This window comes from Cavia porcellus, unplaced genomic scaffold (assembly GCF_034190915.1).
Source record: "Cavia porcellus strain 051 isolate PalLab524CR breed Dunkin Hartley unplaced genomic scaffold, mCavPor4.1 scaffold_5, whole genome shotgun sequence".
Lineage (NCBI taxonomy): Eukaryota > Metazoa > Chordata > Mammalia > Rodentia > Caviidae > Cavia > Cavia porcellus.
The window spans coordinates 24,950,477-25,208,871 of NW_026947488.1; the positions used below are offsets into that span (position 1 = coordinate 24,950,477).

Consider the following 258,395-nt stretch of genomic DNA (forward strand, 5'->3'; position numbering starts at 1 on the left):
CCCTCACGCTCCCTGCAGGGTCGTCCATGTCTCCACCCTTCAGACATGGCAGAAGTGCCTGCCGTGCATTTAGACAGGTGTGGAAGGCTATGGCCTGGTTCACATCCACCTTTCCCACTGTCACTGCCCAGAGCTGATGGATGAGGGAGACAGCTAGAGCTGGTGACCAGTCACTCTGGGCTCCACCTCAAGCTGTGCAGTACCTGTGTCTCATCACTGTTCTAAGGCCTCCCTTGTTCCGGGGACCACCTGGCTTTCCCAGAGCAGTGATGTGATCTAGAGAGCTGACCCTGACCCCTGCTCCCAGAGGCCCAGCCTCTCTTCTGGCCTGGCTGTTGGCTCCTCACTCTGCCCTCCCCCTCCCCGGATATCCCTGAGCTTCAGGGCCCATATGAAATGAGGATGCTTTGGGCCAGGACGTGGGTGATCAGGGCAGCCACTGGGGTGGGAGGCAGGTATTTGGAGTCCAGGGTCCCTGATTTCATCCCAATCACAGACACAGAGCCGAGGCAGTGCTCAGTTTTCTATTGGAGACTTCACCTTCCAGGGGGCACACATCCTTCTTTGTGCAGCCTTCCGAGCTCACCCCCTGCGTAGTGTGGTTTGCTGTGCTCTGGAGTCTGCTGCCCTAGCCCTAGCAGGGCGTGAGTGCAGTGTCTGTGTGAGGATGCAGGTGGAATGGTATGTGACACCAGGGAACAGGGCCCCTTCCTCCTGGGACCAGTGGTTATCCTAGCAGTGGGCAGGCCATGGCCAATGGCTGAACTCTCTCGAGGGACCTTTTCCTGTGCCTCCTGGGCCTGTCCTCTGGCTTCTCTCCCCGGACAGTGGTCTTTGCTGTAGGGCTCAGGGATATCCTTGGGTCTGTGTCAGGGTGGAGCACCTGCCTCAGGCCACTTGTGTGCCCCTCTCCTGGCCCTGTGCTCCCTGGGCCCATTTCCTCCCGTGGGAACCCTCGGGGTCTTGTGGGCAGGGAGCTGGCAGACATAAGTGTGTGGGGAGCAGTGATAGGGTGGGGCTGGCACTGGGAGGGTGCGGGAGCCTAGTCATCTTTATCCTTGGCGCCATGTTTGAGGATTCGGGTAAACTCCACGTAGTTGAAGTTGCCTTTCTTGTCGATGGGTGCCTCCCGGTACATCTCATCCACTTCCTCATCTGTGAAGCGGTCGCCCATGGTAGTGAGCAGCTCCCGTAGGTGGTCCTCATGGATAAAGCCTGGGGGTAGGGTGGGGGGGACCTTGAGAGCAGGGACTCAGGCTGGACACACCGAGTACCCCCACCCCTCAGCCCTGCTGTCCCTTGGAGATCTCATGGCTGGAGATGGGGCCAGGAAGCCACCTCCCTGGGCTCTGGTGAGATGGACTGAGGGCACAGGTAGGAGGGGTCATGGAGGGTCTCAGAGGGGAGCTGAGTGGAGGGCCTGTCTGCAGGGTGTTTCTCTGGGAGTGTGGGCTGTGGGCGCAGCTGAGCTGTGTAGTCCCACTTCGAGCTGGTGTGGGTGAGTTGGAACCTTGATCTCCATTTTTCTTTGTTTATGGCCTTAGACAAGTACTTTACCTCTCTGGGCTTACTTGATCTGGAAAATGAGGATGAAGACCATGGTGGGGGGCTGTCTGTAGTAGGAAAATGTTCTGAACGTGGTGGGCCCAGGGCGCAGCCTCAGTTAGTTGCCCTTGTTATTCTGCCTGTCTCTGGGAAAAACTCAGGGTGAGAGAGGAGGGTGATCCAGGGGTGGGGGTGGGTTTTGAACCTTGTTGGCAATACAGGCATGAAGTGGTTTTGTTTCCAGAAAGCTCTAAAACAGAGGGAGTGTGTGTTGGGCCAGCAGGTGAGCAGAGGAAGTAGGAGGCTGAGGATGTGGGCCATTTTGTGTTACCATTTTGAGGGGAGAACATAAAGCTGCTGGGCTTTGATAGCTGGCAGCAGAACTGGGAGCTGGTGACGTGTTGTGTTTGGCCTCTAGACAGGGGCCCCTTTTATGTGTCCCCAGCTGGTCTACCTGTATGTGCCAATGTGGTGCCCACCCCTGCCTGCCTTGCTGACCTGAGGCCTCCTCGTCGAAGCAGGCAAAGGCATTGCGGATCACGTCCTCAGGGTCTGTGCCATTCAGCTTCTCCCCAAACATGGTGAGGAACATGGTGAAGTTGATAGGCCCTGGGGCCTCGCTCATCATGCCTTCCAGGTACTCATCCGTGGGGTTCTTCCCTGTGGTGGCACACGGGGCATTGGTCCCTGCTGTCCCTGGTCTGGGTGATCCTGACCCCCCAGACTCTCCCGATGGTGAGTTCTGGGAAGCGTGGTTCCGGGCAGTGGCTCCCACGCTCCCAGCCCTGTCCTGGCTGCTGTTGGCATAGCAGGGGGTAGCTGCCGTGCCTGCTGACTGTTGCCCCAGGTGTCCTACTGCATTGCACTGTCACCACCCTGTGAAGGAAGCATTATACCCTACTTTACAGCTATGCAACTGAGGCACGAGGCGAGGCAGCTTTCCAAGGTCAAAGAGCAGTTAAGCAGCAGAGCTGACCCCAGAACTCAGGCAGCCTGACTCCACATTTTCCAGATGCAGTTTCTAAAGTGGTTCAGTCAGTGAGCTTTGGTGGCACACAGGCCTAGGTTTGAGTCCCAGCTCTGTGCCTCTGTTTGCTGTGTGTCTCAGGAGAATTGTGAAGATGAACGAGACAGTTTTTGCAACATGCTCCTAACAACCATTAGCACCGTTCTTGGACTCTGGAATCAACTGCTGCCTCCTATGCCGCTCTGCCATTTAGGAGACCTTGGATAGATTACTTAACCTTAACTTATAAATAAGTTTCCTTATTTATAAACTGGGAATGTTAGTCATATCCCCAAGAGGATTGTTTTAACCATCAAGATAATTCCTATAGAGCTTATTAATTACTTGTATTATTGGTTTTTCTTTAACGTGGGGATGGTATGTTGTTTTGTTTTAAACTCATTATATAGCCCAGGCTGGCCTTGAACTGACAGTGGTCCTCTTGCCTTTCTCTCTGGAATGCTGGGATTCTGGGCATGTACCACCATGTCTGGTGAGAACTATGTTCTTAACTGGAAGACTGTGGGTCCAGTGACCTGGGCTACGTGGTCACATCTTTCTGGGTACATATGTGAGACTGTTCAGGTCTCAAGTGTGAGGCCTGGGTGCAAGGTGCTGCCTTGCAAATGGATAGGAGCCTTCATGTTGCTGTGTTCCAGTGGTATGGGCAGGGAAGCTAAAGCCTGGAACAGCTAGGACCTCATCAAGATGGGGTGGAGAGCAATTAGGACCAGCCCTCTCGTGGCCTTAGTCCTCTCCTATTAAGCTGGAGGACCCCAAAGGAGAGCTCTGCTAGGAGACCACTTCTTGCTGGGCAACTTCCTGGAAGAAGGAAGGCCATGGGTGAACCTGGCCTGAAGCCAGGAGGTCAGCACCAAGTGCGGGCATTGTTGCTCAAAGTTGTCTGCAAACACCCATTGCCCAAGGAGCAATAGGCAGGGGCAGAGTGTGAGCTGATCCTGGGCTGTCTGGCCTAATGCTGGTGGCTTGGGCATTGCATGACTCCTCTGATGCTGACCCTTTGTCTCTACCAGGGTCTGGTCCAGGTGCTATCAGCCAGATGAAGTCTGTGCCAGGAACTGGGGCCAAGGGTGGCTGTAGCTGGAACATGGGAAGGAATGTGAGTGTGGTCTTTGGAGGCCCAGGCCTCATTCTGCCTATTTGAATAGCAGCAAGCTGGACTTAACTCCTGAGCCCTCCTTGGGTCAAAGAGGAGGTGCACTGGCCTTCCTTCAGGTATCTGTTTCATTATCTCTACAGTGCAACCCCTGCAGTTGAAATTTTCATTTAGCTGCTAACCCCTTTCTCTAAGTGAACTGTCACTGTTGAAATGGACGGAGTGAGGCAGTTGCTCCCTAGGTGTAAACTGCAGGTCTCCCTGCACAGGAAGTATTTTGCCAGAAATGAGCCCTACTCACCCAGTGAGGCCAGCATATCATGCAGATCCTCCTTGTCAATGAAGCCATCACGGTTCTGGTCAATCATGTTGAAGGCCTCCTTGAACTCCTGGATCTGGGACTGGTCAAACATTGCAAAAACATTGGATGTAGCTCGCTGTGGCCGCTTCTTAGTGGTCTTGGCCTTGGCTCGCTTGCTGGACATCTTGGCTTCAGGTGGGTGGGGCTGCCCTGCAAGAATGGGGTTGGGGGATGACTCTGAGCCAGGGGATCTTCCTGTCTCCCCCGGGGGTGGCTCTCACTCTAGGCCTGGCATTCAGGGCTGCCCACGCGCGTGGGCTTCTTCCACCCAGTTCTTCCCCAAAGTAGACAGGTAGGCCTGGGCTCAGGACTTTCAAATTTCCCTAACCTCTCGCAGCCTGGGTGCCCTCATATGGGAGTGGGGGGACGTGAATGCCCAGCAGCAGTGATTAACACTTAGTTTCTGAAGAGCACTGGAATGGTGCCAGGCATGGAATAAGCTGTTTTTGCTTTGACTGGGTAAAACCCTTGAAGAGTTGGGCTTGGTACCAACTGTTAACATGCTGTATTCTGTTAATCCCTAATAGCATTTACACTGCCCATCTTCCTGTCCAAGTGACAGGGTGGGGTGATGAGGAGGCAGCAAGGGCTCTGGCTGGGCTGCCTTCCAGGCACCCTGCATTCCTGACATTCCTCTTCCTCCTTCCAGGCCTTTTGGTCTCCATCTTTCTGCCAAGGCTCTAAGGCTCTGGGCAGCTACACCTGCTTCCCAGCTCCCTCGAAGCCTCCATTCCCTGTGCATAGCCAAGGATAAGGCTGCCAGACTAGGAACCCCAGATTTTTGTCACATCCGTGCAAGGCCCCGCCTCTTTTTAAGCCTCCAGCCAGCTTTTTTTTTATCCTATTTGGATACAGACCTGCTCTTGTCACTTGGCCACAAGTCAGGTCCATCAGCCTGGCCTGTCTAAGCCCTTCTGTGTTCCTCTGTGACCTCTCTGCTGCCATCTGCTGACCCAGCCACTCCCACCCCCACTTCCTACAAGCACTTCCCTGTCCAGCCCAGGCCTTGAGTCTCCCCTGCCTTGCTGTTCTCCCCAGCATCGTTTTCCTCCCCTGCAAGTGGGGGTGGGTGGGGGTGGGTGGTGGGTGGGGGCGTGGGGGGGGTGCGTGCTGTGGAAGCTGTTAAAGAACCAACTGTGAGGTCAGCTGCCTTATTGCAGAGATGGGGAAACAGGCCAGAGGAGGGATGTAGAGATGGGGAAACAGGCCAGAGGAGGGATGGAGAGATGGGGAAACAGGCCAGACGAGGGACTCTTTCCCTGTCCCTTTGCTAGTCTGTGAGGTTTAAGTGCCTGAAGACCTACTGCCTGCTTTCTCTTGGCTGGTGAAGGCCCCAGGATGCCTGGCCCCTTCTTTCCTTTGCACAATTCCTTCAGTCCAGGGTCTCCAGGAAACCTCCCCCGCCCATGCCACCTGCTTTTCACTCCAAACTGTGTGGCTGCGAGTGTTCTCCAAGCTGTTTTCAGGTCTCATCCCATAACCATGTTCAGTCATTTGTGGACATCAGATTTTTTAAACAATAGGGTCTCACTATGTTGCCCAGGGTGATCTCCAACTTGCCCGAGCTCAAGGGATCTTCTTGCCTCAGCCCTCCAAGTAGCTGGGATTACAGTGTGTGCCACATGTCCAGTTAGACCTTGGGCTTTGAAAATCTTAAACCCTGGCAGGGAGTGGTAGTGCATTCCAGTAATCCCAGCCATTCTGGAGGCAGAGATAAAGAACTGCTTCAAGTTTGAAGTCAGCCTGGTCAATATAGTAAATTCAAGCCCAGCCTGAATGACAAAGCATTACTATCAAAAAACCAAAACCAAAACCAGATCTTAAACCCTGAACTGACGGTTGACCAGCTCCAGCAAGTTTCCAGAGTCACATCTGTCCATATAGTTTTAGAGACTGGCTGCCTAGGCCCCATCTAGTCACACCCACCAGGCCTGCAGTTTCTTGAGGAAGCCAGTCTCACCCAGGGCCAGGAGGGCAGTGAGGAGGACTAAGGGCAGGGAGTGCAGTTGTGGCCCCCTCTTCTTCTATGGCTTGGAGGTGCCTGATCCTTCTGAGCTCAGTGTTCTCAGGGAATGTGGACTCTCAGCACTCACAGAAGGCTGCCCACAGAGAAGTCCACTGTGCCCTGCTGAGGTGGTCCTCATCATCACCAGCCCCCTCTGGTCTCACAGCCCCAGGACAGGAAGGGCCAGTGGCACCCAGTGCAGTGACTGAGCCCTCCTGCCCCTTGGCCTTCAGGGTCTCACACGTGAGGCCAGAATGTGGCAAGAGCCCTGCACTGGCCACTGTGTCCCTGGCCAGTTGTGGGAAGCAGGGGATGGCGTTTGCTCTCTGCAGTAAGGAAAACAGGCCCCAGAAGGGAAGTGTGTGAGCTTAGAGTCAGCTGGAGGCCTAGACCTGGGGCTAGGTTGGGTCAGTGGGTCCAAAGCCTGGCCCTGGTTGCTATGGAGGGCAGAACAAAGGAAGCACCTGTTGTGCCTGTGGGGCCAAGGACTCAAGTTTCTAGGATTGGGCCATAGCCCTGGAACCATCAGTTGTCAGGGTCCTAGAAACCAAGGATCAGAGTGCTGGTACTTGGCCTGGCTGTTGATGTCATCCCACAGGTGTCTGAGGTCTCACCCTAACAGCAGAAAGCTGGGCAGAAGTCAGACCTCATTACCTCGCCCAAGGTTGGGCAGTGCAGGGCCCTGCTCCTAACCATAGCACCTCTGAGGCCAAGTATCCGAATTCTCTGAAAGCAGTTGCTGGAGCAAGGACCTCCCTGGAGTCCTTTCCTTGTTCCCCTCTAGGTGTGAGTCTGCCAGGGGCCTTGCCAAGACCCCCCCCCCCAACAGCTGGGAACGTGGTCCAGACGGGAAGCTTTTGCCTGTAGCACACAGCACTTGTGTGTGTTGAGGGGGTCCTGTGGTCACCGTCCCTCTCCCCTGCCCAGGGGAGTGGAGCTGAGGAAGAAGGCTGTGTTCTCTAAAGGGGCCTGGAGCCTGGCAGGTTTGTCTAGGCCTCCTCACAGCCCCCTGCTCGCAGCCTTGTACTTGGACAGCCCCAGCTCTGGGCTTGGAGACAAAGAGCCACTGTTGCAGAGGACCCATGAAAGGTCTCAGAGCCCGGGTCTGACCCCGCAAACTCACAGCCCCGGCGGCGCCTCTGCCCCCTCTAGCGGACCCGTGACGACGCCCTCCTGCAGTCCCGGGGTGGTGGGTCGGGTCGGCCCATCAGAGCACCTAGCTGTCGAGGCTGACGCGGCGCGGGCTCTCACCTGGTGCGGAGACGGTGCGTGCGGCGCGGTGCTCTCAGCTGGCGGCACTTTGCTGGGACGCGGGGTCTGGAGCGGAGCGGAGCGGGGCGGGCCGGGGGCGGGGCGAGCGGGCGGCCGGGCCTTAGAAGGCAGAAGAATGTGCGCAGGGGCGCGGCCGGGCGGCCCGGCCTTATTTGGCCTTGGTCTGCGGGCAGAGTGGGCGCGCTCCCGGGCGAGCCCCCGTTCTTGACTGCTCACTGCTGGGCAGCGAGGAGCGCCGGGGCCCTGGAGGCGGGAGGCCGAGCCGCGACCCCCGCCGGCCCGTTCCCAAGGCCGGGCTGCCGCTCCCCGCCGGAGGCAGGTGTCCTCCAGCCCCGCGTGGCCCGTCCCGGCCGAGGGGAGGGCGTGCCGCAGGCACCAGGGCCGGACACCCGCCCTAAGGTGCTCGTCGGCGGCGTCGAGGCCACCTGCCGCTCGCCCGGGGCGGGGCGGGGCGGGGCGGTGGGGCGCGCTGGCGTTGGTGCAGAGTGTCCGGCGGCCGGGCGACTTCCCGGGAAGTGACAGCCGCGCAGGGAGCCCTGTGTGGAGTTGCCAGATGGGAGTCAAGGTGCTGGGGGGAGCGGGAGGAGGGCGCAGGGGCTGGGAAGCTGCAGGGACTCATCCCATCGGCGGCTGCAAGCCGCTAGGCCGAGGGGCGAATGGCCTGCCCGAGGTGTGGGGCGCGCGTGAAGCTGGAGGCGCTGCCGGTTCAGGCTCTCAGGTGGAGAGGGGTGAGAAAGGGCGGGCTCGGGAGTTCGCGATGCAGCCAGTGGGGTTTGCGGATGAATCGGAATCAGCGTGAGACAGTGTACCGAGGTTGACCCCGCGGGCTTTTCAGATTTTAGATTTTTTTAAAAAGCGGGAATCGAAATCGGGACCTTGCGCTTGCGAGGCCTGATCCCAACGTTTTTAGTCGGAGCATACAAACTTGTAACTTTATTGTAAGTCAAATTATTTTACAGTAAAGTTTTTTTCAATTAATGTGTCCAAAACAAAACTTCTGATCGCTCCCAAACCCTACTCCCTACACGCCATACTCCCATTTTAAAAAGCTACAGCTCTCTTTGTATGCTCCACTTATCCATTTTTCAAATAATTATTATTTTGTTTTCTTGAGACACAGTCTGGTCTTGTAGTTCAGTCTGCTCTTGAAGTCAAGGTGATCTTCTTGCCTCAGCTTCCTAAGTGCTAGGATTACAGGCTTGCACCACCATACCCAGTACTTTAGGCCATTTTATTTTATTTTATTTTTGTCTTTTTCTTTTTCATCGGTACCAGGAATCGAACTCACTACCACACACTTGCAAGGCAGGCGCTTATGCCGCTGAGCTAAATCCCCAGCCGCTGGCCATTTTATTTTTTAATTTTTAATTTTTTTTTATATCGGGGATTAAAACTCACAACCTTGTGCTTACCAAGCAGGTGCTTATGCCGCTGAGCTATATCCCCAGCCACTCTTCAGGCTTTTTTTTTTTTTGTCTTTTTCTTTTTTTATCGGTACCTGGGATCGAACTCACGACTGCCTGCTTGCAAGGCAGGTGCTTATGTCGCTGAGCTAAATCCCCAGCCCCTTTAGGCCATTTTTAAAAATGAGTTTTTGGTGGTGTTGATATGTATGTATTTGGGGATGTACCAGGAATCAAACCCAGGACCTCATGCTTACTAGGCAGGTGCGGCACCATTGAGCTAAATCCCCGACTCCTTTATATATTTTGAATATTAATCCTTTATCAAATAATGGTTTACGAATACTTTTCCCATTTCATGAGTGTTTTTTAAAGAAAAAGTTAAATCAATGTAGTTTATGTACCATAATGATCATCTTTGAAATCTACAAGTAGTGTATCATAACTAGAATTCCAGAACACTTTTCTTGCCCCCAAAAGGAACCCTGTACACATTATCGTGCATGGAGATGTTTGCAGTGGTACTGTGCTTAATAGGCATAAGTGGAAATGAAAGGTGTTCCCCCTTTTCCCCCGTTCAGCCCCTGGCAGCCACCGGGCCCCTCTCATTTCCACTTACGCCTGCCGTGCGTAGCACTGCGGCAAACATTTACATGCACGTTTATGTGTGGATGTTATGTTTCTTACTTTCTCAGGGATATACCTAAGAATGGAACTGCTGGGTGCCTTAGCTTTTGGTTACTATGATAAATACTTGAGATAATTGAGATTTATTTTGACTCACAGTTTTAGAGGTTGCCAGGTGTGGTGGGCATGCCCATAATCCTAGCTACACAGGAGGATGAGGCAGAAGGATCACACATTCAAGGTAGCCTGGGCACTGTAAGAAGACCCTGTCTCAAAATACAGTAAAAAGCGCTGGGGATGTAACAGCACTGGAACATTTGCCAAATATGTGTGAGGCCTTGAGTTAAATGGCCCGTGCTGCGGGGGTGCTGGGTGTTCCAGGCCAGGACGTGGCGGCTCCTTTTTTCTGGGTTTCTCGCGGTGCGGTGCTCCATCATTTTAGGAGCAGAATAAACCCAGCTCGGGAGCTGAGTGAGGAGCAAGTGAGCAAAGGGGGTCCCTGGGTCCCTCAACCCTTCCCGGACTCACCTGCACAGCCCTGGGGCGCCCCCATCGGTGCTGCCTCTTACACCTTGTGCCTCGGGTGATGCCCCCCAGGAGCCAAGCCTTTGGCCTGGGCTTTTGGCGAAGCTCAGCACCAGACAGCGCTGTGCCTTGGGCTCCTGTGATTGACCTCCTGCAGCCCCTCATCGGTTCTCACTGGCGCTGTGTAAGGAGGGTTCCAGCTTCTCCACTTGCCACCAGCGCTTGTTGTCAGTGAGTCTAGCCGTCTACTGATGTGTGCAACGCTTTCTCTTTTCTTTCCAAAAGTGTCGCTCAGCGTTCAGGCCCCCTTGAACTTGCAGTCCGGTTTCACCGCTCCCGATTCTGGGTTTACAGGTGGGCTCACAGGTGTGTGCTACCAAACCCAGCTGTGGTTTTGCTTTGCCTTTACCAAATGAATAATGGTGTTGAAGGGCCTTGGACATTAGTGTATGTTCTTTAGAGAAACATTTATTTAGACTTTTTACTCATTTAAAACTTTTTTTTATTGTTGAGAGATTGTATATTTTGGATAATTTATATATATGATTTACAAATGCTTTCTTCCATTTTGTGGTTATCTTTTCTTTTTCTTTCATTTCTGTCTTTTTGTTTCTGGAAGAGGATCTCTGTAGTTCAGGCTGACTTTGATCGCTCATTGATCATCGCTCCTTACCCTCCGGAGAGCTGGGATCACAGACCTGTGCTGCCACATCTGACATTTCTTTTCTTTCCTTCCTTTGAGACAGAGTCTCATGTGGTTCAGGCTTTCCTTGGACTCACTGTGTAACCCTTACTGGCCTTGAATTCACAGTGATCCTCCTGCTTCAGCCTCCCCAGTGTTGGGGTTTTAGGCATGCACCACCATACTGGCTTCACGTTACTGATTTTGGAATCACAAATGTTTTCAACTGCAGTTTTTTTCTTTGATTGGTTTTAGTGACACATACAAGAAACTATTGCCTAGTTTAAGGTCTTGGAAATTTACTGTTTTATTCTAGGAAATTTATAGTTTCAGTTCTTTTTTTTCTGCATTTTGAAAAATATTATTGCTGCTTTTAAAAAATTTTTTTTTAAATGAAAAAAAAGAAAAAACCAAAAAGGGTACAAGTTATACAGAATTTCAAAAAAATAAACAGGAAATCACTAGTTAATAGATTACATATTGTCATTTTAGAAATAGTGGTTCAAGTTACAAAATTAAAGCATATAAAGTGGACATTCAAACAGTGAGACTGCAAACAGTTCTGTTCAATGATCCAACAAAACTCAGTAATATGGTTATCTATTTTGTACACTTAAATATACATGCAGTTATATCCTTTAGAGCACTTTCTTTTCCTTTCTTTTTTACAATGACAGTTACACATTTTGAGTTTTATTACTCCCACAGTTCTTATTACTTTTTTTTTGGAGAGAATAAAACCAAATGTGACATAACAAAACAGAGTCAGTCAAATCAAAAGGATGGGCATAGTACATAATGTAAAAACAGAATACAAAGGGGCTGGGGATTTAGCTCAGCGGCATAAGCGCCTGCCTTACAAGCAGGCAGTCGTGAGTTCGATCCCTGGTACCGATAAAAATGAAAAAGACAAAAAAAAACAAAAAACAAAAAACCCCCAGAATACAAGGTGATCAACAATGGTTACCATAATGCCTTTTGCTATCTTAAAAAGAATTGCCTATATCATCAGTTATAATAAAATTGAACAAAACAGTAAAGAACAAAACCAATAAAACCAAAATATTGGAGCTATTACAGGACTTCAAAAGAAGATAATAGTCAACCAGAATGGGCGTCATAATGAATCTTACTGTTTTCACAGTTGTTGCCTATACTTTCGAACTTGGTACTATCAAGGAGGATCCTTACAAGTTCAAGGCCAGCCTGGGCTACAAAGTGAGCCCAAGGCCAGCCTGAATTTCATAGTGAGACCCTGTCTCAAAAAGACAAAAAAAATTTTAAATGTATTTGTTGTATGCAGCATATTGTTGGATCTTCATCTTGATTCACTATGGCAGTCTATTTTTACTGGTGAATTGAGACCATTTACATTGATGGTTATAAGTAATATGTATCGACTTGTTTATCATGTTATTTTCTTGTTGTTTGTTCCTTTTTTCTTCCTCTAATTGCTTTCCTTGCCTGTTGGAGTTCATAGAGTTGTAATTCCATGCTATCTTTTTGTGTATTCTTTTTTTGTCTTTTTCGTTTTTATCGGTACCAGGGATCGAACTCACGACCACACACTTGCAAGGCAGGTGCTTATGCCGCTGAGCTAAATCCCCAGCCCTAAGCATCTTTTCTTTTTCTTTTTTTTTTTTTTTTAAAGTTTAATTCCTGGGTTATGCTTATACATTGTTTATGGCAAGTAGCTTTATTGCTAGTATTTTGAATACTGCGGAACTGAATAGTTTTCAGAGATGTCTTCCAGGTGTAGCTGGCTTCTGGAATTTGAGTCAGTTGTGAAATTCTAACTTTTCAGTTTATTGGGGATGAGAATTTCTGTCTCTTTGGCCTAGCCCCTGGTTTTTTAGCACAGGCTTGTTGTAATGTTTATGACCTTTAGGCAGTCTCTGTCTTGGCATACGAGGAAGAAGAACTGACTAGGACAATTATGTCACTATGGCTAACGTAGAATTTGTAAGGAGCCTCCTGCTTCAGGTCTCCGGAGTGCTGGGATTATAGGCATGCATCACCACACCCAGCTTGAAGATTTTAAAATAGTTTTCAGGGCCCCAAATTTTATTAAACTTATTTTTCAGTATTGTATTCATTTGAATACTGTTGTACCTGAAATTGTTTACTCAGTATCATTTTTGGATTGTTCATTGGTAGCTGAACTATTATGCATGGTATTTCTTACACCAAATAGGATTTCCCTCGCATCAACCAATTGTTCAATTCTTTGGACACCCACTGGTTATCTTACTATTCAGTTCTTTTTTGACACTAACTGGAGTTCACATCAGACACCACAGGTTTAGAGCCTCGGTCCCACAAGGCTGTTTTCACTTCAGACGCTAATCACAAGTATTAGGATCTCACGTTACCAGTGCTTCTGTCCAAGACTGCTGCAAATCAGTGATTACCAAAGATTCCCACAACCTTCTCCTAGCTTAATAATTTGCTAGAATACTCAGATTAACAGATAACTGCTGTTGCAAGTATACTATAAAGGATACAGTTTGGGGCCTGGTGCACAGGGCAGGGTACCCGGTCACAGTACACAGAGCTTCCGGGCCCTCCCGGCTGCTGCGCCCCCAACGGCTCAGTGTTCCCCAGTCAGAAGCTCCCCACATCCTGCGTGATGTGGGAATCTTGATGGAGGCGCCATTCTCTCTCTCTCTCTCTCTCTCTCTCTCTCTCTCTCTCTCTCTCTCTCTCTTTTGTGCAGGGAACAAGCAACAGAGACTAAACACTTATTATATTACAGTAGGGTATAGAAATATAATTGATTTTTATATCCAGTAGTGTATCCAGCAAACTTTACTAAAGTCATTTACTATTTTAATAGTTCTTTTGTAGATACCTTAGAGTTTTGTGTCTGAAAAATCTTATCACGTTTTATTTCTTAATTTCCAATCTGGATGCCTTTATTTATATTAGTCTCTAGTTACCCTGGTTTGGGTGGAGCCTCCAGTGTCGAATGCAAGCAATGAGGAAGGACATCCTTGTCTCATTCCTGATTTTACAGTAAACGTTTTTTCCAGTAAATACGGAATTAACTGTGGCTTTTCTGCTTGAAGATAGCATCTGCATACCTTTGTAGCCTGAAGAAATTGTGCTAGTTTTGCATTTTGTAGGTTTTTTTTTTTTTTTGGATGGAGATATATTTGTCATTCCTATTACTCATAAACTTTGACCACCTACTTAAAATAGTGTCTAGATAAATGGGTTTATCCAACCTAAGTAGTACTTTTTCCTTTTGTAATTAACTTATTCTTAATTAATTTGTGGGATGCTTTGAGACTGAATATTTGATTCCTCATCAAATGTTCACCCATTGCTCTTTCTTGCTTTTGCAAAGCTGGGATGGAACCCAGGGCCTCACGTGCTAGGAAAGTACTGTACCACTGAGCTACACCTCCTGCTCTTACCTATTACTTTTAACATCTGGTGATGATCCAGTTATTGCAGTTATGGTTGTCAAATAGAAAGGTCCTAAGCCCTGAGTCCCTGCTACCTTATCAGTTGGTGGGTATGTTCATTTTGAAACAGCTCATTAGTCATCCAAGTGCCTGTGTTAGTGAGGGGTGTGGGCTTCACGAAGAGACACAGTTGTGAATTTAAGTATCAGTTCAGCCATAAGGGTCCTTAATTGTCCACGTCCCCTGTTGGCCACAGGGCTTCAGGCCTGTCTCTGCTAACATTCTTTGGAAACGAATCCTAGTGCTGGTTGCACCAGAGGCTGGGATTGGAGGTTCTCATTTCATGGGCTTGGGGGGTGGGTACAGTGGCAGGAAATGTATCTATTTAAGGCTGGTGCTGGCAGTCTTAAGTCCTTGCAGGGCAGCCCTCTCCCTGAGCAGCATAGCCTCAGGCTTCTGCCTCTGTGCTCCTCTTATCCTATGATGCCCCAACCTAGAGAACTACCCATCCCGCAAAGCCCAGTCCTGCAAAACACCTGTCCCTCCCTCCCAAGGTCATTCATTTAGAAACTGTTCTTTGAGGCTCCATTCTGGACTAGGCACTGAGACACACTCAAAAACTTGATTCCTGCCCTCAGGGATTCTTCATCCCCTAGGTGGAGATAGACGCTTGCATATAACAAGTCAGGCAGAAATAGCACAGCAGTGAGAGTAGCACAGTGTAGAGCAGGCACCAAGTGCTGTGGCTGGGAGAGATGTGGCGCCTGTGCTCAGCTGTAGTGGCTGTAGGATAGTGTGCAGCGCCACTGGCATTGGAGATGAGCTGGGAGTGGCCCCAAGGCCAAGGGTAGAAGCAGGTTTTTCTCCTGCAGGCAGTAGGCAGGCTGTGAAGGGTTAGCACAGTAATGCATCCCCCTTGGCGGAGGGACCAGACTGTCAGTAGGGACCATGGTGGTTTTGGTCACAGATTCAGATGGCAGGAGACACATCTTAAGGTTTCTATCATGAGTGCTGTTCCCTTGCTGCTGGTACAAATCTCAGTTAGCTTGTCCTGGGCACCATGTACCCTTGAAGGCTCCACATGGCCCTTGGCCCACAAAGAACTGGCACCAATGACTTTGTTTTGCTGTTCTGTGCTTGAGGCCCTGGTGTTAGGAGATGGTAACTCCTTAAGACTCTTAAGAGCCTGGCAAATCTGGGAAAGCTTGGGAGTTCCAGAAAGAAAACTTGGGTCTCCCTGCTCTCACATATACCGCTCTGTTTGGGCTTCTTGGGACTCAAGGTGTCTTAGTCTCCTGTTCCCCGTGGTTTCTTCCTTGATCATCCAGCAGCCTCCAGTGAGTGCTTCCTGTCTCTGCCCTACTTCTTCTCCATTCCTTTAGGGCCTGGGCTTTGGAACCACAGAAGCGGAGGACTCACTGCCAGCTTCTTTGGGAAGCTGCTGTCAGCTTTCCCTGAAAGGACAGCTGTCTGCCTGATGGAACAGGGTATAGGGGATGGGACAGCATCTAAGTTATATGCTTGTCAAAATGGTTACTCTCAACCTAGTCACAACAGATAAGTCCAAATCATACAACAGTCCAAAAGACGCTTGGATACTTACACTCCAGGGACCCCAAGTTTCGGTGGCCTCTAAGCTTTCCCTAGTCCACATAGGATCCAATGAAGGATCATTCATTCCTTTCGGTTACCATGCTTGTCTAATGTCTAAATCAAAAACATTTTCCCCATTGTTTTCTTTTCCTTTATTTTTCATGATAGTTACATTTTTTTGTTTGGCCTTTTAGGTAGTACTAGTACCTAAGCTCTGAGTGCCCCCCAGGTAGAAGTGTAGGTACAAAGAAGATTGCTTTGTTAAATTTAGGGCAATAAGCGTATTGTCAGGTAAGGAATGTCTTCACGTTGGGGTGGGGACGGATCTCTGCCACTGTGCCGGGAGTGCTGGTCCTAGAAGCCTGGATCCTGCTGCTGTCTCCCAGCCCCTTTCTGACACCGAGTGAGCACCTCTTTCTCTGAGGCCTGATCTCTCCTCAAGGCCTTCCTGTGCCACAACAGAAATCCTCAGGTTTTGAAGGGCATAGTGTCCTCTCAGCTCCTGAAGTCCAGTGAGGATAGGGCTGGGCTGCTTCCTGACCAGTGGCTCTCAGTCTAGCTCGGCCTCTTCCCCTGCCTGCACTCACACCTGTGAACAGTTGGCTCAGTGCTATGTGTAGAAATGTGGGCCTGGCCCAACCACAACTGGAACCTCTTCACACTCACATTGGGTCTCCAGGCAGGTTAAATCCAGGTAGGCAGCAGCCTCAGACATCACTGAGAATCACCGATGGTCACTGAACTCAGCCACCAAAGCTGTATTGCAGCTAGCATGATGGCACATGTCTGTGATCCCAGCACTCAGGAGGCTGAGGCAGGAGGATTGCTGATAGTTTAAAGCCAGCCTGGACTACATAGTAAGTTCAAGGCCAGCCTGAACTACACGATGAGACCCTGTTTCAAAAAAAACCAAAATAGATGTGCTGGTATGCAGACACATGGGGAGGTGCTTTGAGCACAGGGGTCTGGCCACACAGCTGGGAGGACTAAAGCAGAGCTTGCGGGAAAGGGCTTTGCAGCCTGGGAAAACTGAGAGGGCCCCTGACTTGTCCCTGGTGTCTAGCTGGGTCTAGGGAAGCGAAGAGGGCGACTGAACATCCAGAGCCTGGCCCAAGAACCTGCTAAACGCTCTGTTCCTACCGCTCAGGGTCGGCACCTCCTGCCTGCAGTGCCCTCTCTCCACCCCTCTGGTCTGGACCACAGCGTTCCTGTGCAGACCCAGCTTGGCACGCTGCTTGCTTCCTGCCGCCTCTTTCTGCTGTGTTGCACTTTCTGCTGCCTGTCACCCACTTGAGCTCTGTGCCCTGGCCGTAGTGAACTCTGCGGGCAGCCTGTGCCTGGTGAGTTGGTCTATGCATTTGCCAGGGAAGGTGTGGCTGGTAGCGGACATTGGCCTCTCTTCCAGGTGTGGAGAGTCCAGGTCTGGGAGTTGCCTGCCCATCCGGGCTCCTGCTGCAGTAAATATTGATGAAGCACTGTTTTTTTTGGAAACAGGGTCTCACTGTGCAGTTCAGGCTGGCCCTGAACTCACTGTAACCCAGGCTGCCCTAGAATTTGTGGTGATCCTCCTGCTTCAGCTTCCCAAGTGCTGGGGTTACAGGTGTACACTACAACACTTGGCCTGAAACACTTCTCACAGGAAACTGTGACACGTCTGCTTTCCAGATGGAGCTGTGTGCTTTGGCTTCTCACCAGGATCACAAAGCTAGCACCTGACAGAGCTGGAACTAGAGTTTACACTCATCAGCTGTCTGCAGAGAGCTGTCTTTTGGGGGAGGGGTCTGGCTTAGTTTTGTGAGAGTGTCCAGTGCCACCCTCCTAACCCCATTCTGAACCATCCCGTGCAATAACACCATGAGCCCATGATACACATTACCTCATTTATTCTCACAACATGCCTGTGAGGTAGGGAGGGGCGGGGACTATCCCCATTTTACAGAGGAGGAAGTTGAGGCACACAGAGGTCAAGTGACTTGCCCAAGGTCACAGACGGGCGGCCAAGCTAGAATGGGGCCCCAGAGCAGGCCCTTGGTTTACCCCTGCAGCACACACCAGACAAGAGGATGTCTCCAGTGCCCTCGGGTTGTATACACAGTATAGAGCAGCCCTCGTGTGCTGAGCTCTGCTGCACACGGCCCCTATTGCCTGCCCTTGCCTTGCCCTCCCCACCCCGCCCTGCAGACCTGGGCCTTTGCAGCTCAGGGCTCGTGCCACCCTGGGAGTGGGAATGCAGGGTGGGATGATTGGGGTCAAAACAAAACAAAAAACAGAAAACTCAGAGGCTGGGCTGATAGGAGGTAAGACCCCTCTCCCCCCAAAAAAGGCTGCGTACACACAAGGTATATATTTTTACACACACTTGTACACACACCTAGATATAGTACATGTAAAAATATATGCTATTCACACACCCGCCTCCTGCCAGGTCCCAAGAACTGGTGGTGGCAGTGCTGGTGGGCATGGGTGTGCAGATGGGCATTTATACACTCTAAGGTCTATGTGCATATGTACACATACGTACACACCTCCACCTGCCCTTGGGGACTGGACACAGGCATGGCCAAGGACAGACAACCTCCTGGAAGCCACCATGAGTCCTAAATCTGCTATAGGAAGGAGACAGAAAGAAAGCAGTTGGAGTCTGGAGTGTGGAAACGTGGCTTCACCTTATTTTGCCCAAGACCAACATTTTGCTCATCAGCTGAGAGGCGAGTCCTGCCCGACCGCGCCTAGGCCTGGCGAGTCCCAGCGCAGGGCAGCCCGTCTGTGTGCACGCGTGCAAGCGTGTATGAGCACTTAGTGGGGGAGGAGGGATGCGTGTCCATCTTGCTGTTCTCTGGGCCCTCAGCCACAAAAACGACTGAACCAGAAAGCCGCTGGCCTTGATGGTGACCCCTGTGTGAGCTCTGAAGGGAAAAGAAAAATGTAGAATGAAAAATCCAAGGTCAGAGCAGGGTAGCTGGGAGAGAAGGGACATGGCAGGTGCCCAAGGCTGCCCTTGGACTGTCGTTGTCTTGTAAACAAGCTAGTTTAAGTTCTCAGGAGATAGAACAAGTAAAAAGACCGCAGTCTGAGGCCGGGCCGGGAGCTGCTGAAGTCCATCTGTCCACGGCCAGCAAGAGGGGAAAAAAAGTTTTCTAGTTTTGTTGACGGTTTTGTGTGTGTGTCTGTGTGAAGTCTTCATAACCTAAAGCTGAGAGGGACCCAAAAAAGCCAAATTGTGAGCCCTTGTATGCATCAATTTGAAAATTGGCTCAGGGTCTCTAGAGAGAATAACCATACTGTTGATAAAATTTTGTTCCATCTGCATTGTTTGTTTTTTAATTAAAATTATTTCCTTTCTCCTTCATGGTCTCAGAGCCTGGTCTGGGCCTCGGGGACATAAATCTCGATGCTGTCTGCACTTTCTGTGGCTGAGTTCTGCCGCACAGAAGCTGCCCGCTTGGCTGCCAGGAGTCTCTTGCGGGCTTCCTGACGCTGCTTGTCCCCTGCATCTGAGGCCTTGTCTCGGCTCACTGCCGGCTTGGATTTGGCTGGCTTCTTTGGGACTGGAGGGGGTGGCTTCTTCTCTTCCTTTAGTGAGACAGTGAGGAGGGAACAAAAATCAAATAAAGATGCCACATTTGCTGTGATGCTACCTCCTACTATATGCTGGTGGCTGGACTCCACCCACCCACCCACCCAGCCTCCCTGCACCGGGCACAAGCAACACACAGTTGGAATCAAGAAGCCACAAGAAGCGATGATAGTGGGAATAGCACAGGCAGGAGCCAAAAGCAAGCTATGAGAGTCCTAGAATGTTCTAGAAGAAGGCAGACAGATCACCTGTTCCCATTCCCGTTTTGAGCAGTAGGGAATTTCATCACCCAGCCAGAAATAGGACTAAAATTTAGGGTTTTTTGACTCCCCAGTCACATTTCACACGCTGTCCTAGGGGACTAGAACTTATGAGGGCCACAGTCTAACAAAAGTAGATATCACCAGGCCTAGACCCCGGTCTTGGCAGCAAGGCCCAGGAGAACGGACCACAGTGCAACCTCCAAGGCTCCACGAGCCATGTCTCCAATACATTAGTGCTGTGGGCACCTGTTTCCCGGAAGTCCCTTTCCTGAACATGCAGGGCAGGGGAGCATGCTTCAGTGGGCAGCCCCAACTACAGAGCGAGCAGCATGCTGGACAAGTGCCAAGCATGGACCCCGCGCAGTGATGGATGTGAGCCCAGCTCAAGACGACACATGGAGAAGGAAGCCAAGCAGCACTGACCGATGTGGGCAGCGTTATTGCCGACCAGGAATTTGTCCCTGGACTTCCCCTCCGCACTGCTCCATGCTCACCTTCCTCTTCTCGGGGGTCTCCACCAGCTGCCAGCTGTTGGCCTTGAGGTGGTAGAGTTCATCAAACTTCATGCTGATGTCCTCGATGGACAGCTGTAGCAGGTCCCAGAACCCTGCCAGGTCCTGGGCTGTTGGACGTGGGTTGGCGTCAGGGTTCTAAGGGGCATACAGGAATCAGTGGGCCAGGCAAGTGTAACCTTGTCTTTCTTTATGGTCCCCTGGCCCTGTCAGCACTGTTCTGACTCAAAGCCTAGTCTGACTCCCTCATTCCCAGCATCCAGGTCAGTGTCTGTGTGAGTGAGTAAGCCAGCTCCTGCTTGGTGCCGGTCCCCCTGGTGGGGACCACTGGGAAAAGGAAGTCGGCCCAGCACACATACGTAGACTAAAACCATCACCCTGCCTTAGGTGTTCTGTCTTTGTGCAGGCAGACCACAGTGGTTCATTTTACAGAGAAGAAACCCTTGGTCAGGGTATCCCCGGAACGGAGGGGAAAGCCAGACTCATTCCCAGCTGGGTGGGGATGTCACAGAATCCATGTTGATTCCCTTCCACTCTCCTGTTCTTTGACAACCCAAGCCCCAATTGCCTATAGGTCCTGAAGACAAATGCTTTCCCCCTCTCCCCACCCCAAGGGGTGCACTTCTACAGGAAATGCTGCTCAGGCTTTGATGGGCCAGCAGGCAGATCCTCCAACAGGTGACCAGGAGGGAGAAGGAATTTTACCTTCTGTTGAGTGTCATCTTAGACTCATGATACACTGTACCTAAGAAAGTATGCTGACTGGAAGTCTTGCATGGCTGTTTTTACACTGTCCAGCAGCCTGGTTTAGGACGGCTGTACCTGGCCTTTCCAGCACCACACAGAAGCAGCACCATCCCCTTGCTACCAAAGAGGTCCCAGAGGCTGAAGGCCCCGCTGGCATGCGGCCCCATCCCAGGGGCTGTGGCAGGCAGCCAAAGGCTGGAAGCTCTGTGTGCCAGAAGCAGCACCACACTCACCAAGTTCTGCTCACAGAGGCCCCGGAACTGCTGGAATTTCTGGGACATCAGTAGCTGGGCACTGCCCACAGCACTGAGGACCTTTCCTAAGACTGAGGGAGAGAGGGGAAAGTAAAACTCAGCTGAGCACAGCTGCTAGGATATACAGTGAGAGCAAAGTCACGCACATCAGTCATTTGGTGATGCCAGCTGCTGCTCCCTTTACACATCACTCCATTCTGAGACGGAAGCAATACAGATAAAGTGAACTTTCTTTCTAGTTCCTAAGAACATTTTATGGTAATTAGGAAAGTGAGCATAAATGGAAAAAATTTCCAGAGAAACAAGCTATGATGCATTTAAAAAGCCAGAAAATGAAGCATTTTTTTTTTCAAAACTGAGAAGTTAAAAATCATTCCAGAGCTGGGCATGGTGATGCAGTTTCTAATCCTAGCACTTGGAAAGTTGAGGCAGGGGGACTGCCACAGGTTTGAGCCCAGCCCGGTCTTATATAATGAGTTCGAGGCCAGCCTAAACTATATAGCGAGACTGTGTCTCAACAAAACAAAATTCAGAAATGGACTTTTGCTCAGTTGTCCTCGACTTCTGGGTCAGTATGTGAGTGAAGCTAGCCCAGTGCTGGGATTCTTGGCAGAACCAACTGCCTTGTGGGTAAGGTTTTTACAAAATCTTCAAAAACAACCCCTGTGTTGCGCATTGAGACTGTTCCAAAGACTTAAATAGCCATGGAAGATGATAAAATTTTTTTCAGGAACCCTGCAGGAAGGTCAGTCTGCCGGGAATTGTGCACTTTCATTATTAACATAAATGTGAAATGAAACTTCAATAAAACATAAATGACTGAAGAATCCAGCTGAAGAATTTAAAAAACAAACATCCTCTAAAGCATTTAGCCCAGAATTACACAGTTGGTATTTTAGCATGACTTCTAGTTTTAAAGTTGGGGCATAAATAGTATCAGCCCACCAGAAATTCCTGAAAGCAAAGCAAGCAAGAAATTGAAGTGCAGATCTCCCCAGAAGCCCACCTGGATGTAGAGGAGAGGCGGCCGACACAGCGGGAGGCCTGTGCTTTCTACATGGTGTGAGTGGTGCCCGGGGTTCAGTCCCTAGCACCACACCACACACAAACAAAATATAAACATGAAATAAAAGTAATGTGTGGACAGTAGCACCAAGGACAACCAGGGCGGGGTGCGGGCTTTGTAATTCTCACGCTGGCCATGAACTCAACGTGATCCCCTGCCTCAGCTTCCCAAGTGCTGGCATTACGCTGGCATTACAGGTGTGTGCCAGCACGCCTGGTGCAGGCTTTGTATTGTAGGTGGTCCTGTGATTGTGTGACGGTGAAGAAAAGGACAAGAGAATTCAGCTGGGCACCTGTCTTCCCTTCCTGCCAACCATCTACTGTACTTGCAAGAGCTCATAAGGAAGTACCTCACTGAGAAATAATGAAAAGGAATCAGTATAGAAGCTAAAAACAGATGTTACAGGGTATTTGTACAGAGATGCATCCCCACCCTTTTTTATTTTATTTTTATTTTTTATTTTTTGGTCTTTTTCCTTTTTTTATCAGTACTGGGGATCCAACTCACGACTGCCTGCTTGCAAGGCAGGCGCTTATTTAGGCGCTGCGCTAAATCCCCAGCCCCAAGCCTTTTTTATTTTGAGGTAGGGATTTACTAAACTTCCCAGGTGGGGCTTGAAACTCTGACCCTTTTACCACAGGCTCCCAGTGTGTGGCTCAAGCGATCTTCCCACCTCAGCCCCTTTATAGTAGCTGAACTACAGCTATGTGCCATCATGACCAGCACTGGCTATGAATTTTTAAAACTTGTATTTATCTTTGAAGAACAAAGTCACTCTCCCATGTCAAAACTTTTTACAAGGCTATAGCAAATGTCACAGCACAGTACAGGTGTGAGTATACACATGTACGGCAGTGCTATGGAGCAGAAAGTTCAGAAATCCTTACATTTACAGTCAATTGACCTGTGATAAGGATGCCAGGAACAGGGAAAGAATGGTGCCTCACTCAACAAATGGGGCTGGATATTGCAAATGTGAATATATCCCACATAGAAAAGCCAATTAAAATGACTTAAATATAAGGTACTGGGAACAAGCAGGAATAAATTTGCATGACTTTGGACTAGGAAAATAGTTTCTCAAATCTGGTATCAAAAATGTGATAAACCAGATTTCATTAAAATTGATAATAGGCTGGGGCTGGGGATTTAGCTCAGTGGCATAAGTGCCTGTCTTGCAAGCAGGCAGTCATGAGTTCGATCCCCAGTACCGATAAAAAGGAAAAAGACCAAAAAACAAAACAAAACAAAACAAAACAAAACAAACAAACAAAAAAAATTTGAAAACAGGCTGGGGTATAGCTTTGTGGTAAAGCATGTGCTTAGGTAGCATATGTGGGACTCAAGTTCAGACCTGAGCACCACAAACAATAAATTAAAAAACTAGCCAAAAAGTGGAATAATCCACTGTACAGCTGATGATACAGCCATATGATAAGATTATTCAGCAATTAAAAGAGCAAAGTTCTAATATATAAAACATGGATAACACTCAAAAAACATGACAAAAAAGCTAACACAAGAGAGCATACACTATGATTCCATTCAGAGGAAATACCCAGAATATGCAATGCTATAAAGAATACAGTAGATTAGCACTTAGCTAGTTGGGGAATTGGAAACAGATTAGAGATAATGGCTAAGTGGGTACAAGGTTTCTTTTTGGGATGGTAAAAATGCTGTAGAACTACAGTGACAGTCACATAATTCTGTGTGTAATAAAATTCACTGAATTGTATATCCTTAGAGGGATGAGTTTTATAGCCTGTAGAGTATTTCTTGGAGTGAGCAGTATAGCTCAATGGTAAAGAGTATGCCTAGCACGTGTGAGGCCCTGGGCTCAATCTCTAGTATGTCTCATTATTCCTCTGTAATGGATTTTTCATAGAAGAGTGCTCTCTATCATTTTTTAACTAATTGACTTGTATTTCTTTTTTTTGGTCTTTTTCGTTTTTATCGGTACCGGGGATCGAACTCACGACTGCCTTCTTGCAAGGCAGGCGCTTATGCCGCTGAGCTAAACCCCCAGCCCCCGTATTTCATTATTTTAAAAAAGAATGAAAGAAATGTTCACAACAAGCCAAACAGGGTAGTGCCTGCCTATAATCCCAGGAGGCTGAGGCAGAAGGATTATAAATTTGAGACCAGCCTGGGCAATTTAGTGAGATCTTGTCTAAAAGAAGGTAGAGGTGGGGAAGAGGATATAAAGCACTGCCAAAAAGAAAAAAAATTAAAACAAATTATAATCAATTGTACTGTACATCAGTGGAATCGACTGTAACGGTGTATTCATGCAAAAGACTGCTACAAATCAAAAGAATGAACTGTAGGAATAGGCATTAACATGGGTGAACTCAAAAAATAGTGTTGAATGAAAAAAACAAGCCTCGGGGCTGGGGATTTAGCTCAGCTGCATAAGTACCTGCCTTGCAAGTAGGTGGTTGTGAGTTCGATCCCCGGTACCGATAAAAATTAAAAAAAAAAAAAAAAAAAAAGAAAGAAAGAAAAAACAAGAAATGGGAAGAAACTGTTCCACAGGAAAGAGAAACTGGGATGTGGCAGAAGGAGAAAAGAAGAATACACACACACACATACCATAGTTAAGATATAAGTTACTGAAAAGAAAGCTTTGTACCTATATTGTTAAGTTTTTCATGCCTGTATGTTGTAATATGAGCAACTACTTTGAAGATAACATTATGTACTAACCATCGTTACTTTCCTACAGTCTTCCTTTCCTTTCCTTTCTTCCTTCTTTCCTTCCTTTTCTCTTTCTCTCTCTCTCTCCCCCTCCCTCCCCCCTGCCTCCTTTCCCCTCCCCCTCCCCCCTCCCCTCTCCCTCTCCCTCCCCTCCCCCTCTCCCTCCCCTCCCCCTCTCCCTCCCCCTCTCCCTCTCCCTTTCCCTTTCTTTCTTTCTACTGGGGATCAAACTCACCACCTTATGCTTGCCAGGCAGGCGCTTACATTGCTGAGCCAAATCCGTGGCCCATTTCCTACAATCTTATTTTGAAATTTTGTACCACTTATTTTTTCTTTAAAATAAAAAGGTAAGCTTCACAAAGATACACTATCCTTCTATTACTACAGAATTCAGAAGCAAAACAAAAATATTCCTTTGAGATACATATGGGGTAAAACTACAAAGAGATGCAAAGGTGTAACATTTAGGATACTGCTCATTGCAGTACCAGAGAAGGTAATACTCTGCCAGCTTTTTGTAGGAATAAACTCATGTAGAAATTAGGCCATGTTGTATAGTTTTTTGGTTTTTTGGTTTTGTTTTTATTTTTTAAGATAGGGACAGGCTGGCCTTAAACTCTCGGCAATTCTCCTGCCTCAGCCTCCCAAGTGCTAGGATTACAAGTATGCGCCACCACACTTGACCTACATTGTACAGTTCTGAAATAGAAACCAATCAGATAAAACCTAAAACCCAAGTAATCATACCTGCTGATTACAAGATGTGGCTGAAATGGACAGTGAAAGACTGAAGGTAAAGGATGCCAAGAGCTGTAGCAGGAAGACTAAAGGAAAGCTGCTTAGCACAACACGCAGCGTGAGGTGCTCAGGAAAACGCGCATTCCCACAGAAGGATGGCTCGCTAAACATTCACTGGGAAGAAGGCGAGGCACATGTCTGTGATCTCAGCACTCGGGAAGCTGAGGCAGGGGAATCACCTTGAGTACAAGGCCAGCCTGGACACCACAGTGAGTTCAAGGCAGGCCAAACTACACAGTGAGACCTGATCTTTCAAAAAACAAAACCAAACCAAAACAAAAACTAAACATTCAACCAGGAATGTAATTCTAAAGTTGGTGTATTTAACAAATCTTTAATGTAAGCAAAGCCAAATTTGACAGAATTTTAGAAGTGGCCAAATGCCATGGCATGATAAAGATACACTGCCAAAACAATGTAACTAAAATGAAAAAAATTTACTCTAGGCCTCCTCTCTGATTGCCGCTGACAGCAGCCTCCCACACTGCTCCTCCTGTGCTCTCCCCAGAGGCTCTGCCACACCTCCTGGCTCCAAGATGATGCCCTGCTCCCCCTGCCAGGCCTCCCTCACGCTCTGCTTCCGTCACATGGAGGAACGGTGCAGTGCGTGCTCTCTTCTGGGCATTAGTTTTGTTACTTTTTCCCTATCTGTGGGCAACTCCAGAAGCTGCTCCTTTTCTGTATAGTAAATTTCCCTTCTCTTAATAAATTCATTTTCAGCACATGAACATGCTTACACTGTTTTATTCAAAGCCAAACCAAACCCACCATGAGCCGCCCTCTTTGTCCCAGCTCCCCTCCACTCTGTGTCCCAGTGGACAGGAACACTCTGCACAGCGCTCTCTACCTGTGGTCCCAGTTACTCGCTCCGATCAGGCTACCTGCCCTTGCCACCACTGTTCCACCAAAATGGCTCTTTAAGGTTTCATGTTAGTAGTACAAGTGATCTGCCTGACATCAGTCAAGATCACAGATCATTTCTTACCACATTATAACTGTCATGATTATACCGAAATATTGTTTATGGTCATCACTACTTTGAGATAACAGTAATTACCTGCATTTATCTTGTTACTTATTAAAGAACTACAAGTATACTGTCTCACAAATGTACTGTTTTGATAACTATTAATTAGTGTTAAATGGTTTCTTTTGTAATCCTGATATAATTTTTACTTTATGTGTATTTATTCTGGTAAAGTGTCCATAGAAGCCTATGATAGTTAATCTTCATCATCTACTTGACTGGACTGGTAAATACCCAGGGAAATTAATAACGTACACTTCTGAGTGTGTCTGTGGGTGTTTCCAAGAAAACGGGATCAAGAGGACCCCAACTTCATCAGTAGGTGAATCCACTGCTGAGATCGAGTCACAGCACCACTGGAGGTAACGGAATGGGAGGTGCGGCCTGGCTGGGGGATGGCGGGATGCGGCCTTGGAGACTGTTCAGACCTCAGTCCCTTCCCACAGTGCACTTGCTCTCCCTGCTTTCCAGCTGCAGAATGTGAACAGCCTTCCTGCGCTATGGCCTTCCCCACCACGGTGTCTCTTCCTGCCCACAGACCAGAAGTGATGGAGCCAGCTGACTAGAGACTAGAACTTCCAAAACCATGTACAAAAATAACCCTTTGTTCCTCATGTATTTCTCTCTCGGGCATCTGGTCACAGTGATGAAATGTTTTCAACAAGCCCTTCCACAGGGAGCTGCTGTTGGCTTTTTAGTGCCTCATTTTTTATCCTAATTTTATCAAATTAACATGTTCATAATTTCAAAAAATGTGTACCAGTCACCTTTCCTGTTAAATGGTGCAGCTATTTGGGAAAACAGTTCAGTTTCTGAAAAAGCTAAACACAGAAGTACCCTATGATCTAGCAGTTCCACTCCTAGGTTTACACAAAAAGAACAAACATTTATCCACACTGAAACTTGTACACAAATATTCTTAGCAACATTTACAGTAGCCAAAAAAGACATGACCCAAAATATCTGTCATCAGATGAATGTATAATTAAAATGCAGTGTATCTATAAAGTGGAATCTTTTGGAAACAAAAATGAAGTTCTGATACATATTTCAAATGGGTTAGCCTTGGAAACACACTATGGGCAAGGAGCCAGACACAAAAGATTAGGTATAACTCAATATATGAAATGTCCAGAATAGACATCTATAGAGATGGGAAGTAGACTAGTGGCTGCCTAAGGATGGAGGGAGCATGGGTTATCCTTTCAGAGAGATGAAAATGTTCTAAAGGAAGGAAGGAAGGAAGCTAAGCCCTCAGCTGTGAGCCAGCCGGCCTGCGGGCTGGGGAAAGAACAGCCACCCCCCCCAGCCCCGCCCCCAACAACCAGCTGATTTGGAAGAACTGCATTGTTTGGCTCCAAGCCTAAAGCCTAGCAACTATTTAGAGGACAATAACATGCAATACAGTAACTACTGCAAAATTTCTACTGTCTTATCACTGTTTTGTTTCATTACTTTTATTCCCTTAAAAATGCAATGTAAATGTACTAAATTTCACTGAATTATATACTTAAAAAGGATGAATTTCATGATACATAAATTATCTCAATAAAGCTGATCCAGAGCTTAGCATGCATGTGTGGCACAGTGCTTGCACAGCAGGCAAAAGGGTCAGGGTTCTACCCGCAGCACCCCCAGCACCACAAAGCAAACAAAGCTATTAAAGAGCGAGTGATAGTTGGGCAGGTGGTGTACAAAGTTAATCTCAGCAATCTGGAAGCTGAGGGAGAAGGATCCTATTGAGCCTCCCCTAGACAACTTACTTAGTGAGAACTTGTTTCAAAACAACAACAAAAACTGAAGAAAAGGAAGGAAAAGAAAAACCTTCCTAAATGTATGGAGAACATAAAGACAAGATGAGAGACTCACTGTCATTTCATCATTCCAATACCTGACTGGAGTTCCAGAGAGGAAAAATCAACAACCAGAAGTGACAGAATTATTTGTGAAAATTAGTGTGTGTGCACGTATGTGTACGTATATGTTGCTGGGGACGGAACCTAGTGCCTTTTTACTAAGCTACATTCCTAGCCCTTTTCTTGAGTCAGGGTCTTGCCAGATTGCCCAGGCTGGGCTTAAACTTTCAGTCTTCCTGCCTTGGCCTCCCAGAGTACTGAGATTTCAGACACACCACCATACCTAGCTCACAGGACTAGTTTTTACGGAACAAAAGACTTGAGTACCAAGTAGAACCAGCCAGTTAATTGCTAGCACAACAAATGAAAAAAAGAACCATTCTATGGCACAGCACTCAGGAATTCCAGAAGACACAGAGTGAAGATTCTTTTTTTTTTTTGGTGCTGGGGATCGAACTTGCGACCTTGTGTTTGCCAGGCAGGCACTTACGCCACTGAGCTAAAGAAGATTCTAAAAGCTTCCAGATAAAACAAAAATATAAAATGGGGAGAATAGCATCAAACTTTTCAGCAGAAATACTGGAAACTAAACATAATGGTGGCTAAGATTCTGAGGGGAAATTATTTTCAACTTTATATTTTTGTATTTAGTATATATTTAAACTTTCTTATATTTATATACTTATGTGCAGTGCTTAAGCATGTTAGACACTAGAGCCTTGAGCATGGTAGACCTTAAGCATACCAGGCAAGCCTCCTACCACTGAAATCCATCTCTAGCCACACATATCACACATATACATACATACGTATTATCTATATTATTTTCAACTGTACACCCAGCCAAACTGTGTGAGGTCTGAATAAAGACATGCGACGTTTCCAGAAAGTTCTTTCCAATTTAAGATGTACACTAATACAACGAGAAGACAAAAACCAAGAAAACAGAAGACCATGCCCATTATGACAAACAGCCAAGGACAGCCCCTGGTGATGTGAGCAGATGTCTCGGGACAGCAACTGACTGCAGGCCTGCAGAACAACTCAATCAGGTTTGGGCGGAGGTCAAGAGGTCTGTGACGAATATGGAATCATGCGGTTAGCTAATGTGTTAGCTAATGTGGAACATTTTATTGACAAGAGTTGGCAGATCTAGTGGAACAAGTAAAAAAAATTGTTAGAATTTAGGGGCTAGGAATATAGCTCTGTGACAGATCACTTGCCTAGCATACTGAAGGCCCTGGGTTTAATTCCAGTACCAAAAAACCCCCAAAAAACACAAATTTGGAAAGTGAAGCTGGGTGAGGTGGCATGTGGAGCTGAGGCAGGATGGTTACCATGTAAGCCTGGAAATTTGAGATTACAGGTTCTGGGCAAAATAGTGAGATACACTTAAAAAACAATCTAGAAAATAGAATGTATATCAGTGAGATAACCTTTTGTTCTAAGAAAAAATATTAAAAAACAGTAATACTGTTCTACATTAAATATTATTTACATAAGAGTAAACTGAGGTTTTTGTTTTGTTTTTTTGAGACAGGGTCTTGCTGTGCAGTTAAGGCTGATTTTGAGCTCACTTTGTAGCCCAGACTGATCTCGAACTTGCAATGATCCTCCTGCCTCAGCCTCCTGAGTGCGGGGAGTAAACTGAGATTTTTAACCAAAACCCATGAGGTCATATGTGGAAGTGGGGACAGGGAGGTGGAGATCATCTATTTTATCAGGAAACCAACACATTATGACAATTAATTTTGGAGAGGAAATAGAAGGGCACAGGGCCAGAGACACAGCTCAGCAGCACAGTACCTGCTCTGCAAGCGCAAGGTCATGAGTTTGACTCCTGGTACCTCGATAAATAAATAAATAGAAGAGGGCAGGAGGCTGTTTTCTGTCAGACAGCTTTGGTGCTCTCTGATCCTTGCCTCTGGTTTAATTTTTAAAAATATTTTATTGTAAAAAGTTATTAGGCACATTTAGTTGCTCCTTGAACCCCAGTGGGTATGACATCAAAGCAGGGAACTGGCCTGGAAGACAATGGAAATAGTGACTCCAAAGCACTCTGAGTCCTCAATTGCAGGTCTATCCTACTGGACACTGAAACCTGTCCTCTCAGAATCTTCTGTGGAGGAGGAGCCCAGGCTGAACCAGTCTATGCAAGGTGAGAACCTAAAGCTTTCCAGGCGCCTGCCTCTTTTTTGTGTTTCTCCTTTTTTTTTCTTTTTCTTTTCTTTTTGTTGCTCTAGGGATTGAACCCAGGGCCTCCCATATGCTAGGCAAGTGCTCTAGGTGTACTGAGCTACACCCCTGGCCCTTTTATTTTATGAGACGAGTTACAGTTTACATCTAGATGTTCTCCCAAGCTTCACATGTTCATAGGTGGGGCTTTGGGGAGGCGACTTGATCATAGGGCACACATCAGTGAATTAGTTCACTGATAAGTTAACAGCAAATGTAAGGTTGGGAGGTGGAGCCTGGTTGGAGGAGGTGGGCCACTGGGGGCATGGCCTGAAAGGTCTCCCCCTCCCTCCCTCCTTTGATGTCTCTCTGCTTCCGCCACTAGGCCATACGCTAGTTCTCCTCTGTCGTACTGTCCTGCCTGGAGACTATGAACCTCTACAAATTGTGAGCCAAAATAAACCTCTCCTTCTGTAAGCTGTAGATGCTGGATATTGTGTCTCGGCAATAAGAAACTAAGACACAAAGTCTTCCCAGGCTGTGATCTTTCTGCCCCAGCCTCCTAAGTAGCTGAGATTACAGGGACGTAACCACACCTGGCCCCTAGTTCTAAACTAATTTCTTTGGGGAATTTTTGGAAATAGCCACTGTATAGCTAGAAACATAATAGGGAAACTTGTACCTCACTAATGTTTCGATCCTCGTGCCTGTTGAGGCCCAGTTAGATCCTGGTGCCCACCCACTAACCACCTAATAAGGAGTCACTGAAGGCTGAATGTATCACCTTTCTCTGTCCAGCACCCCAGCTTGCCCTTTATACTGATCACCACACAAAACCTGACAACCTGCTTGTGCAGTTTCAGAGGGAATTAGGAAACACAGGCTCAGAGTAATTTGACCAAAATCAAGCCATTAGTAAACAAAAGCCAGGAAGTGATCCAGGTGAGGCTGTACCCACAGCCTTCACACTAGCAGCTGCTGTCTGGAAAGCATTTGGTTATGTAGGTGGGTGGTCAGCAGAAAGCAGAGGACGAAAGATGAGCTCATAAAAACTGGCCCAACAGCACGACCCGAGTCCCTTCCCACTCAGAGGCTCCAAGGCTGGCTGGCCCAAAGCTGGAGACCGGCCAGGTATCCCTGTCCCTTTGCCCCAGGGCATCATCCCTGCAGCACCCACCTTCTTCAGAGAGGTTGTTCTCTTTGGTCTCCTTGTCCATCTGGCAGCACCAGCCTTCCAGCCGCTCTGTTTCTGCCTGAAGTAGCTTCAAGAACCAGTAGCCATCTCGGCGGCAGGCCCCTGGCTGTGCTGGCTCTGCTGGGGAGCTGGAGGTCGTCTCAAGCCAGGGGTCAGGCGGGGGCAGTGAGGACGCCTCTAGGGCAGGGTCACTGTTGTCTCCATAGGAGAGGTTGCGCTTGATCTGGGCAATCTTGGGGGCCTGCCGAGGGCCAGCATCGATGCTGATGGAGTTGGGATGAGGGGTACAGTCTGGAAGGCTCCTCTCAGATGACTTACAGCTTGAGTCGTTAGCGTCCTGGGTGTCTGAGTCAGTGTCCCGTCGGGAGGACATACTGTGAGAGGGGGCGCTGTTTCTGTGGGTGAGGGATGGATGGGGTGGGGACAGGACAAAGTGAATTACCGAGAGGGCTGGAGACCAGAAGCCACTTGACCCAGACACACAGGAGACAGAGAAACAGATGCATCATCTGCTCACCATGCGCCTGAAGCGGGTCCCACAGCCCCCATCTCATTCTCTGCTCAGCCCTTGCCACATCCCACCCACACCCACCCACACACACCCACACACACACACACACACAAGGACAAGGTCATAAGGTTGCCTGTTTACTGCAGTGGGGCCAGGAAGACCACCAACATCACGGTAGTGGGGCTATGGTCCTAGCCCAGCTTTGGCCCCCCCGGGCTGAATGGTCTCTCTGAGCAAGTGCTCATTTGTCCACCCATCCACCCCCTGCCCAGCCTCCCATTCCTGGGCCACACCACCCGTGCCCCAAACCCAGCTTGGTTATTAGAAATCCAGCAAGGAAAAGTGGGTTAGGGAGAGCAGGAGAGGTGAGAGCAGAGGGAGGGAGAGGAGAGGGGAGAAGCAGCCGCCACCTCTGTCCGACTTACCGCCAGTCGTCCTCTACCTGAACCCCGATGGACTGGAATTTGGTAGCGGGACTGGGCTCCTCTTTTGGCACTGGCTGAATGCAGTCAACCTTATTGAAGGACAATGACAGCAACGGCACAGAGACAAAGACAAAAATAAAAAACAAACACCACACTTGCCGCTGAAATTCACATTAGTGGGACGACGCAAACACGTGTGACAGACAGATACGAGGCATGCAGACAATGCACGTGGGCCCGAGGCCGGACCAGGTTAAGCCGGGCACTGCTCATTCGCACGAAGGCGGGAGGGGTGTGGGTGGAGATGACTGGCTTTCCCTACTCTGAGGAGGGTGCCATCACATCGATCGCTTTGGGTCCGTTGTCCTCCGAGAGGTGGGAACCGTTCCTTCTAGTCCTCTCCTTTACACGCATCAGAGAGAAGAAAAAAAAAAAGGACGACGAAAGAGAAAGAGAACACACACACACACAAAGCCACAGCCGTTATCTGGTGTAGTTGAAGCTGGGGGGCTGTTCTGAGGCAAAGATCACTCCCCCAACCTTGAGGCTGAAGCCTGGAAGGGCAGGCTGGAGACGCTTGGACTGAGGCAAACCAGGGACAGTGATTCTGGGTTTTACAACTGCTACTATGGCAACAGCCAGCTTGCTGGACCCTGACCACATTGGGTCAAGATGAGGCTACATTCAGCATTGGATGACCATGGGGAGGACGGGACAGCTCCACAGCTAATATTCACTCTACGAAGGGGAGTGCCCTAGGGCCCCTTGAGGACACTTGATCATGGAACAGCCAGGTTAGCAATCCCCATCATAGCTCAAGAATGAGGCAGAACCCACGCTTGACCGAGGACTTGAGGCACCAAGAGGTAGGATGGGGGGTCAGGGGAGCCTCAGAAACAGACTTTCCAGTGTCTTGGCATCTTGGACAGATGCAGGGGCCAGAAGGGCTTTCTGGGGCAGGGCTGGAGCCTCACTTGCCCTCAGCCCAGGTAGTACAGCACTGCTGTACCTCTAAGGAACTGCGGTGAGAATATGGACCAGGGGAAGCCAGAGAAAGGGACACCCAAGAGCTACAGTCCTTATCCCAGTGCCAGTTCTGGATGGAAGGAATCAAGGCTGGTCCTTACTCTCTCTCAGGTCTCCTGGGAAGATAAGAGTATCCGGTTGGCAAATAAGAGGGTGGACTCCCCAACAAAGACCTGCATGCCAGGGCCCAAGGCCAGAGTCTGGCTGTTCCCCTGGCTCCTAGGAATCCCATCTGGAGAAGGTATGCAGAAGGAGGGATGGGCCCTGATGAAGAAGCCTGCTGGACAGAGGTGGATGGAGTCCAAAAAATGGGACGTGTGGAAATCCGAACCAAAGCTCCTTCCTGGGGAAAACAAATCCAGGCAAGGGCAAGGAATTGCCAATGAGCCTTCTCTATTCCATTCAGTGGCCTCTGTGTCTCATGTCCCTTCCACATTTCACTGCTCTGTCATTGGTTTGACCATGATCCGCTTGCTCAGGGGTGGCTGTGAAATTTGGAGAGCACTGCAGCCCTGCAGCCCCACTGCGTCCTCCTTGATCTACCCCAGGAATTGGAAAGGTTCTGCCTTCCCAAGGCCTCTGTCCATTATAGTCAGTCTACCTTACTGTCCTGAGTGTTCTCTACTTCTCTATTTTAGTTTACTTTCTGTCTAGGCAAAATGAGCCCTTTCACTTTGGATTTAGAGCAATACTTTAAAACACAAAAACAAAAAGTCCCCACAGAACTGTACTGGGAAATGAAACCAGGGAATGCTGAATTACATCCCACAGTTTTTTAAAAATTTGGCCTCAACTTGCAACCCTTCTGCCTCAGCCTCCCATAAAGCAGCTCTTAAAAACTATATGGCACTGGCTGGGATTTAGCTCAGCGGCATAAGCACCTGCCTTACAAGCAGGCAGTCGTGAGTTCGATCCCTGGTACCGATAAAAAAAAAAAAAAAAAAACCCCAAAAAATCATATGGCAGGGCGTTTGTCCTGCTCAGGTACTATAATAGAAGACAGACCACTGATGTTTGCTACATGCAAGAGGTGCCTTGCAGCAGCAGAGGGGAAGGTGATGCACCACTCTGCTGAGTGCTACTGATATCCGGTGAGCTTGGTTTCTGGCAGGATCTGTGTGGGCCATGTGACCCTGGGGAGCCATTTGCTTGGATCCTTTCTTATGGAGTGAGGCTATGGGACTGGCACCACACATCTCAATTTGACATGAACCTGGTACTTCAAGCCACCTACCTGTCCTCAAGGCCCAAGAGGGTTCTGGGCAGAGTTCCCTTGAGCAGCCCCCGTGAAGGGCCCTGGACCCTGGCCACTGGCCCATAAGCATCTATTCTTCAGGCTGCTCTCCCTGCCAAGTAGGACTATGGCTTGCTCCCATACACAAGTTGGCGTCGGATTAGAGAAATGTTAGGCCAGCCCCACCTCCCAGGGGTGGGCTGGCAGGGCAAAGGGTAGAGTGGACAGACAGACGGTGGACAGCAAACAGTGGACAGGAGATGGCTGACTGAGTGTAACTACATTCACTGGGGCAACGTATGCTGCAGCTGCAGATTCTGCAGCATGGAGGGTGGGGACAGAGTAGCTATGGGTCAAATATGGGTCAGCCACTTGGGATGTACCCCTCGAAAGAGACCACATTCTCCCAGGAGACCTAATGGTCCTCCACCAGATGTAATTACACACAGGCAGGTGCACGGAGTCGACCGAGGGCAATGCAAAAGAGGTCCCTACTTGTATTCCTATTGATGACAGTTTCCTTTTGGGGATGGTCTCGGAGTGGGACTCAGAGCTGGTCAGCGTCCCTTGATCGCTTTTCAGAGCTGCATGTTTTGGGGGTGGCTCCGGGGCTTCAGGGGTGGGGACAACTCCACCCCGTGTCACGCTAGGTGGTCGGGTACTGCTGTCCAGGCTGTCCGATGAGTTGCTCAGGCCTGACTGGCTTGTCACCTCGCTCTTGTGATCCTGGCTGTCCAGGTAGGTGTCCTGAGCAGACTCAGTACTGCTCTGGACTGTGACTGAGATGAATGGCTTTGAGGTGGTACGTGGAGGGACCGGTGGTGGGGTCTTCTTATACGCCACTAGACATGATGAACCTGCATGGGGGAGAAGACGGGAGAAGGTGAAGCCTCCAAACCTCTCAAGCCCCCTACAGGGCTGAGACCCTGCCTCACCTGGCCTAGCTCTGGCCTCAGCCATTTCCTCAGTGAGGACTTATAGAGCAAGATAATGATGGTCAGCGCAGCAACAACCAAGACAGATACACACAGGCCTCCACTCTACCCACGCCCAACATGAGGTCTGGTCAAATGGGGGTGTGTGTGTGTGTGTGTGCAACATTATCCAAGAACACCTTCCATTTCACAGTCACACAAAATGGTTTTGTCCAGTCAGGACGTGGGCTACACAGGTGCACGGTGCCACAAGGCTGAGGCAGAGCCTGATCCATACCAAGAGAAGGTGGGAATTACAGAGCTGAGCTCAGGACAGCTAATGGCTAACCTTGCTTTCCTCAAAGTCACTGAAAGACTTCCCTTCATCTTTTCCGCCTTCCCCCCACTTCTTCTATGTGGGTATCCTTTCCCATCTGGTCAAAGACAAATACTTTATCAAGGGCTGGGCTAACTGTACCCTGTCTTGCCCCTCTCACCTCATCTCACTCTCCTCCCCTGAAAACTCTGTACTAGTCTGCTGCCCCCATGATTCCATCACGCCTGGTTGGACTCCTTGTCCAATCAAAAACTTCCATGGGATGTTGTCTGAGTCACCTCTGAACAGCACCACTAGGCCAGCCTGGTGCTCAGCAGGGCACGGGACATCAAAGGCTGGCTGCTTGTTTCCTAGATGCAGTCTGACACAGAAGGTGCTCTTCTGGTCATGCAGCATTTGTAAGGGCAGGGCCTGACCAACAGCCAGCTTTCCCAAAACTTAACTGCCAGTGCTCTCTGCATCTTTTCCGCCTTCCCTCCCACTTCTACGTGGGTATCCTTTCCTATCTGGTCAAAGACAAATACTTCATCAAGGACTGGGCTAACTGTACCCTGTCTTGCCCCTCTCACCTCATCTCACTCTCCTCCCCTGAAAACCTGCAATCTCTGGTTACCTACCAAGGACAAAGCATGGGTGGGACATCTCTGGACACAGGGGAGACAGCAGGCAGTGCCTAGGTCTTCAGAAGAATGATCCTCCAATACACCTTCCCTGTACAAGGGGCAAGTTCACCCAGAGAAGAAGAGCTGCTGTGTTTAGTTGGTCCCAATGTACAAGCTGACACCCCAAAGCTGGGTCATTTACTAAGCTATGCTCAGCAGCTGTGTGGCTTCATAATTTAATCCTTGAGTCATTCCATAAGGTAGGGATGGATACCGGTCATACCCAGCTCATGACTGAAGCACATGAAGCTCAGAAAGGCTAGATAATGTGTCCAGAGTTGCCAGTGGTCATGGCACTCAAATCTGCTGGACTACACAGCCCCTTTCTGCTCCCCAGGCCCTGGGCCTTTTCCAGTTGGGCAAGATTCTGGCTGCAGATTTCAGGCCTTTCACTGTATACCGCTCTGCATAGCATCCTGCTAGGCCCTGCAGCCAGTAGCAGGGAGCAGCCCAGTGAATATCTCACCGCTGGGGCAAGACGGGTGAGGCCTCAGCTCTGCCTCAAGCAACCTCTTGCTTGTCCTCTATCTGGGCCTTTGCAGCACCATCATCTGTTTAGGGGGCAGAGGTGGGACAGTTATTAATGGGTATTGGCACACTATATTCACACGCCTATGGCAGACTCAAAACATTTTCCCAACCATTCTTTTATTCAAAGTTGGATGTAGTCTCCCATCACTGCAATAGAAAGCAAGATCCCTTCTATGGATCCCTTGCCTGCACTTGGCTAAAATTCTACCCTTTGAATCATTCCTTTGGTGTTAAAGGTCCAGCAGCCAAGAGGTAATATGAACCGGCAAGCCAGAGTTCAAATTCTAGCCTTGCCTGTCCTGTCCTAGCTATGTGGCACTATGTTTCCTTGTAGGTATAGAAAGAGAGTGATGATATGGGCTATACCACAGAAGCCGGGTTGAACCTGGCCTGGGGATGGCATGGTCCTGTTGGTGTCTAGACAAGAGAAAACAGGGCCATATTTCTACCACTGCCCACTAAGCCCCTGGATAGATTCCCCTATAAACTGGATGTTTAGGGGAGTTGTTCAAGCCAAACACCACCAGTGCCCAGCAAATAAGAGTCACTCAAATGATTTCAGCATGAATTTGTTTGGCTTAAAGGTCCCAAAGGATACAGGTTTTAATTATTTTTCTGCCCCGACTCAGGACAATGAAGCCTCCAATTGCTTACAATGCAATGCTTAAAGAAGAACTACCCTTTATTGGAGCAGCAGTTAAGTGTTGGGGAGTCAAACCCAGCTGAGAGGGGCTGGGGGTTTAGCTCAGCGGCATAAGCGCCTGCCTTGAAAGCAGGCAGTCGTGAGTTCGATCCCTGGTACCGATAAAAAGGAAAAAGACAAAAAAAAAACAAAAAACAAACAAACAAAAAAAAAAACAAAAAAAACCCAGCTGAGGACCCCCCTAGGATCCAGTCCTTATCTATGGGATGGGGCTGATGCTGGCTATCAGGAGTCAGTGTGTGCAGTGGTCTCAGGATGTGTCAGGGCAGAGGTGCTCCTTCTCCCAGGAGACAAAGGGGCTGGTCACAGGCTGGACAGATGATGAAACTTTAGTCTCAGTGCTCAGAAGCCCAGGGTCATACTGAAGTACACAGAGGCCTGAGCCCCTATCAGAAGCAGCTGGTGGGTCACTAGGAGGAAAATGAACTAGCAAGAGGCCAGGTCAAACTGGGCATGGTGACATAAGCCTGTAACCCCAGCACTTGGGATGCTAAAGCAGAAAGATAGTGTGGAGCTCAAGACCAGCCTGAACTACACAGTGAGACCTGTCTCAAAACACTTTCTCTCTCTCTCTCTCTCTCTCTCACACACACACACACACACACACACACACACACACACACACACAGAATAGCGGGGGGAGGTCAGAGGTAATAAAAGGAAAAGCGAACTTATCTTGGATTCTCTGTCTCAGATAAATGGTGTGCGTAGCAGAGAGGATTTTCCTAGTGGGTAGCATCTGTCTGATCTGGGCCAGGGGTGGGGACTGGCCTCATACAGGACACTCATTTCCCACTTGTAAATACAAGAGAGAGAGGCCAGAGCCTCATCCCTTTGCCTCCCCTCCCCTTGACTTCTCAAGTGTTTAGTGTCGCCTCCTTTGAAAGGCCTTCCCTCACTATTCTCTTCCACTGCTCAGGAACCTCCATCAGAGCACTTTTCCCATCCGTCATCAGCTCCTCTAAGGATTTACTTGTTGTTTGCTACAGGCTGGGGCAGAGATGTGAACTCCACTTTGGCACAGGCCCAGGGTAATGACTCAAGCACAGAAGGCTGTCAATCAACATTTGCTGAACGAGAAAATAAACTTCATTATTGTCACTGAAATCCTTTGGGTGCCAAAAATCAAAGACTATCTGGCTACAGCAAAAGCTCTCAACATTTTAATACAAGGTTCTAGGTCTCTTCCCCTCTACAGAGACCCTTACGCTTGGTTGCCACCCTTCCCTCAGCACATCCCTTCTGGTTTCAGAGGAGACCAGGCACATTCAGGGTGGTATGGCCATAGATGCCTTCCAGTTTCAGAGAAATGAACACACCATACACTCACACACTCATACATGCGCCTTTTCCCCTTCGCCTGTGCTTTCTGTTCTCCTGCTAGCCCACCCATCCTGCTCTTTCTGAACATGGCAGAGTCGAGTCTGCCTCTCTCATTTCTTTGTGTATCTGCTGGAACAGTCAAGGTTGTTCCTGACTGAACATGTCCCCTGTGCGTTGGTGGTGCAGTGCATAGCTCAGAGGGAGCACAGCCTTCACCTGCCAATTAACAATTCTTAACAGCGCCATAATTCATGTCTCACTGGTGGGCAGTTCTGATTTCCATCACATTCCTGCTAGCTTGAACAGTCATACGTGGTTATGCCAGATGGGACAGTCATGCATGTACCAGAGGTAGTTCAAACCGGTGGTAACATGTTAAACTTTAGAGGGAGCCAACTCCCAAAGTACTGTAACTGTGCAGCCCTGCATCCTCCAGCTTGTGCTTGCTGCTGTCCCTGCTCTGGGGAGATGTTCAATGTGTCACAGTTTACAACACATATAGGACTAACTCTTGCTGGTCCTTGTATCTATTTTCAAAGGTCCTGCCAGGCTTGGTGACACTCGCCTGTAATCCTAGACTTGGGAGACTGAGGAAAGAGGACCAGCATGAGTTCCCTGTAAGCCTATGGTATGTAGTGAGCTCAAGGTCAGCCTGAACTACAGTGAGATGCTGTTTCAAATACAAAAACAATTCTCCCCCCAAAGATCCTGAGTGAAGCACCTGCTAAGGAACAGCATGCTGAACCCTGTCTCCGCAGTCTGCATGCTTGCCCACCAATCTCAGCCATGCAGGTCCCTCATGCCAGCACTCAGAAAGGAACCAGCAGTGCAATGCAGCCCCCCTGCACCCTGCAGCCAGCCCTGGCCTCAGACTTCTAGTCTAGCCTCCCTCTCACCACAACCTAAGTCTTTGCTTCTTGGAAGCAGAGGTTTCTTTTGCTTTATTTTTATTTATTTATTTTGAGACAAGGTCTTGCTATGCAGTTCAGGCTGGCCTAGGACACACTATGTAGCCCAGGCTGGTCTCAAACTTATAGCAATCCTCCTGCCTCATCCTCCTGAGCACTGGGATGTGCAGGAGTGCGCCACCAGGTCTGGCTTATTCTGCCTCTGCACCAGGTTTTTTTTTTTTTTTTTTTTTTTTTTTTTCCCCCCTTAACTTCTGCAAAAATGGAACTGCACCAGATTTTATAAACTATCTGGTCAGAATGAATTTGTTTTCACATTTTGTTTTATAATGTCAAGGTATTTAAGGTGGCCAAAGCTTCAGATGCTCAGGAGTAGTTAGGACTCCATTTTATGAAGGATTTTGGAGACCACAGTCCCAAGAAGTACCTTGGAAGCTGGGCAGCACTTGATCCAGTGCAGTTCTCATGCCTGCTGACTCCAGGTATGTGAGCCTGGCGGGCAGACTAGAGAAGGGTCCTGGAGTCCTCAAGAGGAACGGATACCATGGACCACTGACAGTGTGGGAGCTGTGTCAGCAAGCCCTACAGAAGCCAGGGCCATTCCAGGCCCAAGGAGTGGACAGGACTGGCCTCAGAAAGAGTCAGGTCTCCCTACCTCCCTTTTCTGGCTTTGTCAGAGAAAGGACCAAAGGCTGTAAGATTTAATTCCCGCTCCCATTCAATGAGAAGCCTGTCAACCATGCAGCTGTGGTAAATACAGAACTCAAAGGTTCTCCTTTCCGGGCCCCAATACACAACCCCCTCCTCCCAAAATAAGGCAGGGGAAGCAGGGAAAGAATTCCTTGTAGCTAGATCAGGATTAGTCACAGACTGACCTCCATAGCCATTTGTTGACAGCTCCCTGTTGCAGTCTGAGTGCCACCTTCCTCACCGTGCCTCAAAGGTTAGCACCATGGACTGGCAGCACTTCTCATGCCAACATCTTCCTAAGCTCTCTGTGCTCTTCCCAGCTTCCTCTTCCATCCTTCCTTCTCCCCCAGACCACGCCACCTGGTCCTAAACTACCCGCACGTCTGCTCTCTGGCCTCCCAACTCCTGCCCTGCTCTTCCTGTCCCCCTTCCACCCTGGCCCTTTGCAGAATCCAACCACGCCACTGATTTGGGATCTTTCACTGGTGCCACAAACTACCTAGCACACTTTGAACAAACTTTTCAGTGGGAGCATTCAGGGCTGTCAGAGTCTGTGTCTGCCTTGGCCGCCAACATCCACAGAAGCCAATGGTTTACAAAGATGAGATGTCACCCTAGAGTCACAAAGCTCAAGGAGCTGGTCCTGTCCTTAGTCTTGCCCAGAAGCCAAGATGCACTCTTGGTAACAATTCTGAGGGCACAGCTAACCTTACTGACTGGGGCCACACCGGGCAAGCACTTCACGTGCAGTTGACCCTCACTATTTGTTCATTCACTTGATTTACTTGTGATAGACCCCACACAGTCTATAGCTGAGGTACCATGAGGCAACACTTTGTTTTCTCCCTTCTCAGCTCTTACCCAGTAAACAAGTAACCTTTTCATAGTCTATTTAGGGCTACACTTTCCCTTTTGTGTTTTGTTGGTGATCTCTTTAAAAATAGCTCTAAGAGTATTGCTGAAGTACAGCCTGGTATTCTAAGTGGAAGAGGGGCTGAGATGTGTCTTGTGGAAAAGATACATGTTTAGATATGCTTCATTCAAGCATGAACACAGTGCTGTTGGCCATGAGTTTGATGTTAATGAATCAACATTAAGTAGTCTTTAAGAACCAGGCATAGTGGAACACGCCTGAAATCCCAGCACTCAGGAGCCTGAGGCAGGAAGATTTCAAATTCAAGACTAGCCTAGGCTTTTACAGCAAGACCATGTCTACTCATCCCTCCAAAAACAATGTTATATACTGATTGGCTACAAAAACAAGGTGACCAGAGGCTTGCAAGTGCCCTGTATTTCCTGTGGGAGCAATGGTTTGGCATTTGTTTTGACTGTGAATATAACTGCCACGAGTAATGAAAATTGACGAGCTGTAGGACAGCTAAGTGAATCCTTAAAACTACGACACACCAGGTACGTCCTGCTACTGCCCAATTTGACAGAGAGGTGAAGTGATCTGCCTTTGCTTATCTTCCAGCAAGGCGGTATTGGGCCAAGAATGAAACCCAAGGCTGAGCACTGCCCTACTCCCCTTGTATCACACCAACCCTGTTGGGAGCCGCAGCCCCGAGCCCGGTCGCCTCACTTGGCGGACGTGAGGCCTGTAGTGAAGAGTAAAGCCTGAGGTAGATTACCCCTCCCATCGAGCACGTTAGTTTCCTGCTTACCGCGTAAGCAACCCGCTCAACAATATAGTCTGCCTGGCAACTGATGATGTTAGCCAATCAGCTTGCCTTGCTTACTTTAACATGATTGGACACTGTATCCGTATATATACTGGTGCCACCCCTGGGGGGGAAGAAGAAGCCCGGAAGTAGAAGCCTAGAAGGAGCCGTGGGGAGCGGACCAAAGGAGGCTTCGGCTGGGAGCGATCCCAGGGCAGGCTGTACGGAGAAGGAAAATAAAAGAAAAGGTTGTCCACTGCCAGACTTTGTCGTGTGTCCTTCCTGCCGGCCGGGAGCGACATCGACATTTGGAGGCCCGCACGGGGACTGATCACCCCCGAGACGTGACAGCGGACAACGCTCCAGTACAGAGCTTCGAGACAGGTGAGTTGGGGATAAGCCTGGGCTCTGGGTGGCGCGCACCTACAGGGCTTTTAGACTCCCCTCAGGCTCACGCGTAAGTGGCGGATTCCTTGGGCCTCACGCGGTGAGTAACATATTAAAAGATGGGAAACATGCTAGGTAGCAACACTAAGAGCGAGGGTGGTTGTGGAGAAAGCTCTCAAGAGCTTACAAAAGTACGCAGGGTATTTGAGCAGGCCCAGTCGGGGAGCTCCCGAGAGGGGCCCGTCAAGGGGAACAAAGATGCTAAGGAGAAGGACGGGGCTCTAGCCTCGGAGTCGTCTGACTCCGAGGACGAGGGAAAGTTGAATGGCAAGGAGGCCAAAGAGACCAGCTGTCAGGAGCCTAAGTCGCTCGATAAGGAGTCGCAGGGTTCTTTCCCAGAGTTGCGCCGTGAATTGCGCTCCGCTCAACTTGGTCTGCGGAGGAGTAGAGAGCTCCTGAGCGCTCCCTGGTGCGAGAGGGAGGCGAAGCCTTCCGCCCCACCTTGGGGGCTGTTCCCGGAGGCGATCCCTCGCCGTGAGGCGGCCGCCCGGGAGCTCCCTTCCCCTTCGCCAGAACAGGAAGTGATGCACGGGCCCCCATTTTCCGCCCAATCATGGCTGCCGTCTTATGCTCCGCCGCCGGCGGGTCGGTATTTTTACAGGCGGCTTTGGCAGGGGGGACGTTTGTCTCATGAGGTACATCCACCACCTGGGATAGATAGTGGCCCCTACGGGATATTTCCTGTACAAGTAGCTATGGGCCAGGGACGTAATGCATGGGAGCCTTTTGAGATAAAGCAGATTAGAGAACTTAAAAATGCAGTTACAACCTTTGGGCCGACTGCGCCTTACACCATTGCCATGCTGGAGAACCTGTCTTCTGGGCCCCTCACCCCCGCGGACTGGATTCAGCTGGCAAAGGCGTGTCTGCCCTCGGGTAGTTACCTGGATTGGCGAGCCTGGTACGCAGAGTTCTCTGCAGAGCAGGCTGAGAGAAACGCCAGTCGGGGAAACCGGGGGTGGAACAAGGAAATGCTTATGGGAGAAGGTCGGCACGCTGATGATCAGACTCAGTTCCCCGGCGCTGTCTATGAACAAATCAACGCCATAGGGCTCCGCGCCTGGAAGCAGGTAAGTGGTGCCGGAACAGCCTCCTTGTGTCTTTCAAAAATAATTCAGGGTACCACAGAGCCATTTGTTGACTTTGTGGCCCGAATGCAAGATGCTGCCGATAAGATATTTTCTGATCCGGGAGTGGCTCGACCGCTGGTAAGGCAGCTGATTTTTGAGCAATGTACAAAGGAGTGCAAGGCAGCGATAGCTCCTCATAAGAACAAGGACCTCAACGCCTGGATTAGGATATGTAGAGAGATAGGGGGGCCGCTCTCCAACTCGGGAGTGGCTGCTCTCCTGGCCGCGGCTGTACAGCAGAGGGGACCTCGCGGGTTAGAAGGGGAATGTAAGGCTAAAGGGTGTTTTGCCTGCGGGGAGCCAGGACACATTAAACGTCATTGCCCAAACAATGCAGATGCTAGGCCTCGTCCTAGGAATGAAGAACCATATGTTTGTGGGCGATGCAAGAGGGGATCACACAAAACTGAGGAGTGTAGGTCGGTCTTTGATGCTCAGGGCAACCGTATTTGTGGACGAGATGCTAGAGGGCCAAAAAACGGCCAGAGGGGGCCCCCTTCACAGGCGGGCCCCCGCCCCAGAGACGGGACAGCTCAGGATGGCAGCCTTCAACAAGGGCCACCCCTGGGTCAGCAGGTGTGGACCTCAGTGTCGCCTCCAGACTTATATTAGTGCCTGACATGGGTGTTCAAGTGGTTGAAACCACCTTTAAGGGACCGTTACCCGAAAATTCCGTGGGTCTGGTGATCGGGAGATCCTCCACGGCCCTTCGGAGTCTCATAGTAGTCCCGGGGGTCATAGACTCAGACTACACAGGACACATTAAAATTATGGTTCAATCTCTTGTGGGTACTATGGTAATCAATAAAGGAGACAAGATAGCGCAGCTCTTGCTGCTCCCCAGTCTCCACAAGAGATTTCCCTCAAAGCAGAAAATTAGAGAAAGTCAAGGTTTCGGTTCCTCAGGGGAAGTCTTCGAGGGACTCCATATGACACTTGATAAAAGGCCCATGCTCTCACTTAAGGTCAATGGCAAGAATATAACAGGGCTCCTAGATACAGGAGCTGACCGTTCCATTATCTCCAAAAAGGTTTGGCCTTCCAACTGGCCCACCAACACTGCAGATAACACGCTGCAGGGCCTGGGGATGGTGTCAGCTCCTCAGGTTAGTGCTTCAACCCTGCTCTGGTGCGATGAGGAGGGTCATCAGGGCCATTTCCAACCATTTGTGTTGCAGTTGCCAGTGTCTCTATGGGGAAGGGACATCCTCACTCAGATGGATGTCACGCTTACGTCAAACTGCTCCCCCCAGGCTAAGGATATACTCAGGAACCAGGGATATACCCCCGGCAAAGGCTTGGGCAATGCCCTACAGGGTCGGACATCCCCAATACCAGTAGAGAACAAAAAAGGTAGGCAAGGGCTGGGTTTTTCTTAGGGGCCGCTGAAGAAACTCTCCTACCCACTTCGATCAAAATCACCTGGAGGTCAAATGATCCGGTTTGGGTACCTCAGTGGCCCCTGCCTAAGGAGAAGCTATTAGCCTTGTCAGAAATAGTCAGTACACAACTTAGATTAGGACACATTAAGCCGTCAACCTCCCCATGGAACACCCCCATTTTTATAATTAAGAAAAAGTCTGGCAAATGGAGGCTGCTCCATGATCTAAGGGCGGTCAACGCGCAGATGCAGTCCCTGGGGGCGGTCCAGAGGGGGCTGCCAGCTCTCTCAGCCATCCCTCAATCCTGGCCAGTTTATGTTATAGATCTTAGAGACTGTTTCTTCTCAATCCCCCTGCATCCAGAGGACACTCATAGGTTCGCCTTTACTTTACCCACCATTAACCAAGAAAGCCCTGATCTCAGATACGAGTGGATAACGCTGCCCCAAGGTATGGCCAACAGTCCCACTATGTGTCAGATTTACCTTGATTCCCTACTGGCCCCCCTACGGAAATCCTTTCCCAAGATAAGATGTGTGCATTACATGGACGACCTTTTGCTCAGCGGCAGGGACCCAGACATGCTAAATAATATGCTCGGCCAGTTGGTCGAGGCCCTGAGACAAGCTAATCTGCATGTTGCCCCCGACAAGATTCAGGGAGGAGAAATGGTGACCTACTTAGGCGCGAAAATCTCCCCTATGCTAGTCTCTCCACAGAAGGTCACCATTAGGACGGATGGCGTTAGGACCCTAAATGACATGCAAAAGCTATTGGGAGACATTAATTGGATTAGGCCATATTTACATATACCAAATTCAGATCTCAAACCCCTGTTCGACCTTCTAAAGGGAGACCCAGATATAGCCTCCCACAGGAGGCTCACTCCTGAGGCAAGAGCTGCCTTACAGAGAGTGGAAAAAGCCTTAGGTGGGGCTACCTTACACAGAATTGAACCAGGGCGACCCTTTGATTTCTGTTTGCTACAGACTAGTCTACAGCCCACAGCGGTAATTTGGCAGAAAGGACCATTACTGTGGATACACCCTAAGGTCTCACCTGCAAAAGTCATAGAGCATTACCCAGAGGCAGTCGCTTCATTGGCCCTTGAAGCGCATGATAGAGCTGTCCAACATTTTGGCTCAGGACCACAAGCCATCCGAGTACCCTATACCGCCAGCCAGATCAAGACCCTGGCTGCCTGCATAGATACATGGGCCATTCTGAGATGTGTTTTCCATGGGGATATAAACAATCAATACCCTAAAGACCCTATCTTGTCATTTGTCACTCAGCACCCTATAATTTTTCCAAAGGTTACTGCCTCTGAGCTATTAGTCCCAGCAACTACAATATACACAGATGGCTCTAAGACGGGGATAGGCGCCTATGTGATCCTAGGCAAGCCCCCGGTTACATACAATTTGAACCTGATCAGCCTCAGGTGGTGGAACTACAGATCGTTAAAATGATTCTTGAACGGTTCTCAGAAGCCATTAATATTGTCTCCGATTCTAGGTATGTGGTCAATGCTATGCAAGTGCTTGAGACTGCCGGTTTAATTAGATCCACTTCCACAGTGGCTGGGCTGTTCCTGTCTATCCAGACATTGCTTCAGAACAGACACCACAAGGTCTTCACCACCCACATAAGAGCACATACATCCCTGCCGGGGCCCATGGCACAGGGGAATGCGGCTGCTGATACTGCCACTCGCCCGTTATGGATTTTTACCTTACTAACACCAATCGAGCGAGCCCGTGCCTTCCATGATAAGTTTCATGTCAATGCCAGGACACTAGCAAACCATTTCCATGTTTCCAGAGCAGATGCACGAGATATCGTGCGACTATGTGACTCCTGTGCCACATACAAACCTGCCATACCGATGGGAGTAAACCCTCGAGGTTTGATCCCTGGTGATGTTTGGCAGATGGACATCACACATATACAGGAGTTTGGGACTCTTAAATATGTTCATGTTTCCACAGACACCTGTTCTCACGTCATATTCGCAACAGCAGAAACAGGTGAAAAAGTGTCTAATGTGATCAATCATTGCCTGGCGGCTTGGGCCGCATGGGGCAAACCAAAAATATTAAAAACTGATAATGGACCAGCCTATATAGGCAAAGCCTTCAATGAGTTCTGCAAAATGATGGAGGTTCAATTAAAACATGGTATCCCATACAATCCCCAAGGTCAAGGAATCATTGAGAGGGCTCATAGAAGCCTCAAAGAAATTTTACAAAAACAAAAAGGGGGAGTAGGCCAAGGCCTGGCCCCAAAGGCACGATTATCCATGGCACTATTCACACACAATTTTTTAAATTTAAATAATGATAATTGCTCCCCAGCCGTGAAGCACTGCAACCCTTCCCCCAACCATAAAGGGTGGGTGAAGTGGAAAGATGTCCTGACAGGACAATGGTTGGGCCCGGATCCAGTGGTCAGCTGGAACCGAGGCGCGGTTTGTGTTTTCCCACAGGAATCGGGACGAGAACCACTGTGGGTACCGGAGAGACTGACACGGGCGATAAAGCCCTCGACTGAAGATCAGACCTGCCCTACCGGAGATCCATCACAGACCAACCAACAAGATGAATAGAAATAGCGATAGCCCGAAATGGACAAGAAGATCCTCAGGCATATGCATGGCTCGCTCGCCTAGCCTACGACCGAGTCTAGAGGTGGTGAGCTTCCCACACTCCTCCTCTAAAAAATTATGACATAGCTGGGTAGGAGAGTCAATGACGGGTAAGAGCGTACTCCCCCGGTGCGACTCAACTTAAGCCAGGCCCTACCCCATCCTGCACGTAAGCCGCTGGACTGTTAGATGCTGCCCAGGTCTAAATTTCTCTCCGAGGGGATTTCTTTACGGAGAGGAAATGAGTGCAAGCTTGTGTGCATCCAGGTTCCGTCCAGTTTGTGCCTGGCCCTAGAAAAAGGACGAGGGCCTCAGGGCCTTGGCAGACCATGGGACGGCCGACCAGGGTCTAAGCCAAGGACCTACGGTGGGCCTACGCATAGGGCATAAGCCTCTGCACCCAGTCCAGGAAGGGCTACGATGCGCACATTTATAAAAAAAAATAAAAAAGGGGGAGATGTTGGGAGCCGCAGCCCCGAGCCCGGTCGCCTCACTTGGCGGACGTGAGGCCTGTAGTGAAGAGTAAAGCCTGAGGTAGATTACCCCTCCCATCGAGCACGTTAGTTTCCTGCTTACCGCGTAAGCAACCCGCTCAACAATATAGTCTGCCTGGCAACTGATGATGTTAGCCAATCAGCTTGCCTTGCTTACTTTAACATGATTGGACACTGTATCCGTATATATACTGGTGCCACCCCTGGGGGGGAAGAAGAAGCCCGGAAGTAGAAGCCTAGAAGGAGCCGCGGGGAGCGGACCAAAGGAGGCTTCGGCTGGGAGCGATCCCAGGGCAGGCTGTACGGAGAAGGAAAATAAAAGAAAAGGTTGTCCACTGCCAGACTTTGTCGTGTGTCCTTCCTGCCGGCCGGGAGTGACATCGACACAACCCCATACGAGTAATAAGGAGGGAACAACCTTGGCCTCTCACAAAATGGGGTATGATACCCAGGACCTCCAGGGGAGCGCAGGGTCTAACACAAGGCATTCCATGACTACAGAGGGGCCCTACCACTCCTCTACCATGGACTTCCCGGAGACACACAGTCACCTGGTGTTGACAGATGGCCTGAGTCACGGAGTGGCAAGGAGACAGAGGGCTTGTGGTGAGAGGAACTCTGAGCAAAGGAGCAGGATAGAGAGCAAAGCTCCAAGGCATAAGGGGCAGAAGTTGAGCAGGGCACAATGTGGCACAATGAAATTTAGGTAGTTTGGCTGGTAGAAGAGTGCTGGGTACCAAGGCAAGGAAAACAGAAGGAGGGCTGCCTCCACTCAGTGGGGCTCCTTGGCTTTCTGAGGCTACCTGGAGCGAAGGTACCTTGTTCCGGCCCAAGGCAACTCTTACAAAGTCCTGCCAGGCAGAGCTGCAATCAGAGAATCGATTTTATAGCACACAGGCCCAAGCAAGGAAGGCACATTACCTACTGTCTCAGCAGCCCCAGTAACCTGGCAGCTCTGCAGGCAAGTCCGAGGTCATTTATCTCACATTGAGTCCAGAATGAATCTGAGTCCTTCCCTCCCCAGCATCAGCCTTGCTTTCCCAGAGGGGAAATACTGACAGCACACACAGACAACAGAAGCCTGGGACTCCCCATTATTATCCATGGGTAGAGCCTCATCCTTCTGTCACTGAAAGCACATTTTTATGAAGACCCTCTTCTCTTCACCCTACCAACATCCCAGTGTGTACCAAGCCCACTTTATCTGTAGCTTGCCTTACCCATTTTTAATCCTGAAACTTCTGCGAGTACAAATTGGACTACTTCTTTCTAAAGATTATGCCCATTCCGTGCAGAATAAAACCTATGCTGCTCACCTTGGCCACAGCAGAAAGGGGCCACAGCCCATTCTCTCAGCCTCTCAGTCCTCACTCTCCCAGGCCAGCCATCCAGCTCCTGCTGAGTCAGGTACCTCATGCCAGAGGCTGGCTCAGATCTTGGTCAGAACCTACTTGAGAATATAAACTGACCCTATTCTTAGGATTCTTGAGCAGAATTTGACCATTTCCTTTGAGTGCTTGGATGGTAGCAGCTTTTGGTTCCTCTGGCAATGTGGACAGAGGCCCAGTGTCCCTTAGACTAGAGTCCCAGCACACGGCAAAAAGGCAGTGTCTGGCCTGTGACCACTGCTGCCTACTGCCCATTCTCAGGAACCTGCTCTCCAGACACTTGGCCCCAGATGCTACTCACCCTCTTGCTAGGAACACCAGAATCCTAGACATAGGTTTGCCAATCACCTAGGTCTTCTCTAGCTTGGCTGAATCTTGCCACAGCCTGCAAAGTAAGGTCCAAAGAGGTGAGACCACTTAGACCAAGCCACGTAGCTGGTTGATGGGATGTTGAGTCTGGAAAGAGGGTGTGGGTCTCTAAATTCTAGGGCTTGAGGGGCCCTCGGAGGTAGTACACAGTTATTCCAGTGATTTTCAAACCAGGTTCTGGTGATCTCCAGGGGCCTGGGGAAGGCTCTGTAGACTCCCACACACTCTGAGTCCCCTAAAGCAGCTCCATTTTCCTTTTCTTTATTACATAAATCTCCACATGGTATTTTGAGGTGCACTAAACAAATTCAGCTTCTCAGTATACAAGAGAATCAAGAATCAGAAAGACAAATGTACTAAGAGTCAGACAGCAGAGCAGTAACCTAGCCTGGGCTCTGAGTATGGTTGTGCTCCCTGATTTCTCCCAGACTGAAAAAAGCAGCTGCCAGGTTCCCTGGGCTGGAGATCAGCTCCAGGAATTCAAGAGATACACCAAACTGTGGCTGGGACGTATTGCCTCTAGCACCTGACTAGGAACCTTGCAACATTTCCACCACAACCTCACCTGGGTCCAGTAAGCAACCCCTAGGGCCCATTTGCTACTCATCCATTCTGTGTGGAATCTGCATAAACATTTTAGTTCTTCTCAGAGACTCACATGCAGCATTGCTCCACCCCCAGGACCCCTTACTATTCTCATTCCACGTAGTTCCAGCTTTGAATTGTACCAGTTCCCAATCATGACTTTCTCATGGCATATCAATGCTATAGCCACTAGTAGGGGGTACTGATGAGATGGTCAGATTCACAGAGCTGCCATGGCTCCAGTCCAACTGGACATGTACAGCCTGCCTAGCCGGTGAGGAACCGGAGAGTGGAGAATGCAAGGTGCAGCTTTTCAAATACCAGCCCCAGCATGTCAGCCTTGCTGCTACAGATTCAGAGTCCTGAGGCCTCAGGAGCCTAGCCTGGGAAGCACTATGTAAAAAGCCTCAAAACACTATCCTCATTTCTGGAGGGTTGACATCAAACCTGATAATATCACAAAAGCCTAGCTTTTCATAAGCTGTCACAGGCTCCATGTCCAGTGCGCAAAGCCAGACACTACCAGACCCGGTGTACCTTGACCGCAGGTCATTCAGAATGATGATTCCGAATGACCAAGCAGAACCCAGAATAGAAAGATGGGTTAACAGGCTCACTCACTATGTCTGGAGTGACAGGTGGTATATTAAGTGACAGAAGCAGGAGCCAAGAATCCTGAGCAGCCAAGACAGAGGATGAAAGCAGCAGCACAGAACTGAATGGGGAAAACCACGAGTTCAGTTCAGGTCAGCATATGCGATGCTACTGGCCTCAGTGCCAAGCAAAACTAGGAGACAAAGACATAGGAAGGGAACGGCTCTCTGCCATGGAGCTTACATGAAAATCCGAGATTTGGGAACCCATGTATGACAATTAATTTCACAAGAAAAACAGCACAGGGACTGGGGGTTTAGCTCAGCGGCATAAGCGCCTGCCTTGCAAGTAGGCAGTCGTGAGTTCGATCCCCGGTACTGATAAAAAGGAAAAAGACAAAAAAAAAAAAAAAAAAAAAAAAAAAAAAAAAAAAAAAAGAAAAGAAAAGAAAAACAGCACATGCAGAAAAATGCCTTAGTGACTGGCTGACCAGACATCTCAAGAGACTGTGCACAGACGAAGGCAGGCACAGGGGTAGGGAGGAGCTGTCTCCAATGAACTTTGGATAATATTGTGGTACTATGGGTAACTCCAAGGCAAATGATGTGCTCAAACTAATGCTGAGAAGGGGACAGCTGGGCATGGAGGTACACATCTACAATCCCAGCACTTTTAAAGTGGAGACAGGAAGACAGCTATGAGTTTGAGGCCACCTGTGCTACATAATGAGACTCTGTCTCAAAAAACAAACAAATTTAAAAAAAAGATAAAAACATAAAAGAAAGAAAAAGAAGGGGATAATTCCCAGAGAGATGTCTCAAATTCATCCATTTCATCCTGCAAGTGTTTACTTGTAGTGAGAAAGTCAAGCACTGTGCACTGTGCTGGCAATTTGGCCTCAAAAAACTCACAGTAAATTACAGGATAACAATGGTATCTCCTCTGCTGACTGGACATCATGGCAGCCACATGGAGCTGACTGAAAAAGCCTGGAAATGATTCAAGAAGAGTGACCAAGGATAGCTGTGCTAGATTTGTCCTAACTGGGGTGACACATATATATCATTAAGTTGTGTCAGTGTGAGCTTGGAAAGACTAGGATGAATGAGAAGAGAGATCAGAAAAGCATGGTTATTGTCCTCATATACCTAGAAGACTGTCACATGCGTGTGGCCCCATTATGGGGAAGGGAAGGTGAGGGTTAAGCAGGAGAAGATCCTGCCACATTATCAAGAGTAGCTTTAAGAAGCAAAAATGGGGGCTGGGGATTTAGCTCAATGACATAAGCACCTGCCTGGCAAGCATGAGTTCAATCCCTGGTACCAAAAAAAAATAAAAAAGAAGCAAAATGGCCAAAGGTGAAGAGGGGCCTAAAGACAGCCAGTTGGGCTAGACACAGGCACAGTGGATACTGGAAAGGGACTCAAGCTAACACAGGTATGATCGTCCAGATCCTTTTAGGCCTGAGATATTCTTTGCCTTTCTACTTCATGTCTAGTTCTGGATGTGACATCAGATGTCATCTTTGTGGGTGTGATAGTCATAGTTCAAACCTGTTTTTGCCTCTAGAGCAGTACTATCACGGGAGAAATATTTACACAGCCTGACCACCCAGGACAAGCACTAGAGCTTAGGTAGCAAAGTTAGGGTTTCCTCGTCTTCATCTGGGGGTCCAGCTGTACAAGGGTCCCTATCAGCTGACACTTGCTGTCTTCCCATCCCTGAACCTGGTTGTGAGTTACAGACACTCCCTGGTTTCAGCACTCACTCACTGTGTGACAAAGGCTTCCTGGGCCTCAATGCCTTTCATCTCTAAAATAAGAGTCATACTGGCTTACCCTGTTTACTGACACGGGGCTGCTGGGAGTTTCATGGGAAGACAGGTGGGGAGGGACTTGGCAAGTGAGCAACTGTCATTACCACAGCTTAAGGAGTCCACATATCTCCCAAGCAAGAAGCCTATACAGCTGCTGCCCAATCCTATGCTCTCTGGGGTCTCTGAAGGCCAGAGGCCAATGATTTTTGGTCTGGGACAGAGGTAAAGAGTCACATTCTTTCGAAGGGGCTGTGTTGAGGAAGGTCTTGTGCCCTGCCTACATGCTCACAGCTGCCCACTTCTCTGCACCATGCCAGTACCAACACCATTTTCATACTTTAGGGGAGGAACCATTGACCTCCTCACCTTGCCAAGCATCTTTCCACCATCCTCTTCAGGCCGACACACTAGTTGTAGCCTCCAGGCCTCTGCACAGTTTGCCTGTCTGAAATACTCTTCCTTTTCACTAATTCTTCCATCTTCTTTAGATCTAGGTCTCAGCACTGCTCCTCCAAAAAGCCTTTCTGCATCGTGTCCCCAGATCCTGCACTGGGATCTTCACTAGGCCGGTCACTCACCTTTTTTTTTTTTTTTTTTATCGGTACGGGGGATCAAACTCACGACTGCCTGCTTGCAAGGCAGGCGCTTATGCCGCTGAGCTAAATCCCCAGACCCCAGTCACTCATCTTTAAAAACTGCCCACAGCCCAAGTTTATAAGCCTATTTACTTTTCACTTCTGCCATTAGGCCAAGCCTTCTGAAGTCAGACCGGGGGTCTGCTTCCTCATGACCCCCTCTCTGGCCTAGAAGAGGTCCCTAGATGAATGCCTGCTGATGCTTTTGAGGCAGAACCCCATATTTGGCTTTGTCTGGAATCCCTGGGACATACCATATAGAGTTTGTGAGAAGCAACAGCATGCAGAAGAGGTGTGGGATCAAATCTTGACTACATATATTCACTTCATGTGCCCTTACCCCTCCCAACCACCACTGAAAGCACAGCATGATGAATCAGGGAAGACCTCCTTGAAAGGTTATTAACCACCCCACCCTGTTCATAGAGCCCTGCCCACACAACAGCACACCGATAGCCACACTCTTAAGAACTGATTGCACCTTAGTGGCTAATATTCATAGTTACCAGATATTTGTCACCTGCCCAAGAACTGATAGCTACTGTAGTAGCCCACTCACTGTCCAAAGTCCTTATTTGTATTTGATCTCTACATGGAGATTTTTCACCATCTCTCTTTTACTCTTAAGGAAAATGGAGGCTAACAGAGGTTGGCAGATTTGCTAAGTGTCACCCAGCAAGTCATGTCTAAATGGTGGTGAACCTATGGCACACAAGCCACAGAAGGCTGTATCATAGAAAGCTCTAAAAGGTTCACCATCACTATCTGTTGAATGCAAGCCCCAAAGGTTTTAACCTCCAAAACCCAGCCTAGTCTCACAAGTAGTAAAAACACCAGGTTATGTTAGCAAGTCTGTCACACACTCCTACAGAGCTTAGACGATGCTGTTGAAAGACAAGTTTGCTTGCCTTTGGCAAGTGAAATGTGACTACAATGCACTTTCACAAAGACACTGACCCCCAAACCAGCATTTAGAGGAGCATATAAAGTACACTTTACCTTGACAACTTCTACCCCTCTAGGACGTACTATGCCCTGATGGTTTTGCCTGCATACTTCCTCAGGCATCAGGCTGTCCTGACATACCCTTTTCTACTCTCACAAAGACAGCTATGACATCACTGCATTCTTGAACAGTCCCTTTCTCTCTTAAGTTGCCATCCATTAAAAGTAAGGGACTGCACTAGAGTGGGGATGGCACACAGTCCACTGGGCATACTACTGCTGGTTGATTAATATTACCTGCCATTGCTGATTGATGCTGTCTACCATGGGCTCCATATGAAGAGTTACTTCAGGGTATCTGCAGTCTCTGAGGAAGAGGACCACTACAGAAATACTTCCAGACTCTATAGCTTTTGGTTTTTTTGAGACAAGGTCTCACTATGTAGCCCAAGGTGGATTTAAACTAGAGCCTCACCCTCCTGAATGTTGGGATTACAGGTACGTGTCACCATAGCTGCTCAGGACTCTATTCTTATGATACAGAATCATCATTCTTGTTTCCCTATCCTAACATTTACCCTGCCTCCATCCTCTTGTGCAGGCTTTTCAACACTGGAGCTTTGCAAACAGTATCTTAAATCCAGTAAGATGAAACAACCAAGTGCTTCTTCCAGTCCACTATCTTTGGAAAGACTAACCAAAAAAGAACTGCAATTTAGTATGAGGGTGGCTGGGTTTCAATTTTGCTGATTAACCTTTGTGTCATCCTGGGAAAGTCACCTTCTGAGTTTCTACTTCTATTAAATGGTAAGTAGGAGCTCTAGTTTCCTTGTATTTAACCATATCTGAACACTGACCTAGGTTTCTCAAGGTTGCAAAGGAAAGCTCATTATCTGTCTCACTGATTCCAGAAAGTATTTTCCCATTTCCCAGAGGAGGAAGCTAAGACTAAGCAAGGTAAAAGGGCTTGCAAGTAAGTACCAGTGGCACTACGGCAAGCTAGTGGTCAGTGGAGGAATTACACTGGATCATACAGTTAAATCCGGAGCCCTGCTCAACCAAGTTCCTGCTTTCACAAGGAGCTGTTGCCAGGCTCCTCACAACCACACAGGACTTTGGAGGCAAGGGTGTCTCTGCACAGGAGGCCTCTCAGGAGTCCTTTAATAGCTCTGTTGGAACAGGTTTAGCTCTCCAGTGTGCACTAATCTGGAAAATTAATCACCATGAGTCCCATTAATCAGAGATCTTACTCTACTGCTTTACAAATATACATTTTTAAAGTGCGTTAGTGAATAAGAGTAGTCAAATTTAGAGCTGTTGGGGGCCAGAGGAGTGGGGAATGTGGAGTTAGTGTTTAAGGAGTACAGTTTATTCTTGGGATGATGTAAAGTTCTGAAGTTAGATGGTGATAGTTGCTAAATGATGAGAAATATATATGCCACTGATATGTAAACTCAAATGGTACATTTTGTTATGTTCTATCAAAGTTTTAAAAAAATGGCCTCATTAACTAGTCCACTGAGGTTTCCTATAGGTCCCAGCAGGTATTAAATTTTTTTCACCCCAAATTCAAAAGTCACATATTTAAAACTACTTTAAGCAAAATTTTTAAATTTTTAATTTTTTAAATTTTTCTAGGGCTGGGGATTTAGCTCAGCGGCATAAGTGCCTGCCTTGCAAGCAGGCAGTCGTGAGTTCGATCCCCGGTACCGATAAAAACGAAAAAAAGACAAAAAAAAATTTTTTTTTTCTGTTAGTTTTTTTTTTTGGTCCTTTTCCTTTTTATCGGTACCGGGGATTGAACTCACGACTGCCTGCTTGCAAGGCAGGCGTTTATGCCGCTGAGCTAAATCCCCAGCCCCCAATTTTTGAAATTTTTGAAATTTTTTTTTTTTTTTTTTTTGATAGGGCCTTGCTATGTACTTCAGATCAGCCTTGAACTCACTATGCAGTCCAGGGTGGCCTCAAACTGGCAGTGATCCTCAGTATTACAAGTACTGGGAGTACAGGCATGCATCACCTAAAATTCTAATTTGAATTAAATGTACTTGTGAATAGGCTGGTTTATAATCCATTTACAATCTCTTTGCTGAAATTTTGGAAGCAGAAAATTTAAAGAAGAAGTCAAATGGAAAAAATGATTAGAGGTAAATAAGGGCAATAACCTATATGTTAGTATCACAGAACCTCAGGAACATACTGCATAGATTGTGTAGATGTAGTCCCCCCAAAAGCCCCATGAAACATTAAAACTTCAAAAGAAAAGAAAAAGCATGTACTATAAGTTTGTGATATATAAAATGGAAAAAAGTCATTTTAATCCCATTATCTAATGCAATTATTCTTATGCCAAAGTTTTTTTTTTTTTTTTGGTCTTTTTTGAGATGGGATCTCCCTATGCAGTTCAGGCTGGCCTTGAGCTCACTTTGTAGCCCAGGCTGGTCTCGAACTCGAAATGATCCTCCCACCTCAGCCTCCCAAGTGCTGGGATTACAGGCGTGAGCCACCACTCCTGGCTTGGTGATCGTTTTTTTAATGGTAACCTTTCTAAGAAAAAATAGTCACTTTTATTTTGATCTTCTTAAATAGAGGCAATGTGGTAGAATAGAAAGAGTAATGAACCAAAACTTCAAATTTAAGTAAGTTGTGTGACTTTGGGTAAGTCAGTTTACTTCTCCATTTTATCATCTCTAAATTGCAGTAAATGCAACATGTCTCCGAGACCTCTGCAACTGGGTTCTGTGAACTGTGTTGTATGTGAAAAGAAGTTGGCAATAATTAGGGAATAAGCACAAAACCTTTGCCTAACTACTTAAGATCACACAAAAACCAGTAAACAGTATTTAGAAGTACTGATATTAATTTTAAAATAAAATTACTTGCAGACTTTTTTAGGGGGAGGTGGTACTGAGATCTATACCCAACTTATTTATTTATAGACATGGTTTAAGTTTCCCAAGCACAAACTAAATTTGCCATCCTCCTGCCTCAGCCTCCCAGAGTGCTGGGATGATGGTATGCACCATCATGCCCTGTTACTATCAAGCTCCTGACACAGCAACACACTTGGCTCCACAGGTAATCATGTATGCCTCAAACATAACAAGGCTTACTGACCTTCCAGATGTAACCATCACCATTCTCTCTCTCTCTCTCTCTCTCTCTCTCTCTCTCTCTCTCTCTCTCTCTCTCTCTCTCTCTCTCTCTCTCTTTTTTTTCTTGTTCAGGGGATCAAACTCATGACTTCACACTTACCAGGCAAGTGCTAGAGCCCCTGAGCTAAACTCCAGCCCTAACACTCTCACTTAAGACACCTGCTATTCCTAGTCTCCTGGACTGGCCTCAGTCAATCCTCAAAGTCACCTTCCCTGAGGTGCTCCCCGCAGCCTCTCTGATGTGGTCCCTTGAAGAACCTACTTGTTTTCTTCAGACTGGTTGCAATCAGCTAGTATCTTGTTTATCTGCCACCTGCTTAGACCAGACGGCAAGATGGATAGATCATTTGTGTTCTTTGCTCTCTCCCTGGCTCAGCATGGCCCCTGGCAATGTAGGTATTTTTCCTCCCCCCACCCATCTGTTTGGAAAGAGAAGTGAAGGTGAGATGGGAAAGAGGGAGAAGCTAGGTCTCCAGAACCCCAATCTTCTGGGTTGTTACCAGGCACTGTCATGTGTGCCCCCTTAAAAAGACTGCTGAGGCAGCAGCAGTGGTGGCAGCCATTCCCTCTACTAGGCATAGACAAGTACCCTCCACCTCACCTGTCCCTGCCGTAGACAGCAGACACCTCCTGATGCTATCACACTCCTGTGCAGGGTAAGACCCTTCCCACATTATGAAGCGTGGGAAGCTTGGGACGACAAGAAAGTTTCAGGAAAGTCTGAAGTTGTCAAATCTATTCAAACACACTCAATAAGAAGCTCCAAGTTACAGCCCCAGTAGGAAACCATCCAGATGGGGTGAGGACCCAGCAGAGGCAAACTACAGCCCTGGGTGCCCAGCAGACTTAAGCCTTGGGCAGACCTCTCCAGCTGACCTTAGCTGTAACTGCCTCCCCTCAGAAACTCCATCTACATAAGTAGTCTCCATGTGATGCGTCTACTCAGCTCAGAGTCCTCCTCCCTAAAGCCTGCCTCAAGTCACTGCACATTCCCATCAGAACTTTCTACCTGCCCCACTCAGCCTATTTACATCTTTCCAGGTAAGGCACATGGCAATTCAGCTAGGTTAAGTCTGCTCACTCTGGACGTCAGTGACAATACCAGCTAACATTGGTTTGTCTCATTCATACAAACACTATGCTTTCTACTTCCCCTCCTCCTCATGCTGAGACTACAGTCGGGCAGTATTGCCATGTTGTTTGCAAATAAAGACACAAGAAGTTAAGCACTCTGTGAAGGTCTCATAGCTCTGAGTCACAGGGCAGGATCCCAACCACAGTAGTCTGATCCTAGAATTCTGTTCTTAACTGAGGGTCCACACAACTTTTGGGGTGTGGCCAAGTGGGTCTGACTCAGCTATACCTAGGTGGGCTGAATAAAAGCTACTTTTCTGCAGGCCAGGAGACCAGCATGGTGAGAGTGAATTGTTAACAGTCTTTCAACAAAAGGTTTCAGATCACCTACTGTGTGCTCATCGGGTGCCTCAGGGAGTAGACGCCAGGTCTGTCCTTAAAGACCTTGTGATTATGCAAAGAAAGAAATGTAAAACCTTATTTGTTGAAGCAACCAAACTGATTCCTTATCTATTTTTGCAAGTCTGAGCATTTCCTTAGAAAAAAGTACACAGAATATGTAGGTAAGACTCCGGCTTAATTAGATAACTATTATTCCAGGGTGGAGTGGCAGATGGGGGAGATGGGGGAGACCTTCCCGGTCTCCCTGATTGTCTCTCCCCCATCTGCCACCCAGCTCTAACTTAGATAACTAATATTTGAAATACGAAGGCTGACCCAGACCAAAGCCAGTGTTGTGAGAGTCTCAGCAGCTTCCAGGAACCAAAATGGATTCAACTGAGCAGAGTAGAAAGAACTGTGCTCTGCTAAGAGGGGACTCAGGGCCAGAGCAGGAAAGATTGTGCCTGAAGCCACCTATCAACTCAGAGACAAAAAGACATGAGAAGTTAGGGTTCCTGTTCTACTATATCTTGCCCTCTCCAAGACCCTGAGACTAGGAATGGACTAGGGCAAAAATACTCTGAGGTTGGATAGGTCCTGAGAAGAAACTGCCATAGGCTGGGGTAGGTGTCAGTGTTGGTGACCCAATGTCCAAGAGTTTTCACAGTGGGGATGAGTGCCTATGCTTACATTCAAGGAGTGTGAACTGCTCTGAAAAAACTATTCAGGTGGCTTCCTTCCCAAGCCAACAGGCCCAGCTTGGTCCCACTCCACCCTGGAAGAATAGGAGTTTAAAAGGCAATAGCTCCTAGGGGCTGGGGATTTAGCTCAGCGGCATAAGGGCCTGCCTTGCAAGCAGACAGTCGTGAGTTTGATCCCTGGTACCGATAAAAAAGAAAAATACAAAAAAAAAAAAAAAAAAAAAAAAAAAAAGGCAATAGCTCCTGACCTGGGAGCCCAGGGATGGGACCACACCCAGGGTAGGCTGATTTCACTCGGAACCTGTCCTACTGGCCTGCTTCCAGATGGCCTGGCCAGGACGCCACCACCAGTCTGCAGACTGGCACCTCTCCATGGGGCCCCACTCACCCCTGCCAGATCTCCAGAACAAGGATGAAAGTTGGTAAGGAAAAGGCTTGCTTAGCTTGAGTCCCACAGCGCTCCCCAACCCTAGAAAGGGTCTAAAGCAGCTGCTTCCTGCTTTGCGATTCCCTTTCACTTTGGTCTTTAAATGCAAAGTGAAACTAAAGCAGTAAAGCCTGGGATAATGTGGGAGAAGGTGAGTGCTAAAAACTGAGAGACCTGAACCCTGATTTCTAATCCCAAAAAGAGTGCAAGCTCACTGGAAATTTAGGAGGAGGATCACACCTCTCCACTGTTTTCCCACTGAACTACGCTAGTGACTTAAACACAGACTTCCTCTTTCTCAAACCAGTGCCTACACCACTGGGATGAAAAGAAGCTGCAAAGATGGCCCATCCCTCAACCCAAGGGGCCATCCTGTTGGCCTATGGAAGGAGACAAAACTCTGGTGACAGTGTAGACACCTTCCCAGTCTCCCTGATTGTTTCTCCCCCATCTGCCACCCAGCTCTTTTATCCTGCCAAGTCCTGAAGGTTCCAGCAACCTGAGGCAGAGGAAATTCAGGAAACTACTAGGCACAATCATAACCATGCCTGGGCACACTGACAGGAGGTATCCACCAACAGGTGCACTGAAAATCCCAGCCTGAGATCTGACCAGGCCATCTGTTAAAAGAGCAGCCCACACAGGACAGGCCCAAACTTCAGACGGTCTGCTGACCAGGGTGCCCACACATATCTAGCTGGAAACACTATAATCTGTTTCACTGTATTTTCACTTGCTGGTTTACCAAACCTTCCCAATAGGCCAGGAACATAAGACAGGCAGGTATGAGCCTCCTACCATTCAGGTAAGAAAAACTGAGGTTCGGATGGGCAGAGACACAGTGACCAAACCAGCACGGGAATGCAGCTCAGTAAATATTTGAATGAGTTCACTCGCTGGCCTGGCCCAGCCGTTGCCAAGCAGGTGCAGCACACCACACAGACTCATGACAGAGGGCCAGGGGAAGGCCTTTCCTGAAGTCCATGTCCCAGATACATCCCCAGCAACCTGGAACAGAATCTCCTCACCCCAAATGTTGGCTTTACTCCTGCCACTGCTCTAGCCCATTTCTTTCTTTCATGGCTCACTTCTTTCTACCTGCATTTTACTAAGGAAAGTGGCCAATTCTTTTCCTCTCTGGACCTTGTTCCATCTGTAAAACCATGGGTTGAATTACAATAGTGATTTCTTACTCGTTAATGAAACAATCTGGGAGGGTAGAGGTAGGGTGAACATGAATATATACATGTTCAGAATGGAAAAGAGTGCAATTCAAAAACATTGGATTAGATTTTAAGAGCACACGCTCTCAGAAATGGTATTTTCACTTGCAGGAAGGGCTCTTGCAGCCACACAGGCAAACGTGCATGCAGCTGTGAAGGCACTCACCGCAGTATTGTTTATTGCAGTAAGACTTGGAAGCTATGTGTCCCTGGTAAGAGAACTCGACAAACAAGTGATGGTCTATCAATGGGAAGTCGCATGAACAAATGCTCATGAATAAATGAGGCCATGAGGCCAGGGATTTAGCTCAGTGGTGTAAGTGCCTGCCTGGCAAGCGCAAAGTCATGAGTTCGATCCCTAGTGCCAAAAAAAAAAGGCTATGGACTTCTGTGCACTTACATAGAGTGTAAGCTACAACTAACAGACTTTGTAATAAAGATGACAATAACAGTACAGGCAGTATCACTGCTTATGTAATAAAAAGGGATGTTGTTGATATAGTTGCCTGTATCGCAGAGAACTTTTGGGAAGAAATATGGTTAGGTATCTAAGTGTCTAGGTGAGAGAGACGCTAATTTTTTTAAAAAATTTTATTTTTTGGTCTTTTTGAGACAAGGTCTCGCTATGCCATTCAGGCTTGTCTTGGGCTCACTTTGCACCCCAGGCTGGTCTTGAACTTACAACTATCCTCTTACCTCAGCCTTCCCAGTGCTAGGATTACAGGCATGCACTATCATACCTGGTGAGACACTAATTTTTGTTGGGCAAACTTTGAAAAAGAGGATGCCCAACAAATTCTGGACTGAGGTACAGCTCAATGGTAGAGTACCTGTCTAGCAGGCACAAGTCCTAGGTTCAATCCCCAGCATCAAAAATAAATGAGTAAATGCAGTTAGAAATTTTAAACCACATTTTTGATAAAATTTTGATTTTTTCACACACAAAAAAATGTAAAAATGTACATAGAAATACCTCCCACTAGATCTCAGGCAGACTCCTAGGAAACAAGACCTAGGCACTCAGATTTGAAGTCTCTAAAAGTAGACAGACAGCTTGGACACTGCAGAGCTCTGGGGTGGGATTGGTGAGTGTCTGGTCTAAAACAAATTTTGTCTTCAGGGATAAGAAGGCTTTGAAGCTGAACATGTAACACAGGATAGGAAGGTTCTTACCAGGAGTGACTGGGGAAAATGAGATTAGGCTGGTAAAAGAGGGGAAGGACTGTCACTCTCAGTATGCCATCATGCTAAGTCCCTTCCTGTCTAGGTTTGGCTCTCATTCATGACAGAACTGGGGGGTCAGAGTTTTTCCCAGACTTGCTATCTTAGGACCTACCTTTATTTCATTTCATTTAATATTAAAGGAAGCAGAGAGGGTCCCCAGTTCAGCACATGGCCATAGGGCTCCACACCTGTGCAGAGTATAATCAAATATTTAGAAGGTACAGAAAAGTCTGGCCTGGATCTTAGGCAAAACAGCCCTTGGGCGAATTCCCCTTGGGAAGAAGGAACAGATGGTCCTTTGCTAAGGTGCCCTTCCTTGCCTTCTTGTTAATAATTAAGACATCATTGCAAACCTCTTTTGTCATTTCTGAAGTTCAGTCTGTAGAAACCCCCACCTTGACCTGCTTTGCCATGATCATGGTCCCCAGGCTGTTAACAGTCTGGATCCTTAGGCCTAAACCAGAGGGATCTGCAGTAGAAAGCTTAGTATGGAGGCCAGAAATCCTGGGGTGGATTCGGGCTAGACCTCAAAGATGATGTAGACCCAGTGAGGTCAGAAATGACCTCCTCAAATCTGTTTTGCCTGTCTGGATACTCCCAGGACTAGCTCACTACCTGGCACACAGCAGCAGTCAATAAATATATACTGGATAAAGGGCAGGTCAACCAGAATGACCTTACTCAGGTCATTTTTAAGACTGAACCTTGGTTTCCTCTTCTGAAAAACGAACATTTATATAAGAATCTACTGAAATAATGTATAGTTAAGAGTGCTTACAAAGCCAAACATGTTACACAAATAAAGATCCAGCACCAGCATGCTGAAAACAAAACAGAATGAATATACATGAGACCAAGCAAATTTATGAGAAAGCACATGTCAAATGGTAATCAAATGAGTTACGACAATTGAAAGGAATAGCCAGGCATGATGGTGCATGCCCATAATCCCAGCACTTGGGAGGCTACAGCAGAAGGACTGTGGCAGGGCCAGCCTGGGCTACACAGGGAATTCAAGGCCAGCCTGAACTACATAGTAAGACCTTGTCTCAAAAAACAAAACAAAACCAAACAAACAAATGAAATGCAATGCACAGTTCAGGGCACTTTAGCCCACTGTCCCAGTGTCCAGATGACAATTCTCAAGCTGTGGCTGTTCTAAACCTTTCTTAGACTTTGGTATGCTGGGTGTGGTGGTGCACACCTACAGTCACAGCACTTGGGGAGGTTGAGGCAGGAGTACTGCTGTAAGCCAGCTGGGCTATATAAGCGAGTTCAAGGCCAGCCATCCTGCACTATACAGTGAGACCTATCTCCAAAACAAACTAACAAACACACAAAACCCCCCCAAACCACCAAATTTTGGTATGAAAAAGATGGTCACAGTTACAACCGTACTCTGCACATAGGTGGGCTCAGAGAGTATTTTCCAAACCAGACTGGCAATCGGATGCTGAGAGTAGTTAGTAAGCATAAAGAAGGAACACAACGAGGGGGTCTAGAGGCTGGGCCTGCCATGTGGTTGCTTTACCTTATGATCAAGTTCATACATATGAGGCATGTGCTACACACAGAGAATAACTGGTTGGGAGGCCTAGGCCAAATCAGTGATTCCCACTGTACACTGCAACTAATCAGCTTTTTTTTTTTTGGTCTTTTTTGTTTTTATCAGTACCAGGGATCAAACTCACCACTGCCTGCTTGCAAGGCAGGTGCTTATGCCGCTGAGCTAAATCCCCAGCCCTCACTAATCAGCTTCTTTCTACGGTGGCCACTCAGCAAAGTACTAGTTCCCTCTCTTCAGTGAGTTTTCCTGGCTCTAGCCCAGGGAGTCAGACCAGGGCTCTGTCACCTGTGGTCTGTTCTAATAGGCATTTGGGACAAGTCTCTTCCTGCCTCTCTGGGTGACTGAACCTCTTTGATGGGGGCTGGTTAAGAATTTCATTGGGGCCAGTTGAGAACACGCCCACTGTTGGACTGGGCATACAAGGGGCACCTCTGGATGCTTTGCATATTCTAGGGTGTAAACATATTATGTGAGTATCCCTAACTCCTTCCATTTTCCCACTTTGAAGACACTAAACTGGCACCAAATTCTGAGCTTCAGAATCTTCAGAAAGCAGAGTTTTTCAGGTTTTACATGCCCCTATTAAGAGGCAAGAAGACTCAGATCTCCGGAACTCCAACAGCAGAAGTTTGCTTTTCAAGAAGCAGAGCTGAACTGTGGGAAGAGCCAGTGTCTAAGAACAGCTCCTGGTTTGAGCCATACTTTTATAATCTGTAAAACAGGGGTGCTACAACCACCTGCCTCTGTCTTGCTGTAGAGATTTCATGAGGGTGTCTGTGGAGCCTTCAAACAGAGCAGGTGCACAAAGAATGTGCTCAGACTGTCACTTCTTGCCCCAGCCCAGCAATACTTAGTATCTCTCTCTGGTCCATCAGGCTTCAATGGAGCATCCTTAGGAAACACAACATCCTCTGCTCCCCATCCAGCCCCTCCCATGCTGATGGCCACACCCAAACCTCACCCTCTTGTCTCATCTGGATGCTTGCAAAACTCCCATGTCATCATTTTTATTCATTTCAATTCTCCCAGCCTGATTCATCTTGGAAAAAGTTCTGCAGCTGTGCTATCCTTGCTCTAAAACCGGCCAGATTCCCCAGAGCCCCTGCTTTTCTACTAGCGCTCAATGAGGCCCGCAATCTCTTTGTCCTTCCTAGATTTTTCAGTCAGAGTTCTGAGGTATCATACAGCAAAATTAGCCTACTAAACACTACTTTTCAGCCCCTCCCCAACCTTTGAACAAACCAGTCTCCAGAATGCCAGCTCCACCCTCTGCCTCTGCAATCCACCCCCCTCAAAAGGCTCTTGTTTCCTCTGGCTCACACTCACATCTTCCTTCTCAGACAATGCCTTTCCTCAGCAGACACTTAATTACAGACTGTCACACAGTCTCTCATAATTGTAGGCCTTGTCTTCCTAGTAGGACCATATGTTCCCGGGGGCAGAGGCCTTGTCTGTCTATTCCTCCCCTTTCTCTCACAGCCAGCCCAGGCTTGGAGGGCAGGCCTCCAGCAAGAGTGTGTTTCCCAAGTCTTGTTCAGCTTCAATGCTTGTGACTGCTTCTCTTGTCCCACGAGGATACATTTTGCTGGAGTTATTTTTTTTACCTGGTGATATAGGCTAGCATACAGGAGTGAGGGGAACCCTGGGAGGAGGCAGGACTGTGGCTCTTCCCTGACTCTGGCAAGGTCTTGCTCTGGAATACCAGGTACCTCCTTACTCCTAAGGAGGCCTGCTTCCTTACTGTGAAACAGGTAAGGAAGCATCTTTTTAAGCTCTAAAATTTGGATTTCATTTGTCTTTAAAGCAGCCTCGGTTTCCAGCAGTGGGTGTGTGAATAATACAGCCGATTTCAACTCTAGCCAAGTATTGAAAGTCATGCCACAGCCAGGAATGGGAAACCTGGGCACCTGAGTATTTACACCACACACCTCATCAACCTCATTAAATTCCTGTTGACGACTAGATTTCATTCCTGCTCAGGTGTTTGATTCTGTAGTCTTCACCCTGGCCAGATCCGCCAGTACCTGCTGCCAGGGTTAAGGCAGGCAAGGGTGATTTGCTTCTACAAAACAACCAATCCTGCCCAAAACAAAGACGATGATGATGATGGTGGCACTGTCATTTCTTGAGGGTCCTTACTATCTAAGTCTCCATCTCACAACAATCTACAAGGTGGGTATTTCTATTCCTGTCAGATTAACAAGGAAGAAAACTACAGCACAGAAGAATGATCAAGATCACACAGCAGGGATAAGGCAGAGTCACTTAAACTCTCAGTTCAGCTTTTTCCAAAGTATACCAACATGCTCTCAGTATCAGAATCCTTTAGAAACCTGGCATAAAAAGCTGATTCCCAATTAGGTGTTGTGGTGCATGTGTATAATCTCAACACTCAGAAGTGGGCTGTTCAAAAGTTGGAGGCAGCCTAGGCAATTTAGTGAGTTCTTATTGCAAAGCAAAAACTAAAAGAAGGGACAGAGGATACAGTTCAGTGCTAAGGTCTGGAGTTCAATCCCTAGTACCAAAGGGGAGAAAAAAAATTTGATTCCTGTCCCCCGACCTTCCAAATGAGAACCTCTAGAGATAAAACTCAAGAACCTGAATTTCACAAAGATAAAGACTGAATTTTAGTAGAGGAAACAGAGGCATAGAGATGTAAAAAAAAAAACAAAAAACAAAAAAAAAAAAAACAACCTAATAAGGTCATGCTTTGATTAAGCATGTATATGGAGCAAGGACTGAACCCACAGTTGATCTACAAGTAGAGCATTTGAGACCTCCTGGAAGAGGCAGTACTTGACAGTGAGGGCTCTAAGGGAATTGGGCACCAAAGGAGACATAGCACAAAAAAGGTTGATACCAAGAAAGTCCAGCAATACTTCTTAGTGTGGTTTATGAAGCCCCGGGGAGTGAAAAACTATGCAGAGTCACCACAGCAGCCTTTCCTTAGGAGCCCAAGGGATACCTTCCAGGGCCTATCTGAGCTTCTAGGAAGAAAGCTTGTCTCTACAGCCAGTAGGTCTCCAGCATGGCCTTAGGGGCATGGTCTAGCTGCTCCTTAGGATCAGAAAGCTAGGGAGGTGATGACTCAGTCCTGGCCCAGCCTCAAGCTAACCTCCTTTAAATGTGAGATGAGCTCTGAGACTGGGGGAATGTCAAGTAAATCATCGGAGCTGAACAGATACCAGAGCAGGAAGCTGCAGGACAGGGTCCCAGGTAGAAGCAGGAAACTTGGAGAAAACCGTGGGATGAGGGCAAAAAGGGGACAGCCATGGACTCCAAGCCTGCCATGACGGGGGATCTGAGCATAGTCCTGTCCCTCTCTATACCCCCTACTCTTCATTCACTTGTGAAACAAGGTGCTCCACTGACTTCCTCTCCAGACTCTTATGAGGAACAATGGTCAGGAAAGAGCCTGGCAGATTATACAGTGCTTCACATAGTTGTGGGAGATTAGAGAATTACTCTATTACTAGACTAGTCAGAAGGTGCTTTCCTTATTACCTGGGAGTTGTGGAGTGAAGTGAGAAGCTGGTCTTTATCTCCCACAGAGACGCAAATATTATTGGGAAGGGAAAGTGATGGTGCCTACTATCTAGCAGGTGCCTATATAAAATCTCATTTAATATTCCTCACAATTCTATAGAATGATTATTTTGAGTCCAGATGAAGAAACTGAGGCTCATAAAAAGTAATTTGCTCAAGATTACACAGGCAGTGAGTGATGGAGACTGATTAAACCAGGTGTTTTTGGCTAAACTACACTTTCTCTTCTGGAACTGTAGAACAGAATAGATCCCTGGTATAGAGACTCAGCTTGAATGCTCCCTCCTTTAGAAGGCTGATTTCTCTGCCCAGAGAGAACACCTCTCTTATGAAACCTCATATATCATTAGCACACATCTGGCAGCATTAAGCACATTTTTCCTCTTCTCTGTGATTAGGCACACTTTTAAAAGGTAAAATAAGATGTAGTTACAAATAAGTGGCCTTTGAGTTACCTCACAATCCTCAAATGTCAGGGTTGGAAGGACGCAAGAAATTGTGCCATCCAACTCCCTCTGTCTTCCCCATTGCAAGTAATCCATGTAACATGCCAAGCAAAGGGACACACAGTAAAAGGCCAATGGATGTGAGAAACTGTCATTATATACCAGGGCCAGGTGATACCTGACATGACTTCTTGAGAGGCAGTACATGGAACAGGAGTCAAGAGTCTGGTTCAAACCTCTGCTGATCCCTGATCTTTCTGGAAAGAGGTACAATCACTGGTTTCATTCCCTGTTCCAGAGTCCTAGAACATCCTAGAGTTCTTGACAGCAGACCCCAGCTCTCTGAAGCCTCTCAGTTGGGGCCTTTATTTCCTCATTCCACAGTGGAAGAAGGAAAAGCAGCCACAGTTCATAACTACAAACTGTGTTCCCAAGTGCTACCATTTAAGCAGGCCCCACTCTAAAAAACAATGGAGAAGCACATGGAAAATCCAACTGTTCTCCAGCACAGACATGTCACCAGGCACAGTTTTCCAAATTGACAAAGAGCAACCAGGAACTGGGGCATAAATAAGGACAGCCATCTCCCTGCTCTCAGAAGAGAAAGTATGTTTCAGAATAACCAAGTGGCAATGAAATGGAGGGTAAAGAAACCTGGACTGGGCAGTCTTGGTCCCAGATCCCTGTACCAGCTCTGACATTAACTGTGTGCTCTCGGGCAAGATATTTCTTCCTTCTGTGCTCAGTTTAAAGATAAATTGACAGTTCACAAAGTACATTTACAGATGTTTCATTTTATAACCTGTGAAGCAGGCACACTTCTTTACAGAGTGGGAAACTGAGACATGGAGAGGTCAAAGGTTTCACTTAAGGTCACAGCTCTTAAAACTGGCAAAATCCAAGGTTCTAGATCTTAGGTTGCCAAACCCAATACTCAAGGGTGGTCAGATTAAGACCCCCCATTACCTTGAATTGAGTCTCAACAAGATCACCTATTCACTGTTCACTGTGGCCTGTAAAGTACTGGCCACAAACCCAGCGCCCAGCTGCTTAGAAGGCCGCACCCCCTGCAAAATGTCATTACTCAAGTTGGCAAGAACGCAGCTTTCAGCCCCAGCTGGGTCTAAATAAACGCCCAAGTGATATCACATCCTGCCGGCTCCAAAATAGCCCCATTCTGCCCACAAGCGATCACAAAGTGCCAGGCCATGCAGGGCCAAGCAGATAGGAATACCCAACCTGGGCACCCTCCACACACTCAAGCAACTACAGCAGAAGCCTCTAAGCAGGAAGGCCCCCACACCCTCTGCTAGAAAGCCTGCCTCCCAACCCCCACAAGAGGTCCCAGAGCCGCCTCGATCCAGCACCAGCCCCCTGCCCCAGCGCCAATCCCATGGAGCCTCAGCCGCGGCCAGCCTGCGGGATGACTCCGGCCCCACCCGGACACCCCACCACTCACATTGCTTCAAGAGCTCCAGACACAAAGCCATGAGGGCCAGATGGGGGTCAGAGACCCAGAGACCGGGCAGAAACAGAAGAAGGGAGAGGGAGAGACAAGGAGCAGAGAAGGGAGGACGGGGGACCAGAGAGAAAGCACGGGGTAGGGTACGGGTGGGGATGCAAGAGCCCTGGCAAAGGAGCAGGCTCAAAGGGAGGCCTTCAGCGTCAGAGACACACAGAGGTGAGACTACCAAGGCAGAAGTGGGGAGCAGAGCAAAGCAGGGGACTCTGGTCCAGAGGTGGGGGTGCAGGCAGGCCTGAGCAAGAACAGAGACAGCCAAGGGACAAACCAAGGGAATGCGGAGCGAGGTTCTGAAGTCAGAGTGCTGGTAAGATATTGGGCGTCCTAAAGGAGATCAAAAGGCATCTATGAAGTCTAGGCAGCTATAGGGAACACCCAGAAGAGGGAAAATTCCTGGAGGTTCATAGGCAAGACTCCACGGACTGGGATACAGATTGAAGGGAGGACCCCCAGAGGATGTGCTGGAAGCTGGAGGCGGCCTGATGGAGAACAGAGTGCTCCGAAGGAGACCACTCCAAAAGGTCTGGGGTCGCTCTGCGGGGGACTCCCAAAGGATGGAGGCACCCAGAAAGGGAGGCTGAGAGGAGTGGAGGGCTTTGAGATGGGACCAGAGATCGGGGAGCGAGGGAGGGGCCGGGAGGAAGCGCGAGGGCAGAGACAAAGAGACAGCGAGCCGGGGGGGACAAAGCAGGCGGAGCAGGGGCACGGGCCGGAAGGCTGGCGGCGGGACAGGAGGACCGAAGCGCGAGCGGGCGGCGGACGGACGGACGGACGCACAGACAGAAGGGAGGAGGCGGGGGCAGGGTAGGGCCGGGCGGGGGCGGCGCCCGTCTCCTCGCGGGGCCGCGGCTGCTCCGGGCGGCGCTGGGCGGGCCCCGGGCGTCCGGGCTGAGGAGGCGGCGGCGACGACGTAGATCGGACAGACGGACGGAGTGACGGACGGACTGGCGGCAGCTGCGGCCAGCGGCGGGCACTCACCCTCCTCCCTCACGCGGCCCGGCCCGAGGCTCCGGTTTTGTACGCCCGAGGGGCGGGGCCTCTGGGTTAAAGCCCCGCGTCGGCCCCGCCCCACCCCGCCCCCCGCGTCAGGCGCGCGCGCGTCGCCCGGGACTCCCGGGCCGGACGGGAGCGCGCACAGCCCGCTCGGCACGTGGCCCGGCGCGCTCGAGACCGTTCGGATGAGGAGGCGCGTGCGCGCGGCTCTGTGCAGCCTCCACCAGGCGGATCAGCCCTGAGTCTGCCCACGTCGACACGCGCATGCCCGAGCTGAGGGCCCCGCCCCTCGAGCCGCCCAGCCAGACCGGTTCCAGCTGGAACCCAACGCATGCTCCGTTCTGGAGGAGCGAGAGTTGGCTTTGGTTCCCCTCGGTAACGCCTCGCTGTAACCAGGAAGCTGAATCTTAGAGAAGTCACTGCAGTGGTTTTCTTGTCCTTTAGACTCTCACAGCCTATCGACTCTGCCTCATAGAAGTTTCTAGCTGCTTCCTCGGCTCCAAGCTTAGCTCACCCACAGAGATGGGTTCCAGTCCTGCGCCTGTGTGACCTTGGGCAGGATGAGCTTTCCACCTCCCTGAACCTTCCTGTGTTTGGTAAAAACCAAAAGTACACCTGCTTCCGTGGCCTTTCCGGCTAATTCCTTCCCGAGAGTCACCTCAGTGCAGCCCCGGGTGGGGTAAGCACCTCCACCAGGTTCGCCAACCGCAGACCCAGCGCTGTCCTCCTGTCCTCGCTGTCCTGCGATAGGTTCCTGGCCAGTCTCGGTAACCGTTTTCCCGAAAACAGAGTGGGGAAGTGAATCTTCCATGCCTCACAGTTTGGTTGTGAGGCCTAAGGAGAATAGTTTCGGATACCATTGTCTTGATTTTTGCTCTATGGAGGTATAATAACAAGAGCCGCTGCGAGCTTTTGAGTTTGCTACCCCACTCCTTCCTTGGCAGTACTGGAGATAGAATCCAGGGCGCGCTGAGCTACATCCCGTGCTTTGAATTTTTAAATTTTGAGACAGGGATGTGATGAATTGCCCAGGCTGGGCTTGAACTTGTGATCCTACACAGCCTCCCACTGAGTAGCCAGAATTACAGGTGTGCACCACCACGCCCTTTTCATTTACACTTTCAAAGTAGTTTATCTCACCCTACTCTCAGTCACAGAGCCAATACTGTACTCTTCACTTTGTCTTTAAAGTGATTTAGGGAAAGACTCGGTCAATGCATCACGGGCCCTGACAACCCAAAGGCAGCCCAGGATGAGCTCTCTATCTTACTTCTCTCCCAATTCAATAATACGCTCCCTGTGCGACCTTGGGCAAGTTCCTCTCTAGAACTCACAGCCCCATGTGTCCCCTGAATGGAAACTGGATCAAAGCAGTATTTCACAGAGTGACCCTTGATTGAACCCCTGAATCTGGGTCACTTGATTGAGAAGCAAAACTCATGGAGGTGCAGGGTTTGTACTTAACCAAGATTGAGATTTTTGGTATGGGGGATTTCAGTGGTTTGTTCTGATAGTGATGTTTTAGGGTCCTAAAGATATTTGTGGAGTGCCTGCTGTGTTTTGGGTCCTCACCGCTAGAGACCCCAGTCTGGCTGAGATCCCTGCAAAGCTGAATTGGCTAGACCCCAGCCTGAGGTGAGGGATAGGCAGGACTCAGGCATCCTGCAACATCCATCCTGGGCTGGAGGTTTTCCCCCTAGCTGTGTGTTTGGGTCCTTAAGGCACTGTCCCCGGCAGCCAGAAGCGGCAGGTAGACGTGTGAGGGCTCTCTCCACTCCATCTGGTTTTGGAACATGCCCTCCTTATCACTCTTTTGACTGTTCTTCCCTCACACTGGCCAGTCCACTCTGGAATTTTTTTGACTGCTTTTAAAACCTACGACCTCCTTCACTGCTGCCCTGCATAACCACCAGTAACGCCCCAGCATTACTTCATTCCCACTTCTTGCCTTTGACCCTCACAGCAGTGTAAGTGTTTAAGATGTGGAAAACGATTTTCCATGTTACTCAGAGCAGAAGCCAATGTCTTTTTCATGACCTGCAGCCAGCCCAACACCCACTTCTCTCACACCGTGCTCTCTCTCCAGTCACCCTGGGCTCAGATCCTTTGTACTACTCTCCCCCTTGCTTGGAGCACATCCCCCAATACCCCTAAGTTCCTCACTTCTTTTAAGTCTTTGCCCCAGATCTCTTTCTCAGTGAGCTATATTCTAGCTCCCCTAATTATTTCTCAACATCCCTCCCCTCATTCTGTCAGTAATCTCAGTACCTTGCTACTTTCCAATGAGCCATGCATATGTTTACTTATCTTTATTGTTTGGTCTGTCAGCTCTCCACAATAGGATATACTGGCCACAAAAGCAAGGGTTCCTGTTTTGTTCACTGATGTGTTCCTGGTACTGTGGTACTGCCTGGCCCATACATCAGAAAACATTCATGGAACTGAACATGGTGGTGCATGTCAGTAATCACAGCCTTCTGGGAGTTTGAGGCAGGAAGATCACAAGCTCAAGCTCAACCTGGGTAACTTAGTGAGATCTTGTCTCAAAATTTAAAAAAATTTAAAAAGGACCGGGGATAGTGCAAAGGTCTTGGATTCAATCCTCAGTGCTGCAAAACAAACAATAAACCCAAAACATCTATGGGTAAAAGGGCCACATGACTACAAGGTTTATTTCTTTAGCTATTATAGGATTTCCAAGCTCCTTAGTCTCTGCTCCTTTGGGATGACTTCTCTACCTCTGGAGGGTATAAGCAATTCCTGTTTGTTCTTGTCTAATAGCCCGCACTCCAGTCCTAGTCACTGTTTCCCCCAACTGTCTCCTTAGAAGCATGATGATCCTTTTACCCAGCACACAGCAGGCACTCAGCCAGGAATGTCCTGGTCCAAGGGCTTGGTGTAGCCCAGGGAAGTCTGCCTTCTGCCCAGTGTCCTTTGTGGAAAGATGCCCATTTCAGCAGCAGGGAATTTTGGCTCCTCATCTCTCATTCTAGGAAGGCCTCTTGAATCTACCTTTCATTCTCTAGTCCTATGGCCCCTGCTCGGCTTCACTGACTCTTTCCTGCAATAGCTTACCAGCCTCTAACCCATCCTGCCCATGCTATCAGAGGATTCTCCTTGGAACAACTGTGACTATACCACACTTTCTCTCTCTCTCTCTGTCTCTCTCTCTATTGAGGATTGAAACCAGGGCTTTTTGTATTGAACTTCACCCCCATTCCATTTTTGTTTTTTTATTTTGAGACAGGGTTGTTCTAAGTCACTAAATTGCCAGGCTGAGCCTGAACTTGTAATCCTCCTGTCCTAGTCTCCCAGAATGCCATGATTACCGATGTGCACTATCACACCCAGCTTATACTACACCTCTTTACCACAAATCTTGTATGCATACCCCCTTGACAATGGTGCACTCAAGGCTTTGAAGTCAGGCTGGAAACTGTGACCTATTTGCTAGGTGACCTTGACACTTTCTGTACACTACAGCTGCTCTGTATCTGCAAATGTGTATGTATGTGGGTTAACTGAGTTAAATCAAGAATGATAAATAATGTGTATCTCTCTTGGTCACAGCAGATACTGCAATGGTGGTATACTTATCTGCTTAACTAAATTTAAACCTCAGTCCTGAGTCCTAGGGATCAGAAATAACACATGAATTGAAGTCTATTTGCAATCTCTGGAAATGATAGTCTTTGATATTCTCTTAGCCCTGACACTTGGAATCAGATTGGGTGAATGCATGGGAGACTGCAGTATAATAATAAGGGATTGGGGTGCCTAGACTTGGAGGATAGATTTTGGGAACAGTGTTGACTAGACAGATTTTGTCAGTTTCCCTTCCTGTATATATGGATGGGAAATAAATCATTCTAGGGGATGGGAAAGCAAACCATTCTAGGGAATGGGAGAGGAGGAAAAGAGGGTAGAGTCTTGGATGGTCACAGATGGGAGGTATCTGGGAGTCCCCAAACCAAAGCCTCATAAACAGAAAATGTGAGGTCCAAGGAAGAGCAGGTACTTAGAGTGATATGTCAGAACTGGAACTAGAACTTGGAGCCCGAGCAGGCAACAAGGTATCTCCTGAGCCCAGAACCTATCCCAGCTCAGCCTTGCTCTCCAGCACAGTCAGGGAGTGACTCTGGGTGTCTGTGCATATGCACATGTGTACACAGTACACAGATGGCGGCTGATGGGAGCAGCCCGCCACTGGCTTGCTGAGGTCCCTGGGTGATAGCAACGGCTTCCCAAGTGATTCAAAAGATGTGGGGGAGACACAGAAAGGAGAACAGGAGGGCCAGAAACTGAGGGGGAAGGAAAAGAAAAGATGCAGGAGACAAACAGGACTGACGCAAGGAGACAGAAGGCAAAGATGGTGGGGGAGAGAGGGAGGGGAGTGTGGCAGAGTAAGAAAAGTGGAGGGAGAGGGAGGCGTTTCTCTCTTCTTCCTCTTTTTCAGAGTGGAGAGGCAAGATCAGCAGCAGGGACCACAGCACTTTTGCCCTTACCAGGTGGTCCTGCAGAGGGGTGGGGCACATACACACAGCTGCTCTCCCCTCCCCAGGTTCCAGCTGGAGCTGACCAGCTTGCCAGTCACCTGCCAGAGCTATTTCTGGAATGTAGAATCTGGGTCAGAAAGAGGGAGGGAAGTGGTGGTAGTGGCAGCACTGGTAGCTGGGAAGCTGCCAGCTCAGAGTGGGTGGGCAGCACCGTGTTCTGCCACAGTCAGTTGAGAGGGGCGGTCCCTGCCTAGCTCTCACTGTCTCAGTATCTGCCCCTCACCCACATCTCCCCACCCGCCTGCATCTTGTCTGCATGCATATGTTCCCATGTGAGCAGGATAAAGACATTTATATCCCTCTGAAACTGAGGCTCAGAGTAGCCTTGGAGTGGGAGTAGGGGGCTGACTCTTTGGAGACAGATATGAGGAAGATGGCCTCCTAAGCAGGGTTGATCCCTGTGGGAAGACAGTGGCTGAGAGGGCACACTTATGTGTGTATAAGTGGAAGAGGTGATTATGGGCAGGATTGCCTTATACAGTTGCACAAGTTTTAACTGATTAAAGGATGCCACAATGGGGGGTGGTATGCCATCTACAATACAGGCATAAGTAAGTGGATTATAGTTATTATGACAAATTTCTGGCAGAGGGAAGGACCTTATTCTAGTAGAAACTGGATTATCATGATGACTTTTCATCAATGAAGGCAGTGAAGGGTCTTAATGAGAAGCACTCTTCAAGTCAGCACCAAACTACCTCGTGGACCAGCTACAGCTCTGGTCACAGACTTGAAAAACTGATAGCTTCAGTTTTCCCTGTGATGTAGTTGAGTTTACTTGCTGAGCAAGAGGCCATCAGGGGACAGGGAAAGAAGGCAGGTATGAAGTGGTTATTGTGGAGACCTGCAGAGAGGGCTGACCAGGGACATTTAGGAGGATGAGTTTTTTGGTGGCCCTGATCCACTAGAGACATGCCAAGGACATGATTCTTTAAGGAGACACACATGTAAGTGTGGGCAGATATACACTGATGTTACATGTATGTGCATACATATGAGAATATAAATATGCATGTGTTTTTATCTCTTTTCATACCATGTAAGAGTATAAGATTTTATACGTGCTTATAAGCACACATCTGGGCAGATATGAGATGCTGCTACATGATACTTTCTTGACTATCATGGTTTAGGCTAAGAACTCCAAAATGAGACTAACTGGAGCCGCACATTTCTACATCCAAATGCTGGATTATCCATATGGGATATGCTGGGGCTGCTGTGATTGATTGTATGATTGACTCCAATTCTAAGTGCCTCTTTGTATTCATGCTCTTTACTTTCTTCATCAGTTTCTTTCTTTCCTCACAGGTGGGATGTATTCACTGGAGTTTGGCTTTGGACTCATGTGACTTGCTTTGATTAGCTGGATGTTAGCAGATGTGCCACAGAGAGAGACTTGAAATGTGATTGCACATAGGCCTAGGGATTTAGCTCAGTGGCACAAGCACTGCCTGGTTCAATCCCCATTACCAAAAAATAAATTAAAAAAAGAAAAGAAAAGAAATTGCTTGCACAAAGAGGTTGCCTCTGATATGTCTGCTGGCGCCATGGGAAGCATATGCTCTGGCTTGGCCACTCATTCCTGACCCTCTTTGATCCCTGGATGTAGGGCAGTGATGGTGAATTTTTTAGAGCTTGCAATGATAACAAAAAAAACTTTTGTCATGTATGACACAGGTTTGCTATCACTGATAGAGGGCACATGGAGCAGGAGGAACAGATGTACAAAATCAGGAAATGCTTCTTATTGTATGCCACTGAAATCACATGATTATTTGTTCAAAGCATTACTGTATGCTATTTGATGGATAAAAATTGATACCAAAAATGGAGTGTGATAGCAATAAAAACCTAAAGATATGTAGCATTGGCTTCAGGACCAAGTAATCAGTAAGCAGTTAATAAACTATAATAGAAGACTTAAAAAAAGGATGCCCAGAAGCCAGGAGTGGTGGTGCCTGCCTGTAATTCTGGCTGCTTAGAAGGCTAAGGTGAGGAGATCACAATTTAAGGCCAGTCTAGGTGATTTATCAAGACCCTGTCTCAAAAAATAAAAACAAAAACCAGCTAGCCATGGTATGATGGCACATGCCTTTAATTCCAGCACTCTGGGAAGCTGAGGCAGGAAGATTACAAGTTTGAGCCCAGGAGGCAATTTAGTAAGACCCTGTCTCAATCCCCAATATCATAAAAATAAATAAGTAATCAATTAATAGATAGGCAGGGCTGGGGACATCTAGCACCCTGTCTCAATCCCCCATATCACAAAAATAAAAATAAATGCGTAGTCAATTAATAGATAGATAGGCAAGGCTGGGGGCATCTAGTATCCTGGGTTTGATCCCTAGTACCAACCAACCAACAAGCAAAAAAACAGAAAACAGAAAAATGTTAAAAGGTCATAGGATCACAGAAGACTAATGTACTCCAAGTAGGTATAATTAAGTCAAGAGATTCATGACTCAAAAATAGTTGTGTAAGTGGTTTTAGAATATGGGTTACTTGGAATCAAATACATAGAAAGCTAAGTGTTTGAGATAGCCACAGAGAATCACTTATTAGCTTTGGCTACAGAGATTGAGATGATTCAAGATGTAAAAAGACATCTAACTTCCTTTCTTCAGGGAGGAAGCAGGTTTAGGAAGATGTTCAGCTGCCCAAGACCATATTCTACAATGTAGGAGACATTCCAGGAATATTCTTTGTTCTAGATTATTTGTACAGAACAACTTCAGACTTACCATGGATAAATATGTCTCTGAATCTCCATCCTCCTATTTTTTAAGCAAGTGTGAATTGTAACCATCTTGTCCCTATTTTACCAAAAAGTATGCTATGTATATAGGAGGGTTGGACTACAGGGTAGATGACAGAGATTTTTAGATCATAGGTTAAGAGGAGCCACATCCAGACCTGACACTGATCATGAGGTTTTTTTTGTTGTTTGTTTTTTGAGATAAGTTCTCGATATGTAGTTCAGGCTAGCTTTAAACTCACTATATGGCCTAGGCTGGTCTCCAACTCACAGCAATCCTCCTGCTTCAGCCTTCTGAATGCTGGGATTATAGGTGTGTACCACCACATGCAGTTTAGATCATGAGATCTTGATACTATGATTAGATGAAATTTTGGGGGGCCTTTGGCATAAGTGTTTTCTATGTGGGAAGGACATGGATAAATATGATCAAGAGAGTGGACAATATCACACTGAATTATTTGTTCTGATCCTTCACCCCACTGTGGCCATACCCTTTGCCATAAAAACACAGTTTCTTATACAAAAGTGAGTGGGAACTTCACCCTTTGATTTGGAGCCCAGCTATGTGACTCGACTTAGGCAATAGGATGTTAGCAGATGTTACACAGCCGGGGCTATGAATATGATGAATGTGCCTGCATCACTGATTAGGCTTGCACTCTGGCTTTCTGCATCACCATGAGGTGAACATGCCCCTGGTTGGGCCCCTGATCTCAGGAAGACCCTTGTGTTCCAGGATGAGGATGAGAGAATGTGAAGCAGGGCTGTCCTAGATACCAACTTGGGAGCAAGAAATAAATGTTAATGATTATACTATAGTGACTTTGTGGTTGTTCTGCATTACTGAGGCAAGAACATCAGTTAAACGGTTCAGCAATATATAGCCCATATGTATCTTCAGTCCACTCATGAATAATTGGGATTGAAGGAAACTGATAAGTTAGGGTTTATTTTCAGAGATTTTCTAGGGATATTGTATGTCTCTCTGTGCCCACTTCATACTTAGAGAACTTCTTAGAGGGGAGAGAATGTGTGGATGGGATCCCTTACCCAGGATTCCCATGAAACTGCAGCAAAGTGTATGGGAGAGTCTGGCAGGGCCATCCTAAATTTGGAGGCTATGGAACCATGGCCTCAGTTCTGGCTTAGAGATCACTGAAATGGAGAGACTGGCAGATCTGGAGGGAAGGCTGTGGCAGACTAGTCCAGACTTCCAAAGTTCCACAAGACAAAGGCCCTCATTTTCAAATGCATTAAGTCAGTGATGGTGAACCTTTTATTTTATTTATTTATTTTTGTCTTTTTGAGACAGGGTCTCACTGTGAAGTTCAGGCTGGCCTTGGGCTCACTTTGTAGCCCAGGCTGGTCTCAAACTTGCAACGACTCCCTTGCCTCAGCCTCCCAAGTGCTGGGATTGCAGGCATGTGCCACCACGCCTGGCTGATAGTAACCTTTTAGAGCTTTCAGTGAAAACAAACAGCCAGCTGTGGCATGTGTGCCACAGTTTTGCCACCGCTGGGTTGAGTGATAACCAGAGGAGAAAGGAGGGCTGGAATTTTCTTCAAAGGATTTGGTCTAAGATGCCTGCTTTGAAAGCCAGGTCCCTTAGCAAAAATGCTGACAAGGAAGTGGGGGATCATCCAATGGAGAAGCAGAGGGGCAATAAGAAGCAATGGAGCTGGGTATGATAACACACACCAGTGATCCCAGCACTCTGCGAGGCTGAGGCAGGAGGATACCAAGTTTGAGCCCAGCCTGGGTGACTTACAAACTTGATGAGATCTTGGTCTCAAAAAAAAATTTTTTTTAACAAGGGGTTAGGGATGTAGGTCAGTGCAAAGGCCTTGAGTTCAATCACTAGCATTAAAAAAAATCAATGGGGTGAAGGGGTGTTGACCCTGCCAGGAAAGAAGTTATCAGGAAGATCCTTCAGGGTCAATCAGCCAGTCAGCAGGAGGCATTAGTCATTCAGAATCCCAATACTAGAAAACACCTGCTCTAGCTGCCTTCTCTCCCCACCTTGGGGAACCAGGTAGCCACTGGTGAGCAAAGCACAGAGAGACACTGACTTCCACGCCCAGCTCCCTACAGGAGTGCCCCAGTGCACAGCAGGCCCTCACTGAAGGTGCATGGCATTTGAGGTGGACAAACTGTATCAACATTAGACCAGATATATATTGGTAAATAAGGCTGTTCCTTAAGTTCTAAAAGTGACTGGAAAAGCCTCAGGGATCTGCCCCTCAAGGACTCAGGAGCAGAGGCAGGAAGACAAGAGAGGGTTTGTTCCTTGTCGTCTCCTGCAAAGACCAGCTCGTTTAATCAATAAGTTGGTTACCTGTGTGTAGAACATCTATGGGATTTAGGTTCACTTATTGATATCAAACACAATTGAGCACTTGAGGCAGCTGTTTCTTTCAACAACACTCCCAGCTTCAATGCCCTGCCTATTATCAGGAAGCCTAGAGTCAAACGAGAGAGCCAATACTAGCTTTTCACATGCCTACCATGAAGTACATAGGCAGGGCCTTGCATATATCAGGGTTATGACAAGTGATCTTTCTGTACAATCTTTAACTTACCAAGAACTCTCTGTGGTCTGGCTTATGCCTCAATTTATATATATATATATAAATAAGGGAAACTGAGGCTGAGAGAAAACAAGCTAGCTAGTTCAAAGCTCTTCACTAAACTTGAAATTGTATCCTATTTTCCTGGTATTATCCAATTACAGATTTCTGTCTATAATTGAATGGAGCCCCTCCTCCTCTGATCAGGCACGGGTCACCTTCTGAGGAGTCAGAAAAAGAATCAGGAAGGCTGAATTATCCTTGGTTGTAAATATGAGAGAAAACTGCAAACATCCTTTCTGGAAGGCTGGGGAAGGTTCCATCCTCTCACCGCAGGCTTCCCTTCAGATTGCCTCGCAAACTAGGTGACCAACAGGTGGGTGTACTCCAGAAAATCTTACCCACCAGCAGGTGGCCACAGTAAGCAACCAAGGATCTACTAGCTCTGCACTTTGAGACACCTCCACCGCCTCTCCAGTCTGTCTATCATCCCTGTTTGGACTCTAGTTTGTCAACTGGTGGGAAGTTTAGTGTCAAGGCTTTTTGCTTCCTTCCAGTGGTTGCCAGCCCACTGTGGCTTCCTTCAGCAGCCTTTCCCCTGATCGCCAGCCTACCAGGCAGGGGTTCTGGGGTCCCCTGGCCAAGCCAAGTCCCTTCCCCATCAGGATACTCACTGGGAAGTGTGCGACTGTTGCTGAGGCTTCCGGTACTGGGTGGTGGGGAGAGGGACTGCAGGGAGACACTGTCCTCCTCCTGTGAGCAGCCTGCCTGGATTGCACGCAGGTAGCTGTGGCTGCGGGAGCGGAAGTAGCTGGGCAGTGGTAGGTCCAGTGCCTCTGCTGCTGCAGACTCCGCTTCGCTGCAGGCTGACTCACAGGCTGCCTCGTATTGGTCGCTCAGGTCTGCCTCCCGTACCTGTCCAGGCAAAGGTAGGCATCAGGGGCCAACTTTACTGTGGGAAGGGCTGCTTCGTGGTCAGCTCAGCTTCAGGGCTGGAGAGAGTGCTGGGGCCTCATCTCAGGGTCCCCCTCCCAATCTCACACTGATGAATCAGCTGGGCAAAGGGTAGCAATTAAGAAATACACAGTCCCTCTCACCTCTCTGGGCCTCAATTTTTCTATCTCCACATGGAGTAGAAAGTTGGAATAATGCAGATTATATCTTGTGTGCCTATACTGATGGACTGACAGATTTTTAAGATGACATCTGAATTCATCTCAATATTCTTAATTAAGAATATTTGACCTGGATATTTACAACGTTATGATCCAATTCCTTCATTCTGAAAGTGACAAAACTGAGGACCAGTGAGGGAAGATGCTTGTCAGAGGGGTCCAGTGAGGAAGGGACAGACCAGCACTCCAAAGGGGTATTTATATAGAATTAGCTTGGATGTGGGAATGGCATCTGGAGTGGAGGCAAAGGCCAGAGATGATGCAGTGGCCTGGCGAGAGAAGGTATGACTGGGACGGGGGCAGGAGCAGGGAGCAGCGATGGGTGATGTGGGCCAGAGGCAGTATGGAGGATGGCAGTGTGTATACCATACCATTGCCACCTTGCATTCAGTTCTGCCCATCTACATGGGTCCCAAGTCCCTTTCCAGAGACAACTGCCCAGGATCCTGCCAATCTGAAGCTAGGAGTGTGATCATGGAAGGTTCACCATGCACTCACTCTCAGAAGGTTCTGGAATGTCTTATGCTCTGCTGGTAATGGGCCCATACAGTATAACCTAAGGGGTCTCCAAAGAAAGGCACTAGGAGGAGCCCCAAAGGGGGAGGCCTGAGCTAGGGAAAGAAAAGGAACAACCAGACTGAACACCACATAGAGGAAAAGGTAGATCTGGGCCTGAGGCCAATTCTGACCCCGCTCTACCCTAGGCCATTGCTGTGCTCTTCAGGTCAGTGTTTCCTATCTGCCAGACATGAAGTCTCCTGCCTCTCTCTGTGTATCAGGTAAAATGACTACATGGATCCTCACCTACCTGAGAGAGGGTTTCCAAATGTTTAAATCTATGCTGATCAATGTGGTAGTCATATGTGGCTATTTAGGTTTAAATTAATTAGTATTAAAGAAATGTTGGGGCTGGGGATTTAGCTCAGTGGCATAAACGCCTGCTTGGCAAGCGTGAGGCCCAGAGTTTGATCCCCAGGACCACCAAAAAAAAAAAAAAAAAAGAGAGAGAGAGAGAAGAAGAAATGTTGGTAGTCATACTAGTCAAATCTCACTTGTTCCAAAGGCATATGTGGCTAGTGGCTGCCTTGGACAAGCACAGATTGCAGAACACTTTCCATCATTGCCGAAAGTTCTGTTGGACAGAGCTGATAGGATATAGGACACGTGGCATACCCAAGATCCACTGAAAGGAGATATTAAAGCAATTTGTGTTTATCCTCCGATGCTGCAAGCTGAAGTATTCTGAGGCCCCTGTGACTGCCAAGGGCAAAGAGGTCTTTAAGATTGCACCACAGCAGTACAGCTCTGGAACAGGCTGCCAAGGTTCCAATCCTGGGTCCATCGTGGCCTTGTAATATGAACACAGTCAAGTCAATGAATTTCCATTTATAAAATGGGTCAATTGCAGCCTCAGTTTCATAGTGTTACAATTAAATGAGGTAACTTACATCGTGTGCTTAGGGTAGAGTACAGGGAGTAGGTGCCTGTCCACCTGCACTTACGAATTTAGGCAGCTATGTGAACCAAGCATTGTTTAAGGTGCCCCAAGCCCTGAGGAGGGTGTGTTAGCTAGTGACTGCAGCTGGCACGTGTATCACCAGGGTTTACTGTGTAGGGCACACACTGCCCTGGAGGCTCTGTACAACACATCACTTTCTTACTGCCAATCTGCTGAAGTTGGGGGAGAAGACAGTTACCCTAAAGACCCAGAATAATGTGTCCACCAGGAACACACACATTCTAGGAGGCTGAGGCAGAAGGAACACAGCCTGGACAATTGAGCCCAGCCTGGACAATGAAGTGATGCTCTGTCTCAATAAATAAATAAATAAATAAATAAATAAGTAAGTAAGTAATAAAAGGGGGTGTAGATGTTGCTCAGGGCAAAGACCCTGGTGTCAATCCTCAATCTCCAGTACTGGGGCAGGGTGGGGGGAAGACAGGAATGCACAGTTCCTATGACGTAGTGGAGAGGGACATACGAGATGTTCACAGCTGGAATCAGGAGATGGCCTGGTCCTAGCTTTACCCTTGTAGGACATGTGGCCTTGGGCAAGTCCCTTGCCCACCCTTGCTACAAGGAGTTGAGTGCCTTTCCTGTCCCATTTTCTGGCTTTGGAGTTGGATAGAGGAGGGGCTGCTTTCAGAGCGGATGAGTGTTGGGGGGTGGGGCCCTGTGGGCAGCCAGACTGGCATTGGTTCTGCCAGCTTTTACAAAGTCGGATAATCTCTGCATCAGTACTATAACATCCTGACATCCTGGAGGTCCAGCTGGGGCTCTGGAAAGGAGGAAAATCAGGGGTCTTGGGGAGCTGCAACCTGGCAGCTAATGCCACCAGTCCCCAGTCCCTGACCTGGCTAGACCAAAGTTTCTTAGGTTTGACCCAAATTTCAGGGAGGAGAGATGGAGAGAGGGAGCCAGAAGATTTTCAGGGAACACCTCCCATTGTCCTGGGTGACTTCTTGCCCACCCATAGAACCCAGCTCATTCTTTCCCATTTCCAGAAGAGAAAACTGAGGCACAGAGAAGTAAAGTAATAGGGGTGGGTAAAGATCAGGACTTCATCCTGGCTGAAGGTGGCTTTTTTGGTAGTGGCTCTTGGACCTGCCTGGGCCTGGTGCTAGGACCACTCAGGTGCAGGACTGAGACTCAGTACTGGGGTGCGCGAGAATGTCAAGCATACTGACCTGCTGCTCATGGCCAAACAACTGAGGGATCAGGGAGGCCTGTCCAAACATCTGTAGGAAAGAGAGGGTGAGGGTTATGGGAAGGCCAGGGATGGGGCAGGGCTGGGGATCAGGCTCAGTGTAAGGGAATTTTTTTTGGGGGGGTGGCGCTTATGCCACTGAGCTAAACCCCTGGCTGGTGTAAGGGAACTTGAGGCAGACTGGTCTTTCTTCCCCAACTGGCTGGGGCCCAGCTGCCAAGAATTCTCAGTTGGTTTCCTCCAGTGATGGGAGGCTTACTCCTGGGGCTGAGCATTCCTCAGGACTTCACTTTTCTGTTTACAAGTCCCAGGTCTAGCCCCTGGGATCATGGAGGTTCTGTCTATTGCTTCTGACCTGGGCAGACAGCCCATATGGATATACAGACTAGGGATGGCACTCGAGCCTTCTTTCCTCAGGCTGGAATATGTGACTTTGGGGCCACATATGCAACTTGAATCACTCACCTTTCTGGAGGTGAGTGCTTAGAGGGGTCAAATGGCCCTGGGCTATGAGTGAGGTGGGGAAATCAGGGAGAGGTAGGTGAGACCAGCTGGGGGGTTTCCAGGCCGACCGATTTCTCAAGCCTTATATAGCTAAGGAGCAAAGGTATTTCAGGTGCCAAGCTGGGGATGGGGTGTGTGACAGAAACATGGAGCTGGAGACTCACTTGAAAGAACTGGAGAAAAATGTGAATGAGGGGAGATAAGACACAGAAAAACAGGGGGGACAGACAGGAAGAGAGAAGAGAGAACATGGCAGGATGGGAGAGACAAGAAGGGACACATCCATTCAGCAGACACCTGCTCGACATCTTCCCTGGGGACACTGCTGGGAATAAGGAACCAGCAAGGTACCTGCCTGTAGGCAGATCACAGTCTCACAAGGGGGACAGGCACAGTAGAAAAGCTAATGAACACTCCCTGGCAAAACCTCACCCTTTTTTTTTTTTGTTTTTGGTACCAGGGGTCGAACTCACAACCTCCAATTTGCCAAACAGGCACTTACACCACAGAACTAAACCCCCAATCTCACAGTTCCATGATATTACCAGCTTAAGCAGGGTAACGTGGGGACAGAAAGGCTACTGCAGATAGTGATCAGGAAAGGTCTCTCTCAGGAGGTGATACATGAGCCAAACCTGAGATGCAAGAACACAGCTGTGCAAAGATTTGAAAGCAGAACTCTCCTGCGAGAGGGCACAGCAAATGGAGTGAGTTTGGGGCAGAATTAAGAGTTGCTTCGGTGTATAAGGAGGAGAAAAAAGGCCAGTATGGCTAGAGCAGGACAAAGGACAGGCCTAAGAGGAGGCAGAGCCTGGGTCTTACAGGGCTCCCAGGTCCAAGTAAATACTCTGGCTTTCTCTTAGGGAGCAGAGAGTCACAGAGGGTTTGGGGCCCAAGTGTGCTGTCATCTGACTTACAAGCTCCCAGCCACTGACAATGGATGGAGGCCAGGATAGCTATCCATGCTGGGCCCTGGATGAAGGGACAGGAGCAGAGAGCATCTTGGACTGGGGTGCTCCACCACTCCCACATCTGAAGTCAGATCCTGGGTTTCTAGAGGGGTGGGGAAGGGCCCAGTCAGACAGAAGTATCAGAAAGGTCAGGATCCCAAGCCTTTCTTTCTTGTAATACCAGGGATTAAACCAGGACTTGTGCCTACTAGGTGCAAACTCTACCACTGAGCTGCAGGTACAGCCTCCTCCCCGAAGCCTTCTGAGCAGCCCACTAGTTCTGATCATGCCCCGTAAATGGTGGGGCCAAGGGCTGTTCTTGGCCACGGAGAAAGTTGGGTCTTTACTTGGCTGCTCCATCTGGTTCTCATCTTCCTCTCATCACCTCAGAGGGGGCCTTCACACTTGGCTGTCCACCTTGTGTAAACCCTAAGGTGCTAAGCACACAGCCGGAGGTAGGTCTGAGACTCCAGACCCCTGCTCACCTTTCCCTCCTCCTTACCTCATTGGTCCTCATCTGGGAAATGCAGGCCCAGGTAATAAGGCCACCTCTGGGAATGGCTGTGAGGATTCAAGGAGCTGCTGGCTGAGAGCACTCCAGGTAAATGGCAAGTATAGCACAGAGTGCTTCTCACTGTTGGTGGCCGAGTTGGTGGGGCCCTGAGAGTTCAACTTGCCACTGAGCAGGTGGGCTCAGGAGTCCAGAGCACAGATGTAATTTGCTTGAGGATATACAGTCATAAAAGTAACTACCCTTTGTGAACACCTTAAAATCATTATACTTTTTATTCTTCTTAATGCTATGAAACAGGAATCACCACCCTTCTTTGTTAAAGTAGAAAACTGAGGTTCATGGAGGGGAGATGACTTTACTTGGGTTCCTACTGTCAGAGACAAAGCTAAGACATGAAACCAGGTCTCCAGTTTTTTATGCTGATGGCAGCTTGGGTCCCCCACAGTGGTAGTTTCCTCCTCAGATCGTCAGCTCAGGAGGCCATGAGTGTCAGACCCTGTGATAAAGCCACAGGGCAGGCAGTGGAGCAGAGACATACACAGGTAGGTTCAGAGACAAAGACTATAACAGAAGCACAGTGTAGACATCTGGGAACCACTGGACACCTGTTTCCAAGGTGGGGCTCTCCTAAGTCCACTGACCTTCCAGCCACCCTCACCTGGCTGATGCAGCTGGAGTCGTTGAGACTGTCACTGATGGGGTTGTAGTCCTCTTCCCAGCTTGGACACTTCGAAGGCAGCAGCATGTCCACTGAATCCAGGCGATCCAAACTCCTGGTTGGGGGGTGAGGAGCAGGTATGGCTCAGTTCACCCATTGTTCAGCCTCGGAAACTGAGGCCATGGGGAAAAGACTGGCCAAGGTTATCCAACAGAAGAGGTAAAAATGGAAGCCACTGCTAGCCTTGGCAGGGGTGGAAGGATGAGCAAGGGGAAAGCTTTTAAAGGCCTTTATCTGCGGGGAGGTGACTCCATATCACACCCACTGCAGCCAGAAGGTGGCAGCACAAACCTGCATTTGATCAACCTGGAGACCAGCTCAGCCCAGCTCAGTTCCACAGCCCTTCTTCCAATTCCAGAGACTGTACAGAGGAGATGGGTCAAGGCCCAAACTCTGACAAAGGCTCCCCAAAGACTCTCGGTTTCACTGTAAAGTTCAGGTGGCTTCTACCAGGTCTCTAAGGACTCACCACTTATCTTTATTGCCCTGCTCATCCGTCTTTCTCACACCTACCTAGTCCTGGGTCTCCCCCACTGCTTATCCTGGAAATAAAGTATCCACAGGTCAGGATACTGTTAAAGATGGCTTGGACTAAAAACCAGCTTCTTCCACTGGCTGAACCTGGGCAAATCACTAGCTCTTGCTCAAGTCTCAGGGTCTTCATTCTGAAATGGGGGTGATACCACCTGCCTGGTTGGGGGGCTGTGGGGAGGATTTAATAAGGCAGATTGAAGTGCACTGGAGCAGGCACCATGGCCAGTAAAGCAAGTGCTGATCGGCAGAGCGGCTGTTGTTACTATCATCGGTTTCCCCTTGTTCAAGGCCTGTGCTCTGATCCTGCCCACTTCTCCCTCCTTGGTGTTCACTGTGACAGACAAGATTGCAGGTTCTTAGGACTCAAAGAGGTCTTGGAGGTCATCCAGCTCAGCTTGTCACTTGAACACAGGAAACTGGGGCTGGCTGGTGTCATGAATTATAACCTGCAGGCCATTTCCTGCCTTCCACCCCAGTCAAACAGATACTTAGCTGTTCTAAGCACTGTACACTGTCTCCATAACTGCCCCAGTATCACTGTCATCCGCCTGGTCTGCTCCCTTTTCTCTGTCCCAGTCTTCCTAGTCTTCCTCCTCCATGAAGCCTTAATTCATGCCCTAGGAGTTGAAGAGCTAGGAATAAGCTTATTTCCACCAATTCTCCCAAGCCTTACAGCACCAGGAGGGAGCACCAATGGAATTCCATGCAGGGTGTTGGGACTGATGAAGGCTGACACTCTAATTCTGGATTTCCTTCTCGCCTTGATCCTAGAATTTTCCATGGGGATGGATCACAGGGGCAAGGGCAGCAGATTCTAGGCTTCCCTAGGCAGTGCTGGGACACAAGTCGGGCTCATTAAGGGCAGGGGTGTCCAACCAGAAGATCCCATTGGGCCCAACCAGAAGGGACCTATTGGACAGTTTACCATGGGAGCAGAACTTGCCTGGGGATGTGATTCCTGTGGTAGTTTTTGAGGAAAGATCTAATTATTGGCAGGACTGAACAAAGGAAGAGACTGATTGTGGTCAGGGTTTAACTGTGGGTGGAACTCAAGAAAATTCTTTCCGAGGCTCTTGGGGTACAACTCAGAGTATAGCGCTAGCCTAAGCTTCAAGATCTGAGGGACCAGCTAGCCTGTGGGCAGGTTCACCTAGGAGTCTGAATCATTCCAGGAGCGATTCACCTGAACCTGATGAGGGTGGGGGGCAGGATTCACTTGTGGGTTGGACTTCCAAGGTGGCCGAAAGAGGGGTGCTCCCAAGGGCGGGGAAAGGTCCAGGGGCCTGGGAGAGAAGTTGGTCTGTGAGCGCGGTCCACTTAGGGGCGGTCCTCGGCGCACTCGTGTGGCCTGTGGGCGGGACCCAGGGGGCGGTGCTGCAGCTCACCTGCGTGGATTGCTCTGCTCTCCTAGCGACTGCTGCGTGGCCCTCAAGTAGCTCTGGCGCCGCGCTGCAGTCTTGGGTGAAGGCTTGGGGCTGCCGCCAGACTCGTCGCTGTCCTCGTCACCCATGGCCTTGATGTAGCTGCCGCTGCGCATGCGTCGACACGGGATGGGCCCCTCGGCCGCGCCCTCCGCCTCGCGTGGGGACAGCAGCGTGGTGCTCCACTCCCCGCCACCGCCGGGGACCTGGGGATGAGGGACGGGCACTCAGCGAGGGGGCAGGGGCAGGATTAGCCCAGACTCTGGCTCATCGCCTGGGAAGTGAGTTTGGAAGGACTGTCTCACAGCCCGAGAGGCACCCCGCTTTCCATGCTGTCACTGAAACCACGTTGCACAGAGCAGAGCTTGGGCCAGGAGGGATGCCCAGGATCCAAAACTGGCTGGGCTACAGCTTTTCTGTGTGGCCTTAAGCAAGTCCCTGTCCTTCTCTGCCAGATTTCTCCACGGGTCCACGCTGGGACAGCTCCCAGCTGTGTGGACACAGGTCTTCCCAGCAGCCACACTTGCTGAGCGCTCACCTTCCCCTCACTTCACTTATGCCACCCAGGGGATGCCTAATGACCCCACTGCACAGATGAGAACACCAGGACTGAGGCAGGGAGGCCACTTGCAGAGAGAGGCCTCCAGACCAGGATCGGAGCCTGACCTTAAGATGGGAGTGGAAGTCTGTGGCGCATCAGCAGGGGAGAGGGTCTCACAGTCAATCAATAGTCTTTTTCCTGGGCTGGGGAATATAGCTCAGCGGCACAGCACTTGCCTGTCAAGCACAAGGTCATGAGTTCGATTCCTAGTACCCCCCCCCAAAGTATCCACAGGTGGGGAAACTGAGGTACAGAGAGCAAAAGGTTTTGCTTGAATGAGGCAACCACAGAGTGAGCTGCAAAGTGCTGTTTTCCTATGTGAGCTGAAGGGATCCCATCTGTGGAATAGGGCTGTGATAATGGCAAGTGAGGTTACAGCTGTGAGGGCAGCTCTGGTCACGCTGGTTCTCAGTAGCTATGGTAACAGTCACCAACTAGGGGCCCTCCCCAGCCCTTTTAAGATCTGGCATTGCCAGCTGCTCTGGGGTAGTGCACACCATCTATACTCCTCTGTCACCTCACTAACACATGGTTATGTAAAATAAATACACACATCTCAACACTTACATGCTTCAGAACCTCAAGCCTGGGCACAGAATGAACATGCCTTATTGAATACACAAATTTCAACACACAGAAAACAAGCACACCCTTTCCCCTCCAAGCTGCTTGGCAAGTGCCCCAATGTGGCACACCCCTTCCTAAAGACACACGCCAGCAGCCACTTCGTCACATACAGGCTTTCACTGTGTACACAACATGTATCCAGAACACATTCCCTTCAGCACTACACAACCTCCTTGCACTCATACCAGCAAACACTGCACTTGGACATACATCTCACCATACACCCACCTCTCCATGGACACTCCAGGGTGGCACATTTCACCACAGATGCCCAAGTGGATGTGTTCCAGCATGGGGACACAGCAAACCTTGCACTCCCTGGATGGCATGCCCACACAAGCACCACTCCTTTCTGCATATCCCAAATGTCAGTGGCCACCTCCTGCTGCCTCTGGGGCTTGAGCCATCCCATAATATCCCAGGTGGGATATTATGCCCAGCCAGTCATCAGGGCCTGCAAATTCTACCTCCCAAGCCCTCCAGCTAGTCCATCTCCATTATCCTACTGTCCTTGGGAACAGGCCATGCTCAGAACACGCTGCCAGTCTACCTGCTCATTCCCTGTCACCAAACAGGCAGCACAAGCCCCAGGGGCTGCAGGGTCCTCTCCTGGGAGAGGAGATATTTCCACCTGATCAGACCCAACCACATTTCAGAGAGGAAGCAAGGTCACACATCATCCTCCCTAAGGTTTCTAAACTAAGGAAGCAGACTGAGAGCCACAAAAGCCCTAAATACATAAAAGTTACCTAGATTTCTATTTCTTTCTACTGGGAAAAAACAGGAGTCTCCTGTCTCAGGCGAATAAGAACTCAGCTTTGTTAGACCTTGAAGTCCTCTCCTTCAACATATATGTCATTGGGTACCCAAGGTCCATCCAGCCTGTGCTCCTATACCCCTGGAATGAGGTGCTCTTCCCTGTGGAAGCAGCCCCTTCCATCCACAACCTGCTTCCTGTAACTTCCAACCCCAGCTATCCAGTTCACAGCCTCTTGTGAACTTCTTGCCCTTGAGGTCCGTGCAGCAGCAGTGATGTCTCTGGGCCTTTTTCCACTTTCAGGTTGTATGACCTTGGTGCATAATAAGTGGCTCAATAAACATTAGTATAAGAAAGAAGAAAGTTCTCCCCGAGCCCAGTCAGGTTGGTGGCCTTTGGTGCTGCTCCCCATCCCATTCTGTCCCACGGCCCTACTGTTTGTTCCTGCATCTTTCTCTCCCAGTACCCTGATCATCGGGACTGTGTCTTCTTTATTTTTAGCTCTGTTCACTCAGTTGCCCCTCTGTCCATCTATTCCTTCCACATTTCCTGAGTACTTCCTCGATGCTGGACCCTGCCCTGGGCCTTGGGAACACATGGCTGCACTGGGTATGGTACCTCTCTTCAAGAAGCTGCTAGTGTGGTGGGGTTGCAGGTAGGAGGCTGACAATCAGAACTGCCATGCGTTGGTCCTCTGAAGTGAGCGGGATGGCACAGCTTCCAGCTCTTCCTTCTAAGCAGCAGGGGCATATTTTAGTCCCTTCTCAGGGCTGAGCTCAGAAGGGTCCTCATCAACAATCTGTTGAGAGCATGATCAGTGGAGGGAGTCCTTATTAGCAGGTGCCACCAACCACCCATTTCAGAGCGGAACAAACAGGATACCGGATGAAGCTACTTCCCACATGAATCTGTGATAGAGTGAGACCTAAAACCCAGTGCAGCTGGGTTTTACCAGCCCTCATCCCATCCACCCTGGAGTATACCCACCTGCAGATAATGGTAGGCTAGACCCTGGTGGCAGGACTTGGACTTTAGTAGGCTCTTGTCCAAAGTGGCTGAGGTCTTCTGGCAGACCTCATGCGCGTGGCTGAGGGTTAGAGTGGACCAGGAGCCCCGTTTGACATAGTTGGTGTCCGTTCCCACACCAAGGCTGGGGCAGGCAGCCGGGGGTGCAGGCGGGGGTGGAGGGGCAGTCAGCTCAGTGGTGTTGTTCTTGGTGGTTTTGAGCATATGCCCGCTGATGGTGTTGTAGGCGTGCATGAAGTAGCGTGGCTGACTGCGTTCCGCCTGGCGGCCTAGAGTCATCAGCCCAGAGGCTGGGCCACTGCTGCGGAAGGCACCACCCTCACCATCCAAGTTGTCATCGGAACTCCACCAGCCTGAGATGTTAGAGCGGCTGCGCCGCTTGGGCTCCCCAGCCTTGGCCCGCTCCTTGCTTTTGGCCCTGCGGCCCTTGCTGTCCTCCAAGCCACCTTTCTTGCTGCCATTACTCCCAACCTTGCCTGCTGTGCCCTCCAGTGAGGGTGCCTTTGTGAAGAAGAGTCGCTGGACAGAGTGGACCAAGTGGCGGATGCGGCCAGGGCTCTCACCACGGGCCTTGGCCTCGCCACGGGGGAATTGGAGGGTGCTGAAGCCATCACGGTGGATCGGCAGCTGCTTCTCAAACTGGTCCAGGAGGTTGGCAGGCAGCCGGTTGATCTTGGTGGCCTGGGCATGACTGGGGAAGGGGCTCTCCTCCGGCACCTCGAAGTGAGAGTTGTAGTGGATGCGGGGGAAGGTGCTGCTGGGTGGTGGCAGCTGATTGTTGAGTGGGAAGAGGCCGTCACCTGGCAGGGTGTTTTGTCCTGGGAAGCGGGCCTCGCGGGTGAAGGCCTCTGTGGGTGATAGCAGGTAGGGGTTGTGGTCAGGCCCTGAAAATAGAGGCTCGTGAGGTGGGTCCAGGCTGTCGGAGAGGTGGCGGGGGCGGCTGTCGCCGAGGCCTTTCATGATCCTGGCCCGTGGGCAGGGGCCGTTTGCCCTAGCAGGGCGCCCGGGTCAGGTCTCCCGGGCAGCAACTATCCTGAGGAGAGAACAGAGAGAGGTCAGCTGGATTTGGAGAAGACGGGGTTTCAGGAAGGTTGGACCTGAAGGTTGGGAAGATCTGAAGTCAAGGAGTCAGCCTTGCCATTGTGGAGTCAAGGACAAGAGCACACACAGGGTCTTGTAGGCAGAAGCAGAAGTTCCGACTCCCGCCAGCCACTATTAGACACAGCATGCTCTACGCTCCTGACTTAATGGCTAGACCTTTGTAGTAAGGACCTGGACAGCCAGGTTGGATCAGTCTTGGCCTCCTTCAAATTCCATGGTGGCATGTGTAGTGGGAGCTAGCTGCTCCTGTTCTCTTTCCCTCTTCACTAGAAGCGGCACACACAGATGTACCCTATGCATACAGCCAAGCTCTGTCCACCTCAGACAGACACCTCTGGAGTCCCAGGGATGGTCTTCTGGCAGCATGGGTCTCCTATGGGAGGACCACTGAAAGCAGGCTTGGGACTTTCGGGACAGGAACTCCCAGGGTCCCCAGTATCCATGCTGTGGTCTAAAGGGGACATGTGAGCCTCTGCTGTGCATGTCTCTTGATCCTTTGAATGCTTCTTTCCTTATGGGGAAGACATAATCTTTATTTTATTTTATCTTAGTTTTTTGGTATCGGGCATCAAACTCACATCCTTGCACTTGCACTTGCTTATGCCACTGAGCTAAATCCCCAGCCCAAGACCAAGACGTAATTTTTAGAAAGCCAGACAATAGGACCTGGTAGGGGCCTATCTTACCTGTGTCTCAGGGCAGTGCTGTCAGTGTTGCTTTAGCAGACAAATCCTTAGGTCAAGTGTTAGCCCTTTGTAAAAACTCACTTTGTCCCACACCACATACCTACTAGGAGAGGCTTTTGGTAGATCCTGGGGGTCAATGAGGTTGAAGTGGCCAACAAGTCCACAGGCACATCATTCTAACTGGGAAAAAGCAATAAGAGCCTGGAACAGAGTTCTCAAAGTGGAGAACAGAGACTCATTCTTGGGACTAGGCGGGCAGAGCTCCTTCTCAGAGAATTCCCAGGGCTTGTCTGGCCTGCGCTTGGTGTGCAGAGGGTCAGCAAGGAGTAGGGCTGGCTGTAGCACAGCAAAGGAGTGGGAGGCAGGAGGCTCCCTGAGCGCCTGGGCTAGCCTAAGGTTGCAGCTGAAGCCAAGCCTGGTAGGCCTCCAAAGATGCCCATGTCCCCCCAGTTCAAAGGAACTTTGCAGATGGGGTTACTTTCCAGATTAAGTTAAGAACCTACAATTAACCTGCAATTAAGTTAAGAACCTACAAATGGGGAGATTACTACAGATTATCAGATTGAGCACAATTAATCACATGGGTCCTTATAAGAGGAAAAATGTGGGTGAGAGAGGATGTGGCAATGGAACTAACAGCCACAGGGATGCTGGGTCATGAGCTAGGGAATGCAGATGGCTTTCAGAAGCTGGCAGTTGCAAGGAGAAGGATTTTGCTAGAGCCTTTAGGAAGAAAGCAGCCCATGACTCACAGAGTCAAGACTTCTGACCTCTAGAACTGTAAGAAGTCCCAGCCATATGGCCTCTTGGGGACAAGACTCAGCTGGAGGAATAAACAGCATAGGTCACCCAGAGCCATGCCTGAAACCCCGATCTGCAAAAAAGGGGATAGTGTTGGGGTTGGGGCAGAAGGCGGGAGGGATGAGACAACACATGGAGATGCCACAGCATCCACGAGGCCCAATGTGGTCAGGTTTTTATCTGCATCTCCATCCCCCGCCCCACCTCTCGCTTTCCATCTTCCCCTTAAGCTCATAGTCCTGCTGGGTTTTCTTCACAGATCTCATTGCTCTTGGTAATTCTCATATTTAGCTGTTTGTTTGCTTATTGTCTATTGTTGGATGGTACATTTTAGAGCTTCAAACATTTTAGAGGTTCCTGGAAGGTACCTGTTCCATTACCCCCTGCCAAAGCTGGGTTCAGGACATTTTCTTTTTTTTTTTACTTTCCCTTTTTTTTTTTTTTAAAAAAAAAACATAATTTCCATCTTTTTGAATTGGAAGCCTAGCTCAGTTATTTTCCAACTTCCTTATATTCTAATACCTGTGTCACAGCAGGACTGTGTGTTTTCCCCTGAGTACTTATTTGGATGTATCTCATAGATTTTTTTCTTCAGTTTTTCTTATTTTTAAAAATAAATTCATGTAACAAATTTAACCATTTTAAAGTGTATATTTACACTTTAACTCAGTGACATTTAGTACATGCATACTGCTGTGTAGCTGCCACTCTAGTTTCAAAAAATTTTTTCATGGTTGCAAAAGAAAACTCTATACCCAACATCAATCATTTCCTGTTCCCTCTTCCCAGACGTCAGTTGGCTTTCTGTTTTCTATGGATTTACCAATTTTCCTTGGTTTTATTTTTATCATGGTAAAATTTGTCTTTTTTTTTTTTGAGACAGGGTCTTGCTATGTATCCCAGAGTGGCTTTGAACTCTTGGCAACCCTCACGCCTCACCCTTCTGAGTTCTGGGATTACAGGTGTGTGCCACCACACCACAAAATTTGCCATTCTAACCATTTTTGAAGTGCACAATTCAGTGACATTAAGTACATTCACAATGTTGTACAATCACCACCACCACCACCACAATTGTCTGGTTCTAAAACATCTTCATTATTCCAAACAGAAACTCTTTACCCGTTAAGCAGTGATTCCTTATTTCTCCCCTTCTATATCCAAGTACTTTCTAATCTCCTTGTCTCTATGGATTTGCCCATTACAGGTATTTCAAAAATGTGAAACCAAACAACACCTGTCATTTTAGTTGGCCTATTTCACTTAGCTTACTGTTTTCCAAGTTCTTCTATGTTATAGCATGTGCATACAGTAATATGTTACTTAATGATGAGGACACCTTTTGAGAAATGTGTCATTAGGCAATATCATCATTGAAACAGAGTGTGCTTATACAAACTAAGATGGCTACGATGTCACTAGGTATTACAGTCTCATGGGATCCTGATCAGACATATTGTCCACTGTTGACCAAAGCACTGTTACGGAGCCCAGGACTGTATACGCATTTTGTTTATCCAGATTGCTGATGGACATTTGGATTGTTTCCATCTTTGACTACTGCAGATAATGCTGATATGAACATTGGCACACAAGTATTTATCTGTTTGAGTTCTTATTTTTAATTCTTTAGTGTATATATCTAAGAGTTGAGTTACAGCCGCACCATTTTATAGTCTAACCTCCAATATATAAAGGTTCTAATTTCTCCACATCCTCACTAGCATGTGTTATTTTCCTTTTCTTTAAGTATAGCCATCATAGTAGGTTCAAACTAGTATCTCCCTGTAGCTTTGATTTGTGTTTCCCTGACGACTACTGATGTGCAACATTTTTTGGGAGGTATTGAAAGATTAAACCCAGGGACTTCACACTGAGTTGCATCCCCAAATCTGTATTTTTATTCTGAGACAGGATCTTATTAGTCACTAAGTTCCAGGGCAGGGCTTGAATGTGCAGTCCTTCTGCCTCAGCCTCCTAGAGTGCTGAATGACAGGCATGTGCTACCTTGCCCAGCAATGTGGAGCATCTTGTCATGTGCTCATTGACCATTCATACATCTTCTTTGGAGAAATATCTATTAAAGTTTTTGTGCATTTTATAATTGGGTTGTTGTTGAGCTTTCTTTATGTATTCTGGATATTACACTCTCATCAAATACATGGTTTACAAATATTTTCTCCTATTCTGTCCCTAGTTTTGGTTTGTGTTTGTGTGGTACTAGGATGGTGCTCTTCTGAGCGGCATCCCCAGGCCTCTCTTTTTTCTTTATGTTGAAAGAGTCGTGCTAAAGTTCTCAGACTGGACTTGAACTTGCAATCTTTCTCACCTTCCAAATGGCTGGGATTATAAGCATGCATCACCTCACCACACCCACTTGAAATAGTCCCCCTTGCTCCAGTACTAGGGATTGAACCCTGTGCCTTCACTGAACTAAATCCACATATCTTTTTAATTTTTTATTTTTAGACAGAGTCTGTCTTAGTTACTTTTCTCATTGCTGAAACAAAATACCTGACACCTAAAATTAAAGGAGGAAAGGTTTATTTAGCTCACAGTTTGTACAGGTTTCAGTCCATAGTTGGCTGGCTTCAAGGCAGGGTGGCAGAGAAGAAACAGTTCATAGTGGGCAGAAGGTAGCAACAGCAACAGTTCTTTCCATTCCTCACATCTTATCCAGGGTACTTACAGTGGGTAGCACTCAAACTCTGAATCTTAGTGCCCTCCATCCTAGCATTACACCATAAATCATTTCCAGTGCCACACATTCTAGTCAGCCATTACTGAAAAAGCACCACTTATGACTGCATGAAGCTTTCAGGGGTCAGCTAGACATAAGCCATAACAGGTTCTTACAAAGTTGTCCAGGCTGGGCTGGAACTTGCAGTCCTCTTGTCCCAGCCTCCCAGAGTGCCAGCATTACAGGCACGTACCACCAAGCCTGGCTCCTATAGGTTTTTGATAGTGCTTCCCTCCTTTCCCACAACTGACCATTCATTCTTTCTTTCCCCACTAATACTGATGGCCTTTCTTCTCAGCTACCCCTGAGCTACTAATTCCACAAAGAAAATAAGTTAGTGTTCCCATAACTTCCTTGAGAGCAGGGGCTGAGAACTGAGGAGCCTCTAAAGATAAACCTATGTGGATGATGTGATGGCCACCCAGCTTACCCTCCACGGAGGCTTTCTGGCCTCTAGCTGCCAACAGCACTGGCTGCTGATGGTCCAGCCAAGTTCCTGCTAGCCATTGCTCTCTACTAAAGGGAGACAGCTCGCAAGGGTTATGCTTCTTCTAGAGCAGGAAGTATCCCATAACTGGTGGATATTTGGGTACTAAGCTGTGACTCTTCTGGCCCAGTTGTGGACAAGCCTAAGAGTTGTCTCAGCTCCAGAGCTCCTCTGGCATTAGCTAAGGACTTTGTGTGACCATGTTAAGGCTCCTTCCTCCACTGAGTCTTGCATCCTCACCTCTCACAGGTGTCCCTAAGTGACTGCCCAAGAACTTCTGCATGCAGGCTCAGACTCCAAGTTCTAAGACAGAACAGATCCAGATTCTACTTCCCTTACCTCCTCTCTGAGGTAATCTAATTATTTTCCATCCCCAGCCTCAGTTTTCTCATCTGTAGTACAGAGATGGTGATTTTTTTTTTTTTTTTTTTTTGGTAGTGGGGATCAAACGCATGACTTTGTGCTCGCTAGGCAGGTGCTTATGCCACTGAGCTAAATCCCTGGCCCCAATCTTTGCTTTTCAAGATTATGATGAGGGTTAATCATGGTGTTATACAGAAAGCCCCTGTACCTTTATTGCTCAATCAACAGTAGTCATGCCCCCTCCTCTCCTTTTGCTGAGCTTTTGGGGAGCCACCCAGGCCAAGGCTTTCCATTGGGGTGCTTCCCAGAATGGTAGAAAGTGTATACAGTTGGACTTGTATTCAAATCCTGACTCTTGCTCTTTGCAGCCTCAGTTCCCTCTCCAGGCAGTAAAGGGTTTGTACAAGGATGATCTGAGCATCTGGTTACACCAAGTCCTTCCCTCTGGCTTGGCAGGCATTAGCTCCTCAGCCACCCAACACTCAGGAGGTGGCAAGGTTGTCACCATGGGGCAGTCTTAATATAGGCAGCCTCAGCCTTGCAGGGGAGCAGCTTGCTGCCTGGCACTGTCTTTGTCAATGAGCTATACTTAGGCCCATCCGGGTGCCCGTAATTACCTCTCATTAATATAAGCCTCATTGCCCTCATGGAAACGAGGAAATAGCAGAGCTGCTGCCTCTGGGAGCCCTCTCTGCTCCCTGATGCCTCTGTGTTGCAGCCGTTCTCCCTACCTGAAACAGAACCGGGCCTCCTTGCCCTCCCCTACCATAGAACCAGTGGGGGGTCTGTGAGCATCAGACAGCTAATTAGGGGCCATGTCTGGAATACAACCCAGCATGGCTCTTCCTGAAGCAACATTCACCTGACTGAATCACAATCCAGAACCTTCTGTGAGTCTCTCTCCTTCTCAGTCCAAACTCCTTGCTCCTTGCAGTCCAAACACACTCCACACTGATCAAGCCCCAAACCATGTTTCAGATACTGCCCAGTCAGCTTCCCTTCCTAGACCCCTTACCATTCCCACTTAAGTCTTCTATATTTGCTGCTCCTAGGAAGACAGTTCTGTTGAAGGCTGTACTAGCAGAGGTAGATAATGAGTACAGAGAGGCGATAGTCCTGCTCAGTGCTCAGCCCTGTCAGTGAGGGAGACGCAGGCATGCAGAGTGGGGCATGGTAGTAAACTGAAGATGAAGGGCTGGAAATGAAGTGGGTTGGGATGGCCGAATATTCCAGAATGTTCACAGCAGGGTATGGATGAAGGGGGAAAGAGGCAGGCTGCGCTAACCTGTGACTTTAGGTGCCCCTCCCATGCCCCTGTTCAGCTCTTGCCAGGCCTGCTCCATCCCTGGCTGGTCCCTCCTCTGGTGGCTCCTCCATGAAGGTTCTGGCCTGCCTCCTCTCTCTTTGCATGCCTCTCATCTCATCCTGCCATGCAGCTTTAAACACCACCTGTATCTGACAACTTCTAAATTTATGTCTTCCACCCAGTATCACTTGCAAACACCAGATTGTCATCAATAACTGCATCCCTGACATCTCGCTATGGTTGTCTGATGGTCCAAGATGGAGCACAACCCTGCCCCACTCACTTGCTCTCCTGCAGTCTGTCCAGCTCAGCATATGATGACACCACTCTCCTGCTCACTCAGGTTGGAAGCCTGGACGCATCCCTCACTGCTCATAATCTCGCCCTGCATCCCATCCAACAGCGAATACTTCACAGACAGCTTGGTCTACTCAAGTCCCCAGCACCCATTTCTCCAGCACCCTGTCCCAGCCCTGCCTGGGTCCAGGTTCCCAGTCCCTCACCCAGACACCACTGCTCAGATCCTTTTGAAGATGCCTGTGGTGCTCACACTGAAAGTCAGCAGTTAACGCTTGCTCTAGTGACCCCACTTCCTGCCCTTGCTTCCTTGGGTCTCCATTCTGCTCCACGACCATGGGCTATCTGTCTCTTTTCATCCTCCTGACCTGTCACCTGCAATGCTCCATCCTAGTCTGTCTATGTGATGCTGCTCACTCCTCTCAGGACCCACATTCACCAGAGAGGTTGGCCCAGAATCCCTCTACATTGTATCACCCACTGACTAGCAAGGACAGGGTGTGTCTTTTTCACTGCTGGGTCACTAGCACTGAGCACAGGGCCTGGATACAGTACAGGCTCCTAAAGATCTCATCAAATGGAAGTCTTGAGGGGGATAAGAAATGCTGCAGGCAGCTGGGCAGCTGCAGGTTGGTAAGTTGTCTGCTCTTGCTAGTTGTGTGCTCTTCCTGAGCAGGTGCTATTTGTTAAGTTCCCTGTATGTGGAAGCTCACTTGGCTGCTCACTTTGTCTTCCTGGCAGGAGCTCGTGGCCATGGGCACCAGTTTCCAACATGCACCCTGCAGCCTTCATGTTTGGGTCCTCGGGAACTTCTGGCCTTAACATGGGCTGGGCCTGCGTAACTAACAGACATTACGGAATTACATCTGAGGCCAGGTCAGGAAAGTTATGGCAACTTTCACTTCTTTCTTTGGGGAAGACAGCTGCCATGTTGTGGGCATACAAGAGCCCTAAGGAGAGGGCCATGTGGGAGTAGCTGAGGCCTCCTGCCAGCCACTTGGCCAAGCACGTGAACAAGCCCCCTTGGAAGCCTCTTCAGATGGCAGCACCCCAGCTGCCAACTTGACTGCAGACTCTGGAGAGACCCTAGACCACAGCCATGCTGGGAGGTTGCTCCCAGGGTCACAGCCCAAGTTTACTATACTACCAAGTATGCGGGTGACCAGTAATGCAAAAACAGGCCTGAGAAGTCACCAGCTGGGAGAGTGGAGCTGGTGTGACTTACAGCTCCCATCTCGTGGCCCTGTCCCCCAGGCTGAGATCCCAGGTTGTCTTTCATCTCAGATGGCTCTGTAATCCTCACAAATTCAAGGCTTGTTTCCAGCCTAAGTTCGTGTTCACAGCAACTGTTTTAAAAACATGACATTCAATCAACTAGTTGTTTGGATAAGATTGAAGTCATTGGCTGCTAAGGTCATGCTGCCAGCAGTGTCCCCAGCATGGTCCCTCCTCTGCTCAGAGACACAGCAGAATTCCTGGAACTGTCCTGAGAGTGAATTCTGCACACAGAGCTCAGCAAGTGGACACTGCAGCTCCCTGGAGATGTGGGGCACAGATGTGGGGAGCTGGGATTTAATAGGGACAGGGCTTCAATGTGACCACACCCTATGTAAACCCATGTGGCCTCAGCTGAGGCTTCAGAGGGAGGGGGGCCCTGCTAGGCACGTTTCCTTGTGTGAGAGACGCAGAAAAGACAGGAGAAAACAGAGGCAAGAATTAGAAACTCCTAGACTCTCAGAACAAAAGGACTACAGATACAGAATCACAGTCATCCTTGGAAAAAACCTGGATGGAACTGCCTGACCCAGTTCCTCCAAGTCCCTTCAAGGTCTCCTCTCATCCTCAGCCAGAACTCTGGGCCCCTCCTCCTCACTTGGCCACCCTGATCTCATTAGTTATTTTTCCAAAACCACCAGCTCTTTGTGGCCCCAGAACCTTTGCCCATGCTGCTCCCTCCACCCAAACATTCTCTTCTCAACTCTTCACATATCCAGCTGCTTCTATTGATTCAAGGCTCCACTCAAATACCATCTCTTCAGAGACCTTCTCTGACCTGTCTCTAAGAAGACTCCTCTATCCCACCCTGCTTCCTTGACACCCTGAATGATTTCCTTCCAAGCAGGTCATCATCCTGCTGGGCTCCTTATAGTCTTGGTAGATGTCTCCCTTGTTCTGCATGCACTGAGAGGGGAGGAACCACATCTTTTCTTTTTCTATATCCCTGGTGCTAAATGTAAAGCAGACACATAGTAGGAATGTAATACAAAACTGCTACATGAATGAGGTAGTGAGACAGACAGAGCCTCAGAGGAGGAGTCTGGGGGAAGGCGGCCTGATGGGAGAGACGGGATTGACTGTTGGCCCCCTCCATTCTTTTTCTTGCCTCTCTGAGTCTGGGCTGGCCTGGTGATTCTATTCCCCAGCACCTTCCTGGGCACATTCTGGCATTAGCCTCTTTTTTCTGTTTGACATCCTGAAGCTTATAGGAAATGTCTCCTCCCCTCCAAGAAGTCTTTGGCTTTGCAAGCAGGAGACCCCTCTGGGATCCTCTCAAGATGGAGGTTACCACCTTCTCTCTAAAGCCTCTCTAAACCAAAAGAAAGACCCTGTGCACTGTGTGGATACCCTGCATGAAGAGGGTAACACTTCTTTGCCTGGGTTCTACCTGTGGTTGTGCATCCCCAGCGGTTACTGCTCTGCTTCATTCTCCGAGCGTCACAGATTAGATGATGAATTACATGCTTATTCCAAGCATGAAGGACTGTGGGGACACAGGGCAGAGGAAGCAGGGTCTGTAGCTGAAGGAGAACAAATGAGCCTTGTCTGTGCTTCCTCTTTGAATTCCTAAGCCAAGACCCCTCCATCCTAGAGGAGCCTGGGGTGCCCAACCTTTAGCTAGGAACAGCCTGCACTGGAGCACAAGACAATGACCAAGACCAGGGGTATACTCTTGTCCAGCTCTCTCCCCTCCACTTCTAGGCCTCTTTAGGCCCCACTATCATTCTCCAGATACTCTGGGTGGTAGCCCCAGGGAGATGAGAATGTGGGTTCCAGTGCCAGCACCCTAGAGTTTTGGTCTTTGTGCTCACAATTACTTGCTGTGTGAGCTTGAGCTTACTTAAGGTTACTTAACCTCTCCGGTGTCTTCTAAGGGTTGCTGGGAGAGATAAACAAGCCAACCCAGACTAGGCATAGTGCCTGGCATACAGTGAGTGCTGCACAAGAACTCACTGTGGCTCTTTTATCAGATGGAGCCCACCACAGAGAAGGGCTGGGTGTTACAGAAAACAGGGACTCAGGAGGCAGACTGCGCTGGGTGTTGTGTTTGGCCACCGAGAAGTTCAGAGAGTGACTAAGACTTGGCCCAGTCACATAGCACATTGGTGGCAGCCGAGACTTGTACTCAGGCCTCTGGACTTCTAGGCCAGTCTCTCTGGAGCTGTTAAACTAACAAAGGTTGGGTGTGTTCTGAGCGCTGGACACTTTCTGAGTAGCCCTCATTCTTCCTTGTGTTCTCAGAGCTCATCTGTCTAGACCTGGTCTACATTTAATTAAACCTAGTTAGAATTAAGTTTTAAAATGCAGTCATGCTCTTCAAGTGCTCAATGATCACACGGGGCTAGCAGGCAGCACAGGGAGCGTGCAAATACACACCACTGGCATCAGTATAGTCTGCACTGGGGCAGTCTGGGCCGAGAACCTGGCTGCTTCTGCATGGAACTGGAGGGGGTCAGGCCGGGGTCTCTGCCCTCTCTAGCCCCCACAGGAGACCTTACAATACCTCTTGGTTGTGGTACTGCTCAGCACTGACCATGTCACATCCTGTGCTCTGCTTTACCACCTGGGCTCCGGCAGGGGCTGGGACTCGCCCAAGGACGGACACACAGCAGGTTGAGGCTGTGGTGTCCTGACTCAGAGAGTCAGCAGTCAGCCCAGCTCATCAGAGGTCCCAGCCTCTTTTTTTGCTGATGAATAAAAGCCAAAACCCCTCCCTGGGGTTTCCTGGGGCCTATCAGAGGGCTTAGTGGGGAACAGCTGGCTGCAGCTATAGAGTGGACACCTGCCAGCCCCATGGACACCTCCTGGGTCAGCATGGGGACAGCCCTGGGGCTGGGAAAAGGCAGGGCAGATGCTCCTCTCCTACTGGTTCCAGCAAGGTCAGGCTGGAACCAGTCACCTCTCTGCTGCCACTTTAAGGCTGTATTTGTTGTGCTTGTCCTGGCCCTCCAGTCCTGGAACATTCACTGTGTGATCTCAGGCAAGTCATCTCCGCCTTCTCCATTTTCCAGTTTGAAAAAGATGATTCTAGCTGTGCGGGGCCATTGGGAGGAAGCAAATGGGACTGGCTAGGTAGGAAGGTGCTTGTCAACCAATGGCGCCCCAAGAAGAAGAGAATAAATTTTAGGTCCCTTCCAGCCTGGTATAAACGTCACCCCATTCATACTTCTCTGAGTCATGGTCTCCTCACCTGGGAATATGGATACTTCACTTGCCATGCAGGGGAACATTCTTCTACCCTCAAAGGAAATGGAATCTTGATATATGCCACAAAAGGGACAAACCTTGAGACTATCATTCTCAGTGACAAAACCAAAAACAGAAGACCACTTACTGTATGAAGCTATTTACATGAAATGCTCAGACTAGGCAAATCAGTAGGAGCAAAAAATAGATTAGTAGTTGCCAGGGGCTTGCAGGAGAGGGGTAAGGAGTGGGAATGGTTCAAGGTCTCTGTTAGGGAGGATACAAGCTCTGGAATAGTTTTGCTGATGATGTTGTACAACTTTGGCAGTGTGCTTGATCTCCTGAACTGCAACTTTAAAATGGCTTACATGGTACACTTTATATGTATCCCACCACAATTTAAAAAATATCTCATTTGTGGGGCACATGTTAGCCTCTTTGGGAATGTGAACTGAGAGCACCCAGAAGGTTTCTGGCAGGTGCTCAGTAAAGGTTACATGGTCCCCAAAAGTCAACTGAAATCAGCCTCCTGAAGTGGGTCTTGTAGTTCCATTTCACAGAGCTGCGATTTTTTTGTATTAGATTCCTTTTTTAAAAATTGGTACAGGGATCAAACTCATGAACTTGTGATTGCAAAGCAGGCACTTATGCCACTGAGCTAAATCGCCAGCCCTTGGAGCTGTGGTTCAAACCCAGGAAGTTTGGTTCTAGAGCCCAAGCCACCGATCAGCTCCCTGCACTGCCTCTCAGCCTCAGGTAACTGCATCCAATCTGCCACCATCTAGTAAAGCCCCTGGGGTCAGGGGACACTACTCAACTGCCTGCTCACCAAAATCTGCTGCCCCACTGGGGGAGGAGCCTCAGGGGAAGGTCACACAGGGGACACACTGGCCTGCACTCTGGTCTCAGAGCTCTGACTATGAGCAGGTAGGTCCTGGAGGCCACCTGTCTTGGCTTGTTCCACTCCAGCCTCTGCTGAGGGCTCATCCTGGAAGGCCAAGCTGGCAAACAGCAGAACAAAATGATCAGAATGCAGCACTTGCCAGCACATTTAATTCAATTCCTCCAGCATTGATGGGGCCTGTTCTGTGACTCATACGGTCCCAGTCCTTAAAAAGCTCATGGCCAAGTGCAGGAGGCAGAAATACACATGGCAATTAGACAGCACATAAAAATAAATCCCAGGAAGTGTCAAAGCCAGGGTGCGGCACAGTGAAGAGGGAGTTTAATACTCACCAGGAGGACACTTCAGTGGAGGTGGCATTTCAGCTATACTGTTGAGGACAAGTAAGATTTCAAAGGTAAAAGGGAAGGGAAGAGAATATCCTAAAAGAGAAAAAGCATTGACAAAATCATGGTCAAAGGCGGGAGATACAGGGAGTGCTGGGAACAGCAAGCTGTCTTGAGTGGACTGAGGAGGAGAGGGGGACCAATGCGCTGGATCATGGACAGCTGTGATAGCCGTCCTGGGGAGTCTAGATTTAAACTGTAGGCTGTCAGTCATCAAAACAGCAAGGCCCAAAGGCCATTGGTACTAGCAATTCCACTTCTAGGACTAACCTAGCTGCCTTGCTTTATACAAGGGAAATGATGTGCATGAGTTTTTTCCTTATAGCAGTATCTTAGCAAAAGCCTGAAAATGAACTAAATGTTCACCAGGGAACTGGATAAATTATGATCCCAGACACTGTGGAATGCTATGTGGCTGTGAAAAAATAAGGCAAAGGTAAAAGGGAAGGGAAGCGTACTGACATTGAAAACTCTCCAAAGTATCCCGTGACATGAAAACAGCAGGGAACAGAACAGTCACGAGCACTGTCTTTGGGTTCTCTCAGGAGCAGACCCCTGCCATCACTGTGAGGGAGCAGGGGCAAGGAGGGGCATCTGAGGCTCCGTGCTGCTGGGACCTCTGCTCCTCTGTGAACCAGAGCCCACTAGCCAGGGAGGACCCCGATGGTGGTGTACCCTCTGCTTTCTCTGCAGACGGCTTACCTCACCCTGACCCAGCACACCCCACCTGGCAGGCTGAAGGAAACCTTGGCCAGATGGGCCCAGACGTTCCTAGGAGGAAACTGGGCATAAAGCAGAGTTTGAGGCAGCAGGAGCTGGGCACGTAGGGGTGTGCCAATCAGGAGGGTGAAAAGATTTTATATTTGCTGGTGGCAGTCCCTAGAAACTAGGAACACAGCGATTGGTAGAGTAGGAAGGAGACTTTTTGCTATGTTTCTTCAGAATGAAAACAAAACAAAAAACCCAAAAAACAAAACAAAAAAAAGTGCCTTTTATTTCAGATAGTACAGAGTTCCTGTGTAACTCACACCTGGTTTCCCCTGTTATCATTTTACATAACAATAGCACGTTTGTCAGAACTAGGAAATTAACACTGGTGCCTTACTATTAACTGAGCTCCAGACTTTATCTGGATTTTACTAATTACATTGTTGTCCTTTTCTTGTTTGTTTGTTTCAGGATTCAATCCAGGATATCACAGTGCATTTAGTCTTTATGGTTTTGAACATGTGTATATATTGTTTCTTGCCAAAATTTATTTTCAAAAATATTAAACTACCCAGGTAAAATGGTGCCTGTCTGTAATCCCAGCTAATCAGGAGAATGAAGCAGACGGATTGCAAATTTGAGGCCAGCCTGGGCAACTAAATGATACCCATCTCAAAAATAAAAAGGGTTGAAAATGTAGTTCAGTGGCAAAGCACTTACTTAGCCTGCTTGAGGCCCTTGGTTCAATCTCCAGCACCATAAAACAACAAACAAAAACATCAAAACTACACATGCCAAGCTTGTACCCTAACTTTGGGCTATGTCTTCAACCACTGAGTTACTAAGTCTACTGTACATCATTCCTTTTAACAATCCTTTTAACAAATATATCATCCCTACAATTCTGAGGTATTACTAATTCGGATTGAAAGATAAGGAAACTGAGGCTCCGAGGTAAGAAACTAGAATTCAAGCCTGATTCTGTCAGATTCCTGCAGGCTTCCTGCTGTCCTTGGCCCTTACTACAGGAAACAGGACAGAGAGGCAGTTGACAGGTACTGGCTGGACCCTAACACACTGTGATTTCAGGCTAACTCCTCCCAATTCCTGGACCTCAGTTTTACCATCTGTACAACATGGGGGTTGGCCAAATCTTCCAGCTGACTGCTGAGTGAAAGTCTCCATCCTGTCCCCTCGTCTCCCCAGGATGGGCAGGAGGTCATGCATACAAGTTGGTTATCTCAAAACCCTGTGGTGGAAAACCACCTGAGGCACATCATCTTGCTATGAGTGATACTCCCAGTTTAAAGGGGAGAGCCAGTGCCATATGGGCCAAACCCCAGGAGGCGCCCTGTCACCCTTTGTACTCCTGTGACTGAGACACTCAGGACATCTGTGCCCTGCAGAGCCACTGCGACTGATGCAGTATTACTTCAAGGATGAACTTCTCATTTCCACCCAACTCTCTCCTAGGGTGAGGGGCTGCAGGGTGAGCAGGGCGACACCTGTTACAGTCCCAGCTTCTGACAGCAGCCTCCAGTCTGAGCCCTTGGACACCAGTCGTCTGCTCTGATCATTGTCACAGCACTGCTGAAGCCGCCGTGCTGGCCCTAAGTTGCTTTTACCTCGGTTCTTCTCTCAGGGACCAGCCTGGCACCACTTCCTGGTCTCCCTGCCTACAGGGCTTAGAGGTATTTGAGACTAAATATTACAATGCTGGAATGTCAACTTTAGGGTGTCCTCATACCGCTCTGTCCTGCTGCTAACATTTAACAGGTCACCAGGCCCTGGGGAGGTGGCAGCCTTCACACCACACCCAGCCCTTGCTTCTCTCCCCATGCCCTTAGCACAGTTGGACCCACCTTGCTCTGGTGCAACTGGTTCCTGGCCCGCCAGCTTTCCTGCCCACCTCCCAGCACTATTAAAATAGTGCATGCCCAGATCACATTCAGAAAATACTCTTGCTCTCTGTTGGATGCCATGTGTGCATTCCCTGGAATGTCTCACTTGATCTTCCCCTTGCACTCTGCACAGTACTTGTAATTAGGGCTCACACAGCTTTGTTACGCATCACACCTTCCTATAAATATGTGATATATGAGAGCTCAGCTCCAACAGCCCCCTGAAGGGCTTAATTATGATCATTAACATGTCCGTTTTACAGATGAGGAAAGCAAGGCACTGAGGATAAATCATTGACAAGTTAGCAGAACTGGGATTCAAATCCAGGTGGTTCAAGCAGGGTCTATGCTCCTGACCGCCCTCCACTCTTCCTGTTTTCACCCATGAGTTCCCTACTTCCTGAACTGTCAATCTCCTCTCCGCCCCTGTATTCCTGTCCTGGCCAGCAGCAATCTCCATTCTTCTCCCTGCAAACCATGTGCTCCTCTGCCCTCTCTGTCTCTCCCCAGTCTGGTCTGCTGCAGGCCCAGCTCCCACTGCTGCCGCTGGAGGTGCTCCTTGACTGCTCGCAGGCTGCCCAGCTCCAGGAACTCCAAATTTTGCCAACACTGTGCTGGAGTGAGCAGTCAGGGGCCCATGGGGGAGGGGGTACCTCACAAGATGGGTGGTAGCCGCATCAATTTTTTTGTTTCACCCATCCATCCGTTCATTCATTCCCCAATCCACCAGATACCCTCTATGATAAACACCTCTAATGAGCCAGGCTGGGGCTCACAGGCAGAGCTGTCTTGTGGAGACTCCTGTCCCAGCCAGAATCCATCAAGGCACACTCATCCTCTCCATGCCCTGGTCCTCTGCATCCCCTCATACAGTCTCTGGTACAGTGATGGTAAAGCTCCTAGAGTTTTCAGTGATAACAACCAGCTGTGGCACGTATGCCATAGATTCACCACCACTGCTCTAGTAGAAGTGCTGTCAGGATTGTTGCGAAAGGAGATGGATGAAAGGACCCATCTATGAGGAGCTTCAGGAGCAGGGGCAGCCTGTCTGCCAGAGATGTGATGTCAGAGGCAGCTTGGTGATTTGGGATGGTGCCCTCTAAGACAACATCCTGCAGCCTGCCTATATGTCCCTGGGGACTTGGGTGAACACAGGACTCTACTGCCTCCTATGCATGCCCTGTCCCTGAGTTTCACCACATGGGGCTCTGCAGCTGACTCTGAGTTCATCCTACCACCAGGAACTCATGTAGGAATTCATGAATCACTAAATAAAACCCCCATTGTACAGGTGTGGAAACTGAGGCTTTGAGGAGTGCTGGAGAGTAAAATTTCAGATAAAATTCAGTTAATATGTCAAAATCCAATCTTGTGGTGGTTAGACTCCAAAATAGTTCCTAGTAGGTTTCATGTCTTAATAGTCACACTTTCTGGTCCATTCCCTTCCGGATTGATGCTATGTTTGTCCTGTGCAATTAGTGGGATACTAGTGTGGAAATGATGGTATGTGATTTTCAGAGCTACGTTATTTGCTTTCTCTGTTCTCTGATCCCATGTGGTGAGGCACTCAAGTAGCCTTGTGGAGTGGTCCCCATGGGCTCCTGCCTTTGGGCAGTATGGACTGTTTGCTCTTTGAAGTTTCCTCTATGGAAACTTCACTTTTGCCCTTTGGGATTATGGAAGATCTAATCTCCCTCTGTCCTGGGCTGGCTGCACTGGAATTGTATCCTGCTATGGTCTGAATGTTTGTGTCCTCCAAAACTCATGTGGAAATTTAATTGCTACTACGACGGCATCGGGAGGCGGCACCTAGTGCCCTTATCTTGGAAGGAGGGTCATCATCATGGGGGTAGGTTTTGCTCCGTCTCTTCCCTTCTGCCATTTTATGGTGCAGCAAAAAGGCCCTCACCAGATGTCGGCCCTTTGACCTTGGACTTCCCACTCTCCAAACGGTGAGCTGGAGCTCTCGTCCATAGCAGTCTGTAGCTTACAGAGCACAAAGCAGCCCAGGACACAGCCCCTCTGGCCTCCTCTCCTGCCAGCGGCATAGCCCTGGGCAAAGGTGCCCTCTCTCTGACTTCCTTTTGTGAGGATGAGGCCCCAGCCTGCTACTCACTCTGGGCTCTCTCTTTAAGTGATGGTCCAGATTATTACAGACCTGAGTGGCAAAATGGAATCTAGGTTTAAATCCAGGTTTCTCCACTGCCTGTATGATCCTGAGTAAGCTGCTTCTCTCTCTGGGCCACTGTAAGATGAGGTACGGACGAAGTGGTTACCACAATAATGATGCCAGCAGCAAGGCAGCTCCGCCCGACACCTTGCACCGTGGCCGTGTAAGGGACCTGCTAGGCAGGTGAAGAGGCGGCCTTGGTGTATACAGGAGGACACAGAGCCCGGAGAGGCCAGTGACTTTCCCAGCTGGCGAACATGGAGCTGACATTTGAACCCAATCATTCCGCTCAGGGAGAGGGAGATACTGGGTCAGGGCCAGTTCCTTTCTGCCAGCGGAATCCCAGCAGTAGAATTCTGGCAGGGAACCCAGATCCAAATCGTGCTATCACGTGCTGGCCCTACTCACTTGAGGCTGTCAGTGGGTTTCGATTTACCCAGCAATCCTCTGCTCTGGGTCTGTGCGGTCTCCAACTTCTTTGCAGCTTTTTCATCTCTCTACAGCGGTTCACTCAGCTCCCACAATATTGGCTTTCCTGACTCTCAGACTCATCAAGCACTTTCCTAGCTCAGGGCCTTTGCACTTGCTGGTCCATCTTCCTGGAATATTTTCCTTATTCAGATCTTGGCACCAATGTCACTTCCTTGGATCTTCAGTCTGCAGTAGGTGGCCCCTATACAACATGACAGCCTGCTATGTTACTTGCAGAACTTAATTTGGTCATAGGTGATTGTTTGTACACTTATTTCTGCTCCTTTCTGCTCCATGGTGAGCTCTGTGAGCACCCCTGGATTGCCTTATTCAAGGCTATATCCTCCATGGCAACCACAACGCTGGCACACAGTGCCCAGTGACCATGTGCCATGAGCCTTCTTCTCAGCACTGTGGGGGAGGGGCTGGGGAAGCAGGACACGAGGTCACTGCAAACCAGGAAGGAAAAGCGACCTATCAGGGTCACCCTAGGCTAAGCAGCAGCACAGACCCTGGCTGAGAGTCCCTTCCTCTGCAGCACTGCCTGGCCCAGTGAGGCTGCAGGCTGCTGCTTGATGTCCTGCCTAGGACTGCTTGGATGAATAAAATATTTATCTGTGGCTGGAGGTTTGCAGAAGACATTGAAGATGGATCATGTTTTCATGTGCCTATGAAATCTAATTTGATTCATTGTAGAATATTCGGTTTCTTGGAACAGACACATCATTTTCTTAAGAGTGACAGCCTTTGCCACCCAGGATTGCGTGGGGCCTGGTTGGGCTTCAGACACCCACTGGCCAGGCCAAGCTGGGTCTCTGGTTGCTAGTGCTGGGGCTGGCCGGGGAGTCTGTCTGGTCTCTCCGGGAATGGCCTCATTTCCTCTGAGGTACTCAGCTCTCACTTCTCAAGAAAGCGTGTCCCTTCCCTAAGCCCTTCCCAAGGCCCCATGACAGCTACTTGCCCCTTTTGTTTATCCAGCTGTCACAGTCCCCCATCCCTGCTCTCCTGCCTTCACGCTTTCCTTGTACCAAAGAAAGATTTTCCTAGTTTCAAGTTCTGCCTCCACACTTCGTATGTCGACAAATGCATGCTTCTTCCAGCGGTGGGCCTCAGTTTCCTCATCTAAACAGAGAGAGGTTAGGCTCCAGTAGTTCTCAAACCCAACCAATCCTAGTGGACCTCAAAGACCTTTTGTTGTTCTTGTTTTGTTTTTTTGAGACAGTCTTTCTATGCAATTCAGACTGCCCTTGAACTCTCTTGGAAGTCCAGGCTGTCCTCAAACTCACGGTGATCTTTTTGCCTCAGCCTCCTGAGTGCTGAGATTACAGGCATGTATCACCACACCTGGTTCTCAAGTGCCATTTTTATGGGGAATATTTTGTAGTGTACCGCTTTACTCTCCTGAAATAAAATTCACAGATATTACCTACCCACACACATAAGTAAAAAATAACAATGCCTTAACAAAGGGAAGTAAAAGAAAGCGAGCTTATACAATGACACATTTTATCAAGAATAAAGGGTGGGACAACCCCTAGAAAGCATGATGTAGGAATCAGATGTGGGCACCTGCACACAGAATGGGTGACAGTTACAAATGTAGGGAGATGAATCAGCTACTCGAATACAAGCACCTCAAGTGGGAAAGATGTTCTTTCTAACATGGTGACTGACTCTTGGCAAAGTTCTGAACCGAAAAACAAAGAACATCTCTTCTTTGGTGTGTGCAAGAATCATGGGATATTAGGACCAGGCAGGAAATACTTAATGCTTGTGTGTGAAAATAGGGGAGTCCAGGCAGAGGCAATTATACGCAAGTTCCTCCCCTCTCGCCCCAGGAATGGCAGGCAGCACATCTGAGTCACACGGGATGCAGGTGAGATGATTCTTCAACATGAGGGGCTGGCTATACACTGTAAATCCTTGTCTTCTAGATACTAACAGTACCAACCCAACCACTGTAGCAACAAGAAATGGTCCCTAGGGTGCGGAGCTGCCCCTGAGCCTCGGGTACAGCCTCAGTGGCAGGTACAGAGCTTGCCTCTGCCTTATTTGCTGCTTCTGTCACAGACATTGCCAACTGAAACCTTGCTTTCTCACTAGTCTTCAAATCTGTACTCTGAGTAACCCAGTGGAGTTGGCCCATGAGCAGAAACCTGGCTCAGAGTTGATACTCCTTCACCTCTTGTAAATACTTACTGACCATGACAGAGCTAAATGAAGGACTGGCCAGGTTCTTTCCAGCTTCACCCGTGAAGGCTCCACGCTTCCTCGTCTGTCTCTTGTTCAAGGCCCACCCACGGCTCCCCACAGTGGCAGAATGCAGCTCCGCCCCTTGCTCGATGATGCTGTCTCTCTCTGAATTGGTACAATGATGACAGACACAAGCAGAGTACCTCAGAGACTGCAAAGCAAGCATGATCCTATTTGATTGTTACATAGCATTCAAGGCAGCAGGATGGAAGGTACCAGTCCCATTCCACAGATAAGGACTCTAAGGCTCCTCAAATACAAGTGTCTTGCCCAAGGTCACAGAGATGGCTTCTATTTTCTCATCTGTACAATGGAGATAACAGTATCTTCCTTGAAGAACTGCTGAGAGGATTAAATGAGTCAACCAGCGCATTACTAGAATGCATATGCAATAGTAAGAACTTGATAGATTTCACCTGGCCTTAATAATGCAAGAGTCCCAGATCTTGACACTTGAAAGCTCTTCTCTCTGGTTATGTTCTGTTCTCTAATAAACATTATTCCTCCTCATCTCAACCAGATTTATCTTACCTTTCCTGGGTTTCTATCAGTGTTTCCCTTTTTTTCTGAGTTATTCCTTACCTCTTACGCCTTTGCCCATGCTATTTCCTATGGCTGGAATGCTCTTCCCATCTTGCCTTCCAGCCTAACATTTCACTCTGAAATAAATGCCTCCTCCAGGAAGTCTTCCCTGAGATACATAGACTGGATCAGGGGTTACCTCTTGACTTCCACAGTCCTTGGTTCTTCTAACACACCAGAATTGGCACTGAATCTTAAGAACAGAAAGTCCTGACCCCAACAATCAGCAAATACCTGTTCTTTCCCAACATTTATGTAACACTTACAAAAATGAGCTACAAAGCAGGTCTCAACAACTACCACAAAATAAATGCAATGGCTTCAATGGGATAACAAAAGGTAACTGAAAATCACCTCCTGTGTTTGACAATTTAACAACACATCCTTCTAAATAATTCATGGGTTGAAGAAGCCAAATGAAAACAAGAAAACATTAGAACTGAATGACAGTGAATTTTCAATATAACAAAATTGTGAGAAGCAGCTAATGCAGTACCTAGAGAAATATCTGTAGACTTTAGTGCTTACATTAGAAAAGAAAACAAGAGACTAAAGGTCAACATTTTTAACTCAAAAAGTTGGAAAAGGAACACTAGAATAGATGCAAAATAGCAAGAGTGGAATAGTTGTGAATTCTACACATATCTCCCTCCATGTATCACCACCAGCTCTGGGTGCCCAGCCGGCCCAGCCCAGCCCAGGATTACAGTTGGAGGCGGTTGGTAAACGCAGGTGAATGAATGCACAATGTGGCTAGAACAGTTTTGGTCTCCCCGATTCCATTTTCTTTGTCAGCGTTTCTCAAGTTGAGTTCTTAGACACTTGAGTTACATGGGACCACCCATCTCTAAGAGGGAACCACAGAACCTACATTTTTCCACAAGCTTTTGGGTGATTGACCTTGAAGCCTAGTGTAAGGAGCCATAACAATGTTGTTATGGTTTTTGTTTAGATGTCCCCCCAGAGCCTCATGAGGTCATAGGGCTTTTACAGACATGGCTGAATGTAGTTTCTGCTGCTGGGATTAAGGGTGTGTGGCTATTAAATCAGTCCACTGCTTGGCTTGGCATAGTTCCAGCTAGGACTAAGGGTCTGAGTGCTACACTTGCCCTAGGGCGAGTAGGCTGTATACAATATAAGGAGTCTTATCTCCTCCGTTGTTGCTTTTGCTGTCTCCATGCACTATGAACTGTTCTCTTCTGTGATGGCCTTCTGCCAAGCCACCCTGCCTTGGAGCCAGCTGACTACGGCCTGAAACCTGTACAACTGTGAGCCAAATAAACCTTTCCTGCCTTAATTTTGGGCATCAGGTATTTTGTTTTAGCAATGAGAAAAGTAAAAAAGACAGATGTCTTGGGGAAACCTAAATCAGGTTTGTCTGTCGAGGGAATCCACCCTTCTCCTTAGGAACCTTCCTCCTCACTGATGTTTTTAAAGCCAGCTCCAAACCACTTTAGAAAAATCATGTTCCAAATCCAGGCCTCAGTTTACCTGTAATATGGAAATAAAGGTGGTTATTCCTCTGTACCCCTAAGTGCAAGATTTTTCATCCCAGCATCTCTTCTCTGGCACATAAGTAGCTTCCTGTTGCAAGGTGGGCTGTCATTCCTTAAAAGGGCATAGCTCATAAAAGCTGTCCTCTCTTTTCAGACCATTTGAATGTAACTACCTGGAAGGGTAGGCAGAGCTTTATTAGAGTTCTTGTTTTATAGGTGAAGAAACTGATGCTGATCACAGCTGCTTTGGGAGTGAGAAGTCTTCAGTGTGCCCCTGGACTCACTCCAGAGGAAGGCCAGAGTTCCTGCTTATCTGTGGACCCTGTCCCGGGATCCTGGAGTGTGAGCATGTGTGTGCAAGAGTGTATGTATGCTGGGTAGGTGGGGTTATGGTCGGGAGCCCTGACCCCATGTTCTCTATGACATTAAGCCTGGAAGATGTCTTAAGTTGCTCAAGTAATCCCACTCACTGCACTTCCAGGGTGCTGGAGGCAGGGGATGGTCTGAGCAAGGGCTCATCCCCAAAGCCCCCAGCCTTTCTCTTCTGCAGGGAGCTGCATCTTTCCTCAGCAAGTTGGAGCCACACTGCCATGCTATTTAAATTCAGCTCTTAGAATTGCTGTGTTGGCAGGTGGAACCTCTGAGCTGACAGCAAGTGATAGGCTTAGAGGCTGGAGATGGGCAGCCTTGGGTTCCAGCCCTATTGGCCCGCCAGCTTCAGGGACCATGGACTTCTTAAAGCCTCTTGCTCTTATTCATAAAATGGCAATAATAATCATGGCACCTATCTCCCCAAATTGACTGCGAGGGCCAGAGCAATCGCATGATGAACTTTCTGTAGAATGGGTTAAACTTACAGAGTCCCTACTCTGCACTGCGGCTCAGAATAGTGAAACTGTGATAACTGTCAGGAGCCCTCAAGTCCTGGGCTCTGGGTTAGGTTCACCCAGTTGCTCAATGAATGACAATTAACTATGTGCCAGGCAGTGAAAGCTCTGAGGTATAGCAGCAAAGACCACAGCCCTGCCCTCAGAGAGCCTCCATGCATGCTGGGGAGACAGGCAGATAGATGAATGTATAATGTGATGTTAGGTAACAACACTTTCTAGGACCAAATCAGAGCAGGTGAAGACAGCTGGGTGTGATGGGTGGTGAGGAATGGCTTTTGGGCAGAGGTGAAGGGCTGGATCTTGTTGGTACCTGAAGAAGGAGTGTGCCATGTGGCAGCAAGCACAAAACTGGGCATGTGGCACATGTGTGTGCATGTGCACGCTTGTGTTGGCCAGGGGCTAAGAAGAGGAGGCCAGAGGGGCTGCAGCAGAGGGAACCAGGCGAGGAAATGAGAGCCAGGGCCACTCACTTAGGCCCAGGAGCCACAGTAAAGCTTGGGTTCCTCCCAATGCAGCATTATCCTCAGGCTGCTGCTGGGAGGAGCTGCAGGCAGCTGCTTGCCAGGGCCTCCTTTCCATGTGCCTCAACAAGTGTTACTGGAACCTGGAGTTGGTCCCAAAATAATGGTGTGTCTAGAGAGAGACCCTCAACCCCAGGCTTTCAGAAGCCAGAGCCCCAAGCATGTGGGAGGCAAAGCAGGGCGAATGTGGGTCACAGAGAAGCAGGGTGGGGCACTGGAAGGGGTGGGGGAGGCAGCTGCCTGGGGCCGGCTGTGGGGGCGGCCTCTCCATGGAGACGCATTTGGAAGCACCACTGGAATTACTCACAGAGGCCTATTTGCACACGTGCGTTCACCCAGGGCCATGTGCACCACACACCACAGAGCCCACGCATCCTGGAGCAGCTCCAAAGCCACTTCATGAATGACATCATAACCCAGAGGGGATGGGGTGCACCTCAGGAGCAGGGTGAGGGCGGAGTCCAGGAAGACTCCAGGGCCAGGGCTTCTCCTCACCCCTGCAGCCTTGCAGCCCCCGGGTTAGAGCTGCAGAGCAAGTCCCAGTTACTGTCTGCCAACATCTCTCCAGGCTCTGTAGGGACCATGAGAAACACGGTCCCTGACCTTAGGGCTGATCAGCCAGTCTCTCAGGGAAGGGAAGGGAAGTCAGAAACACAGCTGCACAGAGCAGTGCAAGTGACAGCAATGATCAGAGCCCCAGTTGTGTGTCAAGGTCCAGAAGAGAACTTGATGGGCACAGTCAGACCAAGCTTTCTGCAGAAAGTGGATCTGTCTGAAGGATGAGTAGACATGCACAGGCTGAGGGGTAAGTGCAGATCCCCAAGTTTAGAAAACAAGACGCAGGGGCCCAATGACACCAGCCTTCCCTGCGAGGACAACAGGGCCCAGCGCAGAGGCTGGGGCTGCCTCAGGGCTGTCGAAGGACAGCCTACACATTCAGTGAGTGACTCTGGACAGGTCCCATCTTGCTCTCCGAGACTCTGTTCCTCATCTGGGCAATGGAGACTGTGTCTCATTTCAAGACAAATTTCAAGTGCCAAAAAGGGTGCAGGCACAGAGTAGCTAGCTGTGCTAGCTTCTGCCTTGTTTTCTCACTTTGCTCACCTTTTTTGGGACTTTTTTAAAAAAGGTATCATTATGTAGTTCAGACTGGACTTGAACTCACTGTAGCTCAGCCTGAGCTTGAAATGCACAGTGATCCTCCTGCCTCAGCCTCCTCAGTGCCGGGATTACAGGTGTGCACCACCTTACCTGGCTTCTCACCTGCTCTTTAAACAAACTGGTCCAATCTCTAGGCTGGGGTTCAGCAAGCTCTAGTCTGGGTCAGTCTTATAACAGCTGGATCACCCCGACATGTCCCATTGCTAGGCCTGGCTGGTTCCTTCCCCAGCACCCCTCACCCTGGACTCCTTTTGGAGGCCTAGAGGGAACAAGGACAGGAATCCAGGGCAGTACTGGCCTCCCCACTCTCTTGAGGCTTCCAGGTCACCAGAATATCTCCTGAATGCACCACACATCATGATTTAGTAGCCCCCTGGGACAGGCATTTGCTTCAGGATCTTGCAAATGAGGATGCTGAGGCCCAGGAAGGAGTGAGCTGCCCAGGATTGAACAGGGAGTGAATGGAGCAGTCAGGGTTCCAGCCAGGCACTTCTAGGCCTCTCTGGGCTCTTGGCCGGCTCTTATTCTGCAGGTTCTCTTCTGGTGTTCTTCATTCCCTTCTATATTCTGATCACTCCTGCTGTCACAACACTGAGTGCTGCCGTTCCACTGCACCCCTGAGCTCTTGGCCAAAAGTGAGGACCTTGTGGAGGTCACACAACTGATACCACCTCTCTCCATTCACAGCCTTCAGCCCGCCTGGCTTCCTTTTCCTTCCTGAGACACACTCAGGGCCTTTGCACAGGCTATTTCTTCTACTAAGAATGTTGTTCCTAGACATTCACATTGCTGCTTTTCTACTTTGTTCAGGGCTCAGCCTTAATGCCTGCCACCTCCTCAGAGAGGCTTCCCTCTGGAACCCTCCCCACTCTCACGTTCCCCAGCCTTTTCTTCACAGCAGTTGTCCACATACTATGCTTATTGTCTTAATTCCTTGTGAATGCTGGGACTGGGTCTGTTGCAATATCCTGAGGCTGATTCAGTGCTTGAAATATAGTAGGTGCTTAATAAATATTTGTCAGTGAATAGATGAATAGCTGAAGGGATAAGTGAAGGAATGAATGACTTGCCATCCTGAGGACCTACTGCTTCCTAGCTGCCTCTTGGGAGCTCCCTAGATCTCCTCTGGCAGTTTTACTGCTCCTGTGTGTCCATCCAGGGGCAGCCCTTGCTGGACCCTGATGTCCCCTGCCTCCCCCTCCCTAGTTCCAACAGTTCCTCCCCCTCCAGCACATTGGCCAGGCTGGCGGTTCCTTCTTTGAGCCGCATCTCAGATCTGCCCATTTCTTTCTCCCTACTGTCTCAGCCCCCTACCTGTCCACCTTCCGGAAAGGTCACTGCAGCCCAGCCCTTCAAGTCCAGCACCTGACTGTGGCACCACCTCCCTCACTCCCAGAGGTGACTACACAGCCCACTGACATGGAGCCTTTGTGACATGACTCGCAGTTTCTGCAGCCTCAACTGCCACCACAAACCCAGGCTTCTGCCCCTGTGGCACCTTGTAGGCATCCAGCCTCCAGACCTCTGCACAGCAGTTCCTGCTGCTAGCAGGGCCTTCCTTCTGGGATCTGCCTGGCTGATCACATCCCACCTCTGCACCACCTTCCTAGGGACTCTTCCCTGCCTGAGCATGAGCTGCCTCCACTCCCGGCCCAGGCCATGCTGCCCTCAGCCTCTGCCCACCAGCCCAAACATTTACTGGTAGTTCTGACCACATGGCAGACAGACCGTTTTAGGACCCAACATGCATTACCTCATAGCCTCTGCACGGGTAAGGACAAGGACATGGACACAGAGGTTAAATGACTTGCTCAAGGCCATAAGCAAGGAATAAGGAGTCAAAATTTGAATCACATATACTTGATTCTAGAAATTGTAAACTTTTTGACAATGGGGATCACATTCAGCTTTTATCCCTGGATATTCAGAGCCTAATACATAGGGCTGTGCCCAACAATCAGTGTTCCAAGGGGAAGCATTCTGACAATGGCGGCATTGTGAGTTTGATTCTTTGGTACCAAAAAAAAAAAAAAAAAAAAAAAAAAAGAAACCAATTGCCAGGGATCTAGCTCATATCGGTTTAGTCACTCATGAGTTCGATACCCTGGACCAAAAAAAAAAAAAAAAAAAAAAAAAAAGAAAGAATTATAAGAATTTGTACATGAGTTGCATTTTCTTCAAAACGGCAGCCTTAAGCCACCTCCCTTTGAGGGTGACCTGTACTCTCAGAGATTTCCAGCTAACCTGAGTGACGCGCCTTCAGGCACTGTGACAGGCTGTTACGAATGCTATCACAGTCCTGTCTATTTGCTTAGGGGACACCGCCTGTGCTGGGGATGGGGTTCACACTGAGAAGCCCCTTCTCTGCCAGGCCTTTTGCTGAGCACTTTGTACCTCATTGAGCCCCACTCCACGGTGCCATGGATTGGTGGGGAGGGCAATGCTCCCTCTGGAAGACAAAAGAGACCAGTACTCAGAGCTAGCAGTGACTCATCTGGTGCCCAGTCTGCTCCGCTGCCGGCCCCTTCCACTCAGCCAGCTTCATGCTGCTGCAATAGCTTTCCCAGTCTGATAGGGCTCAGGAGAGGGGCAGTGCAGAACACAGGAGCTGAGACTTCAAGGGGTGACAGGTGGCTTGTGATGAGGGTTCTGTGTGGTAAATGCAGTTTGAAGTTCTTAGGGCCTCAGAGGATGCAGAGAACTGCTCTGAACCTCATGCCTAGGGCTGGCTGTATTGTGAAGGACAGAGATTTTATAAATATCTCAGCTCTTGCCAGGGGTCACATGGTATGGGGAATTAGGAGGCAAATTAGGTGGAGGGGGAGGGTTTCAGCTGTGCCGGGGCTCAGCTGGGGATGCAGAGGAGTTCATGGTAGGGGTGGGGGCTGGACTGAATGGGTCTGTCTCTCACCTGTGGCTGCAACTGAGCTTAAGGCTGGGGCTTGGGGCAGCTGTTTGAGGTAGAACACACAGAGCACAATCTGAATACAGAAACCATTGGTTTAAATGGTGGGAATCCACATAGATGGGTTTCTGGATGTTAAGGGCATAAGGGCTGACCTCACTATTCATGTCCACAACTGTCAACCATCTGGGTCAAGGCCAAATCTGGTCTGGGGCCAGGCTGAGACTAGGGTCAGGTTCAATCTGGGATAGAAGTCAAGGCTCATTGTGTATCCAGGATACCCCAAGTGGATTCATCTCTTATACCTAGTTTTCCTTAGGGACAAGCTAATGCTCCTCCTGCCATGGCCGAGGGCCTCGATCTAGGACTGTTTTCTCTCCAGGGAGGAGCCATGAGCATGAGCTCAGTGTGATAGAGAGGAGGGCAGTGAAGGCATCCCCCCACCAGGGGGCTGCTATTCTGGGCCTATGCAAGTCACAGCGTGGGAGTTAAACATAGGGGGACATCACGTGGCAGGCTGTATAGGTGGTTAATGACCTTGTGGGAGGAGAGTCAGAACCCAGAGCAGAAGGCAGGGGTGGGGGACAGAGAAAATGAGCCAAGGTCAGGGAGAGAGGAGGCTTGGGGTCGAGGCCTGCTAGGTCCCCACCCTTTCTGTGACCTAAGGCTCACGTCTGGCTCTAAGCTCCCCCAGCTGTACAGGCTGCAGGCAGATGCTCCTTCCCCAGACAGGGCTTGGAGGGGTTCTTGTGACCTTCACTGTCAGCTCCAGGGCTTAAAGCCTTTCTAGTCCTCGAGATCTGGAGCAAATACATCCTCCTCCATGAAGCCTTCCCCCAGCGGACATTCACCCTGGGTCCCTTGATGCCACATGCACTCCGAGCCCCCATTTCAGCCAGGAGCCACTCTGCTATGCGGCAGGGGAGGTATGGTTCTAGTTGTCTACCCCTTCAGGCTGGGAGGCCAAGAGCTCAAGCACTGTCACTCGCCCTTTGGTGTCATGGCCTCCAGGGCCCCAGAGTCATGACTCTTCTGAACCTCAGGCCTTTTGGAGACTGGAATTGCAGCAGCCCCTAGTGCTACCGCTTGTAAATGAATGACCCAGAGAACACAGTCCCTCTGCATACAGCTGGGCAAATAATTGTCCTCTTTTCCTTTCAAGGACACTAAAAGTCATATTCCTTCTTGCTTTCCTGTTTTTCTTAGTCTCCTAGGAAGCTCAGAGGCAAATTATAGCATACCTTTAACAAAGTATAACCTAGAAGGAGCACATTTCTCTCTTAATCGCTTAATTAAGAAAAAAGGTGAAGAAAAGAAAGACAAATGTGGAAATCTTTACCGCTGAGACTCATGGCTGAAAGTGACAATTACTAGAGTTCACACAGAGTGCCTACCCAGTGACAGGCCTTAGCTCAGGCTGGGGCCCACCACTCATCACCTCCTGTCATCCTACTGACAGAAGAGACACAGAGAGGTTGACCGACTTTCCTCCAGCCACAGAGCTAGAAGGTAGAAGAGCAGAATTCTAATCCAGCACGTCTGGGTCAAGCTCAAACATGCTACACTGCTTATCACAGACATCAAGTCCTTGACAGAGAAGGAAGTGGGGTTATTGAGTTTGGAAGTGGAGAGAAGAGGCAAGATAGAAGGGCAATGTCTGCGTTCTGAGGGCAACAAAGGGTGGGCCAAGGAGGAAGGACTGTGTTCCATGGGCTCCAGGAGCCAGGGGAGAGTCAGGGCACAAGGAGGCCAGCTCACTGTTAGACGGCACCTCCCAACATCCAGAGCCCCTGCACCAGGGAGTGGGCTGCCTAGCCTGCTGTGCCTGATGATGTCCTGCTACCAAATCCATTCCTGGGACAACCCATTTAGGTCCCCTCCTGTCTCTCTATTCTCCATTCCTATTCTCCAATAAATTTTCCTACTCTTAACCTTAAAAAAAAATCCACTCCAGGAAAGAGATGACACGGGAGGATACTATAAAAAAGAAACTCAATTATGTTGATCAAACATAATTGACATAAGGAGGCAACCTATTGGCTATCAAGCCATTAAACTGTTTGTGGATTCTCAACAGCAATAGGGCTGCCCTCCTGGGGCTTGTTTGGAAATGACTGGGACATGTGAGTTGTAACAGTAGGTGTGAGTGTGAGGTATAACAGTCCCACCAGCACTCAGTGTCAAAGATCCAATCAGGGATGTTCAAGAACCTATAATGAGGAGCCAGAGGTGGTGGTGTACATGTGTAATGTCAGCATTTTGGGAGGCTGAAGCAGGAGGATTACAAATTTGAGCCCTGACTGGGCAATTTAGCAACTTAGTGATACCCCTCTCAAAATTAAAAATAGAAAAAGGGCTAGGAATGAATGTTGCTTAGTGCAAAATCCCTGGTCTCAATCCTCTGTAACACAAAAAAGAAAAACAAACAAAACCTATAATGAGTGAGACAGTCTTGCCCAAGGAAGAATTGTCCTACTTGAAATGCCAATGCTTCCCTGTTGAAGAAACATGAGATTTAGAAATTAGTGTAGAACTGGAACAGACAAAGAGACACAAAAAGATCAATGAGACAGAGCAGAGTTCCCAGAAATAGATCCATAAATACATGGGCAGTTAAACGTAAAACAGAGATGGTATTTCAAGTGAGGAGGAAAAGGACAGAGTATTCAATTAATGCTGCTGGAACAATAGGCTAGCCACATAAAAACAAGGTTAGATCCCTACTTCACACCACATGCAAAGTAAAAGACCTCACCTGAATTAAGGTTCTAAATAGGAAACATTAAAGGAAAATAAAAATTTAAAATTGTTAGAAGAAAATGTAGGTCTTTATGACTTTATATGAGGGAGGCCTTCTTAAGTAAGTTGCAAAGAAGCACAAGCAATTAAAAAGGAAATGATGTTTTACTACTATAAAATTGTAAACTTCTGAATGAAGAAGACACTGGGAAGAAACACAACAAATATAACAAGGATTAATAGCCACATATAAGCTTTTACAAATTAGTAAGAAAAAGATAAGTGATCCATAAAAAAATGGGTATTTAACACGAGGAGATTTGGCTGACCATTAAACACCTAACGAGATACTCAGCTTCTCTCACAGTTGGTGATACTAATAAAAACAAGGTATTTTCTCCCAGATTGGCAAAATTAAAGTGTGATGGTAAGGTGCTGCGGATGTGGGAATGCAGCAACAGATCACGAACAGGGGTGCAAAGTTGCACTGTTACCTCAGAGGGAAATTTGTTTATTAACAGAACATCACACATCCATAAGGTGTTCAGCACTTTGAAGTAGAAAGCCCAGAACAGCCATCAGTAGCAGGATGAGCTAAGACATGGGCATACGACGCAAATCATTTCAGCAGTGGAAATGAGTGAGTTACACTTGTACCTGGGTAGCTCTCAGTAACATCATAAAACGCAGATAATTAATTGATCAAACATAATAGGAAAGTATTCAAGAGAGCTATTCAAGCACCCCTCCCCAAAACTTGGGTTTGGGAAAATTCCCTCTATGCTACAATCCAACCTTCCTTCCTTCTGTCCCTCCCTGCTCTCACCCTGTCTCCATCTGCCTTCCTTCACCAAGCAGGCCCGCATGAGCTCAAGGCCCTAAGCTCTGTGGAAAGGCGCTTGCTATGATTCTAGCCCCCGTCAGGACCCTCCAATCCTGGTCTAACACCAAGCCCTCCCTTGGACCATGTGTCAATGCTGTTTCTGTGTCCTGGTCCTGTTGACTGCACAGGCTGCTGAGAAGTGCCCAGAAGAGTGTGGATTCAGTGGTTTTGTCTCCTAAGTGATCCAGGCTCAGCTGAGGAGGGAGCTGTTGTGCTAAGGCTTTACCTCCCTTCCCTCTGCCGCCCCCTCCACTGTTCCTACCATCTTTCTCTCTCTCCTTCCTTTTCCTACTTTGCTTTAGTGCTAGGTGAAGGGTACAGCCAAATCTCTGGGTGTAAGAGCTACAGCCTTCTAGCTGGGGTATGGAGTCAGTCTCAGGACACAGGCAATCACAGAGCAAGTGGCCACCTCCTCCCCAAAGTCAAATGGCTGCCAAGGGCAACAGCCACAGTCACGTCCAGGGCCTCACATGGCCACAACAGGTCCCTGGAGACAGAATGGCCAAGAACAGTCTAATTAGGCATGACAGTAGCCCCACGAGGCATATTAAGCTTGCAGCCATCAGGGTGGTTGGTGGAAGAGCAGCCAGAGCTGGCCTGGCCACCAACCCCCACAGGAACACTTGGCGCCGAGGCTGAAGTCTGCCTGCCTGAAGGAATGTCTGTCAGCTGGGGATGCCAGGTGCTGCCCTGGCCATGGCCACTGGTCCTGCTGGGAAGTGGCTGTGTGGGCTCAAAGCAGCAGTTCTAGCCCATTTCTGCCTCGGACATTGCAGTGCCACCTTGTGGGGGTGGGGGCTTTTCTCCTTTCCTTGGGCTTTACTTCTACTGATAAGAGTTAACTTGTCAGCCCTTTACCAGTGTCTCTTCCAAACTTTCTGGAGCCGGAGAAACAGAGGCCCAGAGATGATAAGTGACTTGTCTGAGATCACACAGTTCACAGGTGGAAAGTCTATTGTTTTTTTGAGACAGGGTCTTGCTATGTGACTCAGACTGGCCTTGACCTCACTGTGTAGTCCAGACTGGTGGCCTGAACTTGTGGTGGTCCTCTTGCCTCTGCTTCTGAAGAGCTGGGATTACAGGTGTGCACCACCATGCCCAGGTCCTACTGTTGTTTGTGGCACAACATTAATTTCTCATTTCCTTAGAGCCCAGGCCAGCATAATGGCAGAGCAGTGGTGCCTCAAATCCTGGGAGAGGAAAGACCCTAAAAGAAAGCCAAATCCAGCTAGGTGTGGAAGTTAAAGCCGGAGGACCACAAGTTCAAGGTCAGTCTGAGCAATTTAGCAAGACTGTGTCTTTTTTAAAAAAAAAATTTGGGGGGAGTTCTGGGGATCAAACTCATGACCTCACATTTGCCAGGCAGGTGCTTATACCACTGAGCTATACCCCCAACCAAGAGCTTATCTTAAAATAAAGTTTAAAAAGGTTGCCTAGCCAAGTCTATTCAGCAGTAGAGTACTTGCCTATCATGCACAAGGCTCTGGGTTGGATCCCCAGTTCATACAAAACCAAAACCAAACAATAAACTCAATCCATGCTGCCCATTCACTCTGCCCTCTGGGCTGGGCCAGATGATGCCCAGGATCCTTTCTGGCCTTGGCATTCAAGTCTTTAGCTTCCCATTCTCAAGGCCTCTCTCCGGCTAAGTACCCTTAAGATGTGCCTTCCCCTCCCCTTTGATGTCTGCAGAATGAACCAGTCACTTCTCCCCAGATAGTTGTGAGGCTCGAGGCTAAGTTTGTCAAGTGCTCAGCACAAAGCCTGAACACACAGATATTCAATAAAGGGAATTATCTTCTTTTGCACACAATTCTTGAGCCTGACAACCCCTTTAAATCTGGCTCAAATTTCAGAACTTCCAGGAAATCTCACAAGATTCTGTGTTTAACAATTTCTTCATGCGGCCCACCCTGGCTTGCCAACAACTCTCCTATTATGGCTGAGGAGGCCGAGGCAGCAGATAGAGCCCTTGGGCACTGTAAATTTCCTAAGCTCCAGTTTTCTCACCTCTAGCATGGGTATTAAATATTAGTACCATTCTTGGAGGTTGACGTTTAGAAATAAATGGCATATTACATAAGTTCTTAAAACAGTGGTAGATGACAACAGGGGCCCCAGTCCTACCTCAGACATTTCTCAGAGTTGCTCAATGCCAGGGTCAAAGCTTCTGACATCCCAGCTGGGTCTCCGGAAAACCACAGTCCTGAAAATGATTCATTAAAACTCTCTGAGAACAGAACCATGGACAGCATCCCCAGATGCCGGGGCTGGTCCAAACCCTCTCTTCAGCACCACAGACAACTCCCTGATCATCAGCACCAAGGACAGGAGCAAAGGGTACAAGACACCCCAAAGTACCCAGTGCCCACATCAGATCGTCAAAATAACCCCTACACTGCGCTGAGGTGGCAGCAAAAACTTCCTCTTTCCAGTTATTTCCTTGCCTCAAAATCTGTGAGAATAAAAAAGGTTACTATTTTCCATTCCAGGGCCATTTGCATGTCTTTTATCTCATAGGCCTGTTTCCTCATGTGTTTTCATGAAGTGAGGTTCCTTGGATTGGGGCAGCCCAGAAAATCTTCAGGGTACCTGACAAGGCGTACACGCCTCTAGGTGAGAGAGCCTCCCACGCCTTCCCACTTTTCCCTCCTGGCCTCCCTGGAGACACAAGTAGTGATGGCCCTGCGTGGAGTATCACAGCCAAGTGCAGCCGCGAGGGATAGACCCACGCCACCTCCTCTCAATGGCTGGGTGTACTGCCCTGCTCTAAGATGCTTCATAAAGAGAAAAAGCGCTTCGATCCTTTATCCTGTTCCATTCCATCACTCATCTATGAGGCCACCTTTTCTTGACTCCTTGCCTGTTCAACAAGCATTAGACTTATTCTTGCCCCAACCACTTCTCTGACATCATGGCTACATGCGGTCTCAAACCAAACACCTGGACCAGCTTGAACCTTTCAAGACCTCCAAGAGCATTAGTTCAGACTTCAGTTAAGTCAGCAACTGAGTACTTCTGAGGCAACAGAGGAGAAGATGAGTCACAAAAGAACACTGGTGTCCTTTACGTACAAATGGGAAGGAGGCCACCTCCTCAGAGTTGTGATAAAATGAGATGATGTGACCACTAATGGCCCCTGCACATAACAGGGCCCCAGGGAGTATCTGTTCCCCCTTCCCAATGGAAAATATAACAACAGCCATGATGATAGCCACTAACATCTATGCCTACTATGTGCCAGGTTAATGTCTTAAAGGGTAGGCAAGATAAACATTCTTAGACTTTTTTTTAAACCAAGGCTCAAATGGGCAAAAAGTATCTGCCAAAGATTATACAGCTAGGCAAGTATCAAATTCTAGGTTGCCCCCCAACCTCCAGATCTCTGATAACTACAATCACTCTCACCTGTCATCTTGGGTGACTGAGCTCAGCCTGTTCACTCTCAGCCCACATCCAGTGCTGAAGCCCCAGGCCCAGCTGGCCAGGCTCGACAAGCTGCCAGACTCACTCCTGGAATGGCAAAGACGAAAGCAGAATCCAGATTCTTTGCTCCCCTCAACTCCCTTGAGATCCCAAGAGGGTGTCACCTGCAATCCCTCCCCAAACCTGTATTAGTTTCCTCCTCTCCTCATGTGGCAAGTTACAGTTCGATCCACTCATTGCCTTTCCCTCCTTTTGCTGAAGCAATGGGCAACATGTCAACCACCTTCTCTGTTTAGCCCAAAGAGCCATATACAAAGTAGGCCCTTAATGGCTATTTCTTCAATTAGTTCATTCATTCAATCACTGTTTACTGACTGCCTAATGTGTGCCAGCCATTATTTCTGGGAGTGGAACCACAGCGGTAAGACAGACAAAGCATATACAGCATTTACCTGTAAATGCCCATTTACCTGGATATGCTTGAAGAGGAGTGAATCTGCCTATTTTCTTGCCAACTTCTCTACTTACTGTGAGTGCTAAAAGGGCAGGTACTGTCACTGTCATGTCCCTGGAACTGTGTAGTGTCCAAAATACAATATGTGCTTATTAAATGAATAGATGCAGGTATAGCAGCCACCATTTATGGAGAGGTTGCTCTGTCCTGGCACTTAATGTTTCATGCACTTTAATTATCTTGTGCAATTCTTCCAGCAGCCCTTGTATTCTGAAGTGGCTCTTGTTAACTATCCTGTTTAACTCTTTTTCCTTTTTGCTTGACAGAAGTGCCCAGTTAGAAATAGTAACAATATCAGCTTCCCTTGCAGCTATGGTGGACATGTGACTACATTTGGCAAAAGAAATGTGAGTGAAAGTCCACTTGGTGCTTCCAGGGAACCTGTAAGAGAGGCAGACTTAAGGCATGCAGTCTTTACTACCCTTTTCCTGCCTAGCACTCAGGTGAGGCATATGAAGGCAGAGCAGCCACTGTGTAGCCATGAGAATGAAAGATACACGCTAAGGAAAACAGAGTTCTGGGCTGTCAATCACTCATTTGAACTGCTCTACTGCCGTACTGGCCTAACAACTTGGTATTTTTTTTTGGTGGTATTTAAGATCAAACTCAGGAGTGCTCTACCACTTTTGCTTTTTATTATTTTTTTAATGCTGAGACAGGATCTTGGTTAGTTGCCAAGTTGCACAGGCTGTGAAACTGTGATCTTCTTGCCTCAACCTTCTTCAGTGTCAGGATTATAGGCACACACCACTGCGTGGCTTCATGTTGGATTCTTGGTATATGAAAAAAAGAATCTCCTGGTTGTGTGTACAGATATTTGTTTTCTCCTACTGCATGCAGCCAAATGCAATTCCAGCTGATTTGCTGTTATTATAACAAGTAAGGCTCAGAGAGACTAACTGATTTTTTCCAAAGTCGTCACACTGTAAGTCACACAGTAAGTCCAAATTGGCCAGTAGGTCTGATGCCGCAGTTTGTGTGTTAGCATTGCTGCTTGTGGAAGCCCCTCCTCCCTCCAGCATCCAGCTCTATTCTGAGACATTTCCTGATCGCTCTGGGTTCCTCTGTTGTCTCTCACCTAACCCCATCCCTAACTACTTGCAGGTCCAGATCCCCCTCTCCTCTCATCCCTGTGCCATGTCCCAGGACTCTGCCCCAGTGAGGTGCCATCTCCCAGGGCTGCACTTCTACAGCCTGCAGCCTTGTGCAGGGCAGATTCTCACTGGCCCTGCAGACAGCTCCCCTGGTTATCCCTACACACCAGCAGGGTGACCTTCACAAGAGCAGTTCTCAAAGGGCCCGGCTGTCGAGGGCTCAGGGGCCGGCTCCTGCCCGCCTCCAACATTTGCTCCTGCAGCTCCACCTGCCTTCCCTCCCTTGATTCTGACCGGCACTCACAGTACCAGCCCCAGATCCTCCTTCCCATCCTGGAGGGGCCCTCTCTGATCACTCTACCTCGAGTAGATACCCACACACTATCTGATGGCACCCCTCTCTAGCCCCCAGATCCATTGGGGCACAACCTAGACTCTTGTTAGTTGGCCGTGGGTATGTTTGTCAGCTTCTTGAGGGCAGGAAACAGGCCCATCTTTTCTACCATTTTCCTCAGTGCCTGGCAGGAGGCCCAGCACTTGGGCTCAACTAGGAGGCGCTGAATGAAGCTCAGACTTGCCTCCCACACCTTCCCACCGCCCACTTTCTACTCTAGCCAAACAGAACTACTCAAGGTTCCCTGAAGCCTCCTACTGTGGCTGACACCTAATCTTCCCACCTCAACTCTGCCTTCAGCCAGGCCTTGCCCACCTTTCCTCTTCCCCTCCAGCCATCAGAACAAGCAGATGGACATTCTGGATTACCAGGGGACAATGAGGCCTCGGGACAGAGAGAGCTGGGTATGTGGTCACCTATACTCTTACCCTGCATGTGGTGGCTTCCACCTGTCATTCTTGTATTTATCTCTGATTAAGACTGAAACACCTTAGTATTCTTTCTGTACCATAGCTGTGACAAAGAAGAAAGAAAACCACTAGTCTTTACCAGGCCACTTAATGTGTCAATAATAGTAACACAACGAGAATAATAAGTGGCTGGGATTCGTGGAACACTAGCATGTGTCAAACACCGTCCTAAGGGTTTTAATTAGATAGGTCCTGCCATCCCATTTATAGACAAAACAGAGGCTCGGAGAGGTGAAGTTTCCTATGGAAGGTCTTAGAGACAGGAAGTGGTCTGAAGTTCTGTTTCCTCTAACTTCAGACTTGCTGTCTGCCAGTTTGTACAAGGCCACACTGTCTGTGTAGGGGAACAGCGTCCACATGGGCCTTGGAGCAAAAGGTGGGGAGCCCCAACTGGCTGGTAGGGCTGTCATGGGAGAGGGCCGGACTGGTCAGACTTAGCTTCCTCTGCAAGGCCACAGGCCAGCACTACAGCCCTCTGGGGACCAGGCCAAGAAGTTGCAGGGTGGATGGAAATTGATGAGCCTGGGCTCTGCTTCCTCACTAAGGCTGAAGAATTTCCCAACAGCCTGGGCCAAATTTATCTGCCAATCCCCCAAAGAGCTGGTTCCAGCGTCTGTCTGGAAATGTCAGCCCGTGTGGTTGGAGGAACTCGAGGAGAGTTTTCCTCTAAATAGCAGGAAGCATATGGGAGGCGGATGGCGCCCGCCGCTCCAACCTGCCAACTTTTGCTCAAGTGGGAGCTAAAAGGGGCCCAGAAGGGTCTGGAATCCCCACTCCCTCCTGAGGAGAGGGAGCCAGAGACAGAAACAGTGGCAGTGAGAAGGGCAGAAAGTGGGTTTTGAAGGGCAGCAGGCAGGAGCACCCTAATGGGAGAGGAGGCTGAGGCTCTCCAAGGGAAGCACCCAGGGGTTTAATGCACGAACACGGGGTAACAGCTGCTGCTCACTGAGCACTGGCTGTGTGCCAAGGTTGGGCTCAGCACTCTGTTTAGATGCTTTCACTTAAGCTTTGTGGCCAACTCCAAGATAGTGGCTGATATGGTTAAAATGGGGGTTCCAGGAGTGGAGCTTTTCTAGTGCTTCTTTGTAGCCTGGTGTCTGGCCCAGCACCTGATACTCGGGAGGCCCTAATCAGTATCTGTGGAGTATGAGAGTGGATGACTAAATGGGGACTGCAGAGCACAATGAAATATTAGAGATGACCCATAAAACATGGCTCATATGTATCACAGTCTTGGTCAGAAACAAACAAACAAAAATGCTACTGTCAAACACTTATGAAACATTTATTAATGAGAATTTAGAAGAGTGTCAGGATGGCTTTTTCCCAGAAAAAACTGTCAAGCCCAAGTGCTACAGACGAAGTGATGAGATCTCACCTGAAGCGGGCGGAGTGGGTGAAAGACTACAGAGGGGTCAGGGCTGGAGGGCTGTGGACAGGTCCCAAACTTGCTCTGTGTTGTTGGATGGCTAGCATGGTCTCTCTGAGCCTCAGTGTCTTTGTTTGTAAATGGAATTTGGGGAATTTGGGAAACTGGCTGAGACAGCAGATGTGTGTCCAAAGACCTAAACACTTCCTCTGCTGTTAGGTTAGTGTGCCTTTTATTCAGACTCCCAGCAGGGTTTGCAGATGCCAGGGCTCCCTGCTCTTGGGCTCCTGGCCTGAGAGAGGCCTGCCTCTGTGGCAGGTCATCTGGGAGACAGCCCTCAGTGCTGCTGGCAGTGCCGAGAGGGTGAACTCGGTTCTGTGAGGCAGCCTTCGGACCAGCTTTGGAGGAAAGAGGGAGTGAGCTCTCCATCCTTGAGGGTGTACAGGCAGTGACTGGCGCCTCGGAACAAGAATTCTGACCCAGATGAGAAGGATTTCAGATCACAGCCTTTCTCGCTCCCAGGCTGACCTTTGTGTTCTTTCTGCTCCTGTGTGCACACCCACTGTAGTACTGCCACATTCCAGGTGAGTCCCCTGTATGACCTCTTTGTCTTTGAAATACTACAGAGCCTCTCGGGCCGGGACGGCCCCTTCTGGGATGCACAAAGGGCTCTGGTCTCTGAGCTGAACTGAGACCTCAGAGATTCTGGTGCTCTGATTCTGTGTGAGCCTGAGTCTGTCTTGGGGAGCTTCAGGTAGTGGGTCTGGGCTCAGACACCTCTCCAGTTGCTCCTCTTTTTTTTTTTTCCTTCTGATTATAATAAAAGTCATGCATCTTGGGAAATTCAGGTATTTATAGGAAGAAGGATGTGCTGGGGTGGGCTACCATTTGGCCCACTTTAGTTCCAGCCTATATTTCCTTTTGACGGAGCCACACTTCCCCACTTTCCACTCCTGAGCTTCTGGGGTGTGAACTCTACCCCGGCTGGGGGGCAGCACATAGGCACAGGTGCCACTCAGGCACTAAAATCCCCCAGAACAGCATCCTGACCAAGGACGGGCACATCCCACAGATTGGGCCACTCAGTGCCAACACGCTTAACTTAGTTCTGGGATTTATCTTTGAGATGTGTCAGAAGAATCTTGTCTATGCCGCAGGACAGGCCTCTTACTACCTGCATAGGAGGAGCTCCCTGAAAACACGGGAACCATCCTGAGGAGGCAGAGTTCTCAGAGAGAGGACTCAGGTGCTGAGGACACTGTCTGAGCCTCAGACGCAGTGGAGCCTGAAGCAAGATACAGCTCTGGACTCTACAGGGAGAAGCCAACACATTCCAGGTTGTTTAAGCTGGTTTAGGGGGATTTGTTTTCTTGGTCACATATGCTAGAAAAGATTTTGAGTGATAGGAACAAAAATAAAAATAGAGCTCGCCCGTACCTTGCCATCCCCAGGAACCACTGTGAATAGTTCAACAACCACCCTTTCACATTTCTCTGGGTAGGAACATGCATATATATTTTTCATAAAAATATTTAAAAATCTACGTAGATACTCTGTTCTTCCTTCTAAGTCCTAATACCTGGAAAGGATTTCAGATCTAAATATCACACAGCACATACCATATCCACCCTCCTGCTTCCCCCTCCACCACGTGCTGTCCACATGTTTCCATGTTAACAAGGGTAGCTCACAGCACTGTCTCTATAGCCATGGGAACACTGCTGTCTGGCTGGACATAATGTATTTATCCATCTCTCAGATAGATGTTAGGGTAGTTTCTAATTTATCACTGTTATCAAGAGAAGTGTCATGAACTTACTTACAAAATGCCAATGTTTGCACTTGCCAGATTTTTTATGACAAAAATTCCATGATTTTAAGAGTGTGACTTCATGAGAGTAAGTTTCTTTGCCTGAGATGTAACATACTGAGTCTGTATGGTAGTACGTGTCTTTCTAGGCAAGGTTAGTTGTCACAAAAAGGCAAACCCAGGGCTCAGGCTTCCTCTCATAACGGTGTCTCTGGCAAGAGTGCTCGCTGGCAGAGGTGAGTGGGATGGTGGGAACAAGCCAGGGCTTGGGTGGGGTGCTGCTGGCTGAGACCCACTGGCCGTGTGTGTGCAGCTATGCTGCTGTCCATCTCCCTGTGAGGTCTGACTTGGCGGCTGAGATGAGAGATGCATCTAGGGAACCTTTGCAGACGATAAGCACACAAGAGGTGCCACCTCGAGCAGCCACCCGAGATGGGGTGAGAGCAGTGTTCCTGTGAGGCCACTCGGGTATTATAGGTGTCAGTTCTTGTAAGCCCCACAACCACCCTGTGCCGCTATTCTAATCTTTGTTTTACAGCAGAGAAACCAGTGTCAGTGAGGGCAAGTGACTTGTCCAAAGTCATATAACCGAGAAAATTCTGATGAAAATGAGAATGACCCATATCTGCTAATTTCCTAGTCCATGCCTTGTCCCATTTTCTTAGGAGAGAACTGTTCCAGGAAGGACTATGGGAGCTCTAAACCCCTGTCCTTCCCTCACAAGTCCTAACATTCAGCCATGACTCCAAATCCTGAAAAGTATAAAAAGAGCAAAGATCACCTATGATCCCTCTCCCCAGGAGGAACACTCTGAACAGTTTTCAGAAACATTCATAGTTCTTACAAAAATGATATCATGCTACGCATGCTGTTTTATAACCTCTTTTTTTAAAAAAAAACTCACAACACATTATGAAGTTCTCTGCAACAATAAATTTAGATCCACGGCCCCATTTCTAACAACTGCAGCGGGTTCCACATATGGCTACAGTGAAATGGGTTTAACTAGTCTCCTGGTGATGGACCAATGAGTTGTTCCCAAGTGTCCTGCTATTACTGGCAATGCTACGATGAATGTGGCTCTCCAGTATGGCTGATCCTGCCCTCTCTGGGCCACCGCCTCAGGGATATAGTCTCAGGCAGTCCTGTACCATGCAGTGCAGACCCTGCCTGCTAATCTGTATAACACTGTCATGCTGCTTTTCTTCCTGCACTGCATTCTCTTCTTGTTCTGTTTATTTACTTACACAATTGCATGACCTCTGTCCCTCCCAAAGTCTGTGTGCCTTGTGAGGGTGTAGACCAGCAAGTATGAGTCTCACGAGACACTCTTGGGATGCAGGAATGTTTCTGTCAGCAGAACAGGCTGCTCTGCTTTGGGGCATGGAGAAGCTCTCTGCTCTTACACCCTCCAGACCCTGTCCCCAGTGCCACTCCAAGGACCTTCACATCCACCTTAGAACTTATTCCAGCCATATGCTGCGGGGAGCGTCCATGCCCAGGAGCCACTTGACACTGAGCAATGTTTGCTGCACACATAGAACTGGGGGCCGGTAGAGAAGCTCTCCTACTCTGTGTGTTCTTGGGCCAGCCACCTTCCTTGTCAGTCCCTCATCTGTACATGGGGCCAATACTGATAATCCATCTCATGGGGGTTGTTCTAAGGTTAAAAGAAGGCAATGACTGTGTTAACATATAGTGAGCTCTCAGGAAATGGCCGTGTGGCTTGCATTCTGTGAGTCAGAGGTTGGTTCTGACTCTGCCTTGCCTGGAAGTCCTCCTTTTCACTTTGAATGAGCCTGAGTAGGCCCTATGCCCAGCCTCTTGGGGATCCCTGGGCTGTCCCTAGGGATGTCCTGTTCCTACCCTTTAACACTTGTCAAATGGTCAAATGCTCTGTTCTGACCCATTTCAGATTCCCAGGCCTCTCAGGCCATGACCAGATACCTGCCTGGCCCCATGACCCTTAAGGCAGAGGCGCAGACACATCAGAGGAGCATCCTGGTCCCTCCCTTGCACACGGAGCCTGAGGCAGCATGTCTCGCTTCTTCATCCTGCTGCCCTCTCTCTTCGGCCATGTGCCATGTAACTTTATTGCCAGAATCCTCATTTTCCCTTTATAAAATGGGTAGAATAAAAGAATTCATGATTCAATGAGACAATAAAAGTATACCAAGTTTAGCAAGGAGCTTGGCATTCTCCTTGCTGAGGGCCTGGCATCCCCAAGCTCAAATATTAGCTGTTTACTGTTGGAATTGTTTTTAGTCTTTTTATACTGATACATGATAGAGAGAGGAAAATACATGGAACAGAGTTACAGCATCAACTGCAGTAAATTGTCACAAAGCAAAGACCTGCTTTCCAGGTCCATGGACAGAACACTGCCTGTCCCACCCAAGCCCCTCACACTTTTCCCAATCCTCATGGCCTCTTTTCTCTACAAAGTAAAACTTTTTTCAGACTTTTATGTTACTGTTTCTATTGTTAATAAGTGGATAAAAATATCAGTGTGGCTATTCTTCTCTGACCCAGTCAGCTCACCAGGTCTTTTGACCCTGGAGACCCTGGACCACTGGCTGCCTCCGCCCTGGGCATGGAGACTCCCCAAATGGTTTCCTGGCTCTGGCTGTTCTTTAAATAACCAGCTTGTTAGCAAAATAGCAGCAGTAACACCTCCCTCGCGCCGCCCCAGCCTCCATCTTTCCACACGATGCTGACGGCTGCTCCCCCAGCTCATGCCAAGGAATCCCGTTCTCCGTCACTGGGCCACACACACCAGGGGCTGCCAGCTCAGATGCATTCCCAGTGTGTCTCCCAGGGGTAGAGGTAGGCAGTGAGTGGCAGTTGTTTTCAGGAACGCCTGAGCCCTCAGTCCCAGGTCCACGTCTCAGTCACCAGGAGTTTAACTGTGATGGCATTGAATGTGGAAAGTTTAGCACAATGCCAGGCACACAGTGACTACATGAGAAATGACAGCTGTGGCGGAGGTTGCCCCTGCTACTCATATCTTCAGGGAGGCCAGGCCTTCCTTAGGCATGACAAGACTGTATACAGAAGACCGAACTCCACAGATGCTCCCAGTTCTCAACCCGAGATATCTTCATCACCGTGTGCAGGCAACAGCTCCTCAGCCAAATGCAACAGCTGTCTGTGGCTGCTGCAATAGACTGGGGGTCAGGGTGAGGAGAGGGCTGGGAGGCCATGAATTAATGGAACCTTTTTCATAGATACTAATAATAAGGCTGGGGCCAAGGATTTAGCTCAGCAGCTCGAGCACTTGCCTGGTAAGCGTGAGGTCATGAGTTCGATCCCTGATACCAAAAAAAAAAAAAAAAAAAAAAAAAGGCCGGCATGACATGAATGTGCAGGTCCTTATTCTCAAAGAAGCATTTCTGCATACATTTTCAGCAGTGAATTTGGCGGGTTTTAAAAATTATCCTCAACATTTGCATGTTATACATATTCACGAGTCTCTTCCCTTCTCATAACCATCCCTTCAGGGAAGCTGGGCAGCTGTCGGCAGATTAGAGGACGGGACTGGAGGGGATGGCTGCTGTGCTGAAGGGCTGAGCCCACAGAGGCTTTCTGGGGTCAGTAGGGAGCTCAGCTGGCCCAAAAGCTGTGGATTCATGGGTCCTGCTGGTGTCTGGGTGGCGGGGGCACGGGGCTTCCCTCCTCTCCTCCTTCCTCCTCCTGCAGCTCACACCATATGTCCTCCTGTGTACAGCTGCAGCTGTCCGGAGCGGGGGGCCTGTTTCTCACCACTGGGAGTTGAGGCCAGATGAGGCAGCTCTTGGCAGAGGGCCCCTGTAGCACTACATGTGGCTGGGTGGCCTGTGCCAGCCCTGGTCTCACTGAGCCGTTTTCTCACCTGGGAACTAGCCTTGTCTTGCCAGCAGGGTCTGAGCAGGTGGGTGGCGAGGATGCAACATGGATACACAGGGATGCATCAGGCGCTGGGGTTGGCCTGGGGGGTGCAGCACCGTTTCTGGGTGGAGGTCAGTACTGTGGGAAGGAGGGCGGGCTAATGTGGGGAGAACGGGCTTCGGCAGACCCTGATGGCTCTTAAAGACAAAGGTCAGGCCCAGCACCTCATCCCAGTGAGGGCTCACAAGGAGTGGAAGGAAAAGGCATGCCATCTGGGAGCTGTGGGATTCCATGGCCTTCGGCATGTCTCCCCGGCCCCCTGTCCTTCCTGAGCCAGTGCTTGCCATCTGCCCCAGCCTATGGTTGTGGCAAGAGCTGGCCTTTGAGGTACACAGAGCTGGACTTCTGCACCTCCCTAGGCCAGTGGCTTCCCCACTCTGAGGCTGTTTCCTGTGAAGTGGGTATGATCACCATGCCTACCTCCTGGGCTCTCAGGAGGACAGGATACAGCAAGCCAGTTAAACTACACATGGTGCCGAGACCTAGAAAATCTCTCATGGAGGTCCCTTTGCCAGTGTGTGGGCACTGGCTGGCGGAGGCTGGGCATTTCCCAACTGTGCTAAGTGTGGGTGGGTGGGTAAGGTGCCTGGGCGCGGGGCTGCAGTTACTTACCAACCAGGGGATTATGTGCACAGGAGAAATAGGAACCAGTCGGTATACAGCCAGCGTCACCTCGGGAGCAGGTACTGGACCAAGGGCTGGCACACACATCCCTCCAGGCACTCGATCAGAGATGCTGGCAGGAAGTGGCGTTGCCCTGCCAGGTCTTGGTCACACCCAGGGTCTACTGGCACCCAGCAGGGGCCGGCAGTGGTGCCTATAGGAATGGGGGAGGAACACTCATTAGCGATAAACTCTCCACTTTAAGACCCTTGGATTTGCCCTGGGGATCCTGGGGAGGAGGACAACATAGAGCAGTCGTCATAGAAACCCAAGTGTTTGTACACTACATTTTCCCAAGCATTCTGGCATCCCCGCTCATGTGGGCCCCCACATTGTTTTTTAGAGGCATATTTGCATGTCATGCATATTTACAATGCCTTCCCCACCACCCACAGAATCCCCACAGCAGCCTGGGAAGTGGGGTTCCAAAGACTCAAATCCTCCTTATCCTGTTCTCCATTCCTTCCCCTGAATGAAGGAAGTTAGGAAAGGGGCTGGAGGCACACAGTTCTGAGTTCAAATTTCAGTTCAGCCCCTCACTTGCTGGATGATACTGGACAGGAAGCTTCTTATTGCTGAGCCTGTTTCCCCACTTGTCAAATGGGAATAAGAGAACCTCTTCTGAGCAATCAGAGGATAATGCAGGCAGAATGCTGGGCACAAGCGACAAGTCCAGTGATGACCCTCACAGAGGCACCTCCTCTGTTCCCTTCACTGCACAGCCCCCCACCTCTCCCACATGACATGTCCTGTGGGAGAGCAGAGGGAGCCAGGTGTCCCTTTCCACCCACTCACCAGAACAGATGTCACTGCTCTGGCTGGGCTCTTCAATACAGCAGGAATCAGAAGCTCCTGGAGAAAAAGGGCCTTCCTCCCACGACCCTCCCAGGAGCCTCAGGGACTGATCTCCATCACACAGGTTAAGCAACTGAGACACAGAGGAAGCTGAGGTGGCAACTTTAGGCTTCTCGTGTCTGGCCTCGGAGGGGTCAGGCCAGCAGACCACGGGCTAATCTTTCTCATCTGGTCACTGCAAGACCCCAGGCAGACTCCCATTCTCCTCCAAGGGGTTGCTCAGCAACCGTGCTTCTCAAATCCCAGCACCCCCTCCTAGAGAAGCCAGAGCTTAATGAGTTTCTGCTAGTTTCATTCTCACAGAATCCCTGTTCTTCAAAGGAGGAAACTGAGGCACAGAGAGCCGTGGTGACTGCACCCTGAAGAGGAAGCGGGCCACAGCCTTAAACCCAGACATCTGATTCCAGGAGGATGCTGCCAGTGAGACTAGCCCCAACCAAGCAAAATAGGCAAAGTTATCTGAACATTTAAGCAGCAGGGAAAGAAAATACCAAACTTCTAAAGATTGAATTAGAGGACACGAATTCTTAAAGATGCATAAAAGATTTCAAGATGTACCATAAGGCATGAAAATTGCCAGTGCATGAAAAACCAGTGCTCTGGAAGATACAATCCTGACCAAGTTGTCATTTTGAGCCAAAGTTAGCCAGATCCAGAGCTGAGCAGTGACAGCAGGAGGGGCATCCTGTGTGTGTGTGTAGCACAGCAGGACAGTGGATGGGGCTCTGACCTGGGGCTTCAAAGCCCCTTTAGACTCCGAAGAACAGCCTTGGAGTCCCTGCCCTTGCCTGAGGAGGTCCTGGAGCTGCCCCTTCATGATGACATGAGGGTTGTCCCTGCTAGCTGTTCAAGACTCTGCAACTTCCAACAGGGATGGACTGCGAGAACACTATGCTACGATGGAAGCCAGTTAACAAAGACAGCGTATTATGTGAATCCATTTACACGACATATCCAGAACAGACAACTTCACAGAGACAGCAAGTAGGGTCAGGGCTGCCTGATGGGAAGACTGGGCAAGACAGGAGCTAAGAAGTATGAGTGTTTCTTTTGGGGGTAATGAAGATGTTCTAAAATGGACTGTAGTGATGGACACACAACTCTGTGGACATGCTGGAAGCCACAGAACCGGGCATTTCAAATGTATAAGTGTACAGTGTGTGAACTGGATTTCAGTAAAGCTGTTAAGAGAGCTCAATACTTAAAACCAACAAAAAAGATTCTGCAACTTCCCAGTTGAAACTGAAGCTCAACAGTGCAGCCATCTGGGAGCCTGTGATCCTTGGGGTTCTGCTGCAGCCTGGGAAACTGGAGAATATTCTGCAGAGAAGGTCTCTCCCACATTCCCTATACCCTCGGAGTCTTCTCTCCTCCAGGAAGCCCTACTTTTGGAATCTTTCCTGTCACTGACCCACTGACGGGTAGCACCCCTTAGCTAGATCTGTCCCCCAGTACTGGCTCCTCAGGTTTCCTCAGTTTCTCCCTCTGTTCACCATCATTCTGATGTGGGATAACCACCAGTGGTAGCCGCCTCATCCATCAGACTGACCCTCTGCAGTGCTCGGCACAGGGCCTGGCGCACAATGCTTGGTGCACAGCAGGTTCTCCAGAAATGTTCGCTGCCTGGATGAATCAGAACTCCAAAACCCAGCATGCACACTTGGGTTCAGGTCCTGGCTCCCATCCCTTTCAGCTGTATGACCATAGGTAACTGCTGCAAGTCCCAGCACTTACCTCAGAGGGTAGCCAGGGATGAAAAGGAATCATGAATGGAGGAGGCTCTTTAGGAAGCGGCTCCTTCTACAGCGGTCTCTGCCTCAGTCCGTGGAACTTGTCCTCCAGTCACTCCCGCCAAAGCCTAGTGACCCCTGAGGCCTCTTCTTACCTCCCCTCCCATAGCCATCAACACCTCCACCAGATCCACCTTCACAGTAGGGCAGGAAGCTGATGCAGTGCGGATACTGCTGCCACTGCTATGCAGTGAGCAACTGTCATCTTCTGACTGGATCATTCATGTCTGTTCTAGGCTCCCACATCTACCCTTGCTCCCAGAGAAAATCTGAGCAGTCGGATTAGAACTCAGGTCAGATCTGGCCCCTTCTCAACCCTAAACTCTCCAGTGCCTCCCTCTACTTCGGGTAGAAGCTGACAGCCCACTAATGCTCCAGATGGCCGTACTGTACCACTTCCTGTTCCTTTTCTGCTCTCTGCTCGTGCCCTTGTCTCGGTTACGCTGGCTGGCCCTGTGCTCTCACCCGTAGGCTCCTGCCTCAGGGCCCTTGCTCTTCTTCCCTCTGGCAGTCAGGCCCGATGCCTGCCAGCCTGACCTGCTCACTCCCTGCTTTGGAACCTTTGCTGTCACTGACCCTGTCAGTGACAGGCAGTTTGGCACTATGGTGAGAACTTGAGGTCAAAATTCTGGCTTGACCAGTTATATAGCTGAGGGTAAGTTTCTAACTTCTCTGTGAGCCAGTGATGCATCTTTGAACAGGGTAGGCCTAGGCCTCTCCTCGCACAGCTCTGAGTGAGGCTTTGACGATCTCCGAGAATGCCACCAGCCCGTCTGCAGGTGCTGCTGCTCCAGGCTCCGCTACTCACATTCCTAGCACCTGTCCCTCATGCCTGCTTTTTGTTCTTGGCCGGTGTCTGTCCCACAGGATGGGACGTGTCTCCCAGGAATTTGGCCTGGTCATCGCCTCCCCTCCCTCTACAGTGTCGGCCCTGAGGGCCAAGTTTGGTCTACTCTGTGCTTGGCATGTGGAGGTGCTCAGTGGAGGCATCATTTATTCTTGATGTTGAATAGATACTTACTGACCAGTTGTCATGAGCTCTGGGTTTCCCCTTCCCTGTCACAGATGTGACATTTCTCTCTCCAGCCCAGCTCACACCACATTGCTCCTGGCAGCTCCGCTGGCCACAGGGCGGGCATCTCATATTGTGCATCCAAGGTCCAGTGTGTACCTTTCCCACTACCCTGCCCTCCCACCATCACTGGACTGAATCAGCCTCTTCTGCAACCAAGCAGCCAGAGAGTTCCTGTGACCCTGTCTCCTCATTCCCTCAGAGGTGAAGGCCAAGACCAACTTTCTCTTGAAGACCTCTTACACATCCATCAAATCCCCTTCTCTTTATCCCCAGAGGTACCCCTCTCTCTGGGCCACCACTGTACTAGTCTCCTCACTTGGGGCCCTACTGCTTTCCTCTCTCTTCATCTTCTGTGCAGCAAAGGATCTTTTCAAAATGTAAGTGGAGCAAGCAGAATCCTCCCTCTGAAACCTTGAAGATAAAAATCCTCCCTGGCTCAAAACCCCATACTAAGTGGGACCTGGGACCTGTCAAAAGAATTCAGCTCAGGCTCCTCCCAATCTTGACTATCCTATCCCCAGATAAAAGGTGTTTGTTGTCCAAAAATTCAATTTACAAAGTGGATTTACAAAGAACCTTTTGCTTCAGCAAATACTTATGGAGTTGAATTGAAATGGGAAAACATTTTTAAAATAGTATTTACACTTCTGTGCTCCCCAGGGCTCTCTGACGCTTTTGTTATCCTGGACCACAAGAACCATGACTCCTCTCCACCTCTGCATTGTCCTGAGGCTCCAAGACACTTCCTCTGTCTCTCTCACTGAATGTCCCCCCAGCCAGTGACCCCACTGGGCTCTGTGACTTTGGTCACCACACACGCTAACCCCATTTCTTGGGCAGCCTGACCTCACCTCAAACTTGAAGCTCATCCCCCAGGTGCCTCCTGGCCTTCCCTCAGAAGTCCTTCACATCCATATACTCCAGGGTCCCCATCACCTTCTACCCCAAATTCACTCCTTTCTGATGACACCATGATCCACTTGAATCCCCAAGAGAGAAATGTAGGCATCAGCCAGGACCCCTCCCTGGCTGACTTCCTCTCCAAGTCCCAGAAAAGATGTCTGTGAAATACCTGCTTTTCAGGCCCCACCCCGAGCTCAGGTCAGCCCTGTCAAGGCATCGGAACACAAGTCCCCCGGCACCTGTCCACTTCCCCACCCACCACGGATCTGCCTGCCCCCGACTCTCCACCTGTCCACTCACCTACCCCTCCTCTTATCACCCACCCACCAAGCTTCCCCCGTAACCTGCCAAGATTTCCAAGGCTCCTAGTCGTGTGTCAGACATTATGACATGAAAATGACTTAGGTCCTGTCCTGGGCCTCATGATTCTCACACCAGAGCTGGGTCATGACAGGTGAGCAGGAATCTATGAGGCTGGAGGACAGTGGGACAGGGTAAACAAGGGCACAGACATAGGAAGGAGACACTTAGGGGTCTAAGGAGCCTGATCAGATGGGTAGAGGGTGACAGGAAGACAGGGTGGAAGGGCCTGCTGCAGCTGACTCTGCAGGGGCCTGCAGGACCAGGTAAGGAGTTTGGGCCATCGCAAGCATAGACTCGAGCCAGGCAGCCTGGCGTCAAACCTCAGCTCCCTCACCTGCTGGCTGATCATCGTGGACCAATGACCTGAGTGCTCCCTGTGTGTAAAGTGGAAATAATAAGAAAGTGTGCCCATGCCAAAGGCTGCTGTGAGGGTCCCATGCCCACCGACACTCGCAGCTCAGCCCAGGGCCTGGCGCAGTCATCCTTCTCCCTTATCCGTGGGCAATGCATTCCTGAGCCCTCCAACAGCAAAGAGCACTATGCATACATGTTCTTTCCTATACAAATACTCCAACGATAAAGTTTAATTTATAAATTGGGCAAAATAAGAGATCCATTATAGTAATTAATAACAAAATAGCATTTGAACAATATACTATAATAAAAGTTACGTAAATGTCCTCTTTCTCCCTTTCTCTCTCCCTCTCTCTCTCAAAATATCTTCTTATATTGGAGATCACAGCAACCTCAGCCCAAACTTTTTTTTTTCTTTTCTTATCAAGTCAAGAGCCTCTACCTTTTCACGCTGAGGAAAGCTTTTTTTTTGGCACATCTGAATTGCCAGCACAACTACTGTTGCACTCTGGGGCCATTAGCAAGTTAAATAAGGGTCCCTTGGTGGTTGCTGTAACACCTGAGCAGGATGCTATGTGACTAACAGGCAGGGAGTTACACTGTGGATATGCTGGACAGAAGACGATTCACACCCTGGGTGGGACAACAAGGTTTCATCAAGCTACTTGGAACAGTGCACAATTTAAAATGCTTGAATTTTTTATTTCTGGAATCTTCCATTTAATATTTCAGACCTCGGTTCACAGTGGGTAAATGAAACTCTGGAAAGAGAAACCCTGGAAAAGGGGGCACAACTGCATACAGAGAATGCTCAATGACTATAACTGCTACATTAGCCTTGTGGCCAGCAGGCAATGGAGTTTCATCGCGAGGAGGCCTCTACTAGTCTCCACCGCAAGAAGTCAGCAGCCAGTATTCTGGAGCAGTTGCCCCTGCCTGGGGTCCAGAAGGCCAGCATGCCCCCAGCCCTCAGGCTCTGCGAGCCCTAGGCCCAGTAGAGCCTAATCTTCACCTGTCCACTCCCCGAAGCCAGTGTGGCCGGGGAGCTCCCAGAACTGAGATCCAGAAGGCTTTTTACAGGAGTTTGTCCCATCCTTAGCAGCTCTGGAACACTGTCCTGTGAACAGTCATGATGGGGCCTTCAACACAGCACTAGGCCAAAAGCCCAGAGGTTTTCCTCTAACCTTCAAATGATCAGGCTAAATTAACTGGGTGACGAGCCACCATGCTGCAGATGAGGACAAGCTTCTAGGGGTTAAAGGAAGTTACTCTGCTTCAGGAGGCACAGTCAGTAAATGGCTGAGTGAGAGTTCAGGATCGTAGCTCCTGTGCCCTCCCTCAATCTCAGATAAGCCCTCTGCCCAAGGATCAGGGTCCCGAGCCAATGCACAGATGTGCATCTTTGGAGAACTGAGAGGTGCTGTACTGATCTGTGCTGTTTGATAAAGGGGTGGCTGTGAATCACATGTAGACAGAAAGCCCCGGAAATGTGACAGGTACACTGAAGAACTGACTCTTTCATTTAATTTCAAGTTCAACAGCCATATGTAGCTCATGGCCACTCTACTGGACAGTGCAGGACCAGCCTTTCCAACCTTTCCAGCACCAGATCTCATTTCCAGGCTGCTCCCCAGTCACAGAACACTTTGGCTGTTTGTTAGGGAGATTTCTACCATGAACCACCGGGTCCCTGCTTTCATAAACTGAGAATAAACAGCACCCTTAAGTCAGTTGTCTCTTTACAGCACAAGGTCATTCAAGAAATAGTTGGCAAAGTCCTGCTGTGAGCAGACTCCAAAAACAAGGATGGGAACGCATGTCCCGGTCTTCACAGACCACAGAGCAAGGGGTGGCAGAGGTGGCATCCTACACCAGGTTCAAGGCAGAGCAGACAGGAAGGGCAGAAGGCATACGAGGTGACTGAGTCGGGGAGGGGTGATGGGGGAAGGGACACTGACGTGGGACACTGCATTTGATAGTTTGCACTTTGTATCCATTGTCTCAAAGTGCCTCACCTCAGGGGTGGTCGGGCCAGGCCTGGTTTCTGGCTTTCTTTCATATTAGCGCACATTTCCAGAAGGAGCAGTGAGTGTGGGCCACAGCTCCTAGGTCAGTGCTCCCCAGAATCCTCCGTTTTTGGGAAGGTTGATTCAGGACCCATCCAGCTGGCACTCACATTTTTCAGTTAAAGCACTGGAAATGAGATGTTTCCTAAATCTCCAGTGGGCCAGTCTCATAAATCCCTAAACTTCCCAGCATTTCTAACGGGACCCAGCAGCCCTTCCCCAGCCAGGCCTCTGTGGCCTGCAGACGTGTGGAGGCCATGAAGAATTTCATTTTCATGACGTTTCCCGTAATCTTTTTATATCCATCCCACATGCGCTGGGCCTGCCACAGTTACTCACTCTCACCTGCCCTACTTTTCCTTTCTGTAATGATTTTAGGGCGCGTGGTGGTTGGCCCACGTGTGCACCTTGGGAGGCGATTCTCCACACTCCCTGGGGGCTCTTCTGTGTGTTGTGGGGGTCCGTCCTCCAGCCAGTGCACGCCCCGCCAGGCAGCCTGCAGCCAGCCCTCCACCCTCGCTCAAAGCTCATCCATTTCCTCACAGTGCTCTGCAGTAAAAGGCAGGGAACGCCGTGCACTGCCCCTATCCTGTTCGTGGTCCCAAACTGGGCCAAGCTGAGGACAAGATGAGTCAGGCAGTGTCCTTGGAACACCCACTCCCGTGGGAGTGGCAGATATGTAAACAGACATGGCAGTCCAGAGGGAAGGAAGCCAGACCCAGCCTGGGGAATTACAGAGACATCCAGAAAGAGGGGGCTTTGGCTGGGCCCCGGAGGATGCACAGTGGCCACCAGGTGGGCCAAGTGGGGCAGGACACTGGAGGCAAAAGGAACAGTTCATGGAAGACAGGAAGAGGGACCGGGACACCATGTTTGGGGAGCATGGAGGAATTCTGCACAAGTAGAGAGTTGGTCTGTGTGCTCTGGAGAAGGAAGGGATCAGGGAGAGAAGAGACACAGCTGGAAATACAGGGTGCGGTGTCAATCACAAGTCCTGCGAGGCCAGGGAGTGGGCCATTTCTCTGGGAGCCATGGCGAGCCCAGGGGCTATAGCAAGTTTATGTGGGAGACCAATTACTCAACAGCTGTGTGGGCAGCCTAGCAGTGGGCGGTGTGTTGTACTTAGGGCAGGGACCCTGAGGCTGGGAACAATAGAAAGATTCGGGAGATACTTGGACTATAAGAGTCCATTAGGCAAGGTGTGGTGGTGCAGACCTGTAATCCCAGCTACTAGACAGGCCAATGTACGAGGAGGCCAGTCCTTGCAATTTAGCTTGACCCTGAGTCAAAATAAAAAATAGGGCTGGATGTGGCGGTACACACTTGTAACCCAGCACTTGGGAGGCTGAGGCCGGAAGATCACTGAGAGTTCCAGGGAAGCCTGGGCTACAGACTGAGGCCAGGCCAGTCTGAACTACCAGAGATTCTGCCTCAAAACATAAAGAAATAAAAAAAAGAAAATGACAATGTCTGGGTGTGGTGGCAGATGCCTATAATTCTAGTACTTTGGGAAGATCAAGAAAGAGGACCGGAAGTTCAAGCCCAGGCTGGGCAAGTTAGTGAGCTCTTGTGTCAAAATAAAAAAAGGGCTATGGATATAGCTCAGGGAGAAGGCTTTGAGTTCAGTCCTTAGCACCACACAGAGAGAGACAGAGACAGAGAGAGACAGAGAAAAGGACATGTTTAAAAAGGATTGAGAGTATAGCGCAGGGCCCCTAGGTTCAATATGCAGTGCCTTAAAAAATTAGAATTAAAAAATCAACCCATCAATCAGAATTAACCTGAGATAGAGGGAGGAGTAAAGATGACTTGTGGGTTTCTGTCCTAATCACTTGGGATGAGAGGATATACTGAATACTGAGTTGTGGCTCCAACAGGGCTCACAAATTTTTCTTTAGGAACTGGTGGTAAATATTTTAGGTTTGCAGGCCTATGGCACTCCATGGCAGCCACGTATAATGTATAAATGAATGAACATGTTATAACTGTCTTTTATTCATTTATTAATCTTTTTTTTATAAAGATAGGGCACTCTGGGCCACAGCTTGCTGATTCTTCGAACTATAAACGTCATCTCAAACTAGCTTTAAAAATAAAGAGAACTGATTGAACTATATATTTCTAAAACTTTGAAAATGTGATAGACTTCAGGCACAGTTCAATCAGGGTTCCAGCTTCTTGGCTATCCTTCTCCAGATGGCTTCTCTCACGCATGCAGAATGGCTGCTCCAGACAGCACAGCTATCATAGACTCCAGAACTGTCTGCTGTTCCCATCTAAGCCCAGCAGTCAGTCTGACTGGACTGCTTCATCTCGTATGTCAGCCAGGAGCCAATCATTGTGCCTGGGGAATGGAACACACTAACTAGCCTCGCCTGAGTCTCTGTGTCTTGATTGCTTACAGCCTGGGCTGTGAGCTCTGTTGGAGAAGGCGGGATGGACTCAGTTTCCTCAGAACCACATGGCTTCCCAACAAAAATCAAGGTCTGGTGGGATGGAAATGTAAGGAGGTTTTGCAAGAGAAAGGAAAACAAACATATCCCCTCAAAAATCCTGAAGTGTGCACACTTATAATAGCATTTGCATAACAACCCCAAACTGAAAACAATCGAAACACCCACTAACAAGGGCACAGATAAACAAAAAGTGCTGTGTCTATAAAACAGGACATTATTCCCTAGCACTAAAAAGGAGCGAAAGACTGATACAGGCAGCAATATACATGGACATCAAAATCATTGATGCTGAGTGGAAGAAACTAGACATAAAGACTAAATATTCCCATGTTTCCATTTACCTGACTTTTATAGAAAAGACAAAACTAGAGACAGAAAGCCAATCATTGGTTGCCCAGGACCTGGGGTGGCAGTGGGATTGACTACAAATGGAAGCTTCTGGATTATGGTGTTGGTTGCACACTATATAAATTTACTCATATTCATCAAAATGAATATTTAAAATAGGTAAATTATATAATGTGCAAACAACACTGCAGTGAGGCTCCCCCGTAAGGGGATGCTGGGCACAGCCACCAGGGTCCACACCAAAGCCGGACAGTCACGCATAGTCATACAGTGGCAGGGCAGGCTGTGGGCAAACAGAGGTCACTGTGGACACGCTGCGCTCCAGGGACATGGAAATTCAGTTCAGGAAAAGGCCGGGGCAGAGCTGGAAGCTGGGTGTTCAGAGGTACTCAGAGTTGTACAGTTGATGAGTCCCCTGGGCACAGTGTGGGCTCAGAAGACAGGCTGACCAGGACAGAACTCTGTCCTTCCCATTCTACTCCTGGCATCTAGTTCCATTTTCTGCAATTGTCAAGGGTCAGTGTAGGAAGGAGAGCAGGCTCATGAGGCAGCTGACCAGACAGCAAACCCACTTTTGCTACACTTGCTGTGTGACTGTGGGTGAGCCACTCAACCTCTCTGAGTTAAGCCAAAGGGAAGAATAAGGTAGTGAGGCACTGTGCCCTGCTCCTGTAACTGCAAGCCACAAGCCCATGCCATGTCCCTGCCATCTGCTATAGGAGGCACTCAGGAATCACCACTGTGTGCAGAAGCTTATGCTGCTGCTTACTGAAGCAGAGGGAGGCCCCCACCCAGCCCCTCTCCACTTGCCAGCCCGCTTACCCTCTACTTCTCTACACGAAATGTCGAGTGCACACTACCAGGCTCGTTGTACAGACGAGGCCAGTGAGCACCCACGCATCTAGACATCTAGGGGAACCACATTCTGTGCTGTGTACAGAGGGGCCCCAGGGCAGAGAGGACAGATGAGGTGGCAGGAGGCCCCGCTGCCCCACCCACGAGAGACTGCCCTCACCTCCTCCAGAGACACACACAGGAACATGCAGCAGCCACCCGGGGCCCACAGGCGGGAAATGTGACCACTGTGAGGCAGGAAGCCTGTGGACAGGAGGGGCTGTCCTGTTCCGTGCAGCCGCTCCTCCGGTGATGGCTCTCCTAAAAATACCTGGGGGAATTTAGTTTCCCAGTACATAGTTATTATTTATTGATGTGAGTATCATATACTTTATCATTCAAACCAGGATCCTTAATGAGGTTGAACAGGAAGTTGGCTCCAGCTTGTCCAACTGATTAACAATCAATCACTGCAGAATTACCTTGGGCAAATCATGTCACGTGGGCCTGTTATTAATGGAACACCTACTGCATGCCAGGATGAGTGCTGGGTACTTTATACTCCTCATCCCTTTTTGTCCTCACAAGGACCCATGACAAGGTGCTTGTCTTAGTCACTTTTCTTCTTGCTGAGACAAAATATCTGACACCCAAAGTTAAAAGTTTATTTAGCTCATAGTACGTATTGGTTCAGTCCATAATCAGCTGGCTCCAAGGCGGGAGGCATCTCTACCTTAGTGGAGAAATAGTTCGTGGCAGGCAGAAGGCAGCAAAACAAACAAGGAACCTTAATAGCATCTTCCTGCTCCTTTTATCTTATCTGTACTACTCAGGTGACTGGCACTCACACACTCCTCCTCCGGAAGCCCTTGCCCCTAGCGTTGTGCCATGAATTAGTACCGATGTCATATAATCTAGATCCAGTCGGCTCTGAAAAAGCCCTGCCTCTGACTGTATGAGGACTGGGGAGGACATCTAGACACAAGCCGCGACAGTGACGCAGCCACCCTGGCCTCCTCCCTGTGCCTGTCTGCCTGACTGCGTCGAGGCTTTTGCATATACTCCACCCCTGGCTTGGAGACCCTTTCTGATTAAGGGTTTGTCCCTACTTCATTTAGGTCTTTCCCCTCACACAAGTTCTTCTAAAACAGTACACCTCCCCCTGATTTGTTTTCCATCATCCGACTCCAGTCCTTGTCATCTATTTGCACAGTATCTTTCCCCCTTCTAGAAGATTAGTGCCATGAAAGCAAGTTATTTGCTTATTTTGTTCATAGTTGATCCAGACTTCAAAAGGGTGGGCAAAATTAACATTAAATGTTTAATAAGTATTGCTGGAATAATGAATGAAGAGTAACAATCTCCAATCAGATGCAGAAACAGTGTGGCAGGCATTGCTAATTGTCTCCTTTTTCTTCAGTAACTAAACTACCAAATTTTAGCTAGGCATTTAACTGTCCTGAAAAATGCGTGGCCTCCTCTGCACCTATGTGTGACCATATAACCATAGTCTTGGTAAAGATATATAAGAAGAAAGACATACAATTTCTAGGAAAATACATCTTCTGCTGACTCAAATGTGAAAGTGATAGCTGGAGCTGGAGCAGCCATCTTGAATCATGAGGTCAAGCCCCATTATGCAGAAGACAGTAATAAGATAGCAGGACTCTGGTTCCTGGGAACTATGGAGCCTCCAACTGCATCCTCAACTACTTGCCCAGACTTATGTGGGAGAAAAACAAATTTCCATCCCACAGAAGCCACAGTAATTTTGGAGTTTATTGTCACTCAGAGCCACAGCTTTCCCATGAAAATACCAATATGTAAACTCTGGCCATTAAGTCTGTGCCAGTAGAAGCTATGTCCGTCTCATTCTCCACAGCACCCCAGGGTTAGCAATGGGTCTGGCTAAATATCAGCTAAACAAATGACAAACAGGTGCCTACTGAGCCTCCTGGCCTGGGCTAATGCCCTTGCTCAGCAGCCCCCTGGTCTGGACCTACCCGCTCCCTGCCTCCTTCTCCTGGCCTCTTCTACACACTGGAGAAGCCATCCCTCCTCCATCTCTTCCTATGTGACAATGCATAGGAGCTTGGTCCAGTCCATAGACCCAGGGGCTCAGGCTCTCCTGATGCCCCTCTGGTCTGAGAACATGCCCAGGAAAAGTACAAAAAGTTCATCTTTTTGCTAGACAAGGTTCTCTGAGGACATGGACAGTGCCAGCCCTGGGGCTGCTTAGGAACAGCCCTGGCAAGGCTTGGGGACATGCTGTGAACAAGTGACTGGGGTGCTCTGTCAAACTTCCCGCACTGTGTTGCCTTGATCTTCACCTCCGGGATCTCTGGTAGCACTGAAGCCCCTGGTAGCAGAAGAAGCCCCCCTCCCTTGCCTACTATAATCAACTCTGATTTCAGCCTGGATTCATTTAAGGGGGAACACACTATCAAGTCAGCACATGAATGAGCTCAAGAGTAGAGAGATTTGTGGGAAATAACTGAAGCCACAGAGAGAAAGAACTGGGGTCAAGAGATAGAAAAAATGGGTCCTAACACTGTTGCGCTATGGAAGGAAAACCAAGAAAGGAAATCAAGGCTTGTAAAAGGTGCAGCTGCCTAAGCTCTTAACAACCCAGATAAACCACCTCCTCTGAGCAGCCTACTCCACACGACAGGCACAACCTGTTTTTCCTGCCTGCACCCCTTTGAGTTTTGCTCCCCCATCCACAATGCCATCTCACAGTCTTGGCTGGATAACATTCTCCACATCCTTCAAAGCCTGGTCAGGAGGCCTTGCTTCATAGCTCTTCACTGGGCCCAGGACCTTTGGGTCCAGTGCTGGCCCCATAAAACCTGAGCTCCTCTGAAAAACAGCAGGCCAGCACAGCAGTACCATTAGCCCCAAGGCTTCAGGGCACTTTTCACTGAGCTTCTTCCGGCAGCCATGCCAGCCTCCAGACACTGCCAAGCATAGGGTGCCATTACCCAGCAGACTCAGAATCCAGCAGGCGTTAGGATCCTGGTGATCTAAGCAGGGCTAGGAATCTGCATGTCAAAAAAGTTCTAGCTGGGCATGGTGGCACACACCTATAACCCCAGCACTTGAGAGGCTGAGGTAGGAAGATTGCCTTGAGTTTGAGGCTAGTCTGGGCTATGCAGTGAGTTTAAGCCCCATATGGACTACCTAGCAAGACTCTGTCTCAAAAGAATCCCCCCCCCAAAGAAATAGAGAGAGAGATTCCAGCACATGCTAAGTGTCAAGGTTCTCTAACCGTGCAAGTGAGGAGTACATGTCCACCAGAATAAACAAAATGTCACAAGGTCAGGAGGTGCTATTCCTGATGTCCTGAAGCAAAGCTCCTGTGCCGGGCTGCTGGGTGGTCTCTGCTTATTCACATTTACTGTGCAACTAGTAACAACTGACACCAACAAGAGCTGGCACTGGCTACACACTCACTGGGACGGTGCTCTGGGCTTGTACCATTGGAGTCCGACCTCTTGATGTAGGCGACTCCTTCCATTTCAGATGAAGAACCTGAGCTTGGAGAGAAGTGATTCACCAAGGTCCACAGCTGGTAAGTGTCAGAGCTGGTATTTGAACCAAGGCCAGCTAGGTTCACACACAATCCACTGCAATATGTTCCAGACTGTTTGACATGGTGAGGAACAAATGGCCCTAACCCTACCTTGTCTGTCAGAAGGGAGGAGACATCAAATACAAAACAACACATACTGTCAAAGCATGGCAGACTGAAGGGAGAAGAAGAAGCAATTCCTCCTGAAGCCAGTTGCAGGAACCAGCTATTGAGGTCTCTCTGAGGATGGTCTCCTTGCCTTGTTTTCTCATCTATGTAATAGGGAAGTAAGATCAGCTGATACCTGGGAACCTTCCAGCTGGGATATCCCAGGAATCCAGCCTTTCTTTCTCTAGGCCATGTTTTTTCTTATTTGTAGAATGGGTTACAGGAAGACAAGAGCCATAGTGCTCCAGGTTCTATCAAATCCATCCCCTGGGCTTCCTAAGGCCACATCAACCTGGGCTTCCTGGAGTTAAATCTTCAGGAGTACATTCTCTACACATTTCCATAGTGATGCCAAGGCCTGGAGAGAAGGCATCCGGGGCCACAGGGGCCGGTGGACCCTTGGCTTTTCAGGGTCCTCTACGGCCCTGTTGCCTCCACGTGGCAATGAAAATAAAGTGGGGCTGGAGATTTAGCTCAGCGGCATAAGCGCCTGCCTTGCAAGCAGGCGGTCGTGAGTTCGATTCCTGGTACCGATGAAAGAAAGAGAGAAAGAAAGAAAGAAAGAAAGAAAGAAAGAAAGAAAGAAAGAAAGAAAGAAAGAAAGAAAGAAAGAAAGAAAGAAAGAAAGAAAGAAAGAAAATGATGTGGAAGGTCCCACCACACTGGAAAGGACCTGACATTCAGGAGCCTAGACCCAAATGAGGGTTTCCTCCTCTCAGCGGATGATCAGGTGCTGTCCGCGGTGCTGAAACATAGACTAGGTTCACAAGACCAGGCCACCCTTGGCAAACACTTCCAAGAGCAGGCCCTGCACCTCATCCAGCCTGGAAGCTGTGAAGAAGGAAGGAAGAATAGTACTTAGGGACAGGTAGGGAGCCATGGCTAGCAGGGCTTCAGACTTTCAAGCCAATGCTTCTCTTTGTGTCTCACGCAGTTCTCTCAAAAATGGGGACAATGATCATACTGACGTTATGGGTCTCCAGTGAAGGAGGAGTGGAGATGCGGTGTGGGGCAGCGAGTCCCAGAGATGGCAGTGAGACTGTGGATCTGTTACTTTGGGAGGCTGACCTTGGGTACATGGTGTCCTACCCAGCCTTAAACATTAAAATGGGGATAAGTCTGGGCATAGTGGCACATGCCTGTATTTCTAGCACTCAGACGCCTGTGGCTGGAGGATCACTGCCAATTCAAGTCTAGCCTGGGCAACACAGTGAGTTCAAGACTGGCCTGAACTACATAGCAAGATCCTGTCTCAAAAACAAAACAAAAACCCCACCAACAAACAAACAAAGAAGGGATAAGGATACAAACATTCTGAAGTTCAGAGAAACAAAGCTAGTTAATCATGATCACTCAGCTGAGATTCAGACCAATTAACCATTGAAATCACATCTATCTCACCCTACATCCTCTGTCTAGATGGGGGAACTAAGCCTCAGAGAATGCGTGACTTACCATGAGTCACCTGGCAAGCCCAGGGTTCCATCTCCCAATACAGACCTTTTCCCACTGCTAAATCAGGCTCTCCTGGCAAGGTGATGAGGACCCCCCACCTCCACAGCCAGAACTATGGGGAGGCAGCTCCATCCATGGTGAGCCCTCTGCCCTGCCAGGCAGGAGGGCCCTCTGTCAAGCCAGAGACATGAAGTGACCCAGAGTCAACGTGTGCCAGCTGCAGCTGTGGGTTGGCATCCATGCAGGGCCCTCCAGTGTCCTTGCCAGAAGCCATCTGAGCACTAGGGAGAGGGTGGTGCCAGGGCAATGCTGTTTGGGCCCCTCCAGCTTCTGGCCTGGTTTCCCAGAAAGGAGAAGGCTCAGCACCCAGGCTGCTCCTGTCCTTAATTTCCTGCTGAGTAGAGCATGCGCTCAAATGCTTGTGCACAAATACAGTTCAAATCTACTCAGCAGGACAGGAGGAATCCTGGAAGCCTCAAAAATCCAATTCTTTCCCTTCAGGAGGTGCAGTCTTGACTTCTAGTAGGAACTGGGGCTAGTGAGGCATTAAGAAGTGGTGGAGCCAGGCACTGTGGCACACACTTATAATTCCAGCTATTGATTGGCAGGAGGAACACACACACACACACACACACAGAGTGGTAGAGCCTCCTAGATCCTTCCAAGCTGGCCTTGAGAAAGTCATAAAGTCAGCTTCATGTGGGGTTATCACTGCAAAACAGGGCTCCTGGGTGCTGGTGTGAGATATCAAGGGACCATGGTTTTGAGACATTAGAATTGGTCACTGCCCAGAGGAGGATGAGCAGCTTACATGAGAATCCTAGGGATAAATCCCAGCCCCCAGGGTTGGGCTGCTCCTTGGCCACCCTATGCCCAAAGCATTGCTGTCACTGGCCACAGTGCCTGCAGCCATCTTTCCAGGCTCCATTTCCCTGAGTGCCCCTCCAACTCACTTTCAAGCAGAAGCCAGAGGGAATCCTGCATGATGTAAAGTGAGCTGCTGGCACCCCTGAAGGTTTTCTAGTGCACAGGGCCCGAGCATCTGGCTAAGGCCCAGGAAGCCCCTCAGGGTCTGACCAGTGTCTGCTCTTTTCTCCCTCACGCAGGCCCCATGGCCCCTGCCCTCTTCATTCCTCCCTGGACGTGCTGGCCTCAGTCCCACCTCCAAGCTCACACCCTCGCTGCCCCACCACTGGCTCTCTCTCTGCATTCACATGACTGGCTCCATGCATCGTTCAGGAGTTAGCACAGACATCCTCTTCTCCAAGAGGCCTCCTCTGATCTTGGGTTTCAGGTACCACCTGGAACCAGCCACTAGCTCTAGCTTTTGGCCTCTGCTACTATTAAAGGAAGAGGCTTCCCTGCCAGCAAAGGGCAGGGATACAAAACATGTGTGTCAGGATGCTGGGGCATGAACTCTCAGGCTGCAGGGGAGGGGAACAAGTCCTACCACTGAGGAACCTTTCTGCTGAGTGGCCCTGGGCACGTCACCTGTTCTTTGTGGGCCTTAGTTTCTCTACCAGGACCACAGAGCATAGGGGCCATTCTCTGTACCCCCTCCCTTAGTCAAGCCTGCCTTCATCCAAGCTCCGCCCTGTGTTGACCCATTTTTTTGAGGCTTCTATGAGCGCAGATGATACTCCCTGCAGGCCCCAATCCCATAAATCACCACTGATTCCACTGACTGGGGAGGCTGCTGGCGCTCAGGCATTTTTTGGCCATTAATCAAGATCAGTGGTGCTGAGGATGTTGCAAGGCCTTTGGTAGGAGCTGGGCTGGCCAGCTCCCAACCATGTCCTTTCCCCGACATGTCCCTACCCAGGCACCCTCACCTGACTACCCTGTATCTCCCTCAACATGGTCAACATTCTCATTACTCCCTGCAGGAAGCACCTTGTGGCTTTGCACTGTGAAAATAAGAGAGCCATCCTGTACCCCAAAGAGGAGTTTGGGACACAGAGAGGAGCGACTTGTCCAAGGCCACATAGCAAGTGTATGGGGCTCTGGCTCTAAAGCACCTGATCTTTGTCCGCCTTTGGGGGGGAACCCAAACCCAGGGAGAGGGTATGGGATGAGAAGCCTACTACTCAACTTTGTCAAAGCCCAGAAAGACCCTTCTTGGCTGCTGTGCCTATGTTCGCAGCCTGCTTTCTGGACCTCAGGGGTTTATGCCAGTTACCAGGGGCTCCTGGGAAATTAAATCTCTTGCCTTGATGCCCTGATCCAATAGCCTGCTTCTGTTCCCACTCTTCAGTCTGCTCAAAGAAATGAGGGGAAAATTGAATGAGGTGTCTCCAGGGAGCTGAGCCTGTCCTGCCAGCCTGGGCAGAAGAGGGCAAAAGGCTGTTGTGATGTCCACCAGACACCGAGGCCAGTGAAGCAGCAGCACTGGGAATGCAGGAAGGCAGAAGCTGAGAGAACAGGTCTGGCTCTTCCTCCAGAGTCCGGGCCACTCAGGGAGAAGTCTGTCCTCCCATCTTTCCATCCACCTAAAACTCGCCAAGCACCTACTATTCACACTGAAGCAGAGGGGCTGAGGCAGTGGCAATCTAGTGGCGGACCTAAGTGCAGGCTCTGAGAAATACGGCCCAAGACTGGACCCCATACCGTCTCTGCAGGAGCTGGCGACTTTCATCAAGTCATGTAGCCTTGCTGTGCTTTTTTTCCTGCTCTCTAAAATGAAAATGATGGAAATAGTGCCTCTCTCAAAGAGAGATGGTAGAATCATACGTCTATGAAGGTGGCTGCAGGGGCCCAGCACATAGCATGTCCCCAACAGTGCCTAGTGCCATTGTTGTTGATATATGCCAGGCACCTTGCTAGTAGCCAGGGTTAGAGCAATTGGCAAGACAAATATGGACTTTGAGCTCTCAGCAAGAGGTGGGAGGAGACAAAGGTGGCTAAACACATTATGAAAGGGTCCTAGGCATATAGGCTGAGACTGGGGTCACAGAGGGACCCTCTGAAAAGAAAACAACACTCTTGATGAGTAAGAACTGATGACTTGTTCTGGGTAGAGGTACAGGCCCTGGGGTAGAAAGCAGTTTGGTAAGGGTTTAAAGGTCTGAAAAGAGAGCTGTGCAACCAGAGAGGCATGAGTGGGTGAGTGTGCTCCTTCTCTGGGCCTCAGTTTACCTCCCTATGAACTGGGGAGGTGCAAGTGTCCCCAGGTCTCCTCAGAGCCTGCACTCCAGCAGACACTCTTCCAGGAGAACCTGGGGAAGCAATGGGAGGTGCACAGGGAGACCTGGCCCAACCTGCTGGCTTGTGACCTTGGCAATGTCCCCTTCCTCTTTATCCCCTCGGGCCGACTCAAAGCTGCCAATGGTGCCCGACTCACTACTTTGGTGACTGCTAATTTTGCCACTCCCTTTACCCACCCAATCGCAATACCTGCATCAGGGTCCCTTACCATGCCAGACGTGTGACAGCACTGAATAGCTGGGTCTCACCCAGAGGACCCTGCGGTCTGGGCCAGAGGCTGGAGGGAGGCCCATCGAGGAAGCAGCTCCTCCCTTCTTCTCCCATCCTCAGCCCTGTGACCAGGGACTCAGAACCACACCCCTCTGGATACAGCCATTTCTTTGGCCATAGGTGCCAAGGTAAATGAGGCTGGCAGGACCCCTGGCCTAGGCTGGGGATTATGCCTGGGTGTGGGCTGTGACTGTAGTATCCCTGAGCAGCTCCATTTCCCACCAGCATGTGCCATGGGGAGGATGAATCATCAAAGCCTGGCCTATGCAGACACAGTGCTGCTGCTCCCTGACAGCAGCCATGCATGGGCCAGCCATAGGAGGGCCTCGGGCAGCACCAGCCCAGCCCTCAGTGCGCATGTGTGTGGGTGTCTCAGTGCCATTCCCTCCATCCAACTCTTACTTCCAGAACAGGCAGAATTTCCTGAGAAAACTCTTCTCAGGTAGCTAGAAGGGGAAAGCTGTCACTGGGAATGTGGGGGACCCCTACTCTACTTCTGCTTGGGGCTGCATTCCCAGAGAGCATATTCATGGTTAGCTGCCACCCAAGATACACTAAATGGCACCCCAGCTGGTCCTCAGCTCTGCTTGTGCTACTGGCTCCCTCCCTCCCTCTGCCTCACCTGCTTGCCCCGAATCCACACTCTTCCCGAGCTGTGGCATTCTGGGCTCTCTGAGACCATTTTTCATCTGTCACTCCCACCCTGACAACTTTGCTGGAGCTGTGGATCCCAAGCAGATGGCAGCCCCCAGGTGTACTCCTCTGTAGTCTACATCAGACACCAGCACAAGGTTCTCACAGATGTCCCTGACTGCAGCCTGTGCCCTCATATCCCATGTCCACACTGGCTTCTTTACCCCACTCAGCAGCCAGAGTGAGCATACTAGAGGATCCCATGTCCCCACTGCTCTCTTTTTCCCCCTCCAAGACAGGGTCTCGCTATGTAGTCCAGGCTGGCCTTGAACTCACGGCAATCCTGCCTCAGTCCCTTCAGTGCTGAGACTACAGGCATGCACCACCACAGCCGGCTACTCCACCCCGCTGCTCTTGAGATGAAGTTTGCGAAGCTTCTGTAGCCACTGCATCCCAGTCCCTGCAGCCACCTCCTCCTGGCTCTTAGGGTGGAGGCCCCAGTGTGTGCCGGTCTTCACATTTGCTTTGTTCTCTTCAGCCTCAGTGTCTTTGCCCAGAAGGGCCTTCCCTTCTCTTCACCTGGGTAAATGTCCCTCATTCTTCAGAGTTTTGCTCCGGTGACACTTTCCAAGGAATGATCCTGACCCTGACCCTGACCCAAACCCTGACTTACTTGGCACCCTCTTGTGTTTTGCGTGGTTGCACCTTCTTAAAATTTTTTATCTTTTTGAGACAGGGTCTCGCTATGCAGTTCAGGCTGGCCTTGAGCTCACTTTGTAGCTCAGGCTGGTCTCGAACTCACAATGATCCTCCTGCCTCAGCCTCCTGAGTGTTGGGATGCCTAGCTGTACATTATTTTTGTCATTTGATAACTTCCCGTGGGCATGGAAGCTCCCTGAGGGCACAGACCACCTTACCACGTTACCCAGGGCCTTATACAAAGGTGGTGCTCAATAAACATTTACCAAATGAATGACTGGTAGTTTTTACTATAGTTCTAGCGGCTTCCAGAAGGGCCTCTCAGCTACCCCCTGTACACACAGCGGCTTGCCCAGCTCCTTGCAGCCAACACTGTGCTCCTCTCACATGTCTAGTGCGTCGCATGCAGCTAAGGCACCTCCTGGGCAGCCAAGGACCATGAGGCTCAATACCATAAGCTACTTGCTACACACCTTTCGGGCCAACAGACCAGGGCTGGACCCCTGCCGGCCAGACCCCCGGGCCCAGGGCCCACCTCTTCTTCCTCTCTCCTCTGAGAATCTCCGCTTCCTCACTCTGGGACAAGCCAAGCCCCATCCCTCGCCACACTGATGAGGGTAAAAGGGGACAGGGAGCTTGTGGGTGTCTAACAGGCCTGGAATCCACCGCAGGAGTCATGGCCCTCCCCTCAGTCCCAGCTCAGGTCAGGCCTTCTTGCACCAGAAGAGGTAGAAAGGGCACAAGGGTCCCTCACAGGGACACAGGCTGTGGTGGGGTAAGCTTGGGCTTAAAACTTCCTAGCAGGGACGCACCCACTTCAGAGGGGAGTGTCTCTCAGCTCCTTCCTCCGCTGCAGCAGTGCGTCCTTAGGACCCACCCGGAAATCTCCGGAGGAAGGGTCAGTGCCCTCCTCTCTTGTCCCAGCTGTGCCCCCCTCTTTACCTGGCTCTCCCTGTCTCTCCTCGCTCTGCACCTCCCTCAGTAGCCCCCTCCTTCCACCACGTCTTACAACTCTCCCCAGCATGGTATTCAGTTGAGTGAATGGGCGTCTCCCCTAAACCACTGTCAGCTCTAGCTTTGCCTCAGCGCTGGATCCAGTCTGACCTCCACTGGGCATGTGAATCACACAAAGTTCAGGTTGGGCTTCATCCCTTGGGCAAGGAGCTTATCCTCCCCCAGCCTTCATGTCTAACCTGAAAATGGGCTCAGGGTCTCTGTCCAGCATGGAGGGAGCACTGCTGTGGCTGTGCGGCATACACACTCTCTGCCCTCCTGGCTCCCACACTGTATCTTTCTCTTTTTTTGTCCCCAAGTTGAAAAGCTCCCAACAGCTGTTGGGGAGGCAAGGGTGTGGGCACAGCAGGGAAGGGCAGAGACAGAGACTGCAAGACAGTGGGGCCCTGTGTGGGGTTTGCTGTCTCTGCAGCAGGCAGGAACAAAGCTGGACCAATGCCCACGAGTGGACACAATGCCAGTCAAGACAAGGCAAGACACACTGTGGAAGTGACAGAACCAGGGGGGCAGAGAGAGGCTGCTGTAGAGCCTCCCTCAGGGCAGAGCATAGTCCTGAGGTTCCCTGCCCCACAACTGCTGGACCCCATTTTTCTGCTGGTTCCCAACACATGCGAGAGGCCAGGAGTCACTCGTCCATAAACACCTGCACAGCAGCTGCCACTGTAGGCGCTGAAGTTTGGAATGCAGAACACACATGGGTGCTGGACCTTTAGTGTGGTAGGAGAGATGGAAATTAAACAACCATATAATATGTAGGATCTATCATTGCCATGAGGCAAAATAAAGCAGAATAAAGGGTAAAACCAGGGACTCATTGAGAAGCTGATATTTAAATTCAGGCTTTTTGGAAGAAGTTCTGCAAGTATCTGGCAACAGAGTCCCAGGAGAGGGGGGCAACAAGTGCAAAAGTCCTGAGATAGAAACGCGATGCTGCCAATATTGGTCAAGGGAGGAACAGGATAGGGTGTCAACAGCCAAGAACTGGGTGATTTGGGAAGCCAACATGTCCAGTTCTATAGCCTCTGTCTCCTTGTCTGTCAAATGGGCATGAAAAGACAGCAGAGATGGTCATGAGGATGGAAGGGAAGCAATCATTGAGGAAGCACCCTGCAGCACAGAGCAGCACTCCCCCCCACCCCCAGGTGTTCCTGAATGTAGACAGGACTGGCAAACCTGGGAAGGGGACAGCCCTGGCCACAGGCAGGAGCAGTTATTTGAAACAAAGCTCCTGCAAAGGCCCACTGTCCTTCTGTCCGAGGCATTCTGCTGTGACCTCAAGTTTTCAAACCCTGGAGCAAACCAGTCATTAAAGGCAGGGAGATCAAGCCCCTAAGAAGGAATATTCAACAAGGGATGTAGCTCAGTGGAACACAAACAGGCCCTGGGTTCAATCTCCAATACCACCAGAAAAGAAAAAAAGGAAGAAAGAGAAAAAGAAATATTTGAGAAAGTCGGGGGACCTAGGCCTCAGGAAAGAGACGAGCAGGCTTTCAGGGGAGGCAGATCTGGGGGCCAGGCGGTGAGGGAGCTTCCGCAGATGGGGAGACAACACATGCAAGGGACAGAGGGGCAAGCTCGTGATGCTCTGAGAAATGAGAAGAAGAAACAGGGAAGTAGAAGGCAGTGGCGATGCACACACGGCTGAAGGCAAATGTTTACAGAGCACCTTACTACGTGCCCGGCTTAACTGTGCCCCCTCACCTGAATCTGACAGTACCACAGTATCTCTCAGTACTATACCTCCAGTTACGGAGCATTCAGTGTGGGTCAGATACCTGGACCACCTCTTTAATCCTCTCAGTTGTATGAGGCAGGGATTCATCATTCCCATTTTATGGATGAGCAAACTTAGGCTGCAGCCACAAAGCAACTTCCCCACAGTTCTGAAGCCAGTGATTGGCAGAGACAACAATTGAGCCCCAGGTACATCTGCTGAGGGGGTACATCCCTTCCCTCCCTATGCCTGTGGCTTCTACAGTAGAGAGCACAGAGGAGGTGCTTTGAGAGGAAACTAACGTCACGTACTCTATTCTGGAAAAATCTCTGGTGGCACCCAGTGAAGGCCTGAGGCCTGATAGTGGCTCCTGCCAGGCTCCACAGCAGAGCCCCCTGCCGTAGTCTCCCCTGAAGGAGCCAAAAGCCTCACTCAGAAGCCTCCAGCTCTGTACGGGGTGAGGTGCATGCTTGGCAAGGATTCCTCCCACCCACCCCAGGGGCTCCTGCGCTAGCTCCAACCTGCGGCTTTAATTAAAAGTCCTTTTCAAACCATTAACAGCAATATAATAAAACCCCAAATAGGAACAATAAAGCAGTAGACTGTCGGAGAATTAAAATGGGCACCTGGCGTTCTGCCACCCCCGAGGGGTAACTGGCTCGGGAGGGAGGCATGATTTTTGCCTCCGATAGACTTGACAGTCCCAGACACTGGCTGGGAGAGAACTAGGCAGAGGGACCATCTTCTGTCTGGACACTGCCCCGGGTTATGCCTCTAGCCAAACCCCAACCACCCTAACCTCAGGAACCAGCATTGCCCACCTCAAGTCTTGGCTGATCTCCCTCTTCCATCTTCACCCAACCTGGCACAGAATCAAACTGAGCCTTGGCTTCCATATCTGCAGCTGTGGCACTCAGGTTAGCGTCATCCTCCCTAGAAACAGCGCCAGCCTCCTAGTGGGGTCTCCACATCCACTTGGGCCCCTGCATATCATGCTGCACCTACAGGGTGCTTTCTGAACCACAAGCCAAACCTGGTCTGCACGCCACCCCTCTCATGGCTTCCCACCTCCCCAGCCCTCATACCCTTCTCTCCTTTGTGTCCCAAGTAATCCAGCCTCAGAACATGCAGTGTCTCTGCAGTACACATCTCCTTGACTAGATCCCTCTCAGTGAAGCTCAGCCTCAATAATACCCAGCCCCAGCCTCTGATAACTCTCTGCCTTCAAAGCCCCAGTGCTGTTTTCCATACTATATTTTTGTCAGTTCTTTCTCATCTGCTCTCTGGCCTTCATAAGAAAGCCTGCAAAGGCAGGACTGGGTTTGGCTTGTTCATGGCTGTGCTAGTGCCTAGCATTGTGCCTTGCACATGTTAAGTGCTCAATTCATGCTTGATGACCTCTTGCTATTCACAGAGGCCTGCCCTACCTTCCTGCAGTCTGAGGAGTCACTCCCCAATTATCTGCCCTGTGAGCAGTGCTCTTTGTTCCTTTTTGCTGTGAGAAGGTGGGAAGGGGCAGGAAGGCACCTCCCTGCATTTCCTGTTGCTAATACCCCTGAAGCCAGGCCTATGAGCTTCATAAGCCTTTACCTTAACTCTGTACTGTGAGGACTGGGAAGATGGTCTCTAGGATTTTAGAGCTATGTTTCAGCCCATTTGGCAGAGAGCTGTTAGTACTCTGTCAGTGCCAGCCCTGAGCTGGGTACACAGGATCTAGACTCAGGGACGCATCTGCAGGGGACTGTCAGGGTAGTAGAGGAGACCTAGCTAGGAAATGTAATAGGTTGTGCAGAACAAAAGAGTGGAGTGGCTTGAGCACGGTTCACACAGCCACACATGTACCCAAACCCGCACCTACTACTTTCTACGTGACCATGGGCAACTGACCTCATCTCTCTGAACCTCAGTTTCCTCATGAACATGTGGGACAATCCTGCTTCACAAACAGCCTGGACAAAGCCCAATACCCAGTGTGCACTGAGAGTACTGTGAGAACCACTGGGCAGGGAAGCTGACTAAGGGCAGGTGCAGCTTCTTCAGGGAAGGCTTCTGAGAGGAGGCAGCACTGACACCAAGCCTTGAATCCTGTGTGTAAAGGGGCACCCAGCAGAGGGCTATGGTGGCTGGAAATAGGGAGCAGAGAGCAGATGGTCACTGCTTCAGCCCTGGAGACTGCTGCACTCCACTAATAGCCCACTCAGCTATAAACTCATGGGTGAGTTAACCCATTGATAAGGTCCATGCATCCTCCAGGAGTCTCTTAATACAGTCAAGTTAAGAACTGAGATTAACTGGGATAGCTGGTGACAAAGCTCAGGGTCTTCTTAGCATGCCAGAGGCCTGGGTTTAGTCTCCAGCACCCCGTCACCCATTCCTGGACTAACTTCTTAGTATGAAATGTTTCAAGCATTCCACAAATACAGGGGTTAAAAAGCTGCATTTATACCTGGGTAACCTCAGTGTGCCTCTGCGCTCAAAACCCTGCTCCCTTACCCTCCATGACCCCAGCATGAGACCAGATGGCCTCAGAATCTGCTGCAAGGCCAGACACTTGCAGCCCCCACACCTTCCCCAACCAACTAGGCAGGACAAATGTTCATTTGTTAGAGTTGGAAGTAGCATCTCTCTTTTACTAGCTAGTGTAAAAAAGAGAGAGAAAAAGAAGAAAAAAATAAGTCTTTTTCCAGCCAGACTACATTTCCTGTCTCTGAGAGGGTGAGAATTTGCTCTTGGAAGGAAATAAAGCATCTCCTGTCTGGAGCTTCCTCTTTGAAGCCCCATGAATATACATGGTGACAGGCGGACAGCTTTGAGATGCTAACAAGCCTGCCTCACCTTGGGAAATTGGGGTCACTGGCTTAGAGGGGTCCTTGGCTGGTGATGGCTGGGGTGAAGAAGAAGTGCTGGACAAACTGGAGAGCCAGGATGGCCCAGCTCAGGCCCTGGGCAACTCCTTTCACCTCTGAGCCTTTACTTTCTTACCTGCAAAATAGGGATACTCCCTGTGGCTGCCAGGGGCAGAAGAGGATGCAAAGTGAAGCCCCCAGTGTAGCACAGGGTTCAGAGCAGACGCACAATAGATGCTGTGACTTATTTTGCAGAACCTCAGGGGAGAGGTTTTGCAGAAGTGGGGAGAACTGGGTGTGGCAAACCATCCAATCTGGGTTCAAATCCCTGCTCTGCCTGTCACTAACTTGTGAGCTTTGGCAACAAACAAAATCTCTTTACTCCAGACCTTCACAAGGCTGGCTCCTTTATGACACTTCAGGCCTTAGCTCAAAGGGTCCCTTCAACCCAACCTGCCCCATGAAAATGCTTCCTGATCCCCTAGTAGATCCTTCCCATTTTGTTGCTCTCTACCACAGCATTTATCCTAGCAGCAATGATCTTATTTTTGTTATTACCTGCTTAGATATCTGTGAGGCTGGGGCCACATCTGTGTCGTGACACCTAGAGGTGCTCTGTAAACATCCGCTGAATGCCTGTGAATGAGTAAGCCAATGCTTCCATTTCTGCATAGGCCCCTAGCTCTAGCTAGCCATGTGGGGAACTCTGCCACCAAGAAAACTTCCTTCTCTAGCCCCTCTCCCCAGGGACAGAGTGGGAGCCTGGCTGAGGATGGGCCGGCAAGGGGCCAGCAGCTTGAGTGACCCTTGCCTTGTTCCTAATGCTTCCCAGACTGCAGGTCTAATTGTTACAACTCTGGAGCATAGTGAGTTAATGAGGCGGATTAATGTTCCCATGTTAGTCCCTTTCCTTCCTTGGCCTTTAGGGAGCTGGAGGAAAGGAGGCTGAACTGCAGGGGACGGGCTACTGGGGAGCCAGCGGCAAGCCTGACCCTCACCCAACCCGGCTGTCCGCCTCTCCCACCGTTCTCCCAGCCCCCAGACACTATGGATCAGCCACAAATGGCAGGGACACTCCGGTCTATGGGTATTCGACAGGGAGCCCATTTAGTCTTTACAATGTGAAGGGGACCATCCATCTCACTGGTAGGAAGTGGAACCCGAGGTCCAGAGAGCTGGAGTGTCCTGCCCATAGCCCCTGGTGTTCTTGTTCTCTCTCTCTCTCTCTCTCTCTCTCTCTCTCTCGCCTCATTTCATCAGCTCTGGGATGCTGGCCCCACAACTTCCCACTTGGATCTGAATCAAGGCAATGAGTGATGATGATGATAATCGTCATAATAATAACATGACAATAACTAACATTACAGCCTTCTGGGCCTTGTGATAATAACTAAAAAGACCCTGAAACCTAAACAACCCCATGAGGTAGATGCTTTTTTATATGCCTTTCTAATTTGTTTCTATTTACTCGTTTATTTATTTTGATGTTTTTCAGACAGGGTCTTGCTACTACATAGTCCAGGCTGGCCTTGAGCTTGCAGCAATGCTCCTGTCTCAGCCCCTTGAGTGCTGAGATTACAGACGCCAGTTTTATCAATAAGGAAAGCAAGGCCAGAGAACTGAAGGTACCTGGATGCGGCCACATGGTCATCAGCTCTGACTCTAGAAGCCATCTTCCCCACAAGCTCCACTCATTACCAGCCAGACTCTGGCTGTGAGGCGTGGAGCTGGTTGCCTAGCTCCTCTCCAGTCTTGGTGCTCCTGCTGCCAAGGCCAGAGTTCCCACAAAAATCCTCTGCTGGACTAGACTGGCTGGGGGACTTCTCGTCCCTTCAAAGGTAAGTGTAGAAGAATGGGTTACACTGAGTTTTCACTGTCATCATCCCCCCCCCCCCACACACAACTAAAGCATGGTAGAAAACTGGAAGAAATCAGAAAGGCATCTAAAAGACAAAATTGTTCTCCCAGGGCGACCACTTCTGACATCATGGTGCCTGTTCTCCCAGCCTTTTTATTTTCTATTCATAATCATCATAACGACATTCCCCAGCCACAAGCTTTGCTTTTCCACTTTGTTAAATGTCTGGTACCGTGCTAAGTATCTTACACATATCATTTCATTTAACTCTCAGTACAATCAAATTGTATTTACACACACGTGTGTGCCTATTTTACAGATAGAAAACAGGTTCAGAGAGGTAAAGTAGTCACCCAAGTGGTCAATGACTCAGTCACATTCCAACTCACAACTATGTCCCTCCAACAATCTCAGCGGTTTCCTTATAACCTTCTGAAGCAAGCAGGAGTCCAGGCTTGTGACAATTCTTCGTAAAGTGACAGTACCAACTCCATAAAGGCTCCCATTTTCAGCCAGTTGGGCCTAAGAAGGCTTATTTCCCCCACATTTTTGCCTAAACCGGGTTTTACTTTTAAAGAACTTACTGTTGGGGCTGGGGATTTAGCTCAGTGGCTTAAGCGCCTGCCTGGCAAGCAAAAGGCTGTGAGTGTTGTTAGCCTCAGTGTGAAACTGTCCCAGCTTGTCAGGGTCTGATGTTGGCCAGCTGGGGTCCCTGTTGTCCTATGCATCAGCACAGGAGGCAACAGGGAAAAGCTGGGTGGTCGTTAAGGGGTCCACCTTCAACCTTAGAAACATCTAGACACAGCGTGCCCTGGAATGTAGGTATCCCTCAGCTCACCAGATTGATGAAAAAACTGAGTCATGTGGCCTCCACTAGGATTTGAATTCTGGTATTTTCTCTCTAACCTGTCCTAACCTGTATTCTGCTATGTGAAAAATTATACCAGGGGCTTCAAAATCTATGTAAGAAAAATCACAATGCAATTGTTCAAATCTAGTGGTAAAGAGAAAAGGTTTTTTTTTTGGGGGGGAGGTCTTGTTATATAGTTCAGGCTGTCTTTGAACTCACTATGTAGCCCAAGCATTTTTTGAGCTTTTGGCAACCTTCCTACATCAGCCTCTCAAGTATTGGGATTACAGGTAGAGTCATTATGCCAGGGAGAAAGTTATTAAAAGTACCCATAAAAAGGGTGTGCTACATACTGAGGAAAAAAGCGTTTCAGCAAATTTTGTGTCACAATAATGCAATTAGAACAATAGCTTTAAAGTACGGAAAGAAAAAAATTTGTAACTTTGGAACTCAATGCCAGTAGTAACTTGAAAAAACAAAACAAAATAACTTATTCAGACATAGAAAAATGGAAATAATTTATCAACAGATCCACACTATAAGAAATGTTGAAGGAATTCAGGTTGAAGGAATATGATACCAGAGAGAAACACAGTTTTGTAAAAAAAACAACGAAGAATCTAGAAATGGTAATTACCTGGAACTATATATATAATTATTTTTCTCAATAACTAAATCTATCAAAAGATAACTGACCACTTAGAAAAAAATAATAATAATACTATAGCATCTTGTTTATAATGTATGTAAAATAAAATGCATATTAAATAGCACAAAATAGGAGAGAAATGAAAGTATTGTAACATTCTTACACTACATATGAATGCTATATCACTTGAAAGTGAACTGTGATGTTAAAGCTGTATATTACAAACTATGTCACAAACACTAAAATAACAAAATTGAGTTATAACTAATAATCAACAAAAGATAAAACGGAATGATAAAAATTTAATTAACTCTAAAAAAGGCAGAAAAACAGGAAAAGGAAAACAAATATAAAACAAATAGCAAGATAAAAAACTTAAGCTTAACTATGTCAATAGTCACCTTAAATGTTAGTCTGAATGTCCCAACTAAAAGGCAGAGACTTTCAGATTGGATCTTTAGAAAAGACCCAACTATATGTTGCCTATAAGAAATACACTTCAAAAACATAACTAGGTTAAAAGAAAAAAGAGAAATATAGGCCATTTTAACAGTAATCCACAGAAAATCAGAGGGTTACATTAGCATTAAAAAACATATTTCAGTAGTAAGGAAAGTCATTTCATAAAAATAAATAGGCCAATTCATGAATAATAATACTAAATGTTTATTACTAGCAAGTCTTCAAAATATATGGAAAAAAGTGATTAGAATGCAAGGAAAAACAGGCAAATGCCCAATAATAGAGATTTCTATAATAATTCATAGAACAAGTGAACTGAAAGTACATAGAATACTGTTATGGCTTGTGTCTAGATGTTCCCTCAGAACCTCAGGTGGTCACAGGGGCTGTTCAGAAGTGGTTGGACCTAGGGTGTGTGATGCTGGGATTGTTTGGTTTGGAAAAGTTCTGGGTGTGGATGGATAATGGAAGGCCCACCCTGGGTGCAAGTGCTACCCGTACTCACACCCAGGGCACGTAGCCTCACAGCGCATAAGGGGCAGAAAGAGGGCTACTGTCATCACTTGCTGCTGGCTGCTTTTGCTGCCTCCTGCCTTCTGCTTTCCACACCATGAACTGTTTTCCTCTGTGATCCCACCCTGCATCACAGCCAGTTGATTTTAGACTGAAATCTCCAAACTGTGAGCCAAAATAAATCTTTCCTCTTTTAACTTTGGGTATTGGGTATTTTGTCTTGACAATGAGAAAAGTAACTAAGACAGATACAGAAGATTTAAACAATACTATCAATCAATGTCACTTAACTAACATTTAATACTTTATCTACTAACAGCAGAATTCACATTCATTTCACAAAGCCAGGTGTGGCGGCACATGCTTGTGATCCCAGCAGTCAGGAGGCTGAGGCAGGAGGACTGCTGAGAGTTCAGAACCAGCCTGGGCTACATAATGAGTCAAGGCCAGCCTGAACTGCATAGCAAAACCCTGTCTCAAAAAAGATAAACAAAACCAAACCAAAATCACATTCATTTCACAGAAAATTTACAAAAACAGATCATATTCTGGGTTATCACACAATTCTTGATATATTTTTAAAAATTCAAGTCATATAAAAATATGATTGCAACGTGAATTAAACTGCAAACTATTAACAAAAAGATAGCTTAAATCATCTAAATGAACACTTCTAAATAATCTATGGGCTAAATAGGAAATCAAAGCAAAATTAGAAAGTACATTGAACTGAAGAATGATAACACTGAATAAGAATGAAAATACAATATATAAAAATTTGTGGGATGCTGATCAAGGAATACTTATTGGGGAAACTTTATAGCACTAAGTGCCTATTTTAATGAAAACAAAAGGTTTCAAATTCATAACTTCAGCTTTCATCTTAAAATATCAGGAAAAGAACAAATTAAACCAAAACTAAGTACCAGTAGGAGAAAAGAAATAACAAATAATAGGATACAAATCAATAAAAGAGAAAATGGAAAAGTGAATAAAGAAAAGTCAGTAACAACATATCTGAAAAGACTGGTAAATTTGATGAGTACATGGGCAAATCAGTGGGAAAAATTTAAAAAGAGAAAGTGGAATTAGAAACAGATTATCAGTATTACAAATGAAATAGGTGACATTATTACAGTTTCTACAGATATTAAAAAGAAGATAAAATTTAAAACTTACTACAAAGCTACCATAATCAAATCATTGTGGAACTGTCACTATCACAAAAGAACAGATCAATTAAATGAAATAGTGTCTATGAAAAAAATAACAAACTTCACATTTATGGACAATTAACTTTCAAAACAAAGTGTCAAGCCCATTGATGCTCACACAATTTATGCACATGCAAAAGAATGAAATTGGAGCTGGTGATTTAGCTCAGTGGCTTAAGCACCTACCTGGCAAGCGTGAGGTCATGAGTTTGATCCCTGGCGTGCGTGCGCGCACACACACACACACACACACACACACACACACAAGAATGAAATTGGAACCCTACTTCACCAGATGTACAAAAAGTTAACTAAAAATAGGTCAAAGACCTAAAACTATAAAACTCTTAGAATTGAAAACACAGTTATTGAAGACTTGAATTAGGTATTTCTTAAATATGAAGCAAAAAAGTCCAACAAAAGAAAAGATACATTGTCAAAATTTAAAAATTCTTAAGTATCAAAGACAGTATCAATGAAGTGAAGAGACAACCCACAGAATATTAGCAAATCTTGGAGCTGGGGATTTAGCTCAGCGGCATAAACGCCTGCCTTGCAAGCAGGCAGTCATGAGTTCGATCCCCGGTACCGATAAAAAAGAAAAAAAAAAAAAAAAAAAAGACCAGAATATTAGCAAATCTGATAAAAGATTTGTATCCAAAATCTCTAAGAGGTTTTACAACTTGTTTGGTCAGACTCTTTGTGTCCTCTCAAAACTCGTATGTTGAAACCAAACCATGAAGATAATGGTACTAGGAGGAGGGACCTTCAGGAAGTGATTAGACCTTGAATTATTCATGCTTGTGAATGAATCGGTGTCCTTTTAAAGAGGCACAAGCAAGCCCACTTACCCATCCTATCATGTGAAGGCTCAGCAAAAAGGCACCATCTTTGAATCAGAGGCCAGATACTGGATCTTTGATCAGATACTGGATCTTCTGGCACCTTGACTTGGACTTCTCAGCCGCCAAAACTATGAGCAATACATCTTTGTTGCTTGTAAGTTACACACTTTAAGGCATTTTGTTGTATTAGCCCAAATGGATTGAGATACAACTCATTACTAAGAAGACAATTAGCCCAACTTAAAAACAGCACCATAGGCCATTTTTCAACAGAAGGTATACAGTGGTCATTAAAAACACACAGAGATGCTCAACATCATTAGTCATCACGGGACTGCAAATCACACCCAATGAGCACTTCATATTCCTAGGATGGCTACAGTATAAACAACAGAAACGATCAATATTAGTGAGAAAAATGGAAAACCTGGAAACCTCAACACACTGCTGTGGAAATAAAAAGTGGCACAGCTGCTATGGAAACAGCCTGGGTCTTGCTCAAAAAGTTACACATATACCATACGAATGAGCACTTGCACTCCTAGGTACATACTCAAGAAAAACGTATCTACACAAAAACTTGTATACAATGTTCACAGGAACATTACTCATACTGGCCAAAAAATATAAATAATGCCAGAAATTGATGGATGGACAAACGATGCTATTGTTTTTGCAATGAGACACAGTTCATCAGTAACAAGGAATGAAGTACTGTTACACAACCTGAATGGACCTTGAAAACACTATGCTAAGTGAAAAAAAAAAAAAAAAACAGCCACCAAGTCATGCACGGCATGATTCCACTTATATTAAATGTCTAGAGTGAGCAAATCTAGAGGCAGAAAGTACATCAGAGGTTTCCAAACACTGAAACTGGGAGATAGGGTAGGGGCAAAGAGAAGTGGTTGATAGTTTCTTTTTGGGGTGATGAAAATGTTCTAAAACTGATATGATAACTCTTGTACAACTGTGTGGACAACTGGATGCAAAAATCATTACAACATCTGTACAAAACAGTATTGAAACCATTGACTTGCACAATCTAAATTCAAATCTAAGCACAGTTTACATTATTTCTCAATAAAGCTTACATATATTTGCACCAGGGATTGAACTCATGATCTTGTGCTTGCCAAGCAGGCACTTGTGCCACTGAGCTAAACCCCTGGTCCTAGCTGTTCTATTTTTAAAATAACGCCAACATATAAAATTCCTCAAAGGATATAAACTACCAAAATTCATGCCAAAAGATATAGGTAACCTAAATTATCCTGTATTTGTTAAAGAATTGAATTTGTAGATAAAAATTTTCCTACATACCATTAAATAAGGAGAAATAAATTCTGGTGTTCTATTGTACAGTTATGGCAATGATTATGTACTGTATATTTCAAAGAAGCTAGAAAAAAAGGATACTGACTGTTTTTACCACAAAAAATTATTTTTGAAGAGATAAATATGATTTTCCTGATTTGAACAATATACAATATACACATACATTGAACCATCATATTGTACTCTATAAATATAATTCTTATTATCAATTAAAATTTTATTTAAAGTAGAAAAACAAATAATACAATCATTAACACTAAGAAAAACAAAAAAAAGACTGTTTATGAATGAAACTTTTAAGAAAAGATCTTTCACGAGGAAAATCCAAATGCCTGGCATGCTAGCTTAAGCCTATAATCCTAGCTCTGGGAGGCTGAGGCAGGAGGGTCATAAGTTCAAGCCAAGCTGGACTTAGTGACTTAGTGACTAATTTAGTGACTTTGTGAGACTGTCTCAAAAAAAGGGGAGGGGTGGAGATGTACCTCAGTGTAATAGCCCAGGTTCAGTCCCTAATATTAAAGAAAAAAAGAAAAGAATTTCTAAAATTTTAATAAATCTAATTTAGCAATTCTTTTAACAGAATAATACGCTATGGTCAAATGTGCCTCCTCCTAGGTATGCAGGGTTGGTTTCAGATTTGAGAAACAATCAGTGTGATTTATTGTACTGTCAGATTAAAAGAAAAAATGATAGGGTCATCTCAATAAACACAGGAAATCCATTTGACAAAACCCAACATGATTCATGATTTTAAAAATTCTCAGCAAATTAAAAATAGAAGAAAACTTCTTCAACTTAATACAGGACATTTACAAAAACCACACAACTCATGTCATACTGGTACTTAATAATGCAAGACTGGATGCTTTCTCCCTAAGATCCGCAACAAGGCAAGGATGTCCACTCTTTCCACTTCCATTTGACGTGTAGGTTCTAGCCAGAGCAATTATGGAAGAGTGCAGAATAAAAAACACCTCGATTGGAAAGGAGAAAAAACAATCTCTGTTTGCAGATATCATGTTTATCCTTTTAGAAAATCCTACCAAATACACACACACACACACACACACACACACACACACACACACACACAGAGCTACTGTACAGGGGTAATTGAAAGATATGACAAATATTTAAATTTTTAATAAAATTTATGACAGTAAAAGACATATTACCAAGAATGATAAGTGTGCTGATATGAAGGCATGTATTTTGAGTATTTAGGGGGAATTAATAGTAATGTGACTTTTACGGTAATAAATTTTTAAAATTTAAATGTCTTAAATATTTTATGATTACCTTTTGTTGGTCAAAGGGTTGGGACAATTTCTGTCATGTAAGAACTTTATGGGGGATATTCCTTAAAAAACAAAAAAACAACTAGGATTAGCGGTCCCATTTGACCCAGCTATTCCCCTTCTGGATATTTTTCCAAAAAACCAAAACATCACACCACAGCAATATATGTGTACCCACATTTATAGCACTGCAATTTGTAATAACTAGATCTTGGAAACAACCTAAATGCCCATCTACCGAGGAACGGATAAAAAAGATGTGGTATTTTTATACAATGGAGTACTACTCAGTTGTAAAGAAAGGTAAACTCAAGGCTTTTATAGGTAAATGGATGCAAATAGAGACCATACTCATAAGTGAAATAAATCAGACTTACATGTGTAAACACTGTATTATCTACCTAGTGTAAAAAACTACAAGAGTAAATAAGATCCAAAAGGTACAATAGATATTGTGAAAGGGAAAGAAACTACTCAAAAGGAAAGAACAACTGGGATGGTAGAAGAGAAAGAAGAGAAAAAAATATATATATATACATACAAGATAGCTAAGATAATTGTATTACTCATTCTATTAATTCACTGAAAGGAACAGTTAGTGCTTACACTGTTTGATCAATTTTACATGCCTATATCTGGTAACCTGAGCAACTATTTTAAAGACAACAATATGCAATATAATAACCACTGTTAATTTCCTATCATCTTGTTTTGAAATTCTGCATCATTTTTATTTTTTATTATTCTCTTTAAAATAAAAGAAGAAAGAAAGAACTGCATGGCGTTCCTATTTACTTCACGTACCTTGTTCACCTTATCTGGCACTGTGCAGCTTCTGGCTCTTCCCCAAAGTTAAAATGACCGTGAGAATAAGAGTTTTAAACGGGTTCAGGCATCAAGGCAGCAATAACAATTTAACTAAGGACACTTGTGAGAGAGGACTTCAGGAACCACTTTAGAAAGTGGCAAAATGAAGGGATAAATGTGTTTGAAGCTAGGCAAAGTACTTTGAATGGGATTTATAGCAACGTGTCTTTTACTGTAATAAATTTTTAAAATTCAAACATTTACGTATTTTTCCATCATACCTCATGATTAATAAGTAACTTTACAAGATAGCAGGATAGTAGATCAATATACAAAAATCAATATTATGCCTATATATTAGCTGTGAACACAAATTTAAAATTTTTAAATGGTTTTTATAATAGCTGGGGGCTTAGCTCAGCAGCACAAGTGCCTGCTTGGCAAACACAAGGTCATGAGTTCAATATCCCCTACCAAAAAAAAAAAAAAAAGCATAATAATATAAAACACTTAAATATTTAAAAAGTGGAGGAACTTGGATGCGGAAAATTAAACTATTGCTAAGATAAGTACTATATTAGCTTTTTGTCATTCTGGCAAAATACCTGGCATAACTTAAAAAGGAAGGGTTTATCTTAGCGCAAGCTTTCAGTGCACGTTCCACTGCTCCTGGGCCCGTGGTGAGACAGAGCAGCAGGCGAGAGCCCGGGTGAGCAAAGTGGCTCATCTAGGGGCGGCCAGGAGCAGCAAGAGTGAGAGAAGCACCAGGGACAAGAGAGCCTTTCCAAAGGGACGCCCTCAGTGACCTGCTTCCTCCAATGGACCGCGCTTCCGGCATCTCTACGGAGTCATCACTTGATGCGATGAACACCCTCACGATCCGCTCACCTTCCTGGGCCTCACCTCTCAACACTACAGCACTGGGGACTGAGGCCCCAACACAGCAGCCCAGGGAGGACACGTCCTACCCAAACCGTAACAGTTACTCCAAACAATTAAATAAAATGAGAGCAATACATTGTTTATGGGTTACACATACAAATGTACCTTGATTCTTTTTATTTCCCCTTCTCCTCCTAACCCCGATTGTCTTCCCATTTCCACAAAATCTGACTCTGTCTCCTATCATTTTTTATTTTGTTTTTAAAATTATTTATACTTTGGGAGCCTAATATAAAAGAAACCATGTGATATTTAACCTCTGTGTCTGATTTACTTCACTTAGCATTGTGGACTTATGGTGCATTCATCTTCCTACAAATGAATAAAATTAGCCTAAATGGCTGAGTAGTACTCCACTGTGTATATGTACTGTACCATTTTTTTGGGTACACAGAATTGAACTCATGACCTCACACTTAACAGGTAGATGCTGTGCCTCTGAGCTATATCCCTGGCCCTGTACCACATTTTCTTTATCCATTCATCTGTTAATGGGCATATATAGGCTGCTTCCAAGATTTAGTTATTGGGAGTTGTGCTACCATAAACAAGGGTATGCATACATCATGTAATATGATGTCTTTAACTCTTTTGTTTATTTATTTATTTTTTGAGACAGCATCTTGCTGTGTGGTTCAGGCTGGCCTTGAACCGCCAGTATAGTCCAGGCCAGTCTCCAACTCATAGTGATCCTTCTGTTTTAGCCTGCCAAGTTCTGGGATTACAGACATGCACAACTACAGCTGGCATTGGTTTGGTTTTTTGAAACAGTGTCTCTCTATATAGTTCAATTTGATCTAGAACTCACTATATAGCCAGGCTGATGTCAATCACACAGCAATCCTCCTGCCTCAGCTTCTTTAGTGCTGGAATTATATGCATGCACCATCACACCTGGCTTCCTTTGGAAAGATATCCAGAAGAGGTACAGCTATCTGGGTCAAGTGGAATTTCTATTTTTAGGTTTTTTGAGGACTCCCTACTGATATCCATAGTGATTGTACTAGTTTATGCCACTATTTGTTATTTTCGAGCTCTTAATGGTAACTATTCTTACTGGAGTAAAATGGAATCTCAGTACTGTTTTGATTTGCATTTTTTTAAAATCGGTACCAGGGATTGAACTCACCACCACCTGCTTGCAAGGCAGGTGCTTATGCCGCTGAGCTAAATCCCCAGCCCCTTAATTTGCATTTCTATAATGACCAAGGACACTGAACACTTTTTCATGTATTTACTGGCCATTTGCACTTTGTTTTGAAAAGTGTCTGTTCAACTTCCTGTTTTTTTTATTGGGTCTTTTATGTTAAGTGAGATCTAATTTTTTGAGGCCTTTATATATCCTAATATTAGTCCTTTCTTTGAGGAATAGCTGACAAAAAGTTTTGCCCATTCTGTAGGTTGTCTCTTCACTTTGTTGGTGTTTCCTTTGCTGTACAGAGGCTTTTTTTTTTTTTTTTGTACCAGGGCTCAAACTCATGACTGCATGTTTGCAAGGCAGGCACTTATGCCACTGAGCCAAATCCCCGGCCTTGTTTATTTTTGTTTGTTTGTTTTTTGGTTTGGTGTTTTTTTTTTTTTTTTTTTTTTTTTTTTTTTTTTTTTGCAGAGGCTTTTAAATTTGATATGATCTCATTTGTTGGTTGTTGGTGTTATTTCTTGTGCAACTGGAGTTCTGTTCAGAAAGCTCTTGTGTATGCTCATGTCTGCAAGAGTTTTACCTATTTTGTCTCCCAGCAGAAGATAATTCAGCTCTATGATCCATTTCTATTTAATGCTAGTACAGGGTGAGAGACATAGGTCTATATTCATTCTTCTGCATGTGGATAACCAGTATTCCCAGCACCATTTGTTAAGGAGCCCATCTTTTTGGGGGGACTCATTTCAAAACAGTGTAATTATAAAGATAGGTAAAGAGATTAATGGAACAGAAGCATCCAGAGAGGGATACACATCCTCACACATATGGGTAACTTTTTTTTCCATACTGAGGACTGAGCCTGGAGCCTGCGCATGGCAGGCGAATGCTCTACCATAGCACGCTACACCATATCCTCTTCCTAGGTCCCAGACAGCTGGTTCTTGACAAAGAAGCAAAAACAATGCCTTAGAGTCAGGAGAGCTTTTTCAACAAATGGTGCAGAAATAAATAACACTTGACATTTAATCCATATCTCTCACTGTATGTAACAATTAACTCAAAATGGATCATAATTCTAAATATAATACCTAAAATATAAAACTTTGAGAAGAAATCATATAGAAAACTTACAATTTTGGGTTAAGCAAAACTTTCTTATATATGTCAACACTCAACATGGTTTGTAAGAGAACAAATTGGTACAGTGAACATCAAAATTAAAAACATCTATCCTGTAAGGTACTCTCGAAATAAACAGACAAGCCACAGATTGGGAGAAAAATTGTGCACTTTTTATAGAACTTGTATCCAGAGTTCTCAACTCTCCATCATAAAAAATAATCCAATTTTTAAATGGACAAAAGATTTGAGCATATGCCTTACTAAAGAAGGTATATGGATAGTGAGCAAGCTCATGAAAAGATGTTCAAAATTACTGTCATTACAGAGTTGAAAATTACACCACAAATGACATACATACTTATTAGAAAGATTTGACTATACCAAGGGTTGGTGAGGATGTTGTAGAGGAACAAACTCTCAAACACTGGTGGTAGCAAATTAAAATGATATAGCCACTTTGGAAAAGTCTGGTAGTTTTTTAAAAAGTTAAACATGTACCTGGCATATTGCTCAGCCATTCCTCTCTTAGGCATTTATCCAAGAGAAATGAAACATGTTTATACAAAGACTTGCCCACAAATTTTCATAGGAAATTATTTGCAATAATCCCAACCTGGAAATAAATCTAAATGTCCACTAACAAATAAATGAACAAGCCAGCACACAGCTGACTACTAATCAGCTATAAAAAAGAGCAAATTGCTGCTATATGCTACATCCTGGATGAATCTCCAAATAATTATGCTAAATGAGAAAAGCAAGAAAAAAAAGAATACATATTGTATGGTTCATTTGTATAGAATTATAGGAACTACTAACTTGCTTGGGAGAATGGAGGTCAGAGTGGGATGAAAAGGCAGGAAGGGGCGGGGAGGAAGAAAGACAGATCACAAAAGGCCATGAGGAAACTTAGGAGTGAGATGTATAATGATTATGCATTTGTCAAAACTTACCAATTTGGACACTTTAAATATGTGTGATTTACTCCATGTCAATTATAACTCAATAAAAGCTTTTTTAAAAAGGGAAAATAAATCAAGATTATATGAGAAAAAAGAAATTAAACTACCATATCTACATTGGCTCTTTTAACTTGGATGTTCCAAAATTGTCTTGAAATTTTAAGACTCATCTGTTCAAAGATTCATAATCATTTATTTCCAGAATGTAAACATACCTCATTCTGTCACTTGAAGATAACTATGCTGAGATGCTGAGATGCATTTGTACCAAGTAAGATGATGCAATTCTAAATCATTTCTGCTAAAACGTAACGCCCATATCTGAGATCCCACAACTCCATCACTGTATCATCTCCAGTTTTTCCCAAACACAAGAGCTCTCATTCCATCATCAGAATTAAATCATCTCCCCCTTGAGAGTCACTAAATGCAACATTTAGGAAGAGGGATGTGTTTCCACCACAGGAGTGAGCAGGCAGCAGGGAACAGGAACGAGACACAAAAGTGGTGTCATCCCCACCATGAAAATAATTTCCAGACAGAATAACCCCTAGGAAATGACCCCCAAAACTATAGCAGACGCATGTAGTGATCTTTCTGTCTTTTTTTCCCAATATTTTTATATTTTACTTTTATTAATTCTTAACTTGTGGGCTTTTTAAAGAGCAATTTTAGGTTTACAGAAACAACTGAGCAGAAAGTCCAGGCTTTTCACATCCTCCCTGACTTCCCCCTCACCATCGCTCCTATTATCAACATCTTACATTAGTTCTGTAGGTTTTCATAGTTGACTGACCAATACTGATGTGTTATTACTAAGTAAAGTACACAGTTCATGTTAACGTTCATTCTTTGTGTTGTACATTCTACAGGTTTTGACAAATGTGTGGTGTCATGCAACCACCACTACGAACAGTACAGCACAGTCTCTGCCCTAAAATCCCTTGGCATTTCGTCCCTTACTCATCCTTCTTGCCATCTCGCTGTCCCCTGGCAATCACTGATCTTTTTACTGTCTCTGAAGTGCTGCCTTTTCTAGAATGTAGTATGCAGGTAATTAGAAACACAGAGTCTGTAATATTTTCAGGCTGTTCTCTTCCAGTTAATTGCATTAAAGGATCCAGGTCAAAATGGGCAGGGTGGCACATGCATATAATCCCAGCACCAGGAGATTGAGGCAGAAGGATCACTATGAGATGAGCTCAGGAACAGCCTGGGCTCCATGGTGAGACACTGCCTTAAAACAAAACAAAACAAAACCAGGCTACTCCATGTCTTTTTGCAGCTTGATAGTTCTTCCTAAATTACTAAATAATATGCCATTGTATAAATGTGCCAGTGTATTCTTTCACTTATTTATTGAAGGATAATCTGCTATTGAAGGTTATTGCTGTGACTTTCTTTTACAACTCTTCAAATCACGTAAACATTGGAACAATTTACATGTCTGCACTTGAGACCTGGCTGAGGTGGTCTGGACACATGGTTGGCTTGGTAGCTGTAAGGAATGACCTGGAGTATGTGGAGCAACTGGAACTCTCCTGCTGCCAGTGCAAATGAAAAGTGGTATAACTACTTCGGAAGACTATTTAACAGTATCAAGTAAAGCTGAACATATTCATTGTCTGTGACCTGGAAACTTCCCTCTGGGGTATATACCTCCAAAAATAATTTTGTAAGTGTCCTAATATATATCTATAAGAAACTTCAAAGGAATGCTATACAAATAGTCCAAAGCTGAAAATACTCCAGGTGTGTATAAGCAATAGAATGGAGCCAGGTATGGTGGTACACGCCTGTAATTCCAGCACTTGGGAGGCTGAGGCATTAGGATTGCTGTGAGTTCCAGGCCAGCCTGGGCTACAAAGTGAGTTCAAAGGTCATCCTGAACTGCATGGTGAAACCTTGTCTCAAAAAGACAAACAAAACAAAACAATAGAATAAAGTATTAAACAGTCACTCAGTGGAATACTGGGCAGCAATTCAAAAGAATGAATTATCAAGCCACACAACAGTGATAAATCTCACTAACAAAATGATGAGCAGGAGAAGCAAGACACAAAAAAGGAACATTCTACATGATTTTATTTATATGAAGATCCAGAAAGATAAAATTAGGTTATGACTTTAGAAACAGAGATACTAGTTGCCTCTGGGGTAGAAGGTGGGAAATTAACTAGAAGAGGCAGGACTAAGACTTGTGGGAGAGATGGGAATATCCTACAGCCTCATCGGAGTGGTGGTTACATCGTGATGTTCCGTACACTTAAGATGAGTGTATTCCACAACACATATGTTATATCTCAATTCACAAATTTGAAATATAATTTAATTTTCTGGAGTCACTGACTCAGAAAAATGGTCAGCATCAGAGCAAAAGTGGCTGCAGACAAGCAGGACTAACATGACCTTATTTATGCAAAATCATCTACACAGCTGTACTCCATCTACAGATGACTTCAAAATCATCCAGGCTATCACTTAGGAGACTTGCTGTATATCAGATACTTCCCAGGCACTTTATCACATCACTTAACGACACAACCTCATAAAGTAGGGCATTACTGACCCACCTGACAGATGAGGACTCTAAGGCACTGAAGGCTTGGGTAATTTGCGTGGAGTTAACCTGCTAGTAAGTAGCACAGATAGATAGGAATCCAGGCCTTCTGGCACCAGAGCCACACCCTTATGTAAATCCCCGAACCACGAGCAGAGCCCACAAGGCACCATGCAGTCTGGTTCCTGCCACGCTCTGGTGCTTGTCCTTCTCACCCCAACATTCCAGGCTCACTACAGTACTGTTCTTTCTCTTCCCTGAAGACCTGACTCTCTTACTCTACAGTCTGTGCATTTGCGGTTTCCACAGCCAGCAATGCTTGTTTCTCCTCCTCTTCACAGGCTACTTTCCCCTCATTCCTAGGTCTCACTCGAGCACTGCCTCCTGCAGGAAGACTGTGACTTTCACCATGGGTCCTTAACGTCTTTTTCTGTGGGCCTCATCACTGTTTCACCTGCTTTTGAGTTTCTGAGGGCCAACATATGTCCATGTCACTCAGAGCTGTCTTCTGCCCACCACGAGGTCTGGCACAGAGTGGGCCCTCATGAAATATTTGTTGAATGAATAAATGCATCCTCCAGGGCACACTGACATCAATATGTAGTCACAAGAGGAGGTAGATCCCAGAGGATATTTATGCTAATCTTTACACCTCTGTTGGATATTGTTCCAGTAGGCAGGTCTGATTTTCCAAGACCTCAATGTTTCCCTTCTCTGGGGGACCTGAGTCCACAGCCCTACTTCTCCTGCCTGCCCACACTCTCCTGGCTCTCTCGACAGTCCCAGTGGGCAATGTATTAATAAACTGGAGGGAGAAGGTCACCCAGCTCCCAAGCACTGAGCCGTCCTTGACTCCGGCAGGCGCAGATGAAATGTACCGGAGAGGGGAGAACGGCTCACCAAACACTGAGCACGTGTGAGCTATTTCTGATTCCCACTCGGCCAGGCCCAGCACATCTGCTGTGTAGCCTTGGCAGCCTGGTAAGCAGCGGGTGGAACCAATGACCAGTCACCCCAGTCATGCATGCACCTGCCTTGGCCACAGCCATGCCAAAAACAGGCATTTGGCTCCAGGGCAAGACCCTCAGCCTGGCATTTGTGGCTCTGAGAGACCTGGTCCCTGCCTCTTCTCTGTTTTGCACTTAGAGTTCAGTCAGGGTCTCCCTCAACTCTGGGCCTTTGCATATGCTCTTCCCTCTTCCAGGAATGGCTACTTTGTTTTCAGAGGTTGACTCCTTCTAATTTAACCCACAGCTCTCAGCTTGGACCACTCCCTTCTCAAGGGACCATTCCTGATCATCACCCAGCACAGGCGCCCCGATCCTAGGGCTTCATGCTATCACAACAGGTGTCCAGATGTTATCTTCAACATCTGCTATCCCTCTCCTGGGCTGTCAAGTGGTTCCCTTGGAGGCCTCCACCTCCATGCACCTGGTATCCAGCAAGAGCCTGGCCCACAGCAAGCACAAATCCTCATCTGCCAAGTGATTACAAAAGGACGAAAAGTTCTCCACATGCTGAGAAGGGGCAGAGGAGCACTAAGGAGTTTAGAGGAGGTGGGAGGCAGTCAGAACAAATGACTGAGTTTGGCTGTGACTTGGACATAAAGGGTCAAAGACATGTGGCCTTATGCGATAGGGAGAGTGTAGAGGGAGATGCATGCACTGAGGGTTAAGTCAGCTAAAGGCTGCCCCTCACCCTCCCATCTGTCTTATTAGTGTCCCCTCACACAGCCAGGAAGCCCTGGAAGTCCTAGGCAACCTGGCAAAGGGCTCAGGAGGCTGAGACTCCAAGTATCAGGTGTGGCTGCTCACAGCCCTGCCTCCTTCAGCCCTGAAAAGTACATTTGATGCCGAATCTGTACAGAACAGACGAGTCTGTCTAAATATATGTGCTCCCCAATGCTGGGGAGGGGTGCATAAAACAGGCCTGTAGTATTGGGAGAACCAGGGCACTGCCAATGGCCCACAGCCACCTTCCTCAGGGCAGAGGAACCTTCTACCTGATACCAAAGGTCAGGGCTATGCCTAGCTGGGTCCTTCTAAGCAGGGTCCCTACTGCCTGGCCCTCCACCTAGTCGCTGATGACTGGAATGTGGGCCATGAACACACCAGGCCAGTGGCGGAGGAGGCGACACAGGAATGGGTCTGGAGGTGGGACCACAGAGGCAAGGCGCAGAGAAGGAAGCTTCTCTAGCAGGGTCCCACAGAGGCCTGGGGTCTGTGAGCCAAACATCCTGGCTCCTAGGCCTCTTAGGACGCTCGTATTTCCAAGAATTCTCTTCAGCTTCCTGAAGTTCTCCCAAGGATCTTAAGCTGTAGGATAGGGATTTATGCTGTGTGGATTCAGAGTTAAGAAGCCCATGAGTCAGATCCATCTCCACTCCCAAGGCCCTCAGGCAAGTCACACCAGAGCCTCAGTTTCTCTGTCTGTAAAATGAGGACAAGCTCATCTCTGCATGCAGAGTGCACGCTCCTTGTTCCTGGCTTCCCAGGGAGGCTAAGGCCCTCTCTCTGGACACTGATCTGGACTAGGGGCCAGGGTGGGGCACCACAGGGTTCCAGTGGTGGTCTGTCACAAGAATAAACCAGCTGCCATTTCTTAGGCACTATTATAGGCCTACATATGCAGGGCCACATTTACTCCCAAACCATGCTTCTAAGGCAGGCAGTAACAATGTTATCCCTTGGGGGACAGGAGAAACTGAGGCTGAGCAATGTCTCTGAAACCTGTTCAAGGTCATTCAGCTGATGAGAAGAGCTGTCCTCAAACTCACACCACTCCTAAAAATCAACTCATTGCCTGGCAAGCATGAGGGTGTGACTTCCGGTACAACAACAACAACAACAAATCAACTTACTTCCTAAGACTGGATAAGCCTGCTGGTGATCCCCCAGGGAGGCCCAGCCTATGGCTTCCTTGGGACTGAGGCAGATGCCACCCTTTCACTCAGTTTTGCTCTTTCAATTATAAATACAATCAGAGGAAAAAGCTTGTTCATTAAAACAGCTGGACACTCATGGCTGCGAAGTTGATTTTAAACAGGAATAGAGGCCTGCCCTCGCCTGCTCACACCCCAGGTGGGACAGTGCTGGGCTCTGAGCATGGGAAGCGTGAGTTCAAATCTCCAGCCTCAGCAGCTGTGGCTGGGTGACGTCAGGAATATTACTCTTCCTCTGTTTGCCTCGTTGCCCCTTCTTCCTAGAGTCACAAAGCATACTGGAGAGACAGCTGACACCACACTCTGACGCAGCTCACCTAGAAAGAGCCTAAAGCACTCGAAGCTGGCCATGAAGGCTCTACACTGGCTTCCTTCAAAGTTCCTCCTGGAGGCACATTCTGTGAGGAGAAAATAAATGTTACTGCTTTAAGCTACCGACTCTGGGGCTGTTTGTTCCACAGGACTAGATAGCTAATGAAGATGGCAAGCCTAAAGACAGGCAGAAGAGAAACCCAAGAGGCAGGAGCTACTTCCTCAGAGTATAAAAAACCTGTGCTCAGGCAGGGAGGCCTTCCCTTCCTCCAAGACCCCTGCTCTGTACAGAGGAGCACTGCTGCCAATCTTCCTGCCTTGGGTGCTGCTCCTTGTTACTGTGGACAACACAGAAACAGATCTGACCCACTGAGCCTGTTATGTACCAGCACTGAACTATAAGTGCTCCCTCCATCTTTGGGTGTGTGTGTGGGTGCGTGTGTGCGCGTGTGTTTGCGATGGGATGAGTACTGGTGGCTTTGCACTGAGCTATATCCTAAGCTCTTTTTATTACTTATTTTATTTGAGACAGGGCGTCACTAAGTTTCTCACGCTGGGTTTGAATTCAGGATCTTCCTGCCTCAGCCTCCTGCGTGCTGGGAATACAGGCATGTGTCACCACTTCTCCCTTCCCTCAATCTTTAGACAATGACTATCCCTCATGCCTAGAATAAACCATGGTACCTGGTAAGTGTTTGTATCACTCAGTATACCCTATACTGCAGGAATAAGTCAATCCCCATTGTGTGGAGGCCTCAAAAAACGTTTTCAAACTGTCCGACTTTGCCCAGGATGGAGAGTCTTGGCTCTGCCAGCTGAGCAGAGGGGCAGCCCACCAGCTTCAGGCATCCCACAATGCCAGGGTGGGGAGGAAGGGAGAGGAAAGAAGAGTACCATGGGTCACACAGGGTGGGGATGTTGTGTGGGGCACCTGCCTCATGTGCCCCCAAGAAGGCCACCCTACCTCTCAACCCAGCTGCCATGCTCTGCCTGCCACTTACCTTCCTGACTGTGCGCCTACTATGTGCAAAGCCAGATGGACACTGCTGACATCAGACTGGCCCCTGCCCTGGAGGAACCCTGGCTGGCAGAGACCCTCATAGTCCAGTTTTCTGGGGGATGTGGGAACTCACATAGAAGAAGGCAGCATCCCTGGAAGGCAAGGGCTAAGCCCAGCCTTGAACACTAAACAGGAGTTAACCAAAGACTTCTTAGGAAGATACTTTTAGGCTGAGGAAATAGTAGAGGCAAAGGTTGGATGCTGGGTGCAGTGGCACATGCCTGTTATTCCAGCTACTTGAGAGGTTGATGCAGGAAGACTGCAAGTTCAAGGCCAATCCAAGCAACTTAGCAAGACCTTGTCTCAAAATAAAAAATTAAAACAACAACAAAAAGGCTGGGGATGTAGCTCAGAGGTGGAGCACTTACTTAGTATGTGTAAGGCCCTTGAGTCAAATCCCTAACACCACACACACACACACACAGAGGCAGAGGCTGGGAGGCTATAGGGCCTGTGGACCTGCAGGTTAGGCGTGATGAGAACAGCTGATCTACAGAGATGCACAGAGGCAGGTGACAGAGCACTGACTGCCTCACTGAGGGCTCTGGGCCACAGAGAGGTGGAAGCACCCAGTGTGCTTCCTGAATCATCACTTTGCCTGTGTACAGAGGACACAAGAGGAAGAGATCAGGTAGGAGACTGCAGGCATCTTGACCAGAGGTCTGAGATGTTTGAGAATGGGATGGAGGGGCAGAAAGAGCCTAGTCTCTGCTTTGTCATAGCCCCCGCACATACCCTAGGATTTCAGACAGGAGAATGTCTCTCCGCTGGCCTCTGTTTGTCAAACCCAGCCCCCTAATAGTTCCTGGAAACCTCAGGACTGGAGGGTCAGGGAGACCCCCGTCCGGTAACCATGCCTCCCAGCCTACTCACTGCCTTTGCCCTTCATCTGGCTGGCATCAGCAGAGGGAGGCAGCAGACTGGGTCAGCAGAGGCTGCTCAGGCCTGGCCTTGGCCTTGGCAGGTGGGCAGGAAGCCCGTGATCCATGCTAGTGCTGGGAAGGCCTGGGAGTGACTGTCCAGGAGAGCACTTGGGTCTGCCCTGCTCTGGAGCCTCCAGTGGCTACCTGGTTTCTTTCAGTGAGACGCACCAATGCAGGAGAGGCTGGAGGTGGAAAGGGGAAGTTCAGCTCTACTCCAGCTTTGTGTAGGACCTCAGGAAAGCTGCTCAAATGACTTAGACACTGTGATGGCCCAGGGTCAGCTAGATATATGCAGAGAAAACTATCCAGGAGTCCCTTGGGGTCCAACCCCCATCTGGCCAGGTTCTGGCCCTGCCTAGGCAGGCTGCTTCACCTCTCTGAGCCTCAGTCTCCTCAGCTGTCAGCAGTCTACCCTATGGCTCAGCAGGATCATGTGGCCCAGCTCTGATTCTGCTTCATACAGAACTCCTCCTTGCCTTTTCCAGGTTTAAACCTTTAAGTCCTCAAAGTGTTCCCCACAAGGGCTTGCACCAGTTGTCATGCCCAGCCAATGCCTTCCCACACCCAGGTCTCAGCCTTGGGTCACCTCCAGGGGCAGTCCTTTTGACCCTGAAGACCAGCTAAGGTCTTGCAGTTCTTCGCCGTAGCAGTGCCTGTCACTGATAGGAGTTCACAGTCATCTGGGAGGTTATGTAATGGCTGTAGACCTTCCCAGAGGATCACGGGCTCCACTGGGCAGGCATGGGAGCTCATTTGCTCCAGGCACAGTGCAGGCACTTGACATGTGTTTGCTGACTGAATACTTGGAAGAAGAAAGGGAGATGGGGAAGGTATGCCCTGAGGGGTAACCATGTCTACATTATCCATGTGTTAATGTTTCAAGTATCTGATAATATACAAAATGCTGGGCCTGGGTGGGAATAACATCACACACACACACACACACACACACAAACACACACACACAAACACACACACACGGGATGGGGAGGAGCCAGAGGTGGCCCTATCTCCTAGCCCACTTCTGTATTCTCCCAGAGGTGACCAGAACTGGCAGGGGTGGCCAGCTATGTGGCTTATCCAAGATCCCCTAACTGCCCAGAGCCGTCCTGCTTCTGTACATCCATGCTGTCCCTGGAAGGCCTCACACTCAGTTCTCCAGGAATTCTTCACACCCCAGTGGTGGCAGGTCCCTGGAAAAGGTGAGAGATGCTGACACATCCTTGCCTGCTGCCACACCTCTGCTTCGAGGACAAGAGCTGCAGGTTGGCAGGGAGAAAACCAGAAAATCTCAGCATTGCCATGCAGGGCCCAGGATATGGGCGGGGCAGCCACACACTCTAGACTCCTGATACCTAGACAGGAAAACCAAGACCCAGAGAGGACCCAAGCAGGCCACAGTCATCCAAATGGCCTCCTGCCCAGGGTCTGCCTCTCACCTGATGCCCAAAGCACACACACCTGGGTTCAGCTCCTAGATCAACCGCCCACCTACCAGCTATGCAGCCGTAGTTTCCTCAAATGTGAAGTATAGATCACAGTACTTCACTCCCTCAACTGTGGGCTACACACATAGAAAACACAGGTTGTAGAGAGCCCTAAAGCCATCTCCAGTTACAGGCCTGGACCCCAAGTAGCAACCAACCCTGCTTGTAACTACAAAATTGCCTGGCTGCAGAACCAGAGCCCAGCCCCTCAGAACACAATGCTCACACAGGCAGCCAGCCAGGCCCTAGCTCCCACCCCAAGTGGATGAGGCAGAGCTGAGGTGATGCAGGGCTTGGTGGCAGCCAGAGGAGAGGCAGGCAGGCAGCTAGGGGTGGTAGGAAGAACCTCTCTCCTATCTTCAGCAAACCCAGATCCCCATTTCCAAGCTGTGTTCTAGTCCTCAGTCCACAGTAGGTGAAAGGAAAGGCCCTCCCCCTCCCTCCAGCAGGGGTTGCTAGGGGTAGGGGTGGGGGACAGAGGTGAGTGGGGAACCAGGCAGCAGTCCAGGGTGAGAACACTGGGGGCTCTCTGACACGCCTAGATGGAAGCCCAGATCAGTTCACACCTGGAGATCAGAGGACTGAGCTAGCAGAGCCTCAGAGACAGCCTCAGCCTCACCCACCTCCGACCCCCTCAAAGAGCTGGAGATCATAAAGCCAGAGAGTGTAGGCACTCAGTCAAAGGATGCACAGCAGCAAACCAGCCCAGTATTCTTAGTGTAATTCCTCAAATACCCAGCACTCATCTCCTGACAACTACAAAGAAAAAGCCCCTGAAACCAACTGCTCTCTGACACCAAGGGCTTATTAATCATTATAGACAAATACCTGAACCCTAACCCCAGGCCCTGAGGTGCAGATTCTCTGTCTGGGGCCCAGAGCAGAGCTGGGTACACAGCAGATGCTCAGTTAGTATCCCATAGGTCTGGCACCATGTCTAGGCCAGGATGCCTGCCCTATGTGTACACCACCATGCTAGGGTCCACCCCCATTGTGCGCTTCCTCAAGATGCCCCCCTTGCACAGCACCAATCGCACTAACCACCTGTGAAGCAGATGCCAGGAGACAGGGCGCCTGCAAAGGCTCTGTCACACTGAAGGGTGATGCAAAGGCAGGGCTGCCTTCTTCTCAGCACCACCCGTACCCCTGTGACTGACTCTGGGGACCTACTGCTGGGGACCACTGAATGGTTCCAGGAATTAGATATTTTGTCTTCTCTCCTTAGTGGGTGGACAGTCTTGGTCATTTCTTATTACCCATGTCACCTCCCCGTGGCATCCCCAGGAAGCCTGAGAGATGGGCCCACTACTAGAACTGAGTGCTGCTGGGGAGCAGAGTTCCTACCAACACCCATGCCTCAAACTATGACCCTCATATTCAAATGGGGCTGCAGGCACAGGTGGCTCAGTTTGAGATTGCTTATGCAGGCCTGGCTGGGCTCTACCTCCATTGGGTACACTCTTGCTCCCCAAAGCCAGGAACTGGATCTGCTACATTTGATCTCAGCTAATGCCCACTGTCCACCCCCTCCCCCTACACTTGCAGGTCAACAAATGGGATTTTCAGAACCCTCTGAACACAGGGCTAAGACCAGACTCCAAACACTCACTGACTTGGATCCAAATCCTGGTGCCACTGCTTTATTAGCTGTCTGGTCTTTTTTTTTTTTTTTTTTCTTTTTTCCAGTACTGGGGATCGAACTCACGACTGCCTGCTTGCAAGGCAGGTGCTTATGCCGCTGAGCTAAATCCCCAGCCCCTAGCTGTGTGGTCTTAAACAGCTTACTAACACTCTCTGTGCCTCATCTATAAAAATGAGGTCAACAATAGGGCATCATGGGCACTGAAACCAAAGCCAGATGTAAGCTATGTGGATTCAGTTCTCAGTAATAAAGGGCTCAGCACCATACATGGCCTGAGAGATGGTCAGTAATGCTTTGTTCAATAGATAGGTTTTTAAAAAGTATTAGCCAATGATACAGTTGTTATTATTATTAATCATCAACATCATCAGGGATCCCCAAGCCTGGTTTTGCAACCAGCCCTGGTGAGGGGTGTAGCAAAATTCTCCAAACAAAATGTGCTTCCATTCATTTTGGGTTTTTGAAAAGGCCACGTCAGACAGCTCAGCTCAGCGGGGAGGAGGCGGCGTTGCGAAACCCAGCACAGAAGGATTCTAGGCCCCACTCATCAGCTCGGGAAATCATGTTCCATCAGCAAGGGGGATGGCCTGATGTGATGGCCACCCCCAGGACCAGCAATTGGGACTCCTGGACTGTGGGGCTACCCCCAACCTCGGAGTAACCCTGGGCGGTCACCCAACCTCTCTAACCTTTAGTTTCCTCATCTGTCAAATGGAGATAATGTCTCTTTTCATTCCAACCCAGGGAATCACTAAAAAGGATAAGGATTAAAGGGGTTCTGCAAACTGTAGAGTGCTGAACATACCCTAGAGACTTCAGGGTTGGCCTACAGTAGTTTCCAAGAGATTACAGAGCAGGAGTGGAAAAAAAAAATAGGCAGCCCCTCCCCTTCATCACAAGAGATGAAAGCCAATGTTGGGAATCTCAAAGGGCCCACAACAGTCTGATGAAGTGCAATGTGGGCCTGTAACTGGTCCTACACACCAGCGACAGCTGTTCTCAAAAGGTGCCCACTAAGAGCATGCATAGTGGGTATTTCTTGACCCTGAATCAGATCCTTCAACCCTTAAAGGATAGAGTCACCTGTTAGAAGGAACTTCTGAGCCTCACCAGGGCCCTTGGGCCCCAACCCTGGGCAGTACACCTGTTGCCTACCAAAGCCACTAGAACAAACCTAGCCCCATTCCATCCTATGACAGCCCCAAGAATGCCCAAAGAAGCAGGACCTGAGACCTCCCTTTTTGGGCTGTCAGGACTGTAGACTCTAGATAGGGGAAAGCCTCTGAGATCACCAGGTCCAAGGCTGGGAGCCCAAAGCTAGGACACACCTCACCCAAGAATGCAGAGCAAGTCAGTAACAGAGTTCTGGCACCTACTGGCCACACAGCCAAGACTGCACACTGTCCACCTTCATGACCAGTGCCCTGTGGTAACCCTCAGGAAGGCTACTTTCTCCTACAGGGACACATAGCAGCTCCTGCAGTCTCAGGACCACACATCTGTCTTCCTGTCTTTATGCATGTGGTTCCTGCAGCCAGCAGGCTTTTCTCCCCACTCTCCCTCCACCCACACCCCAGTCCTCCAAACTCAAACCAAGTGCATGACCTCCAGAATGCCCTTCTAGCACATGGACAACACAGCTCCCCATCACTAGGAAGGGCCTGGCAGAATGGCTACAGTTTACAGGATGGATCCGCATCAATTTGATCCTGTATGCCCAGAAACCTGGCACAAAGCTGGCACTGAGGAGACCAGGAAACACTATTGGCCCAAAGGAGCAATGGAAGATTGGGAATTGGAGAGAAGAACAAACACAGTGGCCTAGTGAATAAAAGATATACGGGTGATGATGTGAGCAAATGACTTGATGTGAAAACAACTGCTTGACCAGAAAGGCACAGGCATACCCTAAGGATGTACAGCCTGCCCAACATGGCCCTTCGCTCTCTTGTAGAGCCTTTGGGGTCCCACAGTTCTGCTGGCATTTTAGAGGCTACTGGCCTATAACTTCCACAGTGGCCAAGTGCCTCTGGGTTTGCAGGAAGCCACAAGGACAGTCATATGGGTGACTGGGCCTGGCCAAATACAGCCCTCCATTCAGAATGGCTCACCTCATGCTAACAAAACAAATGGACCCAGTGTCCATGCAAGCTAAGATCTGTCCTTGGTGCCAGGAGAACAGCGTGAAGATGGAATCCTGTCTTTCCTATGTCAACTGGCCCAAGACACAGCTGAGAAGGAAACATGTTTCTGGGGTTAGTAAAAGCAGAGGCCTCAGGGATGTGGAGACGATGACAGGGACACGTAGGCCTGCACATCAAGGAGGGCTTTCCTCTGGAAGACAGGCTGAAGCTGAACCAGCATGAACTGGAAGCAGGCCTGGAAGACCAGAGCCAAAGAGGGGAGGAGGAAAGTGGCAAGGCTAGGAGCTGTGGGCATTTATTGAGCACCAACTACACACTTTCTAAAAATTATATCTGAATTTAAGATTTTATTAGTTTATACCTCAGAATGTTTACATGGAAGTGTTAAAATGAAGGCGACCCAGAGAATGACATTTTTAATGCTTTTCTGAATGAATGAATGAATGATTGAATGGATGGAAGGAAGAAAGAAAGAAAAAAAGAATTTCCATCAATCACAGATGCATGGTACTGTAGAGACCACAGCTCTCTGTCATATGAAGTGCTTTAGACACCATTTCTTAATATGCTAAAAGTGCTGGCATTTATGAAGCCAGCAGACCATAAACTTCACAGAAGCCTAACAAGACACCAGTGGGTGCCCTCATATGCAAGATATGTTGCAGAGTCCTCTAAAAGCTCCAAAATACACGTGGCAAGCTTAGTTCCCAAGTGCTGCACAGAATGCCTTCAAAAGCACCAAGTCAGCTGCCAGGCAGCCTCGTGCCCTGGCCACAGCCCTCAAACCTGCGGCTCCATCTCAAAGCTGGCACTGAATGCTTCCCCTGGTCCCACACAACTCAGATGTCAGACCCTGTCTACCACACACTTTCTTTTCAGGTCAGGCCCTGCCCAGTACCCCCAGCACCCAGTACAGTCTGCTCTGGCTGCTGATGGATGAATGAGGGAGTGCACCACGGACCTACACAGGCACACTCCCAGAAGTTGAACAGTCATTTCTCAGCTCCAAGGGGACTCAGGAGCCCCAGCCCACTCCTGCCACAGCACAGGCCAACACACCTACACCTGCCCCATATGCACAGCCTGTTAGCCGCTGAGAACACACTCGAGTCTGCTGCCTGAGTAGCCACTGAAGGCCAGTTTTGGGGCCTGGTGGAGGCTCTCAATAGTGTAGTCACCGATCAGCCAAGGTACCAGCTCTGTGGCTCCACCCAGTCCTACTGCCCACCAGAGTCTAGCTCAGGCTCCTTAGACCACCAAGGTTCCAGGCAGCCAGGAATTTTTCTGGTAGAGAAGGGAAAAGAGAGGTGATCAGCAAAGGAGGGACAGAATTCTACTGGGGTCCTCCAGGAGGATTCTGCGATGGTCTTGTACAACCTCTTGCCATCGGCCTGGCAGGAAACACAGCACCCTCTACAAGTGAAGGTACTGAGGCAGAGGCAGAAGGAGCCAGGAACTTCCCCCTGACCCCAGAGGCCAAGCAAGGGGGAGACACAGAGCAGTCCACTCTCCCTTGGGGTTGGGGCCTGCAGCCCCTCCCCCTCTGTCATTGCTACTTCCAGGCAGGTGGTGATGCGGGAACCCTCCCCTCCTCAGCACTGTCCTTTAACATTGGGACTTCTCATTCTCAGATCACCCCCACTCACAACTGGCCTTCACCAACCCACAACCCCTCCCCGTTTTACTTCCCCCCACAATATCAACAGTCTGTGACAGCCTCCCTCCGCAACACAGGCAGCGAGGAGCAACTGGAGAAGGGAGAGGGTCGGAGGGACAGAGGGCTGGAGGGGGATCGGAGGCGGAGGCGGCAGGTTCGGCCCAAACAGGCCAGGGGCCATCACATATTAAGGTAGCAAATGTTCCCTCCTAGCAGGCCCGGAACATCTGGACCCAGATGGCCTCCGCAGCCACCTGGCCCATCTCTACCCGCTTTGAACGCGAACCCCTTTTACCTTGGGGCGCCGCACGTGGGGGCCTCCAGAGGCCATGTGAGCTCCCCCCAAGTCCAGATGCCCGGGTCAGCCCGGCCCCTCCCGGACACGCAAAGAGGGAGGGGGCGCTATGCAGCGAAAGGGGGGTCCCCCGCCCCACATGCCAGGTCCGAGGAAGGAGCTCAGGAAGAGGGGTGCTGGCAAGGCAGCTCCCGGACGACCAAGGCGGGATCCGCGGCAGCTGGGGTGACAGAAGAGCCCCGGCGCCGGCACCCTCGCTCCGAGGCTGGCTCAGCAGGGGAGGGGTCCGCCTTACCCCGCGCCGCCCTGCAGGGGGACGGCAGGCCCGAGGAGGGGGCTTCTCAGTTTTGACAGCTCCGTGACACCGGGAAGTCCGTGGGAGAAAGAGGCAGCACGGGGGTCCGGCCCTGGACAGGGACTCTAGGCCCCGCGCCGCCGCCCTCCGGGCTGAGGGTCAGGGGCGCTGCTGGACGACGCCACCCGGAGCAGCGGGCTCCCCGCAGCACGCTGCCCTCGGACGAGGCTCCGCGAGCCCCGGCAGGGGGAGGGGGCTCTTCTGCGCCAGCGCCGCCCCCGGCTCGCGGAGGTCTGCCCGGGAGGAGACACGGACTCGGGGGTCTTGCTGGGGGACGCGGCGCGCCGGTTCCAGAAAGGGGGTCGCGGGCATCGCGCGCCACCCCCGCGCCCTCACCTGTGCGCGGTCACTAGCCGCCTCCGGCCCGCTCGGCCCTACGCTGCGCCGCCGTGGCCGCCCGGTCGGCTCGCAGGTCCGCCCGCCTAGGCCCCGGGCCCGGCCCCGGTCCGCGGGTGCCCCATGCTCTCCTCCGGCCGGCGCGGCGCCCCAGATGCGGCTGCGGGAGGAGGAGCCGCGCGGCCCGCTCCCGGGAGCGGCGGGGAGGGGGCGGGGGGCGGGGAGATGCGCGCGGGGGAGGGGGCCACGCGGCTGCGCCCAAAACCAGGCGCGGATCCGGACGCGGCCCGGGGGGAGCGCTGGGGGGAGAGCGGGGGCTGCGTGGTTCCCGGCACCCCACCCTACCCATGCTCCCACAACCCGGGGCGGGGGGGTCTCCGCAGCCGTCAGCGCTCGATCCTGAGCCAGAAGAGCGCTCGGAAATCTGTGGCCGGTGGTCCAGAGAGGGTAGGCTACTAGAACAGGGTCACACAGTGCGGGCCGCGGTAGGGCGGACACCGAACCACACGCCGCGGAGCGGGCAGGCAGGAACCTGCGTTACTATTTCTGCACTGTGGAGGAGGGAAACTAAGGCTCAGGGACGAAGGGGCTGGTCCGGGTCACGCCGCGGGACTTAGGCGTCCCCTCCTTCTTGGGGCTTCTGCGTCTGAGAATGGGTGCCCCTCCTGGCAGCCCCTTCTGCGGAGCCCTCTTCCAGGGGCTGCTTTGCCTTAGGCAGCACAGGAGTTAAAACAGTATTTAGAGTCAGACCCGGCTGAGTACTGTCCTATCTCTCCTGGCGCCCCATCACTGAGCCCACTATTCACACCTGTAAAATGAGGACAACATGAGGACCTGTCTATACCCAACCTGAGCTGGAAAGACAAAGAAACAATGGACGGAAGTAAGAAAGCTCTTTGCTGCACGCAGTAGGTGTCAGATGCATGTGCCTACTTCCCTGGCTCCCACACGGCATGCAGAAGAATCAGAACAGCATTAATGGCTGGCAGTCAAGGCTCCTCACGGCCCATTTTCCAACTCATCCACTGCCTGCCCACATCCTCATCGCAGAAACCACTGTTCCAGGGCCTAGCCTCTGCCTCTCCTGTGCCTGCAGTGCCCTCCCACTATCTCTACCTGACAAACTCCTACTCACCCATCAAAACCCAGAGTAATCAGTTTCACGTCTCTACTGGCTCATCCAACTCCCTCTCAAAAAACGCATACTCCTCTCCGCAGAGTCTGCACTGGGTGTCTGTCTCCTGCGCTCCCACAACTGAAAGGAGACAGTAAGAGGACTGCTGCTGCCCAAGAGGGCTTCCTGGTAGAGATGGGGTTGTAGCAAAGTCTGGAAGGAGAAGTAAGTTTGGAGCCCAAGGGGAGAAAGGGAGAGACAGCTGTGGGTTTGGGCAGGGGGTAGGCAGGGGGTAGGCAGGGTAGGCACGCTCTTCTGGCTCAGGGTTTGAGCAGGTGGGCAAGTCTTTCTCCACTGGGCTGGGGGCCCAGTGCTGTGTAGCCCTGGTGAAGACTAGCAGGCATTTCCTCCAGTACAGGGGCCGTGGAGCCAGGTACTTGGATGTTCACAGCAGGGCCATTTGTAACAGTGAAAAGCTGGACATGGCCTAAATGTCATCATCTGCAGTCCGGATAAACAGTGAATTCAGACATGAAGAACTGCCTCTACTTCATGAACTTTGAAACAGGCCAATGCAAGCCATATGCACCCACAAGGACAAATCTCAAAATCACATTGATTTAGTTTGTGAAAAATCAGTCACATGACTGTGATTTGTGCACTCCGCTTGGATTTTATGCTTCAGTACAATTTTTAAAAAATAAAAAATAGATATGGTTGGGTGAAAAAAGCAAGTTGCACATAGAGAACACAGTTTGGTGGCAAATATATAAAGTTTGAAAAGCAGGCAACACAACACTCATATGATGAGGGACACGTGTATATAATGCAAGGGTAAGAATACTCATGGGAGTGAGTAACAGCTAACTCAGGAGAGCAGTGACCCTGACAGGGAGGGAGAGAATGTAATAGGGGCAAATTGTTTATTTTCTAAACTGGGCTGCAGTGGATACCTAACTGTTTGCTAAGCCATTCTGTATGCCTTTTTTGTGAACAGGAAATAAATATTGTAATAGTAGCTTTCTAAAAGGCAGAGGGAAGCATTGCTGGTTCTTGAGCAGATGTGTGACATGGTCAAGAAGGCTTTGTAATGGTCTAGGGGAGAGATGTAAAAATGCAGATTCCTGTCCCCCCCAGTTTAAAACACAGCCCAATTCTGCATTCTTTTCTAGTGAGTTTCTGGGGGTTCCAGGGTTGCTGTTCCTTGGACCCCATTTTGCAGAACAGTAGCAGAATGCACAAGAATGTCTATAGCAGCACTGTTTGTAACAGCAGAATACCTGAAAACAATCTGCTTTTCAATTAATGGGAAAATAAATAGTGATATGGTCACACAGCCTACAGGATGATTGAATAACAGACAAATTCTTATCAGCATTGAATTACATAAAAGACTATAAATAATATGGTACTTTTAAACATAAAATCAATACACATGTAAAAACAGACCTTGTGTAGGTATTTATACATGGGATAAAACTAAAAATAAAGAAACCAGGGTATGATAAAATAAAAACTCAGAATCTTAATCACCTTTAATAGAGCTCGGGGGCGGGGGGGAGAGTAGGGACAGCATGGAGGAGGAGATGTCAGATACTAGTTTTGCTTTAGTTGGTGGGTGGGCAAGGGAATCACAGGTGCATATACTATATTATGGCATGTTTTTGTGTTTGTTTTTTATTTGTATCAGGAATTGAACTCAGGACCTTGCACTTGCCAGGTAGGTACTTGTGCTGCTAAGCCACATTCCGGCCCTTGGCATGCTTTTGACTATGTTCCCTCATACACATTGAGCCATGCCTGAGCTAATGCTGAGAGCACATCATGAGCCAAGAACTCTGTGTACCTCAATTGGGTGTGTCTGATTTCAATAATTTGAAAACAGAAAGGGGGGGGCATCATGGAGATAGAGGCTTGGAGATAGGTAGAAAGTAGAATACAGTGTGGTTTATTTGGGAAAGGGTCAGTGCATACCAACACCACCTTGTGATCAACATGATCAGGGCTCTGAATGGAGTAGGTGCAAAAATTGTGGAACTTGAGCACATTTGCCTGACCCAGCCCGGAAGTCAGGAGGCGGCCAGTATAGTAAGGAAGAAACTATGGCACCCTGGGCCTCCAATAATCTCTCTCACTCCTGCCATCAAACCTGCCATCTCAGACCATGAAGGTGCCAGAGTAGTGGGCTTCCGGAATTACCCTGCAAGAGGATGGAATGACGGACACCAGCCAAAACATTTCCTAGCGGAGATAACGTCCCGCCCTTGGTAATGACCAGCTCTAGTAATGACCAAACCCTGGTAGTGACTACAGTAGATAATGATGAGATTTGGTTTGCACCAAACCAGATAATGTCCAGATTGGTGAAGACGACTGGGAAACGCCGAGCCCCTCTGCCATTCTCCAGGTTGGTCACACATCTGGACAGGCTGGGCCAGCTTCTCTGGGACAAAATGCGTTAGTAGGCTCATAGGATGTCCTGGTCCATGCAGGGAACTCCCTCCTCAGGCTCCTACTCCATTCTCCCCTTTTCCAATTCATCTTCACAGCAGTTCCAGAGAGATCTTTCTATGCACAGATCTGACTGTGTCCCTCCCTTGCTTAGAACCCTAAAATCTGGGGATAAAATTCAAACTTGGCTTAATTTTCAAAGTCCTTCACCATTCAGCTTTTGTACCTGCTCCTGACTTAATTCTGGTCCACTCTAATGATTCAGACATAGACTCTGCAGGTTCTCCCCAAAACAAGCTATTTTACACCTCGGCCTTTAGTAGCCTCTTCCCCTACTGCAAGTCACCTTTCAAAGTTAGACTCCAGCATCACCTATTTAAAGGAAAACTTTGCTGACCTTTGTGTACTGCCCCTATTGAGTTTTTCATTCTGAGATATTTTATGATAAAAAGACATGTCATGTCTCAAATAGTATATAACAGACACTTCAAGTGCTAGTCTTGGATTCTAGCTGCAGCCACATGGACTGCTTCCAAATGCTGGCCCCCCACAGGTGCCCACCAGATCACTCCACTCTTTGTTTGATGGTGCTTTCTGAAGTTGCATGGGATTGCTTGGAAATGTAAGGAGTTACTGCCTCCAGGATAACCTTTGATCCTTTGTAGAGAAGGAAGTCAAGTGCTCAGCTTCCTAACCTTCAGGGAGACAATTCTGGGGGTCTTCTCCATTGTTCCTCAGAAGACAACAAGCAGGATGGAGTCCAGTGGCTCACAGTCACCTGCTTGCTAATGCACATTGAATAAGCTTCTCTCCTTCCCTTGTCATGCTCTGTACCTTTCCCCGCTGCTTGCTAGGAACCCGCCCAAATACTACCTGTGCACAAGTTCCTGTCTTGGGTCTGTTTTTGGGAGATTCAAATTCAGATTCATCTACTTGCTTCTGTCTCTCTCACAAGGCTAAAAGTAGCTCCTTGAGGTTTGGGGCCACCTTGAGTTTTCAAGTTGTGGTATTCGACAGCCTAGTTTCTCACTGTGACTGTATCACTTGTATCTGTGTGACCTCGAACCCATAGGCTCAACCAAAGCAAGAAGAAGATACCCAAATGGCTATTGAGATTTATCCTGGAGCAAGAGGCTATGATAAGATTTGGTTTGAGATCTTCCCTCTTCCTTCTGTCCTATAGTTTCTAAATATACATGTATTTCTCTACTTTGTTTTGCTTTGTTTTCCCAGTGTGGAAACAGTGTGGACTCTGGAGTGAAGAGTCCTGAATTTTAATTTGGCCCTGCCACAACTTTTATCCAACCTCACTGGGCCTCAGTTTCCACCAGCAGAAAATGGACATGAACACAAATGCCTAGTTGGCAAGGTGGCACTGACTTGCACAGTGCAAGCACAATGTAAACCACAAAGTAAATGCAAGGCTTGAGTTAACGTTATCCCTGGGGCTGGCACCAAGCCTGGCATGGAGGAGGTGCCTGAGAAATGTTTGGAGAATAAACTGAAGCTAGAAGTGGAAACCCCACAGTGTTCCTCATCTCACCCATCCACTCACCCATTCATTCAGAGCGTATGGACACTCACGGAGGAGTAGGAGTACACTGGGGACCAGAAGTGCATGAGGAGTATCTCCAGCCTCCAGGGGTCTCTCATCTTTGGAGGAGATGCATGGAAAATCAGCATCTCTGAGGGGTCTCTTCTGAGCATCCACAGAGCATAAGAAATACCCGAGCTGTGTAGGACATGGCCTGACAAGCAAAGGAACAACAGGACATTCTGGTGTCATGCTGCGCACAGAGATCAGAGGCTCAATCAGAAGTCACTACTGGAAGCCCATGGAGGTGAATCCTTGAGTTCAAAGGTGAAGCCAAGCCAGTGTGGTGGAGTATGCCTATAATCCCAGCACTTGGGAGACTGAGGCAAAAGGGTCATCATGAGTTTGAGGCCAGCAGAGGCTACATAGTAAGCTCAAGGCCAGCCTGAACTACATAGCAAGACTCTCTCAAAACACCAAAAAAACAAAGGTAAAGCCAAGAAGGACAACACATGATGGATCATGATGACTTTAAGGTTCTCTCGAGGAGTAGGGACTTCTACTGAAGGTGATGGAGATCAATAAAAAACAAGGACGAGGCTGGGCACAAAAATGCCTTTTTTGTGAACTTGAGCAGCTTCTTTTGCCTCTCAGTACTGGTTTCCTCATCTGTACCACGTGGGCAAAAATCTCACAAGGATGCTCCGGGGGGACATTAAAAGAGGTGTGCTCATTGCTGGCAGAGATAAGGGAGGTGACTGGTAGAGATGAGCTGAATTAACAAGAGTGGATGAATGAGTGAATGACTTTGTGCCCAAATGAGGGGCATTCTGGCTTTTACTCACATTGTTCTGCACTTAGGTCTCACCACTCCCAGAGCTGCCTGTTCCCTGCCCCTCTCCTGGAGGCAAAACCTCCCCCTCACACATAGGCCACAGACTACAGGCCCTGGACTTTTTCAGGGTCACCTGGCAAGGCAAACACAACCACATCCAGCACTGTGTTGCTCCTCTGTGATGCAAGAACTATCTATTCTCTGCCTCTCATTATGGATTTGCCTCCGGGCCCTGGGATGGGGGAACCCCTGGGTCCCTTGTCTCCTTGAAGGCCAGAGCAGCCTGCTTCTGCCTCCCAGATGCCCAAGCCACCATCTGCTCCCACCCGAGCCCTCGGCTCTTTTCTTAAAATAATTCCTCTTGTTTCCTTGGAGACATCTCTCACAGGGAAGGAAGGAAAGGAGGGAGGGAAGGAAAGAAGCAGGAGGGTGGGTTGGGACCTATTTTCTGAGCACCTACTACGTGTGAGGTCTGACCTCTACCATACACCTGAAGCCAGGGATCACTCTCCTTTTGTAAATGTGGAACCAGAGCTTACGGATCTGATGTCCTTTGTCTCCACCTCACAGCAAATGTGAGCAGGTTTGGGATTTGAACCTGGACCAGTCCCGCTCAGAAGCAAAGCCTGGTAAAATGCTGCACAGGGTGTGTTTGGGACTATGAGGGAGAGTCCTGCCCTTACCCTAGGTTTGAATGTCCTGGCCAGGGCACTGCCCATCCTCCTCAATGCCCTTCCCTTACCTGACTGAATTCAGAATATGCTTATGGGGACCTGTGGTATGCAGGCTGGGGGCCCGCAAGGAGTTGGAGAATTACTCAGTTTCAAATAAGACAAGGTCTTCTCCATTGAAACACATGTAGAATAAGGCAGGAAGGGAGAGGAGAAAAATCACGACCACTGGCCCACTTGTTTCCTGTGTTTAGCAGCAGAGCTTGGTGCTGGGGTAGGGGTGGGGCATTCCTGCTATTCCTCCCAATACTCCAGTCAGTAACATCAATGGCCCCATTTTTTAGAGAGGAAATTTTGGCTCAAAGAATTCAGGTATTGAAGGACACACACAGAGAAAGTGCAGGACCAGGAGAAAGTCTCAAATTATACTAAAATGGACAGTAGAGGGCCTTCCAAAGACCTATGCAATATGCTGCTGTGAGTGGGGAATAAGCAGAAAGAGAAATGAAAGAATGTGGAAAGATGGGCCTCAGCCCTTGGTGTTGGCCTCTCAAGCCAGTCCTGGAGCTGACATGATGAGGCTAGGTACCACCGTCCCAAGCAGAGGACAACCAAGTCCTGCCTGCTTGAGCACTAGTGAAAACACTCACAGCATTGCACAGAAGACATCTGAGCAATCCTATACCACTCACCTCCTGGTGATTCCACCCAAATAGCACATCTGATAGATCCTACTAGTAGTTCACACCTGGGGTTTTAGAGGCAGCTCTCACATTTTGTGGCTCAGCTTGGCTTTCACAAAGGCTTTGGGTAGGAGCAGTACCACACCATGCTCAGTCTAGATTATGCCCTGCCTCTTCTCCCCAGCTGCAGTGCCGTGGCCTATCCATGCTCTGCAGTACAGGTTTTACTACAAGGTCTGTGATAACTGGGGTGGCAGGGGAAGTAGGAGGGGAATGCCAGGGGAAAGGCCTGGCACTAGCAGAAGGGAGAGGAAGGGGTATCTGGGAAAAGCAAAGAGCCTTGAGTGTGGGACAGAAGGAGTAGCAGAGATGAGACCAAGTGCAAAGGTTAAGTGTGCAGCCTTCATTTGACAGCCAAAAGGGAGCCACCATGGGGTTCAGAGCACAGGCAGGGCGGGTCAGACAAAGTTTCATGCAGATCTCTCTGGTGGCTAGTGTGGAGGAGGGCTGTCAAGAGGGTAAGACAAGATGCAAGGACATTAGATAGGAGGCAACCGTGACCACTGGGGGAAGCTGATAGAGCCTGGGCTGCCCAGGGGTGTTGGAGGGGGAGGAAGGGAAAGTTGGGAGAGATGCCCTGGAGGCAGAATCAGTAGTTGCTCCTGCTGGACCCTCATGTGGAAGTGAGGGAAGAGGAGGAGACCAAAGCGAGGCTCTGGTTTTTGGTGGAGTAGCTGGTAGGTTTGCCCTCAGGATTGGGGGTCTGGGAAAAGGAAGGAGGAAGAAGGCCACCTGGGGTTTCATAATGCTGTGCCTCTTGTGGGCTCCATGTGTTATAGATTACAAAGAGCCCTGAGTCCATGGTCTCCCTGGAACCTTCCGACAACCCTCTCTGTGAGAGTTGAGAGATACCAGTTTTCTTTCTCGGAGAGAAAATCCGAGTCCAAGGATGATAACAACTAACTCGGGAGCTCACTTGAGTGAGTGGTATGGGGGCTAAGTATTCTGCCTTTGAAGACCAAAACTTGTCTCCTGTACCCAGGATGTCCAGGATGTACCCAGGTGGTGCACATCTGTAATTCCAACACTCTAGGAAGCGGAGGCAGGAGGATCACAAAGTTAAGTCCAGTCTGGACAATTTAGCGACTTAGTGAGAATCTATTTAAAAATTAAAAGGGGCTGAGGAAGTAGCTCACGGCAAAAGCCCTGGATTCAGTCCCCAGTAACACACACACACTCACACACACACACACACACACACACACACACACACACATATTTTCTCTCTCTCTCTCTCTCTCTCTCTCTCTCTCTCTCTCTCTCTCTCTCACATGTTCAGAAAAATGACAGGAATGGCCTTAAATAAAGAATTATCAAAGACATGCAGTAAACAAGGTCATTGAAAAATAGGGCCTTGGGCCAGATGTGTGATATACACCTACGATCCCAGCTGCTTGGGAAACAGGCAGGAGAACCGTAAGTTCAAAACCAACTGGGACAATTCAGTGAAACTATGACACAAAATAAAATATTAAAAAATGTGCTGGGAATATCAGTGCAAAGACCTGGGATTCAATCACCAGCGTGATTTTGAGACAGACAAGAAAAATCACTGGTAGATATGCTTCATGGATTGGGCAAAAGAAAGGACACGAGCAGAGGAGCAGAAAGCGAGGGCGGAATGATGTAGAATAGAAATGAGGGAAGACCCCGCTTTCAGGAGGAAGGAGCCAGCCCTGTTCTGAAGGCAGCTTGCTCTTCCTGTCCCACCCACACTGAGCCTGCCGTGAGACTTTGAGGAGGCCATGAGTGTACTTCTGAGTGTCAAGCGGGGCAGAGCCAGGGATAATTGCTCTGTCCCAGCTCTGCTACCTTTCCTGGTGACCTTGGGCAAATTTCTTTCCCTGTCTGCTCCCTTGTTTCTCCTTCAGCCAAAGAGTTCCAGTTTCTTTTCTTTTCTTTCTTTCTTTTTTTTTTTTTACTGGGATTGAACTTAAGACCACGTGCTTGCAAGGCAGGCACTCATGCCACTGAGCTAAACCCCCAGACCCAGTTTCTTTGTTATTAGTAAATGTTTTCAATACAAAGTAATTCTATTCATCTTGAGGAGTTAAAACCTGTACATATCGCATCTTGATCATTTTTACTTCCTCTACCCTTCTCGGGGGACTCCCATTTCTTTAAAAAGAAGTTTTATTTATTCAACTAATTTGAGAAGTATTTACTGAGAATCTACTATGTGCCAAACACTATTTCAAGAATTTCAGAGACTTCAGAGCACTAAACAGATAAAGAGCCTGCCTTTGTGGAGCTTTAATATAACAAAACAGTTTGTTGATTGATAAACAACAACAAACATAAGAAATAAGTAAGTGACACAGTTTATTAAGTGGCTATAAGTTCTATTTAAAAAGGTAGATCAGGGTAAGAGGAATTGAAAATTCTAGAGTTGGTGCAGATTATTAATCTGAAGTAGGGCAGTTGGGGGAAAGAAGGCAAGAAGATTGGAAATGATCAAAATAGAATATATATATATATTCCCCTAAAACATGTAAATATTAAATATTACAAATATGTATCAATACAAAATTTAAAATGTAAACTATAGATGTAAAGTCAAATAAATAAATAAATACTCTGGCCAGGTATAACTCACTGATGTGGTAATATTTAAAGAAAAGAATAAAGGGGATGTTCTAGCAGGTATCTGGAGAAGCTGTGTTACAGACAGAGGGAACAGCCAATGCAAATCTTGTTGCTTATAAAATGTTAGATGTTTTTCAAATTGGATGGAAATAGATTTTTTTTAACATAGGGCTTCCCACAGCACCCCAGCCCTTTTTTATTATTTTTTATTTTGAGACAGGGTATTGCTAAGTTGCCTCGGCTGGGTTCAAATTTGTGTTATTCCTGCCTCAGCCTTCCAGAATGCTAGGATTATAGGGACACACCACCATGCCTGACTGGAAAGAAATAAATCTTAAAGAAAGTAAAGACTTTCTCTCAGGCCAAAAACAAAGCAGGAACATAAGACCACACAGAGAAGCCAATACTGAAGTTTCAAGATGCCAAGCCCAGGTAACGTGACCCCTGTGAGCCATGGAGGGCAAAGGGCCAAATGAGCCAGAGATCACCCCACATAAATTATGGATTCAGGACAGCTCTGCTACTGATGGCAGGGTGGGTTTTTAAAATTTAAATTCTTCCTCACAGAAGCAGAGGTGTCTGTTTTAACCTTAGCTTTGGGTGAGATTAAAGAAAAATATGCCAAGAAGATGTAGCCATTGACTGGCCCTCCTGTGTAGTCAAGGCCTGCATTTTAATCACTGATGTGATGCAAAAAAAAAAAAAAAAAAAAAATTCAAGATGGAAAATCATCAAGCTGAAGCTTGCAATTTAGAATGGACCTGAAAATTAACAAAGGCAAAAATTGAGTTTGTGGGGGAAATAAAGGAGAGAGAGAGAAAATGTTATAAACCTCAAGAATGAAGAAAGGATGTAAAGGATATTATTACAGATGTTAGATATTTAAAACTTAGTAACAAAACATTATAAACATCTTTATACCAAAAATTTTGTAATTTAATTGAAATGGACAGATTCCTTGAAAAATATTACTTGCCAAAATAAATACAAGGAAAAATAAAAATTTAAGTAGACCTATATCTATTTAAAAATTAAATATGTAAATTAAAACCTTCCTACAAAGAAAACTCTCACTGGTAATTTTCCCCCAACACGTAGAGAATACAAAATACTTTACTGGAAGGAAGAGGAACAAATGAGAAAAAAGATTAGGATGTGTTATATATATGTACCAAATCATTATGTACCGTTAACATGTACTAATAAAAAATTTTTTGAATTTACATTATGAATTCTTCTAGAGAACATAAAGGGAGGAAATATTGCAGTCTATGAATCCAGCCTAATCTTGTTATCAGGTTCTGAGAAAGTCATTACAAGAAAGACAAATGATAAGACAACAAGTCCATGAATTAAAATGCAAAAATCCTACAGAAAATGTTAACATATCTAATGACATATAAAAAGAATAATATATCACAACCAAATGTGTTTTATATCAAGAATGTAAAGCTGGTTTACCTTTTGAAAATTGATGTTATTTGCCACTTTAACAGTATGCTCTAAAAATGATAATTTCAAAAGACGTGGAAAATTTATTTCATAAAATTCCATACCCATTAATAATATAAAAAAGTTTTTAGCACAGTAGGAATTGGAGCCTTCTCTAATCTTACAAAGGGCATCTACAAAACCCTACAGCTATCACACTTAGCAGTGAAAAGTAGAATGCTTTTCTCTTCAGATTACCTACCTGTCCATTAGCACCATCTTTATTCAACATTATATTATAGCCAGGCATAATGGCGCACACCTGTAATCCCAGCACTGGGGAGGCAGAGACAGGAGAAGCCCAGGGAATTTGAGGCAGCATAGGTTACATAGTGAGTTCAAGACTGGTCTGGACTGTGTAGTGAGATCCTGTCTCAATAAATAAATAAATAGATAGATAGATAGATAGATAATAAAGTAAAAAAGACCCTATCTCTTTTATATTTAAAACAAACAAACAAAAAAAGGGCTGGAAAATATAGCTTTGTGTGATGGCCCTGAGTTTAATCCCTAGTACTGTCAGTATTGTATTAGAGCCCCCAGTCATTGCAATATGGCAAGAAAAATATACAAATTTATATGGGAGAAATAAAAATGTATTATTTACAAATAACATATTGTGCATGTGGAAAATCCAAAGGAGTTTATAAAATAATAGTGTTCAAAAGTGAGTTCAGCAAGGTCTTTGTATGCAAAACTAGTATTCAAAGTTTGTTTTTATATATGAGCGACAATTAAAAATACAATTTCAGCCAGGCATGGTGTCTATAATTCCAGCACTTGGGAGGCTGAAGCAGGAGGAGTGCTGTGAGTTCAAGGCTGGTCTGAACTACACAGCAAGATCTTGTCTCAAAAAAAAAAAGGTGAAAATAAAATAAATACAATTTAAATAATATCATTTATAGCCACACCAAAACACATAAAATACCCATGAATATTTCTAATGAAAGGTATGCAAAGCTTCTATACTGAAAAGTATAAAACATTACACAGAGAAATAAAATAAGGCCTGAATAAATGGAGAAATATACCATGTTCATGGATTGGAATATTAACTACTTTAAAGATATTGTTTCTATCCACACAGTTCGATAGATCTCAATTCTAATAAAAACCTCTCAGGATTTTGATAAATTCATTCTAAAATTTAGATGGAAATTCAAAGGATTTTAAATTGCAGAGAATATATTGAAGAAAAAGCATAAAGTATTGGGCCAATAGCATATTTCAGGGTATATTTCAATTTATAATTGGAAGAAATATTTAGAACAAAAAGCATATAAAAAGACTCTCAAAACTCAATAATGAGTGTGTGTGGTGGCTCACGCCTGTAATCTCAGCACTTGGGAGGCTGAGGCAGGAGGATCGTTGCGAGTTCAAGACCAGCCTGGGCTACAACATGCGCTCAAGGCCAGCCTGAACTGCATAGAGAGACCACATCTCAAAAAGACAAAAAAAAAAAAAAAATCAAAAACCCTTAACAATGAAAAAGAGATGAGCAAAAGCCATGGCTACACATTTCATCAAAGAAGATGTACAGATGGTACATAAGCACATGAGAAGTTCTACACCATTAGCCTCTAGGACACATACTTGTACTTTTACCATATAATTCAGTAATTGTGCTTTTTTTTTTTTTTTTTGGTACCAGGGATTGAACTCATGACCTCACTCTTGCCAAGAAGGCAGTTGTGCCGCTGAGCTAAATCTCCAGCCTCTAACTGTGCTCATTTTTACTTTTTAAAAAATTTTATTTTAAAGAGGATAAAATAGAATAAAACCAATCAAAACAAACCAGTATAAGAGATACAGGACTTCAAAACACTACCATAGTTACCATAATGCTTTTTGATGTCTTCAAAATAGCTGCAGATAACTTTGGACATAGTAAAAATCAAACAAAATAGAATAGAATAGAAACAATAAAAACAAAACAATGAATGCTAGAAAGGATTTCAAAACAAGCCAATAGTAAATCCAACATTGCTACCATAATATATCCATGATATCTTTGAAATAGCTGCTCTGGCCACGGAATTTAACATAATCAAACAAAACAATAAAACCCAACCCAGCAAAATAATGGAAATGATATAGGATTTCAAGACAAGACCATAGGGAATCAACAACGGCTGCAATACTCAGAAGGAGATCCCCCTAGAAGTCACACTGTGTACCACTATCCTCCGAGCCCATGATCAGACCACTGGCCCTAGACCTGCAGTGTTAGTGTAATTCCCAAGCACCACAGGCATCCAATTGCATTTCACCTCCATAACTATCATCACAGCCTGTGTTTAAGCTGGCTGCTTAAAGTGGGGTGTGGTGGGTGGGATATGATTGATACTTCTTGTTTGCCAGCCAAGCCCAGGAAAGGGCTGAAGTCTGGCTGTTCCCAGTCCACCAACTGCCCGTATGTGGCACTGGTTCCCAGATTGGCTTTTCTTGCTGATGTGGCCTTGTTTTCTCTTCTCCCAGTCCAAATAGCCTGTGCTCATTTTTATTAATCCAAAGGACTTGAAAATCTATGTCCATCAAAAAATTTGCACATGAATGTTTGTTACTGATTTATTCAGAAAATTGCCAAAAGTTAAGAACAATCAAGATGTCTTTCAGTAGGTGAATGAGTAAATATAAACCATATTATGTCTACTCAAAGGACTGTTATTCAGTGCTAAAAAGAAATGATCTGCCTAGACATAAAAAGACATAGTGGAAATATAAATATATTGTTAAGTGAAAATTTAACCTGAAAAACTTCATACTGGTTGATTCCAACTATGCGATAATCTGATCAAGGCATCATTATGGTGACATTAAAAAGATCAGAGGTCACCAGAGTTTAGGGGAGAGGGAGGAACAAACAGGTGGATTTGAGGGCACCAAAATTACTCTGTATGATATAACAATGGTAGATATATGCCATTATACATTTGTCAGAACCCATACCATGTGCAACTCCAAGAGGGAGCCCTAGTGAAAACTATGGGAATCTGAGTGGTAATGACGTGAAAATGTAGGTTTATGGATTATGACAAATGTGCCACTCTGGTACAGGATTTGTATGGTGGTAGAGACCTGTAGGACAAGGGTATACTTGTATTGAGAACAGTCTGTACCTTCTGCTCAATTTTTCTGTAAACTGAAAATTACTCTAAATAATAAAATCTATCTAAGAAACAAATTAGCATAAAATTACCACACAATCCAGAAATTGTACTCTTGCACAATTACCTAAGCAAATTAGAAACTTATGGTCACACAAAAACCTGTACCTGATTGTTCTTAGCAGCTCTATTCAGAAACACACAAAACTGAAAGCAGTTCAGATAGCCTTTAATAAATAAATGGTAAAACAAATTGGTATGTCCATACCATAGGATTACCTGGCATGAACATGAGTAACAGTTTGTATGAATCTCAAGGGAGTTTATGCTAAGTGAAGGAAGACATTCACAAACCATTATATACTGTATGACTCCATTCCTCTAACATTTTTGAAATGATAAAATTATAGAAGCAAAGAACATATTAATGATTGCCAGGCATTAGAGTTGAGGAACAGTGAAGGGAGACAATGTGGGAGGATGGTGCATGCAGTGAAAAAAGAAAAACACAAAAGATTATTTTGGTGATAGATGTGTTCTATATCTTTACAGTGGTGGTGGACACACAAACACATGTGTACATGAACATAAATAATACAAGTCAGACTGGAAAATCTGAATAAGGTCAGTAGATTGTATCACAGTTACCATTTCTAGATGGTATATTATGCTACAGTCTTGCAAGATGTCACTATTGGGAGAAACTCAGTATAGGGAACATGAAACCTCTCTATTATTTCTTACAATTGCATGGAAATCTACAATTATTTCAAGATAAAAAGTTTAATTAAAACAAACGGTAGTAATTAAGACAGCATGGCATGAATGCAAAGATGGACAAATAGATCAGGAGTACAAAATACAGTCCCAGACCAGAACCATACATTCACCTGGCTCTGAGGTTCCCTTGAAATTTGGTCAGGGAAATAACAAGTCTTTTCAGTAAATAGAGCTGCCGAACTATAAGAGCCATATAAAAAATCAAATCTTGACTTTTACAAAAATTAATTTAAGGTAGACAGAGATCTACATAAGAAAATGAAAACATTAAAAGTTCTGGAAGAACACATGGATAAATCTCTATTTCTTCAAATATATAAGAAACACTACCCCATGGGGTACACGCCTGTAAAACCATTTACTCAGGAAGCCTAAGGTCAGCGTGGGCAACATGAGCCCTTGTCTCCAAATACCATTTAAAAGGGACTGGGACATAGCTCAGTGGTAGAATGTTTGCCTAGCATATGTGAGGCTCTGGGTCCAATCTCTACCACTACAAAATAAGTAAATAGTGAATAAATAAAACATATACCAGAAGCGTTTAATGGGAGTCTGACAAGAGTGACCACTGGCCACACTCATACTTTGATGGCTCTGTAACCCCACTGTGGCCCTCCCCATAGACAGCCTCATCAGGGATTGGACAGCATGGGACACAAGCTGTGGATCCACTGCAGTTTCTGTTGCCCCTCAAGGATGTTCCAGACAGGCCCTAGAGGAAGAAAAAGGCTCAAGAACCCACCTAACAGTGGTGCACTTCGGCCTTTTGTCAGGGCAGGATGAAGCCTGTTGGGATGTTTGCTCAGGTGAATACAGGATTTCCTGAGAGGAAGATCATCTCGGGCTTGAGCGCTGCTGCCCAACAGGCTGCCCCAGCCTCTAATTAGCTAGTGCAAGTGGAAAGATAGGGAGATACCCTGACCTTCAGCTGTGTGGTGTTAGACCCTCTGCAGACCACTACAAACCATCTCTCCCTACTCCAGCCCCCTACATCACCACTGACCTGAGCTACTCAGGTGATTGGGGCCCCAGCAATGAGAAAGCCCCTAGGAGACAGCTCAGAGCTGGGCTCGGTCTGTCTGTCTGTCTGTCTGTCTGTCTTTCTTCTTTTTTTCTTTTTTCTTTTTTTTTGGTGGTGATGGGGCTGGTAAACAAACTTAGAACACTGTGCATCCTACATAAATACTCTGTTGCCTGGTTATGCCTCCTGTTTCCTTTTTTTAAAATTGTAGTTTTCACTATCAGTGAGGAAAATGAGATGCAAAGGGATTTACTCAAAATCAAAAAGCAAGTAAGGGATGGGGTCAAGAGTTGAAACCAGACCATCTATAGGAAGGGCCATGTGATGTCTGCATTTACTAGTTTCAGATGACATGTTTTGAAAAACTTCATCTCATAGCAACATAAAATAGAAATAAAAATGTACAGTTAGTGAAATATTTCTTGAATTTTTAGCAATAGGCCTCTAGAACTAAAAGGATCTTAAGAGATCGTTAAGGGATCTTAGAGATCGTTTAGCTCAAAGTCATTGATCACTGCTGGGTATAAAAAGTCAATAGAACTTCATGAAATATCCCAAACAGTAGAACACAAGCAGATACATAGCAACAGTCTTTTATATGAAATGTGGGAACCCAAGGAGTCTTACAAACTAAAAGTTCTTCTCTTGCAATTAATTGGTGGTTGACTCATTTACAAGCAAAAATCTGACCTCAGTGGATGTGAGATTGTTTTATACCAATTAGTCTGAATATTTATGTGTTTTGCTATAGAATTATCAATTAGTTTCATTAGAGGTGCTGCCCCAGACTCAGTGGTATCCTGGAGCCAATCCACACTGGCTCATGGGAGCTGTTTGTTAAATAGCTTGAAATTGAAACTTGCTATGGCTGGAGTATTTATACCATGGAAATGAGAAAAAGCTGCAAATCAGACTTTAAAAAAATTTCTGAGAATCAGTTTCCCACTGTACCACTGCCCTAGACTATGCTGGATGTGTTATGTAATGTGAACCACTTTACTTTTCTGGTGAATTCCAATTCATTCTAAGTTCAGAAAAAGGGGGGCAAGTTGGGCATGGTAGTGCATGCCTGTAATCCCAGCACTCAGGAGGCTGAGGAAGGAAGACTGTTGTGAGTCTCAGGCCAGCTACATAACAAGTTGAAGGCTAGCCTACATTACATAATGAGACCCTGCCTCAAAAAAGAAAAAAGCAAAAATGAAAAGAAAACAAAAAGGGAGACAATAGACTTGTGCCTATGTCAAACAGGCCAGAATAATCAATCAACATGAAAGTGTGTTCCACATTGTTAATTATCAGTAAGATACAAATTTAAAACACAATGAAATACCATGGTAAAAAAAATTTTTTTTAATTTTAAAAAAATGGTAAAACATTAAAAACTGATAATGCTAAGTGCTGGTGAGTATGTAGATTCATTGAAATTTTTTGTGGCTGGTAGGAGAGTAATTTGGCACAATCACTAAATGGGGAAACATTGTCAGCATCCATTAAACCAAACACTCATGTATTTCATCTCCCAATAATTTTACTCCTGGGTATTTACTCAATAAAAATAAGGCCAGGGGTGGTGGCACATGCCTGCAGTCCCAAGCATTATGGGGCAAGAAGATCACAAGTTCAACAACAGCCTGGGAAACTTCATGACTTAGCAAGAACTTGTCTTGAAATAAAACTACAAAAAAGGACTGGGAATATATCTCAGTGCAAAAGCCCTGGGTTCATTCCCCAGAAACACCAAAACACAAACAAAAACTGCTGTATTTATTAAAAGTATAAAGTACAAGAATGCTTGTAAAAGCTGTATCCATAATGACACTAAACTGAAACTTGCCCAAATGTCCATCAACAGGAGAATGCATAAATGAAACACGGTGTGTTCACGCAGTGGAGGACAACGCAGAAATGAGAATGGTCAAATTATCAGCACACAGGATGACACGAGTGAATCTCACAGATATCTGCTAGGATAAAGAAGCCTATTTGTGTAACATTTCACAGTGAATCAGTGACTTAGTAAAAGTTTAAAAAAAGGGGCTTTCTCTATGAGTGGAGGTGACTAGAAGGGGACATGGAGAAACTTTCTGGAGTTCTGAGAATGTTCTATATCTTAAATGAGACCAGAGTTACAAGAATGTATACCTATTAAAATGTACATTTAAGATTAATTCACTGTTCCCTCAATAACAATTAAGTTTAAATGTCTTGCAAAAAAAAAACTTATCAAGCTATGCTCTTAAGATTCATAGAGTTTATTTGGGAAGGAGTACTGAGAATTGAATTCAAGGCATTTTCACTGAGCTATGTCCCAAATTCCTTTTTTAATTTTTGAGACAAGGTCTCACTTAGGTCACTAACTTCCCAGGCTGGTATCAACACAATGCTCCTGCCACAGCCACTCAGAGTGCTGGTATCACAGATATGTGGCACCACGTTGGCTTTGGACTTTACTTTTTGTAAGATATAGTTCAAATCTTTAAAATATAAAAATAAGAAAGTCTGGTGCTCCAAGATGCTCAACAGAAGCAAAATCAGAACTGCCTGGAAGAAAACACTCAGTCCAATCTTAAGTGAATTCTTACCGACACAGGTCCAAATGAGAATTAAACAAAATTTGAAAAGAAATTCTGGTTTGAAAAGCAGATCCTGTGAGATGGAGGGACACTTTATCAAACATGAATTCCTGTACATGCTTGAGTGCCCTATACCTCTCCTGGGACATTACCAACCTCCCTCACACTTGGGTCCTTGGTCCTGCACTTGACACTGACTGTGACTGTAACCCCAGGAGGAAGGATATCTGCATGGCTTGAAATGCCTAACAATCATAATCCTGAAATTTTGAGAAACTCATATCCAGAAGTATGGACAAAGGACTCACTCCTGGGGCTTGCTATCAATCACGCCTCTTTGGTGATCAAGCTCTGTCCCAAGGCAACCTTTACCATTATCAAACAATACACCTCTCCTGCCTGTAAAGCCAATTCCAGATCTCCAAACTGCCAATGCTGCAGTGATTGTCTCAGGCTTCTGCCACCACAGCCTGCTTGTATACCTGCCTGGACTGAAGAATGCCCTCTTCTGCCTTCAGCTGGCTCCTGTCAGCCAGCCCCTCTGCACAATTAACCTGAACTCAACCTCTAAGAGGTTCAAAAACTTGTTTACCTTCTTTGAAAAAGCCCTCACAACTGACTGCAGTAGCTTTCCAGAATGACAGCCAAGTTACCTGTTGGAAAGATACAGAAGTTCTGCTATACCTGGCAGAAACTAGTTATAAGAAAAAAAAAAAAAACTCCACAATATTCTCAGAGCTGGTGGCTTCTATCTGGTTACTCAGACTGTCAGTCCCTGAGTGCACCCAATGACCTGTAAGAGCTGCCTCTCCCCTCTGCCTCAATGCTCTCTAAAAATAGACCCCCTGACAGATGCTGAGTATATCGTTTATGGGTGGAAGTAGCCCTGTTAGGAATGAAATTCGACAGGCTAGATACGCTGTGGTCACCTTGGACAAAACTATTTTGGCTAAAACTCTCTGCAGGCATGATTTATACAACAAACTGATTGCTGCTGCTTTTTGGAAATCTGCCACCAATGCACACTGACTCCACATGGCTAAAGCCTAAAGATACCGTTCACAGGATTGTTCAATACCTATTCTTGATTTTTGTGTCATTTCAGACTGCTTACCCCAAACCTTGCTTCCCTGCTCCCTGCTAGCTGTAGTTTTGTTCATTTGTTTGTTTTTGTTTTTTGCCTTAAACTGACAGTTGCCCCAGTAAAATAGAACAATCAATCAAACACGACCAAGATTTGATAAGCATGCAACGCAAAATGGATACTCTCTTAGATCAAATTAACTCTCACCTACTTTGCCAGAGTAATGTTACAGAATGGACAGGCCTAAATTATGTCTCTTCTTTAAAAAACAATTTAGGAAAATCTCTGTATTAGGACAATCTTGGGGACAATGGCTAGAGCTCATCCTAGGATCACTGACAACCCTAATGTTATTGCTCCTAGTTGGGCCTTGTCTCAAAAGATCACATGTAATATGCCCAGCAAAGATTTTCTAGGGAAACTAAAAGAAAGGGAAAATGTAACAGAAAATGCTTCCTCCAGCCAGTATACTTCAGTTTGTTGTTGCTCCAGTTCTGGTTGCTTCTATCTTTTAGATATGGTTGATTGCTGTGATGCATAGCTGGTCATATGATGCATACTGTAAGAGCCAATCCCCAACTGACAAGCTATTCTGCCTCTGTACTTCCTGCTTGCTTATCCTATATAAGACCTAGACCACCAGAGATTGGGGCCTGATATTTTGGGAGTGATTCAGATCAGTGTCTGTCAATGTAAATAAATCTGCCTCCAAATACTGAGTGTCACTTCGGTTTTTCTACTTGCCATTGCATGATCAAAATAAAGGATAAAAGGAAAAAGTCTAACAATGCCTACTTAGTTCCAAGAAAAGATACTAGAAAGAGTGGAGGAAAGGAAGTATTCAAAGAACTATTCATAACACAGGAAAGAAATGAGGCTTCAGATTCAGGAGTAGAAATGTCCACAAAGAGGATACATTTTTTAAAAGAAATAACAAAAAAACAAAAAGAGCATAGACGTCCCACAGTGAAATTATAGACCACCAAAGATAAAGATATTTAAACTACATATTCAATGAGCAGTCCTTTCCAGCAGGCAGGCTTCATCAGCAGGCGTTAAGGCCTCCAGCTGGCCCTTGACAGGACTCACCTGTTGCTCAGATTTAGACTGCCTTGTGAGAGAATATGCTGGGCCTCAAACTCTACGTGGGAAATGTGCCTGGTGACTGGGTCCTAAGTTCTCCAAGGCTGTTGACTATCAAGCCTTGTCTGTGGCAGTCCCATGCTTCTGGAACTGGTCAGAAGTTGGATGTGACTCAGCTTCCCCCACTGGTCTTCCTGCTTCCACATTCTTTCTGTCCTTTCTTCATGCAGGGATGTGGGGGCCAGAAAATCTATTTAAAACACCACTTTCACCCCTAGCATCTTCTGCTGAACCTTCTCCATTGACCACCTGCCACTTGCAGAATAAAGTCCACACTCCCTTAGCTGGCCCTCAGGATTTTCAGACCTACCCCAGTGGCATCCCCAGATTCTTGTCCCTTGCTTATGCCTACCCATCTGACTTGAGGTTTTCTTAACACCCACTGTCCTTTCTCTGGATATGTCCTTCCCCCTGCCTAGCAAGTTATTCTCCTTCTTGGGTGTCTTCAACGTGTGTGCTCATCCCTTAAGATTTTGTCTAAATGTCACATGTTCACAAAAACCTGTGATGTTCTTTCTACCCCACTGCTAGCAGACACTTGCCCCATAATTCCTTCCTAACTTTATGTAGACTTGTATTTCAGCACAGCTGTGGTATTTTTTGGTATTACACACTAGTGATCTGTTGAACCATGAGCATACTAATGCAGGGATCAGGTCCTTCCATATCTGTGCTGCCAGTGGTCATTCAGGTCCAACATAGAGAAGGGAGTCCCATTCCACGTGGAAGCTAGGAAAGTCAGCAAAGACCGTGAAAAACAGTTAAAATGTAAGCGCAAATCAGAGCTAGGCATGGTGGCATATGCCTGTATTGCCAGCACTCAGGAGGCTAAGGCCGGAGGATCACTGAGTTAAGGCCAGCCTGGGTTACATAGTGAGATCCTGTCTCAACTCCCCCAAAAGATCCAATCAGTCACCCCAGGAATGCAGTGTATAACATTTAGCTTTCACATCCTATTCAGTAACATGTTCCTGTATAATAATCTGGTTTTTCTGTACTCTTCAGGGTACACAACCATTGAGTGGAATGGAAGACGAGTTAACTGTGCCTTTTAAGTTATCTTCCCTTCCTTCTTTTTTGCTAAGAAAATGGTTGAATTCATATAAGTTAAATGTGTGCATGATTCAGCTGTACTGTTGAATAAATGAAGAGATGTATGGGAGAGTGGATTGGTAGATAGATTTATGGATGTATGCCTAGGTAGTAATAACAATAGTACTAATGTTAATGATAATTGGTAATATTCACTGAGTACTTAGTAGGTGGTAGATACTACTACAGATAACTTATATCTATTAATTAATTGAATTCTCAAGAAATTCCTTGAGGTTTATATATGATCCCCATTTTATAGAGGGGCAATTGAATCACAGTGAAGTCATGAGATATGTAGGTCACCAGGATAAATAAATGAGTGAATGCATAAGTGGGTGGATGGGTGGTTGGTGGATGGATGGTAGAAAGAGTGGCTGATCAAGGGGCAGCAGATAAGCACATAAAATGTCTGCTGCTCTGCATGCAGCTCAAACCCTGCCTCCCACCTTGTTGCCTGGATCTCAGAGGTCAACCTTAACCCACACTGTTTGTTTTGGCATCCACTTGAATCGACTGCTATTTAATGCTGGCTGTCCCACTCCTACTACCTCAAATGGTCTAATCTTGATGGCCATCTCCCATCTAGTATCTTCTGTTGTCAGTTATGTTTGTAGCAAATTATGCAACCAATGATGTCCATAAGAACATCAGTAACTCTGCATGCTGTCAGATTCGTCAAGAGGTAAGGTCTATGTCTAACCATCTTTTGTTTGGATGATATTTTGGCTATTACAGAAGCGATACAAGGCTCTGTGGATTCCACAGTTAGATCAGAAAAGACATGCAGCTTCTACTAGGCCCTCTCAGGATGCTTTCCCAGCTTCTATGCTATGAGGAAGCCCAAACTAACTCTCAGAAAGAAGCAGTATAGAAGGCCACATGGAGCTGTGATGACTGACAATCCAGCTGAGGCTCCAGGCAGCATAAGCTGCCAGAAATGTGACAGAAACCACTGCAGATAATTCCAGCTGCCAACTTACCTGCATCTATTGATTCTTCCCATGTGAGACTCTGGGTATCACGGGGCACACATCCCTACTCAGCTCATAGCTCAGAGACCCACAGGGTCTGTGAACATATCAGGATAATTAGCTTTTGTGACTAAACTGTAGGGTGGTTTTGGGGGTGGTTGTAGTAACAGGAACATTCTCCCCCCATCAGTCAAGCTCTGTCTTTGTGAGCCTTGGGGAGGTAATGAGGACCTAAACAAAGGGCTTTTCTGAACCCCACATTGGTCCATGTCTGAGGCCTAGGGGCACAGGGAGAAAGGCCTTTACCGAGCTCCTCTTCCCTGGCTCTTTGGGGTGAAATGAGGTCAGTTTCCAGGTGTCCTGGATTTCTTACACAGGTCACAGGCCAGTCTGGGGCCCCTGTTGAGGAGACAGGGCCTCTGAGTAGGACTCGACCCCAGTAAAAGCTTGTTCTGGCTCTATCTGAGCTCTGAGCCTGTCCTGGTTTGCCTCTAGGTTTTGTTCTTTTTAAAACTGGTTCACTCAGTGGGTATTTAAGACAAAAGCCACAGACCTCGGTCTGATTCAAGAAGGAAAAAAAAATAGTGTAGGGGGTTGGGAATCTGGCAGATCTAGGTTGAAACCCAGCTCTGCCACTCATGAGCTGTGTGGACTTACAAGCTGCATGGTTCTCTGGACCTTTTCCATGTAGCAGGGATAATAACACCTCCTGTTTCATGGACTTGTTATGATAAGAATTGAAGTAAACATGGGAAATATCCTAGTGCCTGGTATGTAGTCAAAGCATAATAAATGTCAGATGTTACCCTTCCTCTTTCCTGAGTAGAGGCCCTAACACAGTACCTGGTACTATAATAAGTGCTTAATAATTGTTCCTTAAGTGAATGAATTTATCTGAATTCTGTCAAGTTTTCTCCAACTCACCTTGAATCTCCATCCATACATTGATGCATCTCTAATCCCCAGTAGACTCTTATCTCCCCAGGGGCCAAAATACTTGCACTCCAATTTACCTTTTATACCTTCAGTGTACAGGACGTGCTTAATCAGTAACTATTAAAATAAATCAGTGCCTGCCTAGGGCAGTAGAGACCTCGGCTCAGGATCTGTATCTGGCTTTAACCAGGGGTTTGGAATAAAGCTTGCCTCAATGCAGAGCGCTCTCTGGCATCCATCTTCTGATTTTCCATCTGCTTTTCTGTACCAGAATCACTTGCTGACAGCTAGCTCTGCCCTTACCTAAAGCCCCAGGTTTACTACACATTGGATATCAGAGTTCATATGATGAATGCACTCCCGAGGGTATCCACTGACTTTGATACCTCTGAAAAATTGATGTAGGGCAATAAAGAACCTATAGTTTTGGAAAGTGTGTTAGGCTGAGTTTTCCAAATGCAGGCGCTGGTATGAGGAAAGTAGTTTATTCCCGATGAGGGGGAATGAGCCAGGAAAAGGAGTGAAGCTAATATGTGAGTCACTACTATGGGTACTTGTCCCACTGAGAGTCAAGGAAGTCTCTCTCTCTCTCTCTCTCTCTCTCTCTCTCTCTCTCTCTCCACCACACACACACACACACACACACACACACACACATACACACACACACACACACACACACACACACACACACGCCAGGAGAATCAAGCCCCTGGCACTTTCAGATGAGTCAGCTCTCAGGCAGAGCAGGAAAAAGTCACAAGAAGCCATTAACAGGGCAGATGGCAGGATGCCAGCCTCTGCTGCAGCATGGTACTTGCTGCACTGCCCACAGGTCAGTGACTGTTGACAGTGATCAGTTGCACAGTGGCTTGGAAAACCAGTGGGAGAGTCCCTAGGTCCTGCGAGCTCCAGAGAACTCTGTTCCTTTATCTTCTACTCAAGATTGGGGAAAGGGGGACACTGTCATGGGATAATTTTGAATCCACTCAAACTGGTTGTCCTGAAAGTAAATCAGTTAGAGAATCTAGGACTTTAACAGTTATTTGTGTCAGAAGTTTCAGATCCTGGAGGAGAGGTTGGAAACCACTGTCCCACAGAGATAATCTAATCCCCAAATGCCCCAGGAATCATCAAAAGCTGATCCCTTTAGCTCTCATCTGCTTTAGGTAGCTGCACGTCCAACCTCTCTGGTCCCTGAAATCCCAAAGCCTCCCAGATGATAAGACTAAGAAACTCTTCCCAGTCCTCGACCCTAGGCCGTGTCCCTTTAGCTAGCCCAAGGGTCTCTGCAGCTTTCCCCAGATATTTCCTCCAGGAGTCTGCTTCTGCTCACCTCTTTAGCAACACCTACAAATTCAGGCTCCTAGCATATTTCTAGACTTACCTTAAGCCCATTTAAGGAAAGTCCAGCTCTGAGTAACAGGATCAACATTAACATAACAGTGATAACAACAAAGAAAATGATGATAATAATACTTGCTCTTGAATTCTTTTTAGAGCAAGGCTGAACACACATAGAAAAAAATAACATCTAATATTTACTCAGTACTTGCAGCTTTCCAATTGTTATTTCATATGTAACTTACTGAACACTAGTGATAGGTGCTAGGGTCACAGCTATAAACCACATGGACATGGTTCCTGTCCTCATGGAGCCCATATTTTAGTAAAAAAGATGAGAAGAAATAGAATTACCTCAAAGTGTAACAGTAAGTAGTGACACTTGACAAGTACTTGCCAACTACCAAGCTCTGTGTTAAGTTCTTTGTGTGAACTGTCTCAATTAACCCCTACAACAATACTAAAAAGTCACAGAATTTAGAACTCAATATACAAATAAAGAACCAGGCATAGAGAAGGTAAGCAATCTGCCTGAGATCACACACCTGGCAAGAAGCATATATGGGAATTTTTTACTCAAGATGTTTGGATTTTAAAACCTACGTGCTTAACCAGGATAGCTAAATCCTTTGCTCTTTATACCTTAGTTTCTCTATCTGTAAAATGGGAGTAAATAATTGTTTACCCCCACCAAACACAGCGTTGTCATAAGGATTAACCAAGACAGTGATGGAAACACTCTGTAAATGGTCAAGTATGAGTTGCTGATTTTGTTGTTCCTGGCTGAAGCCCTGGCCTCCTGTGCCTGTCCCTTGCTCCTGAAGACCACCCCTCACACCCTGGGCTGCAGCCAACTGTCACGCCTCTAGGTGAACAGAGAAAGCTGCCTCACCAGCTCTCTGATGACAATATAGCTCCATGGTGTCTATCCTGATTTAATTATAGATTAATCAGGAAACCCAGGGCAAGAGCTCGCCTCTTTTCTCCATCAAGCTGGTATGTGACCTCTGCGTGCACTCATGCGTGTGAGGGACAGATGTGGCCTGTCTGGGGCCCTGTCTCTGGATGGCTGAAGTAAGATGGGACCCCTCCACTTGGAACTCATAGATCTCCCAGGCTATACCTGCCCAATATTTTCTGTGTTGATGTTTTTGCTGTTCCTTAAATCCCAAATGCCCATTCTGCTTAACCCTATCTTCTTATAGCCACGTTTTCAAGGATCAGCCTGAACTCTGCATCCTGCAGGAACGCCTTCCTTGATACCCAGTTGGGATCACTTCCTCAACTTCTAGACTTTCACAGCAGTTGGTCTGGCTTCCTTTGAAGGCCCTGACCATTCCTTGCCCCAGGCTCTCTTCTCTTAGGGGATGAGATTTCCTTGAGAACATGGTAGTATGCTAGGCATTGGTAAAGTAACAGAATAAATGAGTGCAGAGAATATACGTAGAAATTTGCGAGGACCAGCAGAGCCCAATGTAGGTGTCTGGGGTCTGTCAGAGTCCTAGCCTCTCGGGGTGCCTGCTGGCCCACAGTAAGTCTGCACATCGCTAAATGATCCCTGTACCCCTTCTGAGAGACTGTATGGCTTCTCTGGGTTCCTCCTACCTTCTAGGCCTCCAGAGGCTCCCTCAGGAGGAGCTCGTGTCAGCATATTCATCTCTCCAGGATAGTCCTATGCACCATCATATAGCTTATCCCTCCCTCAACAACTGGAACTATGGGGAACCACTGTTCAGCACTAACTGTAATGGTGACAACAAAAGGTATTAAGTGACCACTGTGACAGCTTATGTAAATGATCTCATCAATCCTTCCCATGACCCGTGGCAGTGGCATCCTGAGGTGAAGTGATTTCCTTAGCAATGGTAGAGAAGGATGCAAACCCAACTTGGCTTCAGAGCCCAGACGCAGTGACATCCCACCCCTACAGAGTGTACCCCATACTACCTGCCTGGCTTTAGCCCTTGACCTCCAGCCCTAGTCACCCTCACTGCAGGTGAAATACACAGACCCAGGCTGCTGCCCACTGCCACCTACCCAGCATTCTCTGGGCAGCATGAATGAACCAGCTCATGAATATGCAGAAAGGCCCAGTGTGCTGAGTGCTCTTGGCTAAATTTGATCACAATGTGAGATAAATTAAGCGGCAGGATAAATGCATTAAAAATAACGGTCGGAGGAACATGCTGTTCAAGGTGGGGTTTGGAGGGGAGGAGGGAAGCAGTGGGAGGAGCTCTGCTATGCACTGCCAGCCACTCCCAAAGAGCCCCAAATGAGGTTTCCTTCTGTGGGAACCTTCTGGGGAGACGTCCTGCCCCTCTCCTAAAATCCCCCCTCCCCGTTCCTATGGAGACACAGAGCAACTTTAGGAGGGAAAATGCCTGAAGATGAGTGATTTGGGGAGGGACTAAGAATAGCAGTTCCTGAGGCTGGGACTGAGGCTGGGGCCAGAATCAGGGGTCAATAGAGCCTCTTTCCTGCCATGGGATGAATGGGACCAGGCTGGCACCTCAGCGGGCCCCTGGAAGCATTTGGAGACACAGAATAGGGAGGGAAAGACATTTGGCCAGACCTATGGCTCAATCCTAATGGTGTCCTTGGGTGGTGACAATAATAGCAGCCAGGTAACCATGGTATTTACTCAGTATGCCACAGTGGGAAGAAGGCACCTCCTATATCCATCATGGGTAGAGAAAGTAAAGCCCAGACACGGGGACTAGTCCAGGGGTGCACAGTGGGGAATACACCAGTTCTCCCTCCCTCCCTCCCTCTCTTTCTCTCTCTCTCTCTCTCTCTCTCTCTCTCTCTCTCTCTCTCTCTCTCTGTCTCTCATACCAGGAAGCAACTCATGACCTCACACTTGCCAGGCAGGGACTTATGCCACTGAACTAAATCTCTCTCTCTTTCTCTCTCTTATTCATTTATTTATTTTGGTACGAAGGATTGAACTCATGACTTCATACTTGCCAGGCAGGTGCTTACCACTGAGCTAAATCCCTGACCCCTCTCTGTCTCTTTTTAAAACTGATCAAAACAAAACAATGTAAGTGTTATAGGACTTTGAAGTAAGATGATAGGAAATCAGTGATGGCTACCATAATGTCTCATTGTCTTCAAAACAGATGCCCATAACTTCAGACATAGTAAAAATCAAACAGAACAGAATAAAATAGAACAAAAACAAAATAATGAAAGCAATAAAGGACTTCAAAGCAAGATAATAGTAAATCCAAAATAGTTACCATAATATATCTATCTTTGAAATAGCTTCCCATGTCATTGGATATAATAAAATCAAACAAGACTAAACAGAATAAAACTCAACCAAACAAAACAATGAAAATGATACAGGACTTTAAAACAATATAATAGGGAATATACTATGGCCACCACCTTCAGAAGGAGATTCCTCATAGATGCTACATTGCATAATGCTATCCTCTGAATAGATGATCAGACTACCAAGTCAGTGAAACACTAAACACTACAAGCATTAAGTTGCATTTTCCCCCAATAGCTATCATCTCAGCCTGTGTTTCTCTGGGTCAGCCAGTCGTTTATGGGGTGGGAGGAAACCTTGCCTCATGCTGCTTACTTGCAAAGAGGGCTCCACCCCTGCAATCCACAAATGGCCCAGGTTGCTCTCTTAATTGCACTACACTCCTGCTATGTCACCACTCAGTCACACTCACCTCTTTTGCACAGGGGACCTCTTGTCCATTCATTTGGCAAATCTTCACTGAGAAGCTATTCATATTGCAAACATTTATTATAGGCACAAAGACTGCTAGGAACACAGCCCTAAAAGAGTGTGTTCTCCTTGGACAGAGATAGAAGCTTGCTGACTTTTTCTCTCTGTTAAGATAAGAGATAGGTGTCTGAATCCAAGCTATAGAAGAAAAGGTTTCTGAAAGCCAATGATGGCCTGGCAAAACTTGGAAGATATAAAGCCTGATTCAAGTGTGGGTTCATGTGACAATCACAGGCTCTAACCAGCTCTGTTATTTGCTGGCTATGAGATCTTAAGCCAGTTACTTAACCTCTCGGGACTTCATTTTTTCCATCTGTAAAATGGGGGCAGAAATGGCACCCACCTCCTATGACCAGAAGTGAACCACTATGTTTCAATATTTAGGACCATACTGGGCATGTATTGTGTTCTCTTAAATGTTAGCTATTAATAATTTTATTATTAGAGTATATAGTATAAATAGGCAAGAGCCCTGCTCTCTGCATTCCTCTCCCCTGAGCTGAAAGGGCCAAGAGTATCCCTTTCATCCTTTCTCCAAACCTCTCTGACCTCAGTGTTACCTGGTAGGGGGTGCCTACAACTCACAGGTTATTAACCACCCTATCTTCTCAATCATGCTTGGACTCAGATAGGTGTTTTAGAGGGAAGCACATCATCACCCTCCCATCTCTCTTCTACTCCCAACAGCTCCTGAACACAGTCAGGGCAATAAGCCACACCATGGTGAACTCTACCTCAATCAAGTGACAAAAAGGGACCAAGATGAGAGGAAGGATGGGTAGATTAATTGCTCAAAGAGGTGTCTGTCAGGGCAGCTGGCTATCAAACATGGAAGTACTTTGAGTGGCTGAGTGTCTTCCATCCTCAGCACCACTGCCTTAGATTGGCTCCACTGTGCTCCAGAGATGATTGATAAATGCAGTAAATCAATGAGGGATCAAGAGTTAAGGAACAGAAATGCCTTCGCCTAGTGTAATATCTTCATCTGTAGCTCGCCTGCAGATGTTTGGTTTCCTCATCATCAGATGTACCTGCATGTGCATGTAGACTGAGATTGTCCAAACGCTTCACCTGCTAAGACCAGAAATATGAGGACACTAAGAAAACTATGAAGGGCTATAGCATGCAGAGGGAAGACCTGGTCCAGCCTGAAGACCAGCCCTCCCAGCTTGAAAGTCTATCGGAGCCATTTCTGAGTTGACACCAGGAGGAGAGGTCTTTGTTTAGCCCCTCAATCAAGAGGCCTGATGGCATAGCCTCCTCTCTTGAGGGACTATTCTGATCCCTCCTTCTCCTAGTTCTAAGCTTGCATTTTTCTTAGCTGGATGCTTCCTCTCCTAGGACTGAATGCAGCAAAACCCAGAGAACAGGGCACTGCAGTGAAGGATGGAGAGGTACTTTGGGGACAAAACAGTCCCAGGCCAGCCTGGCCATGAGCACCCTAGCAGGCTCCATGCAGGTCCTTGCTCTACATGTCTCTGGCCTTGTTCTGTCTACTGCTGCCTCAGCCTTTCCTACTACAAGCACCTCAGCCAGGTGGTATGACCTTCCAAGTTGGTCACCTCATTCTTTGCTCCAGGCTGCCCCTCACTGGCTATGGTGTTCAGCCTCTTTTAGTGCTTCTCAGACCTACAGCCAGGGCTTGTGCCCAGAACAGCCAGCAGCTCATACCTGCCCTACAGTTCTGGGGACTCCAACTGCCCTGGCTCTACTATGGCTGCACCTTTGCCTTCCTGAGAGCAGTGAGAGATTAGTAAACTGTTGCAAGCATTCCCAAGATGCCTGTGGTCTCAGGTGGGTGGGGATTTGCAGGCATGGAGAGGGAACATGCTATGTCCCAATAGTTAGGATGCGAGCTATGGGAACCAGTAGCAACTTATTTGTGTGCTTAGTTTCTGGAAGCCTACTTTTGAGCTTTGCTTTTTGGGAGGAGCTGGAAGCACAGATGCACCTCTCTAGGGAAAGGCCCTATTCGGTCAACCTGAAGAGCTGGAGACTTGACACTTACTCCCTGCCTAGTTTCACAGACTGCAGGGCCTTTCTAGACATCAGTGGAGCTTGGCTGAACCTCTGCCAGGCTTAGTGTTTCAAACTTATAACCAGACATGATAGGATATCAACATCAGAAAACCTCTCGGCACACAACTGTAATCCCAGCACTCTGGGAGTCTGAAGAAGAGGGATCAGAAATTTGAGTTCAGTATGGGCAACTAGGTGACTTGACAAGACCCTGCCTCAAAATAAAAAATAAAACAGGCTTGGGATGCAGCTCAGTGTTAAAAAAACAAACAAACAAACAAACAAACAAAAAAAACTCCTGTGACCCAGCAAGGCCACTACTAGTGTAATAATGGGAGTGGACAAGAAGCAAAGAGGCTTCTCCAAGCTCCTTTATTAGACAGCTATTTATACCTAAGCAAAATTAGAAATCTTAGTTCCTAAAGATAGGAGAGCGGTTACACCAAGAAAAATCATACAGTGAAATACTTGTGGTTGATAAAAGTGATATGAGTACAAATCTATTGACATCAGCAAATATTGTTAATCCATATTATATATATTTTATATATACACACATGCAAATGCACATATGAAAAGGCCTAGATGCTTTAGAACAAAAGTCTTAAACACATCTTGGTATTAAGACTTTGAAAGACTTGATATTGCAGGATTTCTCCTTATTTTTCCTTATCTGTATAATCTCTCTCTCTCTCTCTGCAGTTCCATTACTGTTGTATGTTGTTCACAGTAATCCCAAACTCTTGCCCTGAAGTGATCCTTCCAGCTCAATCTTCCAAGTAGGTGGGATAACAGATGTGCTCCATCATGCACAGCTAATTTGTATTTATTATATAATTATTATAGAGAGAAAAGTAAGATACTTTTGTATTTTATGTGTTTTTAAGTATAAAGACTTTAACCAACAATTCCAATCCCAGGATGTTGTCCTAAGGAAATACTGAAGATAACTACAAAGATGTAACTATAGGAATAGACAATACACTGTTGCTCACAGGGCAAAATTGGGCTCATGTTAAAATTTTCAGCAATGGGAACTGGTTGGTTAAAATGCAGGCTGCCATGTGGTCACTAAAAGTTATTGTAGAAGCACAGTTGTTAATTATGAAGCATGTATATGAATATATGATTGGAGGGAAAAAACAGGTTTTGGAAGATGATGTATTTAGCCAGTCCCTATGTCTGTAATGTTTTTGGTCTAAAATCTGGAAGGATAGACATTTAGATATTTAGATGAGTGTTTCATTTAAGAGTTGATTACAAGTGGTGGCTCACGCCTATAATCCCAGCACTTGGGAGGCTGAGGCAGGAGGATCGTTGCAAGTTTTGAGACCAGCCTAGGCTACAAAGTGAGCTCAAGTTCAACCTGAACTGCACAGCGAGACCTTGTCTCAAAAAGACAAAAAAAAAAAAAAAAAAAAAAAAAAATTGATTACAAGCGATCTTATTCTTTATACTTTCCTGATTATTGTTATAATTATTACATTATTTTTAATTTTTATTTTTTGTAATGCTGGGGAATCCAACTGAGGGCCTGACAACTCAAGCGCTATACCATTGAGCCACATTCCTGACCCCTAAAAAGTATTATTTTAAGAAGGAAAAGTAACCTGAGAAGTAAGGTGGTGAGAAGTGGAGTTCGACCTGCGGGTCCCCTCTGGACTGGAGGCCAGGATGCGACAGGGCACCTGGACCGGGGACAGCCAACCCTGTGCTGTGAAGACTCCTTGGGCCTTCCTGTGCCTTTCCCGCGCCTGCGCCTGAGCCAGCAGCCGCCAAGGAAGCGCCCCTCCCCGCGGGCGCTTCTGCCATTCACCCTCTGGAATTAGCTTGCAGAGACTGTTTTAGGAATCCCGTGGGTGGTTGGAAGCAACTTGTGAGCAGAGCTGGCGGCTGCTGAGAGCTGTGGAGAGTGAGTGCCCAGAGGAAGACCGGCAGAAAACAAGGGGAAGCCAGGACTTTTTCCATTTTTCTTTATAGTTTGATTTTTCAAAAACAGTTCTTAAGAAAATCCTTGTTTTGGCTCAAATATTTCCTTCTCTGCCTCCTCCCATTTTCCTCCAACTCTCCATAGAGTGACTGAGTGTAAGGCAAGGACCAAAAGCTGGGTCTCAGTGTTTCCTCTGACTTGCTATGTAATCCTACACCAACACTCACCTTCTCTTGAGCCTCGGTTTCATCTTTTGTCAAACTAGACCAGATGGACTCAGAGTTCTCTTCCCACTTTGAGGCCCCAGGATTCTGGAACTCCATCTCAGGAGCAAGGCAGCTGGGGCAGATGTCTCCAAGTCTGTTTTACAGTTCCAAGATTCTGAGATTTGTGCTCTCATGTCTCTGAGAGTATAAAACAGGCTGCCAAGAGTCTCTGGTTTTTGCAGCATGTGGTTCTAGATTGCAATAGTATTAAATTTCCAAGATTTGAGCCAGGCATGGTGACACACTCCTGTAATCTCAGCTCTTGGGAGGCTGAGGAAGGAGGATCATTGCAAGTTCGAGACTGGCCTGGGCTACAATGTGAGCTCATGGCCAGCCTGAACTGCATAGCAAGACCCTGTCTCAAAAAGCAAAGCAAAGCAAAACAAAAACAAAAACAAAAAATTCCAAGATTTTAGGCCAGGTTCTAGTTTTTTATTTTAGTTTTTGGTCCCGGGGATCAAACTCACCAGGCAGGCACTTATGCTACTAAGCTAAAATCTCCAGCCCTCTAGCTCACTATTTAATATGAAAGATTATCTGGCTGGGCTTGATCTTCCCTAGGGGCTAGGCTTGTATGTGCAATGTGGACACAGAAGCCTGCAGTTCTAAGGTTTAGATCCAAGGTATTCTCCCAAAGTACACGTGAAAAGGATAGTTCACAAATAAGGTGAGCTTCCTACCTATGCCATGCTTCTTCAAGTGGCCACTTGTCACCTGAGCCCTTCTAACCTACAGCAACCATCTCCGATTTACTGAATACCCATCCATGGAGGCTGCAGAGATGACTGGATGCCAGAGACTGCTCCTATATTGATACTTAATTTTGAGATAATGAAGCTGAGGCTCACTGATGTCCAGTAGATTGCCAAGGTCACAGAGCTAGAAGGTGGTAAAACCTGAGCCCAAGCTTGGTGATACACCCCTGTCATCCCAGACAGTCAGGAAGCTAAGAGAGAAAGTCTGTAAATTTGAGGCCACCCTGTGAAATATAGTGAGACCTTATCTCAGAATAAAAAATTAAAAGGGGTGTTTCCAGTGACATAGCACTTGCCCAGCATGTATTATCCCCAAACACCTGAGCCTGGATTAGTTGACTCCAGAGCCCTGCTGAACTGGGTGTCCCTCACCTTGCAAACTGCAGTCCTGCTGCAAGGTCAGTCACAGAGTAAGATAGGAAATGACTTTCAGACAGGGTTCCCAGATCAAGGAAACCAACCCAGCAAACTCACCCAGGGTAGATTCTTCACAAGCAGGTGGAGGCTGTGTTTGTGCCTATGAGTGAGTGGGTGTCTATGTGGCTCCGGGAGGGTGTGTATCTGTCTCTGTGTGGGTGACTCTGAACAGTGTGCGCAAGTGCATCAGATGTGTGCGAGCCATTTGGATGTGGGTGCTGGTTGTGGCTGCTTGTATGTGCTGCTGTCTCTCTGGGAGCAGGTGAGAGAGACTGAGTAAGAGCTTTGTGGCGCCTGTGAGAGGAAAGCAGGGTGTGGAGAGCTGCACTGCATACTCTACCCTGGATTTCTTTGTGGTTGGGTAAAGGGTTTGGGGGCCTGCAAACCTGCCTATCTCTTGCCCATGTGGCCATCCCTGCATTTGGTCCAGTTGAACCTGTAGCCCCCATTTCCCACACCTGTCTCTTTCCTTGGCTTCCACACCTACCTTCCCAGGACCATCATGGGAGCTTCTTGGGCTGGATTTAGGTCTCACATTAGCCTTGGCTTTGATCCATGCAGGACTAGTGAGCCTCCTCCAAGAAGACAGCTAGGTTCCAGGGTCTTGGTTCTGAACCTAGCTGTATGTTCACACACAACTTGCTCTCAGTCTCTGGATTCCTCTCTCTTCTGCCCCAAACTAGATTTGGTAGGGCCTATGTGTATCTTAGAGTGTGATTCTGGGAGAAAATTCTAGAAAGATGTGTGGTTTAAAAGGAAGAAGGGAACTTCATAGTCACATAATGAATCTCTTGGTGGATGTCTGTTAGTCCTATTAGACTCTAGATTTTATTTGTCTATCTCTGATAACAGAAATTCATTACTTCAAAGAGCTCATTCCAGTATAAGCTAATTTAACTATAAATTTCACCTTACAGGAAGGTTTAAGATCTACTCCCATGACTTCACCCCCACTGGTCTCAGACTTGTCCTCTGGGACTCATGAAGTTCAGTATAAAACCTTGTGGGAACCCTGAACAGACATGGGGTGGCCAAGTAAGACCATTCAGCAGGGACCAAATCCCTTAGCTATGTTAATGGAGTCCCCAGTACCTTCCAGGCAGAGGATGCTGGGGAAGGCCTGAGGATCCCACAGAAGCCTAGGAGTGGTGGATCTAGTTACGGCTGCATCAGGGTGTGGCTGGCAACCCTGGGCCCTGGGGAGTTTTGGGAACCACAACTCGAGAGAAGAGAATACATGCAGGTGAACAGATGACAGGGAGAGGTGTGGCTTCCTGCACAGCACAAGCTGTCACCAGGGTGAAGCATGACGTGTGCTAAGAGCTTGGCACAAAGACAGGCCTGATGGGAACTGCTGTTAGGATATTATTCATCCAGTCAGCCATTCATTCACTTGTTTTCCCCTGTGCCAGGCCCATGGCTGAAGGCTGGTGACCTATGGATAAGGCAAGTATAACACTCATTCTCAAGCCCTATCACCTTCCCAGCAGTATTGGGCAGGGAGGGAGACAGATTACGCTGAAGGTATGTTTGTCACCAGAACTCAGGGCTGTCTGACACACAGGTCCTGGTCTAGCATATCACACCACCAAAGAGGTTTCAAGCTTAGTTGCCCCTGGAGTTGGGGAGCATGCAGCTCCCAACCCTCTGAAACAATACTCTTGTTTTACATAGGCGAAAACTGAGTCCCTTTAAAGATAGAAAGGACAAGATCCAGGGTCAGAGCAGGCTCAAGGCTTGTCACATCCTTGTGGAGTTGCAGTTTCTGGATGGGAGCATGCTGAGGAGTGATGCACACAGACTTGACCTTGGGCCAGTTCCAATGAGGTGCCTTGTATCCCCAGAGGCTGTAGGGGAGTGGTAGCAGCAGCACTGGCTGGCATGCAGGATACCTTGGGCTCTGTCCCTGGGGCAGACACGCTGAATGACCTTAGGTGAAGCCTGTGCTCTCTATGGCCCAATCTCCTCCCTACTGGAAGCCTAGGGCACCCAATTTGTATCAAAAAAAAACCAGGTTGTCTTTCAGATGCAGCTTCCTCCATTTCAATAGCCTGCGTGCCAGGATGTACTCTGCCTAGGTCACAGGTTTATGAGAGCTCTCTTGGTGTCAGAGTCCTGTAAGCTTCAGAGCCTGCAAGCTGCCTCAATTGGCCCTGGCAGTACTCTGACTCATGGAGGGCAGGAAACTCAAAATTTCTCTTTCTGAGCAGCAATTCACAGCATGCACTGTGGCCCTGCACTGCCCCCAGAGGCCATCAAGTGAGCTGGCTCTGCAATCTTGGGTCCCTCTTCTGTGACATAACTGTGCTGGTCAGCTCCCTGAGCCGTTCCACTTAATCTCTTTTCACAGATGGCCAGCTGGTATTCACTGCAGATGAGGAAGATAGCAGCTCTGAGCAGAGGCATGAAGGACTGAACTCCAAGTGCAGTGGCTAAGCAAGGCTGCTGCCCCGCCTTCCAGTTGCATATTAGGTAGATGAAAGGGAAGGAAGGGAGCCCTGGCCTATAGTGTGCCAGGCATTTCATTCTCTGTACACAACCAGGTCTTTACACTCATCCTGAGAGCTGGCTATAACACCTATTGCACAGAAGAAGAAGTGAACCTCAGAGAATCCAGTGACTTCCTTGATACTATTTAGCAGTGGCAAGGCTGGGTCTGCTACCTGCTAGCTTCTAGGCATCCCTTCTCCCCAACCAAATGACCATCAGAAGGTAAGAACACACACCCATGGCTTAGAAATGCCTAGCCTCTAATTTCAGAAGCTCTTTAAGTCTCCGCGGGGCACTGAGGCATTTATACGGCCTTGCTGGGACTCAATTTCCTCATCTTAAGTGTTGGATAATAAACCTTCCTCTGCTCTCTCTCACCTTGCAACTGCTGCCCAGCCCTCACTTCTGTTGTGATCAGGCCTCTAAGGCACACTCAGGAATAATCACACACCAGGGCTTGCCAAGGGTAGGATCCCAGCCATATCCAGGTAGGTCAGTCCTGCCGGAGGCTGGACAGAGACTCCCATGGATTTGAGCCTCTTCCTCCAGCCACAGAAAGAGTATAGTAAAGCGGAAAATTTGCAATCCACTGGCTTGCAAATGTGGCTTTGGTTGGCTTGCACACTGTTGTTTTAAAAACCTGAATTTGTTGCCAATATTTAAAAATAGAGAAGTTTCACATAAAAACCCAGATTTCTGGCTTCTCTTGAAAACTCTGAGGAACTTGCCTTCAATGGACTACCCTGGGAAAACTGGAGAGGAGAGACATGCTTGCTCTTGGATCCCACAGCCTCTTCATTCATCCACACAGCCTCCCTGGCCCTTCTTGACATCTGAGTTCACCTTCCCTGGTACAAGGGTTAGGACCTTAGGCTCTGGAATCAGGCTGACCTGGGTTAATCCAAGTGTGTGGCTCCACTGCAGTGTGACCATTGGAAAGGTCCATAAAGTGTTGGTATGAATCTACACGGGACCTAATTCATATGGATGTTGCAAAGCTTCAAAGAGTAAATGTACATAAAGTCACTGCTGCTTTTTAACCTGCTGCCTGGCATGTAGTGCATGCTGAGCAAGTGCAGCTGTGGTCTGGACTGCAAGTATCCTCCCCTAACAGGAGCTAACAAGACAGGAGCAGCAGCTCTGGCATCTCCTCACCCCGCTCAGGCCCAACCTGGAGCTCTCCCTTGGCTACCCACACACTTGCATGGCAGCAGAGATCCTGTCTGAGTAGCACAGATCAATAGCCACTAAGTGCTCCAGTGCCACTGATGAAGCCCATGGTACTGACCAGGCTGTTGGCAGGTGAGTTTGAGCTCTTTTTCCCTTTTGTCAGGAAAAACAAAAACAAAAACAAAAACCTCCCCATATGACCCTGGGCAAGTTCTTTTCCTTCCCAGGATGTCAATTTCACCAATTGCAATATGAGACTGATCTCAGAGTCCCCTTACAAATCTGACATCTTAGGAGTTTGCAGATGGCAGGCAATGAAGATCAAACTCTTCCAATGTAGGAGTGAATTTTTCTCTGTAATGGCAGAAATCCGCTAAGAGGGGGGCTTAAATTAAAAGGTATTGTATTAGTTCACAAAGGAGGAAGCCTGGGGATTGTGGACTGCAGGCAGGGCTGGATCCAGGTGCTCCAGAAATGTTGTCAGTTCTTTCTTTATCTCATCTCTAAGCTCAGATTTCTTCTGTGTTGCCTTCATCCTCAGCTTAGAAACAGTTTCCTGTGATAGGATGATGAGCCTTATTAAGCACAACAAAGAACATTCTAGAGCTATTACTCCAAAAGAGAGTGGTATCCTTTTGCATCTTCTCAAAGCATCATCCCAGGCAAGGTGTCAGTTGGCCTTACTGAAATCACCTGCCTATCCCTGTGAGTGGTAGGATAGGGTGGGGTACTGTGACTGGTACTCCCACTGAGGATGACACAAAGCAGAAAAGTCTTCCTGTCTTCCTTAAAGGAAAGGACCCTAGATGAGAGAACTTAAATGAGTTGTGCAAGTCTGAAATAACAGCGACCACAGGCCACTCCAAAGGCCTTTAAGCACAGAGCGAGGAAGAGGGACTTTCTCAATCAATAAGGTATTTATTCACTTAGCCCTGCTTGGAGCTGGAGTGTGTAGGGGTAAGAATCATGAGCAAATGATCTTAGCTGTGAGAAGCAGGAAGAATCCTGCACACCATGTAACTGTGGTGCCCAGGGCTAGCCACTGCAGCTTGGCTGTAAAGGCCATGAGGGAATCAGGGAGGCTTGTGAGAAGCCCTTAGTGGCTGCAAGAAGGACAAGGGCGGAGGTGTGAAGCTGCACATTTGGACCTGAAATGTGGAGAGGAAAAGTCAAGGCCAGATGTCGCATGCGAGGTAACAGTGTAGCTGAATTAAGCAGGGCTGAGGAAAAATGATTTCAACTATGGCAAAATAAAAAATGAAAAAGAGTAACACTGGGAAAAACTGGAACAAAATATAGGTTAATGTATATTTGTCTTGAGATGGGAATGAATTTTTAAGCATTAAGCAAGGAAAAAAAATCAGATCAAAAACAAAAATCCTTGCCATATATGACATAAAAAAGTCAAGTATACATTTCTAAACATCATAAAACTAAAAGGCAAATGGCAACACTGGAGGAAATATTTATAATATGAAGATATTTATAAGATGAATGCTTACTTTAAAAAACACATAGACTCCAAGCTCCCACCCCCCAAAATGGGTAAATGACATGAAAAGACAATTTCCAGAGGGAAATCAACAATGGTATAACCTTCTTCATTCAAAAGGTACCCTAAGATCTTCCCTTATCCACACAGCCTGTTCCCCAGCTACCAGCCACTCGACTTGGAATACAGTTGTTTCGCTTACTGATCCACAGAGAAGGCAAGGCCTGTGTAGAGGATGCGGGTCATTAGATCAGCCTCTTTGAGGGCTTGCATCTACCAAGATCTTTCTCTAAAGCCTTCTGCAAGACTCAACAGCAGCTCTGGTAGGACAGGGACAGAGAAGATGAAAGAAGCCTCCGCTCAAGTGCATTCCAGCCTGGGGAGCCCCTCAATGGACCCTGAGGCCCACAGGAGGGAAGGCAGAGGTAGAGGGAAGGCAGTAGTAGTTGGATGTTGTCCCCCTTCTCCTGTCTAGAAGCTTCCCATGGCCAGGTCAGTCCAATTTACCCACAGATATGGATAGAGTCTGGGTCAAAACGTGAACAAGCTGTCAAGAGGCTGAGGGTCTGCCTGCCACCCCTGCAAGTGACTGACATTGGCAGTTGTCAGGCTGACAGCCTGAGATCCACTGGCAATTATCACATATTTTATAACTGTCCTTATTTAGGACTGCCATACTATGGCAAGGGTGGAGTTGGACATACATTCTGGCTCTGAGAGGAAGTCCTTTCACTCTCTGGCCCATGACTCTCTTGTCTGTATGAAAACAAGATCCTTCCTGAAGAGCTCATGCTCCAGATTGAATACAGCAACTAAAGGACCCTACATAGTGGCCAAAGGTGAGGAGAGGGTCCCCAAAATGTTAGCTCCCACTATGATATGAAACCCTATGTGGAAGTGGATGTGTGATTCTTCAGCTGCTCCTCACACTTGTTTTCAAGATACAATTCATCTGTTAGCATCCCCTTAGAAGTCAATCCACACCTGAGCCACATAAACATTCAAAGTAGAAAGGAAATGCAGAAATCTAGGGCAAGAACTAAGAAGCTGGACAAAGAACCAAGAAAAAAAGGGACCTATACTGGACATTGGATGGTCCCACAGAGAAACTGTGATTTTACCTTCCTCCCACCAAGTAATTTAACAGACAGCTGCTGTCTGGAGGAATCAGTGAGTCAACACAGAGGGAGCACTAGATCCAGGATAGACAGTAGGGCTGACTGGCAGAGCAGGGAGTGGAACACAGACTCAAGACAATAAGCACAACCCAACCCCAGCAGCAAGCTGCTGGCTTTATTTCTGGCTTATTCCTCATTGCAGTAAGAAGGCCAGCCCTCAGAAGGTGCCCAGGCTGAGGGAGAACGAACTAGAACCTGAGACTGTGGATATTGTGGAGGAAGAAAGGTCTAGACAGGTTTAATGAAAACGAGGTCTGTATGGGTGAGATACAGGATCTGAGGCACGAAGTGGTGTGGTGTTCAGCAGGGGATTGAGAGAAAAGTGGTCTGCAGAATTGCAGGATCACACAGGCTCCAAGGATTCCTGAGCTGTTCAGGTGAGCAATCCCATTCTGTTCTGCTTTATATTTGGCAAATATGACTCAGTGTTGGCTTTGACCAGGCATTCAGAACTCTCATTTCAGCTGGGGATGGTATCTTGGTCAAGCCAAAGTCTGATTAGCTGGACAGACCAGCATGTCATGATGCCCCGGGAATATTAAATAATATTTACAGAGAATGACGTTGGGGAAGTAATTACTGATAGTAAGAGGCAATCAGCAGCAGGGAACTTCTCCACTGCTCAAGTGATGAGAAATTAGATGGAACTAGGCTCACAGCAATAAGGGTTTGTCAAAGGTAGAGTGGAAGGGGCTAGAAAGTCACTGCTTCTGCTGATTCTGTTAATAGGATAAACCAGCCTTGCAAATAAGAGCCAGACCCCAGGAGGCCTGCATTTGACGTGATTCTAAAATCAGGCCATGTCCTGCCAATAGCTTCACTTTCAGAGGCATTAAAACTGGAAGAGCTTAGAGATCAGTCACACCAATGATTCTGTTTCAAAGGCTCCTGTCTTCCAAAAATACTGCAAGTATTAAGTAATAATTAATTTTTTCACATTTTTAATTCATCAAAGACACACAGAGGACTGCCAAGTGGGGCATGCAGAAGACCTAAAGTTGACACCACTTTGGTCCCATATTATTTTGCATAAATATAGCAGTGGTGGTGAACCTTTAGAACTTCCAGTAATACAGCCTGCTGCAGCACATGTCACAGGTTCACCACCACTGAAATATAGTTTCCTTTAAGAAGAATTAAACACAAGGATCAAAGTTTTTTTTGGAGGGGGTTTTTTGAGACAGGATCTCACTATATAATTCAGGCAGACCTTGAACTTGCAGTGATCCTGCCTCAGCCTCCCAAGTCCTGAGATTACAGGCATGTGCCACTATGCTCAGCTCTAAGGTTCAAGTTTTAAACATCTGCGAACCTTGAAAACTCCCATCTCAGAAAACTTGAATTCACGCCGTTTTTTCTACATAAGGAGAACACAGGCGGCTTGCCCAAGCCACACAACTGGCTGTCAGTAGAGTCCAGGCTAGACTTGAGAAGCTGGGTGGAGAGGACAGCACAAGAATAAACTATAGCTGTGAATGCAGTGGCACAGTGTACCATCGACACCAGGGAACAGGGCTTGATTCTCATTTTCAATACTTACTAGCTGTTTCACCCTGGAAAAATAATTTAAGCTAGATTTACCCACATACCACTGCAAGGATGAAATAACAAAACAGAGCACTTAGTTAATAGTAGCCACTTTGGCAGGGGGTAACTGGAAATTGAACTCAGGACCTTGCACTTGCCAGGCAGATGCTTATGCCTCCTGAGCTATATGCCTGGCCACTATTATTTAGCCTGTTTCACTATGTGTGTGTATGTGTATGTCAGGGGGTGGTGTCTGGGCTAACCTAGAAACATTGACACGCGTGAGGAATAAGGTCATATGATCCAACTTCCAAGTGCTATCTTGACAATGTTAGGAGACAAACTGTTTCAACAGGGCTCTAGGTACTAAGCACAATGCTGTTAGTACTCAAAAATGTCACTCAGAACTGAGTGTGCCTCAGAACCAAAGCCACATCCAGACTTACTACCTTTGAAATGCTGAAAGGTGCAATGAGAACCTGTGCTTCCAGAAACTGAGATGCATCATTTTATACATCATTTATACACCATTTTAAAGTATGCACTTTCTGTGGTTAACATCCTATATTCCCAAGGTTGTTTGAACCACTACTGTCTAATTCCAGGAAATTTTCAAAAGAAACCCAGGATCCATTAGCAGTCACTTCCCATTTCCTTTTCTCATGGTCTGACAACCACTAAGCCACTTTCCATCTCTATGGACTTGGGCACTCAGGCGTCCCGTGTGAGTGGCGGTAGCCTCTGTCTAGACTCCTCACTTAGCATGCCACATTCAACGTTCATCCATGTGGTCACATGTATCGGGACCTCATTCCTTAGAGTCTGCACTTTTAACAAGCTCCCCAGGTAGCTCTCACAAGTGGGCTTTGGGCAAGAAAACAACAGTAAATTCATACAAGGTGAAACTTCAAGTTTATTATAAAGTTACAGGGTGTGCCTGTCTCTAATCCCTACAGGGAACAGGCAATACTGGCTGCTTGTCTCCTCCAGAGACTGCAGGGCTAGGCAGGGTCTCCTAGGTGCTCTGCAGGTCAGGTCATGCACCGATGCATGACCTGGCTTCGAAAACTAAGTGGCCTGGCTCAGAAAACTGGGGATAGTAACTACAAGAGTCTCAATTCAAAGACTTTAATGTACATTATGCTCTTGGAAAAACATCTCCGAGGAAACAAGAGAAACCAAAGTCTTAACCAGCAGGGATTCTTACTCAGAAACCTGCTGTGAGCCCCGGCTTTAGGAGACAATGGCACCAGGACTTAAAAGAGTACAACAGATAATCTGAAGTCAGCATGGAGGGCATGTGTGTCCATCTAGAGATGGAACTCTGCCCATACAGCACAACAGGCATACCCTCAAGACTCCCAGGAAAGCGGAAGCATCATCATTGTGATGACAGACAGTTCCACAGGAGGGCTGGGAAGATCCAGGTTGACCAGGTCATTTCCAGGGCTCAGAAGGCACAAACTTCAATAGGGTCTAAAAAGCCTGTGTGGGACAAGAACTCTTCTTTTCATTGTTGTATCTCCAGGTCACCAGAAACAGTCATGGTAGCTTGTTAGGAATCCGGGTATGTAGCGGGGTGTCAAGTCCCTTTGTGCCTAAGGCTTTGGAATGCAACAGATGGTAAGTGAAAGCACCAGGATCCCCGAGGCCAAGGGCCACTCCAGTTTTGGGAAATTAAGCCTCTGGACAGAACGAAATTTAGGTAGAGAAAGCCAAAGCTGACCCAATCCAACTATCTGAGCCCACTTTCCAGTCCCGAATTATTACCAAGTTTTTTGTTACATACTCCCATTTAACCAGGGACAGGTACAAATTGCAGCTAATTTCTCCTATGAACGTATATTTAACTTCAAAAAATCATCCACTGGTATCTCAGACTCCCAAGGCAATCCAGAGTTTCTTGTTTTCTAATCATCCTATAGAACAAGAAATCATTTCTCGTGAACTTTTAAGTTCTTCTCATCAGGAATGATGATGCTACTACTGAGGCAGGTCTCTCCCAGGAGCTTCTGTAAGAGTTTGACATAGAACCCACAAATGTGCTTTTAGGATGGCTACAGCCTCTTTTACAATAAAGAAATTTATTTACTGGTGAAGGAGGTGAAAGGAATTTATTTACTGGTGAATTCTAGCTCTATCTTTAAAGAACCTGGCAGGATTGCTGCCTTGGAGGGTCCCAAGATAGGTAACGTGAATGGAAAGGTCATGACTGCTTTTGTGTGGCAAGGGCCCTCTCACAGATCCTGTGTTTGCAGAGTTAGCCAATCTCGATGCCCTCGGGGAGCTCCACCACCACTGGGGCACAGTCCTCAGGCTCTGAGGCAAAGTCCCACCGAAACTTCTTGGTCAGATGAGCTTGGAACTTTTCAGCTTTCTTCCTCAGGGTGGGATCCACAGCAATGCTGCAGGCTGAAGAAAAGAAAACCTACAGAAAACAAAGGGTAAGTCACTCCTGAAAACACATGGACCAAGAAAGTGGTGGAAATTTCCTCCTGCTGTTCAGCTCTCTGGGGCAGTCCATTAGCTACTGTTGGCACAGGCCCAGGACACCTACCATGCCCCGCACCACCTCAGGAAAGAAGGTCCAAACCTAGCTGTGATACTGGAACTAGAATAGAATGGAAAACTATTATGGTTGACAGAGATAGCCCATGGAGACTATGGCCAGTAGGGCCACCACCACTGTCTTAACTCCTTGGGGGTAGGGGAGGTTCTATGAAGCACCTGGACAACAACTAGCAATTATACTAGTTGTTATTAAGGAAGGCTTGGAAACATATTCATCCTCTGATCTCATAAATTCTAGGCCCTTGGTTAATAAGGTTGAACTGCTGTTCTAATCTAAATTGGTTAGGGACCATCAATTTGAGGCTTCTATCTGCCTTAAAAGCTGTCTTTGATGTTCATTTAAAAAAATATTATTATTGTATAAATTGTGGTAAGACACATATACTTACTATTCAAACTATGTTTTTCTAAATTTCTTATTTTTTTGTTTTTGCGGTACCGGGGATTGAACTCATGACCTCATGCTTTCTAGGCAAGTGCTTATGTCGCTGAGCTAAATCCCTGGCCCTCTAAATTTCTTTTTAAATATATACACACTATTCTGCACTGCCACCATCCATCCATCCACAGAACTTTTTCATCTTTCCCAACTGATTGGGAACTCTGTAAACACTAATTCCCCACTACTTCTTCTCCAGCCCCTGGTAACCACTTTCTGATTTTCAGTACCTATGAACCTGACTACACTAGAGATCTCATATAACATTTATTCTTTGGTGCCTGGCTTATTTTACTTAGCATACAGTCTTCAAGGTTCACCTATATTGCAGCATGTATCAGAATTTCATTCTTTTCGAAACTGAGTAATACTCCACTGTATGAATGTATCACATTTTATTTGTCTTTTCATCCCATAGTGGTCACTTAGATTGTTTCTACATTTCAGGTATAGTGAATAAAGTTGCCTTGGATATGGCTGTACAAAGACAGTTTGTTTGAGTCCCTATTTTCATTTCTTTTTGTATAGACCTAGGATAGAACTACTGGTAAGTCCATATAGTTTTTTGAAGAACTGCCATACTTTTCCACAGCAACTGTTCTATTTCACATTCCCACCAGCAGGGCCCCAGAATTTCTTGGCTGACACTGTTTATTTTCTGCTTTTTTTTTTAATAGCCACCTGCTCTAGTGGATATGAGGTGATAGCTCAATGTAGTTTTGATTTGCATTTCTTTAATGATCAGTGAGGATCTTTTTTGCATATTGATCATTTGTAAACTATAAATTTCTTTGCTAAAATACAGTTTCCTTTGACTATTTAAAAAATTAGGTTGTTCTATTGTTGAGTTGCATTTACAGATTCTAAACATTCATCTCTTATTTTGATGTTCTCATGAATTATTTTATATAACACAAACATAGGCAGGGGGGCAACAATTTTCTCCACATAGCTCATTCCAAATTGTTCTGAACCTCAGTTCTTTCTAAAAACAACAGCAAACCCATTACTTCTTACACTATCTTACTGGTCTCAAAGAAGCTTCAGTATATCCAACTGAATCCTTACCTTATCCTGGCAAGATATATTAGAATGTGTATTTTAAGGACAAGGAGGCTGAGAAGTATGAAATGGTTGGATCAAAAGCAACCCAAAGGAAAAAAAATGATCTTTCCCATACTGCTGCCTGCTGCCCCACAGGACCCCACAGGCACAGACATGAGGACGGAAGCAGCAGCTCTTTGACCTACATTACCCTTATGCCACTGCTGACCTGCAGATCACCATGGAAGAACTCTGGGTTCCAGATCTAATTTGATAAAAGTAACAGGTATCCTCTACAGCTGCTTTGAAGCACGATGTGCCCCTCCTTCCACTTCTCTACAGTCTTTATGTTAGAGGCACCAAATAACTGACCAATAAATATGTGATGGTACTAGTAACAAAAGGCTCATCCTGTGGAAGTGGCTTGTGTAAAGGCCCAAGCTGAAATGAACTGTTCGGATCTCTGTTCCCCTAGCACTGTCCCCAAGGCTCTCACACTGTGCTTGCATCACAGTGGTATATGCCTGCAGGAGTAGGAAACGTCTTAATTATCAGTGTGTCCCACACAATGAATCACTCAGGACCTGGTGCAGAGTTACAGCCCCTAGGATGCTCACTGAGTAGTCAGAACAAGACACAGGATTGTCTTGCATTTAGCAATGGCCAGAAGTGAGAGGCTGGAACAAGCTGGTCTCATACACCATCCACCCTTCCCACCCACCTCTCAGATATGCCTAAGAGCAGAATCAATTAGAAGTGGGTACACAACAGAAGGCTTTAGTTTTAAAACTATTGCTTCTAATTTGAAAACTGGTTTGTCCTTTTTAAAGACCTTGTCCACTTAAATCTTTCTACAAACCTGGTAGGCAGAAAGACAGGAAATTACTACTATATCCTTGATTTTTAATTTTCAGTACTGCTGTGTGTGTGTGTGTGTGTGTGTGTGTGTGTGTGTGTGTAGAGGGGACCTACAAGACACATGTGTCCTCCTCCAGGCCTCTAGAACCCAGGGCACAGCCAAGTTTGATTTTTAAAAAAGGCTTTTGGTTGGGCATGGTGGCATATGCTTATATTCCCAGCACTCAAGAGGTTGAGGCAGTAGGATACTTGTGAGTTTGACATCAATCTGGGCTATATAGTGAGTTCAAGCCCAGCCCCTGAACTGCATAGCAAGACCCTATCTTAATTTTAAAACAAAAATATGAGTAGACAGAAAGAGGAAGCACAAGCTTTGAGGGCTGGGTGTGGTGGTGCACACTTGTAATCCCAGCACTTAGGAGGCTGAGGCAGGAGGATCTTTGAGTTAGAGGCCAGCCTGGGCTACAAACTGAGTTTATAGTGACTGAACTGCATAACAAAACCCTGTCTCAAAGAGATAAAAACAGAACTCTGAAGTATAATTTGCATACAATTCACCCATTGTTAAGTGTTCAATTCATTTGAACAAATGTATACGGCCACACAATCATCATATGACATACATAGAGAGTTCTCTTGGAATCTGGTTCTGAGTCTCAAGGCCCATATGGATTTGTGCAGTCAACACCACAGATCAGAATTTAGAAGAGTTTGGTTATTCCAGAAAAATGTGTTGGTGCTGGCCCTTGGCAGCCAAACCCTCTCCCTTACACTATATTCCTTAGCATCTCTTATTTGTTTGTTTGTTTTTTGAGGAAGGGTGTTACTATGTAGTTCAGGCAGTTCTTGAATTCACTATGGTGTCCAGGCTGGCCTCAAACTCATGGTGATCCTCCTGCCTCAGTCTTCCAACTGCTGGAATCACCTAGCATGCACCACCACGTCTGGCTCTGATTTATTCTTAACCCTACAGTTGCATGAATTGAGTATTTTAAAAAAAAAATTCAGAAAAGATACTTTAAACATAGTTTTGCAAACAATAATTTACTCTGATTCTGTTATTTGCAGGTTAATTTTATGCCTTCTTTTGGAAAACTTAGCAATAATCTCATTTTTTTTTATTCACAAAGGTGATATCAAGTAAACATTTTCCAATATCACTGAAAAATGAACCACCTTAATTTTGGCATGTTAATCCTAGATAGTTTTAAAATGCCTCTAGAGGCTAGGGATATAGCTCAGTGGCACAAGTGCTGGCCTGAAAAGCACAAGGTTCTGAGTTCAATTCTTAGTATTAAAAAAAAAAATCACTTTTTTAGGGTACAGAGGATCAAACTCAAAACCTCACACTTGCCAGGCAAACACTTGGGCCACTGAGGTATATCCCTACTCACTCCCCTTTTTGGAACATTTTAAAACTACATTTATCAAAAAACAAACAAAAAAAAATCAACATTTTAATCATGAAATCTCTTATAAATAATTTTAAACTACTCTAGTCATTAATGTGAAATTTTTTTTTAAGAAAAACTCAAATAAATTGAGTCTGAGAAATTCAAAGTAATAAGACAGGTAGCTTTGTCATTATCATTTCCTATTTTTTGGTTAGATAAAAAAGAAGAAATTTCAAGTACTTTATTTCAAATTTTCAGTACTCAATTTGGCTTAGAATAAAACTGAGCAGAAGCAGAATGTCTCATTACCACTTTCAGAAAAAATGGTGCTAAAAGCAAGACTATGACTTCCCAATAATGGCAAGGAAGGTGAAAAACGGCAGGAATCCTATCATCTAAGGTCAGTTTAAAGATTCTGTAGTATTCTACCTGGGGCTATAATCATACATGGGAACTCACCACAGGCTTTAGAATCCAAAGCCCAACCCTCCATCCACTAAGTGCTCTGTGATCATGGGCAGAATTACATGACCTCACTCCTCATCTATACAATGGGATTATAACCCAGCTTCTAGCACTGTTGTGAAGGCTAAGTGAGATAATGGACACTCAGCATGCAACTAACAGGTGACAGCAGGAGGTATACAAGTGCTGGGTAAATTTATCACAGTTGGTATCATAAAACTGCTACAGAAATCATGTTTTCTTTAAGAGTTAAAGATGGACACTGGCATCCAGAATATTGGCAAGGTACAAAACTGGAAAAGCATCTGTAAGTAAAAAAAGAACCCTACCAAACCAAGTTATGTGACTACATGCGTAAGTGCTGTGCAATCAGCAGTAAGTATCCTTATTTTGTATGTGACTCTTTTGAATGTACTACTATTCAAATTATTCTTTCATTGGTTTTAAATAAATCACGGTGACCTAATTTACTTTAAATAAAGGAAAAACTATTTTTGTGAAACAAATAATTTTTATTCAAGCTAAACCCAAGTCAGTAGCATCTACTCAAAAGTGCCTAATATACAACAGTTGAAAAATAATGGCTCAGACTATTATCTAGTTCATTTTACCTATGCTAATGTGGCTGTTTTTAATGTCTTTAAGTGGTTACACATACAAACACCAGTTTCTCTCCATGTGCAGTAGCCACTTAAGTTCCTAAGTAAGGGAGCCAGTTCCACTTAGTTGACTACCTGTGAGCAGGGAGCTAGCTGAAGGCGGCTCTTATGGACTGATTCATTCAGTCACAAACATCTTGAGTATCTCTGTGCAGGAGACTGGATTCTCACTGCCAACATGGCATCAATATGATTCTCTACCGAAAAAAAAAAAGTTTTTGTAATATCCTTATCTACACTGTGCCTTTTAAAACATCAATAACCCCTCAAGCTCATGGTCAAATGCCTCCTTCATGTGAAGCCATTTCTGACCCTCTGTCCTTCAAATCTCAACTCCAGTCAGAATTAACCACTCTCTCTTTAATGCTCTCAATACTCTTCAATTAGATTTCCCTATTTATACCGCCACAGGAATTACTACCCTTTCCATCTAAAAACAAGCGATAACACAAAGTGAGAGAAGAGTTAGACTTGGCTAGGTGTTGAAAATAACCAGGTGAACAAAAAACTGGCTTTGTATTAAAAGGAGCTTATGCTTGGTGAGGGAATCAGGCAGACAATGTATTACTTTCAGGAAGCGCAATTCATGCAATATACTACTGATGTGTACAATGCAGGTTAAAAGTATGAAAAGGAGGGAGAGTGATGAGACATAGCCTCAGGGAGGGATACCTGCAGGGCGTGTTGTAGGATGAGCACATACATGTCAGATAGAGAAAGTTAGGCTCCTTCCAGAAGGCATAAATCTCGGTGTAAAGTTTTGGTTATGCAAGATGTAAAGGTTTTAGAGATCTTCTGGTTAATATTATGGTTAGAGCTGTACAAGTAGTTGTACATTGCTACAATTTTGAATATTTAAAAATCTGTTAATACAAAGGTAAAAAATCTCATGTCTTTTTTTTTTACAATTAAAAAAGAAGATTCCCAGGCATTGTGGCACATGCTTGAGTCCCAGCTACTCAGGTGTCTGAGGCAGGAAAATTAATTGAGCCCAGAAGTTCAAGACCAGCCTGGGAAACAGAGTAAGACTCCATCTCTTAAAAAAAAAAAAAAAAAAAGGCATGAAACAGGATGGCCTTTGTGCAAGGGAACCTGCCTAAGGAGGCAGGCACATATTGACATTGGGTTGATGGGTAAAACAGAGAGGAAAGAGAGGCTGGAGAATGGGTAAAGGGTGAGATCAGAATATGCCTTGGACACTAGGTTTAAGTTTTTAATTTCTTAGGCAGTGAGAAGCCATAGAGAAATAAGATCATCATGCTGCATTTTGGAATAAGATCAGGTAGCAGCATAGAACACAAATGGGCTCAGGTAAGCATGAGGACTGATAAACTGATGCAGTCTAGCCGAGACCAAAAGACCTGCCTAAAGCAATGGTGCAAGGGCAGGACTGCCTCCTGAAACACTTAACACTATATGGAGTTATTCGGTTAATTCATCTGTTTATTTCCCCACCAAAATGTAACTTTTACCTCAGGGACTGTGTCTTGTTCACAATTTTATTCTCACTTCTAGAATACAGCCTTGTATATAGTAGAGGCTCAGTCGATACCTGCTAATTCACTGAACAAATCCCTGAAGGGCAAGAACCCTGGCTAACTCTTATGTGTATTCCTCAATACTTTCATAGGATGTTAAACATAAAAGAGGCCCAAAAATATTTGTTGATGTATTTTTAAAAAGCCTATGTCCTGCCAGGCACGGTGGCATACACTTGTAATCCTAGCACTCAGGAGAGTGAGGCAAGAGTACTGCTGTGAGTTCAAGGTCAGCTTGATGGACTACATAGTGAATTCAAGGGCAACCTGATTGGCACAGTGAGACACTCTCTCTCAGAAAAGGCCGATGTCCTGACATTTTTGAAATAATAATAAATTTTCTTGATGTAAAGTCTGAAAAGAGAATTTTCCCTTGTACAACCCATCTAGATATCTAGCAATCCAGCTGGGTCCTTTTCTGCTTTGTAAGTCACTGCTGGGAATAAAGCCCTGACAATCAGAGCCAAGCTGCTGGTTTGCTGACAATGGTCGGGAAAGCCAGCAACATTATGGTCCTCCTATGTTGCTGTAACAGTATCCATTCATATGGTAACACATCACTCCTTTCCTAGCTGCTGAGGTCACTTTTGGAAGTAAGTCAGCAGTCTGATGCTTCTTCATACTAACCTACAACCAGTAACTCTGGTAGAGGAAGAATAGAGAATTTAATTTCTCTTTATATGAAGAACCAGTAAAAGGACAGTTTAATATTCCTCTGAAGTAGATTACACAAAGTGTAGGCATCAGCTGATTCATTCCTATGGTCTCCCACAAGTCCTTCAACTGCTAGTTTCTAGTCAGCTGCCAACTCATAGGACTTTTCAAACAACACATTAGAATGGTTTCAGAAGACCATTCTGTACTTCTAAGAAACTGGGCCCGGATAGTGTCTCCACCAATGTCAATCAGGAGTTCTTTCTGGAACATCCACTATATCTGGCACACTGGAGCATAAGCACAAGCACAAATCCTGACTTCTGCTGTGTGGTCTTTTCTTTTTTGCTGTGTGGTCTTTAATGATTTAACCTTTCTCAGTCTTCTCATAATCTTCTCTGCCTTACAGAGTTCCAAAGAGACTAAATGAGGGAACACATAACGTGATAAACATGGTGTCTAGTACCCAAAGGTATTTAATGAATGTTAGTTTCTTCCTTTACCCCAAACGAGAGAGGGAAGTAAGTGAGGAGCCAGATTGCATGAAGCAGGCCTCAAGGGGGTCTCATGTACAGGGAGAATAAAGCAGTTTATAGGAGAAAAGATACAGAAAGAAATAGCTAATTGCTTCTGCCTCTTCTGTACTTGAGAAAGTTACAAAATGTGAGTGACAAGAAGCTGTCTCAAGTACAAAAAGGGGAAACTAATCTGTTTGCAAAGGGAAGAAGAACAGGATGAAGATTATAAATTGTTTGAAGATTCTTCACTAATTACCATTCTTAATGAAAATTTAATTCCAAGTTAAAAGCAAATTTCACTTTTTCTGTCAGAGAATCTCTGCAGAAACTGGCACATTTTTTTTGGACAGGAAATCGAAGTTATTTTAATGCTTAAATGAGATCTAAGAAGCTGCAGATGTTTCACTGGGAATAACAAGTTTCAAAACTCTGCCCTATTGGGTTGCAGCAACTCATGGCGACAGTGAGAAAGAAAAACTGTTTTGAGTTGATGCTGTAGTTTGGATAGTTTCTCCATGAAGGGTTCATGTGTTAGAAGCTTGGTCCCCAGCGCAGCGATATTGAGAGGTTGACCAGTAGGAGGTTCTTCGGTTACTGGCGCAGTGCCTTGGGAAAGGCATTAATATATTGCTGCCAGCTTAACTACCAGTGCTACATGCATGACTGTTCCATTAAGCAGCTTGTACCACTGCTGGAACAAACAGACCTAACTGCTTTAATGTCTTTTTACTAATAAGATTAATCAGGGCAGGGGATTTAGCTCAGCGGCATAAGCACCTGCCTGGCAAGCACAAGGTTGTGAGTTCGATCCCTGGTACCAAAACAAAACAAAACTAGTAAGATTGGCCTAGGGACTTAGCTCAGTGGCAGAAGTTGGCAAGTGTGAGGTTGTGAGTTTGATTCTTAGTACAAAAAAAAAAACAAAACCTAATAAAATTAATCAAAAGCTGTCCAATGGGACAATCACACATGTGCCACTGGTGGTTCAAGCTTTCCAGCAGTGAGATATATGAATTATGGCCTTATTGTGAATGCATTAATGTAGTTTTTGTGAGAGTTTTGGGTTAGTTCTCAGGAGAGGATTTTTATAAATGAACAAGGTAGCCATGACCTGCACTCCCTGGTTTTCTGTCTAGGTGGAATCTCTTCCCCCATTAAGTGTTCTCACCACGTGATCTGCGGTTAGGCCCTCATCAAAAGCCAAACCAATGAGCTATCTGATTGAGGACTTTTAGCTTCCAAAACTGTGAGCTAAATAAACCTCTTTTTTTTTTTCATAAATAGCCTGCTTCAGGTGTTTCATTATAGTAATGAAAAACTGACCAATACAACTGAATAACCTAAAGACGTGAAGGGGATTCAAATTTCAAACACTCCACTGCTAGACCCTCTGAGGGTGAGGTGGAGAAAGTGTCACAGAAAGAGGATCTCTGTTTTTTTTTTTTTTTTGTCTTTTTCATTTTTACTGGTACCAGGGATCGAACTCATGACTGCCTGCTTGCAAGGAAGGTGCTTATGCCGCTGAGCTAAATCCCCAGCCCCCGAGAGGATCTCTGTTATAGAGGAACTTACAATAGAGTAGGAGACAGAAAATTAGGAAACATCTTAAGGTTAGTAACTGAAATGAAGAAACCTTTAGGGTTATGTTAGAATAGCACAAGCAAAAAGGTAACCCTTCTGAAAGGCTTTCATACCCTTGCTTCATTTGGACCCACCCACAGTCAGGAAACTGTTCTCACCTGTAAGGTGCTGGTGAGGAAGTTGTCTTGGGAGACTATGTCCACAAAGAAGTCAGCTGGGATCTCACCAAGCTGGTGGTACAGGATGGAGATGAGGTTGATGTAAAGGGTGTGGTGCTTCACCATGGCTGCTTCTGACCGGCATAGAAGATTCAGGAGCTGCTTCCAGTGCTCAAATGCCTCATATACATTGCCCAGTAAGAAACACACAAAGGCAAATTGGAGTTCACCTGAAAATGCAGGGAGGAGAAGTGATCATAAGGGTGAGAAGACAATACCAGTGGACTTTACCTGACATTTTTCCCAGTCATCAGTTTCACTGACCTCAGAAACAGGGGCCTTTTATCTGTTTTTCCAGGAGACCCTAAAATGGGATTTTGCATCTAGCAGGTGTTCAACAAGTGTTTGCTTAAGGGCTGTAAATTCAAGCCAGAGAGACCAAACAATGGCTTTGAATTCTGCAAAAGGAAGGCATCAAGAAAACAGATATATCTAGGTCTAGTGTTCATTTTAAAAGTTTACAGAATGTGTTTATTGATAAGCCCAGTGGACCCCAACACTGGCTGCCCACCAGAATTACTAGAAGTGCTTGTTAAAAGCAAAGCTGTCTAAGCCTCACAGTCAGGGATTTTAGATGAGGAGCACTAATAGTTATAGGTTTCTTTAACAGCTTCTCAGGTGATTCTCATGCAAAAGACTGCTCTAAAGTCAGGGAAATATTGCATTACACATTGTTCTCTGTTCAAATTTGCAAAGTCATCAAGGATGGGAGTATTTCCCAATTTCACAGATGAGGTCGTGGGCTTACTCAAGATGGTATATCTAAGTCTTTCACAATGTGAACAACAGAAAAATAAAATAGATTCCTTACTGGGTAGGAACACTTCTACAGCTTCTCCAAACAGGAAAACTCATGAGTAATTACTTTAGGGCTATCCTGCCACCCAGCTTATTTTAGTTTATTTAATCAGAGTTCTGTGATTTAATCTCTATAAGCAGCTTGACAGTTAACAGCATGGGTCTGGAGCCAAACTGCCTGGATTCAAATCTTAGCTCTACGATTTAGCAACTGTGTGACCTTAGGCAAGTTACTTTATTTATATCTCAATTTCCTTATATGAGTTATAGTAAAGATTAAATGAATTGATATGATACATGCAAAACATTTAGAACACTCAGCACAAAGCAGCACTCAAAATATTACTAACTATTCCCAATTTCCACTGGATGCTTGTCTCAAATAAAGACTGATGATCCACAAGCCACCACCTACGGGCATCAACTGTGTGCCACGGACATCCTCCCTGGCTTCAAAGGTGGCCATAAACATAACAAAGTATACATACAAGTGAGCCTTAAAAGAACAAATTAGCACACCACCAAATACCTCCAAATACCTGCATGGCAGTTGATGAGACCTCCAGATACACAGAAAAACTAGCCTGTTCCAAGCTTGTGGAACCAAGACTGATTTGTGTGAATAGTTGCCTAGTCTAGATATTTTGGATGATTGACCAAAATTTCAAAGTACAGTCAAATGTTCTTTGTATAATAATTCACTTCTCCAGTTGGCAGTTACCTGGTTAGTTTGCAAAACTAAATATTATTCTGTTTTTTGCATTTGGGCTACCTACACTTTTGTTTCTGTTATGGTTTGGACTCTGAATGCCCCCAAAGCTCGGGTACTGAAGGTATGATCCTAGTTAAGGGGACTACTGGGAGGTGATGAAACTGTATAAGGTGGGAGCCAGTTGGGGAAGTTACTGTTACTGAGGGTGTACACCTGAAGGGTCTATTGGGACTTCCTCCCCTCTCTTTGCTTCCTGACTGCCATGAGGGAAATAGCTTCACTCCATGACATGCTGCCTGCCACAGTATTCTGCCTATCATAGGCTTAGAAAAAAATGAAGCCAAGTGATCATGAACTGAAATCTCTGAAAACATGAGCCAAAAAACAAATGAAAAAACTATTTCTTTAAACTGATCTTCTCTGGTATTTTGCCATAGTAATGGAAAGCTGAGAACACATCAACTTTTTCTAAAATTGAAATCACAAGATATATTTTGAATAACTGAAATATTTAAGAGTTAGAAAAAAGGATTTTATTCATTCCTGTCATAATTTCAAGTGTCACTTATATCAAAATATGTATTATTAATGCACTGTGACACCCATTAAAATGTCCCTTATATCAGCTGAGTTAATCATATAAAAGCCCTATATTCAAATATTCCCACAATCTTCCAATATGAAAATATGCAAATTACCTGTATAGTTTGTAAAAGAATGTGTATAAACAGCTATTAAAGACATGACAAATGTTTGTGGTTACTAGTACTGAAGAAACAGAAATGAGATGCCAATTTTCAGCATTCAATTGGAAAAGACCTTTACTAAAACACAATGCTTAGTGCTATCAAAGTGATAGGCAACAGCCTCCTAATAGCAACAAGGATATAAAACTGTCTCCCAACAATATACACTGATGCAACAATTGTAACTCTAAATGTACATGTGAGTATAGTGCACACAGGATGTTCAGGAGACCATATTTATAAAAGAAGGAAAAAAAGAGACACCTTGTATGTTCATCAACAGAGAACTGGTACAGTAACTATGGGGCACCAAATGGTCACCAAAAAGGGATGACTGAGAAAACTTTTATATTTGATCAGATTGAAAGTAATGCATTTTAATACTGTATAAAAGTCATACATAGCTGGATGTGGTGGTGCATGCCTGTAATCCCAGCACTTGGGAAGCTGATGCAGGAGGATTATTGTGAGTTCAAGGTTGCGTAAGCTACAGAGTGAGTTCAAGACCGGCCTTAACTATATAGACTCTGTCTCAAAAAGAAGTCATATATACAGTATACCTAAACATATAAATGAATTTTTAAAATACTAAAATATATACAAGAGAAAAGAATAAAATGAGATACAGAAAATATATAGAGTAAAAAGGAAAGTAAATACACCAAAATGGCCAGGTGAGGTAGCACAGGCCTATAATCTCAATACTTGGGAAGCTGAGGCAGAAGGATCCCTGTGAGTCTGAAGCCACCTTGAACTGCATCGTGAGATGTATGTACCCAAGATGTATCCCTTATTCTATAATACCCTACTAGAAAAAGAGGAGGAGGAGGAGGAGGAGAACCCCAACAACAATAACAACAACAAAAGAAAACACTACTCAAATCATCCCTCTGGCCCACTCCCAAAGAGCCCCATTTCTTCTCACCAAGCACATCCTGGGGGTTGGTGGGGAACTGCTTGCTGAGCATAGTCTCCAGTGCATAGCTCAAGTCCATGCTGTGCCTTGTTATCTCTGCTGGTGTGGCACCTACTGGGAACATCTGTGTGGGTAGCTCTGAGAAGCGGATCTCTGTGCCAGCTCTTGGCTTCATCTCAGGCAGCCGGGCTAGACCCTCTTGATAACTTTTGCACTCGGTGCCACATCGGGGTAGATTCTGCCCTACCCGGTCCTTGGTGTGCTTCATGGAGAGTACAGGCAGCACATCTGAGAAAGCACAGATCTGCCGGCTTTCAGGCTGCAGTCTCTCCATTGTGGCCTCACTGACAAAGCTGGTGAGTGAGATCCATTTCTTGAGCGTGGCATATGGGTAAGGTCCCAGAAACTGGTCCAGCTCCTGGAGATTGGCCCTCATGGCTTCCACTTCAGCCTTTGGGGCTGGGGACAAGTCTACCTCTTCCTGAAGAGCATTCCAGCGCAAGACTGTCAGCCCCCGCTGCTGCAAGCTAAGGAAGAAGCCCATACGAGGACCCACATCTCTGGGATTGGCTTTGTCCACGGAACTATAGTGAAGAAAGTGAACGCCTGGTGGGATCATCTTCACACCCCGGAACTTGGGTCCTACCTCCCAGGAGTTATAGTCAATGCCAAACTCGGTTCCCTTGGGCATATTCAGGATGACCACAGTGGCCCCTTCAAAGAAGAGTTGCTTGGCTAGGTCAGGATCCATGTGCATCGCAGCCATGGGGCCACAAGAACCCTTCTTGTTTTCTGACAAAATTGAAAAAGAAAGAAATGAGTTAATCAGAAGCTGAGCATGGTGGTACATACTTGTAATTCTAACACTTTAAGAGGCTCAGCAGGAAAAATTCAATTCTAGCCCAGCCTGGTGACTCAAGACACCTTGTCTCAAAAAAACAAAACAGGCTGGGTGTGGGGGACACATTGGTAATCCCACCACTCGGAAGGTTGAGGTGGGTGGGAGGACTGCTGTGAGTTTGAGGTCAGCTTGGGCTACAAAGTCAGTTCTAGGCCAGCCTGAACTGCATAGTGAGACCCTGTCTCAAAAAACAAAACAAAACACCAAAATCACACACAAAAAAGCAAAGAAACCAAACAAAAGCAAACAAACAAACATGCTCATCCTGGGCTCAATAAATAAATGAATAAATAAAAAAAATAAAATAAAATCAGAACTTGTGGAAGGCTGCTGCATTTCCTGAGCACTCTCTATGTGTCAGATATTGAATCAGGCTCCCTGACCTTTATTATCCCCCTTAATCCTCATGACAATCTTGCATCTGTTTTATAAATGAGAGTTAGAGAAAAGAGGAGTTTTGTGTTTTGATTTAAGGAACAAGAACACTCACTTAACAGCTAGAAACATACCAGTTAAACAAAAGTGATAAGCACATAGTCACACAAGACCCAAATTCAGTCTGTGTTCCCGTTCCTGCATGTGTGTTCCTTCCATTGTTCGTTCTTAGGTTTCACTCCCAGATGTTTCTCACAAGAGGACAAGGACAGAAAAAGTCTGCATGGTTCATTCTAAATGATAACTATGCCAAAATCATCTAAAGCTACAATTCTGCCCAAAACCTATCACTGGAGAGTCCTGGAAATTTTGGGAAGGATGATTAACTCAAATATATATCCAATTTTCCATCAGCTTCTAAAATTTACACAAAGTTTGAGGAATGGAAAGCTTTTCAACCACAATTCTCCCTTCACCTACAAAAAACAGCCTCCAGACATGAAACAGCTTCCCAAATAGCCACAGTCACTGGCAGGTGTGGACCGACCAGCTCTGGAATGAACTCCTGCCAGGGCTGACCTAGGATCAGTATTTAAAGGAGAAAGACCTTAGAACAGCTATTGCCTCTCAATTAAGGAAGAAACCCTGATAACCTCTGCAAGCAGACACTGCCTCAGTGGTATTTGTAAGAATGGTTATAACACGCGCTCATTTAAACCAATCAATGTCCTCACCTTGTTCTTAATCACCTGTTTATTCAATTCCACAAATATTGAGTCTGCCACAATCTTTGCTGGTTCTCAAAAGAAATATCCAGCCAGGAATGGTGGCACACATCTCAGGAGGCTGAGGCAGGATTACTGAACTACATTGCAAAATTCTATCAAAAAGACAAAAAAAAAAAAAAAAGAAAGAAAGAAAGAAAGAAAGAAAAGAAAAATCTACAGAGTGAGACAGTTACTGTCCTCCAGACACTTTCAACCTAGCTATATAAATTTTACAAACCGAATAGCCAACTGTTTAATTCTGTTTACTCTTCTTAAAAAACTAAACTGTGGAAAGACATACTTTTTCAAAAATGTTAGGAGAATATTTTATCATTTTTAGCTATTAATCACAAGTGATTCCCTAAATTAAACTCAAATTATAACTTATTTATGGATTAAGGAATCAATTTAGAAGGTTCTGCCAGGACTTTTTACACAAAAATAATGTAATTTAAAAATATCAGAATGCATTGCAAATAATAAGGATTTCTGTTGTTGTTTTTGTTTTTGTGGCACTAAGATTTGAACCAGGACCTTATACATGCTAAGTAAGTGCTCTACCCCTGGGCTACAGTACCATCTCAGGGAAAAACATAATTTTCTGAAACTCTGTGTGTTTGTATGCACATCTAGTCATAATATAAAATGCATGTTACCACAGATAATCGTTAAAAAAATTTGAAAGACACTAATCTGTATTTTCTATTGGGAGGTAGGAAGAACATGTTCAAATAGGAAAGAGAACAAGGGAGGAGGGAAGGAACAAAGGGAAAAGGGGAAAAAGAGAATGGAAGGAAAAAATGTAAACACAGCTTGTGTAAATGCAGTGGGGAAGAACACCTGAAGGGGAGGGGTATGGGGGGAAAAAGGGATTAAGATATTTTATGGATACATGCAAATTTCCTACAGTGAATGTGATCAATATGTATGACAAAGGTGTACTAATAAAAAATTAATTAAATACTTGTATTTTCTTCCTATACATAACCTGGAACTCAAACAGTACTTAGTAAATATTTGCTAACTGAACAAAAGTTCCATATAGAATAACTGCTCATCAATTAGCTGTCTTCCCGGTGGCATCTGTGTGCTGCTCTTCGATAATTAATTCTAACTCTACCACCCTTCTTTTCATTATATAATCAGTAGTTAGTACACAGCCTGGCACTAGAAAAGGCTGGAAAAAGGTTTACTAAATGTATATAAGACTCTGCCCAGTACCAATCTGCCTCACCTACGGATCTGTGAATTTCTCACAGTCCTGGAATGCAGAAGGTCACTTCTTAATCACACTATCCTCCACCTCCATACCCAAACTGCTATCATCCATCACACAGGAAGTGCTGGTCTCAGGTAGGGACACAGATCTGTGACAAAATGCCTGTCTGGCAAGCGCAAGGCCGTGAATTCGATCTCCAGTCCTTCAGGCTTGTTTCTTAGGATGCTTCCCCACCCGCAAGCTCTTCTCTTAGGCCCTCAAATTGGAGAGAACTCTTCCCACCACAATCTGTTAAATCATTTTTCTGGATCTCACCTCAATATTCACCTTCCCAATAAAACTTCCTTAAACCCAAGCGTGATACACTCAGAGTGTGTACCTGTTACGTTCCCACTTTAATTTACACGGTTACAATTTTGCATGTTTGATTGAAATTTGTCATCAAGAAATTGGAGTACTTCTGTACTCCAAGCACGTATCAGACGCTTAGTAAACAGTTAATAAAAATATAATATGCATTTTGTAGATGAGAAACAAAGGCTTGGGATAAGACAAGTCCCTCAGAGAGTAAGGGCCCGCGCTCTACAATTTTGGGAGGGAGAGAGGAAGCGCATACTACTCCGTGTGCCCCGCGAAGCGCTGGTGGCAATGTCTGGTGAATTTTTTCTCCCTCAGAGAGAAAAGGCTCCAGACACACCGGTGTTCCACTACCAGACCCCAGAACCATATGCTGCCGTCCCAGGGCTTAGTTCAGGGCACTCCGCAATTCCAAACCAAGAAGAGGGAGGCCGCACACGCACACGCACACCGCACACACAAACAAAAGCAGAGGAGAAATAAGAGGCCAGGAGGCCGTCCTCACCTTCTTGCGCTTTACCAGCTTACCGCGGAAGCGGAACGGAAGTTCTGCCCGTTCCGTGCCGGAAGGGGCAACAGAGAAAGAGCTCCGGCGGAGACCTCGGTCGTGGAAGGAAAGGTCCGAGCCTACCGGTCCCTCTGGGTCATTTTTCTACTACTAGTTTCACATCTGACTTCCTGAATTATGGGCAAAAACTTTAATAAAACTATCCTTTTTATTGTCCCTTCCAGAAACGTATTTACTAGCCATAGTCTTTTGGTCCCCAACAATCATAGGTCACTGAAGCATGGTACACTTCATGACTACTCAATACCCACAGCCAGGCTCTTAGTCTTGGTCCTCCTCAGCCAATCTCTGTCTGAATCACAGTGACAGAGCTGCCCCATTATCACCAAATCGTAGGTTTCTAATCACACTCAAGTCTTGGCGAAAGCCTCCGATACCCGGTCCTCATCCCAGAGAGGACCAGAGGATCTCAACAGCAATGGTATCACTTCCTCTGGCCTTGATCACCCATGTGCCCTTTCTAATATACCTGAGGCGGCGGTGGTGGTGGAACTGCTTGATTTATTCCTGTTTCCCTGGAACCTAGCATAAAACCGTTTCAGGGTATATGTTAGGCATTCAATTAGTAGTAGCAATACGGTATTCACAAATAGCTTCAAATTGTGGGCTTAGCCCTGTCCTATGTGGTTGTATTATTGACAGCTACATTTAGATAGAAATTAATATACAGTCAGAAAGGGATTGGGCTGTCAAGGAAGTCATCAGGAAAAAATGAAGACATCAGAATTTTGGCTAGAAGCACATCTAAAAACAAATTTCAGTACAATGGTCAGCCCTACATGCCTCCCCTAAGGAATAACCAATAACTTGAAATTATACTATAATTAATATCACCTGGTCCAGCAAAGTCCAACTAGACATCAGCTGCCCAACTAGGTGACCAGAGAATCTGGTCCCATCCCTTCCCAAAATGCTTCCTTATTGGGCCAATATTAGCTAAGCAGCTAATCCTATAGGTTGACCCACATTGTACCCATCTGCTGATTTTGCTCTATAAAATTGTCTCAGAGTAGTGGCCTATGGCAACCCACTTTCAGGTCCCCTCCTGTTTCGCAGGAGCCACATCTCTCAACAAACTTTTCTTATTCTTAACCTGTTGTTCCTTAGAATTCATTCTTCAGTTTTGGAGAACATGAACTTGGCATATCTAACAGGTTGGGAGTTACACATTTTCCCCTAAATCAGTTGTATCAGTCAGGATACCAAAGAAGCAGAGCCAGTAGAGATATATATTAAATAATTTATTTCAGGGAATTATCTCATGTGGTTCTGAGAATTGCTCATGAAACCAAGAAGTTGAGATGGATCTTTAAAGATTAGGATTTTTGAAGCTAAGCATGGTAGCACATGCCTATAATCCCAGCACTTATGAGGCTGAGGCAGGAGGATTGTCACAAGTTCAAGGTCAGCCTGGGCTACATAGTGAATTTGAGGCCTACCTGCACAACAAAGCAAGACCCTCAAAACAATAAAACAAAATGGAAAGTGTGGTATATGTACCTCAGGTAATCCAAAGAATGAATTTAGGTTTGACATCGATTATGGTTAATTTTCACATTTTTGCATTTATTTTTATAAAGACTCTTGGGAAATGATACTTTTCACATATGAAAACATCATAGTTTCTTTCTCAATTTTTCTAAACAGTCAATTTTAAGA

At 47.2% G+C, this 258,395-nt stretch overlaps 3 protein-coding genes across 12 annotated transcripts; all 3 read right to left on the reverse strand.

The window, feature by feature from the left end:
* Positions 1–510: 510 nt before the first annotated feature.
* Myl9 (myosin light chain 9) lies at positions 511–7,422 on the reverse strand. The gene is made up of 4 exons (XM_003467633.4): positions 7,286–7,422; positions 3,970–4,179; positions 2,044–2,205; positions 511–1,215 (listed from the first exon to the last, which is right to left on the reverse strand). The coding sequence occupies exons 2-4, from the start codon at positions 4,151–4,153 to the stop codon at positions 1,043–1,045; spliced, it is 519 nt and encodes a 172-aa protein (XP_003467681.1). The 5' UTR covers positions 4,154–4,179; positions 7,286–7,422; the 3' UTR covers positions 511–1,042.
* A 9,990-nt stretch (positions 7,423–17,412) lies between these two features.
* Positions 17,413–195,128, reverse strand: Dlgap4 (DLG associated protein 4). Of its 10 annotated transcripts, none has more exons than XM_063248390.1 (15): positions 194,965–195,126; positions 138,583–138,787; positions 128,375–128,479; positions 127,094–127,172; positions 92,713–93,784; positions 89,705–89,946; positions 87,726–87,840; positions 85,080–85,130; positions 81,891–82,131; positions 35,408–35,769; positions 32,653–32,741; positions 31,699–32,111; positions 20,879–20,970; positions 19,881–20,036; positions 17,413–19,119 (listed from the first exon to the last, which is right to left on the reverse strand). In XM_063248390.1, the coding sequence occupies exons 5-15, from the start codon at positions 93,709–93,711 to the stop codon at positions 18,901–18,903; spliced, it is 2,979 nt and encodes a 992-aa protein (XP_063104460.1). In that variant the 5' UTR covers positions 93,712–93,784; positions 127,094–127,172; positions 128,375–128,479; positions 138,583–138,787; positions 194,965–195,126; the 3' UTR covers positions 17,413–18,900. The 10 variants fall into 10 exon arrangements, with proteins under 10 accessions (XP_063104460.1, XP_063104464.1, XP_063104463.1 ...); XM_063248394.1 differs by lacking the exon at positions 32,653–32,741 and adding an exon at positions 32,975–33,054; XM_063248397.1 differs by having other exon boundaries at positions 18,840–19,119; positions 19,810–20,036; positions 194,965–195,128.
* A 43,205-nt stretch (positions 195,129–238,333) lies between these two features.
* On the reverse strand, positions 238,334–256,773 carry Aar2 (AAR2 splicing factor). The gene is made up of 4 exons (XM_003467630.5): positions 256,674–256,773; positions 252,559–253,341; positions 249,318–249,547; positions 238,334–239,866 (listed from the first exon to the last, which is right to left on the reverse strand). The coding sequence occupies exons 2-4, from the start codon at positions 253,313–253,315 to the stop codon at positions 239,699–239,701; spliced, it is 1,155 nt and encodes a 384-aa protein (XP_003467678.2). The 5' UTR covers positions 253,316–253,341; positions 256,674–256,773; the 3' UTR covers positions 238,334–239,698.
* Positions 256,774–258,395: the final 1,622 nt, after the last annotated feature.

What these genes read in the sequence shown, in the direction of transcription:
- Myl9 (XM_003467633.4), bottom strand. Translation starts at nt 4,153, where the DNA reads ATGTCCAGCAAGCGAGCCAAGGCCAAGACCACTAAGAAGCGGCCACAG. An exon ending in TGATATGCTGGCCTCACTGG is followed by an intron (nt 2,206 to 3,969) that starts GTGAGTAGGGCT and finishes GTGCCACCACAG; the next exon opens with GGAAGAACCCCACGGATGAG. An exon ending in CTTCGACGAGGAGGCCTCAG is followed by an intron (nt 1,216 to 2,043) that starts GTCAGCAAGGCA and finishes CCCTACCCCCAG; the next exon opens with GCTTTATCCATGAGGACCAC.
- Dlgap4 (XM_063248391.1), bottom strand. Translation starts at nt 93,711, where the DNA reads ATGAAAGGCCTCGGCGACAGCCGCCCCCGCCACCTCTCCGACAGCCTG. An exon ending in CAACAGTCGCACACTTCCCA is followed by an intron (nt 35,770 to 81,890) that starts GTGAGTATCCTG and finishes TCCCCCATGCAG; the next exon opens with GTTCATCATGTCTAGTGGCG. An exon ending in CAGGTAGAGGACGACTGGCG is followed by an intron (nt 32,112 to 32,652) that starts GTAAGTCGGACA and finishes CCTCACCCACAG; the next exon opens with AAACAGCGCCCCCTCTCACA.
- Aar2 (XM_003467630.5), bottom strand. Translation starts at nt 253,315, where the DNA reads ATGGCTGCGATGCACATGGATCCTGACCTAGCCAAGCAACTCTTCTTT. An exon ending in CAACCCCCAGGATGTGCTTG is followed by an intron (nt 249,548 to 252,558) that starts GTGAGAAGAAAT and finishes CTGCATTTTCAG; the next exon opens with GTGAACTCCAATTTGCCTTT. An exon ending in TCCTCACCAGCACCTTACAG is followed by an intron (nt 239,867 to 249,317) that starts GTGAGAACAGTT and finishes TGTTTTCTGTAG; the next exon opens with GTTTTCTTTTCTTCAGCCTG.